A 240,634-nucleotide genomic window follows, 5' to 3' on the forward strand; every position below is an offset into this window, starting at 1 on the left:
ACCTGTATATTGGATGTCACATTTATGCAACTGGGTTCATTTGAGAATCGAGCACTCGTCCCTCAAACAAAAAGCCTCCATCTTGGTTCAAACACAAACCAAGGCTCAGCTCCACAGAGCTGAGATAAGGTACGAATGACAGGTTGACAGCTTTCTCCAGGAATGTGCTGGCATTTGGGGGAAGTAGGACAGGACAACCCCTGCCTTGGGGCAGAGATGTTTGAGCATCAGTATTTTATTGCAAAGACTAATTACATTGCTGTGTACAAGTCACACCAGGCAGTGTGCTCCTTCACTGAAGTGGTACAAAATACATATGGTACAGCCAGTCCCTCCGGCGACGCTGGGCTGCTGGGGGACACTGGCAGGAGGGGACATGGGGACGGTGGGTGCCAGCGTGGCCCCAGGGCAGAGGCTGGGCTGGGGGCAGGGTGGGAGGCAGGAGGCTGCCCCTGCGTCAGGGAGCCAGGGGCTCCCATCATGTGCAGCGAAGGGCGATGCCACCCGAGGGGACACATGGGGCTGGGAGAGCTCAGCGCCGGCCACGCATGTGCCCGAGCAGCCGCTTCCCCACCTGGTGCCAGGGACCCGCAGCCCAGCTCCTGCCACCAGCCCCGGCCCCGCTCCTGGAGCTGCACCTGCCCGGCAGCACCAACAGACAGAAACGGGGAAGATGTGCTGGAAGGAAGTGCTTAAAAAAAAAAAAAAAAAAAAAAAAAAAAGATGGAGCCAGGAGCAAAAAAAGGTCCCCCTTAGGTTAGTGTTTCCTACAGTGATTAAAACAAGCATCTCTGCCCCTGCTTGGGCAACTAGTGGTAGAGAAACAAGGGAGGGGTGGCTGGTGGGGTTGGTGCCCCACGAGCGCGGCAGAGCCACGCTGCTGCCGCCACCGTCCCTCCCAGCAGCCTTAAATACCAGGGTAGGGAGAGGAGAGGGCCTGGGCTGCAGGGCAGGGGGAGGCTGGATTAGTAAAATGTACAAGTTCGTCTCTTCTATTTACAACCAATAAATATTGAAAAAAAAAAAATCAGTAAACTTTTTTGTTTTATACAAAAAAAGTCTCATTGCTGCTTCTCCCATGGTCAGTGTTTGAAAAAGTCCGGTTAAAGCCCAAGGTGAGTGGCACTTTCTGTGGGTCAGGTGGTGGCAGCCGGGGCACCCGGAGCACCCTGAGCTCTTCGGCTCCTCGCCTGCCCACGCAGACCCAAGGTCTCTATTTACACAAGTTCAGACAGAAATTTGCTCTCCTCCTCCTCCTCCTCCTCGTGAAGCTGGCAGCGCTGGGGGCACGGCCCAGAGCTTCCCCCGACGGTAGAAGAGACACTGGCGTTTGATCTTTGGTGCAAGTTTTGAACGTGGGCCGTCAAAAGTCCAGCTGGAGGATGCGCTGGAGCGGGGCGAGGAGTGAGGCCATGAGGGCTTCCAGCTGTGGAGAGCACGAGGCGCCCGCTCCATGGGGCACAGCCCTCCCTCCACGGCGCTCCGAGCACTGGTGCGGGGCTGCAGCTCGCCCCGCAGCCTGGGGCATCTCCGGAGGGAAGGACAGGCAGAGATGCGCGGCAGCGGTGATGCCGGTTATCGCGGGGAGGAAGGGTGTGGAGGTAAAACAACGCCAGGAAAGCCGGGAAGGAGAGCACCGCGCCACGCGGGAGGCTCTGCAGCCCCGGAGTGATGGCTCGTGTTCTGCTCCTCGCAAACGGCCCCTCTGCGAGTCACCGCTCCCCGGCTCGCTCGGACACAAGGCACCTACGGCAGAGGCGGGCTCCAGCTCTGGGCTGGCCGGCGGCTGGACTAGTGTCGCACCGTGGAAGGTTAAAAATTAAAAAAAAAAAAAAAAATTCCCCCCCCCCCCCCCCGCCCCGCTGCCTTCCTGTGTAGCAAAAAAGACCTGATTGAAACGAGGGTTTGTGCAGAGAGAGGCGGAGGCCGACGCCGCTTGCCCGCGCGCCCCAGCTCTCAGTGCGGGAGGGAGATGCGCGGCCGTACCCGCGGGCGAGGGTCGCTCCTCTCGCCGTGCCGGGCGGCATGAGGACCGGCCGCAGCCAAGCCCGGAGCAGCCTTGCCCCCAAGGCCCCGTCGGTGATGGGTGGCAGTGGGGCTGAGGCTAGAAGATGCCTTTGGCGATCTTCAGGCCTTTCTGCTTCATCCTGGGCAGGGTGGAGCTGGAGCCGTGTTTGATCTTCACCCCCTTGGAGAAGCCTCGCTTCTTGAGCACGAAGTCATAGTTGGCGGCAGAGTTCATGGCGTAGAAGACGTTGGCATTGTCGGGGATCTTCAGCTCTGGAAGTGACCAAGGATGGGGGTCAGTTGGGCACCCCTTCCCTGAAAGGGGCCCAGACTGGGGCTGAGAGTTGTCCCCAGCTGCTGGGACCCCTCTTGCTGTCACCTCCCAGCCCCGCTCTGACCCGGTGCTGCCCAGGCTGCAGGGCTGCATGGCCAGCCAGGGACGCAGCCCCCAGGAAAGCCCCCCTGACCCCAGCACACACCTCTCTCCTCCGAGATGATCTGAACAAGCTCATAGTCTTCAGGCCGGTCCCCATCCAAGTTGTGTTTGGCCATGGCTTTGCGAATAACCACCGGGGTCTTATCCTGGCTCGTCACCTGTGAGCGCAGAGCGTTATTAACCCGGGGGGGTGCAGGGCACTGAAAAGCCACCGCTGTCTCCTCCCAAAATGGGCCATGCCCGCATCCGAGCAGGGTGAGCCGCCCCTCCCCGGCATCACCGCGGGTGCCCCATACCTACCAGGATGCTCTTGTACATGTTGCCGTTGTCCACGGCCAGGCTGACGCGGATGATGCAGCAGTCGTCGACCTGCTGGTTGTAGAGGGGCAGCGAGAGGGAGGAGTAGCTGGAGATGCCGGAGACTGAGCGCTTGTGGGTGCGGGAGGCTGTCACCGGCGTGGAGGAGACGGAGGAGGACGAGGCACTGCTGGAGCCTGAGCCGATGCCCGATGTGTCCAAGGAGGAGAGGGAGGTGGATTCCCAGAACTGGAGGGCAGGGAGGAGAGGGGATGCGGAGGACACAGTGGGTTTAGCTTCTCCGTCGGCCACAGACGGGGCGTACCAGCGCTGGGGGAGGGAGGCCAGAGGGATCTCACTGACCTGCGACAACGGGGGACCGACACAACTACAGTCGCCGGCGGTGCGAGAGCCCTGCCACGCTGCCGGAGCAGCAAAGGGCAGGGGCCTCCCTAGCCCCGGCGGGTCAGAAACAGCCCCCGGGACCCCCACCCACTCACCCCAGCCCCAGCGCCGGGGCAGGGGTGAGGCAGTCCCCATGCGATGGCCACACCTGCCTCCGGAGGCCCGGGCCCCGCGAGCTGCCCCGTACCTTCTTCTCCTGGCAGTCGGGGGACTCGGGGATGAAGCTGATGTTGATCTCCTCCACGTCAGAGCTGCTGGAGCCAGCGGAGGTGACGCTCACCGAGTCCGTGGCGTCCCCACTGCACAGGTACTGCCCGCACTTGAGCTGGTCGAAGGATTTCGAGTGGGAGCTGCCGCTGGCGCAGGGCTCGGTGCTTGGCGGCTGCCGGCTGCCAGGAGAGACGCGGGGCAGGTGAGAAGGGAGCAGAGCCAGGGTGCCCTTGGCTGGCAGGACAGCGGCCACCCCAGCCTGGTTCCTTCCCCGCAATGCTCAGCCGGAGATGCCCCGCGCTGGCCCCCACCTCCACCCCGCATCCCGCCGGGGACCAGCAAGACTCACTCGCTCCATCGTTTGATGATGCCCGTGTTTTTCTTCGCCTTCAATGTGTTGCTGGCCGACTCTGACAGCGGCTCGATCTCGCACGACAGCCCGTAACTAGGAGGGGGGAGATGAGGGTTTGAGCTCTGTGCTGCCCACGGCTGCGGCGAGCGCCGTGCCGGTGGGGCGAGGGGGGCAGAGGCCGGAGGGGAGCACAGGGCTCAGCAGCCGGAGGAGATGAGAGGTGGGACCTCCCGATGCACCGGCAGCAGCACAGCCCCCATCCCCACTCCCGCTCACCTCTCGGCCTCGCTGAGCCGCTCCAGGCTGTGGAACCAGTCCACAAACTGGTCCTCCTGCGTGAAGCTGTAGTTGTTGCAGGCCGACTGGAGCAGCTTGATCTGGGCAATGACTTCGAACTCCTGCAGCAAATGGAGGCCATGAGACCAGATCTGTTTGCCAGCCCCAGCATCCTCCACAAACAGCCCAGCCCAGCCCCATGCGTGGAGGCAAATAGGAAGGACCAGAATTCCCCTCCCCAAAAATGACAGCAAAAGAGGAGAAGGGTAAATCCCAAAGTGACTGGCACATCCTGGGCTTGCACCAAGTCAGCCTCCTCCTTCCACCCTGCTGTGCTGCTGCCAGGGCAAAGCTCTCACCTTCCTTCTCTTCTCAAAGTTGATCAGCCCACCCTGGAAAAGAAGGGGCCAAAAGTGAGTGTGGAGCAGGCAGAAAAGTATCGCTCCCATCCCTCCCTGTCCCCTGGCTCGCTGCCACTGCAGGGTGGGTGTCCCTGCCGAGTGGCCCCTTTCCACGGGGTGACAGAGGTGGATGTGTAGTGTCAGAAATAAGATGCACAGTGTCAGATATAGGATGCACAGCGTCGGATTTAGGATGCACAAGGTGCAGTGTCAGATACAGGACGCATGGGGGACCAGCCCTCCATTGATGAGCCCAGGCTCTGGGGTGGCTGTGCAGAGGAAGGGGAGGACAGAGATGGAGGTACGTACGTCCAGGAAATCCTTCATGGCGGTGTCGAGCATCACCAGGTCTGTGAGGAAGGTGCCAAGGTAGGGAATGGTGCCCTGCATCACGCCCTGCGGGGACAGAAGGGACAGTGGGGACAGCAGAGAGTTGGGAGCAGCCCAGGCAGCCACCGGGGAAGGGGCATGGGGGCAGCTGTGCCAGACCCACCATCTCTCGCTGCTGTTGCTGCCGCTTCTGAGCCCTCTTTGGGTTGATCTCCAAGGTGGCGAATTTGGAGGTGCCCTCCTGGATGGTGGAGAGAGGTGGGGATCAGTGCGGGTGGGAAACAGACTGCACTAACAGATGAGATAAAATTCACCCCTGCTTTTACTGGCACAACTTTCCTTGTAGAGAGAAAGAGGGATGAGAGGAAGAGGAGGAAATCAAAGCTGAGCTTTTTCACAGCTCACAGGGAGGAGAGACTTAGTGAATAGGAACTGCTGCTCCCATTTCCAGCTCTGTATAAATAGCTCCTTAATGGGATGTTTTGTTCCCTTTTGCAGTTTATGTCCTCTCAGCCCCCAAACTGGAGCTGGGCTGGGAAGCTGCAGAGAAGGACATTTTTCCTGCAGCCTTTTACGAACCCTCCAACCCCACCTGAAATCAGGAGGACTTTGCACTGGGCTGTTAAAATGCAGCTGCTTCTGGGAAGAAGCCGTCGCCCTGGTGCACTGGATCCTATCCCACTGCTTATCTCTGCTTGCGGAATTGCTTTGCAAGCTTCAGGCAATGACGACTTCTGGGTGGAGAAGCAGAAAGCCCAGCCTGGTCCAAAACCCCCGCCTGCTCCCCAGACTCAGCACGCCCTGCCTGCACCCGTGCCTGCAAACCCCGCAGCGCTGCCAGGGCTTTAGCCTGGTGGCTGGAACACTGTGGAAACTTCTGCCAGCGTCAGCCCGAGCTCGCTGCCAGGGACAGGGTGCTGCGGGTGCCACTTCCCCGTACCTTAATGAGAAGCTCCCGGCTCAGTGAGTGGTTGTTCTCGTCGGAGAAGATCTCTGAGAGCTCGTGGAAAGTGCGGAAGCTCTCCCTGATCAGGGAGAAACACGGAGGGAAGTCAGCAGTGGTGCCACCCTGGGGTCTCCTCCTTGGGCTCTCTTCTGCTCACCCAAAGGACCCCCCCACCAGCACTCACAGCTTGAGCAGGGCCTTGCTGTTCAGGGGCTATGCCAGGGTGTTTCGCACAGAGAGGAGGAGAAGGTGATGGTGCTTTTATTTCCTCACCCTCCTTAGGCCCCTGACACCTTATGCTGGTCCCTGGGTTTTGGGCACACTCCAAGAGGCAATGCTGGAGCTGAGATGATCCCATCTACACATTCAAGGGCCACAGCCAGAGCACAACCTCCCTCTTGACACCCTCCCATGGCTGTAGAAGACACTGCTTACCGTAGGACCTCGTCCCAGGTCTTCTTCAGCCGGTGAACGGCGTTGCATTGCAGAGCCGAAAGGATGGCTCGGAGGGAGGAGAAGTTCTTCAGGATGCGGCACTCCTGGGGGCAGACAAAGAGACAACAGGACTCAGCGTTAAAGAAAGCCCAAGGATCTGCTGGGACTCACACACCGCAAAACCTCAGCTCAGGGCTGAGGGGGGAGGTGAGCAGGATGACAGGCTGTCCTACCCGAGCCACTTCGATCCACCGCTCCACCACTTTAGCCCTCTGCTGCGGCTTCAGGGAGCGGTCTCCGAGGCACGTGGCGATGACACAGTTGGCCACGCTATTGAACTGCAAGACCGTGGCACGGATGGTGGGTGCCAGGTGCTCTTTGCCCTTCTTGTCTCGCTGGGACCAGATGCAGCCCAGACAGTGGTAAGGCACCACTTTCTTAAACAGCTCCTGGATATAAAGAGATGGAGCTGGGTCTCTTTGGGGTCCCTGGGAAGGGAACAGGCCAGGAGGAAAAGAGGGATGGGAAGAGACAGGCCTGTGCCCAGAGCAGCAGGTAGCAGGCAGGCAGAGCACCCGGCTGTCGAATGAATACTCACAGCATCCATCAGCGTGAACTGTTCTGCCACCATCTCTGGGGAGAAGGAGAGGAAATCTGGCTTCCCGTCCCCGACACCGTTCTCCTCCACCAGCTGGAAGGTGCAGCCGCCGTGGTCCACAGCTGCGAGAGACGGCGTGAAGCTGAGCACCGCAGCACTGCCGCGAGCCGGGGCCCACACCGACCCACGCCAGCCCTCTGCAGGCACCCACATCCCACCTCCTGGGCTCTTAATTCCCATCTGGCTTCACACCTCGAGAAACGAGGCTCAGATAAAAGGATAGTCATTTTAAACCTGGATACAAGTGTCTGTAGAGGATTAAAGGCAGATTAGCTAATCTACTTAGAAATCCTGGTTCAGTTGGATTGGCATCCTGGTGTACCTCCACGTAAATGCAGGCAGAATTTATGGGGGTTCAGCCATGTGGCAAGACCCGAGGTTCTGGAGACCCTTGATGCCAACCAGTAGCACTCTCTCCACCTGAAGCCCCAAATGACCCCCCACAAGCGGGGAAAGGACCCCACCTTCCACTTTGGACTCGCTCTGCTCTTGCTGCTGGAACTGGGCCAGCAGGATGCGGGCTCGGCGCTCCAGGTCCGAGCCGGGGATGTTGTGGCGCACGTAGGAGATGAGCTGCTTGAGGCAGGTGAAGTCTGGGGGCTTACGGAAGTCCTCTGAGTACTGGTCCAGCCAGGCACCGAGGATGGAGGAGATGGTGCTGCAGGGAGAGGGGGAACACAGGCAAGCCTGAATGAGAATCAAGTGCCACGAGAAACCCATGTGCACCCCAACACACTCCAGGTACCAGAAACAGCCCAGGATGAGAACTGAAAATCTATCAACCAGAGACACCCTTCTCTTGCTCACCCGCAGCGTGGTCAGACTTACTTCTTCAGCTCCATCCTCTCGTCCACAGCGTGCCTGGCGTGGTCCCCATTTGCCTGCACGTGGAGTTTGCCGTACCTGGTGGGGCACAGCGAGGAGGCAGTGAGCACCCTGGACTTGGCTGCCTCTCAGCCTTTTCTCCCTCCACATCACCCCCAGCTCTGCCAGGGGGTCGGGATGAATCTCCCACGCACTGTCCCGCTGCCCCCACTCTGCCACAGCCCCCGTGTTACGGGAAGCAGCCAGCACTGGCCACCTCGCAGCGGGGGTACTGGCTGGAAGGGTTCCAGCTCTCTGGGAAGTTGTGTCCTCCCTGCCCCAAAACCTTCACGCTGATGGAGTTGGGAGAAGCCCATCAGCCCTCCAAGGCAGGGCAGCAGAAGATGCTGGGGCTCCTCTGGCTAAGGGGGCTCAGACACAAGCCACCCCTGGCTGCATTCTGGGGCTCAGGGCAGCCTCACCTGTTCAGCAGCAGGTCCAGCACTTGCTTGGTGGTGGCGAAGGCCCGGTAAGTGCACAGGAAGATGGTGACATAGGTGGAGTCATTGCCCTTGAAGGCTGAGACCAGGTACTCCACCAGCTTCTCCAAGGTCCCAGCTTTTATCGTCCGCACCTTACACGTCTCATAGAGGTTTAAGGCCGACTCGTTCTCAAACTGTCGGGACAGGAGCAGAAGTCAGTGGGTTGGGTGAAGACAGACACGTTCAAGTGCAACACGGTCCCAGCAGCTTCAAAAGCCACTGTTCAGGTCTAGGCTGGAACCACGGACCCAATACAGTGCCTGGGGGCTCTTGTGACAGGCCTGGGGAAAGGGAAGCCGGGTCTCCTCAGACACCAAATATCCAGCTGAGAAGACTTGAGCATTTAGGAAATCCCAGGAAAGGCCTCAAGATTGCCAAAACCTAGATGTTGCCCTAATTTGCAAAATGGGGCTTCAGATTGTTTCCTCCATGCCCCTTCCCATGGGCCAGAGGCCAGAAGGTGCTCCCATGCCCCCGCTCCCAAATAAATACATCATTCCCAGATAAGGCTTGGAAGGATTCCCCAGGACAGGAGCATATGGGGGAGCAAGAAGAGGGCAAGACATGGGCTGGTATAGACCCTGCCAAGCCCTGACATCAGGTCACCATGTCTCTGGCAGGGACACATCTGAAAACACCCTGTGGCAGGACTCTGGTGGTGCCTCCCGCTTACCCCCAGCCATCGCTGCCCTTTGTTGGCCGTGTGATGGAGCTGCACTTTCCGGAGCGATATGCTGTAGATCACACCATCCTCCAGCTCTTCTCCGATCTCCTGTGTGGAGCTCTGCACGGGAGGACAAGATACACCATGAGATAAGGAGAGTAAAGCGTGGCAGAGATGCTCTTGCAGGCTCGTACAAGGCATCTCAGCAAGCCAAAGGCAACAGCCGGCAGGCAGCAAGAGTCTCCCTTGCCTGCTCAGAAATGCAAACCAGGCGACACTCGTCTTTCTGGCCAGCTTAACTCTGGGCCCACGGGAGCCTGCACACAGGCAGAGCCAGGACTTTGGGAAGCTGCTCTTGGTCTGCTCCGCATCCCCTGGCTCCACATCTCAGCCCTTCTGCAAACCCAGGCTGTGTCAGCGCCGGGTGCTGGGCAGAGCGGGGAGCCCTCGCCAGGCAGCGAGGGGGGCTGGGGGCAGCACACCCCTGTACCAGCCCCGGCTGCTTCCCCCTCCCCAAGCCCTCGCCTTTCCCGTAAGGTGACATTGCTGCCTGGTCTGACCGTAATCTCGGTAATCTGTCCCTGCAGGAACTGAGCACCTCGGTGCACCCTCGGTAATAAATAATAATAACTATGAAACCAAGCTGGCCGCAAGCTTCGGCAGCGCTGGCCACGCACACAAGGCAGAAATCCAAGGGGAGAGCTCAAAGCTGGGGGGAAACCCCAGAGAGCGGCACCAGGGTGGGCTCAGGCACAGCAGGGACAAGTCTCTGCACCCCTGGGGACAGGGACCTCGGAGCCACAGCCCAACCCAGCTACGAGGCTTGCACTTCTGCTCTGGGGGACACAGATCGCCTAAAATTTGGTGAGAAAAGAGGGGATGTTTCTCAGGGCAGGTCCCCAGGCACACGCCTCCCCCAGATCCCCCAGTCCCACATGCCAGTGCGGGGCTCGGTGGCAGCTCCAGCCCTACAAGGACAATTTGGTTCCCTCCTCCTCCTCCTCCTCTCTCACCACGCTCTGCTGAGTCAGTGCCTCTCTTAAGAGGATTAATCCAGATCCTTTTAAACACCACAGGGATCTCCCCCGCCCTCCATCCCCCACGCCAAATGGTGGGACACGGTGTAACGCGCAGTAAAACCCACTGCTCAGCAGATGGGGAAAATGGCCAAAAGCAATAAGCCGGTTAGCAGGGGGAGGTGACCACGTGCTGGGGCGCAGGGGCTCGGGGACAAGTCCCCCCTGTATATCACACTGCCAGCCAGGGGCCAGAGCCAGCCCACGGCTTTTCCTGCAATCTGCCTCTCAGGAGCACAAAAAACCCTGAGCAATGGCAACAATGCAGGGCTCGCCGGGGAAGAAGCTGCTGTGGGGATGGAGCCCCAGAAGCAACACTCCTCCCTGAAAAAAATCCTCTTCCCAAACCGCTCCCCGCGAAGGTGGGGACGGCTGTACCCAGGGCCCCGGCTTTAGACGACGCTGCACATCGCAAGAGACACTGAGCGGAAAGCACCGAACATGCACCTAAACATGCTCTTTAACCACCATCCTCTATCATCACCGTCGCAGCAGCGGTCGCTGCACTGTTCTCGCACCCAGCTCAAGTCAAGTGCTTGTTACTAGCAAGGAATCAAGGCAGGGAACCACAGCCAGCTCCAAGAGTAAGGGGAAAACTTTAAAAAGCTTCTTGTTCATGGCTGTAATGAATGAGGACAGAGAATCCCCCTGGGCAGGGTTACTGGATTTCTTCCTCACTTTCTGCTGAACCTGCTCTTCTCACTTCGTGCCAGACTACCAAGAGGTTTGGTTTGCTGAAGCATGACAGGTTGTGAGGTCCCTAACTTCAGCTGTGCTGTGAACATCAGAAGTCTCCCAGGGCGTACCAGCTTCCAGACCAACCCTGACAGCACCCACACAAGGCGGTGGACTGACACCCTTCTGGATGCCTGCGTCAGTCCCCTCTTGTTCTTTGCTCTGGGATAAATTATAGCATAAATTTATGTTCCAGTATAAACAGGTCTGAATTTCAAGAACGGAAAAAACACCCACCAGCACGGCATGCCCTACGCCTTCCTAGAGAGCATGACATGAAAATACATCTCCCTTCTGCCTCGATAACTCCTCCAGGTTGATGATGCTGGCTGCTGGGGGTAGCATAACGTCTGAGCCCAGCTTGCCCCCAGCTTAGCTGGCCCAGGCCCAGGCAGGCTGGCAGCCCCGAGCCCCGATGGCTGGCACCACACAGCCTGAACACCAACAGGGGCGTGAACAAGCCCCTGAGCCCACCCTGACACCCCGCTTCTCTGCAGCCCCACGTCACATCTGCACTGGGAGCCTCGTCAGAGCGGCCACCCATGACACTGGCCCCAGTGTGGGGAAAACAAAGCCATTTAAACACATCAGCAAGGGGGAGGTGAGCGTGGTACGTAGCTAAAGGCACCGGCAGCTGAGCGAGCTGGGCTTCTCCCCCATCACCTCTCCATCTCTCCACCAAAAGCTCACAGGAATGAGGTGCTCCTACGCCAGGTGAGTCACCCCCAACCCCACAAGCAGAGATGCCTTAGCTGGGAATTGGACGTGCTGGCACGGCCTCAGGAGTGAGCTGCCGGCAATGCTAAAGCCTCGTGTCCACCCTAGATCAGCCACCCATGGGGACGGTACCTAACTTGAGCCCAAGTCAGCCAAGTTGTCTTTCTTCCACCTCTAGATGCTGTTTCCAACAAAAAGAAAGAAAACCTGTGGGAACTCTTCCCAGTTTGTCCACAGAGACCATCAGACCCTGATGCCCACAGCTACGTGCCATCCTCCAGAAGCAACAGCAGTAGATGCCTCTTGAGCGCTCCAGCCCGCTGCCCAAGGGGCAGTGACAGAGAAGGGGCATCACTACCAACGGGGCTCTCTCCCCATCATTATCACCCAATCTGCAGATCAGCCCTACCCTGTATATCTCCCAGTTATGCTGACTTTGGGCTGGAGGAAAGCTCTGGGTCCAGCAGGACCAGACCCCTGTACAGTCTAACTCAGAAAAGAGGTTTGGCCAGACAGTTGTAAACCCCAGACACAAATATCAAGAAAAATCAGATGCCTGCTGAGACGCAATTAAATGAATAAAGAAATCAAATCATATGGGAGGACAAAATGTCCCAGGATCAATCTGTGAATCATTGGCAGCTGCTCTGCAACTACAGTGGAAAGTATTGCCGTAACTGTGTAGGGGTTTTCACTCTGTATTTCGTGTCACGTGCAGAGAATACACTCAATTTTGGTGAAATTGGAAATTTCATTTCCTTCCCATATTCATTCATTTTTTGTCTTGCTGACTTGTGCAATATCCCCCAAAGTTCCCCCTTTGCAAACCACACACGAAGTACGCAGCTTCCCAGCAGTCTTCAGCCAGGCTCATGCCAAGAGCCAGGCGAACTGCTACACTGGTACATTTTAAAATTTGGCTATTTATATTCTGCGTGAGCGTCCTCTTTCCTACCGCTGCTTCTCCAAGATGCTGATTGTGCATTCCACACGTGTTGGTTAAAAACCAACGAAGCAAAAAGCAGCAGCAGGACGGAGCCAGTGAAGTCCCACTCCAACACCTGCACCAAATGCACGTTTCTCCCTTTGCAGATCACAGAATCACAGAATCATTCAGGTTGGAAAAGACCCTTGGGATCATTGAGTCCAACCCTCAGCCCTACTCTACAAAGTTCTCCCCTACACCACATCCCCCAACAACTCATCTAAACGACCCTTAAACACATCCAGGGATGGGGACTCCACCACCTCCCTGGGCAGCCTGTTCCACTGTCTGACCACTCTTCCTGTAAAAAATCGTGAAGATGAGGAGACATGAGGTGGGAGCAGGGCTGGGAGAGACACAAAACCTTGACCTGTGGCTTATGTATGTGCTGGCCACCAAGAACGCCGCAATCCTAAGTCTGGCACTCACACCAGGATTTCCAGCAAGTCAACCGAAGATGAAGGCCTTCAAAATGGTCTCTAAAGAGCTCTGACAGACAAGGGCTGGTAAATATTACTGCAACAGCTACTGCTCCCCGTTGCCTGCCCTACACATGTGCTGGAGTTTTGTGCCCCTCGTAGCAGAAGGGAAACGAGCTGGGCCTCAGCCAGCCCAGCCGCAGCCCAGCACTCACATGCAAACCCTCGTTCATCGGTGGTTCAACCTGAGTATCTGAGCACCGTGCCACGGCAGAGGTACAGGTGAACAGTCCCTTCTGCTTACTGCATCGCCCTGGCAGAAGAGATGCGTCCAACAGGCCCAGACAGGGCTTTAAACGGCTGCAACAAGATTCAGCAAAACTCTTCTGTGAAAGCACTAACTTTGAGCACGCTGATGGTTATGGCATTTGCACCTTCCACCAAACTCATACAGAAGGTACTCAGCACCCCAGAAAGTGAGATCCAACACATTTCAAGATGGGCACCAAAAAGGGGAAGATGTAGAAAATGAACATTTGACCATGATTTCTCCAGCTCAGTGTGGGCTCCTGCTCCTCTCCATACAGCAGGAAAAAGGCCTCTCGATGGAGGGGCGCAGGGAAAAACCACATGTTTAACTTAGGGGTATGAGACGCCCAATTCTGCGGAGTCGGACGCTTTTGCAAAATCAGCCGTAAGTGAACTCTGCAGGAGTTCATCCCCTGAAATATGAAACTGGAGGTCTGCACCAGATGGCTTGCCTGGTTTTAGAGACCGCCTCTTCCAACTGCAGATAGCCCCAGGCTGCGTGAGCAACGAGCTCCCCAGAGCTCCCCACCGATAGTTCAAAGCATTGGTGACTACACCAGGGAGGAATTCCTGCTCCGTGCAATAAACTCTTCTACTCTCTGGTGAATGTTCTAGCACACGGCGGCGCGGTGTCGAACCCCACGTCTTCACACGGAGTTTTAATAACGAGCTCTAAGACGTAGCCAAGGTTCGCAGGCCTGGAGGAAGGGCTGCGGTGTGAGGGACCCTCGCAGGAGCCAGGCGGAGAGCAGCAGGGAATCTGCCTTCATCTCTTCTCGCGGGCTGAAGGGAAGGGAAAATGCAAAAGCCAAAGAGCAAAGCAAAATATTGGCTAGTGATCTTGCATTTTAGAAAGTGTTTGAGATCAGTCACAAAGGTGGTTTTTGTAAGACAGGAGCAAAGCACAGGATTAAGTGTGAGCATGACAGCATCCCTGCACGTTACACACAGACAATTATCCAACAATTACCAGGTCTTAAGAGCTCTGGTCCCACGTGCCCTGGGTTAGCGCGTTGGCCTCCAAAGACACAAAATAATGAACTGTTATTGGAAAAAAGGTATTAATTTCAGCAGACGTGGAAGAGGCAAAACTGTTTAAAGTGCTTTTGCTGATGCTCCCCAGCCAACAGCTGGTTTAAAGATCGAGATATTCGTGTTACTCTGTTCCCTTTCAGCTGGGCTACACAAAATGCCTGTTCTACAGACAGGTATAACACAGCACCGAGAGTATCTTCGCACCGTGATTTCAAAGCACCGCTGCTACCAGCCACAAGAGAGAAGCAGATGCTAACCCTGCCCATGGGAAGCCGGGAACCTGCGCCTGCTGGGAATTAGTCTCGCTGGCTAACGAGACAAGAAAAGGCAGAGCTGAGCCTCAGAGACATCACCAGGAGTTTCTCATTGAAGATCCGTGTTTGCACAACTTTGAAAGAACTTGATGAAAGCTGGTAAAGCCAGAAACAGAAAGTGGGGGTTTGGTCTTCACAGTCCCCAGTCCCTTCTCAGAACCATCCCTTCCCACCAGCAATGGGAAATGGGTCTTTCCAGGAATGAAAGAAACCGGCTCCACCAAGGACCGCGTCCTTCACTGTTGACACAAGCCCCAAGTTAACTTTCGTTTCACTCTCAGGAGCAAACCCCGAACTCATGCAACCAACAGCAGCGACTTTGGGGCCTCTCATGTAAACTGAAGTGTATGACATTATGTAAAAGGAAATAGGAAAAAAAAGTCCCCTCCATCTAGTGAAAGGAAAGCGACTGCAGTTCCGTGTACCAAGACCACAAAAGCAGAAGTACCCTCTGTCCTACACTTCCAAAATAAGCGCACACAGCACAACACCCTTCCTCAGGGGGACTTCCAGGCAAAAAACCCCGTGGTGGATGTTTCCCCATGGCTCCACCAGTTGGGATCGTCCCGTCTGCTCCTCACACTCATTGGCAGTTTCCTTCCCCCGGCCGCGCTCAGGAAGGCTACAGAGCCTACCCAAAGGTGGTGAGGAAGCTGCGAATATCCCCCGTGTCTGGGGAACAGAAAGGTGTCCCGTGCTGGTGCCTGCCTACCCCGGTGACCCACAGCATGTGCTTTAGATTACCAGCCCCATGGAGGGCAGGAGCACTCCCGCTCCCGAACACCATCCCAGCGATGGCTGTGGTGGCACTGGGGTACAGTGGTTCTCTCCAGCCAACACTGGCCTTGGGCAAGTTGATCTCTCGCTGTCTCCCTTCTCCCCCAGCCACGTTCCTGTTGCCGCTGATGGAGCCCAAGTCCCCCGCCCCTGCCCAGGGCACTGCTCCCCGCGCAGGGATGTTAGGCAGATGGACGTGATTCCTTTGGGTTTTCAACACTCTCCGCCTTCCTTCCTGCCTGCTTAGAGCCGCCTCAAACCAGGACTGATTCCAACAGCCCATTAAAACATCACGACAAAGGGGGAAACAGGAAAAGAACAGAAAAGGGGCCAGAAGCTAAACTTAAACCCACTATGAAAAGGGGGTGTTTTTGCCAGGACACCAAGACAGTGGCGACAGCTGAGAGCCTGTTCTCACCCCATCAGCTGCTGGGCTCTGCAGCCGGGCTTTCCTGACACCCTCAGCTCTGCTTCAGGTGTTTTGTCATGGAAAGCTGCACCCAGCCCTGCAGGGAACAGCCCCGGGGCTGTGCATCACCCAGTGCCACGAGCTCCCAGGGAGCCCGATGGGGCAGAGGGAGGGTGCATATCACCCCGTATCTGTCTCTTGTGGGGATTTTACACCTCCTCCCTCGCGGACTGGGGCTGCCCAAGACCGACGGCAGGTCTGATCCTGTGTCCGGAACCCAGAGGGGTTAGAGACAAGATTCAAAGGCAGCCTTCTCCACCCTCGTGGCTTAGAAAGAAGAGAAAGCAGCGGCTGGTGGATCTGTTACAAAGGCATCTTGTGACTCGCATGCAGTGAGTCAGTGGCTGGAGTGAGGATTAGGAGCTCAGCGCTCCGGTCCAGAAACGAGACAGAGCAGATACACAGGATTCCTCCCCCATTTGCTTTTGTTTTGCTTTTCAAGAAGAAGGCTAAGAGCCTTCCCATACATTGAGACTTTTTTTGCTCTTTTTATGGGCTGGAAATCAAGAGTCAAAGATCTGCAAAGATGCTCCATGTCTACTCCATCCCCCCCAGCCTCCAAGGTGCAGGATCAGGCCCCCTGACGCAGGGGGTGATGCAGGTGCTGGGGGGTCAGCCTTGCTAGGGGAACTTCCCAGGGAAAAGCAAACTCCATCTGCAACTGGCAGTGCCAGAGATACCAGAGATGCCAGCTTAACTCCAAACCCTGTGTTTCCTACACCCAGGAGTATAGAAAACCACCAGCACCTCTACTTAGACATTTGCATCCTATATGAAAACACCACCAAAGCAAGGGCTTCCCTCGTGTTTCCTGCCAGACACGTGCTGGGATGGGCTCACTTCACAGGCTGCTGGAGGTTAAGAAGAAAACTGAGTGCAGCAGGTTTTGCTTCCTCTCGAAGTTGATGGAAAAAAGATCCCGCCGACACAGCAGTTCTAGCTCTTGCTCCACAGTCCTTGGCTTTGTGTTCGTGACCACTTCGGCGTGTGTTTCGGCAGCATCTACGCTCAGTGCCAACGCCTACACAGAGTCAGGCTTGCATACGAGGGACGCAGCTGGCCTTCGCTCACAGAGCAATTGCTCCGCTACAAACTCGCCTAGAGCCCGGAGGGTAATTACTGGAAGTGAAACCAGAATGGCATGACTGGTGAAAACTGATGTATAAAAAATTAATACATATTTCTCTGCAAGGTTAAATAAAGATCGAGTGTCTCATAGTCATTTCAGCTCAGAAAAAAGGTCTGTATTTCACCAAGATGGAACAGAAAATTCTGCAAAAAACATAAAAGTTCAAAAATTGATTTTTTGGTGTGTGTGTGTACAGTAGCACCTGTAAGTCACATGCAACATGACAGCTCTATAGGGCCTTGTTCAAATATGAACAAAACCAGTGCGTGTCCTGGTTACAGTTCGAGCCTACCTGATCTAACGTTACTCTCTTGCTTCCAGTGCTGAAACAGGGCACTTTTGCACCAAGGGTGTTATTTCTGTGGCAGCAAGAACTGCTGTTATGTATTTGGAAAGGGATGGCGATGAGGTTGGCATTCAGAGCTGACGTACCTTGAAACCAATTGGTATGGTCACCCCTGAAACATCAGTTATGTCTTAACACACGATAACCAGAACACAGACTTGTTCGTTGTTGCAACTCCAGGGCAATGCTTGTCCCTTGTGTCTATCAGCATCTGCACCCTAGTGAGTTCTTCTACCCCAAAAGTCAAGTCTATAGATTCTCAGAGACACAAAGCCCTGAATAAATATTCTCCTGCTCTCAGCTTGTAGCCCATGTGCCAAAAAATTAATTTTAAGACGTATCAGCTGCTCTAAAACCAGCTGCATTTGTCAAACCTCCGCCTCGCCCCCGGCATGTACCTGACCTGCACGACCGAAGCGCACACCTGGGCACACGCCTGCGGCACGAGCACATGGGACATGCAGAAAGGGCAACGCAACCGTGACAGCTCCAGCAACTGCCGGGTGTAAAACACCAGCCCAGACCCAGGAGGTGGCTTTCAGCCCCTCGTGCCATGCTGAACCATCCCACCGGCCAATATTCCCAGGGAGTTTCACCACACACCGTTCCCGAGCAGCCTGGATAAGCGGTAAATGGCTGCCTATGCAGTAACCCACCTGCTGTAGCTTGCTGAGGGGGGAAAAAAGAAGCAGAGAGTCCCAGCTTTCTGTAATTTTGAAGGTGGACAGACTGGAGACTGTCCAAAAGCCACGGCCCTGTCTGGCTGTGGTCTGGCTTACAGTAACTGCACCGTCACCCTTTGTTTCAATTTGAACAAGTTTAATTTCGATTTAGCTCAGACACATCCTTAGCTTAGATAAGCTGAACCAAAATAAGCCCTCGTGAAATAAATGTGTCCACCCATGTGTTTACACTGTCTTACGTCAACTTACATTCCCTCCATTACAGCTGTTGTGATTGAAGCGTGGGCAAAACCAACAAGCCCAGACCTCTCGGGCCCCCCTCCCCTAAATCTCCTCACCCCAGCCTGTGCAGAGGAGGATGCCCGGGGGGCGCCGGATGGCCCTGGCCCACCCTGACCCCGGAGCAGGGCAGGCTCGGGCGCTCGCCCAGCCTGGTTCAATGCCATCACTGTGCTCCTTGGGGCCAGAGAGGGGCTCGGGGTGCCGGTGGCGCAGGAACAGCCTCACCGGATGGCTCGTTCTTTGTGTGTGCGTCTGCATCAGGGTGACCCAGTAAACAGCTGAAGCAGAGAAAATGCAGGAACAATCCAGCGCAGGGAGGCAGCGAGGGGCTGCCGGTGAAAGGACGGGAGGAATAAATGCGAGTCTTTGTTCTTCGGCCGTGCCCCTCGCGCCCGACTCCCACCCCGGCCGGGATGACGTAGGACGCCTCCATTTGCTGCCGACGTGCTTCCCGGGCCGCCCTGCACCGAGGTCCTGGCTGAGCCCCTCTTGTCCCAACCTCCCCCTGACACCCACAGCCCCAGCGTGTCCCACCGCATCCCAGCTGCGGGTCTCAGGCCATCCCCTTCTCTCCGGGAAAGGACTGGGAGAGATTCCCCTCTTGCATGGTCTCCACCTACTTGTTCCCCTCCCTGGGACGCCTGTGGGAAGCTGGAAGGGGGAAGAGCAAGCACTTTTGCTTTGTAATCAAGAAAATCTCACTTTCAGAGCATTTAAATAGGTGTCAACGAGGCAGTAGGTGCTATATAAGCAGGTACAGAGGCAGGAGTCAACAAGCCGACACCTGGGGGGCCTGCAATCAGGATGCTCAGTCAACTCAGCCTGATTTACACAGCCGAAGCAACTGAGAGTTTAAGTTTAATTGGCACCTCTGAGGAGAAAACAACTGCAAAAAAAAAAAAAAAATTCAACCCACTGTTGTCAAGTGCCTCAACACGCACGCCGGGAGCCCAAGCAGTGAGGTTTGGACCCGGGCCCTGCCCCGAGCGCTGGGTGTGCCAGGTCCTGCGCATCCAGAGGGTGGAGAGCGGCCGTGGTGCGAGGAACGCGGGTGTCCAGGCAGGGTGCGGGCAGCCGGGGCGGTGGGATGAATTCCTGCCCTGGGCCCTCAGCCTGCCGTGGGCCGTGTCCGAGCATCAGCCAGAGCAGGACCTGCAGGCAGCCAGCCCTCCATCAGCTGTTAGCCAAACCCGGGGGGACAGGCAGCTTTGCCCAGGGTTGCTCCCCTTCCCCACCTACCCTGAATCAGCACAGACTTTTGGGACTATATTTTCTCCTGCTGACTCAGAAACAGCCCTTTTTCAGTGATGGCTGATGCCGAAGGTGTACCAGCATCTGCAGCAGCACACCTGCGTCTGCTCGGGGACACCGGGCATCGGGATCTCAACCCTGCGCTGGGTCACGGCAGGGATTTGCAGGCAAGCATTCCCTCTCCTTGCTAAAGCTCTTTCATGGCGGGTAAAACCCCACACCAGTAAGCCTGTTCCTCCTGGCCACGGCACTCTGGCGAGCCAGTACAGACACGCTCCCACCCTGACTCGTCTGTTCCTGCCACCCTGCCCTGCTCATCCCCTGGGTTTACCAGCCGCAGGTGAGCATCCCTGCAGCTCATCCTCCCGTTTAAAATTATTTTGGGGGATGAACCCTGGGATACCATGAGCACAACGACCATGGGGCAGCATCAGTGTGAAGAGGGCAGAGGTGCCCGCCTTCCTTCCCTGGCTCCTTTCCTTTGATGTTGCCCGGACTAAGACAGGTCAAGCCTCAAACAGCCCCATCCTCCCAGAGCTGAGTTTTGCTGCGGAACACGCTGAAATCCATGGGAACGAGGACTGGGAGAGATGGAGTTTGTGGGATACGCTCCCCCCGCCCCCCCCCCCCCGAAGCACCTCAGGGAATAAGTGTTTGTTATGACACTGGCATGAGCCATAGCTACGCTCTGAGTCACCCCCAGCACGCTGCGAGGGAGGGACCAGCCAGGCCTGTCCTAATGCCAGTTCTCACTGTTGCAACCAGGAATGAATCTAGTAAACCATGTTGTCTAGAAACCCAGTTATCACAGTGACAGTCACCAGCAACAGGCACCGCCACTGCATTGCTCAGCACAGGGATCCGGCCACGGTGTCCTGATCAGCAGAACTGCAGCTGGGACCAAATATCCATTCAAAAAAAAGAATCAAAAGCAAACAAATAGCAACGTTTGGAGAAAAGCTGCACTGCTTTAAGATGATAAACCAAACCGAGCATTAGCCTTGCTCTGAAAAGTCTGCAGTGATCGCTGGGGTCACAGCATGGAAGGAATGGGGGTGACACCACCAGCCCCAGTTCACACCCCCCTTCACACCTCACCAGCAGCAGGCCAGCAGCTGAGACTTTTAAGCAAGTGTTTTTGAACAAATTCCCTGGGGTTTTGGCCTAAACTGGAAGGTGAGGTCCCGACCCCGTGGACCACACGAAGGTGCACACTTCAGCACCCTTGTTTGCTTCCCACAGCTGAGTTTTTGCCCTGCCCTTCGCAGGAAACACGCTTCCCTTTGCCCAGCTTGGCTAAACGATGGTTTCCTGAAGTTAGTTCCAACTCTAAGAGGCAAACCCAAACCAAACACATCATTTCACAAATTAAAAAGCTGGCTGGAGCGGGGAACGTAGGGCTGGCTCTCAGCTTGCGAATCTCCATGGAGACCCGACCACTGCAAAGAGCAGGGAAAGGTTGCGTGGTTTTGCTCCATCACATGAAAAGAAGTTCTGGTAAGATGGGTAGCGAGCCCTTTGAAAAGCAGGTTTCCACACAGGCCCGCAGCTCAGCTGCTGTTTGTTAAAGTGTGGTTAGCAGAAAGAAAAGCTGCTCTAAAAATAATGCCTCAGCATCCCAGATGAAGTTGCCTCGGATGAGTTTCCTCTCCAATCTGCTCTGTCTGCAAGTTAGAACAACTTTTTTTCCTCCCTTGTCAGCTCCTAGGACTCAGCTGGTGCTGGGCAGCTGGAGCCATCTCCATCCTACCTCCACCGACCCCAGGGCTTGCCGGGCAGCTGTGCCCACCGGCCCCGCTGCACGGGCACCCAGCACCCCACCTGTGGAGCAGGAAGATGCCCTTCCCTGTCCCGGCGTGTTTCTGACAGCAGGGTTCATCGAAATACCAACTGTGTAATGAAAACAAACTCACTGCTGGTGAGCTATGCAAGTGAAATGGGCCATGCATGTGCCTCTCGTGTGCTTAATCTCCACTGACATTTAGCTGTCACATAACTATGGACCCTCAGGTATGTGAGAGAGAAACTCTCAGCCGTTATCTAATGGAAAAGCACTGCCCTATAAAACCCTGTACCTGAGCAGCCCCAGGAACGTAACCGAAAACTTTAGGGATTATTTGCATAACATCATAAAACCAAAACAAATAAAATTAGGTGGAGAGGGACAGAGGTTTTAGGTGCTGCAGCAAAGCAGTGCCCCAAGGGAGACCAGTGTTTGCTCACCGCAGCCCACCATGCCATCGCAGAGATTTAGGAAAGGACTTTCCTGTCACTTCTGGGAAAGCAGTTCCCAGGTGTTAAGGGAACAAAAGGCCCATCCGCAAAAGCCCTTCTGCAAACACCAGATCACCAATGAGCAAAGCTACTCCTGTGCCAGCCTGCAGCATGTGCTCGCTGTGCAGCGCCCTCGCGCCTCCGTCCCTGCTCCGATCCCTGCCCCGTGTCTCCATTCCCAAGGCCAACCGCCGAGGCAGAGCCCCCGGGGAACGGCTGGGATTACTCCATGCCGGAGCTCAGCGCTCCCTGTCCCTCAGCACCCAGGAGCAAAGTCCAAATGCATCTTTACAGGAGCTCGGTGAGCCAGGAGGGCTGGGGCTGCTGCGATGTGCAGGTGAGTCCCCACACCGGAACGGGAACGAGACAAACCGACACCTGAAGTAGCCAAACAGCTCAACTCTTCCCCGCTTTTCCCAGGCAGGCACGCTCCTGCCAGAGGTTGCAATACGGTTTCAGTGTGATGCTTAACAGGTCTCTGTGGGCACCAGGTCCCTCCTGGTAAGAGCCCTCACGCCAGCCTCAGCTTTCAGCCTACAGACGCCTCTTGCTGCAGAACAAAGGTCCCACAGACCCCCGCAGCAAACAACACACATTTTGGACAGGCCACAGATGCTGCCGTTGGGTCTAACTCAGCACCACGCACGGGATAAACAAATGAATCTATGGAGGGTATGAGCCCTACAACTCAACTCTTTCTCCCCAAGGCCCAAGTGATGCTTCAGATCCTGACCCCCCTCCTCCAGACCCCGCAGGTGCCATCTCACCAAAGCAACGCACAAACTCTGACCCGCCACGAGCTGTGCTGGAGCCCCCCGGGCCCCCCGCCAGCAGCTCGGCCAGCTTTGTATCCAAATCCCGCTCCCTAGCAACGACATTTTTTTCCCCCTCTTGCTGGGTCCGTGGGAGATGAAGAAATATTTGAGGACTGAAACAGCCCTGCTGCAAGTATATATTTAAATAAAAGGAACACGTCCGCTCGAAAGCCAGTCACCAGGCAGCTCTGGAGCTAACGACATTAAAGAAAGTACAAGCAGGGGATGTCCAGCCTTCAAATGTGGTCTAGAGTGACCTAAATAAGCTTTCTGCTCCTTCAATTACACATCCCTCGGGGGACAGAGCGGCTAGCAATTAGAGAGCCAGAAAGGGTGATGGAGGAGCTGCTAGTGGTGAAGCCCTTCCTATGGCCGGACCAACTCAGATGGCCCAAAACCAGGCCGTGCTCTGGCCCTAGTTGTGGGGTGGTCACAGCCAACACCCCAGCTCCAAAACAGTGGTGCCGGCTGAGTGAGACCCATCCTCGCAGGCACTGCCAGCCCGAAAGCTCTTCTTGCTCATCGCACCCCAAACCCAGCCACAGGGAAGCGTGGAAATCCTTTGAGACTGCATTTAGTTGCCCCTGCCTGGTAATCCCACCTCGACAGCTAGAAAACAGATGGCTGGCTGTAGCAGAGCAATAGTGTGACTGGGGGGCCCTGAAGGACCCCAAGCTGCAGCACAGGACCTCCTGTCTCTCCCATTGCAGGGAGCCCCTGGAGCAATGCTGAGGCGTGGGGGCGGCCTGGAGGAGGTTGCCCATCCAGCCTGTGCATAAACAAAGATTTCGGTTTCCAGGGCTGCCAGTCTGGTACTAAAGCCACGAAAACCTCAGCAAGATCCCAGTACCAGAGGGTTTCCCACCCCTATGGAAACATGGCACGGCAGCCTCCAAGTAACACAATCCTTACACAAACACATTTAGAAACCTCTCTCCAACTTCTCTCTAACCATATCAAATAATAAAAAAATCCCTCCCGCCTCTGTTATTCCCACCCTGCAGCAGCCACCAACAACCAGCATCTCAGCCTGCCCCCAGTCTCATCGCTGGCTCCAACCCTTTCTGGAAGGGAGCCAGAAGGTAGGTCCCCATCCAAGAAATACCAACAGATGATGTTCATCTGGCAAATTGCAAGGGGCATATCAGGTTGTGCCTGGGGGAGGAGAACAGGCTGGGAGAAAAGGATCTTCTTCCAAAGGCACCATAGGAAACTAAAAGAAACGGCTTTTAGGAGATATCTTTGCTCCTCCCTCGCCTCCTTCCTGACTGTAAAGAACAAGCACTGACCTCAAAGGCATCTGGACTGAGCAATTAAAGTTTTCAGGATGTGTTTAGCAACTGAAAATCTAATTGTTCAGAAAACAAATAGAGGCAGAATAGCAAGGACATAAGCTTTTTTGTCATGCAGCAGCCCAGCCACTTGTCTAGAGGTTCAGCAGTATCAGCCTGATCAAAGTTTCAGCCTGTGTCATCTGCAGTGGTGTTTAGGGCACGCCTGTCCAGCAAGGACCAGCAGGAGGGCCACCAAAATTCACTTTGTGGCTGCCACTGGACAGGAAGGATTGATACTCATTGCTGATTTGGGATGGATTGGAACTAGAAAGGTCAAAGGAAAAGGTCTGCAAAGTTCTGTCGATGCCTCGCTTGAGACAGTTTAAATTTTCCATTCCCTGTGGTTAAAATCATGGTGAGAACACTTGGCCATGAGACCTCGACCAGGACCTCAAAGCGATGCCTGGGTGATCAATACCATTGCTGCGGGATACCGGCACAGGTCTGCCCTGCTGACATCCGCGGGGGCTGGGATGAGGAGCGGAAAACAAGATCCGCATTCCCTGCAACCTGCCCAGCAGCTTTCCAGGGATCCTCTATTCCCTGTGGGACCAGACTATCCACCCCATAAACTGGCACAGCTCTGCCGAAACCAGCTCTGTCCCAGCGCAGGGAACACGCCGAGCCGGGGACACACAGCTCCTTTTGGTGGAGGCTCCCACCGGGGACCCGGGGACCGGCAGCAGCGCTGCGGGGATATTAGCGGGGCTTAGCAAAACACGGATGGTCGCCGGGGGTTTTCTCAGTCAAATAATCTGCCTTCTCCCAGCGCACATCTTGCAGAGTAACACTACCCGAGGATTATAGCCACGCCAGGCTGCTGCCAGGACAGTTGTCACAACACTGACACTCATTTTTTTTTCTTTTCCTTAGTCGTGCACCGCAACGCCGGCAAGCACAACCCGTCCGGCGGGGCTTGGTGAGCAACGTGGAGGCCCTCGCACGGGAACATGCCAGAGGTTAGCAGCTCCCCAAGCATCTCAAAGCTGCTCGGGAGGCAGTGGGTCACCATACACCACTCTGGGATGCACCTTTTCTTGCCATCACTTGCAAATGGACCGTACAGAGAAAGGAGGAATTTGGCTGCAAGTTATTCAGGGCTGGGAGGAAAAGTCCAAGCAATCCGATGCTGGGACTGTGCTCTGACCGCTACACAACACAGAGCCGTGTACAGCCCAGAGCAGAAATCTGGGCAAAGATGATTTCAGAGGAGGTCTGGCGGATAGTCGACTCTCTCTGTCATGCTCAGGAGAGCGGGGGCTTGCTCAGTGCCAGCGGGGGCCATGCAAAGCTGCCCTCAGCCCCGCTGGCTTTTCATTTGAAGCCCCCATTGCCTGAGATGCTGCCAAAACCCCTCTCGTGAGCTCCGGAGCCTCCCCCAGCTGGGGTGTGCGGGGGCTCGCACATGCCAGGCTGCCTCTCCCCTGGGGTGAGAAGAGCAGCACGCTGCGTCACCCCCTCTTTTCCTCCCCGCTCCTCTTGCTCTCCCTGCCAAAAGCGCGGCCCCTCGGCCTCCCGGAGCGCGGCGGGCCGGCGAGGCTGGACTTCCTGCCAGGCATAACAAGAACCAGATGATGTACTCCAAACAATGTCAGTACGCCCACCCCCAGGAGAGAGAAGCAGGGAGGGGAAAGCGGGAGGGAAAATAAGCTGGATGGAGCTTTCAGGAACTCTCAGCAGAGCTGACGAGCCCCTGCCACCAGGCCAGAGGCGAACTGATACAGCTGGATAATCCCTTCCCGTCCGTGGCTGATCAAGACTTTCCATCCCAGGTTACGGGGTAGATTGCCTAGTGCTGGGAGAAGAAGGAGCTATCATCCCCCCAAAACGCTGGCTGCCCTCGGCGGATATCTGCACCGTACCCCAAAGGGTTTTAGTGGTGATTCCCCCCTCTGCTGTCCCCCTCCAGCGGGAAGCATCCAGAGTGGGGAAGAACATCTGCAGCTAGCTCGATATCCCAGCAAAGCCAGACTCGCTGACCCTTGCTGGTATTAACCCCTGCACCACCAGTCCGCAGGGCTCGGACCCTGCCATGAAAGCACCACCTCTGAACGCCCAAACCTTCCTCCAGCTGAACTCCTAAACACACCTCAGTGACATTCCTGGCACGTCAAAAATGATCACCCATTACTAAGAAAAAAGGCAAAGCTCTGACTCAGATTATTTCAGGTGTCTCCACACATCACTGCCATCAACAAACCACTGAGGCTGAGACCTCCAGGGGACCAGTCTGACTCTGAACCGCCCGAGGTCGAATCCAAAGAAGCAAAATATTTTGCATCCTCCAGCAAAGTCCTTCCCGATGCCCGTAACCTTCCCAGAGGACACTTCTGTGGTTTGGACAAGCCTGAAGCAGCTCAGATCTGAGCAGACGCCTGCCTCCAGCAGCCAGAGTCTCAAATAAAATATTAAAAGCCTCCGGTTTTAGCAATATGCCCCCTTCCCTGGTTGCCTTGAGGGAGAGCATCTCTTTGGTTTCTCCCAGTGGAGAGCCGGCCAGTCAATGGCACGGGGATGCACGGCAAAAAAACCCAAACAAGTAGGGACACCCATTTATTAAATAAAACAGAACTACGTGTGGCAGGTTACCCACCTCCTTAACACACTCTGGGCCAGCTCTGGCGAGGCGGCCAACCCCAAACTAGAGAGGGGAGTGCGGCGGGCTGAGCCCCCCCCAACTCATCGCAGCAGTGACACCCACCCCCCCCACACACACATCCCCGCGCTCACCTCCAGCGGCGGCAGGTCGGGGTCGAGCTGGGTGAAGCTGTGCAGGACCACGGGGCTGCTCTCGCCGGCCACCTCCAGCCTGACGCCGCCCCAGAGGCTCCGGGCCCGCCGGCAGCCCTCGAACATCCTCCGGGGCCCGGGCGCGGCGGCATGGCGCGGCGGGGCGCGCCGCCGGCTCACCATGGGCAGCACCGCCGCATCCCCGGCACCGCGCTCCGCCAGCGCCCCCGGGACGCCCCGGGAGGTGGGAGAGACGGGGGGGGGGGGGGGGGGGGGGGATGGATGCCCGGGGGAGGGATGCCCGGGGAGCAGCGGGCGAGGGCTGAGCCGCAGCGGGCGGTTCGGCGGCGCTGGGGAGGCGCGGCGGGAGCGGCCGCAGCGGCGGGGCAGGCACCGGGAGGGAGCCCGCAGCCGCCCCCGCCGCCGAGCAGCCTGATGTCACCGCGGGGCCGGGACGGAGCCGGCGAAGCTGTAAAACCAGGCACTGGATTTTTCTCCTGCAGCCTCCGCCCGCCCCGGGGGCCGGCTCGGCTCGGCCCGGCCCCCGCGGGAGGAGCGGGGACACACACACACACACACACACACGAGCTGTGACCCCCCACCCCAAGCCCACAAAAAGGCGAGGCGGGAGCTACGGGTGGCAGGGACACGCAGCTGCCAGGAGGAGCAAAGTTTGGGGGGCACCGGGGTGGGGAGGGGGGGGGCAACGCTCGCCGACACCCAGCTGGGGGGCGAGCGCTGGGGTTTTAACTTGGGTGGGAGGGAGCAAAGCTCCACGGGTGACAGCGGCTTGGGAAGAGGGTCCTTGTATCACCAGGCGTTCACACAGCACCGAGGTCCGGGGTTCACACACCCCCCACCCCCCAAAGAAACAGTGTTAAATTCAAGCGCATGAATATTAGCGGCACGTGTTTTTTGTCTGAACAGACAAGTTTTATCTCATCCCATGAGCTCAGCCCTCCACCAACAGTGCCGTGTGTGTTCAGAGCGCTGCCCAGCCCTCCCTGGTCCGCAGCTGGACTTTACGGGGTGACGCGGTCACGGCCCCGCGGGGGCAGCAGGAAGCATCCCCCAGGGAGATGAAGGGATGTGACCGAGGCCACGCAGCGAGTCAGTGCCGGGAGCAGGGTCTCACCCCTTGCCCGTGCCAGGCCCCCGATGCACAGGCAAAGGGGGGAGCAGGGACCAGGGCACCTGCGCTCGGCCCACGGGGACTCAGGGAAGGAGAAGTGGCCCCAGCGAACCGTGGGGCTGCAGATCTGGCTATAAAGGCCCTGAGCCTCCAAGACGATGCTGAAACCCTGCAACGTAATTTTGTTTTCAGAGGCAAAGAGAAACAGGCAAAACTGTGTCATTCATCATCCCCCTGCGCTGAGCACAGCGTGCTCTCACCCTCCCCTGGCTCTTCCTCTTCCCTCCTCACATGCTGCCGATAAACTGTATCACAGGGTCCGGGCAGTTGCTGCTGACAACACCAAAACTCAGACCTTTAGGCCTCAGCTCCCTGCGCAGCTGAAATAACATCAACCTCCCAGGGCCTTCCAGCCCTGCGGCTTTATTTCCACTGAGAATACAGAGGTGAGGCCTGCAGGTCCAGCTCTGCTGAGGGCACCAGCAGCTCCCGCCTGGGCAGGAAAGGATTAACAAAGCTGCCAGGGATGTGATACTGCAAACTTGAAAGTTTACCAGGCAGGAGGATGAGCGAGGACAATGTGGGCTATTGTCCTGCTTATCTGGAGCTGCAGAAGGTCAAGGGGACTTCCTGGGACACCCTGGGAAAGGGGACCCAGCCCTGCACCAGGGCCTCATGCTGCCCAAGGCAGCCCCGTACCTTCAGGTCGCTCTCTTGGGGACGATGTGGATTTTAACACTGCCCAGGCACAGAGATTCAGCCCCAATCCCTGCCCAGGTCACCCTGCGGTGCCAGTCATGTCCCCGGAGCTTCCTCTGCTGCAGAAAGGATGTGACGATGCTCGGTGCAGAGGTGTCCTTAGACCCACCGGCACGTCACACGGAAACCGCGTGATACTGCAAGATGTGCTCTGAAATGAGATCGGCAGCGTGCATCGCTTCGCTCCGTACGCACGGAAACCGGAGGCAGCGCCCGGTTCTGTAGCAGAAATCAGCGTTGTCACTCTGGACTGTAGGGTCTTTGGGAGGGAGACTGTGCTTTGATCCGGTGTTTATCTCTTAGGGCAGTGAAATTATGGCCCACCACTGGAATTGCTTGGCACTGCTTGAGCGCACATAATAAATAACAGCGCTACTCATTTTCATTGGCAAAACCCTTCAAAACCCTCCAGCTTCGTCTGACCTCTACGAAAAGATGCAGCTCTGTTTGACGGGCAATTTTCACCGGTCCCTTGGTTGACCACTAAAGATGGTTTCAGGGGAGAAACACTTCTGATAATGGATAATAAATAATATACGGCAGGAAGGCAACTGCAAGGGTTTAAAAATAGCCAGCCAGTTTCCTTTCTCCTCTCCTGGGAACATTCTGGGTCTGAAAAGCAAAACACTCAAAGCGGGGTCAGGAGCCCAAGTTCAGGATGTTTGCTCAGCATAGCTAACCCCAAACACTCAGCCGTCAGGGGCCAGGCTCTTGAAAATCGTGAGATTCAAAACAAATAACTTTTCAGGGCTTCTTATTCGCCTCTAAGCACTGAGCCAAAAGGGATCATGCAGATCACACCCTCAGGTTTCTCCCCTACACCCCCTGAAGGTCTAAAAATTATTGGAAAATGCAATTATTTTATACACACATATCTCCAGGAGGAGGGGATTTAAGAAAACGATCAACGATTGACTCATTAAAAAATAATAATAATATCAGTTTACACTTGGCAAAGTCAGTAAAAGCTTTTCACAACACACCGAGCATTTTGCATTGACGTCAGCTGTAAATGTCCCATCGACTTCAGCAGGCGCGGGAGCAAAGATGGGCACAGGAACTGTGCTGTGGGAAATCCCTTCTTTTCTTTCCGCCACTCTGCAATCAGCACTTGGCTGAATAAATATAAACCCATACAGCCAACACCGGAGCATCTACTGATCACAAATCTATGCTCCTCTCCCACAGTCTCCAGCCCGCGGGCTTCCCTGCACGGTAAATAACGCGGAGCGGGTAACACAGAGGGACTTTTGCAAACTCTGAGCCAGTTTCCTGGCTTAGTTCAATCCATTTGGGTCAGGACCTGCAGATTCAGACCTCAGTTTGTTTCTTAATAACAGGGCTCAGCGCCAACCCCCAGTTGTCTCTCCCTGGCACATACAAGCTCGTACACGCGGCCTTTCAGCATCCCCCTCCAGCCCTCCCAGCGACCACGCTCCTTCTCTTTCATCTCACTGCTCCGCTTCCGAGAAGGGCTTTCCAGCATATTTCCTACAGGACAAAACTCGCAGTGACCCAGTTCCCGTGCTCTATATTGCTGGGCCTTTGTTTTTCCATCAGACCACAGGCTGAGTGAGCGAGGCTGCCCACCCCAAAGCATCGCTCAGAAACGCTTCCGCGGGGGTTGCTGCCTCCTGCGTGGCATCGTGCTGCCTGCAAACACCCCCACAGGAGTCAGGAATCAGCCCCAGCCCCAGCCCCAGCCCCTCTCGAGCATCACGCACCACCAGCTTTTGCTGTTCGACAAACGAGCGAGCCGGGACCCAAACCAGCAGCCTCCGATGGGAACCGGGCTGTTTCATGTGGGAGTTGCAACACTATCCGGCCTCTGTCCCAAGCCCTGGCACCAGCTCCAAGGCGCGTCGAGTAAATCCCTGCAGTGCTCTGTGTCAGGCCGCTTGCTATAAAATGGGGATGATAACACTTCCTTCTATTGTCGGGGCTGGGGAAGCCCTTTTTGTTGCTGTTTGTAAGGCACTTCAGAGGAAAAGTGCTACCGATAGAAAAGAACTATTAACTAAAAGCCAAGTTGTTCATTACACTTGCTCTGAGTCCTAAATCTAAACATTTTGGACATTCAGATTTTAATTTGAAAGACTTTCCTTTCCACTGCCCAGGCTCAACTGGAAGATTATTTTATAAGAAATAATAATAATAAACTGATACTATGTCTTCTACCTCAGGACAAGGAAAAAAACCCCGAGCTTGTGCAAGAAGACAATGTCACCGCTCCGTTCAATACAATCTGTGTATAGATGTTAGATTAGAGCAGTTGCTCCCAAAATTTGGGGACCAGCAGACCACCACCAGCTCTCAGTCCCTCGCAGACCCAATTCTCACTTGCAAACACGATCAATGTCCCCATTTAACCAGATTTTAGGGGTGAGCCACACACCACTTGCCACAGCTCCCAGCAAGCGTGGATTTTAGATGATTCTCTGCTGAGTATTTCAGATCCAGGGCGGTTAGATCACTCTGCCTCCAGGTTTTGGGTGTTTCTCGGGGCCGCTTCCCCGGCCGATCAGGCACTATGAGCTCTTTGTGCTGGCAGGGAGGAAAGCCCGCTCAGGCTCTCCTGCACTTTGTGCCCCTTCTGCCAGTGGCACCTGTTCTCCAGCTGCAGCACCCCCTTCTCCCCACAGCCCCCCACGGGAGCTACCGATTAAGCGCCAGGTTAATTCAGGAACGCAGCTCTCCTCCAGCCTCTCCGAAGCACGCCACATGTCTAACAGAGCCAGGCAAGCTCCTAATTATTGTCAGTTCCTAGCAGAGGAAGCACACCAAATCCCAGGGCAATTAGGATCTAAAGCTCTCCATCCAGCTATTCTGTGTTTCATTTCCTGCAGCCCCTGCACACAGCTGGGCTACAGCATCTCCTGTGGAGACTGCAGACTCCTGAAGCTCGGCAATGGCGATGCAATTATGCCACAAGCCTTGGAGACTCGAGAGCTTGCAGGAATATTTCTCCTCAGTCCTACTTATGCCATCCACTTGGCTGTAGTATCTGAGCATCTTCCACTAGGGCAGCGAGTGACAACACAAACCTCTGTTTTTCAAGCTTGCTGACCTCTAAAAGCTCAGCAGAACGAGGCCAACACGGGGGGTGGGGGGAAATCAAGCCGCTTTCTAAGAAACAATTGACCACAGCACGTTTTGGGGGGGCATTTCCAGGGAGAGGGGCCTTGATTCCTGCGCAGCAAAGTGCTGCACAGCCATTTACAGTGAAAAGAAAATACTCAGAAAAATAAGAGGCTGCTTACAACTAACTACTGACATTAAAATATGCCCAGAAAGCCAGAGACAACAGAGCCCATCTTGTGAAAAGCACCAAGAGACCTTACAACGTTTTGCAGGGCGCTGGCAGCAGGGGGGATGCAGGAAAACAAGCACGACAGCTTGCTCAGAGCTCGCCGTTTGAAGAGGATCACAAAATACCCAGCAAGTTTTGTTACAGACCATCCTCACGTCGAGGGAGCTGCAGCTGCAGTTCCGGGACGCAGCATTTTCCTTTTCCACGTGCTTCTTTGCCGCCGTCCGCGGCGCTCCCTTGAGTGCAGAGTTCAGCAGGCATTAAGCTGCCGAAGCCTGACACGCTGCAGACACACCAGAGCTCCTCTGGTAAGGACTATTATTTCTTGAGCTGTTTGTCTTTAAAGGCAGCTTTTATCTCCCTATCACCTTTCTGCCAGAATGTTTCAGTCAGCTCTTTTAACAAACACCAACTAAGGTGCTTGTAACCAAAAGAAAAACAGGAAAAACATTTTTCTGTGTTGCTTAGCGATCAGCATATGATGAGTTCAAGTCTCTCAGAGTTACTGTAATTTCCATCCTTGCTTGGATGGGTCTTCTGCATAACAGTTGGGGAAAGAAAAATCACTGGTAGAAAAGAGGAGAAAGGTTATGAAGCCACAAAAATTGGCAGGGAAAGATGGGAATGGGCGTAGCCCCTGAAGACAGAGGAAACTCCTTTCTGAAATGAAACCAGCCCTTCTCATCTACCAGAAAAATAAAATGACATAGTGAGATTTCATTATATATTGGAAACACATATCTGATCGCTGAGGTTGGGCAAGGTCCAGAGGTGGCACTTTCATCGGCAAAGCACCCCGAGCCCCTCAATTCCCGGCGGGCACCCCGAGTGCTGCCAGCCCCTGCCCTGCCCCCCTCAGACACAGAGCAACCAGGGGCTACAGGGATGCGCAAAGCAAAGTCAATCTGCCTCTCAGCTGCATCACTTCCCAAAAGAAACTCAACCTATCAAGGAATTTACTGGGCATAACTTATTCCCCTCACTAGAGCCTTTGGCGAGGGAGGTTATGTGCTGGATTTTCTGTGGATGCGGCTGTTCCTCCCTCCAGCACCTTTGTACCATGGTACTGGGGGGCCAGACTGGGAGCACTAGCTCGGTTCAAAACACATGCTCTGTTAAATATGCAACATATGAACTGCAAGAACCGGCTGGTGACTGCCTATGACAGCATCACCCGCCGTTACTCATGTCTTTACTGGTGGTAGGGCTGAGTGGCCCCATCCCTCCTCACCAAACTCCTTTCCAAACCACCTGGACAGCAGCACGTGCTCTCCACGGCCAGCCTCGTGAGCCCGGGTGGAAAAGAAAAGGAACAAGGCTCTGGCTCTGCTCACCTTTCAAAAACACCTTCAAGGGCAGGCAGTACGCTTTTCCACCCAGCGATAACCAGCCAAAATGACACGTTCAGCTGAATCGTGTAAAAGGAGACTCTTGGAAACAAGAGGCTCTGGCAACCGATCGATAACAAAATCCCTGTGGATAACAAAGAAACTTTGATGGGCAGAGCTCCTGTCCTCACTGTCAGCTCCTACCCCGGCACATTCCCTAACCCTGCCCTCGCTCGTGCCCTCCTTGGCTGACGCAGGTGGGTTGTGCTGCTGCAGCCACGAAGTTCGACAGGTACACCCGCATCGCCTGCGCCAGGCGGTCGGACAGACGGGGAACACGGACTGGCCTTTGGGTCCTGCTCCCCAGCCAGAGGAGCACCAGGGCAGCTTTATTCTGGCTGCCATCCTACTGGCTCTCCTCCTGGGCTAGAGGAGGTGAGGAGAGGCTCCCCCCTGCCCTCTGCCCGGACGATAGCTCCTACCAGCACGTACGGGGCATCGCCGAGCGCCTGCACTTGTGTTATATCTGGGGGCGTGCTCTGCCCCACACTTCTGGTTCTCCCTGGGGACAAGGATGCAGGTTTGCATCCGTGTGACTTCCTCAACTGATGGCAACGCCACCCCAGCACGCCCAGACTCAGCTCCCCAAGCCTGATCAGCACCATACGTTCTCCTATCACCAGAACGACGTGTCTGAACACACGCAGGGGAGGGAACAGGGACACAAAGCTGCTAAGAAGCCCAAGAGAAAAGTGATGCCGTAGCACAAGCACAGGGGAGCAGTGTGTAGAGTTGGTATGTTGCACAAGATTAAATTATATCCAAAGCTCAGTTTAAACATGCGACCCAAACAGGCTGCAAGATGCTGGGCTGCAGTACCAAGCTGATCTGAAGAGCTACAGGTAGCAAAGTAAAACAGATTTACATGTAGCCCAGGCTTAGTACAGGGAGTTAGCCCAGTATAGGAGTAATGGAACAGATTTAAATGCCAGATCCTGGAAATAAGTGAAGCAACAGTAAGGTGTACCAGACACATAATGTTAACACCACAAATAACTGAGGTTACTTAAAATAAGAAGTCCAGTTAAACAGGAACAAAGCTCCTTATGGGGGATATGGAAAAGGATGTTCCAACAATAGTCCTGTATCTCCTTCGGCTGCACAAACGTCAGGGAAAGCATACATCAAAACCCGGACGCGTCGGAAAGCTGTCGTGAAAGCTGCAGGAAAGCTGACTTGATTTGAAGTGAGGAGTGAAACCTTGGAGCCAGGCTTGGGCGGAGCAAAGAGCTGATGTGATTGAAAGTGAGCAGCCAAGAGAAAAGCCAGAGGGCCCGGAGCAGCCACAGGGATGAGGGAGAGGAGCTGCAGGAGGAGCGCGGTGGGAGAGACGTCCAGCAGCTGGACCAGCAGCCAGCCCGCCCGGGTGCTTGCTGACACCGCGCAGCCCCTGCCAAGTCATTTGGGCCAAATTCACCTCGGTCTGGGCTGGGACGCAGTGAGTGGACATGAAAATATTCTGCTTTAACAGCCTGAGTACACACTGGTGTCAGCCACGTGAGAGTCAGGAAAAGAGGCTGGCAAGACCTGGAAAGGGAAAGTTTCATTGCCCATCCCTGAGCCGGGAATTGCAGAGATGAAACAAACAGTCACATGGCTGAAAAGTCAATTAAGAATTCTAAAAGTCCTTTAGTATTCCCAGGTATTGTTAGACCCTCAGACAAAGGATGTTTAAAAAGAATTATTTTCCCTTCAGTTTAACCACTTTAAAAGGTTTCCGGTCCGCATTGTTTCAGCAGAGGAAGTATTCCAGCGCCTCTCTCAATGGCCAGCAAAACTCTTTTTGTTGTGGGCTTTTGGCATGAGGAGCAGTGTTCTTCCAAACAATACTGTACGCCGGTGGCTGAGGGCCAGATTTATCTCTCAGTTACAGTGGCACAAATATCAACAAACTCGGTGAGTGCCGCTGAGTCACACCGGGGCGCTGAGTCCGGCTGCGGCACTGCTGACCCTGCTGACTTTTACCTTCGGGTCCATGATTTATGCTGTTTTTCCTTCAAGTCCTGGCTGCAGGAATCACATTGAGTGCCGAAGAATTTCAGTTTTTATTAAAATAAAAAAGTCATCCCAGGAGCACTGAAACTACTTGTGTTGTTTCCTATGGTTTTGTGTCTTGAGACGGTCTTTGGTGCCTAAAAATGTATGAACTGAGAATGAAAATGTTTTTGTGGTTAAAGTGTTTGTAAGAAGCATCTCCCACGTGGGTTTTCTGGTGTCTAATAATACATGAACTCATGCTACAGATGTTTGGGGGCATTTACAAGGTTCTTTTCCTCCTCTCAACCATCTCGCTTCATCATATTTGCACAGACTTAATTATCTGTGAGCCCTCAGCCAAATTTGCATGAAGCAGGGCAGCAGGTTCAGAAGTCATTTGGGGAGAGAGGACACAGACAGTCATTCACTGTGACAGCATTAGTCTTATTTTGGTAGGAAATTAGATTTTAAGAATTTTCTGCCACCCTAATTGCAGGGAAAACTGCTAGAAAACATGACCTGAGCTTTTGCAGGAGGGTCAGGGACCAGACGGCGAGTGAAACAAGCTGCTCCCTAAGGGTCTCATCCAGCTTCAGCGAGACTTTCTGCAGCAGCGAGGCAGCATCCTGCCCCTGATCAGCTTCTCCCATCTTTGACTCTCACAGCACAGAGCGCATGGGCTGATTAATCCATTCCTGAGCAGCCAGCATCACCGCAGGTCAATTTTTTTAACTCTCAACAGCGAACATCGTATTACCCTTTGTTATTTGTGCCACGCTGGTAAGGAGCAGTGTCAGTGTTTCCATTACACGTGGGCGCATAACCCGGCAGCACGCGGGTTCAACGCCAGCCGAGGCACACACCGAGTCACCTTTTTGCAAAAGTCAAACCCCTGGAGAGCTTCCCTTTCCCCTCTTCCTCATCCCCAGCCCCGGTGGAGATTCACCACCTTTTGCAAAGCTCTTTTTGCAGCAGGAGGGTGGGGGCAGTGGGTACGTTGAGCAGTCGAGGGGCCCTGGAAATCGAGGTCTGTTGTAGGTCTCAGATGGAGCCCAGTGCCATGCTGTGACCGGCTGGACTGGCAGCAGCAGCCAGGTCTCCGACACTTGGAGACAGGGTCCTGCCTTGTGGTGACCCCAAAATAACTGGGGATGGGTGGGCAGGGGGGGTTGGCAGTTCCCCCCAGGGACGAGGGCTGTGGGTGCAGAGGCATCGAGCCCTCCGCAGTGGGAAAAGGTGGGGCTGTGCCCCCGTAGCTTGTCCACCTCCTCCCCTGTGTTTCCCCCATCCCTCCACCAAATAGAAAGGGAAATCCGGGATTTTCAGCTGCTTTTGATTCCCTCTTGCTCCACACACAGCAGGGTGGGAAGGGATTAGTCTCCATTTCCTGGCTCCAGCCAGCTCAGGGCTGCCCAGGCAGGACCCCCCCGGTCAGGGGCTCCCCGACCCACGACCGCGATGCTGCCGGACCTCGCATGGCTGCAGCAGCCACCTCCATCCTGCCTCCCTCTGTCCTCGGCACATCTCCCCAGAGCCCCCAGACGTGCCTCCCAGCTGCTCTGGTCGGTCAGCCCTGGGTTTGGCACTACAAACCACGTTTCCCCTCCTTCCTCACTTGGTTGCAGTTTCTAACTTGTACTTAGTTTACAGCATGGGAAGTAGAAGTGCTGGGGAGGGTACTATGACGAAAGAAAAACCCCAGACTCTCAGAGCAATGCACACAGGAGCCTAAAGGGAGAAGAAAAGGATGAGCAGAAAGGCGTTATTTTTAAGATGTGGTTTTTGGGTGCTATTTCCCGGCAGGCAGAGGAGCAAGGCCCCTCAGCTCGGGTCACCAGCACTACCGGGGGTGTTGCTCTGCATTTGTTTCCCTGTCGCCAACATCACAGCCAGGCACCACCAGACTGTCACACAGCTCATCCCAAACAGCACCTCAGTATCTCCAAGTCAAGGGCCTGATCCTGTCGGCTGGCTCCTGACACCCAGCCCCAAACTAAAAAAAAGGCAGATGGCAGCTGTCAGCAGGACGGGATTGGGGACTCCCCACTCCCAGGCTGCCAGAGGGAGCAAAGACCTGAAGCGTCCAGTCATCGAGTGCTGCTGCAGCCCCAGCACGAGCCCAGAGAAGCCGGGAGAGGAGCGAGGACACGGGGCAGAGGAGTCTGCACATGGATGACACAAGAAAATCAACAAATCAGCCTTTGAATGTAAATAGTCCTTGGGGTTCATGAAGTCAACACTTCAGTTTAAGACAGAGGAAATTTCTCAGAACAGAGGCACAGAGGAAGACGAGCACCTGAGACGCTGTCACGACCATTTGCATGGAGGCAATGCCTGAAAGCCTCAGCTGCAGACCACAACACCAGGGTGCACGCTGCTGCGCCAGCAACGGGCTCCCGACACACACCCGTGTGTGATACCACACACATGACTCCGGGAGCCCGGAGTTAAAAATACCAAATATCACAAGTTCTGCCCAAACTCAACCACCATCCTGCCTGGCCTGTATGTTACAGCATTGTCATATGACAGCAAACGGTTCCTCCACCGGGCAGGAGGTGAGAGCCACCTCCTTGGGGTGAGATGGAGCCAATCCTTTCAGCAATGTCGATCCTAAAACAATTAAATTAAAGCACTCCAGGTTCACAACAGAGCAATGTGGAGCCGCATCCTGCTGACCTCTGTTACTTGGGCTGTAGTGTTTTACCACCTCGAAAGCACATCACACTGAAACCAAAGACACTACTTTTGTCAAAATGGCACTCGATAGCCAGCACAGTGGGCAAATCAAGGTGTTTCAGGACAGGGCTCCTGGCGGGGTAGTTCCTTAACATTATCTGAAGTTCACATGGCTAAATTGAACCCTATCTGGATACAGCAGCAGTGCCTATCTGTGCTCGGCAATACTTCAACAAAATTGCTGTCTTATGCCTGGGGAGACCAGTGCACAGTGAGGGTCAGGGGATCCACCAAAGCCACGTGTTGGCTTTGGAGAGGTGCTGAGAGTCCTGAGGCACGGCGGTGCTGGCTGAGGAGCAGCTGTGCCGTGGCTGTGTGCCAACGTGAGGACCTTCCAGCAACACCGGGGACCGCAGGAGCGGAGCTTGTGTCAGCAAGAAGCGGTGCCACCCGCGTCTGCGGTGGCAGCCACATCTGAAGGCAGGCAGGGTCCAGCTCAAGGCGTTTAATTGCGCGTCAAGCGCACGCAGGCACACCTCTGCTTCAGCATTGACACCCTTGGCTGCCTCAAGCATGGCCCTGGGGCTCACTGCTTGCTGCCAAAGCGTGGGGCAAATAAATAGGGCCAGCTCTGATGGAGTCCCTGGATGGGAGATGCCCAGGGATCCATCATCCATGCTCTGCTGTTGCATTTGTGGCTGTGAATGGGGTGAAACCTCCGTTTCCCCTGTGTTTGCAGCTGGCGTACTCCAAATCAAGCGGATAGATCTACGACAGCCTTGTCCCTGGGCCAGCCCCGCTGCAGGATGCGGCCTGGGAAGCCCTGCAGAGCTGGGGCCGCCCTGGCAGGCAGGAGACACCCGCACCTACCAACCCGTGATCTCTGCTTAGGGAGGGCAGGATAGCCAGTGCCCCTGTGCTCTTGAAAAGATGCCAAGTAGGCACCAAGCAACCCGCCTTTGATTGCCTGTGATGTGCCAAACCACTCAGTAAAGCGGATTTGCCTTATTTGAGCACACACGGGCACCGAGCAGCACTGGCAGCCCTCGCGGCACGCTCCTGCAACAGCTGCCTCTGCAGGTGCTGCTCCGAGCCCCGATGCAAAGTGACAGATGACAGCAAATTGTATTGACTGGCCCTTATTGAATGAAACCATCAGGAGGCAGCTGCTCCGCGGCCCGCTGCCGATCTGCCGTTCATCGGGGTGCCCGGCCCCGGGGTGCAGGGATGGAGCCAACTACCGCCAGCAGCACGTGGGCACCGGGACCCGACCATGCATCTGCCTCGGCAGTGTCCGGAGCCACGAACAATGCTCTGCTGAGTTTGAGGGTCCCCATAGTATCATCAGGACGAGAAATGAGAGCAGAGAGTGAGAAAGCTGAAAGCACAGAGAAGACATCCCGTTTCACTTGAGAAAGGGAAAGTGCAAGAGGCAGAGCCTGTACTTCTCAGAAATACATGTCTAGAGAGTAAAAGCTGCAAGAGGAGCAAGCTGTTACATCGCCCTCAGGTTTCAGACAGAGAAGCTGGTGCTAAACAATGGGAAGGAAGAGCAAAGCAACACAGAAACGCTCTAGGATGTCACCTTGAACATCAATTCATGTCCTTAGCTGGAGATAGGTTGTAATGCCACCAAAATCGGTGGGTTTGCCTTGATTTATACCAGTAGAGGATTGGCACACGGTATTTTACCTGATTTTCTTTGCAGGTTCTGGTCCGCAGCTAGTGGTAGCGAGCACAGACCCAGCCAGGCCACTTATAAAAATATATTGAAAGCAGATCAATTGAAAAATTACTGGAAACGCCAGCTCCTTCTGCACTTGCAACACAAGGAGAATTAGCACTGCTTTAATTGCATCAACAACTCCATCGGGGCAGCAGTGAGAGTCGGTCGGGCAATTCCCATCCCTGCAGCGGGGGAGCACCGGCGAGCACCCAGCACCCAGGCACATGCAAGGCAGCCCCAGAGATGCCACTGGTGTGACCAAGCCTGCCCTGCCGGCTACACACAGGCCAAGCACAGACGCTTGGTGAGTACCACACATCTCAAAATCTGCAAATAGGATGTCCCAGAGGCGATCGTGCTCGGGCTGTAATGACAAACCCTCGGGCAGGCTCTACCCCAGGGAGCCGCATCAGACACTGGTCGAGGCTCCAGAGGTCTGTGTTTTCATTTCACTTTGGCAACCCTCGTCTGCCCAACTGCATCAACGCAGTCCTGCTAACTGCTTATTTAAAGTAACCCTGATATTACTGGCCCGGCACTCCTGTGGCTGTATTTCACTTATTTATTCAGTCCATAAGAGGCCCACGTGGAGGTGAGGACTTTAGGACCAGTGAACCAAGCGTAGTAGCGCTCAGGGATCCTTTTCCCCATCGCTTTAAGGCAGTGTAGACGCTCAGCTATCGCACCAACCACTCCCTCTCTGAAGCCTCACCAAGGGCACAAACAGGGGCTGCTGCCACCCCAAAAAGCTCCCAGGACACTCGCAAAGATCCTGCCTCTGCCATCTGCCAGCTGAAGTGCATCCAAGAGCGCTCATCACCTCACACATTCACATCAGCAGCTCGTGGGGGTTTAGCCAGCTCGTGGGACAGCGGTTAGATCCCTCCCCCAGGACTGATAAAACCAGCACAGAGGTACGGATGTGGCAGAGGGGTCACACACACTGGGTGGCTGCGGCAGCCCCCACAGCACTACTGCAGGAGCACGGACAGGCTGGAAGCTGCCCTGAACATCCACACAGGGTGTTGGATGGGCTCAGCCCTCAGCCTGGCCAGGGCACTTCCCAGAAATCCCAAGACTTTACAGCATACTCCTAAATTTCTGCCCTTACAGATGAGAATTCAACCTGGGAGACTTTTTCCATAGTTTCTAGTTTTCTCCAAAGAAACTGAGAAAATTTGCCTGAGGGAAAAGGAGAGTTTGGCCAAGAGCAGGGATGGAGGGATTTGTTGTTTTTGACTGTAATTGTGGTCAGGAAACAGTCCTAGCCAGGCAGTGGAAAAGAAACAGCCTTTGATATAAACACAACAGAGTTTGATTCATTGCGGGGCCGTTGGCAGCTATCGCTTCACCCCAACGCTTGGCGCATGGCTTCAACCTGTGATCGACGCAAGCACCAGCTCCCCGGCCCCGCTCGGCTCTGGGTGAAAGCCTTTCCGTCCCCGCCGGGCGCAGGCTGGCAGAGCCGCGCCGAGGGAGCGCGGGGAGGCTGCTGGGGCTGCAGGAGATGTCTCGGAGTGTCTCGGCCCCAGCAGGGCTCAGTTACCAGCAAGCGTTCACCAGCAGGACGAGGGGATTTCAAGCCCTGCAACCCACCCTGCTCAACAACTCACAACATTGCCCAAAGGTGCCCCACGTGTAGCCCCCGGGAGGGAGCTGAGCCCCACTGAGCCAGCATCTACCTCCCAGCCTGGGGATTCAGCCTCCCAAGGCGAGGAAGGTGCATTTCCAGCCCCTTTACGGTGCTATAAACAGGACGGCTGCCATCCCCGCTGCGGGACATGCCCCTCGAGTGCCGGACTGCATCCCGAGGCCGGCTCTGGTGCCTGTTGATTAAGCAGATCCCTTCACCCCTTGGTGCAGGGGAAGTAACACCATTCCCACCCACTCCCACCAGTTTTAATTAATTGCCATTTAAGCAGCACTCCAAGGTGATGATGGTGCTGCAGAGACAGGAACAACAAAGCTGGAAATCAGTAGCTCGGTACTGCTGATCTGAAAGTTTTTCTTCTGTGTGCCAGAGGACAGCATTTCACCCAAGATACCCGGGTTGCAGTCAGCTAAAACACTTAAAGCTCAACTGAACAAGATCTCGAATGCGGCAGGGGATAAGCCTGTGCTACAGCAAACCTGGGAACTAATCGTTTGTTCCCATCTCCAGCTCCTCTGGGCCTGGCTCTAAGGTCAAACCAAGCTTTTATCTTCTCCCGTATTCCACTATGCTGGGAAAAAAAATAATATTAGAGGAATAAATTAGCATGTGAAATGTAATTTAACTAATTAGCCCACTGGAGTGGAAAATATTTGCTAACCACTTTGAAGTCAAACCTACTGCACTTATTAGGACATCACAGAGGAGAAAGGAAGGAGGTGAAGATGGGGAGATCACCAGGACAGGCTCTAGAGGATGCAAGTGCCTAAGCAGGACACCAAGACTTTCACCTGATCACTTCTCTTTTCCTCTGTAGCACTGCATTAAGTGTCCAGCTCAGACACAGCTGTGCTGGAAGAGACCAAAGGCTGCGCCGCACTCCCCTCTGACCTGCCATTTACTGGACGTTGCAACAAGGGGGCATTTCCCTGTGACTTTCCCCGTGACACAGGGCTGGGTCAGCTGTGTGGCATTAGCCTGGGATGCCCAGCCATGAGCAGAGCAACTCACGGGGCAGGAGGGATGCAGCGGGACTGTGTGAGACCGGCAGCAGCACCCACCACCTGGGACGTGGGCTCACTGGTCCCTCCCAGCCCTGCGGGCTCCCACTCCCAGGGAGCGGATATTGCCAATTAAGCTGACAGAACTGTGGGCCATAAAGCTCCATCGTATTAGGGAACTGCCCGAGATGCCACAAAAAGCCGTTATATCACTTGCAACAGGCCGTTCATTGATTTCCCCACTTCCCCGATATAGAAACTGTTGCTCTTTTATTAGCAAAGCTTTAGAAATCCCTACTCATAATAGCAAGAAAGGCACCCTGGGAAATTTTGTAACTGCTGTGGCTGAATTATGAAAGGGAGGGATTGACAGCCCCATCAAAAGCTAGCAAGGGAGATAGAAACAAGAGCCTCCTCTGCCCGACACACACCACCACCTTGGGGGTAGCCTGGGGGGGGGATGTCCCCCTTCCAGCTGACCACCCACTGAACGCAGGCACGAGCATCCCATGTGTCTCCATCACCTCCAACCGTCTACAAATATTTCCTTATTTTCCGGCTGGTGAAACACTCCCCAAAGGAGCCCCACTCCATGCTGGGGCAGAGCGGTTTTCCTGAAAAGACAGGAGTACGAGATGTCGACCCAACAGAGCTGTCATCCTGGTGGAACAGGCTTGAGCTGGGGGCTCACGTCATTGTGGTGTGTCCTGATCTGGGCTTTGCCTGGCTGCCTTGCTCCTTTTCAAGGCCAAAGCCTGCTCCCCTGGGAACCCAACCTGAAGGGGGTCAGTTGTGTGTTCAGCAAATGGATTTGCAGCACAAGCAAAGCTCATTTTTCAAGCCAGGCCTTCCTGCAGCTATGGTCCAACTGGTGATGGAGACTGATGGAGAGAATCCTGCAGAAGAGCTCCGCTGAGGTTATTTCCCCACCATGCCGTGTACGCGCGGGAGCTCCAGGCCAGAGAGATGGCAGGATTTGTCCTACAGGGAGGGTAGAGACCTGACAGCAACTTGGGCACATCAAGAGCACACACAACGGTGACCAGATGCTCCCGGGGCCACATCAAAGCAGGTGCCAACAGGAGCCAGGGGCACAGCAGCGCACAGCTCTGCTCCTGTGGCTTTTGGCTCTGCCTTGTGCCTCCTGCCCTGGTCTCCGGTGCCACTGCGCCCTCCTCCTCCCCCTGCAACACCCCCATTCCTCACAGTTGCATCCTGGCTCCTCGGAATCTCCTCCTGCCACTCTGTCCCTTTGCTGCCGCAGAAGTGTGCATGGCAACTGCCAGTCAGGGAGATGGAAAATACACGTCTGCCTCCTCACCCACAAAACCAAGCCAGGGTCCTGATTAGAGGAAGGTTTCTCTGAGCAGTCTGGGAGCGCGGCTGGAACACGAGCACGTGGCAGCACATGGCACCGCTCCTCTGGCAGCGGTAGAGAGGAGGGCAGGGAGGGCTCACCGCAGGGGCTGCAGGGTGTTTCGGGAAGAGGGGAGCTCGCTGACGGGGCGTGATGCTCCTTTTGCAAAGAGCGAGGAGGGTTGCAAAGTGCCAGCTCAACTGTGGCAACACACCCATCACCCCAGAGCGCCCAGGGCAGCAGGGCTCAGGGCAGGTGGGTGATGCAGCCAAGACCTGCAGTGCTGGGAAAAACTCCAACTCCCTTGCCATGAAGTTGACTTGTTTTACCCTCTCCCATCCCTGCTTCCCACAGACCTGCTCGCACGCTCTCACATTTGCAACGGGTCAGGAAGGCAGCGCTGGGCCAGGGCCAGCCTGCTGCGGCGCAGGCAGGGTTCAACCGCTTGTTAACACGGTCCCGGGTTGAACCAATTCCTGAACCCTCATCTCTCAATCGACCTTCCTTTGGGTGCGAGCATCCAAAAGTCGCCGTGTAACACAGCTCCTAAACTTTTCCCAACCTGCCTGTGCCATCTCCAAGAAGAAAGGCAATTCATGAGCCTGACAGTTCTGAAATAGAGGGGAAAATGCCAACATGGCTCCTCCACCATGCCCACGCAGAAGCGATGGGAGGGAGATGAGCCGGTACCTGCTCACAGATGGGTGTGAGACACCAAACCCTGCCTGGCTGGGGGGAATCTTCCAGCTGTGAAAGAGGAGTTTCCCCATTGCTTCACAGACAGAAATGCCGCTCAGGACTTCCCTGCTGGCATTTCCCCACCTGCCTGTGCTTTGCAGCAGAGGGAGGTGCCAGCTCCAGGAGGGTGCGGGAGCTGCTATGCCCCCCCTTTTCAGGAATGGAAAATGGAGCAAGCATCCTTAGCCTCAAAGCAGGGGTACATCAGTGTGGAGAAGCAGGGCAGTCCCTGATCCGCCTCTCACTCACAGGTGCTGCCAGCCAATGCTCGCCCCTGGGGGTCTCATCCTGCCCTGCCCAGTGCAGGAGAAGGCAGGGGATGAAAGCACCAGCAGAGCCCTGGGCTGGGATAGGTCACTGTGGCCGGGAAGCACACATGGTGCACATGCAGAGCCTCAATTTAAGGGAAATGGGGATGCTGGAGACCACGTTCCCAGCCTGACCTCATTCCCAGCCTGACCTCGTGGCAGTTCAAGTTCCCACAGGAAAGAACTAACCCTTTCTGTCCTGCACAATGGAGCAAACGCCCCAGCGATGACCTGAGGGCTGGGGATGCCCCAGTGTGCCAGATTACTGACCGGTGCCTCACCGCAGCACAGCTCCTGGGGCTGGCTGTGACCCAGCAGCCGCCAAAGCATTAGTAGGAATTGTTAAAAACCCAACCAACCGAAAAAAACCCCCACCACCCTCTAACACAGCACACAACCCCCTTAAAAATTATCTGTCTTTTCTGCAATAAAGCCAGGAATAAGATTAGCAAGCGGATGTCATTTCTAAGCAACCCAGGCGAGGACATGCCCCGCGGCCGGTGCCAGCCGCTGCCCAGGTGAGCACAGGTCCCCAGCTCAGGCTTCCCCCTCTGCGGGGAGGGAAGCCTCCACCTGTGTCGGGCAAACCCTGAGGATCCCCCTGCGCTGCACCACGGGGCCGCAGGGAAATCCAGCACCAGATTGCACGACTGAGCAGGAATGGATATCGAGTAGTGTAAGCCTTGAGAAATCTGCTGCTTAAAAAAAAAAAAAAAAAAAAAAAAAAAATCAAGCTAAATGAGAATAAAGCATCCAGCCTCTGGTTCACCCGCTTCATCCCATGCTCCGGCCACCTCCCAACGCCCCGCTGCCCTCCCTCCCTCCCACCCAGGCTGCAGGAGGCACCTGCGCTTTCGGGGCGCGTTTCCCACCGCTGGCACACCCCACCAGCTCTGCAGTGGCCGTCACAGGTATCCTCATCAGTGCAGCAACACAGTAGATCCAGGCAAAGCCCTGGGGTGATTCTAAATTTAGGAGGCTCCCTGCAAGTCCCCTGTCCCTGCAGAGACACTTGCAGGCTGCTAAACTGGGGCTGCCCACCCCTGCCAAGATCCAGCACACCGCCCTGCAGGCAAGTCCTCCCTCCTCCCAAGGAAGCAAGCTCATTCCTGTACTGTCATTTCACCTCTTTAAACACACAGATAACGTAGAAGAGAAGGTAACACTAACCGTGACATATCAATCGCTTGCCATCAAGAAAATCCAGATTTAAGGCTCCTGCAGTGACTGTACAAACACTGAACACACAGCAAGAACATGGGTTTTTCCTGCTCCAAAATCAAAGGAAGTTTTGCGTCAAATTTTAACAACACCTGGATCACACCCAAACCCCTTACACAGGCAGAACACCAACCGCTCACCACCCACCAGCTCTGGCAGGGAGTGCCCCTATTTCAGCTTCTCTGGTAGCTTCATCACAGGGTCCCCTCTTGCATGGGGTATTTCTGTGAGGGCCAGAGTTAAGGTGACAAGAGGAGCCCTCACCAGGAATGTCCTGACCCGAGCACATCAGGAAACCTCCACCTCAGTGCTGCAACCAACAGCAATTTTTGCATCGTGGAGCAAACCCTGCACTTGGTTGCAGCTGCAGCACGGCAGCGGAGCGAGAGGGCAGGATCGATGCCCACACAGACAGGCAGGGCAGCCACCAAGGTGTGTGGAGGCAGCGTGGAGCTCTGCAGCCAACTGCTGCCTCCCAGGTTTTCACACCCATCAGCCACCCCAGGGCAGCAGAGCCAGGGCACACACAGCAAACACTCTTTTTTTGCATTGAGCTACAGCACAAGTCTTTCTCCATATAGGAAGGCTTCCCCTCCCTCCCAAACTACTCCTTGCATTTTGGTGTCCTGGATTTGGCAAGTGCAAGACATGGTCTGTCTCAAAATACACCACTTCAGAGAGGAGACAGTCACAGCTTGAGGCGGTGCCAGCTCTTGGCATCTTTAACTTTGCCAGAAGTTCACCACTCCCGGATAGCGTCGGGGTGGGGTCACAGCACCTCTCTGCCCCTTGCACACCCACCCCATCCCTGGAGCTGAAAACGGGCTGGCGGCTCACTTGCCTTCTACTTACATCATCATCCTGCACGCTCAGGGGGATATCCAACATGCACATCTGCACAGGCTGCACCAGAGCCTTCTGCACGTTGAACAAAGGTTTTGCCTCCATCTTTCCGGGGATGGAGGGGCTGCTCATTCTTCTCTCTCTCCTCCGCCGCTCCTCTTCCAGGAGCAGGTCCAGCCCAGGCAGCAAAACAGATTGGAGATCTCTCCCTGCTTAATTCTGTCAGCACATCTTGCCAACAGCTGCTGCTTCTGCTGCTCTAAGAGGTCTTATTTCCTTCCTTGCAAATCAAAGAGCTGCGAGGAGCCGCACCAAGAGGCTGTGTGTGCGCGTGTGTGAGCAAGTGCGCCTGTGTGTGTGCGCGAGTGTGTAGCCAGCGATGTTCCTGAGGACGGTGAAACAGCCCTTTGCGAGCACGCCACGGCACGCTGCCTTCCCCCAGCCTCTCCTTTCTTCCAGGGCAATCTCGGTGCTGGCTCCGGCTGCTGCTTTGCACTGGCGTGAGGTTTTCAGCCTCATCTACATGCATGGCACTCGCAAACCCCGCGCATTGTCTCAGAGACACAACAGGTCCTGCCTGCTGTTGATTTCTGATTATGATCAAACTGTGTCTGCAGCAGCTACAGCATTTCCCTCTGGCTGTTGTGGCAAGCAAACAAGAAGAGCTGGAAGGATGAGAGGGTGTGAGACAGAGAGCTTGAATGATCTGGGCTGGAGCCTCCCCTTTTTCTTTCCTTCTCTTCTTCCATCCCTGCTTTCCATTGTCAGAGGCAGTTTCAGCTCAATGCCCTCCTGTACTCCAAGGACCACAATGAGGCTTAAATAATTCACATACGGAGAGTGCTTGGGAACCTCATGGCACTGAAAATGCAGCGTGGCACTAAAAGACAGTGAATACTGGTGATTGTTTTGTTTGCAGGTCAATTCTGTGTGGAAAGTTTTGCCCAGGTGAGCATGGCACCAGCTGCGTTTTCCACCAGAGAGAGCCTGTGACTCCAAAACAGTGTTTTGCTAATGGGAGTATGGCACAAAATGGGGTGTTTTTGCTACAAAGAGCATCTTCCTACAGAATTCACACCAACAGTAGCAGTAGGATGAGAGAGTCAACATGGAGCAACTTGTGTATCACCTACGGAAATGTATCTCACAAACAAGAGTAACCCTGGGGCCAAGCCTGTGAGGCATCTTGTCACCCTCATCAGCTTCAGAGACAAGGCTTAACACCCCAGGGAACCACCCAGGGTGCCTGTCCCCAGGGAGGGCAGCAGCAGAGGACAGCAGCAGTTTGGTGGGTTCACTGAGCAGCACCCAGCGAGGGGAGTCACTGGGGCCAGCTAAGCACCCAACAGAGGGGCGTGCGAAATGCCGGGGCCGAGTCAGTGAAAAGTCCCCATCACCCTCAGACAAACAGGAGTTTATGTCCTTAGAGCTGCCCTTCTTGCTGGGCCCAGCAGGGACGACATAAATAGGGTGACCAGACCCTGCTGCAGGCAGGCATTTTTGGGTGGTTTCCCATGACTGCAGGCAGCAGTGGGTCCCACTTTGGGGCTGCCCCTTGCCACGTGCAGGGCAAAGGTCTGGGATGGTGCAGCCCTGTCCCAGTTTTCCCAAACCCTGACGCTGCCCGAGGGTACAGGCCCAGCTTGCACATGCCTGGGTTTCAGAGCAGAGCCAAGGAGCCCTGCTGAGCCGGGCATTCCTGCGGCGTTAGGTAAGCTGGGCTTGGAGAGCCCTGCTCAGCGCCCAGCCAGCGCCGGCCCCGCTCCCTCCTGGCCTCCCCAGCTGGGCTGAGTCATTCACACAGGAGCCAGAGCCAGCCAAGACGCTGGGGTTAGATGGGTCTCACACACAATGGAACCTTCGTGGTGCTCGCAGTCGGAGCTGGGCACCTTCCCAACACGCTGGGGCAAACGTGGGACTGCAGCGAAGTCCAGCCCATCGCTCCTGGGAGAAACACAAGGGTGAGAAAACCAGTGCTTACATGCTGCGGGAATGGGAGTTAATGGACAAGCCTGGAACAAGACCAGATAGGGATGAACCCACCATAAAATGAGTTTTAACGGGAAATTAAGACAGATTCTTCAACCACCATATGGCTGAGGTGAGCAGCAGCAAGGACACAGAGGGCAGCACTGGAGCAGCCCCAGGAATGACTTCACAGGGGAGGAGGAGGGGAGATCACAGCTACGGCACATGGACAAAGCAGTATGTCCACGGCCATCTCCCAGCTTCTATCTTACAGCATTTTGGTGACTGCCTAGCTCTTTTCATGGCAGAGAGGTAGTGCCACAGCCCAGGAAACACCCTGGCACGGCCAGTCACTGCCCCTCTACGTACATGATGTCTTGGTGACTCAATACGTGTGCTCCCATGGAGGACAGTCCCACCTTTCGCACTACCGTCACCAGGAACAAAATGTGCCCCCAGCACAGGCCGTACCCACAGCTCTGGCTCCAGGAAAGGTGATTCAAACCTGTGCTTCAGCCCCAGTTCAGGTTACTCACCTCCCTGCAACAACAGGTTGGCAGAGCACGGCTTTCCAATACAACTTTCCAGAAACGAGCTGGGCTTGGCCAGCTGGGAGTGCACCTTCCAACGGGCCTACATGACTGCACCAACACCCTGAACAGGACACAAATTTCACACTCAAGTGCCAGAATCTCCAAGGGCTATCATCCCCAGGAACCCACTTGTCATCCTGTTCAGCAGCTAATCCTTCCCATGGGAACAGGAGTCTCTGCAAAGGTGGTGTGGAGGTGTACGAGTCCCACCATCTGCTGATGCCTCGGTCTGCAGGTCTCCCTGGACCTCACAGTAACAGGAAGGGACAGACAACAGAGGTTGCTACCCCACAGCACACACTTCTGGCATGGGCTCAGCCTGCTCTGCTGGTCCCCAGAGCCCAGCGACCTCCCACCAGGCAGCTGTGAAGATGCCAAAGGGCTAACCCTTCTAAAAAAGTCACAAACCTCACAGGCAGACAGTAAAGGAAAGCAAAACTACAAGTGCGGAGTCTCAGGAGAGATGCCAGGCAGAGCAGCAGCAGAAGAGGTTGGACTAGAGAACAACCGCTTTGGAGAACCATCTCAAACCAACAGCAACAGGACGCAGTGGACTGACGGGACATGAGAGCTGCTGTGCATGGAGGGCTTTGGCCAAAAACAACCAGCCAGATGTTGTGGGCACAGTCCCAGAGACAGTGTGAAACCTTCCCCTTCTCACCAGGGGCCAGCTTGTGCATGTCCACCCACCAGTCTCCCCAGACACCTGCGTAAGTCACTGGGGAACGTAACGGTCCTTCAACAGAAACCTGCAAAGTGGTTTTGAATAATTTCCCATTGGGAGATTTTCAGCAGAAGTACAAGGCAAAGATTCCCCCGGCATCACACCGGTCCAGACAGGACGATCCTACGCAGATTTTTGAACGACAGCCTCATCCTACTCCTCCTCCAGTCTGGCTGGCATGAGTGGAAACCATGCTACGATCCCAGATCCTCCGGCAACAGCAGCCGAGCACCTTAAATGTACCACAATAACAGAAAAGCCATCCCCACAAGCACAGGACTAACTCACTGCCAGAGCCCAATGGCAGCGTGTGCCAGCCCAAGGAGAGGGAAAACCCTGCAAGAGGTGGAGGAGAAATCTCCCCCCCGTATCATCTTACCCCAGCGGCCACTTCTGACAGAAGGGGAAGCCCCAGCACAGCCGCTGATGCTTCCCTATTTCATTTTGCACTGGAGCTTTATCGTTTCCTGCAGATCCAGCTGAGCAGATAAAGCCCATCATGAGACCTCACTGCTTAGCAACCACTACTGGGAAAACACTGTTTTCCAGTAACAGCCTTGGCAGGAACAGAGCAACTGCAGGGCAAATAAACTGCGATCCCTATTCCAGATGCATCCTACTCTACAGCCTCAGGGAGAGACTGATTCCTGCACTAGGAAGTGCATCCATTCCTTACGGTCTGAACAGCCTTGGCTACCCTGCAAGCACATCGTTCTAGGCACACCGTGAGGGACCACGACTGAATCTCTGCATAAATGGATGCAGGCTTCAGTGACAAAGTCAAGCATAGGAGGGTCTTAGTACCCAGGATAGCTGCAGCGGTGTAAACATTCCGAATGCTCCAAGAGCTGGTGACCAACCTCTCTCACCATGTTGGTCGTTCCTTACACCAAGTGATTCACAAGGACACAGGCCCACCTAAGGAAGGCTGACTCCAATGCTTGATGCACTCGAGCATCAAAGACTTCCACAAAATCCAAGAAATGCCACAGAAATAACAATGGCAAGTTTGTTTTTCAAAGGAAATTGCAACTCCATGTATTGTCTGCAAGCCCAAACATCACTGCATCCTGCACGAGAATGCTGTACTTGAGAGAAAAGACACAAACCCAACTGGTTTATTTTCACTGTGTGAGGCTGATAGAAAGGCAAAGAGGAAACAAAGCAGCATGACGAGTGAAAGGCAAATGGAAAATCCCAACAGCTCTTCCCCTTTGTTACTTATCAGTAATAGAAAGAGGAAATCTGCTTTCAAAACCACAGAAATCCCAACATGATAGCATCCCTCTGAAGAAATCTGGCATTTACAAAAAAACAACGGGTAGATTTAGAGAGGCAGATAGAGGCACAGACATGAAGGTGGATACCTAGTGGGACTTCCAGGAGACCACGAGCAGGCAGGACACCTAATTCTCAGTGAAAAGCAAAGGCAGCCTGGTATCTAAGTTCATGGGTGCTTCTGTGTATCCCATTTGAAATCCAGCTGTCTTGTCCCAAATGAGTTATGAGAACAATTCCTATTGATTTGCAGCTGCACCCTTGTTTTTAGGCATTTATTTGAAGAAACTGTCCTTGTTCCCTCAAAGTTACTCCCGATAGTGGCCACAGCCCATGCTGCACCTCACACCTCTGGAAAGCCTGTCTGGCATTCAGCATCCTGAGCTGAATAAATTCCCGTGCTCCCCAGAATAGATACGTATGCAAAATTAATTCACAATCAAGCCCGAGCGAAGCATGAGACGGCCTTTTAATAGGTGCAGAGCAGCAATTACCAATGCAAAGTGAAAGCCAACAAGCATTAAAGGGGGGGAACCAATTAGTTTTCTTGGGATTCCTCCACACATTTGCCACTTGAGGGATTTCAATTTTCACGCTTCCCTGGGGGCTGAGAGCACATCCTGGGAGCCATCATGTCCCCGTGGGGAGGGGATGGGGACGCTTCCCCATGGCCCCCCCCCTCCATGATGCGGCTGTGCTGGACCGGTCTCCATGGAGACGGTCACTGCAGCAACGGAGACCAGAGGTGCAGCTCATGGGGCTGCGGGAGGAAGCAAATGAGACCGAGGACCACCTCTCCCCCATAGGAAAGGGACCATCAGGCACCCACACATCTCGTTTCTGCTTCTGAGACCGTTTCCCTGCATCGGCAGGATAAAAGGGCTCTGCAGCTTACGATCCAGCTGCCTCGTCCCGTGCTGAAAGCGCTTTATCCTGTTGACATCAGTCCCAGGGGAGCTGGTAATACTGAGCTGTCACGGTGGGGACAGCATCGGGAGGGAGCTGAGCTCGAGGCTGTCATGGCAACAGTTTATTGAGTTTCCACAACCGCCCTTCCCCTGGAGATGGGGACAGAGCCCAGGCCGGGGCACTAATGCAGCAGCCCCCAGGTGCCCACAGCTGGGGAGTCCAGGGTGGGCAGAGCTGCTCAAGGAGGAAAACGCATCGCTCTGGCCACAGGGGCACCAGCCATTGCACCAGGCGGAGGAAGGACCTGGGCAGATGTCACGGAGCAGCTGCCCACTCCCTCCGGCCCCACCACGCTGCGAGAAGGCGAGGAGGAGGGCCATCACCATATAACTCCCTGCAGTTCATAACTGTCCCCACAACCCTCCTTCCTCGTTCTCCCCAAAACTGATCTCAGTTTCCCACTAGGTTGAGCCTAATAACATCTCCCTGATCTCCCCACCCCACGTGCACCACACTGTGCTGCCAGAGAGACCCGGGCACAGCTCTGATGCAGGGAAATCACAGAATCATCTGGGTTGGAAAAGCCCTTGAAGCTCCTCCAGTCCAACCATGAACCTCACCCTGACCGTTCCCAACTCCACCAGATCCCTCAGCGCTGGGTCAACCCGACTCTTCAACCCCTCCAGGGATGGGGACTCCCCCCCTGCCCTGGGCAGCCCATTCCAACGCCCAACAACCCCTTCTGCAAAGAAATCCTTCCTAAGAGCCAGTCTGACCCTGCCCTGGCGCAGCTTGAGGCCATTCCCTCTTGTCCTGGCGCTTGTTACTTCATTAAAGAGACTCATCCCCAGCTCTCTGGAAGCTCCTTTCAGGGAGTTGCAGAGGGTGATCCTTGGCACAGGGCCTGCCCACGTTTTGTGCGTGTATTGCGGGGATGACTGTAGTCCCACACAGGTGCCCACCTCCCCAGGCTGGGCATACATGGCTGGGCGCTGCAGAGGTACTAGTGTGAGGAGATGCCACAAACTGCCATATGCCCACCGCAGCTGTTCCCTGCCAGCTCCAAATCTGAGAAAAAGCCCCATCGTCTCCCAAAACGTCTGTCTGTCAAGGGAGCCCGCAGCACTCCAGCACAGACAGGTTTAAGAAGGAGCGGGGCCAAGAATAAGCTCCCAAACGAGAGCCCAGCCTGGCTCCTCCAGGGCCAGCTCCGGGCCATGCCCTGGCAGTGCCACCAGCCACCTCACTGGGACTCAGGTGGGCACAGCAGAGCTCAGCTGTCCCCACGCCGGCCCAGCAGCACGACCAGGCACTTCCCACTGCAAACAAGTCTTTGCTGGAGAAGAGGAAGGTATCGGTGGAAATGGAGAGCATGACAATCCCCGCTGTTACTAATTGTAATTTCTCCGCAGGGGTTTATTCCACCTGCCAACCAGGCCAGAGCAGCAGCCGTCTGCGGTGAGAGGCCAGGCTGGCAGCAAGGCCAGGGCATCTCTCCGGGCGTATGTCTGCGTGTGCCCAGGCCCACATGCAAACAGGGAGCACACAGACGCGGCGTATAGCACAACGCACTACCCGGAGCATTCGCCAGCACAGAGCATCCACTAATTTACCCACTTGGCCAAGCCTCCAGCACTGGGCAGGGTTGTTCCCTTCAGCAGATTTTCCACAGCTTAGCTGAAGCTTAAACAAACCCAGAGGAGGAGGTTTCTGCCCCCCCAGCCCTGGAGCCTGCTCTTGTCTGCAGGACACCGTGCTGTGGAGTCTAAAACCACCTCAGCTCCTCAAGCACGCTTTAGCCTACATAACACATGGCCAAGAGGTTATCTGCAGGTCCCCATCACTGCTCCGTGTCACTTGGCAGACAATGAACTGCAGGCTCAGGCAGGTAAGAGACACAGCTGTGGCGGCTCGGAGGTGTCCAGCCCTACGCACTGAGCCTCTCACGACCCTCCCTGTTCATGCTTGCTTTGCAGGCTAAGGGGTTTAAAGAAGTTTCCACCACGTGCAGTCCCCTCTCTGGCAGTTCGTGTTAGCCATGGGGACGGGAAACACTCGTTGCATGGCCAGATTCCTAAAGCAGGTTGACTTTCCTGGAAGTTTCCTTCAGGGCCCCCGTTCAGCTGCCCCCCACCCTCCCGTTAGGACAGTGAAGGGTTTGATGTTGTTTCCTCGGTGGCAAGGGGAGCCGATGCCTTTTGCAGAGCTCTCCCACGAGGCATGGCCCCCGAGCAGAGCAGGAGAGGCATTTCAGCCTGGAGTCCCCTCGCAGGAGGGTGAGGGAGGCGAGGACACGGCAGGGCGGGACTGACCCAGCCCGAAGGCTGTCAGCTCCAGTGGACACAGTCCAGAGAGCGCAGAGGCCCTTCCCTGACCTCCCCGAGGGCTGCGGCCGGCCCTCAGCTTCCCCAGCTTGGCCCCCGCACAGCGCAGACGTGCACCCTGCCACGGAGGGGCTGCACCCCCCAGCCCCGGCCCCTGCCAGCTCTGCAGCCCCTTGGGGGCCGGGAGCTCGCTGCATTTTGGAGATGGCGAGTTGTGAACTCACTTTGCATTGCACAGATTGAGCCACCCTACCACCCTGCTGTCTCCAGACGCTTTCACAGAATCACAGAATCATCTGGGTTGGAAAAGCCCTTGAAGCTCCTCCAGTCCAACCATGAACCTCACCCTGACCGTTCCCAACTCCACCAGATCCTTAAGCACTATGTCAGCCCAACTCTTCAACCCCTCCAGGGATGGGGACTCCTTTCTTACAGCAGAGAGGAGGCTGAAGCCCCCTCAGGCATTGCAGAGCAGCGCCTGCTCTCAGCTTTTAGGCCAAGCCACCATTTTTGGCTGGAGAAAGGGAGAGCGCCTGAGCTTCCCACACCAGCCCAGCAGCAGACGCGGGAGCTGGGGAACACCGCCCAGCGCTTTGGGACCCACAGCCGGCACCACGGGGCTGCATCAGCATCCTGACCGCCCGTGTGGTCCCAGGCACTGCACCCGCCAGGACCCCTGCAGCCCGAGAAACACGTGGCTGGCACCGACGGACCGAGAGCATCGTCTGTGTTGCAGGAGGCCCCAGAGCAGCACGGGGGGTAGTACGTCCTCCCTCCAGCACCATACCAGGCTCTCGCCACACACCCAGCACAGCCATCTAGTGACTGTGCTGTAAATCGGATGAAACTCAGCCCTGGAGGCCCACCATTGATTTCCGTTGCCTAACGACAGGAAAGCTTTATAATCCTATTAACTAAACACCCTTTCAAGCAGCACTGGGAACAGCGCAAAGGGGAGTTGTATAAGCAGTTAGAGCCACCCGGTGCAGCGCCCGGCTCCGGTAGGTGCTGGGTGAGTTCCCCAAAAGCGGGGCTGCGACACCCAAGTGTTTGGTGGTGGTGGTGGCCCCCGCAGAAGCATGTGGGATCCTCCCAAGAAACACGTGCTTCGGCTGCGGGTCACTGGCCAGAGCACAAAGGAGCTGGGAGGCCTTGCACAGGGAAATGGTGCCTACACATGCAAACCTGCAGGACTCAGCCCCTGAAATATTGACAAGTATCACTGCATTCCAATCTCTTCCTAATTATCACCACCCTGGTCATACTTTTAGATGGTTCCCAGCAAAAAGTACATTGCTTTGGCTAAAATATATAAACATTTCATGGAAGAACGTCAATTGCATTGCGACTTCCTAAGGAGAAAGGATATTTTTCAGAATACTTCTGTTTGCAAAACGTTTCAAGATCGCATCCCTCCTCCCTAGTTTGCAATAACAGCCAATGCGGGGGGGAGGGGGGGGAAATCAAGCTTGCAGAGGATGTAAAATCCCAATTTCCTACCCAGCCCCAGGTACCCCAGAGTCATGCTGCATTTCTGTACGAGGGCGAGAAGCCTCTGCGCTCTGGTGAGCTCCGAGGAAGCGCTGCCGAGCCACACACAGGGGCAGAGACCGGAGTGGCCGTGGGTCCTGTGGCCAGACCTCTCACCAAGTGCCACAGGAGGGGCTGCGCCACTGCACAAAATACGGATGTCTGGCCGATGCCTCATCTGACTAAAAGCCTTCCCAGTCCAGATCCCCTCCAAACGACATGGTTGGGGTATCTGCAGTGGGTAGCCTGAGGAGGAAGGTCTGTGCTGTGGCAGGAGGAAGATAAATGCCTTTCCACCAGCAGAAATGCACCTTCCCCAGACTGTGGAAGCATTTATCAGTCATCTCCCCTTCCCTTCCCTTTAATTAGTTATTCACACAGCATTGCAAATTGCCAAGCCTAATATTTTCCATGACAGGTTATGAATGCAGAGGCACAGGACGCGCTCTTTGTCAGGGGACATGACTGCAGGCATCCCCATCAGTGCCACGTGCGTGTGACGGAGCAGGAGGCCGGGCACAGCTCTCCTAAACAAAACTCTTCCTCCTGTCAGTGCTTATCCCACTGAGGGCAAAATAAACAGCCCTCTGTGAGCACTGGGGAAGGAGCGTGTCCAATTCCCCCATACGGGAACAAGGCTGCGGGGCCACAGGCTCTGGCTTGCAAACCCACCCCACCGAGGCCCAACGTTTGCACCAGCCGCGTTGTTTTGGTGCCACCAAGGACGGCGCAGCCACCAGAAGCGCCTGCCTGTCACCATGGAAATGCTGAACGGGAGGTTTGAAGCCCGCTGGGACTTTCAACCTCTGCCAAGCAAAACAGGGCCCTTCAACAACTGCAAGCCCCGAGCGTTTGTATGAGGAGGAGACTTGTGCTCCCCTCAGCCTATTGGGCACGAGGCAGCTAAGGTGGGACTTCTCCCAGGGAAAAAGCCACCCGGAGAAAGGACACCCCACTGCTCCTTCAGCCTCCGCACAGGCAGAGCTCAGCCCCATCCCTCAGCTGCTCCTGCCCTGGACCAGCTGCCCTCTCCTGGTGTGCACCCAGCGGACCTGCCCCGTAGACACCCCACAGCTCGGGCAGAAGTGGTTTTCAGGGGTGGCACAGTCAATGCTTTTGCACTTTTCCACCAGTACTGCCGTGGGAAGACCCTTCCATCCTCTCCCAGCAGACCTGACCACTGGCCCTCCCCCCGGGGCTGCCCAATCGCCTTGGAGAGGGGCTAGAAAGCAGCCAAGGGCTGGCTGTTCCTGTTCCCTGTAATTCAGAGCAGAGCACACAGCAGCAGCCACCCTGACCAGGGTGTTTCTGCCTGCCCTGGACCTTGTCACACCACCCCGGCCACCCATTGCCGTCTTTCACGCTGGGGGCATCTCCTCTCCAGGGAGGTGAAGAGCCGTGACAGTGTGGGACACAGTGCTGAGAGGGATGGGCAGGAAACACACGGTGGGAAATCCGCTGCGACATGAAGGCTGCGGGGCCAAAAGAGCAGGGCAAGGCGGTTGCCAAAGATTTCAAAGGGGCCTATAGGCCACCCTGTGAAATGACTCCGACCTCCCCATCCCGTGCCGACGGCCTGCTCGGAGCCAGGCGGGCTCCTTCGGTGCTGAACACTCTGCAGCGTTTGCTTCCTGCCTTCAGGCCAGGCAGGGCGTTTATAGCAAGGGAGTGGGAAACAGATTGGGACCACATGGAAGAGGAAAGATAAAAAGGAACAGCGGATGTCCTGAGAAACCCGTGAGGGTGCAAACCAGACACAGCTTTCGGGGTAATATCAGCCAGCGTGTGCCTTCAGGGAGGCTGTGAGCAGGTTCACACGGGCAGAGCATCGCCTCTAGGCTGGGCCGGCAACCTGCACCCCAGCTGCACACCCCCTCCTCCCACACTGCCCGGAGTGCTTCTCCAGTCACACAGGTGATCCCTCTTAACACGCTGGTCAGCCGACAGCAGGCAATATCTACGCCACACCTCACTCATTTTTCTCTCCCCCTCCTTCCTTTCTTTCCTAGACCCTACAGGGAAGTGTGGAGCCTTATCTAGGATGCCCTGACATCCCAGAGATCTGGCGCCACACCTAAAGCCTCTCTGATATTCTCCAGACCCTACGCAGAAGCAGGACAGACCAAGGGAGGGCGTCTCCACCCCCTCTGAGCTGCAGCAGGCGAGCAACCCATGGGGGCACCGCTGTGCCCCTTCCTTCCACCTCAACCCCCCTTGCCCTGCCTCTTTCCTTCCTTCCCCCCATCTTTGAAATCCCTCTCCAGGCAGGGTGGTGAAGGACGCTGTATTGCAGCTACAGCTACTCCAGGGAGCACACAACGTTCACCAGCCCCAGGCACGGGAGGGCAGGAGCCCGTGGGGCTGTGCCAGAGCACAGCTCATCAAACCGGGGAGCACTGGGGAGCTGTAAATCTTTGCAGTGGATGCTCCCGCTGCGCTCCCGGGCCTCAAGGGAGCAGGAAGTCTGTCCTGGAAGCCTGTGATCCCCCAGCACGCCACCGCCAAGCCGCCTTTGACGTCAGCTCATGTCTACAAACATTGTCTTTGACCCGCAGCCAAAACTTGCAAGGCAGGGGAATATCAGCGAATATCCGCAGAGATATCCCGCAGAGAGCCCACTCCAAGGCGCTGGGTGAAGGGGCAGAGGGCCAAGGGCGAACACGCAGGCGCACCCGGGGTGACTTGGGAGCCAAAAGGTCCCCAAGAAATCAAGTCATTTAAAATGCAGATCCCCAAGGAAAACAGATGGGTGAACCCTCGCTACAGGTCACGCAGGCTGGACTCGGGCAGTCCCAGCAGGAAAACCTGTTAACATCTGGAGGCTCCGCTGCTGCCAGAGGATCCCGCGGCAGCCGGGGGCTGGCCCCAGGCAGAGCAAACTGGATTTTTGGGAGACAGCTCAGCACCCAAACAGCTGCCAACCAGCGGCTGCCACGGCCTCTCCCGAACGCCCGGCGCTGCTCCACGCACCTCACTGAACACTGCTGTACCAACACCAACAGCACGGATGCGGCTGCCTGGGAAGCAGCAAAGGCACCTCTTCCAGCCACTGCTGATGGAAGGTCACGCGTTTGCCTGTTGTTTACTGAGGGCTAGGGAAAGCTGGGGGATGGGTTGACTGGTGACACTGGGAACAAGCACAAAAGGGAGCTGTGGATCAGGGCTTTCTTTTTATAGGAGGGACATAGTGATTGACATGGCCTTGCTGAGGTCTCACAGCAGGCCCACGGTGGCTTTGGGACTGAACCTCAGTCTCCAAGGATGGAGCTGGCTCGTATTACTCATCACCAAGAAGCCAAACACAGCTCCTCCTTGGTGAGCAAGACGCAAACACCAAGCTCCGCTGAGCAGCTCTGCTCCCCGCAGCGGAGCCCAGCTTGGCCCGCAGCCGCTTTCCAAGAGAGCCGGGCTCCTGCCATGCCCTGGCTCCTGTCACCACTGACCCTCCTCAGCACTGATGAAGGCAAAACCCAATAACTCATAGGGAAAACAACAGTGCCATCTGCTGCACAGCCCCGCTTGGCCCCGAGCGGCCGGACAGCCCGTGGCCTGCCCACACAAGGCATTTGCACCGGCTTACACAGCTCACGCCAGTCACAACGGCACGCAAAAGGTATCCCCAACCAGCACCAAGCCAGGCACGGAGGCAGCACCAAGCATCCCTGCAGCGGGAAGGCAACCCTACGGCAGTCCTGATGGCCACCCACAGCTGGACGACTGGGGCCAGCCTCTGGTTTGCACAGAAGAGCAGAGCCCATTTTGTGAGCGCAGGCTGCGAAGGAGATGGAGGAAGAAGCACCCCTCTCCTCCATCAGCACCCTGCGGGTGAAGCACATCTTCCAGCCTCTCTACAGGCAAGGGGTGGGAAAAGGAAAACAGCCCCTAACAGCCACCGAGCCTTGGCAAGCTGCCCAACACCATCCTCAGCATCTCCTCTGGAGAGAAATTTTGGCACTAGATACCACGCACTCCCACATGCACTTGGTCACCCTGCTATCCTAGGGATACTCCAGGTAGTAGGGACACCTGGGAGAGCAGGGTCAGCCCGAGGGAGCTAATAGCAGTTTCTCTGCACCTTCCAGCCCCAGCAGCTGTGTGTAGTTGCCAACTAGGCACCCCTGCTCCACAAGTGATTGCAGTTTGGGGGCAGGTGAAGCACTTTCTCTGCGTACACTGCCTGGAAAGCGTGCTGGCATCCTCTGTGAGATATGTGTTGCTATAGCAATAGGAAAGGTATCAGAAGCAAACCCAGCGTTGACGGATAGCGTAGATTGCTTTTAAGATCACCACACAAGATCAGGACCCCTGCTTCTCAAGGTCCAAGCACCGTATAGGCAACAGCACAGTGAAAACACTGCGAGGAACTGAAAAACACAACCCCAAAGACACCCAGAATAAACAAAGTCCTGAAAAGCTGCTCCTTTCCTCACATAGAGAGTCATCTCAAAGCAAACTGACCCCAAAGATAAGAAACCACACTGAGCTACAGGATGTCAAATCAATCATTACAGTATCCCTGAGATTTATTCTGGAGCCTGCAGCAGTCGCTGCAGCCTCTGTTCATGTCTGATCAGCCCTGTTTGCGGGCGCACACACATGCGTGAGCGGGAGCTCCAGATGGAGCAGCTGAACCACGCTGAGGAGGGACTTTGCATCTCTCCTCCCGCTTCATCCCAGACCCTGCTGCCAGCTGGACTCTCGCGTGCGGTCACTTGTTGCCAACTCGCCCTCCTCCCCACGGCACAGCACCACCAGGAGCTAACTCCCGGCCACTGGAGTCACTGCAGACACAGCTCCCTTCTCTGCCTTGGAGCAGATGACAGAGATGCACAAACAAATTCAGCTCCAGCCTTTCTTGCCTGCACTCAGGCACTCTGCGTCCTGCCCTCAGCCGGCCCCACGGCTGCTTGTGTCCACCATCTGCTCCCTTCTCCAGCCCAAATGGCCAGGGAGAGGGGGGATGAGTCTGCAGCTCTGGGAGCTGGGCTCAGGATGGAAGCCACCTTCTGACCCAGCTCGCAGGCAGGTTTCGGTTTGAAAGGCTGAAATTCACCCTTGCACACGAACCTTTGCTTTCACATGTCATGACACCCTGAACAACACACCTGCAGCAATTAGATCAGACATGAAAAAAAAAAATCTCCTTGTTTGCTCAGCTTATTTACTTTATAGCACTGTTTTCCCAGTTGTTTGTGTGGGTCTTTCCCTTAGCAACCAGGGAGAGAAACATTTATGAGGCATAAAAAATGTAGCTGTACAGCCGTAAGAACTGGCAGGGTGCGGCTGTGGGTGCAGCTGGAAATTCCTCTTAACTGGTAGTCACAAATGACGGGACTTCCACGAATTGCACCCCTTAAACAGCGGAGTGGCTCATCCTCTTCAAGCACGACGTGCAGACGGTATCAGGACTTCTAACCTGTGCTCTCCACCATAACACCCACCACGCAAGGTCCCAGGCTTGTAACAAATACCCCTACGTGCCTCAGTTTACCCATCTATAAAATGGGGGTAAGTATAAAAAGTGATGGCAAGGCTAAAGTTGAGACTCCATAGGAATGCAATGTGCATTCCCCAACGTGGAACGGAGACTGAGCTCTGGACATCTTTTTCTAGACAGCTTTACATCTATAATTTTCCAGATCTCCCAGCAAGATTATTCTCTGCAGTCATGGTGACAAAGTACTCTTGACCCTTGGCAGGGTCAGGATCCAAACCCCTGTATTTTTGCCCTTTTCCAATGGGATGTGCCACAACCCAGCACGCAGGCATGCTGGCACTAGCTCCTGCCTCACGCACTTACCCCCAACAGGGCTAATTTAGCTTTTGTTTATAGGGCTGGATCAAGGCAATGGAGGCCCAGATCAAACGGACCCACGGAGGCGGCTCTGGTATGCACATTTTCCAGTCCAAAAATGGGTCCCAGTCGACTTTTCCACCACAACATAAGCCCTTCCCTTTATTCATTCTTGGGCTCCCAGGAGCATCACTGCCCACTTACCTTCCCACCACCCCCACAAGTGCAGCAGCACAGACCCCCCCTTACCTTCCCAGGGTTGGGCTGGGGAGGGAACATAAAGTACAAAGTCAGAGAAGCATCAGCGGAGCATCAGGACCAAAGAGCCACATTCTGATGAGACCCCCAAATTTTACACCTTTGCTTCATCCTCCCCAGCCCCCAAAAGCACCAGCGTGTTTGTGAGTGTAGAGCTTTTGTCTACCTTGGCTCAGCTGAGTTTCATTTAGGCTCATAAACACCCCAGGCAGAGACGAGGGACCTCCTGGTGCCCCCGGCCCGCCGCGCTGCAGCCCTGGCACAGCACGCAGCAGCTTCGCAGCCCGCCAGCAGCCACCCAGCTCAGGAACGGCTGCAGCATCGCACCGGCAGCGAGACCCTGTCCCAAACCGTCTGGCTTTCATTCCTAATTCTTCATTTCCACTTCCATTGGCGCACTTAACCGTTACACAGATAGAAAGCAAAAAACATGATCCCCCCCCCCCCCCCCCCCCTCCCCTCCCCTCCGCAAAGGTTGCTGCTTCTCCTCTGCCAAAGCCCCCGCTGCAGACCAGGGGTCTGGATTGCGGGCACGTACCGTGTCCCCCGACACCAGCAGGCAGCAAGGGGCCAGGCACCTGCAGCTACAGACCCCCGAGAAACCCCCGACAGAGCCCACCCGCTCTCCAGCGCCGCACACGCGTTGGTCACCCGTCGCACCCTGACCCCGCTCCAGCCGGGGCGCTGAAGGAGACGGAGCCCGGCCGGCGCTCGGGGAGGAGCGGGGAGGCTTGGGGACACCGGGAAAGTGCTCCGGGGAGACAAAAGCCGACGGGAGATCGGCGCAACTCACCTGAGTGTCGATCATCATCATGCCCCGCGCATAACCTCCGCCGGCCGCCGCTCCGGGGTTCCGCGGGGCCGGGCTCAGCGCCTCTCCGCGCTGCCCGGCGGCCGCGGCCGCGCCGCGCCGGCCATGGGGCCCCGCCGCCCCCCGGGAGCCGCCAGCGCGGAGCGCGGCCGGGAGAGCCGAGAGCGGGGCGGCACCGAGCGCGGCGGGGGCGGGAGCGACGTTACCGGGAGGGCGGGGACCGCGCCCGGCCCGGCCCGGGGACTGCGGGCGAGCGCCGGCAGGTGGGAAGGGGGGAGGCAGCGACCCCCGCACCCGTGGGCGCACACACGGGCACCCCTGGGCGGACACCAGGGGAACACTCTGCCCGGTGCCCTGGGCACCCCGCTTCTTGCTGGGTGCCCCCCCCCCTCCCTTCTCCGGGGGAGGTGGGTGCTGTGGGGGGGAAAGCACCTTGCAGGCCTCGCCAGGGAGGGTTTTGGCACAGCGCTGCTGCGCGGGCTATAAATAGGAAGAGAAGAGCTTGAGGGCAGAGCAAGGGGTCACTCGCTGGGCGAGATCCCCCGGGCAGCGCGGCCAGACACCGCTAAGGAGGGGAGCGCGGCACCGCGCCGCCGCCGGACCCTGCTGCCAGCACACGGACATCCAGCCCCGGCCTCATCTCTGCGCAGCCCGACACCCCAAACGGGGGCACGGAGGGACCCGGGGAAAAAGCTGCCGGAGATCTGGGTGCTCAGTCGGTGTGCTGGAGCGTGAGCTGGTGAGACAGCGGGGGCTGAGCGAGCGGGGTTGCCCTGGAAACAGAGGCTGCATGTGAACGGCTCCAGTCCCCGTAATTTACATTTATGAGGCCGGTGACGTGCGTCATTGCAGAGTGATGTCAGGAGAAGCAGGAGCTGAGAGAAGCCTGCGTCACTCTCCGTGGCCGAGCGATGCTCCTGGAGTGGGGGTGCAGAGCTGGCCACCGCCCTCCCGGGGACCCCAGGACACACACCCGGCCCCCACACGAGTGCCACCGCGACCAGCAGCCCCCTGCCCCAGGAGCCAGCCAGCGGGAAGAACCAGCTTTGCCAGGGTCACAGTGGGAATTGGGGACCAGGCACGGCCCAGCACATCTGGCCGTCCCGCTCCTCGGTGGCTCCAGGCCAGCAGAAGCAGCAGTTCAGGGGAGGGGGGAGCGTCGCCAGGAAAGCAAAAGGTGCTGCCAGGCTGCTCGCTCTGGCACTAGATGCTGCTCCAGAACAACATAATTCTAATTATAGTAACGGTGTCAGTGCTGAACAGTGCAAAAAATACATACTTCACAAGGTCTAGAACCATGTAATTTGCTGCTGGCAAAACTCACTACGAAAAAAACCCAGAATGAAGCACTTTTTTAAAGTAATTTGTACTCATCTGATGTGCTTTAAATTAGCTAAATATTCAGCAGCGGGGGAAGAGGGCAGGGGGGATGAGATGGGCATACAAGCAGCAGAGATTTCTGGTTAAAACTGCCTTTCTATTCATACAACTTTATACCAGTTTTACATGAAACAGCGACATTTGGTGGATCTATGTTTAATCTAAATATAGCCCAAGAAAAGTCAAGTCAGTACAGCATTACTCTTACACTTAGATAAAGGAGTCGGGTGGGTAGGCAGATATTTAAAAGTCACTTTGTCAATGTGTTTTGCTAACAAAGCTTGCCGAAATTATTTGGCTGTGTGGAGCAGAACTGCAGGATTGGGGATTTAGCGTGAGTAAAGTGTGACCCACTCCTGTCAACTCCCTTCTCCGGTTCCTGAAAGCGCCCGTCGCTGTCACTGTCGCTCCACCCAGAAAGCAGCCGTTCCTCTCTGCATGTTTCTCTCCTGGGGATCCCACGGGGACTTGCTGAGGCACTGAGGTGAAGCAGAGCGGGGGGATTCAAGTGAGAAAATAGTAACCCTGGTGATTGGAGCAAATCCTCACTGAGAAACTCACTCTGTGTAGCTTATGTTCACTCGTGAGTGACTAAGACTAGTCCCTGCGCAGACACAGAACAAGAGACAGTCCCTTCCTTGAAAACCCACGGGCTAAACAGGTAAGACACAGGGTGGGAGAGTAAACCCAGCCCCTCTGGCGGGGAGCTCCCAGCCTTCCAGCTCCTTTCCACCATCCTGCTGCTTCAGCTGTGTTAAGCCAGCCAGATGCACGGGGCTATTCCCCAAGCTGGTTTTGTGCAGGGAATGTGTAACTGATGTTCTCATCCTTCCTCATCCATGGCTGCTCAAAGAGCATCTCACTGCTATGCCCCCCAGCCACAGATCTCACACAGAGAAGGTTTGACTAGGCCAGTCTTTTTATAACTATTGCAGCGTATCAAAGTGGTTCAAAATGGCATTTCTGGTCAATAATGTCAGGTGACACCACCTGTGGGAGGGTTAAGGGAAATCTGAATAGGAATAAAAAATAGTGCTAGTCTGGTTTAGTGGAAATGATTCCTGTCCTCTCCGTGGGGAGAACGAGAGGGTCCTGGTCTGGCCCCACCCAGGATCGTATTCAGTGCTGGCAGTTTCTGTTTCTTGCCGCCCAGAGAAGTTTTCCCTTTGGGGATGAATGCACCATGCAAGTCACCAGCCGAGACGAGGAAAGAAAAAGCTGGTCAGATGGGTTCTTAAATTAGATGGACAATGAATGATGAGTCTGTTCCAGCCGAGCAGAAAGGGACGGATGGAACAAGGGGCCCTTGGGAAGGCAACAAGCTGCTGATCTGAGGCTTGGTTAAGGACAAACAGGGCTTGAGTCAGAAACACCTTCAAAGAATGATCAGATCCTCAGGCACTGTAAATCGGCCGAAGATTTATTTACACGGGGTGATTCATTAAACATGCAGTACTGCGTGCGTGTTTCCAAGTCCAAATTCCCTTGGCACATGGACACTCGAGACAGCGTTATCCTCTGCGGCGAGTGGAGGGACACTTCCCATGCAGGAGCGCGTGTCTGCTGCCTTGCTCCCTGTGCCTCAGTTTCCCCACTGAACGATGGATGTTGGTGGGAAATTCAGGTCGGGAAGTAGGTCCTTGTGAAGGTCCCACGCTGCCCACAAGCCTCAGGGTGCACAGTCTAAATGAGAGAAGGAAAGCTCGCTGATGGTGTTGAGGGAAGGGGATTAATCAGCAGGAGATGACAGCAGAAGTCCAAACTTTCATTAATTAGAGGAGGGCACGAGCCGATTCAGGGAGCCTCTCCCACACTGCACTGGGGAGTGTGTTTCTGCAGTCCCATTCTTCCACTCCCTGGAGACAGGGAGTTTCTAGGTACTGTTTCAAATCACAGCCCTGTCGTGCAGAACTGTGTCACATAAGACGTGACACAAGACCTTCCCCTGGGGAGAAGCTGCAGGCCTGCCAGGAAGATAAACATGTTTGGCACTGCACAAATCAGGCCATTGCCACGTCAGTGACAGGGTTCAGCCTGGATTCGGCCAAAAGGTGGCTAGGAAACAGAGCCTGAGACCAAGCCTCTCACAAGTTTTTCAGAACAGGTACCCCAGAAATACAGACAACCCTCTATCACACATCATTTGTGCTGGAGAACTTCCTCTCGTGGGGGATTTAGTATAGGCTATGAATTCTGCACAGGAATTCAAGTAGTTTAGTATGGCAGAATGAAGCCTAATGGCTGCAAATACAGGCTGCACACACAGACCAGTTTAGAGCAGAATTTAGAGCAGAATTAAGACATAAGGGGAATTAGCCATTGGCTTTGTGGCTGCTACATCACCTCATGTTTTTATTGGATCTGAATGCTTTTCTAAGAGATCTAGCACAGCCCAGATATGTCTTGTGAGCTTTGATACTGGAGCTTTGATACTGACATCGGGAGATAAAATTATCTGGCTTGTCCTGTGCAGATCAGACTAGACAGTTCCTTCTGGCTCGTAAAAGAATCCATATGCATATATATATATAGGAACTGGCATAACGAGACCCCAGTTTCAGTCACGGCCTTCAGACACAACTATTTTACAAATAAGAAATATACAGTGTTAACCCTGGGTTTGGTGGGAATATACCTTTTTGGAAATATTTGGATAAGGATCTTTCTTCATCCTTTTGGCTTAGATGATGTGCCTGGTTAGCAAACACAGACATCTTCACAGGAGATTCAGTTCTGGTTTAGTCACGTAGCAGGGTGTCTTCCTCCAGCACCACAGCACTAAGAAGAGTCTGGAGAAAATACAATAGTATAGACCTTTTGCTGGATAAAGCCTGAATCAACAGACCCAGCTGCCACTACATGTTTTGGGCTGGAGGTATTTTGTGTAGCTTATCTGTATTATGGGTACAGTGAAAGCTTTTCTAATTAGTCTTCTGGAAGATGAAATGGCTACAATGACACTGGCAAGTGCCATTCTCAGCCTGCTCACACAGGACTGAAATGGCTCATTAAGTCATCTGCAATCACTGGTGGGGCCCTAAAGCCTGGAATACTTGATACACTGTCGTACAGCAATTTTCTCATGTGAAGAGAAGCACGAACAGTCAGGCACCTCTTCCCCCTTTCTGCCAAATGAGCTTTTTTTCTTTTTTTTCTTTTTTTTTTTTTAACCGTTCCCTTAGAAACAGTCAGCTCGGCCCTTTCACCCCTGCTTCTCCTCTCCGTGCCATACAGCACTGCCATTCTCTGCTGCTCCCCATGGTCTCCCTCCCTGCTCACACTAAACGAGCACGGCCCAGGCTTGCAGAGCCCTTTGGTAGCGTGCCACAGGAGGGAACGGAGGTGCTTATGGCAGACATGCTGCAGCAAGGGAGGTGGCACGTGAACCTCCACACCGTGACCTCAGTTGACAATTACACGGTTGTCACTGACAAGCCGTGGCTGTGCCCCTGTGTTTGGACCCCCCCCACCTGCTCACCCGAGGGAGCTGTCAGGCTTCAGAGGCTTCAAAACGCCTGCCTGGTTCAGCTTCTCATCGCATTCACGCAAAGAAAATGTTAACCCCAGCCTACTTCCAGCTCCAGACTGAACTCCCAGTTTCACGAGAGCATTTCATAAAATGAAATCACCCTGTTTGCTGGAAATGCATCAGCTCTTACTGTCAGTTCCAGCAGCTTCTAGCCAATTTATTTCCCAGAGCTTAGAAAAGTTGGAAAGGACTGAAGCAATGGATAGGAACATGAACCTCTCCATACCAGATTTTCTGTGTTGGAAAAGATTACATGATCTACAGAGACATGTGAACCAGGGAAAAGGTTCAGAGCACATCTGTGATTGAAATAAACTCAAAGAAGTTCAGTCTGTGTCTGAGCTGTGCCAGTTCTTCTAAACTCGGGTCTCCAAAACACAGATTGGGATTTGGAAGATAACTGCTACATGAATTCACACTATTTGTCCTGTCAGACCAGGGTTCTTACTGGCAATGGCTGGCACCAGCTCTCTGCTGAGAAGGTCCAAGAAACCCTCCTGCACACTAATCAGGGATAACTTGCTCCAAGCGCAAGCTTCCTCCTGATCCTGACAAAGGGTGTGAGTTTAAATTACATTTCATGAAAATGCATTGCCCTGCAAAGTTCTTTTTTTTTTTTAACGGAAAAGGTCTTTACTAAAACTCTAGGGTCTTCTCCTCCTCCACAAGAATGTCAAATACCATTCTGATCTTGCTAAGTTTCTGCTAGGCCTCAGGAAAAGACTCAGGCAAAGACATCTGCAGCCTTGCTCTAAGGACAGCCTTGCATTTGATAACTGGCCTTCTGGATGCCTTTTTGTGCCTCAAGCGGGATGCTTGTATTTACAAAGATTAGGAACCTCGAAACCTTTTCATTCTCACCTCCACTTTGGCTGCTGCTTCTGTAATGCATTAAGCCTCCTGTTCTCTGGAGAAACTATCCATGGGTTCCTTTCTTTGTTCACACTGGGAACAAAAATTCGTGGTGGGGTACGTCCTGTAGAAGCTAATATTCAGTAGGTTTGGTTGTGTGGAGGACACCTCTGCAGGGATCAGATGGTCAATCCCGTATCTCTTTGTAGTCCTTATCCACTGTGGAAAAACGTATGAGGTGAATTTCAGGAGGCTTTGGCTTCCTGTCATCCCATAAATACTCTGGAGAAAGCACCTTGGAGGGTTTGTGGGAGAGGAAGTGCCTGTTGAGATGACTTTCTTCCTGCCAGGCTGCCATGATCCCATTGGCTTTGTCCGTCAGGATGGTCATGTGGCAAGTCTTGGTGAACTCATAGACTTTCTTGACCAGCCCTCCAAACACGGCTCCTCCATAGTAGAAGTCCCCTTCTCCATCAGGGATGTGGGCTGCTGAAGAGCTCCTCCTCTCATAAGGGAACTGGCTTCGAGGAACATTGAAATAGCCGGGGTGTAGGGCTGCTACTATGTCCCCCAGGGTCTCAGGCCCCCAGGCATTGTAGAACACCATGTCAATGTCCAGGCAGAAGAGGTAGTCCACCTCCCCATGGCTCGTCTCTGCTATGTGCTTGTTTATGGCCTCCATCCTGCGCATGGAGATCTCTTGCCAGCTGGGGTATTTCTTGATGGGGACAATGACAAGTCTTCGTCCAGGTTGCAGCCGGACAGTGGGGATTGTCTCGGGGTTGTCAGTGAAGATGTAATAGTTCACCCGATAGCCCTTCATGAAATGCTTCTCTGCTGACTCCAAGAAGCGGCCCACAAACCTCGTGTACCTGTGAGACAAGGGGATGCATGGTGGATTATCAAGGGTACTTGAACAAATGGAAGAAGACAACGGATGAAGAGTGTTGACTGGCTAGTGCTGCAAGGATCCATACTACACATGCAACAGGCAAAGCAGAGGGGAGGACAAGGAAGTGGATTGTCCTTGCTTTGACCAACCAACCACCTATCTACAGCTCTAATTCCCAAGGCACATGCTAGTTCTTCAAAAGCACTGACCATGCTTCAGGTACCGAGCCTGTTATCTTGTAGGCTTGTATGAGTGCGAGCACAACACATGGGCATAAAAGTTTACTACAGATTGGGACAGATTTCAGCTCTGCTGAGGACAAGGAAAGCCAAAGTGATCTTTCCACCAAGGAATTACACAGTACATCAGCCCAAGAACCGTGCCCGCCGAGTGGTTCACTCACTTTCCGATGGCAAAGGCCGTCACCCCTACGGTGAGGTTCAGTGGCCTGTAGGCGCTGTCTAGGATCTCAGCATTGAAGGTTCCTTCCCAGACGATGGGGGCCAGCCATGGCGTGACTGTCAGCACGTCCTGACGCCTGAAGGAAAAGAAAAGGAATGTTAATGAATTGTTTCTTTTGGTTTCAAGGCCAGTAAATGGGAAAGAAACACGAAAAAGGCAGCTAGAGGAAGAATGTGTGTATCAGCATTAACTCATTAGGGATGGTATTATCTTCAGATTTTTTTCCTTGCCCTCTTGTTTAAGGCTACTGAGCATGGACATTTCAGTTCCTGGGATGAAATTAAGCATTGTTTAACGAATTGGCAAAAACCCAAGGATCTACTAAAATCTCATTTAAGCTCACAGGACTTTTCTGCTGAGGAGAGTTTAATGGCCACTGAACTCACAGAATGAGAAGCTGTGCATATTTGCTATCGGTCTGATGCAGATTGCTACATACAGATTAAAACACAAGTAATAATATGAAAATTACTATAAAAATATACCCCATTGCTGTGTTATTAAAACACAGCTTGCGGCATGACAGTTTATTTTTCCAGTATTTATATATAGCTTTAACACATTCAGATATAATTTAGAATTCTGTATGTGAGCCAGCATTCAAATGTGTAACAAAGTTATAGAAAATCCTTAATCTGCTGTGTGGGTAGTGGAAATATTGCATATACATGCAGCAGAGTCTGATCATGCGCTATTACAGCTATGTGATGCTGTTTCAACTTTCTTCTTTGTTTTCAGGGTTTCTTTCTTACCTTCTTGATTTTAAAACAAGATGTCATTCATGACGTGTAATTTACCCTAGGTCTGCTCACATCTGCCCCAGACCGGGATCTGTACCCTCTGCTAATGAGATCTGTCACGCACGGCACACGGCCGCGCTCGCAGGCTGAAGCAGTCTCCCATCTGACAGGCTCCCAAGGCAGTAACAGCACAAGAACCAAACCAAGGGACCTGTGGGGAGCCGTTTGGTGGCGAGGCAGCAGTTCGCCTTCAATCCACATCTAATCCCTTCACTCTGAGTGGGTGTGAGAATAACAATTTCACTCCCTCCTATAGTAATGCATATGATTAAAAAATTAAATTATACAGGAAGAATTATTTGGTTTGTAGAAAATGTACTAACTGATCAGTTCTCTTTCTGGGTTAATTATCAGGTTTTGGATGAGGAGAGAGAAGAGGAAATCTGCAAGTTTGCTTGTTTGCTTCTCTAAGCAGGGCTCTTTTTCATTTCACTTTAAAGGGCTGTACTGGCTTTCCCAGTGACTCATTTCCATGGTATGCATCCTCTCGGTAGTGAACTCCCTTCAGAAGACACAGAGCACTGAAGGCTACAAAATTCTCTCCTCATTTAGTCCACTCTGTACTAACTGATGTCGCACATTGATTTATTCCAATATGGAAGAGAGAAATATTCAGGTCTGTCACGTCCTGTTGAAACAACAGGGGGGGAAACCAGATACGTACCAACGGGTGTGTTTATTAACATGCAAAAGAATGGTGGCTCTTGCAGGTGAACTGCTAGAGATAAGTCAGGTCACAGGACCAAAGGAGGCTGCTAACAAACACGAGCTGACAAGAAGTGTTCACTTTGCTGCTGCTGTGCCTGTTTAAACTCCCTGGTTTGACTGCTTCTCACAGAGCCTTGTCTGAGTGAGTGCCTGCAGCTTGTTCCAGCATAAGATCCAGCAGGTCAGCTGAAACCACTGCTGAAGGTCATACAAGACACCTGCTTGATTTTGCCCTGAAACAGATTCAAAGCTCTCCCACAGCTGATTACAGCTACAACACAGTTCCAGAAGCTATTTCTCTCTGTCTTCCAGCTATTATAGATCTCCCACCTCAAAAAGAGTTCCTGGCAGCAGCTGTGTAGGCCTGTTGTGCGTGTGTGCTAATGTATTAAGTGGGAATTTATGGTAGGTATGTTACCAAGAACACAGTGACTAAACCCAACCTCGTACAGCACAGGCAGCTGTAGACGTTCCCACACGGTTTGGCTTCTCGGGGAATGGAGGCGCCGGTCAGTGTGTACCAGGACGTCGAAACTGTGAGTGCCACAGAGCACCCAACCCGAAGTCAGCAGAAACAAATGACGAAGTTCAAACAAAGCAACTTACTTTGGAGCCAGCACTCTTGGCTGCTGATAAAATAATCTGTAAAAAGGAAGAAATATCCACTGAATTATAGATACATGAATATTCCTGGAAGAGAGAAACAGCAGTTTAAAGGTCAGGAAATAAGAAGCCAGTACTTACCGGGGGAAAAGCTGGATTAGCTTCTCTTCTGTATATTGGAGTTTCATGGAGCTGTGGGATGGGGTGGGAAAAGAAAGGGATTGTAATGCTTTTCCTAAAATACAAACCAGGTTCAGCTTCAGGACCTGCTGCTGTACTGACAGCTGTCCAAGTCCTCGCCTCGGTTGCTGTGCACACTGTGCCTGGTACAGAGAGTTAGACACTGCACGTACACTCAGGGGCTGTCAGACGAGTAACAGCTTTGAAACAGAGCACACAACAGAACAGGGACAGAGAGATGGTGGCAGCTCTCCAAGTCTGTGGCTAAATCAGTTTAGGGGTCAAAATCTAGGGAAGCACATGCTTATTGGGGACTGACAGTTTTGGTCATTTACGTGCTCCATTCCCTGCGTAACTGTTCCTGTTCACGGGGAGGGCTGAACTACCTGAAATATATCACACTTTAAACAGCATTCAGAGGAATAACCATCTTACTAGACACAATGTTTTGCAGTAGCTTGAAATAATCAGAAATGCCTCTATAAGAGATCACCTTTTCTGTTTGCACGTTTTGTTTTTACAAGATCAGCAGGTCATGATAAAGGATGGGAAAAGCTGTAGCTTGTCATGTTACAGCTATGGCCCAACATGGCAGGGAAATTACTTAGGCCATGTACCCTCCCCTTCCACAGTCTAGCTTCTCTTTTATGCAGCTTCAAGACAGCTTTTGGGACCCACGCTGAGTCAGCTAACTGTACATTAGTTTACATCATGGAAGGAAGCTGACTCCTTAAACTGTAACGTTTCTAGAGAAGCACATAGCCTTTCATTTGTTCAGAGCAGGCTTCTGGTCCACGACTCAGGCATTGCCATAACACAAATGCAGTCATAAAGTGAGTGGAAAGCACCAATCATAGAGTGAAGATTATGAACATGATGAGGAGACTGGGGGTCTATTTCTAACTCTGCCAGAACTCCTTATATGAGCGCTCATTGCACCTCTCTGACTTACGTTTCTCCATCTAGCAAGCTGTGATACTTAATCCACATCTCAAAGCACAGTGAGATCCTGTGTGTACATGTGCACGTGTGTGATAACACCCCGATGATAAAGCCAATGTTAACCTGTTAGTCACGGTCTCTGTGACCCACAACAAACAAGGCCCCACTCATGCTGTACAAATACAGAGCTGTCTTGAAGGGCAAGCAGACTACAGTTGCATTATTACCGTTTTAAGAGAGTGACTGATTATAGATTCTTAAAATAAAGAACCAGTGACTGACTACCTGTGGATAACTACTTCTACTGTCAGTGAAGTTCAGCTCCTGTAACAATGATCTGTGTTATTCATTACATACAAAATGGGATACTTACAAGATTTCGGGGCAAGGAAGGTAATATGGCAGGTAGTGCACCTTTCCATTCCCAGCTGTAATCCTGTGATAGCAAAGAAACTTTTTAAGATAGGTAATGTTCAAAGATACCTTCCTAGGATTTTCCAAGATCTGGGAATCTGGCACAGATTTTGAGAAGTAACTCTAGCTAACTGCATGTCTACTTTACTAATTAGCGCAGGATCCAGTGTATTCACATTTTAACGTGATATACTGCTGCTAAGGCATAAGTGGGAAGCTCAGGACAAAACAAGTCCAGGAGCATCTAGCTTGTAACAGCAGTTCTAAGTATTATGATTATTATTTACATCAAGTGGTCTGCAAAAGGTAGGCCTACACATTTTTGAAAATGGAGACACATAAGGCAATGCCCACAATGGATGAATATGCAACATACACTGATGGGACATACCAACACTTCCTGGATCTTTAAACACTATCCGTGCATCCTTTAATCTGCAGAGCAGACAAATAGGCTGCATAGGCTTTTTTCTCCCTTTTTTTGTTCTGATCACAATCTATATACATTTTTATATACAATCACTTAACTACCGGTGAAATGCAACTACTCACAATATGAAATAGGAGCAAATTGCAACATCAAATAATTAGTAATTATTTAATAATATAAATGCCTGATCTCAGATTCCTTTCAAACAACGTTTGAGTTTGCTCGAGAGAATCTGTAAGGCATACTCAGTAGTCAGTATACTCAAAGCCACAAACATTCTCCATGTCTGAAAGCCACAACGTTTCATAGCTACAAAGTCATCCCTAGTTACACTGGAGTGAGTTTGGACTGTTTGAAGAGACACATAATCATCTCTCCAGGCCTGAACTGAAATTAACTGGAATATTCTGTACTTGAACATTTGTTTGAGAGTCAGACACGGTGTTAGCAGCCTAATTTAGGCACAACTGCTCTTTCTTTCTCTCTCCCTTTGGAGGCTTCTCCCTCCACTAGTGTTACTTTATCTATCACATGAATTACTGTTCTTTTCTTACAGCTCTAACAGCGTCTTTCCATAAAATGCACTCCCTGTATTTTTCTGCTCATATGCTTTTTACCACAGCGTAGATATAGACAGGATGTTTTAAATATGACCAAGCTTGCCAGCAAATGCTTACCAGATAAATGCGGTAACAACAAAGAGACAGACAAGAGATCCCACCACCTTCCTGGAAATCATGGCTTCTAGAGTAGAAGAAGGGCAACTTCAACTTTCAATCTGCAGAAAACAAAAAAGCAAGAGAAATTGGCTATAAATATCTCACTATGACAGAAATTGATTATTTTATCATAAGAGCATGAGGTTCTCCAAGCAGTTTCATTTTAATTCAGTCTTTCTGAAATCAGGAATACAGAAGGAACCAGACTGTAAGAGCCAGGCCACTTAGTCACTGTAAACCTTTTGAGAAACCTCTCCACTCCAGTGAAATCTAATCACAGCTATAAAGTGCACAGGGAGCCTTTCGTTTTGATTCTAGCTTCTGTAGATTCCATTTATTTATTTAAAGCACACACCCTTTGCAATTTAATAAACTCACCAAAACCAATCATGTCAGGTGATATGTAGAGCTAATAGCTACCACTTTAGCTAATGAACTCAGGACCTGCTGCTGTACTGACAGCTGTCCAAGATTATTTTATCTTTTACAGAAAAGTAACTGCCAGAGACAGCTCCCTCCGAAGGTGCATGCAGGAGAAAGGTAAACTGAGCTCTGATACAAGCAAAGAAACATTAGGCAACAATAATAATTCATATTGGATATTTCTCCGCAAGTCAAAGTAATTACTCCCTTTTCAAAAGCTGTAAAAATCAACTTTCCCTAGCCCAGCTGCCTACCTTAAAAGCTCAAATTAATCCCTTTTCTGTTCCCAGGAAAGTAAAGGTTCCCACAGTGTGAACCATGGGCCCTGTGACCAACACACAAAGCCTTTGCATGTGGCCTCCAGAGGAGCCTGTTAGAAGCACATTAACTGTTACAGGGTACATTCGTTATTACCTTTAGTGAAAACAGAACTACGGTACGGCAGATAAGTCTCGTGTGTGTGCAAGCTCACTCCCGCCTCCGCGGCATCCTCTGTGTCCATGTAAAGCGCTCTTCTGCAAAGCCAGCTTTGCAGGCTGCTGCTGCAGGGATTGTAATGCAGTCTCGAGTTAGAGGAGAGTGTTTCCTAGCATGTGACTGGAGCCTGGGGAAGGGAAAAAAAAAAAGGCTGTTTGTCAAACTCCTATTTATAGACAGGCAGTAGCACTGATGTTAGTGGGAGGAACCGGTACAGGGCACTTCTTTCAGGGCGGCTGAAGAATCACGGAGATCTTTCCTGTCTGGCCCTTGTTAAGGCATACAACAGTGCAAACGGATCTGAAAAGTCAGTGGCTATTTTCCCACTTTTAGTTTCTTTTGTTATGAAAAGACAGGTAGCAAAAAGTTCCTTAATTTGCTTCATTATGCCGTACTGAAATCTGCTCTGGTGCTTCTTCCTCACTCTCCTGTCAACCAATCTAATCAGCTTTCACCCAGAAGCATCACAAAATCCCACTTTAAAAGAAATGTTCTCTCTCTCTCTGTTGGCATTCCACCATTTAAAAGCTCCATGGATTCATGCTGAGCAGTTCTGGATTCTTGCCTAAAAATGCTGCAGATCCACAAATGTAGAAGGATTTGCAACCAGCCTTTCCCCTCTAGCTGTTACTCTATGTTTTGACCAGTTTTATCTAATTCCTGTGCCAATTCTGTAACAAGAGCTGCTACACCAACACCAGGATTTTTCAGTGACTTTGTGCTTGATGCCTCCGGCACATGCAACATGGACAAGTGTGCAGAGGGTTCAAACAGCTGCTTTTCAATCCTCCTTGGAGAGCTGGCTAGACATCGGGTGGGTGGGCAACCTGTGCCAGCGCTTCGCTGCCCTTCTCATCAGGAGGCTTCCTCATTCCAACCAGGATCTCACTCACTGCACTTCAGGTCCGTGCCTTTTTATGACAGTGACCATGCACCTGGAGACTCCCTTTACATACCTGAAGGCTACATTTCCTTCCCTCTTCTATTCTGTGAGCTCAACCATCACAACTCCTTCAAACTTCCTTTATAATTATTAACTTCAAGCCCCGAGATTATTTCTGTCAATTCCACTTGAACTCTAACCAGTCCATTCTCATGAAAGGTGCTGCTAAACCAAACCAAATACTTCTGCTGAGCCCTCACCAGTATTGAGCAAAGCAGGATTACCCCACAAAACTGACGTGCTGTGACAGTTCATACGTTCCTATATGATACTTACCTACTTTGCAAGAACACAGCACTGGTGATGATATTCAGCCCATGGCCAAACATAACCCACACATCTTTTCTGCAGAACCTCTCCTAGCCAGGTCTAGGACATATAGAACCTTGTATTTGACTTTATAGAATTATACTCCATTTTCAGGCTGTTTTTCTAAAACATCAAGCCTTGACTGAATTCTGTTTTCTGTGGTGCTTTCAGCCCCTCCCAGCTTGACACCGCTTTCCAACGTCATGAACATCCTCTCAGAATTTTCCCCCAAAGCATAAGTGAAAACCCAAGTCAGTAGCACTTGGCAGAGTCTCCTGGGGATTCTCATTTCCTGCACCTGACCACCCTCACGCACTTATCACCATGGCATACAGACTGATAGCACAGAACAGGAGTGATGGGGAAAGACAGAGGATAGTGAACAGATAGAAGAAAGGAGAATAAAAGTTACCCTCAAATTAAATAATAAAATTAACACAGAAAAAAAAAAGACAGGGGCGTTCTGGTTATTTCAGTGCAGTTTCAGCTATTGTAACAGGCATAGCGTACTTCCATGTGCCTTTACAGAGTAAACAGCTAATCCCTCAAGAAAAGTAATACACATATTTTGAAATATTGCATCATTCGGAGCACAGCTGAGGCATTGCCCCTTTGCTTCAGTTTCTGTGTTACAAATCTGCAACAATACTGGAGCCAGAGGAGTCTGGAATGTCTCCCTGCCTCTACAACCATCTCACTGACATTTACCATATTTGTCCTCAACTGATTTAAAACTCTAGGGTTCACAATGAATGCAAACAAAAATGAAATAGATGTGGTTGCAGTTAAGGACAGAATCTCCTAATAAACACAAAAAATAGCTAAAGCATTTTTAAGAGTTACTCAGGTTCCTTGAACTTGTTCAGAGAGTTTTTATAAAGTGATATGGTTGAAAGTAGCTGTATTACTCTGAAATGAACTTGCTTGACCTCCCAGAACAAAGCAGTAAGTTATCTTCAAGCTCTGCCTTGGAAAGCATTCTGGATTGCAGATAAATACCTCACTTGCAGACCAGTCCATGGAAAATATTCTTTGCAGAACAACTATTTCAGATTTCTAAACCTGTATTTCAAATTTCTAAACCTGAAGTAGTGAGCTGTGAGTTCAGTGTCGTTCAGAATGTGAAGAAAGAGAGGATATCCGAGGGAAGCGCTTCGTCTTTGCTGAAGATGAAGTTTCCTCGCTGGACTCCATTATTAAACAGGCTGCTTTGACTATTACAACCTCAGGCTGCGCCATGACACAAACATTCAATCACGCCTGAGTCTTGAACGTGAACTTCAGGCAAATCCACTGCTTGGGCTCCTAGCTTTCCAGATTCTCATACTGCAGTAGCACCACAAGGAGTTAACTTTCCTCTGGCTGAGATCCGACTAGGAAGTGCTGCACAGAGTCTACATTTCATTTACAGCACATTCATCAGATTTTGTATTTCAAGAGGCAAAAAATAGCTCCTTTCACCACCGCACTTGTTCAGTGCAACAGAAGTTAAAAAAATTAGCAAATTCTGTTGGACTAGGTCTGTAACATCACTGATATTAGTACAAACTTGTCAGCTTACATCAACGATGATCAGAAGGGCATCAGCAAGATTTGGCTGATCTCATGCATAGAGTCTCTTGATCTTTCGGACTGATCTTTTCCACCACTCTTCCCAGCCTTGAATTGCCAGCAGCTGAGCTGAGCTTTCTTCCCTCATCTGGGAAAACTGCTGCTCAAGTTGACATTTGTATTTCTGTATAAACAACAAAAACAATAATAAAGGATAAAATCGGTAGTGATGAAATATAATTTTACTTTGCCTAAATCCAGGTCCCGATCCACTGTGTCAGAAGATTGTGTACAGGCCACTTATTTTCTGCCTTTGACAACAGAACTATATGAACAATGAATTATTCACTGCTTTCCCCCACCCCCCCCGTGTTCCTTTTAAAGACTTCTGAAACTAAATTATCAGCAGTATTTAGATTTTGCTAGAAATGCAAGATCTTCATCTCACTTCCATTAGCTCCTAAGGTTAAAGAGCTGCCTCCTCCACAGAACAGAGAGCAAAGCGTGCATCTCAAACACAGAAGGCACTCTGGCTTTTGCCTGAACTTCCTAAGTCACAACTGTGAACTGAACTGTTACGAAGCTGCGAAAACGGTACTTCACCTAAACAGAAACTTGTAGACTACCATGGAAACCTCAAGGCACCTTTAGTAAAGGGTCCGTGCTACCAAATATAAAATAATGTATTTTTAAGGCATCATACATTCAGGAAAATATTTCTGTGGTGTGCATTTACTATATCACACCCTGTTGACAAACCATGGTCACTTTAAAACCGCACTGTAACCAGGTGCTTTAAGGTGCTTTAAGCTGTGTGTACTGTAACCATAGAGCTTTAAGATCTCAAGACACTGTGTACATTTAAAAATTAGACATAGCTGTAATTTTCTTCCTAAAAAACCCAACCCACAAACAGTAGCAGCCCCACTCATAGTCCTTTCCCACAGACCAACCTTATACGCAGCATCTCTTGCTTCTACAGCTGCTACGTGGCCCAGCGTCGTCTTTGCTGTTGTGACTGACGCGGTTTCTCTGACCAGAATACTGTCTGAATTGTCTGGGAGAGTAGTCATGGGTATTCCGGGCCAAGTCCTTTAAAAAAAACAAATCAACCAACCAAAAAAAACACATGAGAAAGTTCAAAAAGAGAGCAGATCATACTAATTCATGTTACTTGAAGTGCAGAAGATCAATTTTTTTTAATCTCCACCTGAAAAAACTACCTTTTCTTTTAAAGCTTCAGAATCTCTGCACAGTAAATAGAATTCATATCTTCTGAGTGAAAACACACAGTATAGTCATAGACCTGAAAGTGCTGAATTGATAAATAGTGGCTAGCAAAGTGGCACAGCAATAGTTTTGAAATTGTATTGCTATGCAATGCAACATGTAATTCACTTTTATTTGGATCCATTGCTATTCTTCCTTCAAAATCATTACCCACTCAAACTGCCCCATAATTAGTTAAATTGCATCATTATGATGGGCACAGTATTTAGCAGTTTCAACAAGTGCAGCAAAAAACTATGAGGAGAGTGCCTGGCATCCGCTCAGAGAAGAGAAATTACATAGAACAGTGTTCAGGGTCTTCAGTTATTACCTGCTCCCACGTTCCATGCCACAGGTATCTAGAGGAAGGGCAGCTTGTCTCTGCAGAAGCAGAGTGGATGGCTTCTCCTTTGGTGCTTCGGTTTCTGGGAGATAACAGGAGATAGACTCAGTGGCAGTAATACCGTTGGTTTGAAATAACTATATGCAGCTAGATGCTCTTCACTTTCAAGAAACAGCTTTGCATGCTCGATTGTGCAAATCTTTCCATTTAAAGTACTAGAGCATATAAAAGTCTCCTCTTCCGAGGGAAAGTCTGCTGCAGTCTGAGACAGAAGCAGAGACCTGAACAAGCAATCTCTTCTTTACTTACTTGCTGCTTGTATGTCATCACTAGTGATGTTTTCATCTAAATCCAGCAGCAGCTTTTCGGTGAGTGCAGCCAGCGCAGAAACAAAGTTCCGGGCACACTCTGCCACACAGTCCTGTTGGGACACGGGAGACAAGCGAGAGGAATTTCTTTGACAATTTGATCTCCTCTCATTTTAGTTGAGCTCCAAAAGAACTACACAAGTAGCCAACCTTGACATTTTGCAGCAGCTGCAGGTAACAGACATAAGGCTCCAAAATTGCACATAAAAGGGTCTAAAAGTGCCTCTCTGCAGTATTCTCAACACTACCCTATTGCCTAAAGTACAAAAATGTGGAGTTCTGTGTATAGGTGCCCAGTAGCTGTTTATTTGGGTTAAGCATCCAATCCTGATAAAAACAGCTGTCTGTAAATGCATCCTTCTGCCCAAAGCAAAGGCCATTTTGGAATTTGGGTACTTTGGGTGGAAGTGCTTTGGCCAGGTGTTATTCTAAAACAGGGTATGTGTGTTTCTCTGTGTGTATGCAGAACTAAGAGGAGGAGGAGATATTACTTTGGAATTCAATCTATATATACTCTACAGACAGTACAGAATTTTGACTAAGTGGCCTGAGAGAAATAAACAAATAGCTTTAATGCCAGGGAACTGACTTTCAGGAACCGCAGGGGATGGAGCGGGCAAAGTGTTTTGATTCCTGAAGCTCTCCTGTAAAATTCTGCTTATTCCACTTCTTAATCTTGTGTAGAAAAATGCCAATTATTTGCACTAACGAAATGCACACAGAAGGAACCCTTCCAGCCATCTGTTGTCTGCAAGTAATATAACTAACCAGAGGATGTCACTGTTGCTCCCAATTTAGATTTACATCTAATCATTCTACCCTTAAGCTCTAAGTCATCCCTTCCTCAGTGTGTTCTATGAATGATAGGAAAGGTCAGTCAGTTCCACAACAAATCCATGCACGTGTACCTGTGCATATGCGTTTCTGTATATATTGATCTAATGCTGGCAGTACATAACTTAAAAGATACATGAACAGGATTGCCTAAAACTGAAAAAGTTTTCCAGTTTACTTTTGATGGGGAGGAAAAATGTACCCCAGCTGTGCTCTCCTTTCCAAATGCAACTTTTAAGTTCATATGAAGCAATGCCTTTACAATTACCTGAAGCACCTGTGTGTTGAGGTGAATGCCATCAACTTGATCTCTTTGTCTTTTTGCTTCGTCATGGCACAAAGCCTCCAGCTGAGGGAGGTTTTTGGGGTGTCCCAGAGAGGAACGTAACTGATTCTTGTGCACAACCTTTGAATAAATACATAAGAAATGCCTTCAGCAGAGAATGTGCAATTGAGTCACAGCAAGGAAGAAGTAAACCCCACACATTTTATACAAAAGTATTCAGAAAGACAAAGACAATTTAGTGTATTTCTTGCTTGTCTAGAGATAAACTTTGCAGTGCAGTAAACACCAAATTGCGTAGCTGCTGGAGAACAGAGCCTCTGATCTCACCTTGGGTTTTGTTTTCAACAAATAATAATCTCTCCTAGCAAGTAGTAAACAAGATCTTTTTAGATCTTTATATTTGTGGTTTTTCCTGAATTTAACTTAATACTCAGAGAGACAAAAATCTCAAGATACTACTCTGTAACATTTTCTGCACAATCTCCATTATGATTCTGTTATCAGTTCTGATATTACTGAACAAAATAGACTTCTTTTTTGAAAGAAAGTAAATACTGTTATTTCATGACCCGTAAGTCACAGTACCTACAGACGAGTGCACCACACCGTATGAGCTGTACAGCCATACCACAATGCCACAGCTCTTAAAGAGTTTACAGTCTAAGTGGAAGATGACAGGCAGAGCTCTACGAGATTATAAAGAGGCAGTCCAGTGCTGGAAGCAGGGAGGGCAGGGGCTGAGTTACTAGAAAGATAAAGCTTCCAGTAGAACTACACAGACTAACTGCAAACATGGAAAGCAAATCTGTGGCTAGCTCAGCAGTGAGCGATTAAGCAAACAGTGAGATTAATAAAAAGAAAATGTTATCATTCTAATGCATTTAGCATTGCTTACACTGGAAGCATTCCAATATCTCCATGATACATACCTTCACTTTCTCCCAGTCTTCCAGCTGTTTATCGAATTGTTGACGAATCTGATCAGTGGAGTATCTGAGCTTCTGCTCATGTTCTTTCAAGAGACCATCAACTGCCAGCTGGGAGACATAAGTGAGCTTCTTCTCAAACAGACGCAGCTGATCTTGAAATTCTTTTTGGAAAAGAGAAGGTGTTTATGTGACACATTAGTTGCAAGGGAAAAAACCACTCGGCTGAGTTGAATGTACACTGCAAGGGTCAAACCACCTGGAATTTTCTCTCACAGAGATTCTGTCCCTGCCATTCCTTTTTCCGGGCCCAATGCTTTGAGAAACATACACTTGCTAAAAAACGTGACCTTGTACAGGCCTTTCCACTTAGTCAAGGGCCCTTCTGCCATGCTTTTTGCAGCTGACAATATATCAAAGAGAATATTGCCCCAATTTCCAGTAAAATCAACAGGAGTTTTTCCACTGTGTGATGGATTAAGAAAGCTACATAATTCTTGATCACTGCAATTTTCAGTTTACATAACTGAAAAATTACATCACAAGAAATTAAAAGTTTTAACGGAATGAATTTACCTATAAGACAGGTATTGTAGTAATCTTCTGTCTGTTGTTGGTATGACAACAGTGCCTGTTTGACCAGTTGTGCACAATCGTCAAATGTCTCTGGCAGATCTTCTGGCACTGTTATTTGAGGATTCCTTTCTTGGTAGAACTCCTTTGGCAGGTAAAGATAAAACAGAAAAGTTGTTGAGAACACATTCAGACAAGTCACATCCAGGCATATAACAGTAGGAGGGATACATAAAGGCTATCAACCACCCTCTTATCTGGGACCAGTTTTCTTCCTCTGATTCTGACATGCTTAATATTTATGAAGAAACCTGTGACTAAAAGTACCCATGTCGGTTATTATTTAAAAAATAGATGCACTGGTGAAGAAAGGAAAATTTCTGGGTGGCCATCCAAACATTGTAAAGAACCAAATTATTTAGTTGACACAGGAGTAGACCTATGAAAGCAAAAGTGACTGAAGAACACTGCGTTTTCTTACCTCAGCAAGGCAGAGCAAGCTGTTATTGCATGTCCAGAGAAGATTCATAATGATCCCCTTAAATGTCCTGAAAGCAAACAAAATTAAAAAGAATAATTAAAAGGACAATCACACTGTAAAATGATCACATTGCCAATATTTACCACTTTTCAAATATTTTCAGGTTTATTTTAATACATTTTTCAGAGCATACGCAAACAAATATTCAGAATGCCTAAGAACCTTCACCCCCATTAGTACAGATGCTCTTCAGAAGCAGCAAAGACTCTGAGCTTTTGTAAAGGCTTGCTGGAGAACGCTCCCACCGCACTGTAACAAATTAGCCAACTGCCCCTGCTGAAAACTTACATTAAGAGCTTAAGGTAAACCAAAAATATTTGAAGGTGGTTTACTGGAAGTATTTTGAAACACAATGTGTGACAAAATTCCCAAGCACTTAAACCTCTTAGGCATTAATTTTGATAGTTTTGCATGGCACATATGAAATATCTCAATTCTATCTAGTACAACAACTGCACCTATCAAGAAAACATATGATAATTTTCTTAGAGAAGGAGAATGGAACCATCTAAAAATCACCTCCTAAACAGTCTGTGCCTTCTTTATTCCTGTAAATGTAATATCGAGCACAAGAATGTAGTGTATAAAATTTATTGATCTTCTTAGAGGTGAAAATGACATTTTTCCAGCCCATTTTTTGTCAATGTACAAAATGGGCTCCAATGAGGCCACCCATTTCAGACATTAAACAGCATAAAATGGGTGACTTTTATATTCACTATTATTATGCTGCAAAAGGGAACTGTTCTGTAAACACTCAGACCCATAAAGATCCAGGTTAAATACGTCAAAATTCAATTGTGAACTCTATAGTTCATGATTATAAGATACTGGTTTTTTGCAGATTAACTTCTATTTCTGCAAATATACATGACTTACTCAGTTTCTGGAGGCTTCTCTCCAAATATCTGGTATCTGTTGCCACTGGGAAGCCGTATCCTAAGGAGGGAAAAAACATTAATTTGAAACTCTCCACAAGTATTTTCCTCCTCTGGCTGATTATTTGAGCTAGTCAGTCATATGATGGACATGAAACTGAAGAAAAATTCCGAAAAATGTAACTCTAAAATTAGTATGATATGAAAACAGTTTTTTGATGGAAAAAAATTCTGAGGATTCTCTTCCCAACAGCTCTTCAAAACTTTGCTGTTGATTTCACTATTACAGTAGCTCATTTCATCTATCTATGGACTAAGCTGAAGACATACTCTTTAGACACCAGACCTGAAAATTAAGCCGTATTGATTTAAGAGTGGGGTTAGTCTGTATTTCAACAACTTCACAATACAAAACAACAGCAGATGAAGGGGAAAGAGTGTTTTTCCAGCCAAAATCTGAAAAAAAAAAATGCAAAGCTGATCATGAGGACATAACCAGGGAAGAGATCCCAAATAATAAGCACGGATGGAAAGAAGGCCAATACAAATAAGCATTAAGAACTTTTCAGAGAACAGGCAGTGGACAACTTAGGTAAATTTCTGCATAGGAACACTGTAAGTGGAATTCCTCCTTCCAGGGGTCTTACTTTCTTGTTGGCATCTTTTCCTTAGATGACAACTTCCTGGCGTTCCGGGCCACGTGGTTGTCAGTAGCGGACTTCTCAGGGCCTTCCTCTGATACCTTCACCTGAGAATTCTTCTTTGATGTAGGAAGTGTCGCTTTATATTTAACAAGGAAAGATGAAGAACATCATGTAAATGCCAACTGAACTCTTTTTTATATGGTTATATAGTTTGTGTTCTCATTTCTATGTTTCCTTACACCATTAAAGGGACAACTGCAGGAACAATCATTTCTCACAGACAGAACTGAAGTAACCCAGCAGTGGCAACACCAAATCAAGGCTGTGCCCTGGGGCATGAGGAATGGGAATGTTCTAGAGAATGCGTGGTAGATGGGAGGAGATTTAAAACAACATTCAGTCAGGGAATAAGAAGGAGAGTGAAGGGGCTACATTCATAGTCCTTGCTGGGATGGGGACTTGGGAATGTGGCTGGAGGAGTCAAGCTCCGGAGAGGAGAGACAGGGAAGTGGGTAGGGAACAGCTGGGGTTGCCTCTGCACTCACCTTTGAGTGAATGATAATACACTGAGAAGGATCCCTGATCCCCTACAGATTTTCATGACTTCCCTCCTCATTTTTTCCCCACCCCTTTTCTCTTTCACTATCACAAATATGGGTACTCTTTACAAAATGATCATCTTATTGCAAAGTAAAGATATCCAAGAAAAAAGTTGGGCTGCACAATTCTCTCAGAGCTAGCATGTAAGCCACTGGTGTGGAGTATGCTAGACCTGCTCAGTGATATGTTAGGAACCACGATTTAGAAGAATGTAATATATTAAAAGAAATGCTGGCACACCTGGTCCTAGTGGATGTGAATGATCTCTCTCCTGCTTTGGGTCCGAAGATTTTCTCGATGGCTGAATGCTAAAACAGAAAAAGAGCTAAGTGGCTATTGAATACCTTATCATATTCTATTCTATACTATATTAGATGTTATATGGAGAATCAGCTAAGTTCTCTATCCCTACCCTGTGCTAATTTCAGTTCAATTTCTGAGATCACTTTTAACAGACAGGATTACTTTTACAACGGACAGTGTAAATATAAGTACTGGCATGGGAGTAACTAATTGTTTAACTGGAATTTCAGAATTTCTACAAGCAAAACTGTTCATTAAAATATGTATTTGCAAATCACACTCTTGTCGTACTGTTCATTTCACACTTTGTATGTTCATTCAACTATGTAGCATGTAATCACCTTTTAACTAATACTATGGAAGACAAAAATTTAATAACTAAAATCTATCATAATGCTGTTAACTCGATGTCACTTATCACTCACAATGGGGTATTTATGGCTATTAGAAATTGTGCTTTTAAAAGAAAGTAGTCTCAGCTGTACTGATTTTTAAAGCTAGACTGATCAGAAAGTATGTAGTAGCATTACCTATGAAAAATATGTTCAATTGTTCTGTATATACAAAGGTAAACTACAAACTATGAATTCAGGAAAAGCTTGATAGGCTTCTGGAATGTCAATTTAAAAGATACGGTAGTGAAGCCCCTTGTAGTGTTATCATGAGCCTTATGAAGACAAGAGGTATAGATAGCAAAGAAAATATAAAGACAGTGATGGAAAAATACCTTTAGGCAAACAAGTACTTACTCAAGTAAGCTTTTGATAACGCTTATTGCTAAATCATTAAGCGCAGACTTTCCCATTCTGCTTGGATTTAACAAAGGATATTTCACATGATCCAGCCCCATCAGTGTCAGTCTGTTCTTATCTCTGAGACGTGCTGTTCGCACGGCAGCAGCAATTGGACCTTGTAACCTAACCTCGCTTGAAAGAGGGGTAAAGTCCTCCTGAAACGGGAAGAAAAATGAAACCCTGTTGACTGTGGCAGGCAGTTAGTGAAAGCATTACATGTAGTTACTGAATACTAAAAGCAGATCTTCCAAACATGCACTATTTTGCTTCACAAGCTGAAAGATTTTTATAATTCTAGCAGTAATGTTGTTACAGTTATACAACTCTGAGACACTTAGAAGTAGTTATGAGTAGATTCTCATAATTATCATAAGCAGTATTTAAGTATGTACCCTTAAAACAATGATCCACTGTAGATTACAAAATAAAGACAGACTTTCCAGACAAGGAAGTCAAAAAAAAAAACCAACAAAAACAAACCACAGCTTGATAAAAAAAATAATCTCTTCAGGATCTTCAGGACACATTTGATTATTATTATTTTAACTATTTAAAGAAACCCATGAAATATGCATCTGTGAACAGTGCTACATCTTGAAAATAAACTCTCACGAAGCTGCGCATCTTTAACATTTAGTAAACTCAGTTTACTGAGTTTACTAAAAAAGCTGACCTAATGTTACAATGTCTTGGGTAGTTGGCATAATGCAGCATCTTTCTTAATTTGAAAATTCAAAGCACAGATTCTGAAAAACCTTTAACATACACACATAAAAATTCACTCAATATTAAATAAAATATAGAGAACTTCAATGCTCTTTTACCTTATCATGAGGTCTCACTGCTTTTACCAGTACACAGTCAAGATACTGGCTCCTCTTTTTCAGTTCTTTCATCACCCCTTTGGTGAAATCGTACAGCTCTTCAGAGGTCAAAGCCTGAAAGATACGATAACACAGATGGCACTTACTAAACTGGCTCTGTCGGACTTCTCAGATGTGCTGACTGTTGCGTACTACATCATTTGATTATGTCCTGTCACCATTTCACTGGCACATACCTGGGAGCAATGAGATTGTAGAGAGGCTGAGGTTTTTGCTGGCAAACAGGGAAACAGGTACAGGACCTTCCCGAGCAAAAACTCTGTGGTCAAGTACTCTTTCCACCCACCCCCCCAAATGTGTATAAACATAAGTCTGCCTCAAAAATATTACTTTATACATTATACAAACGTGCACAGTGAATCAAATTAGATATCATTTTGTGCTGATTAGAACTTACTTCTTTATTTGCCGCAGGATGAGCACAAGCATCTATCTTCTGATGGAGCTTCTCCAGAGAAGAGTTCAGCGTTGCTGCTTGTGAACGGGAATTTGCTACCTAAAGCAGAAGCAGATAAGGGTGAAGTGAAATCTCATTCAAGAGATTTTCAGAGGCTCCACTTTGAAACCACTAGACTTGCTGGTAAAAGCACTCAATCACTGGTACGCAGAGGAGAGGCTGAAAGCAATAATTCACAAAAGCAATATATCATGTCCTTTACTGCAACACACAAAAATGATGGTCTATTCAGATGTACGTACTCAACTTGCTGCAAGACTACAGTGTTCCAGAATAGCTGCAGCAGCAGCAAAGGCATAGTTTTAAGCTTATAATGACAGAAAACAGGTTTTGAACGAATATGAGAAGTCCCTTAATGTTTGTCCACTCTGAATTCAGCCAAAAATGTCTTCAATGGAATAAAGGAGAAATTATTATAATTCATTTCAACAAAGTTCTGATGTTTCTGCCTGTACCTCTGATTTGATTTGCACTCGTAGCTTTCCCAGGAATCGCTGGATCTTCTCCATAAATTCTCGATTCATAAAGACGTAATGGAACTTTTTTTCAGCCTGGTTAATAAGTTCCGTAGCCTTTAAGAATGCCAGAAACAAGAGACAGAATGAATTAATTTTCACTTTTTAAAACTTAAATAATAGAGCTCATCATTTCTACTTATTTTTTCCATCATGCAATTAATTCCATCTGCCACACAGAACAGTCTTACAGTCCCAATCTGGGAGCAGGCCGATTATAAATCACATCAAATATGCCAATATAATACATAATTTGAAAGAAGGAAACTCCACACACCTGTTCCAAGCAGCTTGATTCCACTTTGTCCATGTCTGCCTTGATTAAATTTTCAAAAGCGTCAATACGCTTATTTTCCTTCTGAAGATGCTTGCTGACAGATTTTACCTCCTGAGGAGAGAGGTTACCTGCCTCCAAAGATAATCTGAAAGCAACCAGCAAAGTAAAAGCAATCGATTATGAGTCTTCCTTTTCTCAAAGACTAAAACATAGATATCAACACAGATGTGATGAACACAGTATAATAATTGTGGCTTAACAAAATAAATTGGGTTTTTTTAAAATAGAAAACTAGATGAATACCAAAATAAACTTTAATTTTACCGTTCTGCCTATGCAGCAAACACTTACGCCCAGAAATAGGGAACTATTTATAAACAAGACTCCAATAAAACCTCTGTACCTGCAAGCTTTGAGAAATTCAGCGTTTGAATCCTTTAATTTTCCTAGAGCTTCCTCCAGATTCTTCCGGTAGCTCCTCATGGAAACGTGGATCGCTTCCAGATGACCCTGGAGCTCCGAGTGCATGCTGTTGCTGAATGAAGCTAACCTAACAGCAAATAATAGAAGACAGGGAAAACACGTAGAAAGAGGAGCAGACATTACGATCCAGAGACTGCTGGCTGTAAAGACACAAACCAAATCTGAGAACTCAAGAGTGGTTTAGCATTCTGAAAGCAACTTGCTGAACTGTGATTGTTTTGATAAACATTCAGAAGATATCAGCAAACAGTTGATGCTACTGAAGAGCGTCCTTCAAAACCAATTAGTCAATTGCTATTATCACGCATGTTCAGTGAACTGGATGGAACCTCAACACATGAAACATCTTTTCTACTTTAAGGCTGCCAGCCAGTTTGAAACTAGATGAAAATTGTCATCCATTCAGTACTGACTTTAACTTCTTCAGGGAGAGATAAAGGAAACAAAAATTCTTTACATCTCTTTAAAGTTTCACGAAGCAGTCTTCGTTAAAGAGGAACGTAGATTCAGAATGCAAACCACAAACGTCTCAGCAATCAGGAGTATTCAACTATGGAACGTCACAGCCAGCAATACCTGTGGCACACTTACTTCTCAGTCTGAGGAGTACTGAGGAAGACAGACTCCATCTCATGGATTTGTGACTGTAAGTTTTTGATGAGGTTATTCTGGCGTTCAGAGAATTTGACAAATTCAGCTTTCTCCTTTTTCAGAGCTTCCACCACCCCTGCACAGTGGTGCTCCAGATGCTCTTTGTGAAGCGCCAGTTCCGCTGATAAGAAAAGAAATTTTACAATGGAGTGGCTAAAACATACAAATAAAATACATCTGATTCTTTTTCTTTGACTTTTCTCCTGTGTTTGACATATATATCCCTGGCAGCTCCTAATCCATTCAAATCACAAATGTCTTTTGTTTGCTCTAAGCCCTCTTTTTCCTTTATTTTTCAGTCACTGCTGACATTATCTCTCTGTTCTCAAATATTGACAAGAGAAATGGAATATTCTACACCTTTTACAATCATTGATCAAGGCACTGCTGGACATACAGCACAAACCAATAAGAGCTATAGAAAAGAAACATCTTTTTTTAAAATAGATGAGTAACATATTATACTAGGAATTAGTAGACACTCAATTGCTTCCTATTGCCATCTACTACTGAGTCAGCTGACACTGAAACAGATTTTGGTCACTTATGATTGTCTCTAAACAAAAACATGTAATGCTCAGAGTGAAGGAAGTCGGTACCAGCTCTAGCGTTGCAGATATTTGTCTCTATATTCTCGCGCCTTTGTTGATGCGAGTGAAGACGCAGCTGCAGTTCCGAATTCAGCTCCTCTTTCTTGGCAGCCACAAAGTCGTGTGATCTGGACACAGACTCTGCAAACCATTTCTCCAAGTGTTCAAAAAAGCAAAGGCGAATCCTATGATTGAAAAAGAAATATTCCAGTGAGGAACAGTAAGTAATAAACAGGAATTTATTCAATATATCAATTCTAAGAATTTAACTTCTGACTACAGGAAGGTACAGTTTCATTACCACTTGCACCATACTGGCAGAGTTTCTGAGCTGGCTGCCTACTACTGAGTACCAGGCATGTTACCTTCATGGCTCTGCAGGGAATTTGGGCAAATTACTTGCCTTTCTGTAATATGTGTTCTCACTAAACAATTTTCTGTAAAACGTGAATGTTCTGTAAGAGGTGAATGCTTGTGTGGTATTTTGAGAGCCAAGGATGAAAAGCAATATAAAAATTTTCTCTTATTTTTATCGATTTAAAAAGTGGAATAACATCAAAATAATTAGATACTTTTTGCATCTTTAGACTAATGTTTCTTCCAAACAGATGAAATTTGTCTATTAAAGGGAAAGAAAGAACATAAACTGTTTTCTACTAACCTTTTCTTCAGCTCTACAGTTTCTTTGTCAGACTTTTCCACCTCTTCAACTCCAAGAACGGTGTAAGAATTTCCACTAGAAGTGGAAAAGGTCTCAATGGCAATTTCAGAGCTTTCTGCCTCGCTGCTCTTGAACACATCCTGGGAAACAAATGGAAATCATCATCTGTTACCTTTCAAGACAGAAGCATAGAATCCACAGTGCACAAGCTAATGTAGGAATCCTAAGGATATTAAGAATAATGTTGTTGTTCTCAGTTTGGACAACATTCATACAGAGAATAAGCTTGCAAGTCTCAACAGGCAGAGTCACAATGTTTTAAAAGGTTTTTGTTATGGGACTAAATTCAGGTAACTAAAGACCTGAAAAACTAATACTTTAGTACAAATACAGCTGAAATCATTCACCATGGGCTAAGAATACTACGGTGGAAAAAAGATATTTCAAAAAAAATCCTATGCAAAAGGTTTCTACAAGGATAAAAGCAGCGCAAAAGGAATGGTTGTAGACTGTTTCATACACTCCCTTTGCCCATAAAAAGGATCTAAAGCCCTAATAGTCCAGAAATAAATGAAAACAGTACAGACTCTTGCGTGCTTTGTGTAAAAACTAAATCTAATCTGCTTTAAGGACTTTAGACTTACCTCAGCAAAAAGACTTCCTATTCATCATTATTTTGTGCAAGACTCCCTCCACCTTCAAATTTATTCTCTTGTTCACTTACCTGTGTAAAGCTTACCCCTTGTTCTGCATGCTCAGCTAATGTAAATTTTCCCCAAAGTGAAAAATGAATACACCAGTAAGATTTTAAAGCAGAAGTTTGTTTTCTTTATACCTGTTTGAAGATTTCCTTTACATTAAAATATTTGCTGATGGATCCGCTATAGGAAATCAATTCCTGCAGAACAGCTTCTGGGTAAGCTGAGACTTGATTCATTAGAACTTGGCTGAATGTCCTGTACCTGTCAAATTTAAGGCCACCGTTTAAGAGACTCAAGTATGTTTAGAAATAAAATGAAATATGATTACAATGTCTTTAAATCCAAATCTAACTTTTCAACCAACCTCATAAAACCTTTAGGCTAAACATTGTACTGTATCTGTTTAGCCTGACTACAATCACATCCTGGCTTATTAGTAGAGATTAGTTCATTACAAATATATAAATACATAAAAGTTAAGCACTATTCATAATAAAGTATTTTAGATCTTCCATTTTGGATGGGAAACCATTCAAGACCTGTGCTTACATAAGCAATATTAGAAGTGAGAGGTCAAATTACTGTCTTTCATGTTAATTCTGTACCATGCTCAGCTGTGACCGAAGCTTTTCTGTTTCATTTTCATTTTACTTGGAAATGAAAACTAATGGTTCAAGCTGAGTCTTGATTCAAGAAAAATCAATGGTCACACCTGTTTTCATTTACATTTGCTTTGTCTCCTATACAAAGATAATTATGGGGAATTTATACAAGCATTCAAATGTTCAGACAGATTACATTCCATCTCTGCAAGCTCTCGCTGTGTTCTCCACTCACCTAAAAAGGTACATTACTTTTGGATAATTTAAAATTGTCCGAATGAATATAAAGACTACTAAACCAACACAAATTACACAAATTGTGTATGTACAAATTAAGGAATTCATGTTGGTTCTAGACACAATTACAGTGTGAGGTGTGTGCGTGTGCGTATCTGCCTCTCAGGTCCACATGGCTCTTCTAATACGTCTCTGATCTGACAGACAGAAAAGACCACCTGGGTGTGAAAATACAACTGCTTCCCCTCTGGCTATTTAATCCTCCAACCTTGGTATGTGCCAATTTTGATGTGATTTTTAAAGATGCAAATCCCTGATCATGAGAAATGTAACAGAAAGATTACCAAAATATATACTTTGGCTGTCTGAAAGTTTTTAGTAACTTCTAGCCCTTGCGACTTTGGAAGAGATCAAATCGGTGAGCCCAGAGCACAGGTGGCAGCACAGATCTACTTTCTGATCCTAGTGATTCAAGAATCTGAACTACTACTGTGGGTATTATTTGCCGTAACCTTGTTCAAGATGGAAATTATTTCCTTTTACATTCTTACGTGAAGTAGCAAGCAGTGTTTTTCCACACCTTCACGCTTCAGCATAAATAAGAGCTAAGTATTACAACCAACATTCAAACATGCTTTACTTGTTAAGTTTGCGCTACAAAATTCATACCTAGCTCTAATGCGATCTAAAGAAGAAAGGGCATTCTTGAAATAGGCCTTCAGCTTTTCCTCAGAGCTCGCTGTTTTCATTTTTTTCAAAATTATACCCAGATCAGCATCCATCCTCTAAGGCCACATAAAAAAAAAACCAGTAAAAATGATTTAGTAATTACTAAGATGCCTCATAACTATTTAGGATTCAAATAATTTAATTATGTACATATATTCTACACCAAGAAGGGAAGCTACCTTACCAAAATTCATCTGTTATGAAGATCTTTCATAGATAATGAACATCTTTGACATTGCCACCCCCAGTTGCATGATATACCCATAATATGAGAACGTGACATACAAACAAGACTCTGTATATACCTGCACAAGATCTTACGAGCCATAGAAACTTGCAGCCACTTAATACAGAAAATATAACCTTCATCACCATTGTCATATCACAAATAAGATACAAACACTCATTCAGTGTGAATCAAGCTGTTAGCAAAATATGTACCTGACAGAACGAAACTACCCTGTAGAAATTGCAGTATAAATGTCAAAGATTACATTTTAAATTTTATACCAGGTATTCTGAATTCCAGAGGGTTCTCTGCATGAGGAAGTCCTTTCTTTACATCATACCACACTCTTGGTTTTAGATTTATACCTGTATTATGTTATCCTCTTTCCGTCTGTATTCATCTAACTTCTTTTGAAGGTCACTTTCCTGCTGGGACAGTTTCTGTTGATGGATGTCCCAGAGACCCATGGCCTCCTGAAAACAGCTGTACAACTCTCCACAGCTCTGCTCATTCTGTGTAGCCAGCTCCTTGAAGTCTCTCTAAAGACATACACGTAAGTGAAATGGTTAGTATTAAACTGTTTGCTGGAAGGTGAAATAAATGAGTAAGGGGACATACAACATGCTAAAAGGCTGTCTAGAAGTATGCTATGCTATCAGCGTTCAACGTGGTCTCTTCTACTTGGAGAGGAAAAAATAGTCCAAGTAAACTGGATAAGAATGCACATTTTTGTTCTAGAAGCTGAACTATCAAAACTCCGTCTATTCTTCTAGTTCTGCAAAGCACTAAATCCTGCACATGCCCTGAAGTCTCTGGCCATCTATCATTTCAGGAACAACTGCCCAGCCATTTTCACATATGGAATTATAAGAGATAGGACTGAAAGAAATTTGGGAGATCATTTAAATCTATTCCTCTGCCTCCAGGCCGAATGAGCTATACCTAATTCATCCCTGACAACCCATCGTACATATAAACCAAACAATTATGAACTGTTCTCCTTGAGGCACCCCAAACATTTTTTAATTGTGGGTCAGGTGTTCAGTCACACTGTGAACCTCTTTCTAAGATGAAATCAATAGCCTAAGATGCAGACGGCATTTCAGGCAGCAGCACAGGAAGAACAGACTAGTCCCAGAGAGTAATAAAAATAGATGTAAGAAACATACGTCCATGTGTTCCAGTTCTTCTTCAAACCGACTTCGCAGTTGCTCAGTCAAATGAAATAATTCAGAAGTCACAATTTCTTCAACCTCTTCTTTTGTGCAAATATCCAGATTCAATAGGTTATTCTAAATGAAAAGAACGCTAAGTTACTGACATGAACATAATATAACATCAAATACTGTGTGGCTTTTAGAGACTATAGCTAAACATAGTGTTTCTTCTTTTCTTGTGAATGTGTAGAGAGAGATTCAACCTCCCAGATCCCACATTCTGGTAGTAAGCAGTACAATTCTATTTGGACACAAAGGGAGAAACTGAAGCAGAGAGGTGGAATTTCTTTCCCAAAATACAGCAGCCTCAGCACAAAGGCTGAGGGTTCTGACCCTGAATCCTCTACCTAAACGCAAGACAGTACTCCTCTCATTACTGGCATTTGTTACTAGTACAAATACCACATGCTACTGTGAAACAAAACGGACAGTAAGTTTTCTAACAGAATAAGACAGAGGTTAAAAAGTAATTTCACTTGTTATCTCCATGTTTGGTGGATCCTCAAACAACACATTGTATACCATTACGAACAATCCTTCCAAGAATCTGCAAAGCTGCAATACTAACCTTGCATAACTGCAATTCCGCCAAACATTTCTGCTCGACCATCTCATACTGGAGGCGAATTTTCATCATAGACTGCTCATGGTGGGTATCTGGAGGATATGGAAGAACAAGCCATTGTAAAGATTTCTGTATTTCACAGTGGAGCGTGAAATGGAAACATGCAGAGGACCTGTGCTGAGTCCCAGCACAAGTAATATATCCCAGTAGTGTCTTCACACTTGTATGACACTATCAACCAATAAAATAAGATGTTTTAATACAAATCTTTTTCTCATTATGTTTCAAAAGTAGTGAGTTATTTACAATTGCAATCAACTTCTTTGTTACTGTACAGGCTACAAACATTAAGACAGGATGAACTCTGGAGAAAGAGAAGGTAGACACACGGAGGGAAGGCACACTACGGGACCTGGAGACAGGAAGCATCTCAAATTCTTCCCCTCTCATTCTCTAAGAGGTAAAAAGGAGTATTTTTGATGACTGAGAACTGATCTGCATTAAAATTAACCTTCTGCTTTCCCCAGGTTAATTCTAACCAAGTCAGTTCCTGCTGGATCTCATCATGCAAAAATGCTTGTGCTGCCAAAGGGCAGGTGGGGCAGTAGCCAGCTTGTTTCGGTTGTGTTGCCAGCTCTGAGCGGCTTAGAAGGGACATGGCAACAGATGAAACAAAGAATATAGCAAACATGTACTTTCAAAGCAACCGTCTGATTCATTACTGCCTGGAAAAAAGAAAGGAAAAATTCCTTGTATTCCAGACTGCTTTTATCATTTCCCAACTTACCCATACTTTTGTTTACATCCACCAAAGATCTGTACCATTCCTCCACATCAGCTTTCGTGTGTGTTGGAGGCAACAAATCACTATCGAAACAGGAAAAAAGAGTCAGATATGTTCAAGTATAATCCAGTCAGTGCTTAAAGGATAAAATTATGAATCAGAGTAACCATACTACTGTGCTTTATTTTATTTACAGCCATCTCAGCAATGAAAATAAAATAAGATGGCTGCTGTTTTGCAATGCCACTGTTTACTGCAATGCCACTGATCTATCTATGTATGTTGCTACATACATTGTAAAAGAAAAACTGTAAATACTGTAATGCATTGCATCCAAACCATCATCATCTTGTTAGGATAGAAATCTAACGCTGCTATGTTTGGATGTCCATCAAGACTCCTTTCTTAATTTATTATACAAATTAAACTCACACACACAAATAATGCCTTGACAAGATCACCAGTTTTTATCTCTCTACCCATCCTTATCTGCCCCTTTCTACTACATTTCAAATGTTAGTAAGATTTACTTTTGTGTTTCTGCATTTCGAGCCCTTGACCGCCCCTATTCAGTGTAACTAGTGCACTGAAAACCAAGAATGTATTTTTTTCATCAAAAAGAGCTTTACTAAAGAAGTTTAGGCTCTGCCTTACTGCTGCAGTGTACAGTCACACACTGAAAGGGAGCAAAGTGCATTTTGTAGTCAACTCCCTCATTAACTCTAGAAAGAATTCTATTTTCCCTTGTTCCTGTTCTCTCTTTTGTCATACCCAAGTTGCTGCAAAAGCTCCAGTCTCCTTTGACTAAGTAAAATCTGGTTTGTTTTCATATTTTCCATCTCTGTTCTCACAGTTGGGGGATTCTGTATTTCTTCACTTGCCATAAATTCTCTGTAGGATGGAAGAACACGTTGAAGTAAATAGCTGTTTGGGAAAACTTCATGTTTGAAACACAAATACAAAGGATGTCTTATACATACCAGGTAAAAAAAGAAGGCCAAGTTCTTTTAGCTTTTTAGTTTTATAATGGAAAAATGATCAAATACTACTGCTTATAGAAAACACAAGTGAACAGTAGTCACTTTGTGTTATTCATAGTCCAAAATTGTAATATTTCTGACCTGAAACTGGGAACTACAGAGTTCTTTTGGATGATCTCCCAGTCTTTGACTCTGTCTTGCCATTTCAACCGATGTGAAAACTCCTTCATCATCTCTGATTTCATGAGACTGAAGAACAGCTTGGCAATTTCCCTCTGATTAGTCAACAGGTCTTTCTTAATCCTCTGCATATTAAAAAATAAAAACAGGAATAAAAGCAGCATAATACATGCAAAAAACTCCGTAAATTGCCTGATCTATGTAAAATGAGGGAAAAAGAATACAGAAGATAAAGAATAGCATGCAAAATAGAAATCTCTCGTGTACTGCAGGTAGAAATAATGAATTTCAGTTGGAAAAAAAGACATTCTGGGAATATTCAGATTGCTATCTTCTCACAGGTAAAAAGAGACTCTCAATATGAAAGACTTACCATGGCCTCATCATTCATGAACCTGTGAACATCATCTGACAAGAAGGTACCAATGTCCTCCAGTATCAGGGTATACTTCCTCAGTACATTTGCTATCTGTGTAATAAAAGAATTAAAAAAAAAAAAAATCTGTATAGCTCAAATGTAAATTCCCTAAGTTAAGCACTGATACGAACAAGGCAAATTTTCCATTGAAATAAATTCAATTGGCTGATAGACAGATTGAGAAGTGAATCTTAAAACACCCATCTTAAATACTGATTTTTTAAATCATTCATAAAAATAGTAACTAAAACATTTCACTTTGTTACTACTCAACTGATTTCTCTTTAGTATCTGTGATAAGTGAGTGCTCTGCAGACAGCCTGCAATCTGAATTTAAAAATCAAACCAACTGTCTGTCAGATATCTGTAGTGAATCTGCCAGTGGTTGTTTTAAGCAGACATGAAAATTAAGCAGATGCGGTCATCTCTGGTATTTTTCATAACTACTCAAACAGAAAAGTTACTGGTGATACGGTTGGGCCTATTCATCATGTCTACGGTACAAAGAGAGGACAAACTGACACAGGTATAACAGACAGATTTTTTTTGCCTACAAGGACAAAGCAGCAATCTCCTATTTTTTTTATCTGAACGTTTACTGTGATGTCCAATGACTTTCCACTCCTGTGGAAACAAGCTACTCTCTGCCCCCAGAATTATGAGAAAATAATCATTTTATGCTTAAGTAACAGCTATTAAGACTACAGCTCACTTTATCGGCTCGACTCTTTTCAACCTTCAGTAGGGATTCATCCATTTCTCTAACCCACTTCCTTCTGGTCAAGCATTCCTGACGGATGATATTCCACAGTTCTTCCAAACCCTGCAAGAAGGATTTACTCTCAATCTCATTGAAAAGTAAGTGTCAAAAAAAAAAAAGTTAGAAGCAGGAAAAAAAAAAAGCATTTATATCTTAAAACCACAGCAAGACATAAGAAGCGATGTTGTGCAGACCAGGTACAAATAACTGAAGATGAGACAATGGCATGAGCTGCCTTACTTCAATCGAGAAACCTCCCAGAGCAGTGTCCGACTCAATCTCTTTAAACAGAAGTTCAATTTTTCTATCAGAATCCATCAGTTTTTTCCGAAGGAAGTGTCCAGGCTCCAAAACTAAGGGTTCCATCTCCTGAAAAGGAAAGGAAGTCAGTCTGAGCTTCTGAATATTAGGCCCTGACCTCAGTATAGAACTCCAGACTATCTGGAGCACAACATCCAGCCTCACCCTGGCAATGCAGTCAAGCTCATGACGCAGTGAGGTCATGGCTTCCTTGTGACGGCCTTGCCGGCGTTCTGACAGATGTTCCAAGATCTTACTCCTCCTTTCCTCAGGAACTGCCGAGAAAGAAAAGAGGATGATGTAGCGTGGGACTGTTGCTGCAGAATACAGAGTGCATGCACAACGAATCACTAAACCCACACTCTGAGCTCTGTAGTTTGTGCAGCTATTACAGTGCGTGACAGCTTTCTGCAGGAAGGGAAATCTATGCAAATGCAGGTTAAAAATAGCAAGCATATTTTAAAATTTCCTTTGATTTGATTAATCTGTGATTTTCAGAAGGATAAAAGCATGGAAGCTAGGAACTAAGTTCAGGTATGATGCAAAAAACTGCAGCTTCCAAGAATGAGATCTGCTTACATCATAACTGGAGTGTACCATCTAAACACAAACTGTGACCTATCGACAGTTTTACAGCCATTTTTCCTTTGAGTAGATTCTTCATCTTCAAAATTACCTACAAATCATCACGTATGTGTCAGGTCATTTCTGAGCTTGATTTCATATCTTGTCCAGCTAAAACCATTATAGGTATGGTGGCTCCTAAGAACGCAAATTAAAATATCTGATATTAAGGGAAATAAATTTTACCAATAAAATCCGGTAGGCCTCTGACTTCCTCAGCTGCGGTTAGCTCTGGACTTCTGCAAGCCATCTGAAATGTTGTAGCCTCTCTGAAACAGAAGAAGAATAAAGCTTTGATTTGTACTAAATACACAGGAGAAGGGACTTGCAATGGGTATAATATTCAATTTAACCAGCAAAATGTAACATTTAAGTGAACTTAAGCATCATTCTAACTTCAAGGCATATGATTCAAAGAATCAGTGTTGCTTCTTCTGAGCCAAATTGAACTGAGTAATTATCTAGCCTGGGTTGATCACAACCTCCAATCTGCTATGATGGCATAAAAGCAATAAATGCTAGATTTAATACGTGTACACTGCAAAGGCATACATACTATCTCTAATAGGTACAAAAATCTATGAACTGTTAAGTAAGAACTAGCAAAAAATGTGGAAATAGCCTTTATCTGCCCACTGCTCTTCCCATCAGCTGGGGCACTGTGTTTCTCCTTGGGGGAAGTGAGAACCAGGGTGTTGTTGTTCAGCAGAATGGTTAGGGTGAAAAGGATGGATGGACTCATTTCTTTTCTTGCTCATCACATAATTGTTACTGCATCATCATGTAAACCATTAACAGTCTAAAATATAGTTCAAAAATATATATCTTTATATATATAAATCTTTAGACTGCTTTGAACAAAAGAGACAATTTCTTTGTAAAAGAAAAGCCATACTATATGCACGCCATTGCAAATACTAGCCTGTTAAGGCAGCAGCTCATTATACTCAATTTACTCCTAGCAAGGAGACAGTCTACTATAGGTCGTTAGTACTGTGACCAGTAATTTAGGAGTGTCCAGCTCCCAGTGCCAATCTTACGACTTTATACCTATAGTCATGAACACTGAATTGGGTTTTTATGCTTCTGTTTGCTACCTGTACACTTCTGTGGAGTCCTTGCAGGGTGTTCCTTCAACACACTTCTGCTGGTAACGTGGTAGAAGCCTGGCATCAGTAGAAATTTTGGAATCCCTAACCAACGCGAGCCTTTCACTCCTTTTGGAAACCCTGGTCTTGTTCCGTACTTCATTCAAAGACCGTACTAAGAGAACCTTCAAAGAATCACAATTGAAATGGTTAGAATTCTTTCCAACCTAATGGACACAGAATAGTAACAAAACAATTGATAAAAACAGTGGGGGAAAGGCGGCAGGAGAGAAAGGTAAACTAATGAACACTACTTGGCACCAGCATAACAATCTTCATCCAAGGCTGTTTTAAAAATGAGAAAAAAAAAAAAAAAAAAAAGATATCCGTTTCCTCAGAGGAAAACTGAAGCAAACTGGACTGTGTGCCTTGCTTATGGTTACAAGGAAAGTCAAGAGCAGAGTGAGAAATGTCTGAATCTGGCTTACTATGCTTCTTATTTATATTTTACTGCTGTGTTATAAAGATTCTGCCTTCATTTAATATATCCTTATACACGGGCAAGACACAGGAACGCCCATAGATGCATTAGAAAACATATCCTGAAGTAACTCAATTATTTCTTACCAAAACAAACAAAAACCAGAAAGGTTGAAACTGTCCTCTGGTTTGAGGTCCCCACTTTCACAGCTAGCAAACAACCGACCAATATCATTAACTGGTTTTTACCCGATTTTTTTTTTTTTTACCTCAGCCTCAGCGATCCGTTTATAGGCTTCCCTGCCGGGAACCTGGCGCACTGTCCCCACACGCTGCATGTCGCCCAGCACAGGTGACTTCGAGACCTGTTTCCAGAAGAATTAGGATTTACAAACCAGGGGCCAAGGGGAGAGTTTGAGGTGGCCTTCCTAAGGGGAAACTACGTGCCTGCCGCAGGGTCTTCACCAGTATTGGTGCAGGCAGAGCCTGCGGAGGATTTAATAACGTTTGTGGGATTATTAACCCGCGTTTGAGGGCGCCGGAGCACAGGGGGAAGAGCCCTCCTGCTCCCTTGGCCGCCGTGTCCCCTCTGGGCTCCCGCTGCCCTCAGCTGCGTTCCTGCCACCTGCCCCGACTGTGGTGTTACAGGCGGCCATAGCAACGGCAGCGGGCAGCCCTGCGCGTTACCATGGCAGCGGGGGGGGGGGGGGGGGGGCGGTGGCGCCTCGGGATAGCCCCGCCCCCACCAGCGACGCCCCGCCCCCGCCTCAGGACACCTCAGGACCCCTGCCCTGGGCAGCCCATTCCAACGCCCAACAACCCCTTCTGCAAAGAAATCCTTCCTAAGAGCCAGTCTGACCCTGCCCTGGCGCAGCTTGAGGCCATTCCCTCTTGTCCTGTTGCTTGTTACTTTGTTCAAGAGACCCATCCCCAGTTCTCTGCACCCTCCTTTCAGGGAGTTGTAGAGGGCCATGAGGTCTCCCCTCAGCCTCCTCTTCTCCAGACTAAACCCCCCCAGTTCCCTCAGCCGCTCCCCATCAGACCTGTGCTCCAGACCCTGCACCAGCTCCGTTGCCCTTCTCTGGACACGCTCGACTCATTCAATGGCCTTTTTGGAGTGAGGGGCCCAAAACTGAACCCACTCATCGAGGGGCGGCCTCACCAGTGCCGAGCACAGGGGTAAAATCCCTTCCCTGTCCCTGCTGGCCACGCTATGGCTGATACAAGCCAGGATGCTATTGGCCTTCTTGGCCACCTGGGCACACTGCTGGCTCCTGTTCAGCCGGCTGTCAATCAACACCCCCAGGTCCCTCTCTGACTGGCAGCTCTCCAGCCACTCCTCCCCAAGCCTGTAGCGCTGCTGGGGATTGTTGTGGCCCAAGGGCAGCACCCGGCATTTGGCCTTAGTGAAACTCCTCCAGTTGGCCTCAGCCCATCGCTCCAGGTCTCTCTGCAGAGCCTCCCTACCCTCGAGCAGATCAACACTCCCACCCCACTCGGTGTCATCTGCAAACTGACTGAGGGTGCACTCGATCCCCTCGTCCAGACCATCAATAAAGATGTTAAACAGGAGTGGCCCCAAAACCCAGCCCTGGGGGACACCACTCATGACCGGCCACCAACCAGATTTAACTCCATTAACCACCACTCTTTGGGCCCGGTCACCACTGGCACAGCCAGCAAACAACCGACCAATATCATTAACTCATTTAGCTTTTACCCAATTTTTTTTTTTTTTTTTTTTTACCTCAGCCTCAGCGATCCGTTTGTAGAATTCCCTGCTGGGAACCTGGTGCGCCATCCTCGCCTGTCGCACGTGGCTCAGCACAGGCAACTTTGAGACCTGTTTCCAGAAGAATTAGGATTTACAAACTAGGGGCCAAGGGGAGAGTTTGAGGTGGCCTTCCTAAGAGGAAAACTACGTGCCTGCCGCAGGGTCTTCACCAGTATTGGTGCAGGCAGAGCCTGTGGAGGATTTAATAACGACTGTGGGATTAACCCGCGTTTGAGGGCGCCGGAGCACAGGGGGAAGAGCCCTCCTGCTCCCTTGGCCGCCGAGTCCCCTCTGGGCTCCCGCTGCCCTCAGCCACGTTCCTGCCACCTGCCCCGACTGTGGCTTCACAGGTGGCCATAGCAACGGCAGCGGGCAGCCCTGCGTGTTACCATGGCAGCGGGGGGAGGCGGGGCCTAGGGATAGCCCCGCCCCTCGGGACCCCGCCCCCGCCAGCAACACCCCCAGCGGGAGACTGATTGCGGGGGCGGGGGAGCAACAGCAAAGGACACCGTCCCCGCAGGAAAATGAACAGTAATTACAGTCAAGCAATCACCCCGTGTCTCTTTGGGACAGGAAATTGAATTAACAAACAACACAACAGGCTTTTTTCTTTCATTACAAAGCTGGGGAGCCATGGCAGCGCTGCCGCCCAGGCCGGGTTCCCGGGGCGGGGGCTCCTCCCGGGCAGCGCTTCCACGCAGGCCCCCGCCTGCACAATTTCCATCCCCAGGCTGCAAGAACCAGCTGCCTCTCTCTCACTTTAAGCCAGCTTTTTTCAAGTCCTCTGGGAGAACCCGGCCTTTCTTCCGGGCCCTGGCTTTCTTCTTCTCTATCCTGTCCTTCTTCTTCTTCTGAATGTTCTTGCGACGCTTTTCCTGCCGCTGTTGCATCTTTTCCACCACTCTTTCTGTCCGCTTCTCCCACTGCTTTTGGCGTTGTGCTTTAAGCTTCTCCTTACGCTTCAGGGCTTCTTTCAGACGCTCCTCATTGTCACGAATCTTGACACCTTCCGCCTTATAGAGAACATTTGTCCATTTCATCTTATTCTCCAGCTCCTGAGCTTTCTTCTGGTCCTTATCCTGGAGTTCCTCCAGCTTATTCTTCCTGCTCTCCAGCCTGCTCAGCAGCTGCTTGTAGTTTTTGCCCGTCAGAGGAGTGATGTTGCCTTTCACTGCTTTCCTCTTCTCTTTCTTCTTCTGGATCTTGCTCAACTCATTCTCTCCATGAACTTCAACTTTGTTAAAGACAATCTCAGTTGTACTCTCCTCCTTTTTGCTTTCTGGCTCTACCGGTACTTCCTCAGTTTCTTTCTTCTCCATTTTTGCCTTCATCTTCAACTCCTTTCTTCGGCGCTTCTTCCTCTCCCTCTCGTACTTCCTTCTCTGCCTCTTCTCCAGGACTGCAGGGGACAATTCTTTGGCATCAACCTAAAAAGAAGGATGGACGTGAATCAGGAGCCTTAAAGGGATGAAGCAGAATATTAAAAGTGGGATGGCCTCCAGTTCCTGATTTCAAACTTCTCCTAAGAAATGCACTACTCGTGACAAGAAGTTGTGGGCTCAGCTTTTAAACACAGTAAAGGCATTTCAAACTCTTTACTCTCTCTCAACACCCTGTAGCTATGCTCCCTTTCAGGCTCTTAGTGTTTTTCTTTTTCCTAAAAAATCACCAGAGGCATGCTCTCCTGCAAGCCAGCCAGGCCCTACCTCTTCTCACGTGTTTTTCCAGACCACAGAATACCCACAGGTCTCCCACCAATATCTGCAGACACTTCCTTAGGAGATTAAATTAGCTCAAACCTTGAGCCTTCTAAGATCGTAGTCCTGCCCCCACATCTCCTGAGAGGCTAGGGAGAATTTACATTGCACGAACGCACATATGGATACAAGAATTCCCATACCTGTCCAGAAGCTTGTTTTATCTTCTCGTGTAGTCTCTGACGCAAGAGATTGATTGCAGAAAAGGAAGGGGAACCCAGTTCACTTTTGTTCCCTGAAAATGAGAGGAAGAAAATAAAAATACTTAAGAGACAGCACTAGCTAAACACAAGAACTTTCTATGTCTACAGGAAATGCTCTGAGAACTCTTTAGATACTGTGAAGAGAACAGAAAATCTACACAAACCAAGAGTTTCTATTTCATTGGTTTCTTTAGAATTCCCCCTTTTCTATCCCTATGATCATTCAACACTGCCAGCCAGAGCGGCCTGGCCTGCCCTGCAGCTGCTTAACAAGCCAGAAGACAAGTACCAAGCTAGTGCAAACAAAGACATGAAGGACATCGCTTCTGTGTGATCATAACGGAAAGCTGGCCTAGCACGACAGTGATTGCACCCACACAATAATTCCCAGAAATTACCCAAATACATAAAAAGTCTGCAATTCAGTTTAAACACTATTTCCAGAGAGCCACCTAGTGGTGACATTACAAATTTCTGTACGTATGCAATAGCTTTTAGGGCACATAGAATAAACAAAGATATTTTCAATTCAGCTGAACTTCTGAAAGGCTTTCTAAACTATACACATGTGAAGCAACTGAAAAGAAGCCCCCTTGCCTCAGGTAACTTTAACCAGGCCATGACAACACTGGTATTCTTACCTGTAACCAAACCTTCATTTCTGCTCTGTGTAACACCCTCTGGAGATAATTTGCTGGCTTGAGGGGCTGCTTTCTGTCCTGGAGGAGTTTTACTGGTGTTAGAGACCACCTGCTTGACCAAAGGACCATTTGTCTTCTCAGCTTGCTTCCTGGGTTTCTTTCTTTTCTTTTTCTTGAGCTGTCTGTCAGCATCCTCGGGCTGGCCCGGCTTAGACACTAGAACGCAAAATCAAATTACACAAAGCAGGACAACACTACATTCCTAGTTCATAACATGATTACTGAAGACTAAAGTTCAAGTTGCATCTCTCATTCTTCAAAAATCAGATATTTTAGGATTTACATAGACCAAACATGCTTGCATACTTCAGTAAAATCCCAGCTCTCCCACATCCAATCGCCTCGTGTATAAAACCGAATGGAGACACACACACACCCCACCCCCCCCCAGGGCTAACAGTGCAACATGCATAACGTTGCTCAGGAGCCCCCCGTGTTTCAGCACAGACAGGTTTTTCATAAAAAACAGCACAACGCCGCTCCCCCGGGCCAAGCCCCCCGCGGAGCGGAGGCAAGTCTGTCACAAGTCCAGACGCGCCCAAAGAGGCCGGGAGGGGCAGAAACCGAAGCGTTACAGCTCCGTTACCAAATTTCCTCTTGCGCGGCTCCGGGGCGAGCTGCGGGCAGACCTTCCTCGCCAAGCCCTGCAGGTAGGAGTCCTGGGCGGCCAGGCTGGCCATTATCGCCGCGGGCGGGCCCGGCTCCCTCAGCGCGGACGGCCCGCAGAGCCCGGCCAGGTCCAGCCGCGCTGCTCCCGCCTCAGGGCGCCGTGAGGACCGCGGCGTCCGCCTCGTGCGGCGCTTCGGCAGGAAGTGACGTCAGCGCGACGGGCAGGAAGTAGCGCCACGCGGCGACTGGGGCGCCCGGTCCCAGCCGCCGGCCCAGCGGAGCCCAGGCTCGGCCAGGGCCCGGCCCCGACATCGAGACCCTCGCGGTGCTCCGGCCAGGCGGGGGGAAGGGGGGTTCTGTGCGCTCGGACCTCCCCTGGAGCGGCTGCGGGTCGCCCCGCTCCGCCCGTTTCCTCCGGCCGCCACCCCCATCCCCAGAGTCCCCCCCGGTCCGGCCCTGCCCAGTTGGGCTCCGCTCTGGAGGGCCCAAGCCCTTGTTGGCCACGACGGGGTCGGAGGAGACAGACCCGGGCCGCTTCCGTCTGCAGCGGCCCAACTTCTGCCTGCCCGGGGGGAGGTTCCCGGTTTCAGGGCAATGCCGGTTCCTAGGGCCGGGCAGGACGGCAGCCCCCGCACAGCAACCGCTGCAAGGAGCCGGCTTTTATCCAAACCCTGGGGGCCGCTCCCGGTGCCTGCGCCTGCTTAACACCGTCCTGTTTGCACAAAGCCTTGTGCCTGAAAACACACGCTTTAACAATGATACAAAGAGTTAGTTTTATTAAACCACCTAGTTACAAAAAGAAATGGAAAAAAAAATAAATCAAAACATAGACCAAAATTCACATCCTAAGAAACGAGAGGTTGGAGCAGAGCACTGGGGCAGCTGGGCTCAGCTGCTGGGCAGCGCCCGCGGCTCTGCGGGGCCGTGACCGTGTCCCAGTTCCCCCACAGCCCCCTTCCAGCTGGGCAGTTTGTCAGGGCAGAACAGCTGCAGACAAAGCCCCAAACCTGCCGCTTTGGGAGGAAACGGCGAGAGTAACTGAGTATCCCTCACTGCTCCCTACACCCCAGCCATCTCAAGAGCTTTTTATTAGACAAAACTATTAGCCAGCATAAACACTGGCTTCATGTTAGCTCAGGATATGTTAATAGAAAGTTTCTGTGTAAACAGTGAGAAAGGAATCGGACTAACTAAAGCATGTCACTGCTTTGAGCAAGAGGCATCATCAATACCTCGGCCTGATTCCTCAGTTGGCCTTTTCCTCTTCAAAAGGGAGAGTGCTGCTCTTCGATGAGGGTGTCCCAAGAGCCTCCTTCCAGTTGTGAGCAGGGAGTTCAAGTTTGTGAAGCACTCTGACAGTGAAGACTGCTGTGTAAAAATACTACAAGAGTCTTACTCTAGTTAAGTAGAATGGAGGTTGTCAGATGCCATCCTGAGAGCTTTAAAGCAGCCAGAATGTAACCTTGGGAATAACCTTGGGAAGCAGGGCAAAACCCCCCAAACAACACTCAGTGCCCCACATTTGGCTCAAGTTTATCCCAAACAAAGTCAACTCCCCACACTCCAGTGTGTACTTACTGAGATTCACATGGAAACAAACTGGATTTCTAATGAACTCTACACATAACTGTCACATAAAAGCAAACCTAATTCTAATTTGTTAGAACAATCAGCTTCGTATTTACTTATCACATTCTCTTAAGGGAGAGGAACGCTCGTGGCAATGTCCCAGGGGTGGAGAAAGCACCGTGGCGATCCAGCGAGCAGAAACCTGCACACACAGCTCCAGCGCCTTCTCCTGACAGCGGGAGACGCTTCCTCAGTGCAGCAGGTGGAAGACGTCCAGCAGCGCAGTGCTGCCGGGAGGAACGGGTTCCGCAGCAGAGGATCCTCTTCAGGAGTGCTCCGCTGGGCCTGCCCCGTGCCCGTTCACGTGAGGGTGCGATGGGGTTGAGCTCTGGGAGGTAGCAACGCTCTGCTCTGCCGTGGCAGCTGTCAGAGGCATGGAGAGGCTTTCGGGGGACAGCGTGGCAAAGTCTTGTCTCCAGTAGGCTTCGCACAGTGGAAGATCATTGCTGTCACACAGACTGTAGCTTTCCAGAACAAACAACCCCAGTAAGGAGAGACAGCGGGTGCAGTAAGACAGGAGGGGAGGGAGGGAAAGGGTGGGAGGAGCAAGACAGAAGCAAAGCGTTAAGAAAATGGCAAAAAAACGGTCATGGATGCAAGGTCTGCGTTCACAAATTCACCGCAAGTCTTGTGACATTGGCCCTCCCTAAGACACCCTTAAGGGCTGGTCTTGAACCTCAGGGGCCTGGTGAGGATCAGGGACGTTTCAGAGACAGAACTGCTGCTACAAACTGCAACAGAGGCTCAGTTCTAATCTAGATGCTCTAAGTCCCTGAAGAGATCTGGGCTGAAGTCCTGGCACCCCAAAGACGGGAGTTCTGCTACTGGTTTGAGCGAGGCAAGGACCTCATCCATTAATTCTTTTACTTGGAATTAGATCACAACCTACGTGAGGAAAAAAAAGAGAAATCCTGCTCTAAATTTCAGTTCAGCAGAAAAGCTAGCACGACTGTTTTAGGGCCTGCCCCTGTCATGATCAAGAACAAACCTATCTGCTCCTTTCTCTAAAGCGCTCCCCAGAGGGTCTGGGTCTTGTATCAACGCTCTGCAGCCTGATCATAAAGTACTGACGGCTCCTACCACCTTCAGCAGAACCTGAGCTGCTCTAAAAGCAGCTCGTTGGATTTGATCGCTGTAGACTATAGAGCGGGATCAACCAGCAGTGTGGGAAAGTAATGTTTTAAAACAACTGGCTAATTCTTGTCTGTGCTCTGAGGAAAACAGAATGTGGAAGGGCCAAAATTAAAAAGGAAAATGATGGAAGAAACTGGAACAAAACCAAAACAAATTCCAAAGAGAGGAAGGAGCTGCACACACAAGAGACACCCAAGACAAAGTGAGTGCTGGAGCAGAAAGCAGCTTGTGTTCAGAGTAAAAGAAACCCAGTGGGTCAAGTGATTTTGTTGTTGCAGCTTTATTTACATTTTTAATGTATGGACTTGAATAGATGCTTTGGGAGATATTTTAAGTGTAGAAATATGAGACACTTCAAACTGCACAAACATGAAACATGTCGAGATCTAACCCCACACTCAAGACAGCTCCTGTGATATAAGAACAGGGAGCAACGGAACATAAATGCAAGTCTGGGGTTTCGGATGAGAGCAGGCAAGCTGGACTCGGAGTTACCGCTTTGGGGAATAAGCACACGAAGCACTAGTTGCAAGCATCTACTTCTGAGCTCTTTTCTGGCAGCATCACCCAGCTGGTTTTGCAGCAGAAGTGAGATGGCAGTGGATGCAGGTTTTATATCCAGGGCCTTTGTAAAATCCCTTGGAAGATCACCCTTCCCTGCAGCCCCCAACACACAGTGAAGCCGAGTACAATTAGCAAAGACTTTCAGGACTGAACCAGAACTACAACTCCTTTTCTGTCACTCTTAGACCTCAGGCCATGGTTTCCAAGGAGAACCTGGCCACAGCATCCACCACATCTCAGCAGGTGAGTTACTAAGAAACTTTCAGCTGCGTCAGAAGCCTAACTGCTTCTCCTGCTGCTCCACTTAGAACAGTTCCAAGAGTCTAAGATTCGCCTCTCACGTAACACTCCTCAAAAGTCAGGGTGAATGAGCAGCTACTGCACAGCCCACAACAGCACTGCCCAACCTGCTACTCTGTCCTTTGACTGAGGGTATGCACAGAGGAACAGCTTGAGGAAACTACTGGCACACAGGGACTGAAAGCAAAGATTCCTTCAGAACAATCTACTTCGCTTTAGTTTCAAGGACCTGCTTTCGGGTCTCCTCATCAAAAACCCCCATGTACACATAAGAAGCCCAGCAATGGAACCTGACCCTACAGCTGAGACGTATCCTGTCAGTAACTTGCTATGGGCAAGGGGCTGCCTCCTAAGCCCCGTCAGCACAATGGCAGTGACAAATGGTGGGCGGGAGACGCTCCTTTCTGCGGGGTTGTCACAGCTGACAGGAGCAGTGCACGGGGACCAAACAAGCTACAGAGAGCACGGGGCAGCTCTGGGCTCTGCAGCACCTGGAGGTGTGCTGCTGCAGGGAGCTCACTTTTCTGCAACCTTCCCTGGAGGGACGACCTAAAATAAACTAACTGGTCACCTTCAGGGAAACGGGAGCATGGGGGAGCAGTTTGGCAGGATGGCTGCAGGGAACCCATGTCCTGGCCTCACGGGACTGCACCCCTCTTTATAAATCCCGTGGGATCAAGCCCCACGAGAAAGTTACAGATGGTGCAGAGGCAACCCCAGCTGGGCTCCCAGGGCAGCACAGAATGCCCGTTTGTGGGCAAAGCAGCTATGGCATTTACAGCCTTTTAAACATCACTCTATGTGACATAACAGAACCCTTTTTCCCCACATTAGACAATGAATTTTCATTAAAAATATCTTAGTACTCTAAATATAAAAGGAGTTTGAATAAATCATCGCTTCTATATTTACACACACACAATTTCTTTGGTGCAGAAAGAGACAGGAAAGATCACAGGAAGGGAAGAAGTGCTAAAAGCAAACAAGTGCTACACGGTACCAGGTTTCAGTGGAGGGATCACAGCTCTGTAGAGCTGCCAAGTTTCCTCACCTCATGACCACTCTTACAAGAAACAGCACAAAGGCAAATCCGTTTGGTGTAGGCCAACACCTGTGCTTAGATGTTAATTCTGTCACAAAAGGTTGCTTTACATGGCACCTGGTGCCAGGCAGGTGAACAGACCACGCCAGCATGGTCAGAACCCCTTAGTCCAGTGAAGTGCTAGGGCTTGGACAACAGGCCCAAGCCAGAGTTGACCTATAGATGAATCCTGTATATTTTATAACCGATAACCATTGTGCTAGTAGGTATTGTACTAAGTTATAACAAACCACCTATTCTGATGTTAAAAGTGCTAAAGGGTTGAAGTATCGAAGCCTGAACAGGCCCCAAGCCGAAGCTGCTTAGTATGTAGTCATTAGTGAAATATGTATGCTCATTAATGAAAGATGTAGTTTAGATATCAAATACTCATTACTGATGATGAATGTAATGAAAAAACGTCTATCCTGCATGTATCTTTCTTCTTCTTCTTTGTGTACGGCCAAGTTAACAAGGCCATGGAGCCAGCTGTCTGGCCATGGGACCAGACATGTGGCCTTGTTCTAAAAAGAACATAAACAAAGTAGATAAGCAGGGAAACTCCCTTAGCTTCTCCCTTGAGCCCTGGCCAGGCTCTGGGGGAATCTAATGTGAGACTGAAACCAGATGTTCCGCTTAAAATAAAGGTGTCAGTTATTCTGGCTTGCCGATTTTTGGGTATATAAGGCTGGACCCACTTGCAGTGACTTTGGATGCCTCACCTATGGGTGGACGCACCGTGTAGGATTTCCCACTTGCCGGGAGAGGCTCTCCAAATCCTCGCTGCAACCGGGGTTCCCCAGTGCCTGCGGATCTGGATGATGGTAACGTATGCAAGTGGTGATGGATCTTTCTTAATCACTATTCTCTCTCTCCGGTGGTAATGATTTGATGCATTACCCTGTATTTTCCTATTTGTTTACTTTAAGTGCACTATTCTGTCTTTTCTTACTCTGTATGTTTTCTGTACAACTCTGTTCCATTATTTCGTTATCCCCAGTAAAATACGCCTACTCTTTTCACTCTGGTGTCCGAGTTTAATTGGTTTCCTTAATCAGCAAAACATCCAGAAGCTAAAGCTACTGACAACACAGTGATGGCAGTCTGGTGACAGTGTGAGAGACGCATGTCTGGCACACATGAGGCACTATCATCCCACACCGCACTGCTCTGGATACAGCTCCCTGCTGTGCTCTACGCAGCCTGTGTAGTGGATGCACCCCTCACCTGTCAGGGCCTGGACTGGTGCTTGGGTTTGTGACCATCAGTCTTCATTTCTGAGATATTTCGAGGATCCCTTGCCACCACCCCAGAAAAACTAAGTAAAGTTTGAAAAACAACTCTAAACTTTCATCTAGTTTTCTTTCAATGTTGTAGCAGTTCCTAAGCTATGTCATATCAATATCTTTTTACGTTAAAATACGTATATTACCCATAAATAATGGCCTAACAATATCCAAAGATATCGAGCAACCAGGGTTTTAGTTGACTTATCTGGGGTTATAGGCATTCAGCATTTTTAGAAAGGGAAAGGCAAAAATAGAAAACCTGATCATTAAAATTCTAAGTAAGATTTCCAAAAGTTAAGTTTCTGTTTAGAAGTCATAGCATTACTGCACTGACTTCACTTAACTTGGACAGTGCAGCCAAAATAATCAGGTTCTTATTTGTTTTCTTGTGCTTTCACTTACTGCATCATCCACTAGAAGTGGATGGAAGTGCTGGAGTGCATGCAGGCACTAGAAGTGCTGGAGTGCATGACAGAAAATAAAATTAAAAAATAAAGTGTCTGAATTCTCTAAAGCCTGTTTTCTACATAAGAGTATTTTTAAAATATTAAAAATCCCACCAACAAATCAGTAATAAGTCAATATTCCGTAAAAAATCCTATCACAATACTTCGTAATTCAATAAAACTGAGCAAGTCCTTTTTGCTCATTTCAAATGTCCACCCCGACAGGCCTGCAGGCAGCTGGGGGCAGTGGACTGCAAGGGAAAAGGCACTGTGCAACCAGGTCACCTGTGAAAGAACTCACCACGAAGACGCGGTGATCTCATCTAACATCAGGACCCGGTCAGCAAGCTACTCTCTCTAGGGAGAGAGACAGAGGCTCTTCCAGAGGGATACTCAGACAGAAGCCTACACCCCCAAGGAAATTCATCTCCTTTCACAGTGATTACAAAGGGAGCAAATCACCTGTCAAAAGCAGCCGACTAAAGCAGGCACCTAGAGTTGGATGCTGTGAATACCTCCTGCACCATGACATCTATACCCTGGAGGGTATCTACAAGGAAAAGGCAGTTGCTTTAGTTGCAGAAAAAGTTCAGCCTAATTAAAAACAGCAGTGAAATTTTGTTGGGAACATTCTCAAGACCTATACTCTAAGGACTACTTGTTTGCTGGACTAACTACCCCAAAAGGGCTGGAGTCGTAAGGTGGAAGTCCACTACCCTATTTGTACCTGGAAGAGTAATATTCTTCTTCTAGCTCGTACAGGTCAATGGAGATCTCATCCCGTAGCGCAATCAACTTTTTGTCACATTCCTCCTGCAAGCTTCTCAGCTGCTGGTTGCGCTGGTTGATAGCTTCATTCACAGAGGGGAAATCATTGAGGATCAAGAACTGCTTCAGGTCAGACACAAGTTTCATCAGGGACTCACCAGCTCGGACCTTGTAGCAGGGAGAAAAATCACACAGCACATAGTGCATCAAAACAGTGCTTTGCTCCAGTTCTGAAACAAGATCTCCCAAGCTGCTCCTTCAGCCCACGTTTTCGATAAAGTAAAACCTCCCATGCTACGTGAGGATTCTGACAGCAGTCTGTAGCTGACAAGCCAGGCTACCCAGCTTTCCCCAGCCACCCCAAATATCAGGTTACTCTCCTAGCAGCAGTGCTCCTGAGTGTTATTATAAAGGCTGCCTGAGATGCAATAATGAACCGAACAGGACCTCAAAGATGTGCCGCCTGCTGATTTGAACAGCAGAGTGCTACTCACAATGTTTGCAGCTCTGACATGCATCTCATAGTTATCTTGTTCACCCTGGGTTGCTCGTGAGACTTGAGTTTCGTCCTCAATCTAAAGAAAAAAGTACACATATCCACCTTTACATACGAAAATCCTGAGAGATGATTACTACATCTCAAGGCATCTCATTACAGCTCAGTCCACACCTGGAATCCCTGGGGCGGCCTCTGGACTCTACAGCACCCACGGATCACCTCTGCTACCCTCCCCGCTTGCTTCTGCGGTTCTCCCCCGTTCAGCAACACACCTCGGCAGCCGCAGGGCGGGGGCAGCGGGGCCAGCAGCAGACGGGGAGAACTGACCACCGCCCGCTCTAGGGAAACAACCCGCTTCCCTCACGGCCGCCCTCGGGGGAACCGGGAGAAAGGTCCCGCCGCCCTCCCCGAGGGGCTCGCTCTCCCCTCACGGCCACCCCCGGCTGCAGGGCCGCCTCTTCTCCCCTCAAGGGCCCTGCTCTCCCCTCAGAGCTGCCCCCGGGGAAAACCCGCCCTTCTCCCCTCAGCAGCCCGGGTGCTCCCGCGGGCGCGGCCCCCCTGCCCTCAGGACCTTGGCCGTCTTAATGATTTCGGTGAAGTTGTCCATGATAGACTTGACGTCATCCTTGAGGCGCTTGTTGTAGGACTGCAGCAGAGTCTCCTTGCTCTGCGGCAGCACCCGCTGCTGCGCCATGGCGGCCGCCGCCTTCCCGCCCCTCCCGGGCCCGGCTCCGCCCCGCCGCGCGCGACGCCGCCGTCCTCTCGCGAGAGGTGGTGGCCCGTCGATATTTCCCAGCATGCACCGCGGCGCCTCCCTCTTCGCCGGTCCAAGATGGTGAGTGGTGGCGGGGCCGCGGGATCCGCCGCCATCGCCGCTATCGCTGGGCCGCGGCCCGGCAGGGAGGGCCCTGCGGGTGCTCGGTAGCCCGGGGCGGGGTGCGGCGGAGGGGTATTTCGTGCTCGGTTTGTGGTGCGTGTGGCCGGTCCGTGGGAGGCCGGGTCTGGGCCTATCCGCCCGCAGCGGCGCGGCTCGGGCTGCGGGGAGCGGGGCGGCCCGGCCAGGCCGCGGCGGTTTTCCCGGTGCAGGGCGGGTCGGGGCCGGGCTCGGTGGCCGGTAACGCGCGGTCAGGGTGTCTCGGCTGCTCGAGGTGGCGGGGGGCGCCTTGGGCGGTTGCTGCCCGGCCGAGGAGAGCAACAGGCGGTTTGAAACGGCGCCCCTCGGGGAGGTTCCTAAACCTTCTAAAGTCGAAGCGAAGGGTTTGCTCTCTGGAAGAGCGAGGCCAGGCTGGGAGGCTGCCGGGTGGTGAAATGCCTGGGAAAGGGCATTTCCAGGGTGGAGTAAAAGCTGTTAAATACACGAGTATTTGAGGCAAAAGAAGGAAGAGCGTATTTCTTATTTGCAGCCGAAAGGAAAGAAAGCCAAGGGCAAGAAGGTGGCACCGGCCCCTGCTGTAGTCAAGAAGCAGGAGGCCAAGAAGGTTGTCAATCCCCTCTTTGAGAAGAGGCCCAAGAATTTTGGCATTGGTGAGTGACTGTTTGGGCTAATTGCTCGAAGGTTTTTTTTGTTTGTTTTATAGATAAATGTCTAAATCGTAAAGAGAAGTGTATTGTAATAAAGCTGCAGAGTGGAGAGAGCGATGGAGGCAGTTGCCATGCCTGCAGTTAAGGGCCGTCCTTCATTAGGTATATGAAGGTGGCTGTGGACAATTCCTTAAATTTCCTGTATTAAAAGATCCATCATACAATTCTGTTGGGACAGATCTTGCCCTTGTGCACGTGGTGTGGTAAATCTGTTCCCATTTCTGTTGCACGGTGTGCAGATGATGCAAAAGAATATTTGCTATCTGAGTGACAGTGCTGACACATTGCCACCAAGATCACTGATGCACTCGTGCCCGTTCCGTGCTGTTGCTCCGTGGGTTCGAAACAACTTTGAGTTCACAGTCTGTATTTTTAGGACAGGATATCCAGCCGAAGCGTGATCTCACACGTTTTGTGAAATGGCCACGCTACATCAGACTGCAGCGCCAGAGATCCATCCTGTACAAACGCTTGAAGGTGCCTCCTGCCATTAACCAGTTCACGCAGGCTTTGGACCGCCAGACAGGTAAGGATGTGCCCCGCGGCGTTCTCTTGCCTTGGGTCGTTAATGGGATATGCCGCGGAGAAGAGGAGAGAAACCAAAATAAGATTTAACAAGGTAAACTGGAGAGTATCTTTGGAAGCATTTTAGGGAGGCTTTAGTAGTGATGGGGTGATGTCAACAGCAAGCTGCTGTCTGAATTTGCTGGCTTAACTCTTGGTAGCTGCTGTGCGCTTTGGAAAGGGAATAGAAAATACCAAGCTCTTACTTAATGACCCAAACCCAGAGTTGTCTTAACTGTATGCTTCCATCGGAGTCATTCTTCCAGCTTAATGTAGAACATGCTGGATTCTTCTAAGTCTGTAAACAGATAGTTTGACAAATCCATGTGAGTGCAGGCTCTGGGGGAAAGCCAGCATCTCGCAGGCTGATGTGGAAACAGGGACTTCAGGGTCTTCTGTGAACGAGTAAATAGTCTTTTCCAGGTGACAGCGTCTATGCAGGAAACTCAGCCTTTGTAGAGTAACTCCCTCATAGATGTTGCCAGACAAGTTGTGTGTTTTAAAGGAGAAAGCACAGCACTTTGAACTGTAATTGCTGTGGGGGTCCAGAGGCATTTCCTTATCCAAAGAGTGAAGGAGCTCCCATTGCCACAGAGGTGCCTGTAGAGGTAAATATGGGCCCTCAAGACGCTCTGCTGGCTCTGCTCCTGCGCTGTGCAAATGATGATAACGTGCTGTCTAAATACACGTGAGGACAACCACCAAGATCGCTGATGCACTTCAGTATTTTAAAAAGTAATGCTTAGACTTTTCAGGTCATACAACTAACTAGTAGATGTTCTCTTCCAGCTACACAGCTTCTGAAGCTGGCGCACAAGTACAGGCCGGAAAATAAGCAGGAGAAGAAGCAAAGGCTGCTGGCTCGTGCTGAGCAGAAAGCTGCAGGAAAGGGAGATGCACCGACGAAGCGGCCACCGGTCCTCCGAGCAGGTAATTCTGCACGTGGACGTGGGGGTGTGGTGCTTTGTTAGAGAGAGAACTGATGATTTGGTGCTCTGCTCCCACCAGCCGGGACTGGACAAGCTATTGCAATGATGTATGAATTTCTTCACCTGAGCTCAAAGTGAAGAGCAAAACAGACGAGCTTTTTAACCCTGAGCTTTAGCAGATTGTCCAGGGAGTATCTTTTCTGTGCTACTGAATGGACTAGAAAAGTTTTTACAAATTCTGTAAGGAAGCTGCGCTATGGATCTGAGCTGCTTGTATGAGGCTTCTGTGAAAGCTCTGGAAATAGACTGAGCAGGATCAAAGCTTACCTATAACTTGTTTTTCAGGTATTAACAGTGTCACAACTCTGGTAGAGAACAAGAAAGCGCAGCTTGTAGTTATTGCCCACGATGTAGACCCCATTGAGGTAAGCATACTCGCTGGTACATGTTACAGGCTACCTGTGTAACTTAAGCTGGGGTCAGAACTGGGTTTGGGGTGAAAATGCATTATAGACAAATTTATTGCATGAGAAGAGAATGCATAAAAAGACATATTTACCAGAACTGGAATGTTTATGCACATAGTTGTCCCAGTATTACCATGAGGCTTGGCCCTTGCAATGATGTATGAATTTCTTCACCTGAATCAACAGTGAAGAGCAAAACGAGCTTTTTAACACTGAGCAATTGCCACAGCCCAGGCTGAGTCAAAGACTAAAAAGATGTTCTCCACCAGTTACACAGACCCTCCCTTCCTTTTCAGCTGGTGGTCTTCCTGCCCGCTCTGTGCCGCAAGATGGGAGTGCCGTACTGCATCATCAAGGGCAAAGCCAGGCTGGGGCGACTGGTCCACAGGAAAACTTGTACCTCTGTGGCTTTCACCCAAGTTAACCCGTGAGTATTCTGTGTGCTGGCTTGGTTCGCTGTCGTGGAGAAAGCAAACTGCCTGTAAGCGCAGACTGTAGGGCAGGTGGGTAGCAAACGTGGGGGTGTCTCTAGTCTAATGTTGTAAAACTAAAATACTGCCTCTATAATGTCTAATATAGAGGTTGTTTTGTGTGAAGAGCTCTATTGGATCCTGAGAAAATAAGGATTTTGGTTTACCAAAGTGGATGATTACTCTAAAATATGGAGATGGAACTACTACCCTTAATCTGAGCGTTCAAGCATTGATGGAGTGGTTAACCCTTTGCAAATGATGTTTATGCTTAATCTGCAAAATCACCTTGCAACTATGAGCTCTTAAATCTGAGGCAAAAGATTTATCAAAAATGTTAAATTGAGGCTCTAAAGGAACTAAAACTATCACCAACAGGGAGGATAAGGGAGCCCTTGCAAAGCTGGTGGAGGCTGTCAAGACCAACTACAATGACAGATACGATGAGGTAAGCTGCTCTGCTGCTAGCCTTGTCTTAGTTTCTACTGTTAACATCCCCCAAAACTTCCCAGTGAAATGCAAATTATCTCAGACATAGTTTCATTAGCTTAAAGCCTGTTGGGTGTGTTGTACCCAGATTTGCTTATGGTGTATCCAGATTCTTTACCTGAGGGTGGAGTAAAATGTGAATGCTGTCACCAAGTTCCAGGTAAAGGGAGCTGTCGCAGGGCTAGGATGTAGAGAGGGCAACAGCTGCTGCTGGGCTCAGCTCTGTCCCCCAAGTCCAGAAGTTACATGATGGTTGAATCCAGAACCATTTCACGGGGAAGGATTTTAAACTCTTGTATCTGCACCGCCCCAAATGTAGTTCACTGCTTGAAAGGGGTAGGACTTCCTAGTTGAGGGAGCTCTTGCCCTTGTGCAGAAAGGAGGGGGATTGAACAAACTGACTGAATGACGTAGAAAGAGACTGTATGAGGCATCTAACCTGTTCTCACTTCTTTGCAGATCCGTCGTCACTGGGGTGGCAACGTCTTGGGTCCAAAATCGGTGGCTCGCATTGCTAAGCTTGAAAAAGCAAAGGCTAAAGAACTGGCTACGAAGCTGGGCTAAAGATGTACTGGATTGCTACCGTGTTTTCTGTACATAAAAAGAATAAACCCCCAGATGAAGTTTCGGTGGTCTCTATTGATGGCAGTGCTCCAGGCAGTGAGTAGCACATCAGCGTTGCCTTCCAGCAAACGAATAGTGCTGCACAGAGCAGGTTACTACTTTACTTGGAGCAACTGCCCTTAACTACTCAGCCTGTGTAGTAATTGCTCTCCTTTTGAACACGCAGCCCATCCACAGCAGCTCAGCTGCACACTGTGATCATAAAGTTGAGTGGGCTAGGCTAGTTCTGGCTTTAAGCCTAGCTTGCTTAGGCAAGCATCTCAATTGGAAATGGCTCTAGATCATCTCCAGTGGTTACAGGGTGGGTTACAGAGGGTGTTACAGCACGTTACCAGGCTGAAGTGGTGGGAGAAGAATCTGGATGTTCTTGTCCTTCTGTTCCTTCCTGACATGGTCTTCTGGCATTGTGGGAGGCCACCAAGCTTGACAAGGCTCCAGCCGAGGTACCTGCTGCTTGGTTTTGCGAACCCTCCTCAGGCTCTTGCAGAGCCCCAGGCTGCCTTACGCAGCTGGACTTGAGCAGCCACAGTAACCTTTGATGTGGGTCTGTCACTGTTAAGATGTAAGGTGCATGATGCAAGGCACAAGGCAAGCACCTCCCTGCCCTCTTTATTTATTCTGATGCAACTGCTGTGAACCACTCCTGACTTCAGGAGTGACTACTTGGTGTAAAGAAACTTTGATTCAGAAAATCCCATGCTGTTTTGGGGAAAATACAGCAGTGGAGAGGTTAGAACTTTGTAGCTTACAACTAACCCGATAGAAAAATGCATCCTTGAGATTTCTAGTGAAGCTGATTTATGCAATAGTCTTAACAGCCACTTATAATTTTGAAGTTCAGTGCTTCCAAGTTGCAGCCTGACAGGAGCTTGGAGTCAAGTCTGTTTGCAGCTCAATAGCTGCTCAGGCTCACGGAGAGCGTGTTGCCTTGAAACTCGGTGCTTCAGTTAGTGTGGGCTGATCAGATTGCTGTTTTCTATCAAAGTCTGCTCCTGGCTGTAGTACAGAAGAGATGAGCCCTTCGCCTCACAGATGTAGTTTCTGTATAAATTTTCTGTACCACAAAAATGAAGTTGCAGCACATAAGCCATACCTATGAAAAAACAAAACCACACATTTATACCTTTTTGGGTAGACTGGACCTCTCTAAGTCAGCTGCAGTGCAATAAAACAATTATTTCATCACTGTGCAAATGTTACTTAGGTTAAAGCTTTTGTAGCTTAAAAGCTCATCCAGTCTCTGATGCAGGAGCAAGAATGCCAGGCAAAGCTTTACATTCAAGAGACACGTGGCAGGTCAAACACCAGCTGGGTAACGTACCAAGTGATGATGTACTGCATGTGCTCATTCCTCAGGCTCACCCTCGTCTGGCCTCCGATGGGCCCCCCTGGGACTGTGCTTCCTGTAGGTACAACACAGCGCACAGGTTACATCCCGTCTGCACCGCGTAGAGCTGCCCTTGCTGGGGGAAACGGGCTGAGGGCAGTCAGCCGAGTGGATACCCTGCTCCTCTTCCTCGGGCAAGCATGTTCCCAAGGCAGAGCCGTGGGGCAAGTGGCCGGTTGTGTTTGAGGCATCGAACACCACCTGCAGCTCCTCTGAGCACACTACTGTTCCCCCGGGCTGGCTGCCTACCACCTTCCAAAGAGTAGACCTAGCAGAACACATGAAGAGAAGGATGCAATACCTCGTTGGACCTGATCTTCAAGGTCTTTTCCAACCTCAATTCTATGATTCTACCCTTGCAAGTGCCCAGGGGAAATAATGAACTGAACAGAAAGGGGGGGGGGGGGGGGGGGGGGGGAGACTGATGTAAATTGAGTGTGGGGTTGGGTTCCTCTGACTTACTGAAATCTGCGTCGATAAAGATGGGCTCAGCGCCGGTCACCTTTGCCATAGCCTCCAGGTCACGGTAGTGCCAGCGGTTTTTCTCAATGTTATTTTCAGGCACAAAAGGTCTCCGGGTTTCTGATAACCTCACCACCCCAGTGAGATCAATTTCATCTTCAATCTGAAAAGAAATGCAGAGGAGAAAAAAGGAATCTTTCAAGGCTCATTTCATATTCCAGCATGCCAGGCCCTGATAGAAAAACAGCACTTGCAGGATCTGGTTATAAAACCAAGTGGTTGTTGCCTGCAGTGGGGCAGTGCTGTAACACAGCATGGAGAAAAGCAGATCAAGAACAGCTCCTTGTTTGTAAAAAGACATTTACTTAACAAAAAGGTGGGAAGAAAAGGTTTGCCGCCTTTGAAAAGTGCAATGGCTCTCTAAGTAACCTCCCATGACGCTGAACTCCTCCCGTGAGGCTCCTGCCTTTGGGTGTGTCAGCAGTGCCTCTGGGCAATGGAAGGGCAGAGGGTAACACGCAACATTCCCTGTGTCCCCCTTACCTGTCCCTTCAGCCTGGTCTCCGGTTTCAATTTCTTTTTGGGCACAAATCCTCGGTTGACTAAAATCGTGACCCTAGAGTTACATAAAGAAGTATGGCTCGTGAGTGAAAGGAAATTTATTCCTGCTGCTACCTAGAACTAAGTACCAAAGAAAGAAGCAATCCATAGGTTTTGTGTCACTTTTTTTGTCATCTGAGTGCATGTTATAGGGGAATTTAAATACAATTTCAAATCAAGCCTCGGTGACCTAACAGACTGTGAGAGACGCCTTTTAAGCGAGAGGGAGCGATTTATATAAACCCAACCACCGTGATTCAGCTTTTCAAAACAGAAGTGAGTTGCTCAGATGAACATGACTTCCGTTAACTTACCCTAGTTCCGTGCAGTAGAAAGGAGTGATGACATTTGCTCCATTTTCCGGGTGCGATGTCAGCCGCCCGGCGTCTCTGGCTTCTCGCTCAGGGTCCACAAGTGACCGTGGCAAAATATAGAGCTCCTTGGAGTGGTCAAAATGCCCTCGGACCTTTACAGGTCTGTACTCCAATTCCTTCAATTCCATGGGGCTGCATGGAACAAGATGAAAACAAAATCATGGCTGCAACGGGCAAATCAAATCAGGGGATTTTATTGTGGGGATTCTCCTTTTCCCTAATGGTTCACTCTAGAGCCAGTTGGCAAACAGAAGGCAAACGCCTCATGGAATAAGCAGCTGGCTTAGTATTTTATTACTATCACAGTGAATCAAATCGAGATGATCGTGCATATCTAGCGAGCAGTTCTTTTCCCTGATATCTGTAACCCGGTCCCCCTTCAGTGGCACACACAGCTGATCAGCAGGTGGATCCAGCCATCAGGGAGCGTTTCTTTTCCATCCCAGACTACAAAATCAAACAACTGCACTGTTTTGACAGTTGTGCCATATGGCCAAGAGACCTTAAAAATCTCTCTCATATCCAACACAACTGCTCCACACTTGGGACAGGGCCTGCTATTGATCCAAGACTCCCAGTTGCAGGAATAATCCCTTTGGGACATCACAGACACCAGCTACCAAGTCCTCCTTCTCCAGGAGGATTACATATGGTATGAACTACCTACCCCATTCTCCTGAACAGAGAGTCATTTTTTTAACGTGCATTTCGAGTATCCCACAGGGAAGCATTCACTTACTCTCTTACTAAAAATGAGAAAATTAACAGGATGTCTATCTTTCTAATTGCTTGCACGTCCTGATTCCCACTGCATTCCTTAATTTTCATGCAGTTTAGTATAAGCTCATTAGTGCAGGGACCATATCTAATATCCCCAGCACACTGTCAGCGCTCTGCAGACAATAAACTATCTCAGTTTCCTTACTCTAACGTCAGAGGGATGGGCTCTGATGTAATTCTTGATGCCAGTTGTGCAATCAAATCTAATTTCCACTTCCGTCGCTGAACCTAGAAGTACACAAACACAAATGTAATTCCCCATGTAATTCCCCGAATGTAATTCCCTAAAATAGAACAGAACAAAGTAATAACCGCAAGAAGCCTTAAACTCTTTGTCATAAGTTTCTCCTCAGGCCTGGCCTAAAACAGAGTAACTGGAGATATGAAAATGGAGGCTACTGACCTTAATTTGAGGAAATATTTATACTGAAATAAAAGTGTAAAAAATAAGAATCTCTCCCTTAAAGACTTACAAATGGACACCTGGAAAACAGAAATGTAAAGTAACAGCAAATCTTTACCCTGCATGCGATTTGAGCTAGATTAAACTGCCATAGATGGAAAAACCTGACAGCCCTCAACCACTCATCTCTTGAAAAAATGTAATATTTATTTGTACCTGCCATGTGCCGAGACAGAACGTGGTCAGAGGGACCAGGAAAAGGCCCCATTTCAGTAAGGTGTCCTCTCCAGATGCGTCAGCAGCTGTTGTAGAACTTTGTGGTCTGCAGAACCTTAAACAAACATCTAGAGAAAAACAAAATGAGGAATAGTATTTGTACAGGAGAGGAGACATCAAATTCCTGCAGGACATGTCACCTCTTGGTATAAGGCTGAAACAGGGAAGAAGCCCAAACAAATCTTTTCTTACCTTTAGACTTCTGGACCAGACTAGAACCTGCTTTAGTTAGGGGATATCCAAAAAATGTTCTTCTGATCAAGCAATGAGATACCTACATAAAATAAGAAAGATCCTTTGTAGTGTCTCTGCTTTGTAAAATTTGTATCTAGATGACATCATTTGCCTCAGTGATTGCGTGAAATTTTGTTTACCCATTGATTTAAGTCTCATCTGAGCAACTGCCTGTGAAACACTATGGATTAGGCTATAATTTTGAAAAAATAAAATCAAATTCCAGTTACAGAGCTGACTATAGCACAGCAAATGATCTTTCCCTTTCTATCCACGCTATCAGCAAGCGTTCACACCATCTTAATTTGTTCTGGAAATGAACCCCTGTCCTCCCGCTTCCTCCCCTTCCCGCCACACTGAAGCGGCACAAGGACAGATTTACAGCCTTTTTGCTACCGATTCCGCTCACTTTTAACACCACTTCGCCCCGCGCAGCGAAACCGGTCCCCATACCCCGACGCGGGTGGGGGGAGGACAGCCCACCGCAGCCAAAGCCCGGGCCCCGGCCACGGAAGGGCGGCAGCGGGGGGAGCCCGGCCGGGCGCACGTACAGCGCCGAGCACCGCGGGGACTCGGACTCCGGACAGGACCGGGGCGTCACCCGGCCGGGTCCCGCGCCCCTCAGCCCTAACCCCTTCCTGCTCCCCTCAGCCCGGGTCCGGCCTGGCCCCGCTCCCCCCACACGCTCCCCTCAGCCCTTCCCGCTCCCCTCAGCCCCTTCCCGCTCCCCCCACACGCTCCCCTCAGCCCTCACCCTTCCCGCTCCCCCCACACGCTCCCCGCAGCCCTCACCCGGCCCCGGCGCTCCCGCAGCAGCCGCGGCCCCGCGCGCAGCAGCAGTCTCCCCATCGCCATGGCAACGCCGCCCCCGTTTCCCCTCGCCGCCACCGGCCTCCGCGCCTAGAGAGTCCCCGGCGCGGGGCGGCAGGCCGGGCCCTCTCTAGCCGCCCCTCTCTATGGTGCCGGCTGCTCCCCGGCGGGGCCGGCACCGGAAGTGGAGGCGGGTCCCGTCTGGCGGCGCCGCTCTATGGCGGGGCCGGGGCCTGTCGGCGGCGTGGCCACGGCTGAGGCGCCCGAGGAGGAGCGGCTCTTTCTGCGGCAGCACCCGCTCCTCAGCCTCGCGGAGCCGGGCAAGGTGGGGCTGGAGCCGGGCCGTGCGGGACTGAGGGGCGCCTTGAGGGCCGGGGCCGCCCGCGGAGGGGGGCCGTGAGGGGGACGGGGGCCGCCTCCCTGAGGGGTTCGTGAGGGGATGCCGGGGCCGCGTTCCCTGAGGGGCCGTGTGGGGGGGCGAGGCCGGTGGATAGCAGGCCGGGGAGGGTACCCCAGCAGATGGACTGGGCCCCAGCGAGCTCCCTGTCCCGGAGGGGTTTCTCCCGCTGAGTAAGTGGGAGGAGGGCCGGGGAGGAGGACGCTGGTGGGAGCTTGAGGTCTCTCCTGCCCTCCCCAGCTCTGGGGAGATGCCCTGAGGTTCCCTGACCAGACATCGTTTTTCTTCAGGTGAGATGCAGGCTGACAGGCCACGAGATGCCATGTCGGCTGTCGGTGCTGCAGGCTTATACTAATGGCAAGAAGTATCAGCGGCTGATAAAGACAGCCAGAGAGTTCGACTATGGCAAGTTTGAGCCCCATATAGTGCCCAGCACAAAGAACCTGTATGTATTCTTCCTCTTGTGTGTTATGCTTCACACTTTGTTCAGTCTCAGACATAAAGCAGTAAAGCTTTACAGAGTTCTTGAGTGTTTATGGGGTTTGGGAGACTGGGAAAGTCTTTATAAAGTATTTTTCAGCTTTGAGCACAGTGCTTATAAGTGAAAAGTTACTAAATAATAGCATACTTAAACTCTGTTGCTGGCTCTTTCTTTCTGTGTCTGTCAGACATCAGCTGTTCTGCAAGCTGACTCTCAGACACATCAACAAGTTTCCAGAGCACGTGCTGCGTCATGTCCAAGGGAAGCGCTATCAGAAGGCCCTAAAAACATGTAAGTAGCTTTTCTGAAGATATATCCAGACAACTTTTTTTCCCTGAGCTGTTGAGATTCCCATAGATCTACATGAAGGGAGTGGGTCAGTTTTCTTTAGACTGACAGTAATGTACTGCTGTTGCTGTGCGTGCTCCTCAGCTGGGAAGGAAGATCCCAGGTATAGGCAACAATTGGCCCCTAGTGAATGAATACCTTAGAACATCCTTACTTGAGAGGAGCCATTCTGAAACTTCTAAAAATTTCTAAAACCACCCCAGAGAGGGTGGTTCACACGTCCAGCACAGTCTCTGTGTTAACATCTTACCTGTCTGTACTATCACTGTAGATTACATGGATGTATATTAGAGTTGGAGCTTGACATACTGCTGAGTTGCATTTAATATAAGCTAGAGCTTGGAACGAAAAGGACTGGGGTGACTGGGTAGCCTTGCTAAGCGCTGCCTGATGCCTCGCACTGCTAGATGAGGAGTGTCAGAAGGAAGGAGTGGAGTATGTCCCTGCCTGCTTGCGACAGAAGAAGCAGCGGACGCAGCACCCCGATGACCAGATGAACGGGAGCAGGCAGCCTTACAGAAAAGAGGAATTCTGGGAGCCAAAGTCCAGTGATGAGGATGGAGAGGAGACAGATGACAGCATGAGTGACCTGTACCCACGTGAGTAAGAACGTTGGTATTGTGTCCTGAAGGGAGTTTGCCAGCTAATTTTGTCCCGGCTTCTTCATCCTGCTCCATGCTGCTCGTGACTTCATCCAGCTGGAGATTCGTGGGTTTTGGAAAAGCTTACCACCACCAAATAAGAAATAGCAGTTATCACTAAGTAAAAACCAGAGTTGGATCACATAAGGTGTGAGGGGAGGGATACAAGATCCACCGGGATTTGCTGCGTTAGGTATCCCTACTTTCCTTGTTTCTCAGCAAGTCCGTGAGTCTGACAGCAGTTGGCCCGGCCACTTACCTCTGGAGGCGCTGCCTTGCTGTAGGAGAGCAGAGGTGTAACACCACAGCGCTGCCTGTGCTGAGCCGTTCCCAGAACGGGGCTAGTGAGAGCACCAGGCACGATTCTAGTAAAACACCAGTGTGTTTATTTCCCAAGTACTTCAGCAGTGAGGTGTATGTGCTCAGAGAGTGGAAGCAGGTTGGCAAATCACCTTTACGATGCCCTCAAAGTAAAGTTAAGGGGAGGCAGAACCTGCGTGTGCAGGGAACTGATCCTGAACAAAATCTTTCTATTTTAGCTGCGCTCTTCCCAGAAAAGAGCCCAGCAGCTCCACAAACCACAAAGGGCAGCGATGACTTCGCAACAGACAGCGAGGATGACGGGGCCAAGCAGAACGGTGCCATGAATGGGGAGGACGGTGGAAGAACGGGTGTCAGCAGAGCAGTTGGCAACAAAAGGGGAAAGGTGGGAGTCACACCGCGGCGTGCGGCAGCAGGGGAGCGTGGAACTGGGATCCCATCCTGTAGGTGTTTGTCTCGTCTATTCCTGGCTGAGAACCAGCAGAAGGTGCAAAGCTGTTCAGGAAAATACACTTTCCCCATGGGCCAGCCCCTGACTCGCATCCCGAGGTGTGAATTACTACCAGGAAATGTTTATCCTGCCTGCTGTAACTAGGGCTGTCTGCCTGTATAAATATCTCCTCTTTGGTGGGATCCTGCTGCACGCTCGCTTTAACAGGGAGACTGAAGTGTCTTGGGGGTTCCATAATCTTCCTCCCCATGCACGCAAACACTACTTAAACCCTTTTGAGGTCACGGGGTCTTTCTAGACCCTTTTTCTGCCTCTTTGGAGGAGCTGCCCAGGTCCTGCCTTACAGGACATATACCCTGATCACTTGCAGTTTGGGAAGCAGGCAGACATTACGTACATAAAGATGGATAAACCTTTAACTTTCTAAGGCAGCCCTGAGGGGCTGGATCCTTTATGGAAGGAAAGGCTGGCTGAAGTTCAGGTTCATGTCTATGAGGAGACAGTCATTGTTTGTATCTAATGGAACCCTGTGCCTGTCAGAGAAGGGCTGGGCAAGGAAAGCTGCTGGCTGGGAAAGCAGACCATGCTCCCTTTCTCCTCTTTAAGTGACCTTGGGCAGGGCTGGATTTGGGTTTTGGAAACCAGCTGATTCACTTTTTTCTCTACAGAAACAGTCAGGCCCTTTAAAGAAGAAATTCAAGAGTCATCATCGAAAACCCAAGAACTTCAAGAAAGCAGCCAACAGCAAATAAATTTTATGGTAACTACATGGCCTAAAGCCTGCTCTGTAACAACTCTAGAGAGTGCAGGAGGCTGGCTGAAGTGTTTACCCATTCCAGTTAACCATTACAGCTGGGGAGGGGAATGGTGGGGTGGAATTAAGTTGTATTCCAACAAGTCACCCCCCACCACCAAGGGCTGACAGCAGCAGTCAAGTACAGGCAGCCCTGTGCTCAGACCTCTGTGGAAAGATGGTTTTCAGGAGGTGAGAAGAAGCACCAAGAGCACTAACCAGCATTTCCAGGCAGCCTGGCTGCAGAGGGTCACCAGTCACACACGCCAAGTGGATACAAAGATGCCATTGTTTTATTTTGATTGTTTCCAAAAATCAAAACATTTTCAAACACAACTAAGGTACAAAATACAGCATAAAATGAGAATTTATACTTATTTCTTTTTCCACATAGAAAGCAAAAAATATATTCAGGATGAATTCCAGAACACTTTGCAGACCCAATTGATAGCTGACATCCTGCTTGTGAGAGCTTCTCAGCCACGGGGAGAGGTCACTGTATTTCTGGGAGATGCACGAGTACAGCAGTGTATGTAGGAAACCAGAATCTTCTGCATCAGGACTCACAGTTAGTAAGTCTGCATATCATGCTGCCTAGAAATATCTTATAATGCCCTCCACTTAATTGTGCCCCTTTAATACCAAAATATTTCTGCTGCAAGGGACGGTTATCAGTTCCTTTTCTGGGGTCTTGTTGGAAAGGGGACTTGACTTTCACAGAGGAGACTGGTCATCATCCAGCTCCTTAGGACACAAAGAAGTTGAGAAAGCCAACTTAAGGGCTATGTATAGGAGTTGTTTCTATTATTCCATTTATAAATACTATGAACATCAACAGCAGTTAAGATATCTGAGAATGGCTGCCTTGATGTAATCAAACCGTTCTAGGACCTGCAGTGAAACTGAACAAAAACATCCTGCGCTGCACATCCATCACTGAAAGGACCAGTTTGGTTTGCTATGAAGAGACAGGCACAGTGAACACTTGAGGTGAAAACTTGCAAAACCTATTTAAAAAGAGAGCCTTCTATGTGACCTGACCTTAAATGCTGGCTTCCCTTCCCATCCACCCCCACATACTGACTCGTTTCCTTCAGCAGCAGCACATCTTGCTATTACACAGGCTATTTTCCCCCTTAAGATAATGAAATCACCAGTTTAACATCCAACAGTGCTCTTCTATTTGTGATCAGTTCTTTCAGCCTAGTTTTCTCTCCTAAAAAGCAACCGTTAAGCCGAACTGTCCAGGTTAGTGTCCTTACCAGGAGGCCCTGGTAAATAGCTCCTGCTGGAGGTGTTCAGCTGAATTACTCCTTGAACAAACAGTTGAGCAGCTTTCTCAAGGGAGACAACAGTGCAAGGAATCAATGTAATGTTAGCAAGTTGGTAGGGCTCATGCTTTCTAGAATTCTTTCATTATCTAGTGAAACAGGTTCACCTAGTTGACTAGCAGAGGACAAAATGCCTCCTCTGAGCAGCACTAAGCATGTTCATGGCACAGAGGTCGTGGCACTGAGAGGTGAAAATGGCCTTCCTCTCTCCTCACCGTTAGCTGAGGAGTTCCTCCTGAACACACGAGTTACATCCCTGGCTGCTTATTCACCGCGCGGGCTTTGCGCTTGCGTTCTCCAGCTATAACCGTTGGTGTACAGAGTTGAGACCTGGGGCTATGGCAGCACAGGGCTGACTTCGGTTCCTCCCTACGGATCTCGGGTGTGGGCTGAGATGGCCGAGAGAAGGGGCTGTACTCGAGCTCAGCACCCCAGTGCTTCCACTGTGCGGTCAGCTGGGGCTCCTACAGCCGAGAGACGGGCAGAAGTGAATCTAAGAAGCAAAGACTATAGAGTAGAAGACTGACCGCTCTCATCTTGCATGTACTGAGTGCGGGGAGGAAGGGGAGTTTAATTCTGAAGACGCTTTCACCAATAACCTGCAATTCAGGTATGAATTTGGGGCATATATGGATGGAAGCTGGTTAATAGCAGAAAGGAGCTTTTATTATGGAACCTGCAGCACAACTAGGCTCCCTTCGTGGGAATTCAGGAGGGGCAGCTTTGGGGAAAGAATGCTGAATGAAGAGTTCTTTTGGCACAGAATTTTCACAGAATCTAACACTCTGTCTCTTCAGGGATATCTCCTCCACCCCTTCCTTCTTGAAATCTGATTAGCCATACATGATTCCTGATTAGCAATACAGGATTCTCCCTCGTTCCCCTCAAGAGCAGAACAGGGCTGTTTGTTAGAAAAATCCTCTCCCTTTTCTTACCTAGAGGGGGTAATACTACTTTCAGGGTTTTGTCTTTTATTTGGGGGCAGGGAAGACCTCCCCTCTTGTTAAACAGAATGGAATTACAGGTCTCTGAGCAGCAAAATAACAGTGATTCTTTTTTTTTTGATGCTACTTTCCACCTTGATAAGCAATGCTATAACCAGCAATGGAACTCCTTATGCACAAGACAGTTTTGATGAGGGTGAGAAAGGGGATCCACTTTTTTAGTTATAGCTAGAACCCAACAGCACACTGAATGATACAGCTGTATCTGCTCACAGTACTTCAAATTTTAAAACACTGCTGACATTAAAGACAGCAACTGTTCTACTGCAACTCACTGAAGCATCAGCAAAATGCAGGTTCCTTGGGTTAGTTCCAAATCTAGGAAGTTAGAATAAGCCTAGGCAACATTCCTTGAAGAAATAGGATTTTAACTATTATATTACTGGTGCCACTGTAAATCAAATTCAAAACATCTGTGCCTTTAATAGGAAGGGGGCATGTACGTGTAAAATGCTGGCAGTTTTTGTTGAATCCATAGAGAATCAGTTCTGGACTTAATATGTTATGTCCCAAGAAGTGTTGCTATTCCTGTTACCACTCTTTCTTCTTCTCATCCATGGAGACTCCACCAGGACCCAGTGCAACCACAAGCAGGAGCCCTCCAATTACAGACATGGTCTGGAAGAAATCGTATTTGAGGAAGTCGTGCATGGGCTTGTAGGCTGGGACGGTCCAGAAGGCATTGAAGTAGATGTTGATGCCAAACAGCCAGATGACTAGAGTCAAGGCAGCCAGCTTAGTCTTGAAGCCAATTGCCACCAAGATAATCAGGGCTGTGCCCACAATGTTCTGCAGAATCTGCAAGGGAAAAAAATCAGCAGCTTACATATGGGTCTTAAATAGATACACAAACATCAGAACAGAGCATGGCTAAGTTCAGCAGAACAGCTTGTCATGGTATAGATGACCCAATAACTTTTTCTAAATATTAATTCTACTAAAAAATAGACTTTAAGTGATAAGCATTGATCAGGTCTTGCAGCCAATCTGGAAGTTGGTGCTATATTCCAGTTCATTAACTCATACTTTTATACTCAGATACTTACAGAAAAGAAGTTCATATCAAAATGTAGCAGTGTCATGAACATGAGGACCAGCAGCACACGGCCCCCCAGCTGCATGTACTGCTTAGGAGAGCTTTCCCGCATGGTGGGGACACCAGCGAACATGCTCTTCCCCTCTGAGCGTGACTCCGCCAAAAGCAGCAGCAAGCCTCCCCCAAGGGCAAGGTTCCTACAGAGAGACAGAAATGGGGGGGGGGGGGAAGGCAGTTTACTACAGTTTGCACTCATCTATAGATTTTAAAGTCTTATGTAAGAATTTCAACTGTGGAAGAACCTGCATGCTAGGAGTGACATACTCTGCACCTTACGATATGTGTCCACGTTGAGTTCACAGCTGAAATGGCAGCATTGTACACAACAATAATTTACATAAGCCTGTGCAGACACGTACAGCCTGCCAGGGAAGTCTAGCACCCACAGCTCAGGCACAGCTGCTTAGCATCTGTTACAGCATGATTTTAGTTGTGTTGGAGTTATTCTGTACCTCAGGTTTAGCCATATCTGCCAAAGTAGTTCAGAGGTTGCTTTGCAAAAACAGCAGCAGTACTGCTAAAAGAAGTTACACATTTACAGGGTTGTAGTAAGCCCATAGTTCTTGTGCTGCCCCCTGCCCTCCTCTCAGAGGAGAGAGGTGAAAAGGTAACAGCCAGCCATCACTCAGGATTTGATAAGAAAGCTCATGCTCAAGAACCCTGTCTTCTACTTAGAGAAGGTGTTACAAGATTTAAAATCCCAGAAACACTCTAGTATCTACATGCTTTAGTTTTCTCAGAAAATGGCTTCAGTCAAGCCTAAGCACAGTTGCTATTTTAGCCATTTAGGAAATAGCAGCTCACTGATCCAGTCTAGACAGTTGTTTGCAAGCTCTCAACAAGGTTAGCAGCAGAAGTACTCGGATCCTAGTGGGTTAGGATTAGTCTTTCCCTTCTACAGTACCGAGCCTGCTGTCTAGGGCTTAACACAGACTCTACAGATTTCTTAAAGTGTTGTAATTTCTTGTTTAATGTAAATGCATCACTCGTAAAATCCTTCTAGTAAATACTACGTACAACAATCACTTCCTCTCAGCATGTGGCAGTGACAGACAACAGTTTCTGTTCTGTTTTGATAAAAACTTTAAGAAGTAGGCATACCTCATCAAGAATTTCAGGTCCCATAGAATGCTGTATGCAATAGTCTAGGCAAAGAATAAAACAGGTTAAAACACCATATAAATTACACTGACATTCTGAATTTATGTTATAATCTCAAGCCCATACTATCCATAGTGGAAGTCAATTACATTATACTGAAGGAAACACGGTAGGTTACATCAGCGTGGTCCAGTGAGTCAGTGTGAAACAGGGAACAGAAGCCAGAATTTGACTTGTGCTCTAGCCCCCACAAAAATTCATCAGTTTTGAACAGGAAGGATGCTACTAGCTAGGAGCCTTTGTGATGGGGAGTCTTTTATAAAAGCTGTACTGAAGGCCAAAGCAACTGCAAGTTCCACATTTGGCACACCACTGACATACAGGTAAATTGCAAGTTACTTCTAAATTGGTCAAGGTCAAGTATTGAATCAATGTCTCCAGCTGATTAATTGCTATTACAGCCAAGGATCTATAGGGCACATCAGAAGAACAGAAGCAGCAAAATAGTTCAATGCCACTGAGGACTGGCATTAGGCCAGGGTGGAGAAAAATTCCAGGGTTGCAAGTTGTATTTAAATATGTTGGTAGTACCGGGGCTAGGAGAGAAGATTTGAAAGATACGGTTTAGAAGGGCTGAAGACTTAAGCCTCCTACCTGTAATGCTATAATTCCAAACAGTCCAAAGCAGGCATATTGCACAAAGTTCCTACTCAGCACCAGGATACAGCCGCCTGAGTTGGGGAAATTGAACACAGTTACACTTCTGGCTTGCACAGGAAAAGATGCTGCAGGAACACTAACTTGTTTTGAACAGAGCAGACTCATTTCTTTTCAACTGTGCCACAAAGAACATCAGGCAGGAAATTTTAATGGCACATGGGCACAGATCAGTTTGAGAACCGAGAAGTTTTAGTGTATTTTAAAATATTTTATAATTCCAGAAGTATCTTTTATTTTACAGTGCTGAATGCAGTCCCCAACACAGCACTGTACAGCAGCTATCAGTGTTAAAGCATTAGAAGAAATTAAAAAGAAAACTCATCATGGATATTCTTTTTTTTTTAAATGAGGTAACTGTTAGGGCAAACATGCTGCACTCCTTTTTCCTTGAAAGCTTTTGTTTTATATCCTTCCTTAAGTCTTCTGTCAAAGCACTAACAGCCTTTGCCACTTTAACATGAGGACTGGTAACTACATTAAGCTGACTACACAAAAATACAAGGTAAAAACACCCAGACACAAGACAAAAAATAAGCAAAGCAATTAAGAACAGTGGATCAGGGACATAATATAAACAAAGGAATTTTACTTCTCTCCATTTCTGATACCCTAAGTCCACCTAACACACATACAGAAGCTCTGTTTCTGGGATTATTTTGATTCCTGGGCTTTGAAAATCTGACACAAGTACCTCTCTCAGGCTTAAGTGTACCAACTGCAGGATAAGACTTTGCCATTGAGATTAATACCCATAAGCACAGGAGGCTGAGAAAGTCTTAACACTGCCCTGTTTAAGAAAAACATGAGTAATTCATTTAAAGAATTCAGGGGGTGTGGTATGTGTTTATAGATACATGTACAGAATTGAAAACAGATTGTCCTAATGGATTCTTGGCATCTGACTCAGAGGTAGAGTCTCACGAGAAATTCTGTAAGACTACTTCCAGAAAAGGCTGAAGCAGGTTAATTAAGAGTTCGTTTCATTCAGCCCATGTAGTACTATCAGTTCTAAGCTGCCAATGTCTATTAAGAAATCAGTGAAGCATCCCATGCTTACATGATTCACAGTGCTTACATGAGCCAGGGTGGCAGACGCACTGGAGTGCTCTGGCATCCACCTTAACAGCCTTAGAGCCACTTACTCAGCTGTCCGAAGAGATTTATGAACACAAAGATGGAGGCCAGGAAATAGCCACAGTTCCACGTGCCATCAATGTAATCCCTCTGTTCGCTCCACTGGAACCACATGCGGATGCCGTCCTCCAGGAAGGTGCTGATCAGGCAGAGGCGAGCCACGTGGGGAAGGTACTGCTTCGTCACCCGCAGGAACTGCAGGGGAGAGAGCCAGCACCATTAGCAGGGAAGGAAGGCAAGGTGATACAAGGCATAACAGATCCATGCACAGCAGATGCTGAGGTCAGCCCTTCTCCTGCACGCAGCGTCATCAACATCTAGGAACAAACACACGCTTGGGACTTGGATTTAATGAAGTTCTTCTCCACTTGGGAGCAGCGGGGGGAAACCTGCTGTCGTGCTCTGCCCAAAGAGCATTTTGGACACGGACTTGGAGACAAGCAGAATCTACCAGCACGTCCCTATACAACAGGAACCGTGTTTTGATGGAGCTCTTACTAGATGAAGGCTGACCTTGGTTTTAAATTTGCTAATCTCAGGGTTTCATGTTACAGCTCAACTATCAGATAGCCAGGAGCCGAAAGGGCAATCCTACTCCCACCCCCACGCTCAGGCACTCAACACCCTGTAACAAACTGATTCAGGGAGTCAGGCTGACAGAAGACTGATTCTGTACAAATTAAAAAACAATGAGCTTTCTGCCAAGCTGGTTCCCTCTAACGGCTCAGAAAAGCAACAGTGCAGAGCATGTGTACTTGTGTAGCAGCAGCAGCTATCAGAGCAGCGTAGCCGTTGTGTGAAATTGCGCCTGCTCCCCTCTATGCAAGTATACACAGTTTCTATTTCCATTAAAAACAGCATCCTCTGCAGAAAGAGAATAAGCATGTATATATACAATTCAGTGTAGTAGTTAAAAAGAAATTATACCATGTAACAGATGCTGAGCCTTAGTTCTTGGGAATTCAAGATGTATCTGGTCCCACATACCCTTTCATCCTGCAAGCTCCCTGGTTAGTTTGCTCTATAATTACAATAATTATAAAGGAACAAATACAGAATTGCCAAACAGGGCCTAGACTAGCATGTTCTATAGGACTGCGAGGTGCACAAAAAAGCTTACTGCCTCTGGATGACAACAAGTGCTTAACCATCACCCAGTTTTCTAACCAGCACTGCTTATTACTTAATGGAGACTTCCACTAGGATTTGCATGGTCACTGAACTCGACCTGTGCTGAACACACCTGGCTGGCCCTTGTCATGCACAGGTTCAGCTCAGCCAGCTCCCTAGGACACTTTTAGAGTCAGTGTATGCTACTGTTTAAATACAATCTGTAAGAAACAAACATCAATATAATCTAACTACAAGAGTATCCAGCAGATGACAGGAGCAGTTTGGGCAGGTTGACACTTGTGAAAGTAAATGCCCATTCCCTGAGCCTTCATGTGGAACCACCAGACTCCGCAGAGATCTCCGTGTTAGAACTAGGAGGAGGAGGCAGTTAACAAATCCCATTATCCCACGCAGGGTTCAATGTGTCGTAAGGCACATTGATTCATACAGTTTATGCAATATTGGAATACTTCAAGCATGAAAAGGGGTGGGGGAACCCACACGTGTATAGCTGTCTTCCAGACAATATTGAGCTATATTATAAAAAACAGACAGAAAAGGCACACAAACATTTTCCTTCATAATTCAGTGTTTACATTGACTTCAAGTTAGACAACAATATAGCTGATTGGTTTCTTTCTGGGCAGGATTTTTTTTTTTTTTAAAAGTTCTACCAGCACTGCATGCTTTCAGTATATATGGGCGTGTGCAGAAAGGAGACTAAAGCCATTCCTGACAGTTTATTCTTGCCCCAAGTAATTAGTAAACACTAAAAGCTGTTCCAAATCCTATGCAAATGACAAGCCTTGCTTACTGTGTAACTGAAGATTATCACAAGAAAAATAATCATCCAGCAAACACTTAATAGTTAATTAAACACTTAATATTGGAACAAACTACACTAGTTGTACTGCACACATCCAGAGTCTAAGGGTCAAGATTCAAGTTAATCAAGTGCATTTTAAGTGCAGCTGTACTCTGACTCAGGGCTGCCACTTCAGGCTTTAAGCCATGTCAACCGTTGGATGAATGAGTCAGAAGAAAATTTGTGATCTTTGTCACTGAATGAGACACACATCTTGGTTTACAGCTTTCTTCTCTCCTGGATTTCACTGTGCATTTGGGCAAACTTGCTGAGGAATACTAAGGATAAAGTTGTTTTGGAAATAGTACAAAACCAAAAGTGGTTTGTAAAGTAAGTCTGCTTTGTCAAGACACAGATGAGGCAGCTTTGGTCTAGAATGAAATGAAAGAGGACAAGTGCTGGCCATCTGTAGGAAAAGGGAAAAACACCCCACTGCCGTGGAAAGGCTGAAAAAAGCAGCAAACATTAGAGAAGGTATCTGCCTCCAGGCCTCATCTTTGTTGTTTCTGAAGTCGGTCATGTGAGCTGATCTCATCTTCTCTTGCCCTGAAACCAACAACTGCCAACAGTCCGAGTGAAGGAGCCAAGGTGGCATTTAACATTTACCTGTTCTCGTGGCACATAGAGGGAATTTAATGCCATCTATTAAACACGAGTGTGCACATCCAATCAGCTTAAGACAAGTCAGAAAGACTGAAGCCTAAGGCAGCTGCAGTGCTAAGCAACCTTATCATGGCGCACATCATCTTCGGACATCCATAACTCACATAACTGCATTTACTGAGCCACACACAAGTTGAAACTTCTGTACACAGCAAGTTTTAAGTAAATAAGGCTCAGAAACAGACTCCAGGAACAAAACTCCAAGCCAAAAGAACAACTAGCCACAAAGATCCAGAGAGAAAGGAAGAACACAATTATGCAATAACAAGAGAGCGTAACAGACATCAAGTAATTTTACAATTAAAGGATTCAGGTATAAATCACCCAAGTAATTTAACTAAGGACAGAGTAACTTATGTGAAACAGAAGATCTCTAGAAGCGGGACTGAACTAATAGTACCAGACACTCTGGTTTTGTCCCTGCACATCACTAGCAACATGTGGTTCAAACACTGCACTGAGACCACTTCCTATTTCCTTTATGATTCACACAGAAAAAAAGCAGTGCATATGGGAAACTTGATAACTGCAGTTAAACATACCCAACTACGACAGGGGACTTGAAACACACACACCACTAAGCACAATACATGCAAGGCAAAACAAAACTGCTGAGATTCATGGAGGTGGCAGCGTTAAACTCATGACACCAAGTAACTGGATGGTTTATTCTGCTATGGGCTTTGCATCAACTGTTCTTAGCACATCCTGCCTCTTTGCAAGAGGCAAAACATCTTGAGAAAAGACAACAAAATGCTAAAGTAAAACTACTTTAAAGAAGAACAGCTGGTTCTGTGTTGGCAGCCAAATCACTAACATACACCAGAAGGGCTTTGTGTTGCCACTTCCCCCTCTAACAGGATTAGAAAAGCAAAGACAGATTTAAATGCTCCTCTTAGTTTAACAAGCAAAGATGCACAAGAGGATCCAGGGATTCCTAAAGCAAATCTCTGCTCAAAATGCATTTTTCAAAAGGAGGCTTGAAATATTCAAACCCATAAAGAGGCCTGCCCAAAGAGAGGCAGTAAAGTGATTCTGTTTGACTCTTACCACACTTTCTAAACTATATCCCACCTCCAGCAGTCTCAAATTTGTTAAAAATCCAGTCCATTTAGTTAAAAGTGTGTATACCATGGCATAATTACAGGTTTTTAAAGACCAATACACAGCCAGGAGTTGGGAATTTTTGCTGTCACCTAGGTACATTCTGTGCAAACACAAAAACCTGTGTGTGTGTACATGTGTGTGTTCTCGGATCAGAGAAGTTATGGTCATGGTGAACAGCTGTCTGCTAATTGATGCAGAAAGCCCTTGTGTGGGCTGCACAGCATTATTAATCTAGAGCTTCTGATAAAGGCACATTCCAAATATTTAGCTTATATTCATTTAAGGGATTGCTTTGTTCTGGGAGGACAGAGACCTCCAGCAGCCGGGGACACCAGTGATCTTTCCTGGAATAGGATGCTCAATCCTCAGGCAGATGGGGGGGGAAAAAAAAAAAATCACTTCCTTTCACCAACCTGTATATATTCACTTAAGGAGATCCCACCTTATAATCACAAGGACATTAACACCCACCACATTGGGCTAATCAGCGTCTACAAGTTATTTGTGAGAACTGGGAACCGAAGCTTCCCCACTTATTTCAAAAGACAAGAGAGCGCTGACCCACCAGAACACTGCCAGCGGTCTTAATCAGGTTTTTAATTGCAGGAAAATTTCTCATGACAATGCTTTTCACTCCTAAGGTGTGCTTAATACCAATTCCCTTTTCCAAAAGGCTATTTATTAAGCAAATCTTTAAAATGGGATTTATTAGTCATGCATTCCATTTTGCTATCTTTTCACAGGAAGATTCTTTCCCAGCCTAATCAGATTAGGCTATGTGGCTTATAACTATAAAGAATCAGTGCACTGACATGACCATGTTACCAAGAGAGTTTCCAAATTCTGTTCTTTGATTTAAAAGACAAAAATGTTCAGATTAACAATTAAGTGTTTTCTCCTCCCTTCTGTTTTCTGCAAAATAGGATACAGAGATGTTAGAATTAGCTGGACAATGTGCATCAGCATTTATGTTGGAAAATTAAATAAAACCCCCAGAGTCTGGTTCTCCCTTAGAGTCCTTTCACTGCAGTACAATGACTCAATAGTCTTGAATTTTTGTCCATAATTTTTTTTTCAGAACAGCAGAAATACCAGGCACCCACATTCCTAAAGATTATTATAGACACCAGAAAAGTTGCTTGAGATCTGCTCCCTCTTATAGGGATTACAGAGGAGAGACAACCAGTTCTGTAACCCTAAACAATCACTACAGACCCCAGATACAGCTCTTTTCAGTACAATAATGTCAGCAGTACGTGGTGACTGCAGTGAAGGGCTTAGCACATAATATTTTAACAAGAATCACTAAAAAAGGGCTTAACTTCGAGTATGAAAATTATTTAATTATTAGCATTGGGCTGGTGTTATGGAGCTTAAAAACAAACCAACCCATAAAGCCTGTAGCTGGGCATCATTCTGAACCAAGATCCTGATTTCCTTGCACTGCATATCACCTAGATTTTAAGAACCCTTAATAGCTTCTCCCACCCTCCCCAGTATCTAATAAGTTGCCTTCTCTGAAATCAGCAGGACCACCCCCCAACACCCACCACGTAGCTGTCTCCTCACTGCAGCCCTCGGAAACTGCCAACAGCGCACATCAGAACAGCTCACCAGCCACACTGTGCACCTGCAGGCTACAAACCCCTGCTACAGCCAAGCCAAAGCAACGGCAAGTTCTCGTCGCGAGTGATCCCACCACCAGCACTGGTGCTCACTTGACCTTAACTGGGAGATAACTGAACTAACAGGAAAAAAAACCAACTCAATTTTGTTTCCTGCCAGTTCGGCTCTCCAGTCCAGTGACACAGGAGAGCTAGTGTAAGAGAAAAGGGGAACGTAGCCTTGGGAGAAGTAGGACAACCCCTCTCCTTGATAGCTAGCTGTCAGGCAAGCTTAGCTGCCTGGTAGGACCATGGCTTCAGCACACTAGCTCACCTCTGGATTAAGAGCAACTTGCTACTCCTGAGTATCTTGGCATCTAAGGCCCAATTCGTTAATTGAAAGGGATGTTACAGTATTTGAGAAAAGTTAAGCTTTAGCACTTGAACTTAAGGAACAGATTATTCTTGCTTTTGTAAGAAACATTCAGGATTTACTGGTAAACCATGGAAGTACCTGTAATTCCCACAGGGCTTTATGTCACAGAAATTAAGACCCATTAGGTCTTGAGCACACTAGTACAGGGAATGGAGAAAGCAAGGGTATCACTGAGGAGGCATTCAGCTCCCAGAACAGCCCTTGTCCAGCTTCACTACCGCTGCCTCCATCAAGGCGAGTTTCAACATAACCTCAGTCCAAATGTTCCAAGTATTTTTTTAATCCAAGATGAACTAACAGTTTCCATAGTGCCAAGTGTTAACTTTGCAATATATACCAAAGGTTATTGTTTAGTACATCTCTCCACTCCTACACTGGTGTGATACTGAGTTTTAGCAACACACACAGTACTGAAAATATCTGATTGAGCTACAATGCAGCTCAATCAAGATGGAATTATCCAAGTAGTTAGTTACTTAGAAAGCCGTAAAAATTGTTTTGCAATCTGATGGGTAAGGGTATGCAAATGCTCCAATCCTGCAGCTAAAGGAAAGACTCATCTTTAAATAGAATGTGGCCAAGCACAAATAAAGTTGTGTCATTTAAAACTCATTTCATGAGGAAGCAAACAGCATTTTAGCTGGACAAAAGAGCTTTCAGTCGTATGAAAAAAGGGGTGTTAAAGACATCTAGAAATAGTCACACAGGAATAAATAGAGGTGTTATAAAAAGGTCAGGACAAGTGTTGTAAATTTTGGCAAGTAATTTGAACACTACAGCGATAGTTTACTTTCTCCTCTAAAAGGAGTGAAAGGAGAAGGTAAGCAGAGGATGACGAAGATGATCCAGACACCCCTTAAAGTGAATACTCCACACACAGTAAGAAGCTGTCTCTAAAACGAGTCTTCCATCTGGGGGTGGGGAGGAAGTGCAGAACAGGTTTTCCCAGTGAAACGCAGTTAAAGACACAGAGGGAGCACAGCCCCCTCAGAGCTGCGACGTGTTACGTGCAGCACACAACTCACATTGTCAGTAGTCAGAGTTGTAGAACCAGGCAGAATCAGATTTTCCAGAGAACTTGCATTATGATTAGATGCTGCCTCTTATTTTCGATTAGATGAATCACCATGACAGTGAAGATCTAACACAGTCACCAGCAGATCAACTATTTTCACTCAAAATATTCCTGCTCTCACATATAAGAGATCACAAACTTCTATTTAACAGAGAAATCTGTAAGGGCCTCCACCGAAATAAATGTAAAAAGGATTACAAAAAGATCAGCTTGCCTGCTTTCCTTTTGCCCCAATTCTAAGCACAGTACGGTGGTGCTGGCAAGCCTCTTCTAGATATGGGTTTCCAGATATCGGTCAGAGTTTAGATTTTTGCTTTTCTGTCACCACCACCTCGCCCCGGTTTCCCACACCCCTTTATGCCCTACTTGCCAGCCTGGACGGCTTGCAAGAAGACGAGAGCAGCTCAGCCTCCTGCTCTCCTTCCATTTACTCACTCCCAGGGAGAAGCCCGGCTCCCAAGGAGAACTCTGCTTCGCTGTACAAGCGGCTCGAGAGCAGCCGCAGAGCTCGCATGAAGGCAGGGGGCAGCCGCTCCCACAAGGACCCGGCCGCTGGGCCTGCGCCAGCCGCCCCCACTCCGGCGGGGAGCCGGGCCCCCGGCCGCCCCTCAGAGACAACGCGGCCGAGGAAACCCACAGCCCCACCGGAGGGACAGGCCCCGAGGCGGCGACCCCGCAGCAGGCCGCCACCATCCCGGCCTACCTTAGCGCGGCCCAACCAGGGCGGCGGCCTAAAGCCCCCCACCCCTCCCTCCCTCAGCGCGGGGCCCACCGGGGCGCCCCCTCACCGCCGACCCCAGCAAGCGGCCGGGCGCACAAAGGCCCCACGGCCGGAGGAGGGAAGGCGGGCGGGCACCCACCTGGTCCGCGAAGTCCTCGGCGGTGCTCATGATGTCGTTCTGACCCATGGCGGCGGGAGCGGGGCGGGCAGGGGGGTGCTGCCGGCTGCTACGCGCCTGGGGCCCGGCCTCGCTCTCTGGGAAGGGCGGGAGGGCGGGAGCGCCGGGCCGGGCCGCGCCGCCGCTCGGCTGCTGCTGCCACGTAGGCCAGCCCTTAAAGGCGCCGCGCGGGCGGCAGCGCCGGCGCACGCGGGGCGGGGCGGTGACCCCGGGTGGGCGGGGCGGGCCCGCCCCTCCGCCCCGCCCCTTAAAGGGACCGCTCCGCCCGCTGAGGAAACGGGGCTGAGGGGCTGCGCGCGGCTGGGACTGGCCCTTCGCCGGTGGTTTTTTTGTTTTGTTTTGTTTTTTTTTTGTTTTGTTTTGTTTTTTTTTTGTTTTGTTTTGTTTTTTTTTTTTTAGCTAAAAGCGCTTGAGGGAAAAGAGAAGTGCTCCTGTGCCTCCCTACCCTACTGGGTACCCACTACCGACGGTTGAGGGGCCGCCCTGGGCCTGGGGGTCCTTCCGCACCCACCGCCCGTCCTGCCTCAGCGGGACGCCGGGCCCTGTCCCGCCATGGAGAAATATGAGGTGCTGCGCCAAGAGCCAGACCCTGCCAGGCGGGAAGGGGGCGGCCGCATCTTTGTGGAGGGTGCTGGGGTGTAAGGGTCCTGGGGAGGGGGTGTAGGCACCCCTGGGGCTAGTACATGGCTATGGGGAGGGGGTGGCCCTGAGGAAGGGGCGTATGTGGTCCCAGTAAGGGAAGCATTAGGGTGTGGGTGGCCCTGGGGAGATGGGGGTGTTCTGCTCAGCAGGGGGGAGGTGAGGTGAAGGGGAATGTCCTGGAGGGGAGGGAAAGGCCTGTCACCTATTGAGAGTTGGGGTGTGGATGGGGGGCCCTGTGGCCCTGCCTCGGGGAACTGGAGGTGTGCGCTGTGCAGAGGGTGCCTCAGGGGAAGTGGTTTGAAGGGGCTCTCTGCCTTGGTTGTGGCTGAGTAAGTGTATTTGCATCTCTCCTCTGCCCCGTAGGTGCTGGAACAGCTCGAGCCTGGGGCCCTGGGCACCATGCTGGTAGCTGAATTGAAAACAGAAAAGGGTGTGGAGAAGAAATATGTAATAAAGCAGGTGAGAAGGTGGTTGCTAGGAAAACAAGAGTTCGTTGGCATGTTTGCCATCTCCATGGGCCCTTTTGGCACTAACAGAGACAAGCGTGTTAGGCAGTTTGACCACTGGGTAACAGTAGGCTTACATCTTACTGTGCTGCGGTTTTGGAAATCTGAAGATTCAGATCAGTTTACTGGAATATTAAGAATAAAAGTGGGGAAAGGGGAGCAGCCTGTTTAGGTCCATCCAGTGTGTTTTCACCTTAGCTTACTGCTACATTGACAGTGCAGGGAAAGGACTGGCTACCTGTTGTGGACTCATTTAAAGCTCTGTTTCTGGCCATCTCCCAACAACAAGACTGCTCCAAATGTTGGAGATTGGAGCTATCATTGAAAATTTATGCCAATTCATACACAATTTGCAGTTCCAGTCATCTTGGCAAGATTGTTCCAGCTCAAAGTCTGTCTGTCTCTGTATTACAATCTCATTCTTGTCTTCTGTTTGATGCAGGTTGAATGCATTGAAGAAAAGAAAGCAAATGAGGCCTTGAAGGAGGTATCAGTGCAGTTTCTCTTTACTAGTTCACTTACAAAGACCAAAGTCTTAACAGAACAAAGTCTTTTCTCTACAAGGATTAACTAAGTAAATAGTCAAGATGTAAATCGGGACAATCTGAGGGGTGTTCTCCCTGCCCTCTGCTTGAGCTCAGGCCAGGATTTAGTATTAATTGTTCTTATATTTGAATATGTAGATTCAAATGGACAGCTGTTCTCAGCAGATAGTCCTTTTTCAGAGTTTATATTTGTTTTGTGCCAAAGAGCAAAGCTCATCCTTTTGGCCTTTAAGCTGAAGGAGACTCTTGGTCTGTTTATTGCTTATTATTAATAACTCAATTTCTAGTTAACTTATTTCATTATATGTTCATTTCTCAATTGGACATTTTTTATGTGAGTGGTTTGACAGGTTTTCTTCCTTTGTGGTACTTTTTTTGTGCAAACTTGTTTCAATCCCTTGAGTAAGAAGCAACATCAGAAATGCTATTAAAATACCAAAATTTGTTTCAACAAAATATGTGAAGTAGCACATGATGGATTAGTCTCCCAGTGTCCAGTATACGTGATGTCTGCAGTTGTAAATGAGTGAGAACACGTCTCTGTACAGATGCTTCATTCCACTGAAGAGAGGTGACCTCTTTATGTACCAAGACTGGCTTTACTGGTAAAGTTTGATCCAGTTTTTCTGCTGATGTACATTTCTATTGAAATAAATGTGATTGTGCCAGCTGGGAGCGTGGCTCTTCTTAGTTTTTCTGTTGTGTCTGCACAGTCACAAACACAACTATAGAAGAGTAAGTTGAATTCTTTTTATCTTTCACATCATCAGCAAATTGCTGAAGTAACTGGTAATTGTTAGAGCCCTACATGGAAACCAGCTTCAAGGAGATAAGCATCTCACTAGTGTCATCATATTTTCTGAGGTTGAAGCTTGCATTAAAGTTTACTGGAGATAATGGCTATGCTAGAAAAATCGTCTTTCATATTCTAAAATGTGTTTTCAGGTTTGGATGCTAGGAACTGAATGGTGGTGTTTACATATCTCCCTAAGGATCAGTTTCTTTCCTTGAATCTCACAAGGCTGTTACAGCATTACATTGATTACAGTCTTAGTGAAATATCTTCCTTAACTTGACACTTTTGCACACAAATATGTAACAGAGCTTGCACGTTGAAAGAATTTGATCAGACACACAATGTGAACAAGTCAGGAACTGGTTTAGGCTATTATGTAAGGTCGGTTAATGGGAAGGACTGTGTAGCTTTAGAAAGTACTCTCAGTATTTTTTTTTTATTCTATGCAGGCAATGGATTTGCTAAAACTTCATCATTCCAACGTCTGTGCTTACAAGGAATTTTTTGTGACTTGGGATAATGAGGTGAGAATGAAGTAGGATTGGTTAAACTGGAACACATGGTTAACGTAGGCATGTAAGCATTTTTGCAGTTTAAATTTGGGGTCATTGGTGTGAGATGCTAAAAAAAGGTTACTTGATTTGAAACAAGCCTGCTTTTTTTAACTTCTGAGTAAACATGCTGAAAAGCTGTGAAGATACATGGATTGGAGTCCATAACATAGCAGTAGTGCATGCTGACTCACAGATTCTGATGTGGATCAGTGTGCAATACTGATTTTTCCTGCCTGCATTTGTAGGAGACTATAGGAAGCTGAAAGCTCTGACTTATTTATAGATCTTATTCAGTGCTCAGCCAAAATTTGTGTTGGTTTTATGGATGTATATTTGACTTGAATTGTCCCATATGGCTTCAGATAAGATGCTTGATAATATTTTTTTAAAAAAAACCCCAACAAACATTCTATATTTTTAATAAAAGACAGTAAATATTGTCTCCTCTGAGAGTTTAATCATCTCAGAACACCTTGGTATTGGTGAACATGATACCCACCAGTTTGGCAAAGCACTCGGTTTTATTTTTCTTGCTGGATATGCTATTACCTGCAAACAATTAGACAATTTTGGTGTAATGTTTTATTACAGATATCATCTCTGTTCGTTTGTCTGGTAATGCAGCACTCAGGCCAAAGAGATCTTTCATCTGTAATCAAGGAAAAAAGGCAGAAGTCAGAAAAAATAACAGACATGGTAAAAAGTACAGAGGAGGCATCTGGTTGAACTGTCAGAGTCTCAGTGTTTTTATATTTCTCCCTCTGTACTCCCTCTTTCTCAAAGTCCTCCCTAAAATCTTGAAAGCGCAGTGTTTTGCTGAAGGGTGGATTTGGAAGCTGTCTTCCAAAAGAGGTTTGGAAGTTATTCTGTTTATGTTACACTTTCGTGTATATTCCCCTCGATAGGTAGTTCTGAAGTTCCTGGGACAGATGGTGGATGCTTTGTTGTATATACACAAACAAAATATTTTCCACAGGTGAGTAGAAATCTTGTTCTGTTTGATAGGTCATTGCTCTTTGCAGTGACTGTTGGTTCAGCACGGCTGCTCAGAGACAGTGAATTTTACTGTTCCAAAAGGGGGAGTAGGAGGTAGAAATTCTGGACTTCTTCATATATAGATTAGTTTTCTGTGACTTCTGAAGTCATCTATTTCTTGAGTTTTGTCTAGAATTATCCATCTGAGCAAAGTGTTCACTCTGTTTGTTTTCTGAAGGTGCTAAAATTCTATTATTAATTTTAATATTAGAATATTGATGATCTGTTAATTCTTATATTTTGGAGGCTGTGATGGACAAGGTATACTTTATGTATCTAAAGTAAGAGACAACCGTTGCATTCCATGTTCAGATATATTTGTGTCACAGTCACAATTCACAGTAAAAGAAGAAAATCATTGTATTTCAGTTGATTATCACTTGTATATTTAAATACCCCAAAAAAACAAAACAAAAAACACAAAAATCCCCCAAACTTCTCACCACCACCCCACCTTCCCTCCCCCAAAAAAACCCAAACCTTCTGATGTGTAAAGATGCCAGGAACCTGTATTTATATATCATTAGACTCCAATTTCACAAGCTGACAGAAAATATTTATGTTGCAGAAATCTCAAGCCATCAAACATACTTGTGACTGGTGAAGCATCCTTCATGCTTAGCGACTTCAGTACAGAAACACTTATGACAGATGAGATGAAATGGAAAATAAGAGTGGAAGAAAGTAGATATTTGTTTTACTTTTTTTAAATATCTTTTTTTCAAGATTCAGTTATGGTAGATATTTTTAGTCTTCAGAGAAAAATCAGCCAAAGAGAAAAAAATTTATCTTCCCTCCTCCTTCTCCGCATTATACTATTTGTCTTCTAAAGTATGACTAGAATATTCATAGGCAGTTGCCTGCAGCATTAGTTGGGTTCACAGTTGAAAACTATAGATATGTCTGAGTCTTGTAACCCTGCAACAGATACAGTTGGAGTCCTTTTTAGCTTGATACATATGCAGTAACATCTTAGAAAATTGTTCATTAGTTATAGTGTGTTTCTTAGTCTTTTGTGGCATATCAACAGTAAAAAATGTCTAATCTCTGCAGAATATCTCTAAATTATTTTTAGACATAAAACAATTGCCTGCAGTTCATGCATGTGCAAGCAAACCTCTGTATAGTACAATGTCAGCACCACTACCATATGATTCTTATTTCAACAGACAGCAAGTCTTGGATGGCTCCAGAAACAGTGGGCTTTTCTTTTACTGACAAGTCTGACATCTGGTCTCTAGGTTGTATTCTACTTGACATGATGACCTGCTTTGTTCTCAATGTATGTAATAATGCCTCATTATAGATTTAGAACGTCACGGGCCCACCAGGATATCTGTAAACGAGTGTGTGAAAGCTCTTCTGATACTGTACTCTTTACAGGCCGAGGAGATAACTTCATTACTGCAGGATATTAGACAGGATACCAGCTGTCTTGAGGGAGTTCTGACACCAATGCAAAATGGAGATAACAGCTCTTCGCCTTTATTTCCAATTTTATTTGTGATGCTACAGATTCAACCCAGCATGAGGCCCACAGCAAAGTGAGTTCTGGATGCTTTCCCTTTATTATTTTTTGTCCTAAGCCCCACCTGCCTTCACAAAGATGGGAATGTTAGCTACTGTTTGAAAGAGATTGAGTCAAGGTTACTGATCTTACTGCCTCGACAAATTGAGTTATTAAAATGTCAAAGACGGTGTTCATTCAGAAGTGGGCATTCTGATATGTGTAGGTGTCCTTTTTTGAAGAGTTATATTATAAAATCATGTTATACACAATTTTACAAGCCATTAGCTTTGAGCAAGCCATGCTTAGGCTTCATGTGAGCTCTTTCATCAGCTGTTTGAAGTAAATTGTGTAAGTTCTGTCAAAAATAATCCAGTCTTCAAAGTAGTATCATTAGCTTTTTGACATCAAAATGAATCAAAGCCTGTAGAATTCTTTTGTAATTTACCCATTCTGACTTATTGTACTGCTTTTGTTTCTCGTAATTCTAGGGATCTGACTGATGTTCCATTTATTAGGGAATGCCTGAGTATTGCTGGTGTCTCTTTAGTAAATCTGAAAAAGTCTTTGCCTCCCAAAATAACAGATGTGCTCCTTGAAGGAGGAATCGAAAGTGTTCTAGGTAATAAGGAAAATAAGATTAATGTAATAGTGATTTTCATAGGAAATAAACCCATGTGTTTTCCAGACGGCATATATTCTACTTGAAAATGAAATATTGGACATTCATTTTACTTGAAATAAAATGGGATGCTATTTGGAGAAAGGATCACTCTACAGCCTTTCCTCCAACCTCCTGAGATTACCAGCCATACCTACCACACAAGTTAAATGGGTTGTTCTTCAGAAAATTGGCGACCCCTGCTTATTTTGTCTGCATTCTAACATGTTTGCCAATTTATGCCAACAAAGGATCTGCTCCATTATTTTCCTTCTAAGTAAGGAAGATATTAATCTGAAAAGGCTGTTGGAATAATGCATGTAAAGCCCCTAACCTTGTTCTGATTTAATACTCCAGCAAGTCCCCAAAATATGTAATGCTGAATACGAAGATTATGGCAGTGAATCATAACACTTTAATATTTAAATGTTTGATGCATTAGGGGAAAAGTTTTTCTCTTTTCAACAATCACAAATTACATTAATTTATATGAATTCACATCTTGCACAAAATAGAGAAAATGTGAGTGCTTTTTATAAGTGTTTGTATCAGATGGTTAGGAGAATTTTCTTGTTTTACGTAGAATGCATGCGGGCTTTCTGGGATGTAGAAGAAGTACAGGCTGAAGCCATTCAGCACCTTGCCAGCTTTGTAAGAGATAAAAGTGGTATGGCACTATTTTGTTTATTTATTCTGCTCTTCCCTTACATTTTGAAATAATAGGAAGAGGAAGAAATTTCTTATGACAATAAATGAGCATGAAATTGCTCTCTTCCTATTTCTGTTTTTTTGGCATGTACTGGAATAGGCCACTACTTGATGTGATTGTGTTGGTACTTGTTTTGGAAATGCTCTTGTTGAACAGCAGAGGTGTTTTACAGGATAAGAAAAATGGCCACTGGAAAAAAAACAACTTAGTGATATTTTACGTGTCAACTAAGGTGAATTGGCAAATTGACATTTGAGGAAGGTAATTCATATCCGTGTTGGTGCAACTTGGGGCTAATGCCTAGGGCTGTAAGACTGACAGAGCAAAAGGAAGCTACACATGTCTAGTTTCTGTGTGTCTAGTAAAGCTGTGTGAGTGAAGACTCTATGTTTTCTCCCAGCATCTGCACATTTTTCAGATTAATCTTTCAGATCAAGATTAATATTTTTCAAAGCACCATGTTAACTCAGTTATAAAATGCACTGTCATTTAACAGTGATAGCATTTTTATGCTGGCATTGGCTTATGATGTTAAAACACAGGGGTGTTGATATCTAATTGATAAGGAGAAAGAATAATTTCTTTTTTTTTCCTGAGTTACCTATATCTTCAACTCTTAGTGAAGAAATCTTTATTCAGTCATACAACAGGCTTTGGTTATAAATAACAAAATGAGTGGATCTTTGTGATTTTCATTCAATCCTACTGACAGCAACACAAGGCTGTGCAGACATCTGACTGACTTGTTTGGCACTTCTGTACCATGGCTTACCATCACTGATGCTCACATCTTTGAAGGTGCTCAAAATGGATCCCTAAAAACCATCCCGGTTTTCCTCAACATTTTATCATATATTTGTGGATACACTGAATAGCTGTATTAACTATTCCAAAAGCTCAGAGTCTTCCTAGAACTAGGAGACCCAGTGAAGTACTGTCCTCCACAGGTTCTGAAAACCATGGGTTTGGGCTCATGCACAATGTTTTACCCTGCAACTTTGCTGCATGACCAGTGAACAATGCCAGTGTGACTTAATGAGGAGCATACTGGCTACACTTAGCTTGCATAGCCTTGCAGCTGTCTTTAATAAGAGACATTTCCCATAGGGACTACAAAATTCGCTCTTTATTGTTCCATCTATACTTGCATTTTGTTTTCTTTGATTCAAGAATGTTGTTCTGCTGTATCACATTGTCCATAGGGACTCAAATTTATTTGAAACTGGAACTCTTGTGTTTTGGAGTATAGATACCCACTGAGCGTTCTCAGCTGTGTAACTGAATGTTGTTTCAAATAATTCCTTTTCCCCACAGCCTTGCCCTATCTGCTAACGTTCACAGAATCGATCACTTTTGCCATGAAGACTCACGTAGATTCTCTCAAGTTACAAGTAGATGGTTGCAGTTTATTGCTTGAAATTCTTAGTCAAGGTACAGTTACGAGACTTCCAACTTACGCTGGGTAATACAGCCTATCTCTTGTAAAGTTAGATGTAGCAGATAAGGTTTGAAAAGGCTTCAGTAATGATTTTAGGGGATAAATTTAAAGTAATAGAGGAATTTAACCAGCTTTAGTAAGATTCTCATGGACTTTCTTCAGGACTGGCATGCATGAGTTCTGTGTTAGTTTTAAATACAGGCTACTGGTCTTAGGCTACCAAGTTTGTTTTCGTGTTATGTAGAGAGTTACTAGAGTACGCAGAGACCCTCAGTGTTCAGATATTTGAATTTCAAACCATAAAAGTGTTTTTTGGTCTCATGTGTGGCCCCTGCTGTCACTTTCTCAGCAGTTTACCCTAATAACACCTGATAATGATACAAGCTTGAAAATAGTAAGAATTGTGTTTCAGAAAAAGAAAATTTAAAGTAACTCTTGGATATGTTATGTGAAGAAATGCTGTTAATTGAATGTTCTGCTTATGCTGACAGCAGGGGGTTCAGGCTTCATTCAAAGCCACTGAAATCTTTGTTCTGTTCAAATGTTTACTTCTGACAGCTCTAGAACAGGATGTGGTGATGGCCCTGGATGAGAATGTGGCCAGCTCTCTGTTAGACACAGTGAGAAAACACTCAGAAAATGAAGAGTTACTTTCATTGGTCTGCACGTTATTGATGATGATTTCAGCCAGTGGTGGGTCACCTTGTTCATTTTTGGGGAATATTCTTATTTTTCTACTTCTGTAACCTAATCCAAGGTATAATGCAGAACTCATGACTTCACTGAGAGATGTGGATGTCTGTAGGTATTAGTTTATTAGTGGTAATAGTGTTAAGATTGACTAGATGTTGGCAAGAGGTACTGCTGAGGCTTCAGGTACTTACAGAATTGTATCTATTAGAGTGGTCCTGTATTTCATCTTGTTTTGGAAACAAGTACAAACTGCGCAAATAGTAGTGCTTGGGAAAATGAGGGCACAGAACCTGAATTCTATTTTTGGCTGTGCCTTGATGAATTGAAACCATTCTACCTCATTTCTCTACTTTGGTTTTTCTCCAGAGATTGTAATTGCTAAATATTTATAGTATTTTTCACTTGTTTTCAGTGTCACTTCAGCATCATCAAAAGACTGTCCTTATAAATGGTTACAGAAGGATTTAGCAGCAAGGGGACAGTTAAAAAAAAAATAAATGTACAAAGTGTCATGTACAAATAAACTTACCATCTAAGACCAAACTATTTTTATACAGCGTTTCCTAATTCTGAAGCTGAGGTAGCTTCAACTGCTAAATTGCAAACATTTGAAAAATAGTAATTTATACCCTCTCAGTTCCTTTTCTGCTCTGTAAATTTCAGATGTGTAGGGGAAAAGGATGGCCAGACAGCTATTTGAAAGGGTCACTTGTGCTAAACTCTGTTTAAATGCATCTTGTTGAAGAATTCGATCTGTTCTCTTGCTTTCTTTTGTCCAGCTGATGGTATCATGTTACTGGTTTATCACTGCATGGTTAGTAGTGCTGTCTGTTGTGAGGACAGTGAGTGGGACAAAAATACCAGATTTCATAGAATTTCTTTTTCTGTGTTTTTCAGAAGTTGCTGCGGAGAATCTAAGGAGAGTTGGAGTAATTCCAGACCTTCTGTCAGTTTTAAGAAATTTTCTTCATAATGAACGGATCTGCTTCTCTTGCTGTGGAATTCTCTGGAGCTTGGCTGTGAGTGGTAAGTAGAACACAGCAGGTATTGTGCCTAGACTCATGTGACTGAAAGGCAGCAGGTATTGTGCCTAATTGAGTTCAGACATTTCTGTTGCTGAGACTGGACTTTTCTTCTTTCTCCCATTCTGGAGAGGTGGCTCCACAGCACTACTAGAATAACTTTAAGTGATCCAAAGTTAAATGAGAGAAAACTAAAAACTAATGCAGACTTTTTAGCAACCCTTTTTGTGGTAAGTTTTCAAAGTCAAATTTTTACTCTTTAGGGCCAAGATATGGCTTATGAACAGACTGTCAGAAATGAGAGGGTACATGCAGTTTCTGGTTTGTCAGTCATATGGTTTTGTTCTGCTCTTAGCAGAGGGAGTGCTGTGCAAACAGCATATTAGATTAAGTATCAGAATAGCATTTGCAATTAATAGCATCTTATTTTTTGCATCACACTTCTCTTGGCAGCACTGGGCTAAATCTTGAGTTGGACATCTCCTAGAGACTTGCCTTTCCAAAATAAATGTGATTGGCAAGGTGGCAACTGTACTCTTCCCATTGCCTTAGAACTAAACCAGCATCATCCCGCAGTGTTAGAGCCATGGGCGATTGCTTGAGCTGACCCCTTCTTACGACACCATGCTGGGAGTTTTTTTAGGGGATTTGTTTCTGTGACATGTTCTTGTATAGGTGTGTGGTGTTCTAATCATCAAGGAAGGCTGAAAGCACAGAATGTGCACTTGGTGTGTTTTATTCCCCCTGTGCAACAAACCACCCATTTGATTTATGTGACCAGCTAAATATCCATCCTGCAGACCGTATTCTGTCAAAAAGATGGTTATTTTTGGAAGTTTCTTGCTGTGATCCCCATGTATAATTTAAATGGCAAAGAAACCTAGTTCCTGGAGAATTTTAGCTTTCTGCAATAAACATTGCCATTTATTAGTCTTGTAAAATTTGATTTGGTTTTGTACATTTTAGATTCCTTCCCTCTGCTGTTGTTCATACTAAAATAATGTTGCATTGCTCCAATGTCATCCCCCAGTAAGGTTTTACTGATATAATTTTACATACTATGTGCTGATGATATTAATACTTGTTTAAATAATTCTGATGCGTTTTCTTTTTGTTATGGTAATTCAGAGAAAAACGTAGACCGAGCGTTGCTGAAAAGTGCTGTCCCTGTTACCTCTGCAGTCCTGCAAGAGCACCTCCAGAATGGAACAGTCACAGAGTCTGCTTGCTCAGCTCTATGGGCATTGTCACTCCAAGGTGTGTTTTCCCAGTCTCCTTGTCCCCTGCGCACGGAAAGGCCAGTATGCCAAACGAGTCTGTCTGTCTGTCCGTGGTGATCCTTGAAACACAGGCTGCTTGGCCTTAGCAGGCTCTGCAGATGGCAGCAGAGTTGGGAACTTGCATCCTCTCTTAACCAGTCTTCATGCACTTGCTCTCTATCACTCTCTAATGAAGCTATTTTTGATGAGCTGTAGCAATTACATAACTAGATACTGCTGATGGGTGCTGTAACGGGGGGCGGCTACAAGAGCCTTGTTGTGCTGAGCACTCTGGCTTATCTCTTAAAACCAAGAATCCCATTTGTGTTACTCCTTTGAACACAGCATTAGTGTTGTGCAGCAGGGGCTGGGAGGTTTGTTTTTATGCCATTTGCTTTGTAAATTGGGAACAATATTTCAGATGAGAGATATGTATTTTATTTTTTAATTATGATGTGCATTTTTAATTATGGAAACACATCCTTGCAGTGCTACCTACTCTGTCTTATTTCTTCCTCGTGCAAGAATATTGCTGTATGTTTACCTACTGCCCTGCGCTTATGCCGTCGTTCCCCTAGGAAGAGCTGAGTAAAACACCCGAAGCAATCTTGGTTTTAGAACCCACCAGCAGAATAGGTCGAGTATTCAGGACTTGCCATTCCTTTTGGTTTGGAAAATGAAAGAGAATCTTGACATAGAAGATGTATCAGAAATTTCTCCTAGACCCCTGGATCAACTCATGATTTAGGCCTTTTGTTACTGCAATACAGGTTTTCACACATGCTTTCTTTGTAACTTTTATCGTGTAATTAAAGTCATTTCAGAAACAGGAGGCACAATTTGAAATGCTGATGAGTGTTTTAAAGGCTTTTGAGTATATATTGAAGTTTTGGGGTTTGTGTGTGTGTTTTAAAGGTTGCTTAACTGAAAATGAGTATGAGCCCACAACAGCGCTTCTGCTGGACGCGCTCAGGATGAACCTGGGAAGACCAGTGCTGGTGAAGAATGCCTGCCTGGCATTAGCAAGCCTTCTAAGGCTATCTGGTAACATTTAGCAATTCTTATTTTTATTAATTGTAAATCTACTCAGAAGTGGATGTTTCTGTATAGTTCAAGAGTTCATAGTGGGATTGGGATTGATATCTGCTCTCCTCAGTTAATCTTTTCTTGCAGGGCTGGAAGAGGAAATAGTGAAACTGGAGGTGCAATTTTTTTTTTCTTCCCACCGACCCAGCATGCATGTATGAGAAGTATAGATCAGCACAATCTGATCTGTTAGTAACTTGGGTGTTTTGTTATTTATTTTACAATGAAGTTGTTTCAACTGTGTAAAAGGGTAGAGCTCAATTAATGTGAAAACAATAAACATTAAAATACCACTTCTGCCAGGCATGACAGTACCAGCTGCATATATAATTGTCGTCTTGTTGCCCAAATATGCTTCAGAATAGCTTTTAGGAAGACTGAAAATAATGGGCACAACTTCCTAGGAAAATATTACACGTGTGCTGCTAGCTGGAGCAGGGGATTGGAAAGCAGTCTGCAGCTACCAATTAGCCCAGCAGTGTTTGTCTCCCTTTCAGAAATAGCAGCTTTGAGATTTATAATGGATTCCAAAGGCAGTGGAATAAACCTGATCAAAGATGCCTACCACCTTCACTTTGATGATCCAGAAGTGGTGAAAACTATCTGTATGCTGGTGAACGAGATGGTTCAGTATGGTGAGATGATGGTGCTATTTGTTGAGTCTCTTCCTCTCCCCCACCCCAAAAGATAGTAAAGAAAACTGTAACAGCAGCTGCTCGGGGATGTGTTGGTTGCTCTCAGGGAAGACTTACTATGTATCTGAGAAAGGATGAATTGGAACTGAGTTCATCCCACTTGTTCTTGAATAATTTTAAATGCCACTCTGATGTTAGAACATTATAACTTCATCTTATTTTGCCTTCTCTTTGTGTAGCTCTGTCCTCTCTCTGCTCTCCTTTAGCTCCTGCTGAAACTATTGGCAGTTGTAACCATAAATTACCCTGTTCATTTGCATTACAGATGACGTTGTGCTGGATATGCTGTGCCAGAAAATGGAAGATCTGCTGTCTGAAATAAAATGCTGTTTTCAGTCTAGCATGGTATGTAGAAGTCACTGTGATAATAAAGGGTGGATGCTTCGTATATTATTTCTGGTTATGGATTTTATCTTTCTCAAATAGCTGGAATTACATAGTGCAGAAATTTACAGAATTGTGTATATGGGGTGAAGAGTGAATGTAAGAATATTTCTAACTACTGGAAACAAGTAGTTGGAAGTTTTTTTTCTTTATGCTGCAATTTTTTAAAACTATGTTCTGGTCTCTTGCAACATTGCACTGCATTAATTTACTACATTCTTCATACTAAACCAGGCTAAAGCTTACAGGAATAAAGCATATTACATCCCATTATTTTTGCTTTGTAAGTGACATCTTTAAAAAATACCCGGAACAACAAAACAAACCCTTGTGACAGTTTGCCTGAAGACTTAACTTATATTAAATTCCAGCAAGTAGTCATACTGAAGAAACGTAACTGTTGAAACACCAGAAACAGCAAAGTTATTCAAGCTATTTAATGTGTTACACTAGTATTTCCTTTTCAATGGCTTGCTGTCAAAAAAACCAGTAATTACAAGTTTTTTCATCAAGCCAGTAGAACTGGTTAGTCTTATAACTTTGCTCTTTTTAGTTATGCGTTTAGCCTGCTTACATAATTTGTCTCAAAGACAGTAACATGCAAACTTGTTCTCCAGTGTCTCCTGCAGGCACTGCCTGCACCAATCCAGTGGACACTGCAGCTATAAGGTAGTGAGTGCAGAAAGAAGAATTGCAAAAGAGAAGCAAGCTCCCTCTTCTGTTGTAAATGTGATTTGTTATTCCCTGTGTCCCCTGTTGACACAGACAAGACCAGAACACTCCTGTTCTGGCACTACAGTGCGTGACGTGCAGCTGCTACATCTCTGAAACCCACTCCCTGCTACTTTCCAGTATCCATTTAGATTATCACAGCATTAGTATTCAGTCTGGTAATTACAGTTGCTTTGGATTTTGAAGAATCAGACCCCCCATATGTTGAAAACACTCACTTTAAAGGCCTATGTTAGACACAGTGTTTTTATTAATAAAGGAATATAAAAATAAGTGAAGCAACAAGGTAATCTTGTATTTGATAATTCTCACATTTCTCTCCAGGAGATAACGACTCTTGTGGATGCAACGCTTTTGAAACTGCAGAAGAAAAACTTTTTGTAGAAGAACAAGACTTGTACACTTCTGGTTCACATATAAAAGCCTGGATCCTCCAGAAATATTTTAAAGGATTTTTCTCACCAGAGAGATTAATACCAGGTCACTAATAATATATAAACAGTTATATGTTCTGTGAATTTAGGTACCACAACTGTGAGACTAACAGCAGCAATTAAGAATTTGCTTTCTTTGTAGACTTTAAAATATTTGAAATAAAGATTTTAGTCTTGGGAGTTTCAGCAAAGCAATGTCAGTTTCTTCCTTCATCTATCATAATTTAAACCCACTTTTTTTTTTTAAACTTATTCAGTGTATATTTCCTTTGCAGAAACTGGACTGATGAAGTACTTCACAAATGCAGACACTTGTTACAAGTATTGTTTAAATACAGTAGAGGCTTTAGGCATAGATACCACCCAGCAGTGTTCTTGTACAGCAGCGTTCACCTACCAGGTTAGGAAGTACTGTCTTTATGAAGTAGCTGCTGTCAGTTCTGAGTTAGCTCTAAATTTGCCCTGGAATGTCACATGAAACCATCAAATGCTGCAGATAAAAACCACTCAAGTTTTACAATTTTTGTTGTTAGATTTGTTCTTAACAGCAGCTTCCCATTTCTTTTTCTCTAAGGTGTACAGTCTCATAGCTGCTTGTGCATCCTGAATCTAAAAGAGAACAGAACAGGAGGCTTAATGAAACATAGCTGATGTAGTTTAAGAACATTATTGTTAATAAGTAGCTAAATCTTCCATCATTTTAATACATCCTTTCAAGTAACGTTTCATAATTTCTTTCTAGATTTAGGTTCTGTGACTAGTGGAAGGGGGTGATGTATTCAGAATGCATGGCCCACCACAAGGCTACGCACTTCTCCTTCTCATCATGACTGGGAAAGCCATAATGAAACAATATTCTCGATGCAGCATCTTTGAGATACCCTCACAACTTGTCCTGCTTTTTCAGTTCATTCCTCTATTACATCCTCCTGCCACTGAGAGAAGGGAACTGCTGAGATTCAGTTGTAGGCTCTCACACTTATTTTATCCAGCCTGTCATAGTACAAGGGTGCAGAATGCTGCTTTAAGGTAAGCAGTCGATACTTGAGAATTACTTTTTTCCTCGCGGATCTTAAAATAACAAGAATTAATATTTCAACAAAATACAGTTGACTTGTGCAAAGTAAGTTTATAAAAATAAGGAATTAATCCAAGTGGTATGAGACACATAACAGTGAGCAAGCTTGGATGGCAATCTTACTGCATGCTGGTGTCCGAGCAGAGCTTGCTCACTTTCACGAGAGGCTAGAACGAAGCCACAGCATTCTGGATTGAACCCAGATCCTAGAGCTAATGTGTAGTACCTTGTTCTCTACCCAAGAATGTATGTTCTAATGAGGTACATACCGAGCAGTGCTCTGATGTCTGCACTTGAACATTTAGCAGTCTCTCACAGAGCAGTTTCAATGATGGCCGTGCATTCTAGAAACAGAAAAGATAGAATCATGCTGTCTCACACTCATTGAAATATATATATGTGTATACATATAAAAATACTAGTTGAAGTGTATTCCTCAATGAAATATAGCACATCTCAGCTTCTGCTGGTGAACTGTCAAGAATAATTCATGGATTATGAGAATTATGCATGCACTACTGAGAGGATTTTATGTGTATTACCATAACCCTAAGATTTATATTTGGGGTGATTTGTTGTGGAAAAGAAAACCTGAGTATGTAGTTATGAAACTTAAAATATCTCCCTATAATCTGAACCTCTACTCCTGCAGTCTAAGCAGAAACATGAAGCCATCTATTTTTTTTTTTATATCCCTATGGAAATGATACCATTAAGAAGATCAGCCTTACTGTAAGTAGAATTCTACCATCTTATTTTCCTATCCAGAAAAGCATTATGAAGACCATGCAAGTGCTAAAGAATGGGAGAGCCACTGAAGCTTGTGCATAGGTATTACTGGTAATGCTTGTACTGAACTAAGTAACTTATTGATGTATTTCAAACACTAAGTAAGCATTCAACTAGACTAGTATTTTCAACTGACAAAAAGCAGGCAGCCCTGTTTCAGGCAGGCAGGAAGGAGCTGGGTCAGGCAGGGGCAAATGTAGGAGCGAGCTGGCAGCTGGGAGTCAGCAGCTCAGGAGTTGGGTACCTGAGGTGCACCTCCCCATCCCTTTCTTACCTTGACTCTCTGCCTGAAAGGCTTGTATCTTTGTGTGTCGCGTATCTTCTTCTGAGGATGATCGAGAAATAGGACCTAGAAGAAATTACATTTCCAGTCAAAAGTGTGCTGTTGCATGGAAATTTATATAGCTGAATGTACAAGTTCCTGCTCTTTCCTTCCATCCGTTATAAGAGCTAGTTCAAAACCATGGATGGACAAGACCAAGATCATCCAGACAGTGGCTGGATTCAAGAACCACAGTTCTACTCAGTGTGAGAAACAGAACTGAAGCTGGAGGCACCACCTGCAGTGCTGGTACAGCACGACATAGGATACCTGTCTCTGGTACCGATGACCAGACTGCTGAGCTCTGGGGGCTAAGCCAAGCACGCAAACAGTTTTTTCATCATTCTGTTTCTTTCCTGGCTCTTTAATAAGCAGATCAGTGCTATTAGCAACAGAGTTTGGAAGCTGAAGAACTTCAGTGGGCAAGTGACTAGGGCTATACTTGGTACAGCATGAAATAGCAAGAAACGGGAGATAAGAGTCATAAAGCTGTAGTTTCTAAGAGTTTAGGTGTGTTCATCTGATCCAGAAAGATGTATTAGAAATGTAATCAATCTTAAAATTTTTGGAGTCTTGTCTTCAAAGTAACAAATCTGCAGCCACGTACCTTTAGATCGTTGCGTAAAGCATGTCCAACTAAAATCCTTCCGTTCAAGATGTCAGCGACCTCCTTCTGAACTGTTTTAAAATCTTCACCTAAAAATACCACACCATGAAACACTTTCTGTTAGATGCATAAGCAAGCTACAGTTAAAACATCACATTTTTGTGGAGGCCATTGTATCCTTGGGATTGTAATTATAGAGGTTTGTACAGTACACTGAATTCTCCGCTTGTTAGAAGAGCATAGAGAATTCCATAAGGAGCACAGCACTAAAAGGAAATAAACTTCCTATTATTCCCATACCATAATCCATGAGTTAATTTTTCTAGGGCATTAGTAACCATTCTGTAAAAAATACTTCTTCCCACAATTTTTCCAAGCATTCAGACTACATTTTGTTTTCCATTTCCCACAATTGGTCTAAAACTTATCCAGGCTCAGCCAGCGAGGCTGCTGTGATGATCTGTTAAATTCTCTCCCCTTAAAGAACACTGTGGGGAAAAAACCCTCCTACCTGTATTTATATTCTCAGGGCGTATACCACTAACAGCTGTTCTGTAGTCAGTCACCTCTTCTGTAGGTTTGACATACTTGTCATAAATGCACTTTCCAAACTGGTTCACGATGGACACACGAGCCACAATACTGTCTTCACCCTTGGGTCCCACTCCCACCATCTCGCAGTCCATGGCTACAGCTCGGGTCAGCCTAAAACACAAAGGACAGCTTGGTGACACCTCTTACAGGGACCGCATAGTGGAGTTCACAAGGTTCGTGTGTGGATACGAACAGGAAGAACTTGGCAGTTTTTCTGTCAGCAGACTCGGGGAGATGTCAGCTTACGCTGTGCACCTGCAAATCACAGTTATTAGAAGATAATCTCAATGCTTCTGCTGCCATCCTTCCCGCTGGAATGCCACTCACCCTTCAGAAGCTTTTTCTTTAACCAGCACCTGCTCCACAGACTGTTTGGACTGGCCTGTTTCAAGTCCCAGATTTCTTCTAGCAATTTTTGCTGCTTCAGGTCCTATTGCTGCTTCAATATCTTTTGGATCCACATCATCAAACCAGATTTCAGCCCTGGTAAGAATAGATTTAATTACATTTAACGGTCTTAAAGCAGTCTTGCATCTTTATGATGTAGAAAAAGCATGTTTATTTTTTAACTCACAAGAAATTAGCTCTAGAATTAGTCTAGTACTGTCACCTATGCAGGTGTGTTGCTACATCTGAGGAGTACGGGCAGTACGGGTCTTACTTCTCCCAAAATTTAGTTTGGAAGAGTGTAGCTGTTTTGACCGTACTGCTCTGTGCTCCCTATGTACACCTCGCAGAATAAACATTCACATACATGTACGATGCCTGAAGTACTCACTCTTTGGGTTGCTGCTCCGCATGTTCCTCAGCTTTCCTTCTCTTATGTTTTATGTCATCTTTCTCCTTTAAAATATTGCCATTTTTCTTTTTTTCTTTGCAGCTTTTTCCATCGCTTTTGGTGCCATTTACATTCTTATCCATTGCAACCTTCTTGGATTTTGGCTTAGCTGAAGGAGGACTGTCTTTAGCAGAACCACTGTCCATTTTATTTGTGGATTTGGCCTTTACCACATTCCCGTTCCCATTGATAGCTGGAACTTCTTGGCTCTTTCCCGCTTTGAGTGGATGCTTCTTTTTGGTGTGTGTTTGACATGTAGAGGGGCACTCCTTGGAACTATTTGCCTTTTGTTTCAGTAGCTAAAACGACAAAAAAAAAAAAAAAAAAAAAAGGAAAAAAGGATTACCTCCCCCATTTCTGACCCCGCCATCCTTCCGGAGAGCTCCTGCCGTTCTGCCTCGGTGCCAAGTGGCCCTGCACTCTCTAGCTGGCTCGAGGGGAATTACCAGCCTGCCGCACTTTATTTATTGACACGAAGATTTATTTATTTTTTAATTACTACATACAACGTGGGGCTGCCTTCATCGAACGACAGCACGGCCCCTGCCCGCCTCCCCGTCCCACAGCCCCGGGGGCTGGCTCCGGCTGCGCATCCCCCCGGTCCCCCCTCACCTCCTGCAGCGCCTTCCAGTTGGAGGAGAACTGCCCGGGGCTGCGGGGGGGGGCTGCCGCCGCCATCTCGGGGCCTTCCGCCGCTTCCCCGCGGCCGTGCCCGACTTTCCTCTTCCTCCTCCTCCTCCTCCTCCCGCCCTCGCTGCGGGCCGCGCCGCTCGGCCCCGGCGCCTCGGGCTCGGCGGGGCTCTGCTTCGCCATGCGGGACCGAAGCGAGACCCAACGGGGCCGGGGGTACCGCTCCCCGCCACGCCGGGCCCGGGCCCGCGCAGCGCCGCACCGGCCCGGCGGGGAACGCCGCCCCGCGCCTTGGTTCCGGGCGGCGGGGCCTGCCGGGCCTGCGAGGCCGCGGCCTGCGCTGGGGAGGGCCCCGCAGCCGGGGGGGGGGCGTTTCCCGTGCTGCCGCGGCGGGGCCGTGGGGCCTGTCAGGGCACGGGCTGAGCAGCACAGAGCCCCGTTCTCCCCCCCGCGAATCGCCCCTCGGGTGTTTGGCTGCGAAGAGCGGCTCAGAGCTCGTGATCGCCGCGCTCTTGGGCTGCAGTCAAGTTGCAAACATTGCGCAAAACCTCCCTCCCTCCAGCTGTCCCTGCAAAGCCTCCGGCTGCAGGCCGTTCCCCCCGCTGCCCCTCTCTGCAGAGGCTCAGCTCCCCTGTTTGTTTGAACCCTGCACTCTTCCCTTCCGCTCCACGTGATGCCTTGGGCCAAACTTCGTCTTAATCACCCCTGGGCCGGCGCGGACTCCGCCACGCTGGTTGCGACTCCTCCAGCATGATCGTCAGCTTGACGATCCGGGCGCTCGTGACGCTCCCCTTGGGGTTCTGCTGGCCGTCGGCTTTCCAAGAGGTGAGTTTGACCTCCAGAAAATGCAGTTTCCAGGAAGGCTTTTTTTATTTCTAGGAAAAAAAAAAAGAAGAGACAACACAACGTGTTCTAAGCCAAAATCCATCAAAACTCGCTAATCAAGAAGATAAAGCTGTTTCCTCTGGGTGGCTGTTGTGCAGCCCCATGCTTAGTGCAAAATAAAGCCATGAGAACTTGGCATCAGTACTCGTTGAGTTGTTCGCTGGCGTTCCTTCCAGGTTAGGTTCAGTTAAGTGATAGTCTTGAATCCATTTGTTTTTCTTAAAAATATGTAAAGCTATTCTTCTTCTTGCAGAAATTTCTCGGCGCTTTGGATACGGAAGATGTTTTCTCTTATTTTGGAACCAGCTCAGTGTCTGATGGTATGCAGGGCTCCTTCCTTGGTTTTGGAACACGTCTGTCAGTTTATTTCTAATCCTGTACGTTTGATAACGCTAAGAACACTTATTAACAAACCCTGATCTGACAAGCATTTAGCATTTCTGAGTCGCATTACTCAGCGAGGCAATCCATGTTTCAGTGTGAAAGCGGTTGAAGAACTGGGTCAGCATTTGAAATCTGCTGAAGGAGATATGATAAATCTTTTTGCACATTTCTCCTGGGGTCCTCGTTCTCTCTATTGGTATTCTTCTATGAGATTAACAGATCTAGGTCTTCTGAGTGGGAAGCTTTAGACTGAGAATGGCTTTAAATGCACTTGATAATTTTTTTAAAATAAACACGTGAAGGGACTAGTATTCTGGGTCTGGATTGATGGTAGTTCAGAATAAAGATAAGTTTTAAATTCTCAAATCCTTAAAGCAAGGATATTGTCTGCTTGTGAGTTCACCTAGTGTTCATCGCAGCGTCTCTGTCTGGATTATGATAATTCTCACTCAGTAATACTTAACATCTGAGGAAGTAAAACTCTCTCAGCCTTTGTTAAATGAACCGTTCTCTTTATTGAGAGAGCAAAAGTGCTGATAAATCAGGAGCCAGTTTCAGAGCTGTTGTCTGCTCACAATCAGATTATCCTCACTTCGGAATACATGAAAGCATAGAAGTTCTTTGACTGTTGACACAACGACTCTGAAAGGCCACAGTTGTAATTTGGAGAGTATTTTTTCCTAGAGAGATAGATCATTACATTTGTTTTCTGTGTGTCATCGTTTCTCAGAACTGTTCCCCTTGTCCTGGTCTTGCTTAATTTCTTTCAGTACCTGAGTTTGTTGTTGCTGAGCCGAGTTGCCCTTGTAAAGAAGAACAGATCGGGCTGACGTCCTGTCGTATTCAACATTGCTCCATTGAGGCCTGGGGAGAACTCTATGCCTTTGAATTTCTAGAGGACCATGCCCTCCTTTCCTCTTCCTTTGTGAGCAAGCAAGTGGTGAACTCTTCCTTTAGCTTACTGAAGCGATTCTCAGGCAACTGCTTTGCAGGTGGAAATCCACTGCAACCTCCTGGGGCTAAGTGTAGAGTCACTTACTGTGAAGGGCAGCTGGTGAGTATGTACTGAACTTATTCTTAGAAGCTTTTACAGCCTTTGTAGGTTTGCAGCTTGATGCACCAAACATGTGTGAACCATCTATTCAATAAATCTGAGCATTACAAAGGAGAAACAGGAAGGATATGGCACACAGTTCTCCATTAATAGCAAATGTATTTGGAATAACTCAGAGATGGAATTTCATCTCCTTTAGCAAGGAGTCGTCACTGCAGATGAGGAAAAGATTCATATCAGGCCCGTCAGAAGCAAAGATGTGGCCTTGCTGAAGGACCTTGGCTTCTCCAGACCCCACATTCTCTTCAGAAGTGCTGCAAGAGAGGCAAATACAGCAAGAGGTAATGTACATGGAGAGGAAACCCTGCTTGTTCTGCTTGGAAAAGCTGTCTCCTGGTAGTGGGGTTGCTTGCGTGAGCTCAGGAAAAATTTGTATCTACAAATATATGAGTATACTCAAGTATGTTTCTCACCTCGCTGAGGTGTAGCTCGTGTCCTTTCATTCAGGTATTTGTTATTCTGATAGCATAGATGTGTTTTTAAGGATGCTGGTGGGTGAAAGAAACCAACAGAAGTGGGAAACTTGAGCAAGCAACTGGGGAAGTGGTCTTCCAGCTGTATTACTCTAGTCTTTCAAGAAAAGGGAGTGGATCTGTAGGACCGTTCATATTGTCTTGCATTTTAAACTCCCTGTGCTGTTCAGCAGGGCGGTTTCCTTCTCGCCTGCAGAAGAGGGCTGAGGGAGCTGTCAAACATCTGGAGCTGATGGTTGTAGCAGGTCCAGATGTTTACTTGTACCACAAAGAGGACACGGAGCGATATATTCTTGCCAACCTGAACATTGTGAGTACCTTTCTGTTCGCATTGCTGTCCCAGTGCGAGAGATCAGTGTCACAGGCTGTGTCACAAGCAGACCGACCTCTGTGAGTGCACTTTCAGAGGTGTTTGTGGTTACCTGCTCCTAGTGCAGAGCACTGCTTATGTGTTGGATATTCCTCTCTGCTTCCCCTGGCACTGCATGGGAAGCTTTCCCTTGTACAAGGAGCTGCACAAAGAAAACTGGATGTTAGAAGCTTTGGGGGTGTAGCCTTAAAGCCCCTGTAGAAAATGTAGCTCTTATTTTCATTACTAACATTGTTGTATGTCAGATACAGTAGCAAGAGTTTTATCACCAGAGCCTTGATCCAGTCCCTGTTGCTTTCAGTGAGATTGAACAAGATCCACTGAATTAGTCTTACATTTTAGATTTCAGTGTTTTACTTCTATTACAGGATTTCTCTAAACGTCTTCTTTTGCTATTATTAAGAATTTGTTTACGCATTTCCTGTGTGTATATCGCAAAAAAGTCTTTAGCATGCACTCTCCTACCCTATGAAACTGTTTTCCATGCAGATTCTCCTCTCTGCTGCAGAGTATCTGACAAGTCTAACAACAGTTCTCATGTGTTGACAGATTTATTTACATTTGTAGTGCATACTTTAATGTTGTGCTTCCTGGTGATTTTGTAGTTGCCCCTTATGGTTACCAGGTGTGTTACCTTTGTAGTGAATGCAGCCCTGTTATTGGGAACAGCTAGTGGGAGTCACCCAGGTGCCTTCTTTATTGAATCCTTTCTATCTTTTAACAGGGGGCGGAGCTGCTGAGAGATGCTTCGCTGGGGGCTCATTTCAGGGTTCATCTGATGCAAATACTTGTTTTGAGAGAACCAGAGGTAAGTAGGGAGTGCTCTTATTCAAGTGTCGTCCAAGAGGCTGCTAAAAGCTGTATGAAATGTGCAAACATGTGCCTTCACTCTAGGCGGAGGTAAACATCACAACAAATATCACCTCCTCGCTGATCAGTGTTTGTGAGTGGAGCAAGAAGGTCAACCCCCAGAATGACTCTGACCCCCAACATGCTGATATTGTCCTCTACATCACCAGGTACTGGAGCTCGCCTGGCCTGGGAGGGAATTGGAAACAGGGCTGATGGTGTCCAGTTGTTAGCACAGTGACAGTGATTTGCACTGGGTCTTCTAGCAGCTGGGCATCACAGAGTCTTTAGAAATGGGCTGATTCTCCTGCCCTTAGCGTAATGCAGTTAGTCAGGTGCTGTTTCTTCAGTTTCTGGAGGAACTAGAATATTCCCCAAGCTCTGACCAGCCAGACTTGAGCAGACATTGTGTGCTTCCAGAGCAGCACAGCCAAACCCACTGCAGCTTTTTGTGGGCAGAAAAGCCAAACAGTAACTGGAAGTGAAAACCCACTGGTGCTTTCTATGGAAGATTTCTGACTTTCAGGCTCCTTGCTCTAAATTGCCCTGGCTAAATTTGTCAAAGACAAAAACTTTTCTTGAGTGTAATGGCTTTGTTTTGGTGCTCTTTCTTCAAAGAGGTGATGATACTGCTCTGTCTTTTGCAAATAGGATTAGGTCATTTTAGTCTGTTCTGCTTGTCTGGGGACAGTGAGATTTTTTTAATGTAGGATCACCACAGATTTTGAACAGTGGGGACTCATGGGACCTTACTGCTACCATCTTGCCCCAGGTAGTTCCATGTGTCAAAAGAAATGTTAGGTAGCTGGCAAAGTCAGATCAGGAAAGTGCCAATAAATTCAGTTGAATGTATGGACCTGACTTTATTGGCTGCAATGGTTCTTTGCTTTCTTCTGTGTCTGTCTCCCTTACTTTTTAGGTTTGACCTGGAATTACCTGATGGGAACAAGGAGCTACGTGGAGTGACTCAGTTAGGTGGAGTCTGTTCCTCCTTCTGGAGCTGTGTTATTACCCAGGACACTGGCTTTGACCTGGGAGTCACCATAGCCCATGAGATTGGGCACAGGTCAGTAGGAAAGCCCCAGGGCAGCCCAGTGTGTTTTATTCAGGTAGAAACTGAATAAACACAGTTCAAAGGATTCAGAAGAAAGAAAAGGATTTTTTGGCATAACAGCGGATTTCCCATAGATTATTCAAAACTTTTGGAAGGAGTTCCTTGCATTTCTTGTATTCCTGCATGCTGTGTGACAATTAGAAGCTGCAAAGAGGAGAGAAAACCTTTGTGACAGCAGTAGAAGGAAAAGCTGCAGAGGGAGCTCAGCCCTTTCTTAGAGAAAAGAGACTCTGAGGTAACCCAGCCTCTGGGTTTCTTCTCAGGGCACTGTGCTTCTTCTGTTACAGTCTTGGAATCCCCCATGATGGTGAGGGGAATCGGTGCAGCAGCAGCGGTTACATCATGGGTTCGGCAGGAAACCACAACAGCGTCGACCTCGCCTGGTCGCAGTGCAGCCGAGAAGAGTTCCTGGCCTTTGTCAGGTAAGGGAATGGTTGAGCTCTGTGTGCCCGTGTGGAAGTGTTACCATGTGCTGGGAGCGTAGGAGAGGGCAGGGAAAGACAAAGAATAAAATAGGACATTCTCGGAAAATGAGGAACTGTGAAAGCTTGGGGTTTGTTTATTTCTTATCACTTGTGTCTGTTGCTGAGGTTAAACCCAGTTTTTGGTTCAAGTAGCTGGAAATTACTTTGGTTAGTGACTAACATGCCTGGGCTGTGTTGGACTTCTCAGACACTAGCTCAGCCTGGAATTTTTATTTAAAATGTCAGAGCATCTAGGTTTAAACAAGCATTGCGGGCTGTGAGCTGGCTGGGTGAAGAACAGGAATGGGTTTCTGTTGTAACTTCAGCAGCGGGGAACTGTGAGCATCTCCAGGCAGCTGCTGCAGCTAAATCCATCACAGCCCACAGTAAGCATGTGTTGTCTGGGAAAGCAACAGCCAACTCCCAAAATGAAACTCAGCAGAAGTTTGCAAACATGTCATTGTCCTTACTGCCCACAGCTGGGAAAGTGATATTTCTTATGTCTCTATCAGCACAGGCCAAACAAACTGCTTAAATGACCTGCCGGACATGGACGGCAGCATCCCTGGATGGAAGCCTGGCTTGTACTATGGAGCAGATGAACAATGTAAAATAGCCTTTGGGAGTGTTGCCACAGCATGCACCTTTGCTGACAGCAATGTTGTAGGTAGAAAGTTTGTCTGTCTTGCTAGGGGCAACAGGGAAATGTTCTGGAGCCAAGATTCAGGAAGAGGGAGCTGGACACATTTTTATTATAAAGGGAGGGAAGGTGCGTTCCTGCCACAGATTTCTTGGCAAAGAACAAACCTTTAAAGGCTTTTAAAGTCCTTCTCTTCTCTCCATGACCCCGTTCATCCACGTAAGTCTCCTTTAAGGTTTGCACAGTACCCAGAGCCTCTGTCCAAACAGGGGCCTGGCAGTGCTAGTGCTGGGTACACCTACTCAGGGTCCAGTCTTGGGGAGCTCTTGTTCATTGGATTCCTTCAGCTTCCCACCTTTGCTCAACTCCCCATGTCTGAGAAATGCAGCATGGCTAATAGCTGCTGGACGTGTTTTGTTAATGAGGAAGCACTAAGGTGGGTGAAACTTTAATTGCTTCAGTTGATCATCTTCTAGCATTACAGCTGGCAGTGATAGTCTTCTGACATGCCCACAACTTTTGCCCAGTAGCAGGAGAAATGAAGGGACTTGTCTGCACTGTTGAATAGCTGTGGGGAAACCAGACATCTGGGACATGCACCATTTAAATGGAGCAGCTTTTGGGACTGCTGTGTTGATGAGCCTAAGTGACTCCCTGAACTCCCTGATTTTCTTGTCACACCAGGACATATGTGAAGTTCTCTCATGCCACGTACAACCAGGAGACAAATCCAGCTGTACTCGGCTTCTTGTTCCCCTCTTGGATGGTACTGAGTGTGGAATCAATAAGGTAAGGAGGCTGATGATCAGAAGTGGGTGTGGGTTCCATGGAGCTCGTTAGACAGCAAGACATTGTTGGTGGCTGGAAGGTACGTGGCACTCAGGGCCCCTCGGCCAGGGAGCTAAGGCCAGACACTCCAGTCACAAACTGGTACCAGCTGATCTTGGTGTTTCCCTCTCATCTGTATCTCTGGAGTTGCTTTGCAGTTCTATAGCCTGATATCTGAGCTCTCCTCAAAGGCTTTGCTTTCTACTTGAGATGACCTATCAGCTATTTGTTTTAATCCCAACCTCATGTTAGACCATAATTAGGAACGGGACCCTTCTAGGCTCTTGTAAGAAGGTGCCTCATTCATCTTGGGATCCTCCGTTACGCTCTGGCCTGCAAAGAGATGGAGACTTAAGCCACCCTTGTAGATCCCAGCCCTCCTGGGTTCACTGTGGCGCTGCTGCCAATTTTCTATATTCTTGGTCTTAGTGGTGCTCCAAGGGCCAGTGCAGCTCTCTGGAAGAACTGAACCCCATGGCTGTGGTCCATGGGCAGTGGTCTGTCTGGAGCCCCTTCTCCTCCTGCTCCCGCAGCTGCGGAGGTGGAGTTATGACAAGGCAGCGGTTCTGTAACAACCCCAGGTAAGAGGTGGGAGCTGGGGAGTTTACAGGGTCTCTTGGCTGAGTCAGGGCCACGGGGTCTGAGTCTTGCACTTTGCTTGGGGCAAACCTGCTTCTGCTGAGGAGTTCTTCTCCTGTTATTTCCAGGCCTGCTTTTGGGGGGCAGGAATGCCATGGTGCCAGCATCCAAGTGGAGATGTGCAATACTCAGGTAGTGGAGCTCATCTTCTGCCCTTTTTTCTAAATGCCGTTTAACTCTTGGAGAGCTGTATGGTTTGGGACTGTACTTCTCACAGCTGACTGCTCTGGGAAGAAGAACTAAAGATCTGGCATACGGCCTCCATCTGTCTGACAACAGAAGAGGTATTTGTTCCACTGTGTCTGAAGACAGCAGTATTATTTAATAGCACTGTTCACGTGCAATGAAGCATTTTCCCTATGCCTTCATAGCAGGACAGATGCTGAGAAAACAGTGACTCACTTAATGATAGTTTTCTTCAGAGAGACATTCTTATGTTGTTCCTATTTTCCTTATCCATTTATTTTGTATAAATAGCAAAGATACCAGCTTCCAAACACAATTCTCTGCATATCCCGCAGCCTCTCTTTAAAGTGGTTTTCTTTATTTGCAGTTGTTTTGGTGTTTTACTTACCAGCCACTGCTTTCTGCCTCTAGCTAGTGGGTAAAATGCTGCTTGGGATTCCGTGCTCAATAACCTCCTTTCATTACCCATACAATTCTCTCTGGGATGTAGGCCTGTTTGATGACCCAGCAGGACTTTATGGCTGAACAATGTGCAGCTACAAATTTAAAGCCACTCTATCTCACTGTAGAAGCACCATCCTTTTATACCTGGACTTCTGCTGTTGGCTTTGCCAAAGGTAAGGAAAGACTGAGAAACTGTGGTTTCTTTGTGAAGGGGAGCGCTCGTGGACCGGTCTGTAGTCAAAAGGCTGTTTCACTGATTTAGTTTTCACACGAAACCTGGATACTCTTTCTGTCGGATCCTTTTGACTCCTTCCTGTTGCTTGATGGTCAGCCACGTGCCTTTCTGAAAGAGTAACTCCTTTCTTCTGTCTGCCTCCTCCAGGGGACATGCTCTGCAAGCACATGTGCAGGGCCGTTGAAAGCGAATTCATGGTGAGCCGCGAAGACAGTTTCATAGATGGAACCAGATGTGAGCAGGATGACTCTGAGCACCATGGGGCTTTCAATCTGTGTGTAATGGGAAGCTGCAGAGTAAGTGACTGGGGAATCCAGGTGAACCTCTGATGTATGCTGCACCAAAGGAGTCTCCTAGGAGCAGGGAAAAAAGCCACAGTGTCCCAAACAACGGAGTGAGCTCTTCCCAAAAGAAGAGAGTTTTGTTCTTGGCTTGTTGGCTGGAGTCCAACAAATCTACTGTTCTGTCTGTGCGTCCAATGCCAATGCCCTCTAGATAAGACATGCTGCTAATTATGCAGTAAGTACATAAGGCTATTCATCCCTAATCCAAGAAGCAATTGGTTTATGAGTTGGTTGAGGAGACATCATTAGCTGTTCAGTTTGCGTGGTATAAATAGCCCTAGAAAATGCTGACTCTGTGGAGAAAAGGCACATGATTTGAACATACCGGGTCAGTGGCAAAATAAGGAGTAAAACCTGGGAATCGTAACTCGACAAATTGATTGTTGCAGTATCACTAATCAAAACGGATGTATAACTTTTTCTTTTTTTCCTGGATTGGACATGAGAAAAGCATTCCTTCATGATGAACTTGAATATAACTCCCCCGCACTGTCTGCATTTTACTAACTGCTCAGTGCTGACCCAGTTGTATGTTTTCTGTTGTTTCTTTACATTCCCAGAATACACTTTCAACATTTTATGTTTTTCTCATTATCCTCGTGTTCACAATGTTTTGTAATGCATTTCCACCGAGTGAACAGCAGAGGGTGTAGGCATAATCTATTCTGATTTCTGCTGTTCTATTGGCAACAGTGATAAATGTGCATGTCCCAAAACCTGGGATCAGTGCCTCTAGCATAAATTCAGCAGTTGCACATGTTTTGCTGCTAAGCCTGGTGAGATCCTGCTGTAGCTTTGTGTAAATTAGTCTTGTTCATGGGAATGAGGATAGAATCTCTTTTCTGACCTCCGTGGGATTGAAGGCCAGGCCGAAGGATGTGAGCTAGGTTTGGGGAGCTAAAGATTCCTTTAGAAGCTGCCATTCATGTTTACTGTTCTCCTGGGTGGGTTTGTTGGGTTTCCCCCCCGCCCCACCCTCCAGAAGGAGTTTGTAAAAGAGAGGGAGTGCAGAGCCTTTGGTTTAGGTCACAGGAGAAATCTTTCTGGGCTGCTTCTTATGGGAAAGAAAATGTCACAGTTAATGAAACTTGTACTCTCAGCTAAGGCTTTCCAATCTCTGGCTTTGCATACTCTGTGCAGTAGTACAGCTAGGCACAAATGCATCTTTGTCTACGTTGTCATCTTAAATTTGAATTACAAATGAAAAGGGCAGTTTCAAGAATTCAGGCAATGTTGCCTTCATTTGCTTGTTTTCTTCTCAGAATAGACAAGTCTTGACAGACTCTCCCCTTTGCTCAGGCATTCGGATGTGATGGCCAGATGGACTCCAAGAAGATAATGGACTCTTGCAAGGTCTGTGGGGGTGATAATACAACTTGCACCAGAGTGAGTGGATCTTACACAGAAGGAAAAGCTAAAGGTGTGTGGTCCTCAGGCTCAACATTATGGTACTGCTTGTGTGCTGCATATTTGTGTGCATATTCAGTGTTGATAATCTTCTGTATGTGACTTACTGTTTCTGCTTCTGCTGGATTTTATTTTTATGGAGGATATGGCAATAGAGTTTGGGTAGTCAACAGAGAAGACGGCTAAGATCTGTAGCAGGGAGTAGCTGTTGTGTAGGCAGAGTGACTTTTTGGGTCATAATTCTTCTCTGGACATGGGTCAGAAATGTAGCCATTTGGGAAGTCAAGCAAATTACTGGAAGCTGGGGGCTGTTTCAGATGCTTCCTGAGATGTTAAACATCCATTTGGGAACTGATCTGGCTCTTGCAGTATCACATATAGATATTAGCAGAGAACATAAAAAGAACAAAAGAAAGGTGAGAACTGGACACAGAATTCAGTTCGGTTTTGTTTGCTGTATTCACCATCACTGTGTTCAAGCCAAGCTGCTAGAGCTAAGGTCAGTGTGAATTTAGTCTGCTGGCGATCACTGTTGTATCTTTAATTTTTTTTGTATTAGCTATATAATGCCTGTCTGCAATTAAGCCTTGTTGCTGCCCGTAAGGCTTGTCCTCCAACGGGTGGGTGCTAGTAAGGTGACGAGGGGTTGATCTGTAATCCTCAGTCTTTTTAACAGAGGTACAGCAATGGAAGGTGACCATGTCTTCTTTCTTTCCGTCCTGCCAGTGTACGTTACATTTCTGACCCTGCCTTATAACACCACCTTGGCCCATGTTATCAATCGGAGACCACTCTTCACACATTTGGGTGAGTTGAATGAAAAGGAGAGGAGGGACTACAGGCAGGGCTAAAATAAGCTTGTAAAAACAAAACTGTGGAATTTGGAAGGAAAGTTCTTGATGATGCAATTTGTTTGTGGGATGCTCTCCAGTGGGAAGTGGTAGAAGACACACCCTTTGGGATGCCTGACTTAGATCAAACTGGTTTCTAGCACATGGGCAGTCTGTAGCTGCCAGCACCGGGGGATCCTGGTGACCACAACGTATCTCTTAACCTCACTGCTACTTTTGCTCCTCTAGCTGTGAAGGTTAAAGGAGAGTATGTGGTTGCTGGAAAAGGAAAAATCTCACTGAATGTCACATATCCGTCAGTTCTGGAGGACAGCCAGATCAAATACAAAGTGTTTCTCACCAAGGACAACCTGCCAAGACTGGAGGAAGTCCATGTGGATGGGCCAACACAAGAAGAAATTGAAATACAGGTAAATTAAAATAGCAGAGTTGGAAAGGGGCCAGTCAGAACTGGCCAGGCTGAGTTTGTGTAGCTCTGCTGCAGTGCAGAGGCCAGGTGTAGTACGCTTTGTGTCCAAGGGCAGTGGAGATGGTGTTCACTAAGAGTGATGGTGGTGTTCTTCTTGGCAGAGATTGAGGGTTGGCTGCCTACAGGCTTTCCGCAGGCCTGGGGGATGGTTGCGTGGGGAAAGGCATACTGAGTTAAACCTTTTGCTTGGCTTAATCTTTTTTCAGTGCCCTGTGCACAGGGTGAGTACTCTGCATCTGGCAAGAACTGGGGGTCATAGCATTGAGGCTCAGGATTGGATGGAAAAAAGGGGGACTAGCTTCTCTTATCTCCATCCTAAGAAAGTAGTCTGAGTTGATTTGTGCATTGACCACAACTTTTTCCTTCACCAGGTCTATCGAAGGTATGCAAAAGAATATGGCAATGCCACCAACCCAGACATCACCTTCAGCTACTTTGTCCCCAGAGAGAATCTGACATATATGTGGATTCCTCAGCAGGGGCCATGTTCAGTGACCTGTGGGGAAGGTGAGGCAGCAGTACTCAATATTTACTTTTTACGGAGATCTGGGCAGAATTCTAGTTTGGCTGACTCGTAATCTCCCCGATCTTTACTCCACAGGCTCTCTTGGGCTGACTGAAAAAAATATGACGTCAGTGATAGATACTTGATTAGAACTTACTAAACAACTGAACTGAATTTAAAAGCAAATTGCTGAAAGTGAGCAGCAGTTGCCAGTGTTGAACTGAGCCAAAGCAGAGTGATACAGCTTTTGAATTAAATTAGCAAATCACCAAATATCTGAATCCTTAGAGTAATAGTGAAAACGTTTGATTGTGAGGAGGATTTTTAAATAGGTTTTAACTGAACTTTTGGTTTTAAGACTAAGTAATTTTCTCAGAGTTTTCAAAGTTATTGAAGACTATAATTTGAAGCTGGCTAAACATCGAAAGTCTGACACCAAAGTGGTATCTAGTGTCTAACTAAAGCCTCAGAGCTAATTATGAAACTTCCTTCTTAGAATTCTATTCCTGTGCCATGGCTAATCCTTTCTGTCTCCCTGAAGAAATCATAATGCAGATTGTAACAGATCACTCTGGTAGACAGTCTGACATCTCGTTTACCAGATAATACAGATGACACTGGCAAGCCTCTAGACTTTTACGACAAAGATTTAGAAAATACATTAATGAATACTTGTATAAGTCAATCTGTAGGACTTGTTGGAGAGGACTGTGTCTGGAGAGCTTTTCTCCAGCAGATTGCCCAGGTGAACTGACTGCTGAAATCCTGAATTAAAGGACTCAAAAAGCTCTAGGGCCTCCCAGCTAATGCAGTCACAAACAAAAAAAATGAGAAATCTGGGACTTAAAATAACAGAAAGTTGAGAATCCAAGCTGAAATTGTATCTTGACTGCTGAAAGTCATGCTTAGGCCCTCCTTACCGATAGCCGTTATTTGAAAACAAGGAAGGCAGTGAAAAGATAACACTGCTGATTGAGCCTTGACATTTGCTTCTCAGGGTCATGCTCTTTGAGATTCAGGAACGCCAGTTGCTCTTTGTGGGTGCCTCATTCACTGCAAAACAGACTCTTTACAGCTTTGCTTGTAACTTTTTTAAGTTTGGATTTTCACCTGCTTTTACCTGTTAGGTTCAGTATTGTTAAAGATCTTGTTTATAGCTGTAGTTTATGAATATTTCATTTCTTGCATGCCACAGGCACTGCAAGTCTGCAGTTTCTCTTCCAGTACCTCTAGTCTAGTTTTGGATATTGATGACCACTTTGAGGACATTGGCACGGTGCTGTCTGGGTACAAAGGCTGCGTGATGATATTACATTATTAGTTCTACAGAACGTCATTTAAAAATGGTTGACTGCTAGAGCTTATTTTCAGCAACTTGTCCCTCATCAGTTAGACATCATTAGAAGTAATTTGGACCAAATTATGATTGATGTCCTTGTTCTTGCAAACAGCCAATTTAGAGTAATCTTTCCATTTTGGCAGTGGATTGTCCATCAAACTTCTCATCTTCTGGGGTATTCATGTTGGAAAGTCACTTCAAAACTCTTGAGGAAAAATTATATCAGCAAGAAGGGGTTTGTGTGTTTGTAGAAAGTCTGTGTTCCCAAATATGCCATTTTCCTACAGAGATGATTTGAGCAAAGCGAAATTACTGCATCTTCCTAGCATAATAGAGGTGAACTGTTCACTTTCTTTATAACTTCCTTTGCTTTTCCTTTTGTATCCCAGGGATGCGGCCAGTGGATCATGTGTGCTTTGACCAGACAAAGAATGAAATAACAGAGGATCGGTGGTGTCTGGAGCTCCCACAGCCCCTTTCAGAGCCCAAGCCCTGTGCCCTGGAGCCATGCCTGTACAGGTTGGTGTTCCTGGAAGCTCAGCTGAATTCTTGCTTCGCTTGTCCTTTCTCTGACAGCTAATCCAGTCTCTGCAGTCTCATTTGCATAGTGCAAGGTGAAAAAAAGGAGAGGTATGAAGTCGTTTCTTCCTAATTATAATGGCGTAGTGGATCCCAGACCATGTTCTGTATTTCCTGGTCCCATGAGGTAACTGAGATGTCAGCTGAATGAATGGGAGATAGTCCTTCCAATATTTTATGGTAGTCTGCTAAATTAAAATACTTTGAGGGCATGGCCAGAAGATGTCTGCTCACATCCTTTCCAAGACTGTGCCAACAAAGATTTGATCTTACTCTGGAGGGAGACCCTTGTGTTAATCAGACTGGAAAGAGGACCAAAAGCCAAGCCTGCCCAGATCTTGTAGACATTGTAGTTTTTAATAAAAAGTGATTACACTGTGAACTATAGCTCTTTAGCTTAGACAGTTTTAGTCCTAGAGAGCTGTCAGTGCAAAGACTTAAATTTCCAGCAGTTGTCCTCTCAATCGCATCCAGACAAGGCTTTTGAAATAGAGAAGCTGAATACTCTATATGACCCCTTTCTGTAATCAGTGGCATGATCCAGATGAGAAATAGGGTGATGCATCTACTTCCCGTTTAGGTGGAAGATGTCTCACATAGGTGAGTGCTCTGCTGTCTGTGGAACTGGAGTTGCCCAGCAGAATCTGACCTGTGTACAGTTTCACGATGGATTGGAGACTGTTGTGGATGACAGCTTGTGCCCAGCAGAAGAAAAACCCCTCTCAGTTGTGCCGTGTGTGGTTAATGTCTGCCCTTTAGGCTGGGACAAAGTGAGTTTACTGGCTTGGCTTATTTCAGGAGTTTCACTGGGAGATTTGCATTTGTGATCCACAGGAGGCTTACCAGTTAAGAACCACCACCTTACTACTGGAGTCTGGGAGGGTGGTTTACACCAAGGATGTCTGCCCAGTTAAAGGTTCATCCTACTACTTTAGACAGCTCTGTCCCTCTTAATTTATGTGCTGGATTCATCAATTCATAGTCTTGGTTGGTTTAGGACAGCTGTTGACTGTGTTCCTTCTTCATTTCTCCTCGCAGAGTCCAACAAAACTAAAACCAGAAATAACCCCTGGTCCTCTAGGAAAAATCTCACTGGTAAACAGAGAGGTTCTGACATGGTGGGGAGGATTGCTAGCAGGGAAGAGGGCTTCTCAGCACAGGATCACTGGTCCAAATCCACTGCCAGGCTTACATTTACAGATGGGGAAGATACTGCTTTAGGCATCTCCAGTCTCAGGTATCTCTCTTCAGGTAGTTTGAATTAGGAGGGGTCTTGGCTGTTGGATGTCCTTAGCTATTCCTGATACTTATACGTTCTGCAAAAATGGAGTAAGTGCTTAAATGTGCCTCTTTCTTCAGTGACAGCAAATATGTTGTAGGCTTGATCTGGAGGTATCCCCCAGCTTCATTAGACTGGGACCACTGTGGAAAGCAGGTGCCAACGTCAGTCTGGGTCTTTTTGCTCTGTTCTGAGGAGGAAGATGCACCCTTACTTCAGACTTTGGAGTCACTTGGGCATATCCAACTGGAAAATCGGACTGTGTACGTCTGGAGCCCTCTAGCTGGAGAGTGTTCTGTCTCCTGTGGGAGAGGTGAGATCTTTCAGTGCTGCAGGGAAATGTTACTTGGCTGTAGGTGTGAGCTCAGTGCCTAGGAACCTCAGGGACCTGGTCTTTTCCCCTCTACAGTTCTAAGTGCATGTGTAGCTGTGGTCACAATTTTTTGAGTCTGGAAGAGGCAAGGGGACCTGACTCGGGGAATAGTTTAGAGGGCTGGCTGGCTGGCTGCTGTGCTTCGGAGTTGCAGGGCATGAGTGCAATAAGTGTGCCTGGAGCTTGGGCAGAGTTTGCTGCTTTTGTACACACAGATGTGACTGACACTGCTTGGCTTATTTTCAACCCTCGCGTGTATGCCATGCACTGAGATTGCTTCCCTTTCTAGGTGAGACTCAGCTACAGTATGTATGTGTGGCTTTTGACACTAGAGAAGAAACCCAGGAAGAAAATTGTCACCCAGTGCCAAAGCCAGAGAGCAGGATGGAAGTCTGCGATCTCAGACCCTGCCCACCAAGGTAAAGCAGTTATCAGGAAACAACGAGCCAGTGAGAGGGTCTTTCCTTCCTCTCTCTATCTCCAGGGACACGGTAAAGTAAGGGTCAAGCTACTCCGAGGATGTTATCTTCCTCTCCCCTTCTTTGAAAGCCCAGCCAGCTGCAAAAACAGTAGCGCTGATCCCCACTGAGCAAACTGAGTCTTTCCTGGGCTGGTATATTCTCAGGCAGAACTTATTGAAGTCTTTGAGTCAAGGGAAAAGCTGAAAACCTCTTGATCCCTTATTGCCCTGGGGAAGTAGGAACAAATCCATAACTGCGAAAGGTGGTGACACATTTGCCAGCTGTACAGTTTCCACATAGCATCAGGGAAAGTAGCTAGAATTAGATGCTCAAAGAATCTGGAATAGCCGCTCTGAGAACTGAAGGAAATTGATTGCACTTTCCTTAGGATTTATGGTATTGCAGACTGTAATCAGTGGGGTGGCTGCTGATCTCTCAAACATGAGCCAGTGTACGTGTGTGCATTAACAGAATTCCAGTTGTACTTCCATAGGCTGGTTGGATTTAACATCCAGTGAAGACGGGTGACAGCTGGCGGTACTCACTGATGGCTGTGTTATTCCCAGGTGGCATTACAAAATGGGCTCATGCAGTGTAAGCTGTGGAGGAGGTGTGATGCACAAAGTCCCCTACTGTGCAAGGGAGACCGGGGAGAAGGCAGAAGAGATTGTGGCAGACACCGAGTGTGATGGTTTGCCTCGCCCAGAGGAGCAGGAGCCGTGTAATTTGGAGCCATGCCCTCCAAGGTCAAAATGGCCACACGGGCCACAAGAACGTGCACTGGGAAAGAGCAGTTGTCCATGAACACTTATGGTGTGATCTAAGATATGGCTCAGGGTTGACAAATGGAGCAGAGCTTGCCCTGCCCTATTTGCTGTGGGACTGCAAAGCCACTGGCATCTGAACTTTTTTCTAAGTACTACAGGATGACGCTCCCAGGATGAAATACCCTGCGTCAGTTCCTGATCTGACTGTTCAGAGTGGTGTGTGTTTTGGAGGGAGATAAGATTGTTTTTGAAGTTAAGCCTGTGTATGTCACCCTGGGGAAGACTGTAATGGATGCAGACTAAGACTCAACATATGTTTGGAGTCTCTGGGCTTCTAGCAAAATGTGAATGCCCTCTGTTTGGGTCCAAGGCCAAACCTGCTCCAGACTGCCCAGCCTTGTTTCAAAGACTGCCTTCTAAGTACCATAGGCAGCAAAGTGTGTGAGGTGGAGGGGTGAAGAAAGCTGCTGAGAAGCAGAAGGGGGAAGGATGAGGGAGCTGCAGTGCGTTTTCTACAGCAAGAGATAGTAGAAGGTGGGGATTCATCACTAACTTAATTTTTCTCCTCCGTGTCCTCTGTCAGGTGGAAGGTAACCCCAGCTGGCTCCTGTTCCTCCAGCTGTGGGCTTGGCTTAGCTGTTCAGCTGGTCACCTGTGTGCAGATTCACCAAGGCAAGGAGATTTTGCTGGAGGAGCGTTTGTGTCCTGCGGCAGAGAAGCCCCTTACCAGTGTCCCTTGTGTCATCCGGATGTGCTCTTATGAATGGAGCTTCAGCGAGTGGACGGAGGTATTTTCTCCCATTCAGATGCAGAATTTGGTGTCTAGTGCAGCTGTTTTATAGCCATTCACTTCCCTAAAGCATCCAGGGGAGAAGTACCACTTCTGCCTTGTATATTTACCTCCCACAGAACTGGTGAACTGTTTCTAGGGATGTTTTCTCTCCTTTCCACTGCCCTGTGTTTAGCTTCCCACCTTTCTCAGCTGAGGTTTTGGCTGCAGTTTAAAAGTGGTCCTTGACATGTTTTCTTCTGGAATGCAGATCTTTTGGGATTTTTTTTAGGAAGTGGTTCTGCAATTCAAAGATATAGTTTGGAAGATTCCCTGGGAGGTGGGCCATCTTATAGCTGATGAAACTAGAGCACTGAAAGGGCAAGTGACAGAACAGCATCAGTGAACAAAAATCAGCCCTCCAGATCATGCCTGAACCAATAAATGTGTTTATTTCTAAATACCGACCGAAACACATGTATAAAGGCCTGTGGGTTTCTTCCTCCGCAGTGTTCAACTTCATGTGGGAATGGCATTCAGACACGGCAGGATTTCTGCCTCAACCCGCTAACCCGTAAGCACGTGAACCCCATCTTCTGCAGGCGCTTCCCCAAGGCCATTGTGGTACGTGGCTGCTCCGCAGGGCCCTGCCCTGAGCAGGTGGTGGGGACCGGGTCCCGTGGAGCAGGACTGCAGACAGTGACACAAGCCACGCTGACGATGGCCACAGCTGCCAAAGAGGCGAGGTACAAGGACCTGGATCTTCCTCCATCTGCTGTGCCTCGGGAGCAGACAAAGACCAGTGGAGGTGAGGAGGACACTGCCAAAAGGTAGATAGGGGCTTACTGCCTGCAGCTGGGTTGTGGTGACCCTCCTGCCGTACAGGGACAGGAAAGGGAGTACTCCTGGTTAGGAGGGACAACATGCTGTTCCTGCCAGCGTGCCATGAGCTGTCCATGTTGTCTGAGCTAGGAGCAATGACTCCCTTCCCTGGGCTTCCCAAAGCTCTTCTGACCTGGGACTCCTTGGGGCAGCAGCTGACTCTTCCTGTGCTCCACCCAGAAGGTGGGCACACTGTTGGCCCTTGTCTGTTCATCATGCCACAAAGGGAATGGGGGCTGTTTTTCAGCAGCTGTAGTTCCTTCTGGATGTGTTTCTCATCTGTCTCTGCTGTACAGGTGTCTGTGGAAAGCTCTTTCTTAATGCTACCAGCGTCATCAACATGACAGGTGGAGGGAGCGGCGACTGCACTGTGGCCATCGGACGTCCTCTCGGGGAGGAGATAACAGTCAGCGTCCTGGAGAGCTCCCTCAACTGCAGTGCAGGTACCGCCCAGGGTGTGCTGGGGACTAGCCTGGCCCTTTGGGGGTGCCCTCTGCACCTCATTTGCCCATGTGCTTTTGGTACCCTGAATGGTTCTTGCTACCTTGGAGCCTGTGTAATCTCTGAAACGATTCTGCAAGTTTTTCTGTCCCACCAAGTCTTTGCCAGGTGGGACTAAAGGAAGATGATGCCTTTCCTCCCCCTACATAATGGTTTCTTACCTGTTTTGTTGATAGATATGAGATGAAAGGAGTTTTGTGGGGTTAAAGAAGCTGCTGTCTTTGGCCTGTTGTAAACTCTGTCTGTAATATACCCTCTTGCTGGAATCAGTACAGTTAGATTAGTTAACTGGACTGTTTTCATGACATATTTTGATAAGATGCAGAAATTACTTGATTCCAGACCTATATAAAGTATGTTGTGGCCTTTTACTTAATGTCAAAGTGTTTCTAGTCCCTGTGCTCATCCATTCCAGGTGAGATAGTGCTGTTTTCTGGGCGGATGATGTGGCGGACAGGCTGCAGGAAGCTCCCTTTGTCACTGATAAATTCCAGAACGAATACGCTGATTGTGAAACAGCGTGTTTTGCTGCCAGGAAATGGGGTCATTCTTCAGTACAACAGCAGAACTGCAACTAAAAAATATTACCAAGGTACCTTACTGAAAGCTTTGCTTTTGCTTTAGATTAAGGCACCCATGACAAGGCCCGCAGAGTTCCACAGGTCACGGTTGCTTATGGACGTTTATGGAAGCCTCGCTTCATTTTTAGCAGCTAATAAGCCCCTCCTTGAGGAGTGTTGGAATTAATATTACTTGTGGACTACGCCTCTGTTTTAAAGACAAGCCCCCTGCAGGTGTTTGCTGATGCTTGGAGGTTCCCAGATGAAAATCCTTAGAGAAACTTTTCTGCCTGTGTTTAAGTTAAATGATTTCTTTCTTGGAGAGGCTGGACGCTTCTCTCAGTCATTTTCTTTTCTGCTCCCTTTCCTCTTCTCAGACTGTGACAAGCAGCTGTTTGGTCCCCAAGGTGAAATAGTGAATCCTGTGCAACTGCCTGATCAAAGGCAAGAAGTAGTGTGTCGGACCTTCATCAATGTGGCTCCTCGACATCGCATAGCTATCCGCGCCCTATATGTTGACCTGGGCAATGACAGCAACCAAACACATTTTAATTACATCCTGGTGAGTCAGAAACTTAAAGGGGATGATTTGGATGGGAATGGACCCATCTCCTCATTAGACATTTCTATCCAGATGCAAAGTTCAGTCACGAATCCTAGAGGGTCAGACTCTGATCCTCTGTTATGTAAATGTAGATGTGAAGGAGCACTACTGATGTCTACTGTATTTCTTCTAACCTTTGTATAGGGCAGCTTTTCCCCCTGAGTGATCAATTTGCAAGTCCCCACTATTTTGTGGGTACTTCACTTGTAGGCTGCTATGATATAATGGTTTGGTCTTTCTTTATGCAGCTCCGTGATGTAAGCACCATGAAGACAATGGTGTTCCACGGGAAACAACAATTCTTCTGGCAATCAACAGGAAGCCAAGCTGAAATTGAATTTCATGAAAATATTAAGGATCACCGAACCAGTTTCTGGGCTGAATATCATGCTATTTAGCCCAAATAAAAGGGGCCAGGGACACTGTGCTGAGAAAGGCCGTGGTCCAGTTAGTCCCTGCTGTTCACTGCTCAAGGTCACATAAGTCATTTAATCTTTTTGCAACTGCTTCCACATCTATTGAGTAAGAACAACAATACCTACTGACTCCTTTGGGATCTCAGTTAATATTTATAGAGGTTATGCAAAAGACATGTAACTACCAAATATTTAGCAAATAGTCCTCATACAGATTTTCTGTTTGTGCTGATTGGTATTAATGCAGTTTACATGTCTGCAGTAGTGACTTGGGCACTGAAGTCTCAGGGTCCTGCTTCTGTAGTATGCTGTGACCTTTTAGGATAGTGATTACTCAGTGGCTCAGTGTCCCATTACAAACCTCTGTATATCACAAGTAGCTACGATTATGGTTTAGCCATTAAGTTCACTCTCCTGCGGTGTAAACACCCCTTAAAACCGAGGCCCATTGAAATTCTGGCATGTTATAAAGAAGGCAAAGATATGTAGGAGGATGAATGGCTAGCACAAGAAGACTAGAGATGTGTGAGGGCAAGACAGTTTCTTTGCCCAGGACGGCAGTGCAACACTAGGAGAGGTCACTCAGAAAGCTTGAATGTTTTGAGGAGTTGGCTAAACTGAGGCACTGCTGACCTGGTCAAGCCCTGGTGACAGCTGGCTTTATCTGGGAGGACTAAATGACATCCAGAGGTCCCTCCTGAGCCACCCCTTCTGTGGTTCTACTATTATATATCTGACAGTGATAGCAGTATACTTCTTTTCTATGGGAAAATAAAATAATTCTGTCTCTTAATGATGGGTTTGGTGCCAAGACATATTTACACAGATAAGAACAGTGGCTGTGCTATTAATCTGCTTGTATCTCCATCTCACAGGAACTGTGCAGTGAGAGATTGTTGAGACTGCACGACACTAGTTGTAACAGGAAGAAGTATTTTAGAGCAGTGACAAATACTCGAGTTTGATTTAAATACATTTTTTAGGTTGTTTTTACTTAATATCTTGAACATTGGACCATGCTTTGGTCCAAATCTGTCATCCTCCTCAAAATCACAATATACTGTTTAAGGGGTCTTTTCTGCACCTGGAGCCTGGCTGGACACATCTCCCCTTGCTCTTCACGCTGCATGCAATAAATGGTTCTGCCTGGGCAGTTTTAACCCTGCTTCTGCTTTCTTTCAGTTGAATTCTCTGACATTTTTTTAACAACTGCAAAATCTTATTTTCTTCTGCCTTCTTAATAGCTGTTTTTTGCTGGTTAAGCCTGGAGTTTTTTGCTTGCCAGCCTCCAGATTTACGTTCCATTCCTGGAAGAGCTAGAAACTAGATTCTTGAAGCAAGATCCTTGAGGAGCTGGATGTATCAGCTATCCCACTGCAGTGCGTGGGTGATGCAGGCATGGGCCTTCATTTCCTGTCTAACAGGAGATGTTAATGAAAAGTCATCCTTTTCTTAATCCTTTTTTGTAACCTTTTAGCAGATGGGATCTGTCTTCCCACTCTGCTCTGGATCCCAAGTCTCACTGCTATTTATTGTTGCCGATCAGCTATGCAGAGTGCCTGGTCTGCAGAGATGGGCTCTGGTTACTGACCGTGTGCTCGAGGTTCGTTTGCAAAAAATGCAGCTGTTGTGTTTATAATTGAAGAAAATTAAGGCTGTTTCCCTGTACCATTTGCCTGGATACCAACAGCTTGCCAAACGGGACATCTCTGACTTGCAAAGTCCTACTTGTACTCCCATTTTCTAGGGAGAGAACCTGATTCCTTTCAGATTTAGGGGAGTGTTGCCCTCTCATCTCGAGGGCAGGATTTCGTAACGGCCGTTAAATGCATCTTCATGCAAAAATTCTTATTTCCCTTTCCTCTGAGCACACGCTGGCCACCTGGATAACGGCATCTTGTTGTTAGCCAGGGGAAACGGGCCCCGGAGCTCCTGCGCACCCCTGGCCTGGAGTCCACGTCTGCGGCTGCTTATGAATATGTACAGCGCGGGCTCTGCCCACCCGCCTTTTAATGCGAGTGACATCAAAGCCCTGCCTGCTGGAGGGGGGGACCCACAATGCAATCCGCAGGCAGACGTGGAGGCAGCTCCCACGGCCGCTGGCATCGCTGCTGCAGGCAGAGACCCTCCATTGTCAGCCCTGGGGGGGCTGCCGGTGGGCCAGGCCCTGCATGGGGGTGCGAGGAGAGGCCCAGCGGCGTCAAGGCTGGGTTTAGGGGCTGTCTGCTGGGCTGGCTTGCAGGCGGGGGGGGGACAGGGGGAGAGTGTCACCTGGGGGGAGGGGGGCATCCTGCGCTGCTGGGGCTCAGGTGGGGAGCGGGGTGCTGCCCCCTGACCCCCCGGGAGCAGGGGTGCAATGAGCTCTCAGGACGAGCAGTTGCAAGCAGCAGCCCCTGAGCCAGCGGCTTCCTCCGCTGAGGATGGCATGACCTGGTGGTACAGGTGGCTCTGCAGGATTGCCGGGGTCCTCGGGGGCTTGTGTAAGTATCCCCTTCCCTTGCTGCCAGAGGTTGCCCCTCGGCACCGCTCGTGCATGCGAAAGCGCGTCAGGGGTGCTGCCTGCCTGGCGTTAGGGTCACGTTGGTGTAGGGGAGGGCGCGCCAGGAAGCGGTCATTTGGGGTTGAGGGTTTGTGTCTGCTCTAGATATTAGTTTGTTGCGTTGCGGGCAGAAGGAAGAGTGGTGGACGTGCCTGAAGTGGGGGTGGCTTAGCTGGCACACGAGGGATGTGCTCCGCGCTCGCTGAACCTGCTGAACTTTGGCACCTGGGAGAAGGGGCGTCACGGGGGGATCTGCAAATCCTCGAGTTTCTTCTTGGATACGGCGCTCGCTGGAAGTGGCGGGAGCAGCAGCCAAGCCCCCGGTCCTGTGGGAGGGCTGTGGGCAGATAAACCAGACGATGACTTTACTGTGAGCACCAAGCTCAGGGTGCTCAGCAGCGTCAGGTTCAGGGTGTGAAGAGGGGCCGTGGGATTTGGTTCATCCTATTTGACTGTTGGGTGTTTGTATGTTCCTGCAACTTATTTTCTTTCCTTGTTCTGAACGTCGGAGCGTGCTTGCTGTTACTCCTGTTGTTGATTGCAGAGGGCCTGCCTGTGGTTTTTTTTTTAAGGTGAATAACGGACTTGGTTCGTGTTGTGTGTTTTTAAGGGGTTTAGTCTCGGACACAGAGAAGAAGGGAGCCGGCGTACAGCAAAGTGAGTTGGCTGCGCTCTGAATTACCTGCTGCTGAAAAAAATTTTCCCAGGGAGAGTCTTTGCAACTTTGCCAGAAATCAGCTTGTCCTGTAGTGCTGTTTTGCTACATTCTGTGGAGAGATTAATAGCTCTTAAAAGCAGGAGGGACTGTTATGACCGCTTAGTCTGATCTCCTGCAGAGCACAGGATGGAGAATTTCTTCTGCTTCAGGTCCACGACTTCTAGTAAAACAAGAGTGTTTCTCAGCCAGTGCAGTCAGCCCTGATTTATTCCCTCGGCTGTAGCATTTTGTCTGATTCCCCCCTCTCTCCCTGCCCCCTTCCCACGCCTGTCTCTTGCCTCAGGACTTGACTGCCCAAGCCCACGGTGTTTTTGAGCCAACCTTGTAGACCGTGGTATCGTGGGGCAGGCTTGTTACAGCCCTTTTTGGCTAGGCTGGTAAAACATATGCTGCTCTCACCGTTTTATGTCTTAGGTGCTGAAATTCTAGAGGTGTGAAAAGATTTGGTAGGACTGCTCTTATGGGGCAAAACATACTGGCCTCGCCATGCTCTGCCTGAGGCCCCCGCGCTTCTGGTCCCGGCAGACGGCCAGGAGACCAGCTGGGACGTGTCTTCGGTGCAGGTCCCAGGTGGGGGTTTAGTGTAGCAGCGTCTTTCCCACGGGCTTGGGCTGTAGCCGGAGACTCGGTGCTTTTTTATGTGGCTTTGGCCCATGCAGAGCTCAGGGGGAGGCGGATGGAGGGTGAAGGCTGTTGGGTCGCATTGGTGGCATTGCCCACCTCGTGCTAGAGCAGCTCATGAGGGGCTTAAAAGTGCAAGTCTTTGAAGACAGATTTTTTTTCTCTTTCTTCATGTTTCAAAGCAGCTGAATTACACTTGGATTATTTTCCCAACCTTTTGTTCACAGCTCTGAGAGCTCATGACTTGTTTTTAAAGGAAGCTGGGAGTTTTAAGTATTTGGGTGAGTCTGTGAGAAGAAGCTTTTGGAAGAAGAGCCAGGCTCTTAACAGGAGTGCTGATGATTTGGGGAGTCAGACAGCTTGCTCTGTAGTCCTGACAGTCTTCCTCCATGAGGTTCGTCAGGCAGAGAACGAGGCAGCGTGAGACACAAACTCCTCTTACGAGCAGGGAAATAGGGGACTGTGGAAAGTGGCAACTCTGCAATGCCCCGTGCTAGTCACGGTTGACTTCAGAATGCTCCTTGTTCAGCATCACCTTGCTGAAGGTGGACAGTTTGGAAAAGGGGTGACTAATAATACAGCAAGGCTGGAGTTTGTGGCTATTTTCAGAGCTTGCTATGAAAGAGCAGAAATCTTTTATAAGGATTTTGAGCAACTGGACTGTGGTCCCGCTACAGGGCTGGATTATTTCTTACAGGAGGAAAAATTCCCTGCAGAAAGGATGAGAAACTTTGTTAGTGGAGGTGAGACTGGCAGACAATGTCTGCTGTGTGCAGACACCTGCAGCTGACAACTTGCTTAAGCCAGAAAGGTCCAGGGGCCGGCGCAAGAACAAGACAAACAAGGTTTGGGATCTGTTTCTGGCTCTTGCACAGGCTGGCTTGGTGACCTTGGCCAAGGCCCTTCTCTCCCTTGTGTTACTGTTTGTAAAAGGACGAGGAGAGTCTGTGGCTTTTGTAAAATGCTTTAGGAGCAAAAATAGGCTTGTGTTGAGGACAGTGACCAGCTGGTTGAAATGAATAGAGCCTTTGTAGGGGCTGGTGTTCTTCCCCCCCATTTCAGCTCCCAGTTATTTGTGCTTCCTCAGGGATTCAGGATGGGACAACAGTTAAACAAATGGCAGAACTGTCTGTCTTCCACAGCTTATGTGCCATTGAGCATTATCTGCATTTTAAACCTATTACAAGGCTTCTGTTTTGCAAAAAGAAGTCTCTGGCTTGTCAGCTCCATCCCCTTTTGGCTACTGAGGCAGGAGCTGATCCCATCCCATGGGGCAAGGATGTACTGGGCTGCTGTGGGATGTGCTGCTCTGCAAAGGAGACCGAAGGTCACCAAATCGTTATCTCTGTGGCTGTTGGCAGCCGCCACTGAGTGCAGTGCTCTTGTGATTATAAACCTTTGACTCCTTTCCTGCTGGCTGGTGCTCATGCTGACGTAGGGGCTTGCTCAGCTCAGGCTTGCTGGGTCATTAGTCCATTGGCAACCGGGGTGGTTGCTTAGCTGAGACTACTGCAGGAACACTGACTGCTCAAGGATTGTTTTGAGGTGTTTGAGGTCAAAACCAAACCAGAACCCTGACAAAACTACCCCTGGTTGGCTAGATTAAAAAAAGAGTAAGGCAAAAAACCTGCTTGAAAAAATAACGTTCTGCCTCCCCAGGTTTGTTCTGTGGTTGAGCTCAGTTTGGTGGCCTGTGAACTGCTTGGACCGCTCTGCTGCGCCGTGCTGCCCCAGCCCTGCCTGCATTTTGGGGATAGTTGAGATGTAGCTGGTTTTTGCTGCTCTGCTAATTATAAAGTACCTGAAAGTTACTTAACATTATTTTCAGACGTGTGCTTTCCTGGGGGAGAGCAAGTGTCGCAAGCCTGCGGTGCTTCCCCTGAGCTCCCCTTCCATCAGCATCCAAGGGTCTGTTGGTCACAAAGGAGAATTAGAAACCTCCATGTTGTGCCCTGCTCTCCGACCTGCCCGCTGCTCCCAGCAGTCCAGCTTGCCGTTGCTTTTCCAGCTCTCCAGCTGTTTGCATACGTGACTGTGAGCAGATCATCCCACCCCAGTGCCTCAGTTTCCCCTTCAGCGTGGGGACACCCACGCTGGTTCCTTTGCGATGGGAGGATGAGAAGTGCCCTTGGAGCATGGATATTAACATGTCCCCTGGCATTTCTCCTATCCTGGCTGATCTTGTTCTCGCAGGATTCTTCAAAAGATTTTGGGTCTTATGGAATAGTGCTGGGAAGCCTTTAAAAATAACCTTGTTTAGTTGTTTCCTAAAACCAGGAGGTCACTTGCTTGTGGCATGACCTTAGATTAGTCCTGTCATAGGCCTGCAGCTCCGTTTCCCAGTCTGGTAAATAAGGATAACTATTTTTAAGGGAACTTTGAGGATTCAGCAGTGACTTCTTTAAAGAAACCTGAACCCAGGCTGGTCTCATCCTCAGAGACAGACTCTGCTGCTCTTCATTGTGCCAATAATCATCCCCAAGACAGCTTTTAGGGGCTATATAATTTTAGCTGGAGTTTTTCAGGGTGGTGTTGTTTACTGTGGACTCTACCATGTCTTGCTGCCCTCCCTGCCTGGGCTCGGGTTCCCAGGTGAGCAGCAGCAGCCTTTTGGTATTGGTGGAGGAAAAGGGCCGTATCGAGTGCCGGGAACGCTCTGCAAATTTAATGAGGCAGGAAGGAGGCACATGCAGCCTCGGCTTGGACGCTGCTGCCTGGTTTCTCTCCTTGCGTTACAGAATTGGGAGTGCTGGGGCTATTTTGGGCTCTGCTTTTATCTAGCATCCACTTCCATTTGTATTAGCAGAGACCCAAACTTGGCTCTTTTCTGCCCATCTCTAGTGCAGAACCAGCACTGTGTGGCTGAGACCGGGTTCACCTCTGGTTTATTTGTTTGTCCGTGTGCCTTGGTGCTGCAAGTCATCTTTTTGCTGAACTTTCCCTGTTTTGTTCAGAGATGGGTGCCTGCTGGGACCTCTTTGTTCATCCCGGGACAAAGCAGTAATTCCTTAGCAAATAAAACCCAGGGTGCCACAGGGTGCCATGTATGTGATTCCACGTAAAAGCAAGTGCTCTGTTGTTCCACGCAAGTGAAATAGTTGTGCAAGTATCACGCTGAGACACCAAGTGCTTGGAGCAAAAGGAGACCTGGCTGGAGGAGCTGGGAACAAACCCTCTCCCCTGCATCCTGGGCTCCTCTTTGGGCTGTCAGACCTCTCCACCCACCCTCCTGTGCTGGTCTGTGCAGGCTGCTCTGTAGTGCCTAGAGGTGCTGGCCAAGGCAAGGGCTCTTCTGGGCAGCCTCTGCTCTGCAAAACAGCCCAAAATACAGGAGAGCAAAATCACGCTGGTGTGGCTTCAAGGTCCCGTTGCAGGGCAGAGCTGGGAGGAGCAGTCAGCCCTGCCTGCTGAGCTCTGGCCCTGCTGCCCCGTGGGTGCACTGGGTTGGTCTTCATGGTCACCAAAAGCCTCTTTGCTTTCCAGCCTGTGCCTTCGCTGGTCTCTGGAACTGTGTCACCATCAACCCCCTGAACATTGCGGCTGGTGTGTGGATGATGTGAGCTGAGTTTCTTTTCTTTTTTCTGTTGGGTAGGAGGTTTGATTAATTAAATGCCACTGGGCAAGGGGCAGAGCTGTCCTGCTTGGGCAGTGGACATGAGGGAAACGTCCATTGGGCACTGCGAGTTACCAGATCTTGCTCCATCGGGCGAGTTGAGATGCTGGGTTTATTCTGTTTGTATTCTTTCTTTATCCCTTTTCGAGTAAATACTGAGATACCCTTATCCAAAATAACTCTGGGGCACCAGTGTTTGGGAATTATCAAGAAGGGGGGAGGGAGCACAGTGGGGTCCAGCCCTGCCATTCCTTCTGCCTGCGTTTGGGCATGGGAGTGGCTGGTGTCCGGGGAGCATTGCTGACCCTCGCTCGGGGCCACGCGGGCAGGATTAACTCTGATTTGCTCTATCTGGAGGCTCAACGCCTTCGTCCTGTTCCTGTGCGAAGCCCCCTTCTGCTGCCAGTTTATCGAGTTTGCGAACGCCGTCTCTGCGAAGGCGGACAAGCTGCGGCCCTGGCAGAAAGCTGCTTTCTACTGCGGGTGAGGATGCTCCTGGGGTGTGTCGTGGTGGTGAAGCCATCCCAGAAACTGTGTTGGGATGCACGTGGGCATCCCTGCATCCTGTGCGGAGCAGAGCCTGGCTCTGAGGGCTGCCTCTCTCTTCCAGGATGGCTGTGTTCCCGGTTGTGCTCAGCCTGACGTTGACCACGCTCTTTGGAAATGCCATTGCGTTTGCCACCGGCGTGCTTTATGGCCTGTCAGCGCTCGGCAAAAAGTAAGAGAGATGTCTGCTTGTGGAGGGGAGGGGAGGGGAAGGTGGGCCTCCAGCCCTCACCCCCATCTGCTTCCCTAAGGCTGTGTCATGCTTTTTTTACTAACCATGCTTTTCAGGTGTAGGTGCTGCTGGAGAACATCTCCCTGCCATCATCTCAAAGCCCTGGGAGGGAAGGTCTTAGGGTTTGCTGAAGCTCTGAGCTTTTCCTTGGGAGCTCCATCTAGGTTGCCTGGTGGGTCCCAGCCCTCTTTCTGCAGCCGTTGGATGGATGGGCCCCGCTCTGGGGGCGGTGAGAAGCTTTGGCAGGGTTAGAGAGGGCGAGCAAGTTTCATTTCACTCCTGGCATCCTTCGGCACGGAAAGGCCAGGGCCCTGCTTGGGAGACCTCTCTGCCGGGGGCTGTACCTGCCATGGTGTGCACCCCGAGCTCACATCCCCACGCTGTCCCTTCTCTCTGCAGGGGAGATGCCATTTCCTACGCTCGGATCCACCAGCAGCAGAAGCAAATGGATGAAGAGAAGCTCACGGGGACCCTGGAGGGGCAGCCTCTCTGAAGCACGTGAGCTCAGGGTAACCTCTCCTGGACACTGAGATGGTGAAGATTCAGAAATCCACTCTGCCCTTTCCCCTCTCTGTTACACCACAATTTCCCTGGACACTGCAGCAACTGGAAATCTCAGGGGCTGGGCCAGGCTGTGCCCTCTTCTCACACCAGCAGCCAGACCTCAGTGCATTGGCCCCTTTCTCCTTCTTGACCCTCAACCAAATATCTCACAGTCCTCCTACTTTTTAATTTATTTTTTTTTTGCTGCAGAGGTGCTGGCTCTTTGAGTGCTGCTTTAGGAGCCTGACTAGGTAGCCTTTCTTTGGAGTGATGCCTGATAACGAGCCGAGGATGCAGTGCTCATTTGGGAACTGCTGTCCAGATGGGGTGAGGAGGGACAGAGCTGACGTGCCAGCTCCTTGCCTGCACTGGTCTCCTTGGAGTCAGGGAGCTGCTGGCCTCGTGCCTGGGGGTAACCTGCCATTGCACGTTACACCTTTTGAGTAACACTCTCAGGTGTGGCCCTTCCCAGCTATAATACGCTAATCCAAGGTTTAGCAATACGTGGTGATACTTAAGCTTGATCTTCTTCCATTGAGTGTATTTTAATACGGGTCCAGCTAGGCCAGGCATCAGAGGCATCGCTGCATGGGAAAGGACTGCCAGCAAAAAAAACATCTAAAGACAGTAACCATCTCTGCAGGGGAGCTGCCAGAGGTGCTGGAGCAGATCCTGGTACCTACAGAGCACAGTCCCCACTTCCTCTGGACACAGCTGCAGGCAGTTACTGCAATTTACTTGAATTATAAGAATTAACTACTTTGTCTTAATAAGGGTACTTTTCTTAAACTTCACTCTTTTACTGGGGAAGAAGGGCAATAAGGCTTGCTTTACCTCAGCGAAAAAGGGTACTATTGCTTGAGCCAAGTGGGATTTTTTGCTGGTGTAAAGGTCACTGCTGTGCAATAGCATCCTTCTCTGGTGAGCCTGGGACTCTGCTCTGGTATCTCACTCCCTGCATCTGCTGCTGCTCCCGTGACCCATCCCTCCGTGCAAGGGACCTGCTCTCTGCTTCTGTCTGGTGCAGCCTTTCTGTTTGGGCTCATGTTCTTTTTGCATCAGTCCTGGGCTGGTTTTGTATGGGAAGGTGGCATATCCTTCCTTTGCAAACATACAGAAATCTGCACCATTTCAGCACGGACAGCTGGGATGTCGTGCTTCTTTATTCCAGGCTCCATCAGTGGTTTTCGCATCGTATTTTCTGTTTGCTTTGTATCATGCAGAACAAAACTGCTCCCTAAGTCCAGACCCCCCTCTTCTTGTCATGGTTTCTTCTGAGCATTTTAATTTATTTGACTTTACATGATTGCTTTTGATTAGTAAAAAGGAGAATAATTTATTTCTAGTTATTTAAGTATTTTGATGGGACTCATTTTTTCTGGACATAGGAGAAAGCAGTGCTCTGTTTCCTGTCCTTCAAAGGACTGCCTCATTTCATTGGGGGGGTCTCTCTGAAGTCAGGGAGAGCCCTGGCTGCTGTAACTGGGATGCTGTAACTGGGATACTGTAAAATCCTATTTCAGCCTTCAGAGTGTTTCTCATACTTTTGGAAAGTGGGTTGTCTTTTCACCCCTTTGTCTTCTTCTGGGCCACTGGCTTGACAAAGTTTGTTTTCCCTCTCTCCTGGGAGAGAGAAGGAAGGAAAACTGGGCTGTAACTGCTGGGCTGGAGGTTTGTACTCATTCAGCAGCCCTGGGAGCTGAGCTCCTGCTGCCACCAATGCTCTGTGGTCCCATTTGAATCACTGGGGTACCAGAGGGGTCACGCTGCGGTCTGAGAAATGCTGCTGGAGGCTGGGTGCTCTCTGTCAGCCGCTGGAAACTATCTGTATAACCTGTCCTTCCTCTGGGTACGATGTGTGTATTCGCATTAGCTGGACCACAGACACCCGTACGTCCCTGGCAGAGCCTGGGACGGAGCCGCTGCTGGAGGGGTGGCTGGGTACGGATGCAGAGTGGTCCCTGGAGATCGGGGGGTTAAGCTGCCAGCTAACCTTAGCTGTTCTTTCTTCCTCGGAGTTCAGGGAGGTGTGAGGATTTACACCAGACAGGAACACAGCTTGGGTTTATTTACACACAGGGGCCCTTGCAGCTGGATGCTGGGTGGCCACTTTGTGCTAAGCCCTGTCCCCTCAGGCCTCTGAACCGTGACTGCTCTGACACCAGCTTGTCTGGGATGCAGAATAGGCACCGCCAGCCCGGATGCAGTTTGTTTTAATAAAGGCTGTGCCGTTTCGGAGCTCCCAGCTCTGGGCTGATCTCTGTTGCCACATGCAATACCTGGGGCATCGGCCTTCCCTGTGCCTGTGTGTGGGGACCGCAGCCCCCTGCGTGGGTCACGCTGCTGGCCGTGATGGGGTGCTGCAGGAGGAACACGCCGCGGGATAGTTCAGGGTAATAACATCTCTGCTCTTCGAGCCAGCGGTGCCCCTGTGCCGTACCTCTACCGGGTGGTTGAAGTGCAGAGTCCTGCCTAGCAAACAGGACATCTGCTTTGATTTCAGGGGGGTTTGGGGTGTTAAGTAGTGTTTAGTAGAGGAATTGTTGCAGACTGGTGCACGTAGCTACGAGCATGTCTTTGGTAGTGACTGCTTTACTCTGTGAGTAGTTCCACAGTAGCTTTAGTGACAGGAGGCGGAAGGCAAAGCAGAGGCGATAGAGTAACGCTTGCTGGTGGATCTACAGAACTGGTAGGACCCTCACTGGCTTCATCTGATTGTCCTAATGCCACAGACCAGCAGCAGTCCCTGGGGCTGTTGCAGGCAGGTGCTGCTCCAGGTCACCTGGAGGGATCATCAGCACGGACGGGTCCGCTCTGCTCCCTCAGCACGACCAGCAGAAGTCCCTTAGATGCCAGCAATACTGTCCTGCTGCGTTTTGTGGCAGTTGGGTGTGACACTGGGGCCAAGGCAAGTGAACAATCTGCATCTGCTCTGTTAGCAGGCTGCGCAGCTCAGCTCTGAGCTCAACGCTTTTGTTGAAAATGGGCCTCAGGGACTCTTCTGTAAGAGCTGAACTGGAGCCTTTGGCCACAATGCTTTAAGACACCGGGTCTGTTCAGTGTCTGATCCGTGCTCCAAGAGTGCTGACTCCTACAGATGCATGTCTGGAGTGGGAGCTCTTGGGAATTTCAGCTGTCTGTGATGCAGCTGAAACCAAGCCAGATGCTGCCATTGAGGCTTGGTGACAGCACCCATGGCTTTTAAGAGTAGTAGGGACAGTTAGTGGGTGGTGTCACCTCCGTGTGAGCAAGAGACTGTTTTTGTGGAGGTAGAAAGGACCTTTAGAGTAGTAGCATCACAGTAGTTAATCACAGTGCATGGCAGTTATTAATTGTGTTTAGAGGCACCATCAGGGTGCTTGGAGTTGTGTAAGGATAAATTAAGTTAAAACTCCTGCTCTAGAGGTTTTACAGGCTCAACCCAATCCCCACTGATGGCGTCCAGGCTGGATGGCTAATCCGTGGGGTCTCTATGGAAGAGGTTCTGCTTGCCAGGTCTTGAGAAGGCCTCTTGGGAGACAATGGGACAGAAGTTTTGTTATGTGAGAACTCAAGAGCGGGTGATGCATTGACTACAGTGAGTTGTTGACATCAAGTGTGGAAAGACACCTGGGTACTGGCAGGACATGTGCACTTAGCAATGGACTGTTACACTGTTCACCACGTGAGCTGTGCGCTTCTTACCCACGTGTATTTATACAGCGTGAGACTCTTCCGTGTCCCATTCAGTCATGAAGTTGACGGCAGTTGGGCATATTAGCTCCACTGTTCCTGGGGCTGTCCACTGGGTGCGAAGAGAAGAGCAGAAGCTCGCTTTCTGCTGCGTACCCAGACCTCGCTGCTCTGGGCAGGAGCTGATTTTGTAACACCGATTGATTCTGTGTGTGCAGTGAATAAAAAGACCATTCTACCTCTGGAAAGAGCCACTGTGATTTCTCAGACTCTAAATGTAGGAAAACCCCTCAGACTTTCTATATTGAAGAAAGGAGGTCACTCAAAACACTTCTCCAGTGAGGTTCTCACAGGACCTGAAGAGTCCAACCTCATTTCATATTCGGGCATTTCCTCCTGAGGCCAAGCCCTGGGAAGCTCAATTCATCTGTGTCATTTTTTCCTCAGGAAAAAACATCCACTGTCTTCAGGGAAGGGTTTCACTGAAGTGAAGATATCAAGACCTGGTCCATAGCCATGTGAGAAAGAGAACACTCTAGCACAGGGCTGCCAGAGATCCTGATCTTCAGAAGGTCAGTGGAAACCAGAGGCTCTTGAGACCTCCCATAATCAGGCCATGCTTAGAAACAGTCATATTCCAGCCAGGGCTGAACATCTTTCTGGAAATGGGTCTCAGCTGCAAAGGTTAGGTCTAATACTGAATTTTCTCTGTGGTTTTGATTTTGGCCCATCTCTCTTCCTCTGTCCCAGGCTGCTTTACATTAATCCTCTGATAAAACACATCTCTTAAGTGATTTCTCTCATCTCCTGCTGCAGGAGATCTAAATAGTAGCTAGGACATCTTGAGATCTGGGTCAAATATGCTATGTTACCCCATGTTTCCTTGTCACAGCAGGATGAATGTTCCAGGAATGGGAGGACACAAGCATCTCCACCAGCTCTCAGGGTGCCAAGTGCATTTCTGGAGGTTGGACAGATGCTTGGGCAAATCATCTCCCAGCTCAGCCTTTGTTGTTCTGCCCTTTTGGGAGAAGTTAGGTTGGATGTGATATGCAGCAAGGACATTTGTTCCTCACAGCCATAACCACCTTCTGCACCTAGGGTTAGGCTCTAAAAAAAATATTTTAAAAAAGTCCTTAATCTTGCAGGACACACAGGAAAGAGGTAAGAGCAATTTACTACTAACTATGCAGTTGAAATCTCAGAGTGATGGAGGTGGAGGCTCCATACACAGACGTGATGGGGTGCATCCACCTTCCTCTTTGTGAGTAAAACCCTGCGGTGGGACGGACCCACCCCAGTACAAAGTATTGTCAGTACCCACCGTGTCTTTCCTCCAGTGAATCACTTGCACTACAGCTGAATGTTTGTCTGTTCCCGTTCTTTGTCCTGGATTTTCTTTGTGAACTGTATTTGGTCTTGTTCATTAGGCTTCTAGTGTAATGTGTGTTTTTAGAGCAATAAAATGTGGCAGCTTTTTATACAAAATATCTGGCTCTGCCTCTTTCACAGTCTTTAAGTACACGAGACTCATCTGGGAAGCTGGAGGCTGTTGTGGTCCCCTTGTCACAGTCCTGGTCTGCCTCTCCCATCCCACGTGCCTGCAGCTCCCTTCTCTGCAAATCAAGGCAACACCTTGCAGTTGAAGGCAAAACTGTTTTATTATTGCAACTACACTGTGAACTTTTGCCAAAACAGCTACAATTGTTAATGCTGTTCCAGCCAAACCCTGGGGCTCTCGGGCTGCTTTGGTGGCTGCTGAGTGAAGGTTGTGCATGGTCTCTTGTCCACAGCCACACCTTTTATTTTCCAGGACATCTTTATCTCCAGCCTGGTGCTGGTTTCCTGGTCAACCTTGGGTTGACATGCCCAGAGAGCAACAGGTAGTGTTGAATGATGGGAAAAGAAGGTAAAGTTCCAGTTGACAACTTCTACATCTAAAGCGAGATGAATATTGCCACCCATTCCTCTCCCGTTGCCTTCTCAGAGAGCTCCAGCCTCCACTTCCAGCAGCACAACAGTTTTCTTTGTTGCCCTTGAGTATATGGACTGGTAGTCTGGCACGGTGGGCAGATGGCAGCTCCTACCTCATGAATGACCTCCGGCCAGTCCTGAAGAAGGCCTCAATCTGCTCCAGGGACCTGCCTTTGGTTTCTGGAACACAGAAGCCTGTGAATAAGACGTTCCCAGCGCAGATGACAGTGAAGAATAGGAAGGGCACCTCGAGGCCGAAGGCATGCTGGAAAGTGGGACAGAAAGCAGACATGAGCTGGTGCAGAGGGGGTCTGAGGAGGGGCTGCTGGACGCCCTCCCTGGCCAATACCCACCACAACCCAGAGGAAGAAGTAGGTGAGAGTGAAGGCTGTCAGCCAGCTCACGACGACGCAGAGGCCTGAGGCCACCCCACGGGCTTTCAGAGGGAGGATCTCCGACATCAGCAGCCACGTGATGGGGCCCCAGCCCATGGCATAACCTGCAGGGAAGGAGGGGTAAGGTGAGGCTGTTGAGGCTGTGAAGCCCACTGAGGAGTGCAGAAGAGCCCTGTGCAATCCTGCCCTGCTCCCCCATCAGTCATTATTCCCCCCCATTCATGCTCTGTCAGTCCTCAAAATGACGTCAGATGCCATGTTTCTTGGTCTACCAGGAACATCTGCCTGCCTTCCAACTCCAAGCCCAACCTCCTTGCTCTGTATCACCCCACCTCGGATGAGAAATGTCCTCCCCAGCTGGTACCCAGCCCCGTGCTGTGGGTCCTGGGCGCTCTCTCACTCTCTGCACCTACCCATTATGAAGAACATGGTTGCCAGGAGGGGGATGAGTGTGATGTAGTTTACTGGCTCAGCAGGAAGGTTGGCAGAGCTCACCAGGGTCTTGTTGGCAACGGTGTCATTCTGAGAAGCTGGCACGAAGTGGATATAGAGCCCCATGGTCAGGTTGGAGACCAACATGACACCAGCTGTGGAGAGATGCAACAGCACAGTGGGACCGATGGGTGAGTGATCCCCTCCATGCCAAGGACTGAGCTCCCAGGAGTGCCTCTGCTCAGGACCTGAGCCACCACCAAAGGAGGGAGACCTGCCCCACTCCCTGCCTGAGTCCTGTATGGCTGAAGTTTCCACTCCTGAGTGTTTTTAGAGCTCTTGGAGATCCTTAAATAAGAGCTTCCCTTGCACAACACTGGGAGAGAGACATACCTGATACAAAAAGAAGAATCTTCCTCCCAGCTTTATCCATCGACACAGCAGCAATCATCACTGAGAACAGACGTACCAAGCCAACGAGAGCTGCATCGTACTCTGGTTTCTGCAACAGCAAAAGCAGAGGGGAAGCTGAGATGGGAGAGCAAGGGAAAGGGCAGGTTTCTACATGTGTTGCCTTGACTCAAGCTGATGACTTTATCAAAGCTATCCTCCTATAGTAAGAGACCAGAGAAGAAGAATGGGGAGACAGGGGAGCCAGTCCTGCTCCCCATCCTCAGGCAGCCTTTCACAGGGCAGGTGCTTCGCAATTGCTGCCAACCAGGCGCTTTAAAAAAGGCTTCAGATTTGGGGTCTTAGAGCCGCAGGGGACTTGGAGTACTGGGCGGCTATCACTGAAGATGAGGCAGTCCGAGCACAGGCTGAACCCTACGGCTCACCAGGATGACAGATGTTTTCTTGAATATTGATTGCAGATACACGAGGATGCAGGTGACACCTGAAAGCTGCTGCAGGAACCTCATCCCCACCGCGATCAGGATGGGCTTGTAAATGAAGGGGTCCTTGATCTCAGCACAGGAAACCCGCTGGCTCTGGAGGGGACAAAGCCAGAAAGCCATTACCACCTCTGGGCACCACTGTGACACCCAGAAGATGACTCTGGAGTTGCCCAAAGGAGGCTGAATTTTGCAGTTTTCACATTACATCTCTACTGGGCTGGAGGTGAGACTCCTCACCTGCTTCCTCACACTGTCCTTGATCTGCTCATACTCCCGGGCGTAGTCTGTGTCCTTGCCCCGCAGCCAGCACAGCGATGCCAGGGCCTTGTCATCCTTCCCCTGGGAGAGCAGGAACCGGGGCGAGTTGGGCATGAAGCAGAGCAGGATGATCATCACCAGCACGGGCACCTCCCCTGCGACGGCCAGCCAGCGCCAGTCCAGGACCAGCCCTGCTGGGGCAGCATGGTTAGGAGCCAAAAGCACGCAGGGAAGGGTGTCCCCCACATAAGGACCCCAATAATTTAATTTAATAAATCCAGTGATGGAAAAAAAAATATTTTGCACATGTTTTTCTCCTAGAAAAGAAGCATTTTTAGCTATACGATATGGGGAAATTCCAGCAAGCTCCCCCAAATCTCCAGCAAAATCCTGCAGCAACCAGGGCACGTGCTGGCAAGAAATGCACATGCAGTTCATCGTGTGCTGCCCTTCAGCCCTGACAAAACCTCAGCAGGACCCAGATCTGCAGGCACGGTAACAACCACGGGTCCGTGGGTTTATGGGTTCATTCCTCTGAGCACACACAGAGTGTGGGTTATGCACGGGCGATCCTATCCAGACCCCCTTTGCGCACCCGTGGTGGTGGTTGTGAGCTGGCTGTGAGGGGAAAGAATCCATCAACTTGCTGAGAAAGTTGTTTAAAATAAACTCCCCTTTGCTAAGGTTTTGCTGAGGGTTTCCTGCCCTCCGAACACCAAGATACTTGCCCAGTGCGTACAGGACGAGGGAGCCCAGCACTGCCATCATCTGAGGACAAGCGCCCAGCATGCCTCTGACGCCGGGGTGGGAGATCTCCGAGATGTAGACCTGGAGCGGGACAACACATGCTTAATGGAGCTGCAACGTACAGCTGTCACCGCCAAAACCTGTCCTCTGTCACCTTGCAGTCATCCACTTCAACCAGGGGAAACCCAAACTGCTGGGAAGCTGCCTGCTCACGGTGGGAACCTGCCCGGTCCGGCAGCACGAGCTGGTCCCGGCAGGCGGAGAGGAAAAGCCTTGCAGGCACCACCACTTCCCTCCCTCACCCCGGTGTGGGGTAAGTGCTCCAGCAGCACGCTCAGACTCCCGTTACTGGAAGGATGTGCCCCAGCGTTACTCAATTCTTGCCTTCCCCTCTGCGTGCAACACGAGGTTGGCATTCAGTAAACACGGGAGGAAATAACTGCCGGGAGGGATCGAGGACTTGCCTTCCTTTTTCCGCAGGCCCCAGCACCGTGGGGGCAGCTCGGGCTGGCCGCACCAGTGCCGCTAACCCAGTGCATCCTCCCCATCCCAAATCGCCCACCCGCAGCCATGAAGCTCTGCTGATGCCTCCAAAAAGCAGCAGGATGCCCCTACGGCACCACCCCGAGGTTTCTCGTCGTGCAAATCCCCATCAAACTCCCTCCTGTGGCACGTTACCGGGATGGAGGCGGATGTCACGCCGCCGGCGTAGCCCGTCAGCACGCGGCCCAGCAGCAGCATCCCGATCCCCTGGGCACTGGCCATCAGCAGGTATCCCACGGCGGAGGGCAGCGCCGAGAACATGATGCTCAGTTTGCGGCCCAGGCAGTCATTGAGGAGCATGGCGCTGAGCCCCCCCGCCGCCGCTCCCAGCATGAACACCGACTGCGGGGACACACGGAGAGGGGCCTCGGTGGGTCTGGGCTCCCCCTGCACACCTACTGGCTCTGCCCCCCACCACCCCTGGCAGGGACAACCCCGCTCCTTACCCCGAACCAGGATGCTGTGTATCGGTCCAGCCGCAGCGCAGGGCTGGGGTAAGCCTCCAGGGCAGGGATGACGGGCGAGGGGTAAACCAGGGCGAAGCCGAAACTGAAGTTCCCCAGGACAGCGGCAAACACAGCCAGATAGAGCCGCTTGTTCTGGAGGCTCCTGTGGGAGGGACGGAGTGAGAAGGGTGTGTTGGGTGCCCTTATCGCACCCGGCGGAAACTTTAACTCTGTCTTGCAGCTTCCCCCAGCCTTTGCCGAGGCTCTCGTGACACCCACGGAGGGATTTTCCCAGGGAATGGCCATACACGGGTGGGATGTCTCTGAGTGGAGCTGCTCCTGCCCTGTGGTGGGGGGCGAGAGCCTGTCCTTCTGTGCACCCCTGATGTTTTCCTCTCTGCCGGGCGGTTTTCAACAAACCAAGAAAAGCAGAAGCTGCAGCCGGGCGGCACCTCAGACCCAACCGGCAGCCGGCTCATCCTCACAGAGGAGGGAGGGGGCCCTGGTGCCCCCCAGCAGGACTTTATGCCCCCACGATAGTCAGATGCCCAAGAGCACACACACCCACAGCTCTCCAGGTGGGCTCATCCAGCACCGCATGCCCTGGGCAGGATGAGACCCCATCTCAAGGCAACTCAGGAATGACAGCGGCATGAAGCAGCTCTTCCACCACCTCCCCTCAGCCCAGTGCTCTGGGGACGGGGGGCACAGCCCACCCCGCAGCCAGCCCCATGGCCCCAGCCCTTACTGCAGGTACGCCTTGTCGAGCCTCTTGCCAGTGGTCTCGGGGAAGGTCCGATACGAGGAGCTCGTCTTCCTCACGAGGGGCTCCCGTGCGCTCGGCTCCATGGCAGTGCCGTGGCTGGTGCCTGTTGCCGTGTGGGTGCTGCTGTGCTCGGGGCTGTCTCCGGAGACGGGGAGGAAGAAGCAGTTGAAAGCGAAAGGGGAGAGACTGCCTGGCCTTGCCTAATCAGAGAAATCTGTGCTTCGTGGGCTTGCCCTGGCCAGCCTCTGGGGAGGAAACTGGGGGGGGCAGAAAACCAGCAGACAAAGAGCCATGGGGAAATGACGGTCCTCTGCAAGCCTTCGCTCTGCACCCACCCAGCCCTTGTCCCTCCCAGACCCCATCAGCACCAAAATCCCTCACTGCAGCGGCTCTTACAGGGATGATCCTTGCAGAACCGTTTCCACCAGCAGAAACATCCCTTTGCTAAGGCCACATCTCTCCCTTGAGGAACTGGTATCAGTTTAGACTGGCCAAACACGGCTTCTTTGTGCAAGGGTAAATAGCACGACGTGAGCCTCCACAGCCTTGGGAAGGGTTTTCAGCAGAGACCAGAGGTGAGGAAGGAGAAGAAATGAGAGGTGAACATGGAGGGGACACAGGGAGCAGGTGAAGGGGATGAAGAGTGCTGATGAGGATGGAAAAGGGGAGGGCAGCATCTCTGCTGCATTGGGTGCAGCTGCTGGGGGTCCCAGGCTGCCCATGGGTGCCTTTTCCCCCTCGCCCTGTTTGCCCTGGCCCTGTAGGGCTCAGTGGGCAGCATTGTGCTGGGACATCTGCAGGTCCTGGGAGGCTGCAGGGTCCAAACTCACCCTGTAGGAAAGGCAGGGACATACCTACTGTTGTTGCACTTGGATTTAATTAGCAAAAGATGTCTTTCCCTAAACTACTGTAGTGCTCCTCTTGTTACCATCATTCACCTTAGTCCCTGGTGCTTTTGGGACCACCCGGATGGTTTCTGCACCCCCCAAGCCTGCGTGGGAGCCCCGGTGACGCTTCAATGTCAGCCAGGACCTGCTATGCTCTTCCCTCTGTGCAATCTAGTTCCTCTTCTGCAACCACCAAGTGCCGCATTTAGTCTCTGATCAATGCTGGGAATTTACAGCTGACTCAGGCACTCGGGGCTGTGATTTCCCTGCAGGAAGAAAGGTCATGGAGCAAGGGGACATCAGGGTGGCAGGCCAGCTCATCCAAAAACTTTCCAGTGCTGTGTTGGTCTGAGCAGGGATGTCACAACAGTCTCCACCTGAGCTGGAGCTGGTCCCTGTGCCCTGGGCTCCCCCTCCATCAGCAAACGCCATCGGTCACCTCTCTTGCTTGTGCTTTGCTCTGTACATCTGGGCTAGCAAAGCCCGTTTGCTCCCACAGTGGCCATGATCTGTGCAAGGTCATGGCCCTGCATGTGACAGCAGGGCTGAGACAGGCTGCTGGTTGCATCTTGCAGACCAAGGAAAATCTGCAAATGAGTGGCCTTAGGGAATTTGAAGAGGAAGGCTGCTGCAAATTCCCTAAGGCCACTCACTGAGAAAGTTATTCTTTATCCCCTCTGCCCCTCCCAGGCCTCAGCTTTTTCCCCAAATCAGGTATACCGAGTCTCTGCCACACAATATTTGCCATGTTCCACCCCAAAGCGGCTGCCTTTCAGCCCTACCAGGAGTTAAAAAAAGGCCCCCCAAAGCAAAGTGCTGTAGCAGAGGGAATGTGGAGGGCTGCAGGAGGGTGCTGCTGGGGCGGGTCTGGGTGAAAAAAGGCTGCAGGTGCTGAGCATGATGGAGCTCACTGGGGAATGTGCCTGCAAGGTTTCTGGGGGCTGAGGCTGCTGCAAGGTAAGGGCTTTTCTCTTTTTCCTCCCTGATCCTTGTTTTTCCTATAAATATCTCTAGCGTGAAGGAAGATGTGGGCTTGCTGGTTAGTTATCTCTGGCTCTTTCCACCATGGAGCTGCTTGGCTGCTGGTTTTTGGGACCGTGGTGGGGCTGAGCGTGCTGCCCCATGCAGGGTCATGCCAGCTCTGTGCTTGTGCTTCCTGGGGAGGTTTGTGTGCTGGGTTGTGGGTCCTCGCTGGGAGTGATATTGCTTGGAGCAAAGGTGTGAAACTCGCATTGCTGGTCTGCGGTGGGCTTGGGGGGAGCGGAAGAAAGGCTTCTGGGTGTGTTGATGGGTGTGTTGCTCTGTTGTCTGTGTATTTCTGGATGTTCATGTCTCAAAGACAGGGGCTCAGAGCTGCTTGTTTTCAGAGGTAGAAACTGAAGTAGGGAGTGATGATGTGCCCTGGTGGGGGGTGAGGAATTGGTGGCAGAGCTGGGTGCTGACTCAGCTGTGCAGGCTGGTGGCTCAGACGAAAAGACAGCTCGGAGCAGACTGAAATGACCATCTGCACGCAACAACATCTCTTCTTAATTCATGTCCCTCCCTTCAGTCGTTTTTGGAGATAGATGTGGCCTGTAGCAAGGGACTTCAGAAAGCAAGATCTGCATCTCCATTCTGCCTAGGGATTCATGCTCTCTCTGCTCCCAGGAGCAGGGGTGCTGAGCTCCAGGCCCTGGCAGCTCCTTGGGGTTGGGTTGTGCTTGGGTGCAGAGGATGGGTGCTGGGTGGCTGGGGACAGCCTGCTGCAGCCCTGGGACCTGGCAAAACAAGCCTGGGATGTGGGACCTGCTCTGCTGCTGCAGTGGGGTTAGCCCGGCCGTGCTGGTGTGACCCCAACACGTGGGTGCACAGGGCTGGAGCCCCGAGTGCCACCTCCTGCCTCAAATTGGCTATTGCCTGCATCTGATTTAATTCCCCTGCTTCTGGCTACAAAGCAACTATTAACTGAAGTCAAGCCCATAAATGTGCATTAGCTGCTTTGGCTGTATTTATGTGAATATTTAATTACCAAAGTTTTTCCCTAAATAGCCCTGTTTGTGGGAGGCTTTTGGGAGGGAGCAGGGTGATGCATTGAAGGCTGGCAGTGGCTGTTACGTTTCCTGGGCTGGGAGCGGTGTTGGGATGGGGCTGGCACCCTGCTCTGGGCTGGGGCCCCTCCTTGCTGTGGCCGCTGCATGCATTTGTCATAGACCTCATGGAAGGACACAGTGTCTGTCCTAAACCTGAAGCCGCTGGGACGTGGACAGAGAGGAGTGCTCAACCCAACCTCCCCCTGCTTACAATGGGGGTGGGGTGGGAAATATATTGGAGAAGAGCCCTGAGCCGGAGCAGTCGGATCTCCCTGAAACGCAAAGGGTTATCCAGTTTCTGTGCAGATTTGTCAACTGCTTCAAACAGGAAATTACTTCGTGTCTTGAAAAACCTCCAAGCACCTGTAACGCCGGGAAGCACGGGGGAGCCGGCGCCTGCGCGGGGCTAGGCTTGGGGAGCCAGGGCTGAGCCCCTGGGCAGGTCTGTCCCTCGGTGAGAAGGGGGGTCCCTCGGGCGTGGTGTAACAGGTCCCCACACTCGCTTTCGGTGAGCACCACATCCTCGCTCTGCCTTCCATGGTTTCCTTCTCAAAGTGCAGTCTTGGTAAGGAATAAAGCATCCACCACTCTGTCCCCGCTCCATATCTCCCTGAGGACTCTCCTGACTTGCTGTAGGTCCTACCAAAACGCATGAAGGGCGGGTAAGGAGGAAGAAGCCTCCACATCAGCGGTGTCTCTGGTGGGCTGTGCTTAGCCATCAGCACGGGGAAGGGGCTCCTGCCCTGCTCTGTGGCAAGTAACAGGGCTCCAGGCCCTCGAGGGTGAACTGGGGAGGAATGAGGCGCCCACTTTGGGAAAGCAGCAAACCAGCCCGTGGCTGATTAAAGGGCAATCTGGTTTTGCTGAGAGCTGTTGGCTGCCTCGGCCGGAGTGATGCATTGCTCCGGCTCAATAGGACCTTCCTCCCCCTCTGACAGCTGTGCAATAGATCATGAACATATGCAAAAAAATAAACTGCATCAAAGCCACTTGGCAACTTAACTAACCCAATTCATAAATTAATTTCTATTCCTCTTGTAAGGGAGAAATCAGTCACTCCTCAAGGCTATTCGTCTCTATCGCTCATCTGGCCACATCCTTTCATAAATCTTCCCTGTAAGTCTGAACTGGTGATTGCTGGGTCAAGATGCAATAACGCTCAGTGCCTGCGCGGGCTCGGGGCAGCCTCGGGGTCGTTTGCCCTGGGCTGGGGCAGGGTGGTTTCTCTCTTCATCACCCACATCCCGTAAGGCCGTAGCAGAGCTGGTGTTTTGCAGTGTGGTGCTGCTCTGTGGGTGCAGGTGGGTGATTTTGGGGAGCGTGTGGTCCCCTCCGGGGCAGTGCGGAGGTGTGATGGTGAACCAGCTCCCTGCAAAACACAGGTGAAGAGCACGTGTCGAGTTTCTGGAGCTGTGCGGGGGGGGTGGCTGGTGACTGCAGGGTGCTGGGGGCACGTGGAGAGAGGGTGGGTGCTTGGTGGGGGCCAGCACCCGTCTGGGTGCACCCCTGTGGTACGGTGCTTGTGGAGCTGGAGGAGTTTGAGCCCAGGAGGCAGCTATGGCTGCTCCCCCCCGCAGCTTTCCAAGACCTTATGGCTTTGCAAAACGGTGCCTTGCACCCCCGGCATCGGTGCCTGGAGACCAGGTCAGCTTTTCCAGCCAGGCAGACAGAAGTCAGCTCTTCCCCGCTGTATCCCTCACCCCGCTCCCCCCCTCACAGAAAAAAATCACCACCTTTTCAGGCTGCCATCTGTTTATTTTGTTGGACTCGGAACTTGCTGAAATGTCTTTCGATGGATGAAGGAACGCAGAGTAGAAGAACAGAGCCTGGCAGGCTGCATGGTGAGTGGAAAATAGTTTTTTGGGACTTTCTGGAGTTTGAAGGCCCGATGATGGATGTGCATGCGAGGGATGGTAATGGCTTTGTAAGTATCAAAACACAGAGCAAAAGAATAACTCTGCCTAATAGACTGAGAAATGTATGTCGGACAGGATCCGCTCCGCTCCGACACGGGCGGCGCTGAATGATGAAGTGCTGCGGGGCTGGGGAGCAGAGGCTTGTATTGGTTTAATGTATTGGAAAAAAAGGTACGACTAGTGTTGAAAAAATACTAGATACTTGCTATGAATGTGTTGGAAAAGTCTGCATCTTGCCTCAAAATGCATCTCGAGGAGATCCATTGTGATCTGTTTGAGGGGCCAGGGCTGCCTGTCCCTGTGCCTCCTGGCTCCCCTCTTGCTGCCTTCCCCCCCTGCTTCTGTGTCCAGACCTACTGACAAAAGTGATGGGTTTATGTGGAAATTTTGTGGGGATAAATATTTGCCTGTCAGCAATGCTAGGTCAGAGCATGATTTCTCATGTGCCATTTGGAAATGACATTTCCAAACAAAATTAGAATTCCCTATTGAAGGTTTTTTTGTTGGTTTTAAGTTGGAAAAGGGTTGAATTTAGGGGGTTTCCTGGTCGCCGTGCAAATGGAAGACTTGTTCATCCCCCTATGCTTAGAGCGAGGGGTTTTGGTGTCCCGTTTCTGACCTGGCTAACCCACAAGCTGGGATGAGCTGGAGGATGTGTGTGATCTTCACCTGGGTCTGGGATTTACCAAAAGTGAGATGTTTTTTCCTGCTTGCAGGGCTTTTTTTCAGATCAGGTGACCCATAACATCTAGCGCCCACAGGTACGAGTGAAACTGAGATGGTGGATAGAAAGGGGACGTGGGGACAGATCGCAGGTTTTTTCCAGCCCTTCCCATGCGATGTGGTGGCTTCATCACTCGCTGCATCTCCTGCTGCAGCTTTTGGGTGGCCACTGGCCTGGGCCGGTGTGTGCGAGCAGTGTCAAGGCAGCACGGGGGAGCCTGAATTTCCAGGCTCTTCTGGAGCCTGAATTTCCCCCGGGCTGTGGTGGCTCCCAAGAGAGGGAGGGTTGCAGCCAGCGCCGCTCGGAGCAGGTCCCCCGTGGTCCTTGCACCCCATAGATCTGTGTCTTGCCTTGCTCGGATGATGGGGTGGATCTTCCTGCAGGGACATCTGTGCAGCGATCCTGCATGAAAGTAGGGGCTGAGCATCCCCGGGGATGCTGTGCTTTTGGACGGACCAACCCTGGGAATCAGCTCAGGTTTTCCACAAAATCCACCGCTGGGCAGGACAATCTGGGACAAGCTCCGGGGGCTCTCAGTGCCCCAGTGCTGAGTCAGGAGGGGGCTTGACTGCTGCGAAGCAGTGGCACTGGTTGCTCGCGGGGATGGGTGAAAACTCGGTGAGTTTTCACATGGCAGCGTGTGTGGAAATACAGCTGAGCCCTGCTAGGCTGCGGGGGTGTCTCTGGGGCAGGCTTTAGGGTCTGGATGTTATCCCTCCCGAGACCTGATGGCTTAGGTGACCCGCAGCCTTGAGAGGATGGTTCTGCCATCACCCGGCTCAGCTTACATCCAGGATGTAGCCACAGGGGCTAAAAATAGAATTTAAAGAACAAGCACAAGAAAGTTTCCTTTCTGAAATACCCTGTATATCCAGAGCCACGTTAATGCACCAACAAGGTTTTTGACACCCTGTGTTGGTTGAGAGGTGGTGAGATAAATAAAACAGCTTTTCAGAAGAATTTTTTTTTTAAGAAATCTTTTTATTTTAGTGTGCCCAGTTCAACTCCAAGAGCTGCTGGGTCAGGCTTTAAAGTGGTGCCTGTTGCAGTGTCACAACCACGGTTTTTTTGGATCCCCTTTCCCTTCCCCATGGGGATTTCTGCTGGGTATTTTCAAGTGGAGCTGCTTTTTCTTTGATGGCAAGGATGGGATTTCTTTATGCTTGGGACACAAATCTCCCCCCAAATTCCTGAGAGCTGCTGCCTGCTCCTTCCTTGGCTCTGTGTGGTTTTTTCCTGTTTAATATGAATTTTTTTTCTTTAAAAAAGGGCAAAACAAAACATATCATTTCCTTGATTTAATGTGAGCCAATTACGGCTCACAGGCTGTTAACTTCATCACCACTTCTTCCAAGAAAGACCTTGGTAAAATAAACCACTGCGCCGGTGGAGCGGAGCAGAGCTGGCAGCTGTGCCGGTGCACCGGGACCTGCTGTCGGGCTCCGCGTGTGACCGGCAAAGCCTCGGCTCGAGCCACAGCATTTTATCCCCTGCCCCGGCTGGAAAAAAAGCTAACGGCTCTGTCACACACATGCCCGCTAAAATATCCAACCACTTGTTGTACATCTGCTGACGGATACCAACTGGAAAGGAGATTAGGGCTCAGACTCCCGCGCTGGGCTGTCTGCCCCTTCTAATGAGGAACAGATTGGAGCCCTCGCCGGTGCTCGAGCGCGGCACGCTGCCTCCAGCGCCCGGCAAATGGCAAAATCAGGAGGGCTGGGGCGGCCGGCGGATACCAGGGTGCAGGCCAGCATTATTAAACTGCACTGGCAGCCAGGCATAGCCTGGACTCGGGCTTGGGTGGGTGCTGTGTGGGGTCCTGGGGGGTCTGCAGTGGGGTGTGGGGGTCTGCAATGAGCCAGTGGGACCCCGGGAGTTGGGGGGCACCTGGGCTGATGCATGTTTGCAGTAGAGCTGGCACGGGGTACTGGGGATGCTCTGTGGGATGCTGTGCTCCCCCCAAGGCGGAACTTCCCCCTGCGCTGCCTGCCCATCGCCCCCAAATCACAGTGACTCTCCCATCGGGAGGCAGGATCTGACCCCTCCAACCTGGGCACCGCTGGCTTGGGGACCTGGAGCCGGGTGGTGTCCAGCCGCGCAGAAATCCCACATATGTGTCACCTTTGCGTGGCGTTTCCCAGCTGCTTTGCCTGGGGAAGAAAAACGCTTGTGGCATTTAAAAGCACCTTGGGGCTGTCCCCGGGAGCAGGGTGTGGGGCCCGTGCTCTTCCCCACCCTCAGCCACAGCTGTTTCCCTGGGGTTTTCCACGCCGGCTGTGGCACCGGGACCCGCAGACCATGCGCGTGTTTGCCAGTGACTGCATCTCCGTCTCCTGAATTGCTCCGTCCCCTGGCCAGGGGCCAGCACAGGAATGTTAACGTTTTTCTGTGGCTAATTCGGGACCATGGGCAGACCCGGCGCTGCCTTCTCCCTCCCTCCCCACCACTGGCGCTTGTTTTATTTTATGTTTCTTTTCAGCAGCGGTTGAATCGAAAATTAAGATGTGCTGGGACCTAATTCCAAATAAAAATGGCAATGCATTCCCTGCGGGGCCCTTGGTTTAATCTCTGAGACGGGCAGCCCCATGTGCAGCTTGGCCTTGGAGGCACCGTCCCTGTCCCCATCCCAGGGCTGGGAGCGAGGGCAGAGGGAAACCCGGCTTCTTCCCTTTGCAAAGCATTTTCCACTGCTGGTGGGGTGGGGGTTGCTCATAAATGATTTGCCTCACCGGGCGTTTGGGGATTGCAGCCTACGGGGTGCCCTCGCTGAGGAGGATGATGCTCTCTCAGGTCCTGTGGGACTTTCATCCTCTGCACCCCGCGGGATAAGGGATGGGGACAAGGCTGTGTCCCGCCTGGGGCTGTGACACCGCAGTGGGTAGGCTGGTGTCCGGCTGCCATCGATCCCCAGCCGCTGGCAGAGGAGAGTGGGCAAGGAGCAGGATTGCTGCAGTGGCCTATAAAAAGGCAAATTTGAGCTGGGATTCCCATACAAGGGGGAATGGGAAGCAGCAGCATCCTTGAAGCAGTAGAATAAGGATCTTTGTATAAGCCCATTTTTGAAGGCACCTTTTACCCTGTTTATCCTGCTGACAGAAAATCTCGTGGATGAAATTTGGAGTGAAAGCAGAGACCTGAAAGCACATTTCTGCTCTGCTGGCGATCTGTTAATGGGATAATCTTGTTACAGCCACCTGTTAGTCCTGGAGTGAATCTTGAGTATTCCTGGGCAGATATTAATATATTTTATTGGCATAACAGCACTGTGATCCTGGCGTGTCCCCCAACTCCCCAGCCCTCAGTTGCTTTCCCATTCAAGGTCGTTGAAAGCAGCACTAAATGCTTTCAATTGCTCTTAAACGAAAATTGCTTTGAGGTTTTTGAAGATCAGGATGCAGCAGATGGACCAGATGGATATGGGCTTTTGGGCCAAGACCTATATGTATTAAAAAAAAATCTTTACACATCTCCATGGCCTTGAGTTTCTCTGAGTTTTGTGAAAATTGGTGGCTGGATAGAGGAGAAAAAACCCAAATACATGTCCCTGCTACAGAGGGAAACTGTTACTGCCAGGCTGTGCCCATGCTGGGAACCGTCTGGCCATGGCCTCAGCTCCTTTCCCTTCCCACCAGCTTTGCTGAAGCTCCTCTGGGATTTTTTCATTGCACTTTTAAACCCCACGTGGCTTGTGTCTCCCCCAGCCCCTGAACTCTCCCTCACCCGCCCACAGCCACTGTGGCAGGTAGGGGCAGCCCCAACCCCTCGTTCCCGAAATTCATTTCCCCTGGGAAAGCCTCCTAAGCTGGTTATACATCCCCCTGCCCCCCGGGTACCTAACGGGTGAGCCAGATCTTGCGGGAGGATGAGACGGGAAAATTGGGGAACGGGATGGAGCAGGGTTTATACAGGAGAGCAACGGGAGGTGTTTCTCCTGCTCGGTCCCCATCTCCTCCCGGGGCGCCTCCCTGGGTTTTGGGGAGCACTTGCCCGGGTGTCCTGAGCCCCTGGGGCTCTGCCTGTGTCTGGAGGAGCTCATGTGAAACCCATTAAAAGCGTAAGGAAAGGGAGCACGACGGTTGGGAATCATTTTGTTTGGGTTTCTAAAACGTGCGCATGAAAACACTGTGTGGTTTTCTGACAAATTTGAAACAGCGCTGCTCAATTCGCTCCAGCGCTGCTACTGTTGATCTAGCAGACTGTAAAGCATTTATTGGAGTTGCTTGAGGCGAACTTAAGCATCTGTGGAATAACAAGTCCAGGAAGTAATTGCATCCACAAGGAAAATATTTTTATGTATAATTCAGTGACCCATTTTATAAACATTGCGGTTCCACCTTGGACTTTTTTCTTTTCCTTTTTTTCCTCCCTTTTTTTAAAATCCACAGCCTTCCCTATCCAAGTGTCTGAGGTTAGTGAAATATGCAGGGTTGTGTTTGGTGGCTCCGTGTTTGGTAAGGCATGGTGCTGGGCGGGAGGTGGGGAGGAAAACCCCGGCACTGTGGGGGAGCTGGGGGTCCGACTCCAATGGGGCTCCAGAGGTGGCACCACAGTGGGGGGACGCTGGCGCTGGGCGCTCCGGAGAAGCAGAGAGACAGTGCGGATTGCTCCCGCCGAGCTTGGCAAGCGCAGAGGAATTGTTTCGGGGCAAGGGCTTTTCTTTCTTCCTTAGCAAACCAGCTTTACGAGAAGATGAGTCATTTACAGCCTGGGTGGCATCGCGCTGGGTGCAGGGCTGTGGAGCCCGGGGCACTCTGTGTCCAGTTTTGGGTTTTTTTGGGGGGTTTCATTTCCATGCAGTATAAATGCATGCCCCCGTCCCACCCTTCTGGACCCAGGAGCTCCGTTTGCTCTCACAGCACAGCACAGGTGGGAACTGGAAGGAGCCGTTGCACAAAGAGCTTTTTGAGGGGACTGGGCCATCCTGAGTGTGACAGCCTGGGCACGGCCGCTTTGGGGACCGGCGTTAAATACAGGCGTTTAAATAGGCAATAACTTAAAAAGCATAGATATGCTGTGACAGAACAAAGTTATGAAAAGATAAAGCTGCAAAACACTGTATTAAAATTGCACTTAATTTTTGTGGGGTTGATACTGTGGGGGTTTTGTAGGTGCGCTGGGTCCTTAGCCGGGGTAGAGCTGCCCATCCTGGGGCAGGGGGTGGGACTGATAGCCCGGGATTTCACTCCCTCTCCTGCTTTGCCTGCCACAGATTTATTGGCATCTTTATCCCTTGGGGGGAATAAAAGCCTGACCCATTCTGAATGGCAAAAGGCACGTGGGTGCTGTGCTGTGAGACCAGCGGGCACCTCGTGGGTGCCCAACCTCCCTGCGGGGAAGCGACTGACCCCCCCAGCGCCTGTGCTGCTGGGATGGACCCCTCTCCTCCCACCAGGCAGCAAACCCCCAACTCCTGCCCTGCTGTGCACAAGGCACAGCTCAAAGCCAGGCAGAGCTGAAAACTGGAGGGCAAACCTTAAATCAGAGGTGCCAGGCGGAGCCTCCCCTGCTTTTCCCATTGCTTCCATCATCCCCCAACTGCTGTGCCCTGGTGCAGTCTCCCCCCTGCCCGCAGAGCGGTGATGCCAAGGGCAGCTGCAGCCCCAGGGCTGGGCCCCCCTCCAGGAGGGAGAAGAAAACAAAACAAAACAGGCCTGGGAGTAAATATTATCTGAATATAAAGGAACGCGATGTTTCTTCATATGGGTCTAGAATTTCTGCCTTTTAACAGCTAACCTTGACTCAGCCAATATCCACAACATGCAGCCCTGGCCAAAATATGCTGGGCCTTAAAGTACCACAACAGCTGTTTTTCTTGCTAAAATATGACATTAAATTTTTTGGACGGCTGGATGCTTCCTTGATGAAAGTGGAATAAGGGGCTATTTTTCCTCTCTCTCTCTTCCCCCCCCCGCCTCCTGTCTTTCCTCCTCCTTCCGTGCAAGGCGATAAAGCCCGAGCCTTTGCAGACATCCCATACGGGCAGCTGGCCGATGTGCCCGCGGGGCTGGAGCCCCGGCTGCAACCCGAGAGAGGGGGCCACTGCTCGCTGAACCCCCCCTTGTTATTCCTGGATCCCTCCCACGCCCCGGCAGAATCGACGCCAGCAGCAGTTACAGCCCTGACATCTTGTTTTGCCGATGGTTTGTAGTATGTCAAAAATGTTCCGCCTTTAAAATGAGGGCACCGGCGGGGGGGCTGGGGGTGATGGGGCGGGCGGGTCCCCCGGTGGGTTTTGCACTTCAGACCCCCTGTCCTCACCAGCGAGGCAGTTTGGGGCTTTTCAAAAGCTCCAGCTGCAGCCAGTGGTGCAGGGCGAGACTCCAGCAGCTGCATCCAGACCAGGAGCTGGTGCTGGTCCCTGTCTCTAAACTGACCCATATTTGGAGAAATCACCAGTGGCGTGAGCCGGCTCTGGCCGGGATTTGCCCCTTTTCACCCCATGATGGCAGCAAGGTCTTGTGCAGGGTTTGCAGCCGGCCTCGCGCTGGGGTGGTGCACACAACGCTGCGGGGGCTTTTGCTTTGGTGGTGCCACCCGGTGTCACCCTCCATGACGGGTGCCTTTCCGGACAGCACGCTTGTCCATGGATGCTTTTGCTGGACGAGCTGCATTTCCCAGGCTGTGGACAGCACTGGGATGGGGATTTGCAGCAGAGTTACCACCCTGCGTCTTAAAACATGGGAATGGCGGTGACAGGAGCAGGGATGTGCGGCGGGATGTGCCCTGGCTGCTGCCGGCGAGGTGGCTCGGTCAGTCAGCACTGTGGCTACCAGCAACAGCATCGCCCAGTGGCACCTGGGTGTGGGTCCGGGGCAGCCTGGGACACGCTGATGTGCTTGAAACCCACGCACGGGTGATGTGGGCAGCATCAGGATGGGGTGGCCGCTCCCCTCATCCCCATCCCCACCTCTGGAAGCACAGTGGTTCCTCGCCTGGCTCCATGCGAGCTGTCAAGGACAAAGTCTCTCCCCTTCACGCCTCATCCTCCCTTTCTTTTTCCTTTTTTTAATGATCACCCTGATTTTTAATGGGAGGCAGAAGATTTTTTAAAAGGGGGGAGGTGGAAACCGAACCACGATGAGGGTTTCATTGCCCACAGCTCATCAATTTTAACTGGGGCCTGACATCTTACAGGCTGATGAACAGGGAGCACCAGCAAGGTGCTGCACAGGCAGCTTGGGGGCTCCAGCCCTGCCTCGAGGTTACTCATTGCTCCTCTTATTTATTAACAATTTTGCTGCAGTCCTTTATTTACGCCTAACGACTGCATCGGCCAAGCCGTCACGCTTGCTGCACATGTATTTATTTATGGAGCCCCATGAGCACTCCTGGTGATGGGGATGTGGCCGGGGGGTGCTCGAGGTGCCGGACTGGATCCCCGGCAGTACCCATGTGTGTGTGTGTGTGTGTGTGTGTAAGGTACGTGTTCCCTTTCCCCGGCCGGCGAGCATGTGGTTGGAATTAGCGGCGCGGCTGCAGGGGGAGCGGGCAGCTGGGTTTCTCCGGAGCGTTTCAGTGCTTAATCTCTGAAGAATGCAGAATGTCTGTCTGGACGCCCCGGCCAAGATCAACTCTGCAGCACGGGGAGGCCAATATAAACGTTCATGTTTTGTGTCACCAAGATTTCATTAGATGTTTTTTATGTAATTGCATAAGTCGAACTACCGTGATGAAAATGCCACAGCGAACAAATGAGATGAATTGTGAAACTTCTCCTTCAAGGAGACGCTGGCCTCCTCCGGACTGCAGGGATCCAGCTCCAGCCTCTTCCAAGGCGCTTGTGACCTTTTGGGATAAATAAGAGGCTGTTTGCCCATGTTCCCCCCTTCCACCTCTCACCCTGACGTCAGGGCAAGCTCAGACCTCAGCTGGGCAGCAGGTCTGCCTGTGGCCAGTGCTGGGAGGCAGAGGCACTGGCTGGTTCCACACTCTGACGGGCTCCCATCCCTCCTCTGAAACCAGGGGGGAGGCAGCGGGGTGGGGGGAGAGGACAAAAAATCTCTCCTGTCTCTTGGCCACCTGACATCCAAGTGCTCTGCGACATATGAATGATATCACTGCCCTCTTGGTTTCTTGCTTTAAACCCCTGATAGAGGCAGGGAGGGCGAGCCACAGGGCTTGGCTAGCATTTGCAGCGATGCTGCGCCCCATCCCTATCCTCTGACCCTCTCTGCTAATGATAACAACTTTGTTAATCTGTCCCTTAAAGGCTTGGCGTGTTTCCCTGATGATACAGATTAATGCCAATTTAATTAGGCCTTAGTCAGTGCCTGCTTGGTTCAAACCCAGACACACTCCCTGATACCAGGCAGCTCCACGGGCTGCTGAGCACCAGGACAGGATGGTGCCGCTCCTCCCTGGGATGCAAGGGCTCGGTCGGGCGGCATCCCGGCACCTGCACACCCATCCCGGTTCTCCGTGGTGGCTCAGCAGCACCGACACCTACACAGGGCAAGAGGCTGGACCCAGCGGGATGGCAGCCCAACGCAAAGCCCCTGGGTTTTGCTCCCAGGGGAGGTTTTCCCGCAGATGCAGAGCAGGGACGGGGAAGGCGGCTGGTGGCGCGGGAGCCCCGGGTGCCGCATCCCTGCGGCGACTTCTGCGAGACGGGCTGGAACGGTCGCCCTCGCCGCAGACACATCTGCTGGGCGGGAGGGCCTGGAATTTGGGATATTGTTTTTCTGGCGGGGAGCGGTGGGTGCCAAAAGCCTGATAAATTAATCACCTCTGACATGGGTCAGTCCAGCTTCTGGCGTGTGCAGGCTGGGCCCCCCGAGCCGCCGAGCGGAGACAGTGTTGCTGCAACGCGAAAGTTCATTATGCAGCGAGGCTGCCCGGGAGAGGAGCGGGTTTTGGCCGGGCTGGGAGGGGGTAGCTGCTGCCGGAGGGGGGCTCGACCACCATGTGCTCCCCTGGGGCAGCCGGCTGCAGGAGATGTGGTGGCACGACTCTTGCCGGCTGCCTGTGCCTGGCGATGCCGCGACCTGACAGTCCTCATCATCTGTTTTGGAGCAGAGCCTGGCTGGGCTGCTGCATGCTGCTGGCCCTAGGGAGATGGGAATGTATTTAGGATTTGTGCAGCTCCTGGCACAACAAGGTCCTTGGTCAAGGACTGCTGGAGTGCTAATGGGCATGTAGAGCCCAGGGGAGGCTGCGTGGGATGGGGATGTGCAGGAGGTGTGCAGGACGCAGCAGGGCTGCAGCTGCTGGAGGTAGTAGGCAGCTTATTGTAGTCACTCACCCCAGTCCCTGCAGGCAGGTGTTTGCTACCGGGGGCTTGGGGCTGGATGTCCCACCCTCTGCATACTGGTGAGCCTGGAGCTGGGCCGGTGGGGTGATGCTGGTGCAGCCCAGCGTATGGTCCAAGCTGGGACCACGCTTCCCCTCTCCCATGATGAGCAGCACCACGGACCCGCCACCTCGGGGCTTTGCTTTGTGGAGATCCGATCGATTCAGTCTCTTTGCTGGCTGCTCAAGCCCAAGGCAAGGCAGGCTGAGCCCGCACCTCGCCAGGCTCCTCTTGCCCTTAGGGAGGGGATGGGGGGCCGTGGGTCTGTGCTGGTGTAGGGTGCCCCATCCCTGGGGGGTGGCAGTCCCTGACTCTGGAAGAGTCCCCGCTGCTCACAGAGCTGTCTAGAGAGGAGATGGTGACCACTGCTGGGGTTTCTGCACTGCTGAGATGAAGGGGATTTTTCTGTTTTTAATGACTCTGCTTACCATCTACCTCCTCCCCATTTTATTTACTATCCCTTCTCGTTTGCTGCTTCCCTTCCTGATAACTGCCAGCATCTCTTCCTCTGCCAACAGCAGCATTTTCTTTACCTTCCCCAGTCTTTCTTGGGACCATTTCTGCTCAGAAAAGGAGAAAGAAGGAAGCGGAGCAGGGAGCAAAGCTTGGAGAAAAGGGTCCCACTGGGGTCTTTGAGAGCGTTACAGGCTGTGTTTGTGCCTGGCGTTCACCAAGGCATTTAAAGCACCGCACAGGACAGGGCGGTGCAGCTCTGGGTGACAGAAGCTGTTCAGGGCAGAAGGTGTTAAGACACACAGCATGTGCTGCAATCTACATTTGAGATCTGAGCAGATCTCATCAGGATGATGCAGAAGCCTCCCTCCATCCCTCCTGTCTTCTCGGCTTGCTTGCTCTCCTTCTCTCCCCCCCCCCTTTTTTTTTTTTTTTGTCCAGACATAATTAATGTAAACCAAATGCTTTGTGCACAGCTGCTGGCATCCTGAAACCGTTTTGTGTGTGGTCTTTCCTTTAGCCCGGACAGAGATGGAGCAAAATTCTGAGCACTATCCCAGACCTGCTTGGGTAAAGAGCAGCATCTATTGCACAAGAGGCACCTTGAGTTTCTACGTTCCCCTCGTGGGATGAGGTTATGGGATGGCTGGTTGAACTGGTTTAAATAAAACCCTGGAGCTGCCCAAAAACTTCATCTCCCCAATCCAGCCAAACCCAGGCTGAACTTTGCTTGCTGGTTGAAGGAAATTTGCTTAACTGAAACCCCAAATGTCTGTCTCATTTTCGTGGCTGCCTCTGCATGTCATGGTTCCCCAGGGGCTGGATGCTAATGTACCAAATCTGCTGTGGCAAGGATGTCCTTGTGCTGCGCCTGGCACCTTTGGACCCAGGGAGCAGTGAGATCTTGTGATTTATTTTTTTCCAGTCAAAGGGATAATTTCTGATCGCTGCTATTGCTCGGTATTGCCACTGGATCTTTAGGGCATGAGGTGTGAGGGAAAGAAAGTACCTGGCCCTGCCTGTTATGCTCCCAAAAGCCCAAGCAGAGGCAGAGCCTCTTGCATCCCGAGCGGCTCTCAACCGACTGCAACCCCTGGGCTCCCCGTAACACTGGTGCCAGGGCCGAGGGGCTCTGCACCTTCTACAGCCCCACGCTTCGCTGCCCCTGCGGCTGCCCCTTCCCAGTCCCTCTCAGACGGTGCTTTTCTCCTCCATTGCTCCAATCACCCCCTTAAAACCCCAGCGTGGCATCTGGGATCATCAGAGAAAAAATGGCAACTTCCAAGTCCCACGTCCTGCTGGCTTGCCAGTAGCACCCTGGGTATGCTGGGAGAGATGTACCAAGAGATGCTCCGCTTCAAAAAATCCCTCTTTTTTTTTTGCCAAAAACCCTGCCAGGGAGGTGGACACGATGCTGCCGTGGTGCGGCGAGGGCAGCGGAGCACCGCGGACGTGCCAGCTCGCCCCCAGCCCTGCAGTGAGTCAGTGGCTGAGCATTTTGCAAACGTTTAAGCTAAATGGGAAGCATCTGACGGGCCTGCCGTGGACGTGCTTTGGATTCCAGGGCGATTAGGATGCTGCAGATGCCTGGGCGAGAAGGTGGGCTGGGTGGTGTTTCTGGGAGTGACCGTTCTCGTGTTTCTGCTCAAAAACTGTCTCCCTGTTGTGGCTGGGAGCTGGGGAACCTGGGGGTGACACCTCTTGAATCCATCCCCCCAGACACTGAGCAACTGGGGCACGTCTTGAGGTGGCTCCTTCTGGGGTGGCTCTGAGCAAAGAACTGAGGAGAAAACCTATGTACAATGGAAAAGTCACAGTTTGGGGGCAATAGTTGCAGTTTACTTTTCCTTTCCTCAAACAAAGGCACCGGTCTGGAGAGCACACACCTGCATCCACACAATATTTTAGTTAAAAAAAAAAAAATAATCTGACTTTCTGTGGAAGTTTCCGTGGAAAACTTACAACCAGCCCGTGGTGGGGTGCTTGGAGAGGCTCATGTATCCCGATTTCTGGGGCAATTTCTGCTCTCACCCTCAGCTGGGTGATGCTCACAGGAGAGGGGAAGGGTCCTAACTTGCAGGGAAATGTCCCTTGTCCCCCGGCCCCACATCCTTGCACCCAGCCCCAGACCTGCTCCAGGATGCTCTGGGGTCACGGGGCTGGTGAGCACCAGAAAAAGAATTGTCTGCACCGAGTGCCCCACAGCTCATGGGTGATGACAATTTTAAATGAGTGAGAGGTTGAAAAATAGTGAGTGAGATTTTTTTAAAAGGTCACCTTGGCCAAGGAGGCAAAAATTCTTCCTTGCACGAGTGAGATGCTTTAGGAACTGCTTTAAAATTAATCCAAAACATGAGCCTAGCTCCAAACGAGTGGGACTTGGCAAGACAGCTGGACACATTATCTTTAAATATAGGCAGGCATCCCGGAGGGTTTCTGGTTGTTTTCCTGGTCACTTATTCCTCCGTCTCCCCCTCTGCTCCCCCCTCCTTGCATAATTCTCTCTATTTTAATGCCTCTTTCCACATTTTGGGTAGTCATTTATTTAATGGTATGAAGTCTCCCCAAACCAGGCAGGGTTGCAACACCGCAAGAGCTTTTGTGTCGGGATGTTTTGCTTGCCGTGGCACTTCTCCTCGGGAGGCCATTGTCCGGGTGGCCATCGGCCTCTGCCCCGCGGAGGCTGTGGCTCTCAAGGGATGGCAAAGTTTTTTCAAAGGTGGAAACACCTCTGGCTTTTAGGTTGGGGCTCTGATGGACCCCAATCTGTGCAAAAGATCTGTGTGTTTCAGACCCTCACTGCAGCAACTTGAGTGGGTCCTCACCGGCCAGTGCAGCCCCCAACACTCCTGTGTCGGGAGCCAGCGTGCCCGGTGTGACAGCAAGTTTGCAGGGATGGGCTCTGTGGTGCTTCCCTGAGCTTTTCAGCTCCCTTTATCCTCTTCCCACCTTAAACACGAGGTTGGGGGGGCATACAAAAAATGAAGGGGACTTGTTTTAGACTGGGAAGGAGAAGCAAGCCCTTTATCACCAAAGCAGAGAGGCTCAGGACCTTCTCAGGCGTTGAAGCAGGCTGTTGGACATGTCTGGACAAAGACACATCTGTCTTTAATCCTTCCCTCTGTAACTGAGACCAGGACCAGGCAGAGCCATGGCAAACCCTCACTGTGTGCTGCAGGTACGTGTGCATATGCATTTGAAGGGCTTTGGCAATGCAGCGGTGCTAGACTGGTTAGAGCCACATGTTCTTGCAAATGCAGCTTCCTATTGACTTGTTAAACATTTGCTATTTATCAGATTTTGCTTTTAAACTGTCTGTAACAGTCTGGGAGAACTTGTGTCAAAATCCCTTCCAGATGTGAAGGTGCTACCTGATACTTTGGTTATAACCTGGACCTGTGCTCCTGCCCCATTCAGATTAGCTCAACTACTGTGAAAATGAAAATGCAAATAAAGACATAGAAAGAGAGACACATGCAAAACTTCCCCCAAACCTTCCCTTTTACAGGCAAAACATATTCTGCCTTTATAAGGAGATTGTGAGTTTTTTCAGTGAACATTTGCTCTGCTGGAAAACCACAGGTAAGCAGGGGAGAGCAGCCACCGTCCCTGTCTGTCCACGCGGGTGTTTCTTAAAGCATTATTGACTTCTTTGCCCATTGACATAATGTTTCTTTGGGTCTGGGGCTTCCCAGACACATCAGCTTGTTTTATGAGCATCAGATGATGTGTGCAGTTGGAAACCCGAGCAGTTCCCCTGCATTTGGAGCACATGGATCAGATAACAATGGTTCGTTAAATGCTCATTGAAAGGCTGTTGTAAGGTTGGGAACTTTTCTTAGCAGCACCCGCTCTGCAGACACGCTGCCCTGTCCGTCTCCAGAAGAAGCTTTGGGGCCACAAGATATTCCCAGATTAAAACAACTTCTCTCGCTCCATGGTATCTGTCAGATCGTATACGGCCCGAGCCAGCTCCCATCGTAGCGAGGGAGGGTTTTTCCACTGACTTTAAGAGGCGCTGGACCGGGGCCATCCTCTGTGTAATGCGGATCCGGGAGTGTGCGTGATGCACTGCATGATGACAGAATTTCTGGGAGATTGGCCTAAACCAAAAACCTTGGACCGCCGCTCCCTGGGACCGCTCCACCGGAGGAGTGGGGAGGCTGGAGACTCCGAACCTGGACCTGGAGTGGGTTTTTGCAGCTGTGAAAGCATCCCCGCAAGAGCCGAGTGAGCCCGGCTGCTTTGCATCTGCCCTTCCCTGGGTCAGGGACTCGGTGCTGGAGTTTGGTGGCTTGGGTCAAGTCCACCACCCGCGTCCGTCTCCGGTGCTGCCGGGGGGAGTGGACACCTGTGAGTGTGCGAGGGGCTCCCTGCCCGACCCCCCTGGGAGCCGAGCAGCTCAGCCTGTCTGCGGTGCTGCAGCCAAGCTCCTCCGTGCCCTGAAAATACCCCGTCGCTACTGAGTGGTGCCGGGACGGGGCTGCCCTACCTGCACTGACTGGGCTGGAACGTTCAGTTGGAAGTCTTGCTGAAAGGCTGAGAGGAAAGAGGAGGAGAAGAGAAACCTGCCGGGATGTTGCATGGCATTGCTTTAAGCAAAACGCTGATGCATCAATGTTTTTTTGTCCTGTGGTGCTGGGTTAGGCTGCTTTGCACCCATGCAGGAGGTACCACTTCACTGACCTCCGCGGTTGCATCTGCTCTGACTCCATCCCGCGCTGCTGCAGAAAGGGTTTGTTTCTGCAGAGCAGCACCAGCCATGGCAAATCCCATCCTACTCTTCCTGCATGCTCCCCAGCTTCTCTGAAGTGCAGGAGACCTTCTTTTTGCACCAGAAAAAGATAAGCATTGGGATAACTGGAGTGAAGCTGAGAGATACCAAGTGGTCCCAGATAGGTGCTTCAGTTGCTCCATCTCCCCTTTTTTCTGGGCTGACAGATGGGGCTGGTTTCTCATAGTGCATCTGTACCATGTCCCAGGGTTGTGGAGCTCTGGGTGTGTGCAGGACATTGGTGGTGACTCCCCTTTCCCCCTGCAGACCTGGTTTGTTACAGGGCACAGACGTCTCCTGCACATCAGAACTGGAGGGCAATGGAGGACCCCAAGGCAAGACCTCTCCCTGGGGCTCCCCACAGAGCTCCTGCCCCTACCTGCACAAGAAATCACCACTCCTGAATTTCCAGGGGGATCAGGTTTCTTTGGCCATCCCTGGGAGGAGGCAGGACTTCTCTGGAAGTCCTGGTGGATGCATCTCCTTGGGTTGTCCATCACCACTCCCAATGAGCTGCATGTGCCTCAGGATGGAGCAACAGCACTTTCTGAAGCGGGATAGCATTGCCGTGGCCTAAAGGGCATAAAAATGGTAGAAGGAAAACCTTGGCCCCACGGTCTGTGAGTTAACCTGGCAGGGCTGGCTGGCTGGCTCACAACTTGAACACGCATGGAGGATCGGCAGTGCGAGGGTGAGGAGGGAAGAACAGCGTGTGGAAAAAAACCCAAAGCGGTCTTTCAAAATCACATGGTGATAAGGCATTTTCTGGAGTGCCCCATACAGCTGGCAGCAGAAACCAGGCTTTTATGTTTTGGTCTGGCTAGTTTTTTGCTTTCTGCAGCCAAAGGGATCTGGATAAAGTTTGCCTGGAAGATTAGCTGGCACTGAGCCCGACTAGACATCTCTGGAAGCCTCCCCTTGAGCAGGAGTAGGTCCTAATTCCCCTCTCATCCCGGCCCTGCTGTAGGCGAGCGTGGGGGAATGTGATTGTCCTGGAGGGGACGGTTCCACCCCGTCGCTGCCCACTGGTCCCTGTGCCTGCTGCAAGATCCCCGATAGGATCTTCATGTCCCCTCCGGCAGGCCAGGTCCCTGCTCCTCCCGTGGCAGGGATACTGGGGAGTACATAAAGGTGAGCGAGGTCCCAGGGGATCCCCACCACCGTGGTCCCTTCATGTGGTGGAGGCGATGCCCCACAGCCCGAGGGGTGGCATGGGACCACGAATGCCTGGCTGTTGTGGCTTTGCCTCAGCCCTCGCCTGGGGACTCACATCCTTCATATGGTCTGTCCCGATGCTGAAGCTGAGCAGGGAAATGGGGTGTATGGGAGCCCCCCGAGCTGGGCTGGCCTCCCCCAGTGCCAGCTCCAGGGCAGATGTGCCCCAGCCACTGCACACCAGATTTGACACCGGCTGTGGTGTCCGGCCACATCTGAGCTGCCGGCTCCAGGGCAGAGCTGGCAGGGGATGGAGGCGTGGGAAGAGAGGCCATGCGATGCTGGCCCCACAGGGCCAGTCGGCACCCCACGCTGGCCCAGACACAAAGCAGATGGGATTTTGTGCCTGGGGAGGCATCGCAGAGCAGGGGGGAGGCTGGCAGGCTCCTGCTCGCCCTTGTCGCTGCGCTGGTAGCAGATGCTGATGCCTCCGGAGTGGAAAGCCCAGTCCCTCCCCTCTCATTCCTTTTTTCCTTTTTTCTTTCTTTTTTTCTTCTCCCCCCCCCCCCGCCTTCCCCCGGCTGATCTTAAAAAAACCCCAGGCGGTTTGGGCTTCGTGAAACCCAAATGCCTTTTGCAGCATCAAGCCCGGATCCCATAAGTAATATCCCAGCGTTCGAGAATAAGACAGTATATGAAGTAGACGGGGAGCTATAAAGACGCTTTAAAAGGGGCAATAAAAGTTTTGGGTTTCATATCATCTTACCAAAGAAGAGAATAACAGAGAAGCAGGAAATTTCAGTAGCAGACATGACAAAGGTCACAGCACTCAGACTGCACCTTAGACGAAAACACCTACTCTTATGAAAACAGCAAGAATTTTTGGCAGGGGCTCAAGAGCTCTTACAGGCAAAGCTCTCGGCAGCTCTAAAAGGTTACAAGAGACTGTTTTGTCTACGTTGCTGTAAATGTTTATAATATTTCCCTGCATTTGTAGTGCAGGGGATATCCTGCCGGGGTGATAGAGAATTCCGGCCCTGCACCTTCCTCCCGGGTGTCGGGGTGCCGGGTCCTGCCGCAGCGGGTGGTGCCGCCGGCGCGGGGCTGATGCCGTGGCAGGGACCCTGTGGACATACCCGCCTGTGTTTCGGCCCCGAGGGTGGGTGCTGGTCCTGCACCGGGGTGCAAAGGGATGGATGGTTTGCACAGTCAGAGCAGCACCCTGGGGCATCAGCAAGGGAGAGGGGAAAAAGGAAACCTTGCCTGGGATTTTATTGTATGCAGTACACTTTTTGGTTTGTTTTTTGGTGTGTAACACCTGAATACATGGCAGGTGGGAGCAGGAGCTTTCATTTACTCAGCTGGGCCTTAGCTAACGAGCCCTCCTGGTTTGCATGGGGTTTGCCAACCTTTTTTCCCTCCTGTTCCGCCATGGCAAGGCGTTGCAGTTACCCAGCACTTCTCGTCCCAGCGCTTTACCCACACGAGGGTCTCCCCATGCCCACACTGCCCATGAACCAGTGGGTCTTGCTACAGGGTTACACATGTCACCGCAGCCCAGGAGGGGCCAAACAGTCACAAAATGAGCTGGGGGGGGGTCACGCTGCCGCTGACCAGCAGCTGCAGAAGCAGTAGATGGTGTGTGGAGGGATGAAGGCTGCTGGCACTGCTAGTCAGGCTCCTGGGGAGGGTCAGCGTTGAGTATTTGCATGGGGGGTAATGCACACCCAGAAATGTGCTCAGGGTGGCTCAGTGAGAGCCAGCGTGGCCCTGGCCGGGGGACACCCACGTGGGTGACCCCTCGGGAAGCGGCTGCACACCCTCGGAGCCAGCCCTTGCACACAGTGCCGAGGTGTTTCTTGCTCTCAGCTCTGAATTAGGAGTTGGAGCACTTGGGACTGTTTTTTGGGGATGTCCTGAGCAGTCCTCATGTGGCAAAGTACTCCAGCAGCGTGCAAGCAATGGGGAAAGTGGTGCCTGCAAACCCTCAGAGCATCTCGCAAAACATCCCAGTGGATGGATGCTGAAAAAGACCTGGTGTGCTGTGTTGGTTTAGGTGCTGGTGAACCCTTTGAGAATTCTTTGCTAGCACTGCCTCTGTGTGCAGCTGCGTCGGCTGTGCCACCACTTGCCAGGGACTCTTGGATGCTTGGGGGTTCATAATTCATTTATATTTTTGTTGGAAGCTCATTTGGTTTTGGTTGTTGCCCCTTCGCAGGAAGTTGCTCTGATGAATGACCCGGGTGGATTTCTCTTCCAGAGGAACCCAGGCTTAATGTAGACTTTCTGTGGACATCACTGTATATCAATACTGCTCTAATTGTCCATGACATATAGTCTTGGCGTTTTTCCCAGACAGTCTAAATAAATCATACACTTCTGCTATAGTAAATAGTCTGTTAGAGGAGATGTTATAGGCTTACAGCCCTCCCTCTCCCTCCAGGAGCTTCTTTTCTCTGCCTCTAATTTTCCATGTACTTCCCATACTAATGAGACTCTCCGCACGGGCACCTGCTGCCTGCGCTGCCTGGGCAGGTCTGCAAGGACAAAGTGCCCAATGTTGCAGCTCCCTCCAGGCCAGGGTGGGGGGCTGTGGGCAGAGGAGGGGGTGGCTGTGCCCTGAGTTCTGCTCTGGGTCTGGCATCTGCCCTCGACTGAGCGGGGCTGAGGTGGAAAGTTTCTTGCGCCGCTTAAGAAATGCTGGCATGGCACACTTGCCAAGTCTTTGTTAGTATATATTATTTACATCAAGAGAATGCATAAATAAAATAGTAAATATCTCACAAAAATACAGGTTCTGTTAATTGGGCATGACCAAAAAAGCCCCATGTGCTCAGGCTGGGTAAATCTGCACAGAAGGGACAACTCAGGTCCTCCAGGGCCTGTTCAAGGTATAGCCTGGGTGAGTGCAAGGGTCTCCTGGGACAGGGGACAGGGTCACAGCCCAGACAAGTGCTTCTCCAGAAGGAGCATGGGTACGTACCAAACTGGAAGCGCAACCTCTGCTGGGGCTGGTGGTGGAAAGGTGAAGACCTTCCAGGGAAGAAAATCCCAGGGCGTGCACATCACTGGTGGGAAAAGGTGCCAGTGCCCCAGAGGAAAATGCAGCGGGCTGGCATTTTGCTTTTGGTTGCACTTCTCCATCGCCTCAGGAGCAGAAAAGCAAGAGCCCCGCTCGCCCGGGCGGCTCAGACGCAGCAGCAGAGCGTGGAGCAGTCCAGCCTGGCAGGGGTCCCGGCGCTCCCGGCCTTCTTGTTCTCCTTGGGTAGCAGCAGCACGAAGGCCATGGCCAAGGCGCAGTGGTAGAAGCTGTGCACGTAGGTGTAATCCCACTCCTGCAAGCGGGAGAGCATTAGTGAGACCCGCCGGGGCTGCGGGAACAGGGGTGCTGGGGGGCTCTACGTTAGGTGCAAAACATTAGGTTTCTGCAAGTAGCCAAAAGGAAAGGAACAAAAAAAAAAAATTCCTGAGCCTTCTGCCTCTTTTTGCTGTCAAAGAAGAAAGGATTTCCAGCCTTAAAAAGAAAAAGCAAAGTGGATTTAACACGTTCCAATTTGCACATTTCCCAATTCTTGAATGAAGTGTTTCATTACCCCGCAAAGGACGCGGCGGTGAGGCCGGGGCGCGGGGGGAGGCGGTTTCTGCTAAGTGACATTTTTATGTTCTGCTAGAATTTGCAATTACTAAATGCTTTGAAAAATAATCCTTGGGGATGACTGTGAGGTTGTATCTAGCAGCTCCCAATGCACAGAGCAGCCGTAACGGCGGGGCTGAGCGCAGGCATGACCGGCAGCTGTGTCAGGGGGTTATCGCCTTCCCCGCGTGGGACGGACAGACCCTTTTGCACAGGGCGGGTGGACTGGCCAGCGGTGAGAGCAAAAGGTTATAAACATGGGATCGAGGGCCCCTGGGAGTCAACTGAGAGTCTTTTCCTTAGCGTGAGCCAGTTTTGGATCCAGCCATGCCTGGGTCGTATCCAGTCCCTGCCGTGGTTCTGCGTGGTGTCCTTAAGTCACCCATGCCCAGTTTCCAAAAAAACCCGCTCGTGTTTGACAAAGCCATTCTGAGGACCACGTACAGCTGCAGAAAGCATGGCCCGTGTCCTTGTGACTCACTTACAAGGGTCTTTTCCAACCTGAATGATTCTATGATTCTATGAAAAACAGAGTGAGCATCACCCTGCGTAATCACTTGTCACTTGCTGCAGTTAACGGGCCAGGGGCTGGGATGGAGACAAGCAGGAAGGGACCCTTGTCCCTGCCACCAGACCTGGCACGCCAACCCCCGAGACCCACAGCTGAGCTAGGTTTTGTCCAAGGCTGGACACAGCCCAGTGGTGCGAAAGGGGAGCTCTCCTGTCTTAGTAACGTCCTTTACACCTTGTAAAGTCAGGGTGGTTGAGTGTGCAAACAGGTACCTCAAAGAAGAACCTCAGCATCAGCGCTAACGCCCCGAAACAGAAGCCAGGACCGATCTGTTGGGTGTAGACACTCTTGTCTGGGTAAAGCCCTTTCTTCTCTTTCATCTTTTGTAGCTGGAAGGAAAGAGAGAGCACACCAAGCGTATTCACCCGGATTTAGCTGATTGCTCCGCATCCAAAAGATCCCTTGAATGCTGAAATACAACCACACAAAGCCCTCAGACAGGCTGTCCTGGGCTCTGGGGTCTGCCTGCACGTGGGAAGCACCCCCGCCTGTGTGCTCAACGGGTCCTTCTGCTTCACTCCTGATCATAATGCTGTTTTCTTAATATTCAGCCCCAAACCCAGCTGAGGTGCCCTCACAAAGCTGGCCTCTGGGAGAGTGGATTCCAGCACAGCCTCTGCAGGCAGGGAGACACAGGGTGGTCTTGTACCTTGGTCCCCTCCTTGCTCATCCCCTCCCCATTGTGGCCACTTGCTTTTAGCCGCCGGCCAGGTGGTAGATGGGGCTTAGCGACAGTACGTATCTGGGACTTGCATCACTGTATTTCTATGATGCTCAGCAGCGTCCCCCTGCAATTTTTACCCCATCACGGAATCCTTTGCCTTTCCCTTTGATGGCCATGCCTGCTCCTGCCAATGGCTCTGCCATCACCATCCACCCGAGGCCACAGCGTCTGCTGGTGCGAGGCACAGGCTGCAGTGCGGTGTCCGACTGTCCCAGACAGGTTTGGATAGATTCCTTCTCACTTTATCACCGCATTTTATGCACATCTTCCACCGGCTCTGGGGCAGATTACCAGACCCCTCTGCCTCTGTGTAGCTGTAAAAACTCCATAAATACGTTCCTCCTGATTAGAAATGCAGGAACAGGAGGTGTGGTAGATTGCTCAGACCGATTGAATCTGGCGTTTATCACAAAGGCTGCTTTCTGTCTGCCTGCTTTCTGCTCGGGTTGAAGGAGAAGTGCTGTTTAATCACCATGATGACCTGTGCAGTGAGAGCTGGACCTTGAGGAGGAAGCCACTGGCACAGGTCAGACCCCTCTGTACAGGACTCAGCCCCTTCCCCACCGCGAGCGTCCTGCAAAGCCCCGACACGGTGCCCTTCCCTACGTACCCATTTCACAGTTATCACCAGGACAGCCGTCCCGATGGGTCCCGAGTAGACGCCGTAGCCCCAGCGGTCGTGGTAGATCCTGACAGCGATGGTGAGGACGCCAAACATGACGAAGGTTGATCTCTTCGGCTCGTCAAACTCTGCCAGGGCTGCATGGCACCGAGCACAGGGAGCATCAGCTCACCCACCCCTTTCCTCGGCTGCTCACCTAAAGCCTTACTGGGATCTGTCCTGCCTACCCTGGGGACCCTCAGCATTGCATCCAGCTCTGGTTTGCCATTCTTATGCCTCACAGCTGGGGAAACTGAGGCACATGGGGGCAAAATGAACCATCCTGAGGCATCTGAGTGGCGGGTCTAGGAGCTGACATTCGGGGTCTTATGTTCAGTGTTGCGTGTGGAAGCTAAAGGAGATTTCCCACCTGTATTTCCCTTTCCTGCCTTGACCCAGAAGTCAGAGGCAAAGATGCTTGCACTTGGTGAGCCCATCATCAGCTCTTGGGTTCATCCTACAGCTCTAACCCTCCCAAACCCACCACCTCACCCCAATACAGCTTCCATCAGCCCACTCCGGTAGGACTGCGCTCGCCGGCGTGATGGGGATTGGGCTGCCCGGCCACGCCGGCACCTGCCTGAGTTTTGCAAGCTGGAAGTTGCCAGTGTGAGTAAATTATTAGAGGCTTTTGTTTAGCACAGAATGGGGTAATAACTGATAAAAGTTATGGATCCCAGTGGGCTCCATGCTTTTCCAGCTCGCACAGCTGTGTTATGGCTGTCCTGGATTTGCATTCCGGGAAGCGTGCCCGAGGGTCTGCGTCCGCACATGTGCGCTCGGGCTTTACAAGCCACAGCGAGAGGCTTCCCTGGGCTTCAGTCACCACACCTTCCATGTCCTTGGATCGTGGTTTTATAGGGAGTTTGGCTAAGGGATAATGTCCGCATTTTAATCTCTGTTGTTTCCCTGCGGGTCAATATTTTAAACATCGTAGTCCGGGATTTGTATTTTTTTTGCAAGGTTTTTGAATGCAGTAATGAAGCAATCAAGTTGAACTTTGCTGCAAGGAGCCAAAGTGTCTGGATCAGCTTTGACCTACCCTGACACTGCTGTTATCTACTGAAAATGCCCTTCAGAGATGATTTGCCTCGTTGCCTTTCCTAGCCAAGAAGAGAGAGCACTGAAGTGCCATGGACAGTGTGGGAGCCCACCTTGGGACTCACACCTTGGGGGAACAGGGCCATTTCTAAGGTTAATATTTCCCCCACTCGTTTTTCCCTGCATGGAAGATTTACCCTGTTGCATGCCCTGGAAGGGGGATGCTGCTGCTTGTGCTGCTCAGCGGTGAAGGGAGGAGGGATGGACCTGTGCCCGGCGGAGGGGATGCTGCAGGAGTCCCCCATCCCAGACAGAGGTCCTGTACCATCCCTGGAGCCCTGGAGGACAGAGGGTCAGTCCTGTGGGCATTTTGGGGCTGTGCATTATGACCCCAGTTCAGCACTGGGAGGGCTGGGGACCCTGCCTGGCTGGAGCGAGGACTGGGTGTGTGGCTGCTAGAGATGACCCAAATCTCTTGATCAAAGCCTTTGCGGTTGGAAAGTTTCTGTCCCCTCATCTCTCTCCCTACCCTACTCTCTTCTTCTCTCAGAAATACTCATGTCATTCCAAAAAACATGTTGACAAAATGGGAAAATAATAGGTTTGAAGTTTTCATCCTTCTTCAGTTCGGTCATATTTTTTTTCATTTCTATTATACCTTGTTTCAGTGGCAAATGAGGAACAGAATGGGAGAAAAAGAGAGTGAAGGCAACATGGGAGAGGAAAACAGAATAATGTGGCAAGGCTCAGGATTTTTAAGAAAAAGGAAGTGAAATATATTTCTACTTTTTCTGAGCAGATCTAATATTTCCTGTCAGCCCAGACTAGGCTTTTGATAAACTAGGGACCTATATTTATTTTGACTAAACCACTTTGATTTGCATGCTACCAAGGGAAGTGGCAGATTCTGCATTTCTTAATGCCACCAAAACAGGACAAGCTGATGGGGTCAGTATGGGGAAAATGAGGAGAAATGGTAAATTCCCTGACATATGAGGTTTCGAACTAAGTCATCTCATAGCACTGTCCTGCCTTGAACTAAAGCACAAGGCTGCATGTGTTACTTGCCAATTTGGAATAAATAATTCTGCTGTTGTAAGGACATGCATAAGAGCTGGTGAAGGCAGAGGGACACCCGACTAACACAAACACCAGGCGCCAGAACTCTGTTTATCTCCAAGAGCAAAACTTCCCCAGCCACCACTCAGGGCAGTTTTTATGTGTGTCTGGACCCCACTGAGAGCAATGGCTTTCCAAGGAATTAATGATATAAAAATGGATTAAACCATAGCACGGGCTGACTTCCAGAAGACAGTCTCAGAGCTAAGTCTTGCAGTTGGGAGCTCAAAGGCAACAGCGTTTCTGGGGACTGTACTCACTAACCATCCCACCAGTGATGCTGACAAATCCTGCCCGACCTGCAAACATTGATGCTGGGTAGGAACCATGAGAAACCAGTGCTTACCCATCAGGGACACCCAGATGGACAGAGCTGTGCCATAGATGCTGAAGTACTCCAGGAGATCGTAGCGCATGAAGCACAACACTGATAAGCCGGGGCCATCACATGCATGGTAAATCTATTTAAAAAAAAAAAAAAAAGGCATTAGAAAATTAGTTCCTTACCCACAGACCAGCATGGTAAAGGCTCTTATCAACTGGCTTGAAACAGCCTTTGTGTAGCTGTTGAGAGGATGACCAGCCAGAACAGAACAGTCTCAAATACACCAGGGTCACCGGTACACAGTAATGAATGTATTTGAGAGATAATGTCGCCATGCCTGATTGCAAATTGCCTGAGAGAAACAGCATTCTTCTCTCTTAGTACAAATTATTTGTGGATGAGCTTTAGTTTGCCTCCTGGTCTGTGCCAGAATCTGCAATCTGATGACCAAGCTGCTTCGAGCCGAGCCGCAGGCAGTGCGGGGATGTCGTCTCCAGCAGAAGGAGGACTCTGGGGTTATGGTTCTAATTGCGAAAGATTCTTGTAAAACAATTCAAAATGAGTGTCCTGATGAAATGCGTATGGATGCCAGGTCACTGTCCAGGCTAAATAGGGTTTATATGGCCAGAGTCTGAATACTGGGGAATTCACTCATTAGTGCATTCCCTTAAAAGCCACCGGTTCCTGCCCATTAGCTCATTGATTAGGTTATTTGCAAAAAAGTCATTGTCAGGCAAGATAAATGCAAACCAAGCCAAGAGAAATTTTCCAGTGCAATCAGAGGAATGCTCCCAGTGTTTGCCTGGCGCTCGCCTTTTCCTCCGAGCACTCAGCCCTGCAAGTTTTCTAGTGGTAGCACCAGCGTGCTTCACTGTTTCTGAAGTCCCTCCACTGCTTGGCAGGACGCCTTTGGAACAATCCTCACTGTCACGGCCCGGCGGGGATGCTGATATTATTTATAATGGGAATTGCTGCAAGTCCTTTGGCTCGTTGCAGTTTCTAGAAAAGATTGCACCACGGCTGTAATTCTTTTCCCTGATTAAGATTGGGTTCAGGGAGTCTGGAGACAGGGGGAAGAAAGGGTGGAAGACAAAGAGCGTGTTTCTGGCCGGCGTCGCAGCACTTGTCTGCGATGGACATATGCTTTCACTGCTCTGATGAGGTCTCCTGGGGGAGAAGGAGTGGGATGCTACAAGAAAGGCAACAGCAGCAGCTGCTGCCCTTCCTACCCCCCCAGCCATGCTGGCAGCTGCCTTCCCTTCCTTCCCTTCCCCACGCACAGATATTTTGCCTCTTCAATCTCTTCAGCGAGGACCTGTTCCACCTCCCGTCGAAACACGTGCCAATTTTCCTATTGACTTCTCGGGGAGGTGGAGCAGACACAGAACCAGTGCAAAATGAAATCGTAGATGTCTGGCTTCCCCGGGGAGCTGGGGGGGAGCTCGGTTGGGATGTTTTTATTAACTAGTCCTGTACTTTTTATGGAACTGGCAGAATTTCTCCCCATGCATTTTGCTTTAATTGGAGGCTTAAATGGTGGATCCTTCGGAATAAGAGACTGGCCTCGTTCACAGCCCTGTTGCTGTGGAGGAGCTTTTCACACCAGGAAGGTCCTTTACCTCCTCCCTGCCTCAGTTTCTCTGTTTCTGTGCAATGGATGTGACAACCCTCATGAGACACCTTGAGATGGGTGGGGACAAGAGGTAAATGCAATATTGGTTGGGTTGCTGAGTTATTTCCTTCATATTCTTTAGCAGAGCATTGCCATGAGGTTAAATAGGAGATTTTTTCCACTGGGAACGCTGCTGTGTGAGTACGGAGGCGCTTAGCAGCATACAAAGCGCAGGGCAGCTTACTGCCAGGAGCAGGAATATGAATTAATTTGTATATGTACAGACAACTGTCTTTCTCCACTCATTACTCCCGTGCGAGGGAAGGCAGGGCAGTTCTGAGCCTGGTGAAGCACACGTTTTCAAACAGCTCTGCCAGGGTGGAGGGTTAATAATTATTTTTCTTGATAGCTCAGCAGCATGTTTTAATCTCTCCTTTCCCAGTGTAGAAAATCCCCTGACTCTAGCATTGCTCCCATCACCAGTTAGCAATTGCAAAATCAATAATTCAACTACGTGCTTTTGGCTAAAACGACAGAAACATAGCAAGAGACTCTGGATACAATTTAAACCCCAAATTCAGCATGGCCACTTACCAGTTGTGAAACAAAGAGAAAAACCAGCTCCAAAACATTGCGAATCAATCAAGTTTCTTTGCACCCAGACCCTCTCCCTGACCTCACAATCATAAACCAGCATTAAATCTATGTAAGGCCACCCCTCAGGACGCCCTAAACTGAAGAATCAGCTACTCAGCACCTCACACAGTGGGAAATAATGGAAAATGCATATTCCGGGGGTCACGCTTGCTGCTGGTGGTGAGATCCAGTTACCCTTCCCGGTGGAGACCCGATGCAGGAGGCATTCAGGGGGATGAAACACGCAGAGGGGGGTATGGGGACATCTTACCGCCACGAAGAACATGGTGAAGAAGTAAACCATGGCTTCCATGTGGAAGCGCCGCTTGGCCGCGATGCTGATGGTGGGGAGGAAGACCAAGGTGCTGATGGTGGGCAGAAGGAGCTTGGCCACCAGCGAACCCATGGGTGCCTCGTGGCTCCCAGGGACAGGGTCTCTGCGAGCTGGACGGGGACGGTGGAGAAAACAGCCGTGGCGAGCGTGCTTTAAAATTTAAATGCCCTGCGTGGCCGGGAGGGCTGCGGGCAGGGAACAGCTGCTGCCACTGCCACAGCCGCCCCCTTCGCTCCCGTCTCTCCCCAACGGCAAAATTCTTGACGCAGCCGGTGGCTCCTGGCAGCAGATGCTCCGTGCCCCCCGATATCACCCCGGGTGTTTCTAAAGGAGCGAAGGGAAATGTTGTCCCTGCACGCCTTGTGCTGGGGGTCGGATCTGGGTGAACAGTGGGCGAGGGCTGCAGGTTTGCTTGTTCCCCATGGGGACACCCCACCTCTGCATCCCGCCCCTGCACCGAGCCTGGGTCAGTAGGTCAGTAGGGAAGAACTAGTTTAAAACAGGGCTTTTAAAACAGCGGCACATATCCTGCTACCTTTGCTGTACCTGAGAAATACACACCAATTTCCAAATCTGCCTCTTATTTCCCCATGAGGGCAGACCTGGAGCGAGTGGCCCTGCTCTAGCAGAGCAGAGGCATCGGGGAGCTCAGGTGATGCAGCACCTAACGTCTGCTACGAGAGCCTATGTACCCTCCTGTGAGCTCGGGTGGAGTTAAATTTCTCAGCCATGCCCTCAGGCTTTGCAGCATGGACACCTCCAGGAGATCTGTCTGAAATTCAGAAGCTGAGCGTCTCTGGGGTGGAGGAATTTGAGCAGATCACCATGCGGTGCAGAAAAGCTGGAGGAAAGGAGACCAAAAGCCAAGCGGCGTTTGGGCTGCTAATCCACTCAGTGGCTTCTCTGTTTTATTATGACTTTTTATTATATCACTGCTGCTCCCCTCCTGGGTTAATATCTTTTCCTTGGAGCCTCGCAGGGATTCTCGGCATCTTTTCGGTACAGCTGTTCCCGGGCCGCAGGGAGCAGGAATGCTACGCTTGAGCAACCGCCTTTGTGGCTGCGGGTTTGGGGAGGAGGCTACGAGCTGTGATATGAGCCACCGTCTATTTCTGAGGCTGATAGGACGGGCTCGCCTGTCCCCAGGGAAGGGGTCCGGTGGAAAGGCAGGCATGCACGGAGAAAAAAAATGCTCTTTAAACCACTCCAGCCAAGTTGGAAAGGGCTCCAGGAAGGGGGGGAGCGCAGGGGTGTTGTGTGCACAGTGAGAACAGCACAACAGCATTAAAGCAGTGACCCGAGAGGGCTGTGCTGAGAAGAGCCTTCCTCGGGCACAGCTGAGATGAGCTGCGTAGGGCTCCTGTTTGAAGCTGATATTGCAGGAACCATCCACGTTCCCTGGCCGGCTGCAGGCAGCTTCCCTTGGCAGAGCGCGGGGGCTCCACGCTGCCCACACCACGTCTCCAGCCGCCCTCCTGCCTGGACAAGCCATAAACTTACCACAAACCCCTGCAAAATTGAATGTCTACCCATAAATAGTGAAAAACGCTGGTGTCCCCATTTACTGTGAAAATTAATCCCTCCAAGTCAGCACATAAATACCCTGCTTCTCCCCAGGCATCCAGCCCTGAGCTGGAAGCGGAGCTGAGCACCAGCACACCCTGAAGTACCCTGTTCCTTTTCTGTGCCATATCCTCACACGCATCCATTGTTCCGTGTTATTCTTGCACGAGCTGCTTGGACCGAGGAAGGTGCTCGGGGCTGCTGTGTGCTGTAGAGCCGGGCTTGTCTCCGGGAAGGTTTCGAGTGAGGTTGGGTTAACTGATTGCACAAACTGCTCTGGATTCCTGGCTAAGAAAACCGCGTCTGCCCTGCTTTTGTGGCCACGAGGTTGGTGGCAGAGAGGTGAAAACACAGCTCGAAACCTGCTGGTGAGGACAAACTTCCACGTCTGGGTGCAAATCAGCCCCCCTCGCCCTCATGGGACCATTGGCAAGGACATGGCAGTTGTGCAACAAGTCACCATTTGCAAGGATGTGCAAGGGTGGTGATTGTGCAACAAGCCAGATGGCATCAGGTGAAAAATATGATCAAGCAGTTGTTAAATGCATCCCCCTCACCCCCATCCTTTGCCCAAAATCTCGCTGAAGCCCACTGGAGAGGAAACCCCGTTGGCTGCTGGATGCAGCAAGTACCAGCCATAGCAAGTGCTCCCCTGAGCAGGGACGTGTTGGAGCTCACAGGAGCAAGAAAACATTCCGCAGGTTGTTGGTTTTTTTGTTTTTTGTTTTTTTTTCTCTCCCAGCTGCACACCCCGGGCTGGCGTTTGGTTTGCAGCCAGCGCTGTAGGCACAGAGGAAAAAAATCACACCGGTTCGCACACGTGTTCCAGCTATTATTGAAAAAGAGACCCCAAAGTAAACTGCAAGGCAAGGGGCAGGCAGGTGGTGAGCTCCTGTCGGGAGCTGCTGCTTAAAAGGTCTTTGTTCGGGCTGCAAACAAACCACAGCGCTAGACGAGGGCTTTGCAAACCTTCCTGGGAAGGAACCCAAATTACAAAGGGCCAGGACTTTGTTCCTTCTCTCTTAAACAGGTAGGAAATGTAGAAAGAGCAAATTTTAGCTCCTGCATTTAAGCACTTCTGGAAAGCAAATTTTAAATCTACATTCCAAAGGGCTAATTTTGTGTGGACCAGAGTGCACGCAGGAACGGTGATATATATGGCTGAAAACTGGTTCCTAGATGCCAAAACCAGGTTCTGGTATGCTGTCCTGGATCCTTCCAGGGTAACATTAACCATGACTTTCTGTAAGCACTTCTACCACTCAGACATTGCAGTGAAGGAGAGAGACATAGATAGTTTTATTTTTAATATGAGGGTGATAGTTTGAAAGTAGCATACATTGGAATAGAGGATGAGGGATCTGTGCCAAACGAGAGTATTGAGAGTATATTCTCCTTGGGATAAGTATAGGATGAGCTTTCGTCTGTGTGGGGTGCAGACTGTATCAGAATGGAAACCTACTCCATTGCGTGTCCCCAGTTACTGCCAGGTTTAAAATAATGGTGATAACGACACTAAAACGGAGTCAAGGTGGCAGCTTCTATACGGGCTTGCAGTTTGCAGTGCTGCCATACAGCTCCGGTGTGAGCAGGTATGCACGACGGCTGTGCCAATTCAGTGCTTACTGTAAAGTGTTATTTGCCACTTCCATTACTTCAGAGTCTAAGTTTTCATCTCTGCAGCACTTTGACTTGTGCACTCTGGACTTACGGGTGATGGTGAAAAGCTGGGTGATAGCCTGGTGTCAGGAGGATGATGCACAAGGGCCACGGCTCTGGAGCAGCACAGTCAGCCCCAAGGAGCCCTGAGCAATTTGACGAGCACGACACCATCCAGCTTGCAAAGATTTCTCGTTTTCTTGCTGCTCTGCCTTGGGAATTTGATCAAGAAACCTCCTGGCGTGAAAGGGCCTGGTGCAAGTGTGGAGCAGCCCATGGGCACAAGCCCTTCCCTGTCCAGCTGGAGAGGGAAGGGCTGTAGCATCTGGCTAAAATACCTCTCATTACCTACCGCAGCCTGTGATCAGAGCCCTTGCACGGGCCGCCGCTGCGGGTAGTGCTTTCTAGATAGCAGAAATCCATACGCGGGCCCTGGCACCAGGGAACAGGAGCCCAATAAACGCAGAGCCACCAGCTGTGCCGGAGCCCCTCGCACGGCCAGCGCTGCAGACCCGGCTCTGAGCAACCGCAGCGCTCGCCCGCTCCCGTCCACAGCCCTGCCAAAGCACCTGCATCCTTCTTTTTTTATTAGTGGAATAAATTGCCACTTAAAATATCCATTCTCTGTAAGGCCTGGCCTCATTTTAGGCAGCTTTAGCTGAATACTTGCCCTTAAAATATTCCCCCTTCCCATCTCCCTGTTGAATAAACCTATTACGCATATTCCTTGCAGGTATCCCTGCCTCTTTTTTCCTCAGGGACTTTTCGTTCTTCCCTCCTCCTCTACCCTGTCATGGCCCATTGCAAACATGTCACCATTAACAGTGAGAACGTCTCTTTTCTTGTCACCAGGTTTCCATTGCTCATGCCCTTCGGGGTGTCCCGGCTGCTCGGGGCAGCTGTCCCACTGCCAAATTCGGGGAGGCAGTGCAGGGGTTTATTGCTCATTTCATGGTGTTTAATGTTTTGGGTTTTTTTTTACAGTCATGACTCCTGGAGCCCAGTGATGATGTGAGGGTCTCAGCTCTTGCCCCGTTGGTCAAAAATGTCATTTTCAGAAGAGAAAAGCTTGAAGTTATTATGCTTCAAGCCTCAAAATCCAGAAGGGTACAAAACCAGTCTTAGGGTTTTGGGGAGTCTGAATCATGAGTTTTGAATGCCTGTGGTTGGCAATGCTGCATAGCTGATGTCCCTCAGCACAATACTGCACAACATCCATGCGAGACTCATTGCGTTAAAAGAAAAGGCTTTGTACTTTTTTTTTTTTTTTTAATCTTTGCATAGCTAAAATTTTGAACTAAGCGTGACTCATCTGGAAGCTCCTCCAGGTTCTTGCAAGGATGTGTACTCTTTGGAGACAGGTAAAATTAAAGTTAAAGGAATCTGCAGAGAAAAAAGAGGCACTTAAAGCTGTTGAAACTCTATGGCCATGACCGTACCTGGGGTCACTGTGGTTGCTTGTGGCTTTCAAACGGCCCAGAGGTATTTTTTTAATAGGAATCTGATGGCAAGAGCAGCTTGGTGGCTTCGGCTTGTTCTGTTTGACTCAACATTTTGCAAATCTCCATGGATGAAACCCTCACGCTAGCATGATATAAATCATTGCTATCCACATTGTATGGAGGCACGCAGAGATGAAGTGTCTTGCCCAACACTGCGCCGTAGGTCACTCTGCAAGGGACTGGGACTGTCTCCAAAGGACACTTTTTTTGGCCTCCTCTTGCTTGTTTTAGTTACCCAGCAGTAGGCCATAGCCACAGCTCTTGAGAAGATGGTAGGGCTGGCTGCCAGGGCCTTTTTTGGGGGCTTTGCCACACTTTGATCCCCTTGGCAATGTCCCGACCATGCAGGGACCTCACCCGCTCCGCGGATGACTTAAATCTGCCCACACTGCTCCGGGCTCGCCTGGAAATAACGTGTGTAGCTGTGCAGAAGTGTTGAAAAACAGGTCATTTCTGTAGGCAGGCTTAAAAAGAAGAAAATCGGTTAATTGTCTCGTCCCTGAGCGAAGATGAATCTGCTGGGGGGTCCTGGGCTAACAGACTCCAGACCACGCTCCTGCTCCTCCTTCAGCCTGGCTCTCCTGGACCTGAGCAGACATTTCGGTGGGGCTGGCTACGGCAGAGCCATCCCATCTGCTGTGCTGGCACAAAGGCTGAGCCAGAAAAGGGTTAATTTTGCCAGGAAAGCGGTGCTGGAACGCCGTAGCCTATGGCTGGGCCGTGGCTCTGGTTCACCAAGAGCAGGTCCTGTGGTATGTTGTTCATGGAGGACCTGCCCTAGGGACAGGCTTGGGGCTCGTGGTGCTGGGTGTAAGCTCCAATGGGTCGAGGGCTGGTGCTTGGGTCAGGCTGGTGTCCCGCGATGGGGAGCACAGCGAGATGGACAACGTCTTGTGCCTGGATCGGAGCCTACCATCACTCTCTGCTCCAGGTCAAGGATGGGCGTCCCTCTACTGCAGCAAAGGGATCCCCCCACCCCTCCCTAGGTGAGAGAGGGCCTGATCCTGCAAAATGCAGAGTGCTTCTGCTCGGCTGAGCAGCCCCGGCTCCCACTGAGCAGCGACAGTGCCCAGCCCAGCACTTTGTTGAATTCATTTCAGTCAAGGAAACTCCTTTCCTCTCCAGGCACTTCTCCGGCCAAACCAGCAGCCAGTCGCCGGCGACTCTCCCCCGGCTGGAGGAGGTTATTTTGGAGTGTCTGTCGCTCCTTTTATTTGCACTCTGAATTATGCACGGCACCGGTTTGGGATGGAAAGCCTGGCAGCTGCCTGCCGGACGGCTGCCGTGGTTCCCTTGGGGCGGCTGTCGGGGTAAGAGCCCACCTTGTGTGGTGCCGGGAGGTGAACGCACCGTGCCGGGACCACCAGGCTGCCAAGCCCAAGTGCGGGATGCAGGGAGCAGGGCTGGCTCAGCGACCCTCACCCAAATCCTAAATTTCCCTGGGAAAGTCCAACACGAGCCCGCAGCGACCGTCCCTGGGTGGGAAAACCTCTCACTGTCCATGCAGGTGCATCTTGTCTCAATTTACTCCAAGCCCAAAAGCAGTAAATAACATCTGCAAATCATTTCTAACGCTTATGCCAAAAACTGGGAGATAAAAAACGCTGTCGTCTGAGCCCGGCCGTCGGTGATTAATGCTGTACCTGCCGGCAGCCTTGGCAGCAGCACCCGCGGCCCCGGGGTTTTGGGGGCAGCGCTGGCCCCTGGGGTTTTGGGGTGGTGGGAGCTGGGGCTGGTCCAGCCCCGCGTTGGAGCCGTGGGGTTTGGCTGATGTGAAGCTGGCCGGAGGCTCGTGTTTTGGATCTGCTCTCCGGTGCGTTCTGTTTTCGGGGCTGTTTTTGCTCCCACTGAGGTGATGGCATTGCTCCTGCTGATTTCACGAGGACGGGCCGGGGCTGCGTAAGCCGCGCTGCTGCGGCCAGGGATAACACTGCGTGATTTATGGGAGCAATCAGTTGCCACTAGGAGCTGGTTAGGAATTTTCCGATGAAACGGGGATTGCGTCAGAAACCGCTGAGTCATCTCAACTGTTTCATAAAAAAAAAAAATAAATCCAAAAAAAAAAAATCCTTTGGCTTTGATGAACTTTTGGTGCAGCACAGAGACCGAATGCGTCTCGCCGGCTGCCGGCTCCCCCAGCGCTTGCCTCAGGGACAGCCTCCCCCCCTCCCAGTCCTCCCCAGCCCTTGGGGTATCCCTGCGGCAGGATGGGGTGTGGGGTCACCCGGGGATGGGGTCTCCTGGGGTGCAACCTCCTGCCAAACTGCAGGGCTGGGGGGAGCACTGGGGGGACGCTGGGGCTCGCACGGACCCAGGCTGCTCTGGCGTTTTCAATGTGAAATATTTTGATGCTTTTAAAACCTCTCGTGTTCAGACTTTTCCCTCCTGGTTGTTCCAAAACGGAAAGGGTTTTCTCCTGCGTGTCTCGGGCTGGGATATTTTGAAATGCAGAAGTTGGGTGAACTCAAGTCCTAAATTTTCCCAGTGTCCTGGTCACAGCCAACCGATGGAAAATTGAAAGTTGCAAATCAACCTAGCTGGGTAAATTAAAACAGGCTGGCAGACATTTAGCCAAACAGAAAAGGAGACTTCATTTCCCATGTAAATTTTTTGGGACGGATTCTCTGCTCAGCTTCACGCAGCCATCCCTGGGAGGACTGGGTCCAAATGAACACCACCACGGACTGGCCGCGATTCCGGCAGGGTGCCGGGAGCTGTGCAGGGATCTGTGCCCCGCGACGGGGTGGGAGCACACCCCAAGGTGCTGCAGGAGGGAGCTCCTGGCCCATGGCTAACGGTGATGGGGCCGAATGTGGGCCAGGAGCAGCCAGTGGCGATCACCAGGGTAAACTGCAGTGATCGCT

At 49.5% G+C, this 240,634-nt stretch overlaps 15 protein-coding genes and 4 non-coding genes across 40 annotated transcripts; 9 read left to right on the forward strand and 10 right to left on the reverse strand.

Moving 5' to 3' along the window:
- Positions 1-219: 219 nt before the first annotated feature.
- On the reverse strand, positions 220-62,833 carry RALGDS (ral guanine nucleotide dissociation stimulator). Of its 6 annotated transcripts, XR_012631848.1 has the most exons (19): positions 26,444-26,708; positions 8,773-8,883; positions 8,040-8,233; positions 7,582-7,656; positions 7,218-7,411; positions 6,694-6,815; positions 6,329-6,544; positions 6,096-6,199; positions 5,655-5,739; positions 4,878-4,955; positions 4,694-4,780; positions 4,343-4,375; positions 3,984-4,105; positions 3,705-3,800; positions 3,333-3,534; positions 3,104-3,192; positions 2,744-2,989; positions 2,487-2,601; positions 2,175-2,280 (listed from the first exon to the last, which is right to left on the reverse strand). XR_012631848.1 is itself a non-coding variant. In XM_074891315.1 (18 exons), the coding sequence occupies exons 1-18, from the start codon at positions 62,723-62,725 to the stop codon at positions 2,105-2,107; spliced, it is 2,391 nt and encodes a 796-aa protein (XP_074747416.1). In that variant the 5' UTR covers positions 62,726-62,833; the 3' UTR covers positions 220-2,104. The 6 variants fall into 6 exon arrangements, 5 of the variants coding, with proteins under 5 accessions (XP_074747416.1, XP_074747414.1, XP_074747417.1 ...); XM_074891315.1 differs by lacking the exons at positions 3,104-3,192; positions 26,444-26,708 and adding an exon at positions 62,705-62,833 and having other exon boundaries at positions 220-2,280; positions 2,744-3,103; XM_074891313.1 differs by lacking the exons at positions 3,104-3,192; positions 26,444-26,708 and adding an exon at positions 46,543-46,943 and having other exon boundaries at positions 220-2,280; positions 2,744-3,103.
- Positions 62,834-64,242: 1,409 nt separating this feature from the next.
- LOC141952905 (globoside alpha-1,3-N-acetylgalactosaminyltransferase 1) lies at positions 64,243-75,605 on the reverse strand. 6 transcript variants are annotated; one of them, XR_012631811.1, is made up of 9 exons: positions 75,471-75,605; positions 74,592-74,692; positions 73,444-73,506; positions 72,090-72,140; positions 71,952-71,987; positions 69,779-69,913; positions 68,493-69,355; positions 66,738-66,891; positions 64,243-65,785 (listed from the first exon to the last, which is right to left on the reverse strand). XR_012631811.1 is itself a non-coding variant. In XM_074890975.1 (7 exons), the coding sequence occupies exons 2-7, from the start codon at positions 74,651-74,653 to the stop codon at positions 68,671-68,673; spliced, it is 1,032 nt and encodes a 343-aa protein (XP_074747076.1). In that variant the 5' UTR covers positions 74,654-74,692; positions 75,471-75,605; the 3' UTR covers positions 64,243-68,670. The 6 variants fall into 6 exon arrangements, 1 of the variants encoding a protein (XP_074747076.1); XR_012631812.1 differs by having other exon boundaries at positions 64,243-66,066; XR_012631810.1 differs by having other exon boundaries at positions 64,243-66,891.
- Positions 75,522-103,516, reverse strand: CCDC180 (coiled-coil domain containing 180). The gene is made up of 38 exons (XM_074890972.1): positions 103,421-103,516; positions 102,855-102,950; positions 101,377-101,472; positions 100,637-100,812; positions 99,726-99,808; positions 99,081-99,190; positions 98,856-98,984; positions 98,568-98,678; positions 97,811-97,906; positions 97,399-97,562; positions 97,049-97,168; positions 96,281-96,360; positions 95,497-95,585; positions 94,881-95,003; positions 94,077-94,250; positions 93,423-93,538; positions 92,049-92,175; positions 91,214-91,353; positions 90,562-90,737; positions 89,903-90,083; positions 89,232-89,378; positions 88,829-88,973; positions 88,492-88,608; positions 87,977-88,075; positions 87,520-87,633; positions 86,651-86,850; positions 85,839-85,906; positions 85,002-85,134; positions 84,356-84,415; positions 83,417-83,483; positions 82,939-83,080; positions 82,366-82,526; positions 81,419-81,556; positions 80,258-80,369; positions 79,937-80,030; positions 79,290-79,428; positions 78,347-78,520; positions 75,522-75,660 (listed from the first exon to the last, which is right to left on the reverse strand). The coding sequence occupies exons 1-37, from the start codon at positions 103,514-103,516 to the stop codon at positions 78,389-78,391; spliced, it is 4,551 nt and encodes a 1,516-aa protein (XP_074747073.1). The 3' UTR covers positions 75,522-75,660; positions 78,347-78,388.
- Positions 103,441-106,339, reverse strand: SURF6 (surfeit 6). The gene is made up of 4 exons (XM_074890973.1): positions 106,129-106,339; positions 105,483-105,698; positions 104,782-104,873; positions 103,441-104,308 (listed from the first exon to the last, which is right to left on the reverse strand). The coding sequence occupies exons 1-4, from the start codon at positions 106,220-106,222 to the stop codon at positions 103,637-103,639; spliced, it is 1,074 nt and encodes a 357-aa protein (XP_074747074.1). The 5' UTR covers positions 106,223-106,339; the 3' UTR covers positions 103,441-103,636.
- A 566-nt stretch (positions 106,340-106,905) lies between these two features.
- MED22 (mediator complex subunit 22) lies at positions 106,906-114,614 on the reverse strand. Of its 2 annotated transcripts, none has more exons than XM_074891272.1 (4): positions 114,433-114,614; positions 113,857-113,937; positions 113,322-113,530; positions 106,906-108,238 (listed from the first exon to the last, which is right to left on the reverse strand). In XM_074891272.1, the coding sequence occupies exons 1-4, from the start codon at positions 114,553-114,555 to the stop codon at positions 108,046-108,048; spliced, it is 606 nt and encodes a 201-aa protein (XP_074747373.1). In that variant the 5' UTR covers positions 114,556-114,614; the 3' UTR covers positions 106,906-108,045. The 2 variants fall into 2 exon arrangements, with proteins under 2 accessions (XP_074747373.1, XP_074747372.1); XM_074891271.1 differs by having other exon boundaries at positions 106,906-108,244; positions 114,433-114,613.
- Positions 114,600-118,984, forward strand: RPL7A (ribosomal protein L7a). Its single transcript, XM_074891277.1, has 8 exons — positions 114,600-114,696; positions 115,265-115,385; positions 115,819-115,968; positions 116,796-116,936; positions 117,281-117,360; positions 117,699-117,829; positions 118,251-118,320; positions 118,821-118,984. The coding sequence occupies exons 1-8, from the start codon at positions 114,694-114,696 to the stop codon at positions 118,923-118,925; spliced, it is 801 nt and encodes a 266-aa protein (XP_074747378.1). The 5' UTR covers positions 114,600-114,693; the 3' UTR covers positions 118,926-118,984.
- On the forward strand, positions 115,677-115,749 carry LOC141953223 (small nucleolar RNA SNORD24). The gene has a single exon (XR_012631890.1). It is a non-coding gene; the product is annotated as a small nucleolar RNA SNORD24 (small nucleolar RNA).
- Positions 116,662-116,724, forward strand: LOC141953224 (small nucleolar RNA SNORD24). The gene has a single exon (XR_012631891.1). It is a non-coding gene; the product is annotated as a small nucleolar RNA SNORD24 (small nucleolar RNA).
- LOC141953222 (small nucleolar RNA SNORD36) lies at positions 117,033-117,109 on the forward strand. Its single transcript, XR_012631889.1, has one exon. It is a non-coding gene; the product is annotated as a small nucleolar RNA SNORD36 (small nucleolar RNA).
- LOC141953216 (small nucleolar RNA SNORD36) lies at positions 117,551-117,623 on the forward strand. Its single transcript, XR_012631883.1, has one exon. It is a non-coding gene; the product is annotated as a small nucleolar RNA SNORD36 (small nucleolar RNA).
- Positions 118,985-119,582: 598 nt separating the features above from the next.
- SURF1 (SURF1 cytochrome c oxidase assembly factor) lies at positions 119,583-124,446 on the reverse strand. The gene is made up of 9 exons (XM_074891268.1): positions 124,294-124,446; positions 123,460-123,541; positions 123,208-123,335; positions 122,734-122,816; positions 121,749-121,940; positions 121,378-121,450; positions 120,835-120,997; positions 120,307-120,388; positions 119,583-120,078 (listed from the first exon to the last, which is right to left on the reverse strand). The coding sequence occupies exons 1-9, from the start codon at positions 124,354-124,356 to the stop codon at positions 120,012-120,014; spliced, it is 933 nt and encodes a 310-aa protein (XP_074747369.1). The 5' UTR covers positions 124,357-124,446; the 3' UTR covers positions 119,583-120,011.
- A 36-nt stretch (positions 124,447-124,482) lies between these two features.
- Positions 124,483-127,717, forward strand: SURF2 (surfeit 2). Its single transcript, XM_074891269.1, has 6 exons — positions 124,483-124,636; positions 124,999-125,153; positions 125,377-125,480; positions 125,945-126,136; positions 126,718-126,884; positions 127,619-127,717. The coding sequence occupies exons 1-6, from the start codon at positions 124,529-124,531 to the stop codon at positions 127,700-127,702; spliced, it is 810 nt and encodes a 269-aa protein (XP_074747370.1). The 5' UTR covers positions 124,483-124,528; the 3' UTR covers positions 127,703-127,717.
- A 297-nt stretch (positions 127,718-128,014) lies between these two features.
- Positions 128,015-142,069, reverse strand: SURF4 (surfeit 4). Its single transcript, XM_074891270.1, has 6 exons — positions 141,853-142,069; positions 134,138-134,324; positions 132,930-133,006; positions 132,276-132,319; positions 131,125-131,311; positions 128,015-130,876 (listed from the first exon to the last, which is right to left on the reverse strand). Exons 1-6 carry the CDS (start codon positions 141,898-141,900, stop codon positions 130,610-130,612), a joined length of 810 nt encoding a protein of 269 aa, XP_074747371.1. The 5' UTR covers positions 141,901-142,069; the 3' UTR covers positions 128,015-130,609.
- Positions 142,070-142,103: 34 nt separating this feature from the next.
- Positions 142,104-156,617, forward strand: STKLD1 (serine/threonine kinase like domain containing 1). 7 transcript variants are annotated; one of them, XM_074891259.1, is made up of 19 exons: positions 142,106-142,458; positions 142,897-142,992; positions 143,482-143,526; positions 144,830-144,904; positions 145,526-145,630; positions 145,840-145,910; positions 146,538-146,653; positions 147,139-147,251; positions 147,353-147,513; positions 147,968-148,098; positions 148,721-148,804; positions 150,161-150,277; positions 150,843-150,977; positions 151,875-152,003; positions 153,128-153,256; positions 154,174-154,302; positions 154,851-154,979; positions 155,305-155,384; positions 156,480-156,617. In XM_074891259.1, the coding sequence occupies exons 1-19, from the start codon at positions 142,444-142,446 to the stop codon at positions 156,537-156,539; spliced, it is 1,920 nt and encodes a 639-aa protein (XP_074747360.1). In that variant the 5' UTR covers positions 142,106-142,443; the 3' UTR covers positions 156,540-156,617. The 7 variants fall into 7 exon arrangements, with proteins under 7 accessions (XP_074747364.1, XP_074747361.1, XP_074747360.1 ...); XM_074891258.1 differs by having other exon boundaries at positions 142,109-142,458; positions 154,842-154,979; XM_074891263.1 differs by lacking the exon at positions 154,851-154,979 and having other exon boundaries at positions 142,104-142,458.
- REXO4 (REX4 homolog, 3'-5' exonuclease) lies at positions 156,388-161,770 on the reverse strand. The gene is made up of 8 exons (XM_074891267.1): positions 161,430-161,770; positions 160,758-161,116; positions 160,307-160,462; positions 159,897-160,090; positions 159,386-159,474; positions 158,731-158,805; positions 157,937-158,011; positions 156,388-157,198 (listed from the first exon to the last, which is right to left on the reverse strand). The coding sequence occupies exons 1-8, from the start codon at positions 161,628-161,630 to the stop codon at positions 157,097-157,099; spliced, it is 1,251 nt and encodes a 416-aa protein (XP_074747368.1). The 5' UTR covers positions 161,631-161,770; the 3' UTR covers positions 156,388-157,096.
- A 28-nt stretch (positions 161,771-161,798) lies between these two features.
- On the forward strand, positions 161,799-182,971 carry ADAMTS13 (ADAM metallopeptidase with thrombospondin type 1 motif 13). 3 transcript variants are annotated; one of them, XM_074891239.1, is made up of 31 exons: positions 161,799-162,272; positions 162,586-162,652; positions 163,487-163,770; positions 163,970-164,111; positions 164,477-164,613; positions 165,398-165,481; positions 165,568-165,692; positions 166,442-166,588; positions 166,924-167,058; positions 167,613-167,763; positions 168,425-168,529; positions 168,998-169,149; positions 169,276-169,339; positions 169,884-170,010; positions 170,220-170,368; positions 171,716-171,836; positions 172,550-172,630; positions 172,903-173,084; positions 173,515-173,650; positions 175,377-175,506; positions 176,147-176,336; positions 177,041-177,158; positions 177,508-177,637; positions 178,246-178,425; positions 179,030-179,234; positions 179,726-180,023; positions 180,155-180,280; positions 180,394-180,540; positions 181,014-181,190; positions 181,536-181,720; positions 182,011-182,971. In XM_074891239.1, the coding sequence occupies exons 1-31, from the start codon at positions 162,198-162,200 to the stop codon at positions 182,158-182,160; spliced, it is 4,500 nt and encodes a 1,499-aa protein (XP_074747340.1). In that variant the 5' UTR covers positions 161,799-162,197; the 3' UTR covers positions 182,161-182,971. The 3 variants fall into 3 exon arrangements, with proteins under 3 accessions (XP_074747340.1, XP_074747342.1, XP_074747341.1); XM_074891240.1 differs by lacking the exon at positions 180,155-180,280 and having other exon boundaries at positions 161,802-162,272; positions 164,474-164,613; XM_074891241.1 differs by lacking the exons at positions 178,246-178,425; positions 180,155-180,280 and having other exon boundaries at positions 161,800-162,272; positions 164,474-164,613.
- A 1,489-nt stretch (positions 182,972-184,460) lies between these two features.
- CACFD1 (calcium channel flower domain containing 1) lies at positions 184,461-196,150 on the forward strand. Of its 2 annotated transcripts, none has more exons than XM_074891274.1 (5): positions 184,461-184,658; positions 189,540-189,612; positions 190,027-190,152; positions 190,280-190,387; positions 190,847-196,150. In XM_074891274.1, the coding sequence occupies exons 1-5, from the start codon at positions 184,535-184,537 to the stop codon at positions 190,938-190,940; spliced, it is 525 nt and encodes a 174-aa protein (XP_074747375.1). In that variant the 5' UTR covers positions 184,461-184,534; the 3' UTR covers positions 190,941-196,150. The 2 variants fall into 2 exon arrangements, with proteins under 2 accessions (XP_074747375.1, XP_074747376.1); XM_074891275.1 differs by having other exon boundaries at positions 190,059-190,152.
- A 154-nt stretch (positions 196,151-196,304) lies between these two features.
- On the reverse strand, positions 196,305-201,251 carry SLC2A6 (solute carrier family 2 member 6). 2 transcript variants are annotated; one of them, XM_074891265.1, is made up of 10 exons: positions 201,102-201,251; positions 200,354-200,516; positions 200,043-200,249; positions 199,346-199,445; positions 198,597-198,808; positions 198,300-198,452; positions 197,857-197,965; positions 197,445-197,618; positions 196,990-197,135; positions 196,305-196,901 (listed from the first exon to the last, which is right to left on the reverse strand). In XM_074891265.1, exons 1-10 carry the CDS (start codon positions 201,200-201,202, stop codon positions 196,746-196,748), a joined length of 1,521 nt encoding a protein of 506 aa, XP_074747366.1. In that variant the 5' UTR covers positions 201,203-201,251; the 3' UTR covers positions 196,305-196,745. The 2 variants fall into 2 exon arrangements, with proteins under 2 accessions (XP_074747366.1, XP_074747367.1); XM_074891266.1 differs by lacking the exon at positions 200,043-200,249.
- A 24,326-nt stretch (positions 201,252-225,577) lies between these two features.
- On the reverse strand, positions 225,578-233,118 carry MYMK (myomaker, myoblast fusion factor). The gene is made up of 5 exons (XM_074891273.1): positions 232,984-233,118; positions 230,486-230,600; positions 227,929-228,077; positions 226,807-226,923; positions 225,578-225,724 (listed from the first exon to the last, which is right to left on the reverse strand). Exons 1-5 carry the CDS (start codon positions 233,116-233,118, stop codon positions 225,578-225,580), a joined length of 663 nt encoding a protein of 220 aa, XP_074747374.1.
- Between the last annotated feature and the right edge of the window lie 7,516 nt (positions 233,119-240,634).

Source organism: Strix uralensis, chromosome 21 (genome assembly GCF_047716275.1).
Source record: "Strix uralensis isolate ZFMK-TIS-50842 chromosome 21, bStrUra1, whole genome shotgun sequence".
Lineage (NCBI taxonomy): Eukaryota > Metazoa > Chordata > Aves > Strigiformes > Strigidae > Strix > Strix uralensis.

Coding starts and splice junctions, on each gene's coding strand:
- RPL7A (XM_074891277.1), top strand. Junction 117,361..117,698: donor ACGATGTAGACCCCATTGAG/GTAAGCATACTC, acceptor CTTCCTTTTCAG/CTGGTGGTCTTCCTGCCCGC. Junction 117,830..118,250: donor GCTTTCACCCAAGTTAACCC/GTGAGTATTCTG, acceptor TATCACCAACAG/GGAGGATAAGGGAGCCCTTG.
- CCDC180 (XM_074890972.1), bottom strand. CDS start 103,516: ATGGCTCCCCAGCTTTGTAATGAAAGAAAAAAGCCTGTTGTGTTGTTT. Junction 97,169..97,398: donor TCTGTAGTTCCCAGTTTCAG/GTCAGAAATATT, acceptor TCCATCCTACAG/AGAATTTATGGCAAGTGAAG. Junction 85,907..86,650: donor GTTATCAAAAGCTTACTTGA/GTAAGTACTTGT, acceptor TTTCTGTTTTAG/CATTCAGCCATCGAGAAAAT.
- MYMK (XM_074891273.1), bottom strand. CDS start 233,118: ATGGGTTCGCTGGTGGCCAAGCTCCTTCTGCCCACCATCAGCACCTTG. Junction 230,601..232,983: donor TCACCATGTTCTTCGTGGCG/GTAAGATGTCCC, acceptor TTTTTTAAATAG/ATTTACCATGCATGTGATGG. Junction 225,725..226,806: donor TGCTGAGGTTCTTCTTTGAG/GTACCTGTTTGC, acceptor TCCCGCTTGCAG/GAGTGGGATTACACCTACGT.
- SURF6 (XM_074890973.1), bottom strand. CDS start 106,222: ATGGCCAGCCTGGCCGCCCAGGACTCCTACCTGCAGGGCTTGGCGAGG. Junction 104,874..105,482: donor AAATGAAGGTTTGGTTACAG/GTAAGAATACCA, acceptor TCTCATTTTCAG/GGAACAAAAGTGAACTGGGT. Junction 104,309..104,781: donor TAAAACAAGCTTCTGGACAG/GTATGGGAATTC, acceptor CCTTCTTTTTAG/GTTGATGCCAAAGAATTGTC.
- LOC141952905 (XM_074890975.1), bottom strand. CDS start 74,653: ATGATTTCCAGGAAGGTGGTGGGATCTCTTGTCTGTCTCTTTGTTGTT. Junction 72,141..73,443: donor CTTCCTTGCCCCGAAATCTT/GTAAGTATCCCA, acceptor CCCATCCCACAG/CTCCATGAAACTCCAATATA. Junction 71,988..72,089: donor CTAATCCAGCTTTTCCCCCG/GTAAGTACTGGC, acceptor TCCTTTTTACAG/ATTATTTTATCAGCAGCCAA.
- SLC2A6 (XM_074891265.1), bottom strand. CDS start 201,202: ATGGAGCCGAGCGCACGGGAGCCCCTCGTGAGGAAGACGAGCTCCTCG. Junction 198,453..198,596: donor AGGACAGTGTGAGGAAGCAG/GTGAGGAGTCTC, acceptor TGTCCCCTCCAG/AGCCAGCGGGTTTCCTGTGC. Junction 197,136..197,444: donor AACCATGTTCTTCATAATGG/GTAGGTGCAGAG, acceptor CCTTCCCTGCAG/GTTATGCCATGGGCTGGGGC.
- SURF4 (XM_074891270.1), bottom strand. CDS start 141,900: ATGGGTCAGAACGACATCATGAGCACCGCCGAGGACTTCGCGGACCAG. Junction 132,320..132,929: donor TTGGAATTATAGCATTACAG/GTAGGAGGCTTA, acceptor TTCTTTGCCTAG/ACTATTGCATACAGCATTCT. Junction 130,877..131,124: donor TTGATATGAACTTCTTTTCT/GTAAGTATCTGA, acceptor TTTCCCTTGCAG/ATTCTGCAGAACATTGTGGG.
- ADAMTS13 (XM_074891239.1), top strand. CDS start 162,198: ATGATCGTCAGCTTGACGATCCGGGCGCTCGTGACGCTCCCCTTGGGG. Junction 171,837..172,549: donor CACAGAAGGAAAAGCTAAAG/GTGTGTGGTCCT, acceptor CCGTCCTGCCAG/TGTACGTTACATTTCTGACC. Junction 180,024..180,154: donor GCAGACAAAGACCAGTGGAG/GTGAGGAGGACA, acceptor TGTTCCTGCCAG/CGTGCCATGAGCTGTCCATG.
- SURF1 (XM_074891268.1), bottom strand. CDS start 124,356: ATGGCGATGGGGAGACTGCTGCTGCGCGCGGGGCCGCGGCTGCTGCGG. Junction 122,817..123,207: donor TCTGTCTCGGCACATGGCAG/GTACAAATAAAT, acceptor GTGTACTTCTAG/GTTCAGCGACGGAAGTGGAA. Junction 121,941..122,733: donor CCCATCCCTCTGACGTTAGA/GTAAGGAAACTG, acceptor TGTTCCATGCAG/CCCCATGGAATTGAAGGAAT.
- STKLD1 (XM_074891258.1), top strand. Junction 145,911..146,537: donor AAACAAAATATTTTCCACAG/GTGAGTAGAAAT, acceptor TTTATGTTGCAG/AAATCTCAAGCCATCAAACA. Junction 154,303..154,841: donor AAGCCTTCTAAGGCTATCTG/GTAACATTTAGC, acceptor TCTCCCTTTCAG/AAATAGCAGCTTTGAGATTT.
- MED22 (XM_074891271.1), bottom strand. CDS start 114,555: ATGGCGCAGCAGCGGGTGCTGCCGCAGAGCAAGGAGACTCTGCTGCAG. Junction 113,938..114,432: donor AAATCATTAAGACGGCCAAG/GTCCTGAGGGCA, acceptor TTTTTTCTTTAG/ATTGAGGACGAAACTCAAGT. Junction 113,531..113,856: donor ATGTCAGAGCTGCAAACATT/GTGAGTAGCACT, acceptor CCCTGCTACAAG/GTCCGAGCTGGTGAGTCCCT.
- SURF2 (XM_074891269.1), top strand. CDS start 124,529: ATGGCGGGGCCGGGGCCTGTCGGCGGCGTGGCCACGGCTGAGGCGCCC. Junction 125,154..125,376: donor GTGCCCAGCACAAAGAACCT/GTATGTATTCTT, acceptor TGTGTCTGTCAG/ACATCAGCTGTTCTGCAAGC. Junction 126,137..126,717: donor CATGAGTGACCTGTACCCAC/GTGAGTAAGAAC, acceptor TTTCTATTTTAG/CTGCGCTCTTCCCAGAAAAG.
- RALGDS (XM_074891316.1), bottom strand. CDS start 26,626: ATGGTGAGCCGGCGGCGCGCCCCGCCGCGCCATGCCGCCGCGCCCGGG. Junction 6,200..6,328: donor GGTGGATCGAAGTGGCTCGG/GTAGGACAGCCT, acceptor GTCTGCCCCCAG/GAGTGCCGCATCCTGAAGAA. Junction 3,104..3,332: donor CCGACTGCCAGGAGAAGAAG/GTACGGGGCAGC, acceptor CCGTTGTCGCAG/GTCAGTGAGATCCCTCTGGC.
- CACFD1 (XM_074891274.1), top strand. CDS start 184,535: ATGAGCTCTCAGGACGAGCAGTTGCAAGCAGCAGCCCCTGAGCCAGCG. Junction 184,659..189,539: donor CGGGGTCCTCGGGGGCTTGT/GTAAGTATCCCC, acceptor TTTGCTTTCCAG/CCTGTGCCTTCGCTGGTCTC. Junction 190,388..190,846: donor CTGTCAGCGCTCGGCAAAAA/GTAAGAGAGATG, acceptor TTCTCTCTGCAG/GGGAGATGCCATTTCCTACG.
- REXO4 (XM_074891267.1), bottom strand. CDS start 161,630: ATGGCGAAGCAGAGCCCCGCCGAGCCCGAGGCGCCGGGGCCGAGCGGC. Junction 160,091..160,306: donor AAAGAAAAAGCTTCTGAAGG/GTGAGTGGCATT, acceptor TTTGTGTTTTAG/GCTGACCCGAGCTGTAGCCA. Junction 157,199..157,936: donor AGACATCAGAGCACTGCTCG/GTATGTACCTCA, acceptor GTTCTCTTTTAG/ATTCAGGATGCACAAGCAGC.